This window comes from Pleurodeles waltl, chromosome 1_2 (genome assembly GCF_031143425.1).
Source record: "Pleurodeles waltl isolate 20211129_DDA chromosome 1_2, aPleWal1.hap1.20221129, whole genome shotgun sequence".
Lineage (NCBI taxonomy): Eukaryota > Metazoa > Chordata > Amphibia > Caudata > Salamandridae > Pleurodeles > Pleurodeles waltl.
In genome coordinates, this window is record NC_090437.1 from 679,971,761 (window position 1) to 680,260,118 (window position 288,358).

General features: G+C 44.1%; 1 protein-coding gene across 1 annotated transcript; it reads left to right on the top strand.

Annotated features, from left to right (window-relative positions):
• The first annotated feature begins 49,449 nt into the window (after positions 1-49,449).
• Positions 49,450-240,837, top strand: TMEM184C (transmembrane protein 184C). The gene is made up of 10 exons (XM_069242626.1): positions 49,450-49,722; positions 57,453-57,583; positions 57,686-57,722; positions 78,340-78,545; positions 113,554-113,628; positions 147,728-147,821; positions 163,388-163,500; positions 187,109-187,208; positions 234,283-234,454; positions 235,527-240,837. Exons 1-10 carry the CDS (start codon positions 49,606-49,608, stop codon positions 235,823-235,825), a joined length of 1,344 nt encoding a protein of 447 aa, XP_069098727.1. The 5' UTR covers positions 49,450-49,605; the 3' UTR covers positions 235,826-240,837.
• The last annotated feature ends 47,521 nt before the right edge of the window (positions 240,838-288,358 follow it).

The following is a 288,358-nucleotide window of genomic DNA, read 5'->3' on the forward strand; positions in this document are numbered from 1 at the left end:
TACCGCATGGCGGGCGAATGAGGGCCATAATGTGCTACTGGTGAACATTGAGCAACTAATATGCGCAGTGGTGAAACACAAAGTCATTGGTCAAACACAATTAATAGCATCACAACTGTGTAGGAGGGTGCATGGGACAATTCTCCCTGCCTGAAGCCCTAAGGGTAGAAGGAAGAGGGTTTCAAATATCTGAGGGTGTATGTAACCCAAGACAAAGAAAGGTCATTATGCCAGAACATTTTCTCAGTTATTGAAGAATTGAATGCTGATATGGAGAGATGGGAGAAGCTACCACTGTCGCTGTTTGAAAGGGCGGCGTTATACAAAATGATTGTCCTCGACAAGATGCTATATGTTCTCCAAAACACTTATGTTAAAATCCCAGACAACATATTTGCCAAAATAGAGAGTGACATCCATGGGTTGCTGTGGGGAGGGAAACAACCTCGGGTCTCCCTCCGAACACTCCAATGTAATGCATACAACTGGGGACTGCCTCACAGACATCAGGGCCTACTAATGGGCAGCACATCTAATAGTCATCAATGACTGGCTTTATGCACTGAGAAACCACCCCACTTACCTACTAGAGAGGAGTCAATTTGAGCAACACACCCAGATGCATTACGCTGGGGGAAACTGCATGGGGAAACTCCTAGGGCCCATACAATTAGTGATTGCAGACTGGGAAAGGGCAGGAAAAAGCATGGTCTGGCACAGAAGGTTCACACGAGAAACCTCACTGAGGGAAGGGGGTCGACTGAAGGAGATAGGAAAGCTGCAAGATTTTTGAAACTGGGACATGAGCAGAATCTCCCGAATAGGGAAATGGAGAGGAAAGATATTTGACAGTCTGCAAGCAGAATATCAAATGTCACCAACACAACACTATCAATATCGCCAGCCTACACATGCATGGCAAGCAGAGAATATAGACCAGACAGAGCTCCCCGAATACGCTCCACTAGAAGGGAGACTAATATTAGGTCAACTAGATCAAAAAGCGGTATCGTGGACATATAAAACGATTAATAGCAATATGACAAAAACGTTCGGAGGGTTGAGAAAGAAATGGGAACAGGAATTGGAAACCCTAGAAGACATTGATTGTGAAGCAGCCCTAATGTACCAGTGGAAGGTAGCAATCAGAATACGATTGAGGTTAATGCAGTTTAGGGTACTACACAGGGTATATTATGATAGAGCCTGACTCCATAACTACGGGAGAGCAGAGACAACAAACCTTTTGAGATGCAAGACGCACAGAGGGACATTTTACCACACACTCAGGGAATGGGGTGCTATCCAGATACACTGGTCCAAGATACTGGGTGAGCTAGGGCGGATACTGGAGGCAGAGATCCCAACGGAACCCAAGTATGTGCTATTGGGGATACCCATGGAAATTGAGCTCCCGTGACCAAAAAACGATCCCGGGGCGCCAGAGCCGCCCAGGTTGGGGGAATGGAGGTCTGGGATTGATATGTACATGATGGTAGAAAAACTTGACTTATCAGGCCAAATGATGCCTGAGGAAATTCCTAAAGATCTGGTGACCCTGGAGACGATACCACAAAGTCTCAGAAGAGGGCACAGAGGTGGGATAATGGTGCTCTTAATGGAAACAAGAATGATAGAAGGGGATGTCCCAATGACAGAACATTACCGGAAGGACTAAACTGTGCCTCCACTACCACCTTATTGTAAACGTGCTACAGAGACCCTTTGGGTTGTACATGATCTGTGTTGTATTGGGGTGCCACTACCAACTCTATTTGGAGTTACTGTTATATTTGAAATTTCCAAAAATGTCAAAAACAATATATTTTTTTAACCCCTTCGCTGCCAGGCCTTTTCCCCCTCCTGTGCCAGGCCTTTTTTTGACTATTTGGGGCAGTTCGCGCTTAGGCCCTCATAACTTTTTGTCCACATAAGCTAATCAAGCCAAATTTGTGTCCTTTTTTCCCAACATCCTAGGGACTCTAGAAGTACCTAGACTTTGTGGGTTCCCCTGAAGGAGGCCAAGAAATTGGCCAAAATACAGGGAAAATCTTTTTTTTTCAACAAAATTGGAAAAAGTGGCTGCAGAAGAAGGCTTGTGGTTTTTCCCCTGAAAATGGCATCAACAAAGGGTTTGCAGTGCTAAACTCAGCAGCTTCCCAGCTTTCAGGAACCGGCAGACTTGAATCAGAAAACCCAATTTTTCAACACAATTTTGGCATTTTACTGGGACATACCCCATTTTTGCAATTTTTTGTGCTTTCAGCCTCCTTCCAGTCAGTGACAGAAATGGGCATGAAACCAATGCTGGATCCCAGAAACCTAAACATTTCTGAAAAGTAGACAAAATTCTGAATTCAGCAAGGGGTCATTTGTGTAGATCCTACAAGGGTTTCCTACAGAAAATAACAACTGAAAAAGAAAAATATTGAAATTGAGGTGAAAAAAACATAAATGTTTCTCTACGTTATACTCTGTAACTTTTCCCTGCAATGTCAGATTATCAAAAGCAATATACCGTTACGTCTGCTGGACTCCTCTGGTTGCGGGGATATAAAGGGCTTGTAGGTTCATCAAGAGCCCTAGGTACCCAGAGCCAATAAATGAGCTGCACCCTGCAGTGAGTTTTCATTCTATACCGGGTATACAGCAATTCATTTGCTGAAATATAAAGAGTAAAAAATTGCTATCAAGAAAACCTTCATATTTCCAAAAAGGGCACAAGATGAGGTGTTGAGGAGCAGTGGTTATTTGCACATCTCTGAATTCCGGGGTGACCATACTAGCATGTGAATTACAGGGCATTTCTCAAATAGATGTCTTTTTTACACACTCTCCTATATTTGGAAGGAAAAAATGTAGAGAAAGACAAGGGGCAATAACACTTGTTTTGCTAATCTATGTTCCCCCAAGTCTCCCGATTAAAATGATACCTCACTTGTGTGGGTAGGCCTAGCGCCTGCGACAGGAAACGCCCCAAAGCGCAACGTGGACACATCCAAATTTTTGAAAGAAAACAGAGGTGTTTTTTGCGAAGTGCCTACCTGTAGATTTTGGCCTCTAGCTCAGCCGGCACCTAGGGAAACCTACCAAACCTGTGCATTTCTGAAAACTAGACACCTAGGGGAATCTAAGGAGGGGTGACTTGCGGGGCTCGGACCAGGTTCTCTTACCCAGAATCCTTTGCAAACCTCAAAATGTGGCTAAAAAAAAACATGTTCCTCACATTTCTGTGGCAGAAAGTTCTGGAATCTGAGAGGAGCCACAAATTTCCTTCCACCCAGCGTTCCCCCAAGTCTCCCGATAAACATGATACCTCACTTGTGTGGGTAGGCCTAGTGCCCGCGACAGGAAACGCCCCAAAGCGCAACGTGGACACATCCAAATTTTGGGAAGAAAACAGAGGTGTTTTTTGCGAAGTGCCTACCTGTAGATTTTGGCCTCTAGCTCAGCCGGCACCTAGGGAAACCTACCAAACCTGTGCATTTCTGAAAACTAGAGACCTAGGGGAATCCAAGATGGGGTGACTTGCGGGGCTCGGACCAGGTTCTGTTACCCAGAATCCTTTTCAAACCTCAAAATTTGGCTAAAAAAACACATGTTCCTCACATTTCTGTGGCAGAAAGTTCTGGAATCTGAGAGGAGCCACAAATTTCCTTCCACCCAGCGTTCCCCCAAGTCTCCCGATAAAAATGATACCTCACTTGTGTGGGTAGGCCTAGCGCCCGCGACAGGAAACGCCCCAAAGCACAACGTGGACACATCCAAATTTTTTGAAGAAAACAGAGGTGTTTTTTGCGAAGTGCCTACCTGTAGATTTTGGCCTCTAGCTCAGCCAGCACCTAGGGAAACCTACCAATCCTGTGCATTTCCGAAAACTAGAGACCTAGGGGAATCTAAGGAGGGGTGACTTGCGGGGCTCGGACCAGGTTCTGTTACCCAGAATCCTTTGCAAACCTCAAAATGTGGCTAAATAAACACATGTTCCTCACATTTCTGTGGCAGAAAGTTCTGGAATCTGAGAGGAGCCACAAATTTCCTTCCACCCAGCGTTCCCCCAAGTCTCCCGATAAAAATGATACCTCACTTGTGTGGGTAGGCCTAGCGCCCGTGAAAAGGAAACACCCCACAGCGCAACGTGGACACATCCAAATTTTTGAAAGAAAACAGAGGTGTTTTTTGCGAAGTACCTACCTGTAGATTTTGGCCTCTAGCTCAGCCGGCACCTAGGGAAACCTACCAAACCTGTGCATTTCTGAAAACTAGAGACCTAGGGGAATCCAAGATGGGGTGACTTGCGGGGCTCGGACCAGGTTCTGTTACCCAGAATCCTTTGCAAACCTCAAAATGTGGCTAAAAAAACACATGTTCCTCACATTTCTGTGGCAGAAAGTTCTGGAATCTGAGAGGAGCCACAAATTTCCTTCCACCCAGCGTTCCCCCAAGTCTCCCGATATAAATTATACCTCACTTGTGTGGGTAGGCCTAGCGCCCGCGACAGGAAACGCCCCAAAGCGCAACGTGGACACATCCAAATTTTTGGAAGAAAACAGAGGTGTTTTTTGCGAAGTGCCTACCTGTAGATTTTGGCCTCTAGCTCAGCCGGCACCTAGGGAAACCTACCAAACCTGTGCATTTCTGAAAACTAGAGACCTAGGGGAATCCAAGATGGGGTGACTTGCGGGGCTCGGACCAGGTTCTGTTACCCAGAATCCTTTGCAAACCTCAAAATTTGGCTAAAAAAACACATGTTCCTCACATTTCTGTAGCAGAAAGTTCTGGAATCTGAGAGGAGCCACAAATTTCCTTCCACCCAGCGTTCCCCCAAGTCTCCCGATAAAAATGATACCTCACTTGTGTGGGTAGGCCTAGCACCCGCGACAGGAAACGCCCCAAAGCGCAACGTGGACACATCCAAATTTTTGGAAGAAAACAGAGGTGTTTTTTGCGAAGTGCCTACCTGTAGATTTTGGCCTCTAGCTCAGCCGGCACCTAGGGAAACCTACCAAACCTGTGCATTTCTGAAAACTAGACACCTAGGGGAATCTAAGGAGGGGTGACTTGCGGGGCTCGGACCAGGTTCTGTTACCCAGAATCCTTTGCAAACCTCAAAATTTGGCTAAAAAAACACATGTTACTCACATTTCTGTGGCAGAAAGTTTTGGAATCTGAGAGGAGCCACCAATTTCCTTCCACCCAGCGATCCCCCAAGTCTCCCGATAAAAATTATCCCTCACTTGTGTGAGTAGGCCTAGCGCCCGCGACAGGAAACGCCCCAAAGCGCAACGTGGACACATCCAAATTTTTGGAAGAAAACAGAGGTGTTTTTTGCGAAGTGCCTACCTGTAGATTTTGGCCTCTAGCTCAGCCGGCACCTAGGGAAACCTACCAAACCTGTGCATTTCTGAAAACTAGAGACCTAGGGGAATCCAAGATGGGGTGACTTGCGGGGCTCGGACCAGGTTCTGTTACCCAGAATCCTTTGCAAACCTCAAAATTTGGCTAAAAAAACACATGTTCCTCACATTTCTGTGGCAGAAAGTTCTGGAATCTGAGAGGAGCCACAAATTTCCTTCCACCCAGCGTTCCCCCAAGTCTCCCGATAAAAATGATACCTCACTTGTGTGGGTAGGCCTAGCGCCCGCGACAGGAAACGCCCCAAAGCGCAACGTGGACACATCCAAATTTTTGAAAGAAAACAGAGGTGTTTTTTGCGAAGTGCCTACCTGTCGATTTTGGCCTCTAGCTCAGCCGGCACCTAGGGAAACCTACAAAACCTGTGCATTTCTGAAAACTAGAGACCTAGGGGAATCCAAGATGGGGTGACTTGCGGGGCTCGGACCAGGTTCTGTTACCCAGAATCCTTTGCAAACCTCAAAATTTGGCTAAAAAAACACATGTTCCTCACATTTCTGTGGCAGAAAGTTCTGGAATCTGAGAGGAGCCACAAATTTCCTTCCACCCAGCGTTCCCCCAAGTCTCCCGATAAAAATGATACCTCACTTGTGTGGGTAGGCCTAGCACCCGCGACAGGAAACGCCCCAAAGCGCAACGTGGACACATCCAAATTTTTGGAAGAAAACAGAGGTGTTTTTTGCGAAGTGCCTACCTGTAGATTTTGGCCTCTAGCTCAGCCGGCACCTAGGGAAACCTACCAAACCTGTACATTTCTGAAAACTAGACACCTAGGGGAATCTAAGGAGGGGTGACTTGCGGGGCTCGGACCAGGTTCTGTTACCCAGAATCCTTTGCAAACCTCAAAATTTGGCTAAAAAAACACATGTTACTCACATTTCTGTGGCAGAAAGTTTTGGAATCTGAGAGGAGCCACAAATTTCCTTCCACCCAGCGTTCCCCCAAGTCTCCCGATAAAACTGATACCTCACTTGTGTGGGTAGGCCTAGCGCCCGCGACAGGAAACGCCCCAAAGCGCAACGTGGACACATCCAAATTTTTGAAAGAAAACAGAGGTGTTTTTTTTGCGAAGTGCCTACCTGTCGATTTTGGCCTCTAGCTCAGCCGGCACCTAGGGAAACATACGAAACCTGTGCATTTCTGAAAACTAGAGACCTAGGGGAATCCAAGATGGGGTGACTTGCGGGGCTCGGACCAGGTTCTGTTACCCAGAATCCTTTGCAAACCTCAAAATGTGGCTAAAAAAACACATGTTCCTCACATTTCTGTGGCAGAAAGTTCTGGAATCTGAGAGGAGCCACAAATTTCCTTCCACCCAGCGTTCCCCCAAGTCTCCTGATAAAAATTATACCTCACTTGTGTGGGTAGGCCTAGCGCCCGCGACAGGAAACGCCCCAAAGCGCAACGTGGACACATCCAAATTTTTGGAAGAAAACAGAGGTGTTTTTTGCGAAGTGCCTACCTGTAGATTTTGGCCTCTAGCTCAGCCGGCACCTAGGGAAACCTACCAAACCTGTGCATTTCTGAAAACTAGAGACCTAGGGGAATCTAAGGAGGGGTGACTTGCGGGGCTCGGACCAGGTTCTGTTACCCAGAATCCTTTGCAAACCTCAAACTTTGGCTAAAAAAACACATGTTCCTCACATTTCTGTGGCAAAAAGTTCTGGAATCTGAGAGGAGCCACAAATTTCCTTCCACCCAGCGTTCCCCCAAGTCTCCCGATAAAAATTATACCTCACTTGTGTGGGTAGGCCTAGCACCCGCGACAGGAAACGCCCCAAAGCGCAACGTGGACACATCCAAATTTTTGGAAGAAAACAGAGGTGTTTTTTGCGAAGTGCCTACCTGTAGATTTTGGCCTCTAGCTCAGCCGGCACCTAGGGAAACCTACCAAACCTGTGCATTTCTGAAAACTAGAAACCTAGGGGAATCTAAGGAGGGGTGACTTGCGGGGCTCAGACCAGGTTCTGTTACCCAGAATCCTTTGCAAACCTCAAAATTTGGCTAAAAAAACACATGTTACTCACATTTCTGTGGCAGAAAGTTCTGGAATCTGAGAGGAGCCACAAATTTCCTTCCACCCAGCGTTCCCCCAAGTCTCCCGATAAAAATGATACCTCACTTGTGTGGGTAGGCCTAGCGCCCGCGACAGGAAACGCCCCAAAGCGCAACGTGGACACATCCAAATTTTTGGAAGAAAACAGAGGTGTTTTTTGCGAAGTGCCTACCTGTAGATTTTGGCCTCTACCTCAGCCGGCACCTAGGGAAACCTACCAAACCTGTGCATTTCTGAAAACTAGACACCTAGGGGAATCTAAGGAGGGGTGACTTGCGGGGCTCGGACCAGGTTCTGTTACCCAGAATCCTTTGCAAACCTCAAAATGTGGCTAAAAAAACACATGTTCCTCACATTTCTGTGGCAGAAAGTTCTGGAATCTGAGAGGAGCCACAAATTTCCTTCCACCCAGCGTTCCCCCAAGTCTCCCGATAAAAATTATACCTCACATGTGTGGGTAGGCCTAGCGCCCGCAACAGGAAACGCCCCAAAGCGCAACGTGGACACATCCAAATTTTTGGAAGAAAACAGAGGTGTTTTTTGCGAAGTGCCTACCTGTAGATTTTGGCCTCTAGCTCAGCCGGCACCTAGGGAAACCTACCAAACCTGTGCATTTCTGAAAACTAGAGACCTAGGGGAATCTAAGGAGGGGTGACTTGCGGGGCTCGGACCAGGTTCTGTTACCTAGAATCCTTTGCAAACCTCAAACTTTGGCTAAAAAAACACATGTTCCTCACATTTCTGTGGCAAAAAGTTCTGGAATCTGAGAGGAGCCACAAATTTCCTTCCACCCAGCGTTCCCCCAAGTCTCCCGATAAAAATGATACCTCACTTGTGTGGGTAGGACTAGCTCCCACAAAAGGAATGGGCCCAAAACACAAAGTGGACACATCACATTTTTTTATAAAAAGCAGTGCCTACCTGTGGATTTTGGCCTGTAGCTCAGCCGGCACCTGGGGAAACCTAGCAAACCAGCGCATTTATGAAAACTAGAAACCCAGGGGAATCCAAGATGGGGTGACTTGCGGGGCTCTGACCAGGTTATGTTACCCAGAATCCTTTGCAAACATCAAAATTTGGCCCAAAAAACACTTTTTCCTCTCATTTCGGTGACAGAAAGTTCTGGAATCTGAGAGGAGCCACAAATTTCCTTCCACCCAGTGTTCCCCTAAGTCTCTCGATAAAAATGGTACCTCACTTCTGTGGGTAGGCCTAGCGCCCACGAAAGGAAATGGCCCAAAACACAACGTGGACGCAACATATTTTTTCACAGAAAACAGAGGTGTTTTTTGCAAGGTGCCTACCTGTGGAGTTTGGCCTGTAGCTCAGCCGGCCCCAGGGGGGGGGCAGAAATGCCCTAAAATCAATGTGCCCCCCCCCCCCGGGAGCGACCCTTGCCTACGGGGTCGCTCCCCCTGCGTGACATTGGCGCCAAAAAACAAATCCCCGGTGCCTAGCGGTTTCTGCCCCCTTGGGGGCAGATTGACCTAAAATCGGCCAATCTGCCCCCAATGGGGGCAGAAAGGGCCTAAATACAATTTGCCCCCCAGGGGAGCGACCCTTGCCTGATGGGTCGCTCCCCATCTCTAAAAAAACAAACAAACAAAAAAAAAAAAAAAGCAAAGCAAAGCAGACAGTGAAAAAATCCTTGTGGGGCCCTGTTAGGGGGCCCCACGGCACCCGTTCCCGCCATCCTGGTTCTGGCGGTGGACACCGCCAGAAACAGGCTGGCGGGAAGGGGGTCGGAATCCCCATGGCGGTGCTGCAAGCAGCGCCGCTATGGCGGATTCCCTGGGCCAGGGGAAAACCAGCAGGAAACCGCTGGTTCCACTTTTCTGACCGCGGCTTTACCGCCGCGGTCAGAATAGCCCAGGAAGCACCGCCAGCTTGTTGGCGGTGCTTCCGCCGCCCTCCGCCATGGCGGTCATGGACCGCCAGGGTCGGAATGACCCCCTGTATGTTTTAAAAAAGGTATTAGCAGTATATACTTTAGGGTTGGTGGTGATGTGGACAGGGTGGCACAGGTCTCAGGGATCGCTATGTTTAGCAATAACTTATGAAACAAACAATGTAAAAACGCATTCTGCAAATTGTCTTTAGGATGCATTTATAATGTTAAGATACAGCCTGTAATTAACATTCATGCCTGAGTTTTGTTTAGAGTTTGTTTTGGTTACCTATAAAGTGGCTCAGAGGGTCAATATGCCAGCTGCAAAGAGCAGAACTATGTTTTTTATATGGGCAGTAGTGCGGATTAGTAAAGACCGCATTGTATGGGCCTTGCCGAGCTCCTGACAGGCCATCTGCCCCAACCATCATTACACGTGTGTTGTTAGGGGGGCCTGGGGTCTTAACCCAGCCCCCAATGTTGCTGCTGAGGTGTTGGTGGAGGGCTGGGTAGAGACCCCTGGTCCCTAACATCGATGTCGGTAGTGGCGGTTGGGGACAGGGGGCGAGCACGGTGCATGTCCTCGACCGTGTTACAGATATAGGTGTTAGGGTCAAGTGGGTCCTAACACCTATGTCTGTGATGCCGATCGGGGACACGCACCGCGATCGTCATGTGTCCCTGGCCGGCACATGTAAGTGTTAGGGCAGTGCGGGTCCTAACAATGTTATCTTTTAATGGAGGTCCAGGGGACTCGGGCCGCGAGCGATCCGAGTGCCCCGACCTCCATTACAGATAACTTTAATGGAGGTCGGGGGACTTGGACCACACGCTGCCTGAGTCCCCTGACTACCATTACCCATAACTTTGTTAGGACCGCCATATGTGTAATAGCAGTGGGGGCCAGGGCTGCGTGTGGCCCATACCCCGCCGCCATTATAGACATGTTCGTTAGAACCGCATGGTCCTAACAAGCGTGTCTATAATGGCGGCTGGGGTCCGGGTCATGCGTAGCCCTGGTCCCCGGTCTTTTCTTTCTTTATTTTTTTTTTTTAATAAAAACAGCTGGTCCCTAGGCTATACATGAACATGGGTCCCCACAACCAGCAACACAAACCCCTGAAGCCCCTCATGGGGCTTGAACAGCGCTTCAGGCGCTGTTCAAGCCCCATGAGAGTCCTGCACAGCACCCCTCACGAGTGGGGGTTTAAAAAAATAAGGTAAATAAAAAAATACAAAATAAAAAATAAAAATAAAAATAAAGAAAATAAGGGAAAAAAACGTACCCATAGTTGGGGGGGGGGGCTATCAATAAGGGGGTCCCTTTACATACTTGTGGTACATGGGGTGCATAAACAAAGCCTCTAAACGTACGGGCCCTAGCATTTTCCAAGGGCTAGGGGAGCTCCATGTGCATGGGAGGAAGAATGGCTGTGCAGCAGCTGGCTCCATCCTTCTTCCTAGCAAGGCAGACCCACCCCAATGCACATGGTTGAGAGTTTGAAAAGTGAGGGTAAAAACCTGGACCATATTCCAGGATCAGGCATCCAATGGATTGTGTATATAATATATTTATATAAATTAGATGGATTTTGTTTTTCAAAAATATTATGTGGTCTGTTATAATCACAGTAATCATGTGGTATTACATGGCCTGTAAATGATGCAGTAATATGTGTAAATAATATTTTGAGTTGTTTGGAACCCGTTACTCAGAGCTTAAGGTATACATCAGCGCCACCATGTGGGCTTTTTTGATTAACATCTCAGGGTATTTGCGAAATGTAAACATTAGGATTTTTCTGGCTTCTTCTTTTGAGAACCTGTGTATGGACTGCAAGGATACTTAACAGCTAACATCATGAGCGAGAATGTTTAAAATGAATTTTATTTTTAATTGTATATGTAAAAAAAATCTTGAATGTGACATCTGTACTAGTATATACCTCTAAAAGTGTGTGTATACCATGATAATTAATAAGGCTTACAGTCGTGAGGATAGGTAACACTTCAACTAATATTTAACGGCATGGCTACCTTGCAACTATGAATGTAACATAAAAAATCATTAGGGGCTAAAAACTCCTCTTTGTCTCTTCTGTACGTAGGATCCCCAAGAGCCAACGTTGTCCCCAGAGGAAATGGAGGTAATGCAGCAAGGTATGTGTATCTAGAGATTTATATATCAGCGATCCGTGTCATCGGCCGTCCTAAACAAAGATGTCTTGACTGTTATTTGTTTTTTATTTTACCATTAATGCCATCCTATGTATTTGTGTGCTTTTACAGGTTATGATGCAGAACTACAGCTTGTGGTTGATGCTCTGCAACAAATCCTCCAGGCTCAAGATGGTCCAAGCACCAGGTCTCAGGATGCAACTTTTGCAGGTAAATGAAAGGAGTCCTTGTGTAAACACCATGAAAACCTAAAAAGCCCCCATAAGCACAGCATCGAAGGATCCCTCAGAGATCTTGTATAATCTGAGTGTTATATTGTAAATGTAACATTTTAATCTTTTTTTTTTTTAATCCCCATTCCCCCGTGCAGTACAAGCGACTCCCATGGTAACGACCCAGAATGTGATAGGGGACATGAAAAAGACGGTCCGCAAAAGGAAATCCCCACCGTCTAAGGAAGGTCCGTCTATAAAGAAAGGTCCTTCACATCAGAACATCTCAGGTAGGTTTTTAGAAAGTGTAGAGCCAGGTGAATTCAATCCTTAGTGTGTCTTAAACCTTTTTCACCTCTAGGATATCGCTGCTATAACAACACCTAATATGTATTTTGTTATCTTTACCTCCTAGAGTCATCACAAAAGAGCTCTGGAGCGGTCGGGCATCAGGCTAAGCAGACGGCGTCATATATAAAGGGCAGCAACATGACCCTTCAAAACCCCATGGCACTAACCGCGTGCGTGAACATCGCAGGACACCAGGACAACTTGTGCATCGGCTCTATAGACAGCGGTCCTGGCCCAGGTACAACTCTTAACTACACCACATCAACAATAATAAAGGCTATGCCCAGTACTGCAAACACTTCTACAGTAACTCCCTGTGTACAAGGGTTTGGACATTGTGACAGCATAACGCTTACAGCCATAGACACACACCATCCTGTACCATGTAGATCCTCTGGCGGAGACCCTAACCAGTGCAATAAACCTAAAATAAATCGGTTGTCCTTTCAAGAACCGCAAGAAGAAGCTGCAGACCCCTGAGCTACAAGCCGTGCCTCTAGACCTGTCTTTTAAAAATGTTGTTAAGGCTCAGCCTGTTCCACCTAGCCCAACGCGTTCTAATTGTTTGACGCTTGAGGAGTCTAATATAGTTGGGTCCATCAGCGCTCTAGTACAGGCAGACTGTATAACTAGCCCTCCCCTTTTACAAGATACATGCTTGGAAACAGATAGCCCCATAGAGGATCCATATTCTGGGTGTATAGGACTTCTAAATGCACTAGCTGGTCTGGTAGAGAGTTCTGAAACCACAGCAATGCCATGTGCCCCTTCTAAAGCACCCCCAATGGGTTGCAATCACCAGGGTCTCAATCACCCGCACCCAGCCACAGCGCTTCATATGCATCAGAAGCCTTGAATTATTATGACCAACATTTAACCACCCCATGTCTGATGTCACCAATTACACCCCCTGGAGCGTACGACCCCACCAGCCCATCACCCAGTGCCTGCGCGCAATGGTCTTCACCATCCTCCTCAATATACCCTGATAGCAGTACAGGATGTAGCGGTTCACAAAATCAGAGTTTTGGTACGCCATCTAGCGCTGATCAGGCCTCCCAAGCACCGGGGTGTTCACACTGGGGTCCTGTTCTTTTGACCAGTGCCAACCCACCAGTTCAAAAATGGCTTACCGCAGTTAACAGTGATCATACCCCCGGGGTTGTTATGGGTAATATACAGCACACAGCTAAGGTCACACGTAGTGGAACAAAATGTGGCACCCTGACCCCAAACAGGGTTTTTGAAACATGTCTGCAAGAAATACAACATGCCGTTAGGAAACTAAAATCATGCCTGAAGCTCAAGACCTCAAAACTGGGGAAGTCGGGGTCGATACTGGGTCCTCCAGACCATCCCAGAGAGCGTTAATCCTGAGGTTAGCAAAGTGTAGAAGGGAGGTGGTCGTAGCTTGCGAATCAGCCACGGCAGACAGAGATAATATATTGGCGTGACTAGGCATCCATGTACCCCTAAGAGGTGCCCTATCTGCTTCTTGTAAAAAGGGTGTCCATAGGTCTAAATATAAAAAGAAGACCCAGGATGTACTCAGTAAAGCTCTACATGTTTTACGAGCGCTCAAAACCAAAAAGCTGCGAGAGCCAACCCCCAACTGTTTGAAACTCTTAAAAGTAGCACCCTCAGCACCTAAAACACTCCCCATAAGGCCCCAAAATATAAAGTTAGGAGAGAATATAGGCATTTTCAGGGTCTCAAGGCGTAAAGTTTAGAGCCGGCTAAACCCCAAACATCCAGAAGGATCCCCGTCCGTATTAGGTGAAATGGCAAGGACACCCCCTGCAAATACAGCAAATTTGTTCAAATAGGCTGTGGTTGTTGCCTAAAAACAGCTGGGCTTGTAAGAAACAGAAGTAGGCTAGTAGCGCTAGAAACCGTAAGCTTTTAATAAGAAAATTAAAGAAAGCCAGACTAAGAGTTACAATGAGGTATAAAAATACCCCAACAATGAACTGTAGTCAACTACCACCAAATGATACTCCAGGGAGACCTCCAGCCCGTAATGGTCCTCAAGCTGAGGATTTAGTACCGGTGTTTTTGGAAAGTGTAAGAAGGTACAGTCGTACTGTAGAGGTATAACGCTACAGAGCACTATAATCGTTAACCTAGACCATCTCAACTCCTCTGATCAGGGTGTTATGGCTATACACCAGGCCGTACAAACGCTCATAGAATGATTGCTACACGATGTGGGGGCCTAACGATTTCTTCCAGCTGCGTTTTCAGGGGCAGAGTCTCAACAGTCCTCTGTTCACCAGACAGTCGTCTCGAGATGTGTTTGACGCTGTGACGTTTCTTGAAAACCTGTCTAAGCTTTTACAGAGCAAGGCTGAATTACTGGCATACAGGACCTTTAGAATCATCACCCTCGTTGTTAGGGATCGTGAGGGTGGTGCTTCTAGAACCTTAAAGAGCATCATGTACAGTAAAATCACCAGCAAGAAATATCGATGGTTGCTCGACTTTAACACTGGAGCTACCAAAATGTGTCTGGCAGCGAGCATCGCAGGATTGTTGGTGGACAGAGCTACCCCAGACAACGTCATTATGTCTATAGCGGTGGCAGCCCACGAGGCGCTTCAACTACCGCCCGACAGACTGGTTGGTCTTGGGGGCCTAGGCCTTTTTGAGAACCATTTTGCCATTACGGTAAAAGTTCTGTACCACAGCGGTACTTGGAAGTACTTCACTACCGATGAGTGCATGAAAAACAAGACCGTTTGTGTGCTACATCAAGAAAACCACTTTTACTTTATCCTGAACCTGAAGGGTTTTCTAGGCGCCAAGTACGTGTGTGAGCATTGCGACCACATATACAACAACCGGACCAGACACCAGTGTGAAATACACTGTAAAATGTGAACTGCTCCACGTGTAAGATGTTTTGTCGGTCACAAGACTGCTTGAACGTACACATCAGCCTCGCACAGTGCATCTGTAAATCAGACTGTCGGGCTTCCGGGCGCTACAAGGCCGACGACCATGACTGTAAAGGTATGCAATGTCCCAAGTATAATGCGTATTTTATAGCCGGACTAGCACACAAGTGTTACATGCTCGAAGGATTCCCCCAGAAAAAAACAGAAGACTATATCGTATTCGATACAAAGTGTACGCAGGAGATGGGTGTGAACCAGCCTAACTACATTACGCCCATCATCTAACAGCGGATGAAAAATGGCAGTCTGAAAGCCGGTCGTGTGTGAACGATTTCCTCAACACGTTCATGCAACTGAAATACTACGAGTATACAATGCTGGCTCACAACTCGAAAGCGTACGACTATTCTCCGGGACCTGATTTGTGAAAAGCTGGCCGTGGAGCTCATAACCCAGGGTTCCAAACTGATGCTGTTAAAATGTTGTGCATTTTGAAATTAGTTTCATAGACACCTTGAATTTTCTGCCCATGAAGTTGAGCAAGTTGCCAAAAGCCTTTGGTTTTGAAGGATGTAAAGGTTACTTCCCTCACTTTTTTAACACATGGGCTAATCAGAATTACAGCGGTCCTATGCCTCCGCCCGACAGTTCCGACGTTGAGTACATGATGCCATCTGAAAAAGAGAGCTTTCTCCAGTGGTATGATGAAAACCGTGAAAATCGGTTTCATTTTCAAACAGAGTTGAAAGCTTACTCTCAGGCGGATGTCATGATCTTGCGAAAAGCGTGATACCTTTTCAGAGACGTTGTGGTGGAGATGACGAAATCGGTCAGGTTTATCAAAACCAAATCCCGTAAGAGGAAAGAATTTGTGGAATACCTAGACCCATTTAAGAACATTAAGTTGGCTTCCATGTGCATGCCTATTTATCAACACGTTTTTAAAACCTAAAACCATAGCTCTAGTACCGCCCGACCTCTATACCGGTAAACAGAAACATTACTCCACCCGTCTATTCAGTGGCTCATGTACGTCTCAGAAGAAGAGAACATCTTCAGTCAACACGCGCTGCAGGGTGGCGAATACCGCTTGGGCCTCTACTACCTAGACGGTTATGGGTTAATTAATGGGGTACCAACCGCCTTTGAGTTCAACGGTTGTTTTTACCACAGGTGTCTGCATTGTTACAAACCCCACAAGTTTAATAGACTGCAGGGCACCATGTTTGAACATCTGCATCGTCGTACTTTGGCAAAGTCGCAGTATATTGAAAACAGTGGCTTTGTTCTGAGAACCCTCTAGGAAAATGAGTGGTTAGATGAGCTAGAAAAAGAGGCAGAAAACAGGTACAAACGCCATACAGCCGTACCGGGCTGCTGGTGAGGGTGAGAAAATACACTACTGCGACTTCACCAGTCGGTATCCGTTTGTGAACAAGGTGAAGCTGTACCCAGTGGGGCATCCTAGGATCAAATAGACGAGTACTTTGGTCTAGTTCAGTGTCAAATCCACCCTCTGCGGAAGCTTTACTTCCTGGTGCTGCTGTACAGGGATGACGGCAAGCTGATGTTCCCCCTATGTCGAGCATGCGCTGAAAGTAAACAGGCTAGCGAGTGTAGACATAGTGATGAGCAAAGGCTGCTGGAGGGGTCATGGTGTACCATCGAGGTGCAGATGGCCCTCGAAAAAAGGATACCACCTTGGTATAATACTGGAAATTTGGCACTTTCCACACACCACAACCCAACTCTTTTCTGAGTACATTAACTTGTTCCTCAGAGACAAACAGGAGGCAACGGGGTATCCCGACTGGATCATCGATGAGCCCTGGAAGCAAAAGTACATCGATGATTACCAAGCTCACGAGGGTATTACGGTTAACCCCGCCAGACGCCAGTTAGCTAAGCTCTGTCTTAATTCCTTGTGGGGAAAATTCACACAGTGTACCAATTTGTCAAACACATTCATCGTCACAGATCCAGCTGATCTTTTTAAGTATCTTTTTTCCCCGTCTTACAACGTGTCCAGTTGTGAATTTATCAATGATGAGACGGCCGTTCTATGCTGGAAATATGCCAAAGAGTACCCCACAACATGTAACAGTATAAACATCCTCATAGCATGCTTTACAACCGCTCACGCTCGTCTGGTGCTTTACAGGTTGTTGGATAAGCTTCACGATCGTTGTTTGTACCATGACACTGACTCTGTTATTTTTGTAAGTAAAGAGAGTGATGAAGATCCTCCGCTGGGTGATTATCTAGGGGATTTGACCAGCGAGCTTGAAAAGGATGAGTACATACTCGAATACACCTCCTCTGGACCCAAGACCTATAGTTACAAAACCTCTAACAACAGGGTTTGAATGAAAGTCAAAGGTATCACTTTAAACGTCAGCAATATGGTTCAAATTAATTTTGACAGTCTGAAGGGTCTGGTGCACGAGTTCTACGCATCGAGCGATTGCGAAAATAACAAAGCAATAGTCGTAAATCACCCTAGCATAGTCAGGTCCAAAGAAAAGTGGGAAATTACAACACAGCCGTTGTATAAAACCCTACGAGTAGTGTTTGATAAATGGGTCCTGACCGAGGACTACAAAACACTGCCGAACGGTTATTAAAAGATATTAGAGGGGCGAACCCCAACCGCTATGGACACCAGGCTGCAACACTCATTCTCCTGCATTTTAGCAGGTCCCTCAAATAGCGGTAACATTTATTTTATAAAGAAACTGTTAGAAAACGCTCCTGGTGTTTTATCTCAGACCCCTAACAACATTGTAAGGCTTTATTCCTGCTGGCAAGATCTTTACACAGAGCTATCCCTAAAGTTCCCACACATCCAATTTATAGAAGGCATCCCTAGTAATCTCAATGTCGATGACTTGTTACCTAAACGCCTTGTACTCATGGTCGTTGTGGACAATCTCATGGGTGAAGGCTGGGACCACCCCGAGATTGAGAGGGCTTTTACTCAATATTCACATCATCGTAATCTGAGCATATGCTACATAGTGCAGAACTTGTTTTACGAGGGTAAGAGTAGTTGTTCTATAACTCTCAAAGCCTCATACCTGGTCTTGTTTAAAAAAAAAACACGACAAGCTTCAGATATCAATTATAGCTAAACAGATGTACCCCAGAAACACGAATTTTTTCATGGAAGAGGTTAACAATGCTATTGCAAAACCCCAGAGCTATTTACTGGTAGATTTAAAACCCAATACTCTAGAAGACTACAGACTACACACCAGTATTTTCCCACCTGACCTCCCTATCGCTTACACGTTTGAAACAATCCCCAAAGCCTATAAAAAGACCCATTAAAGGACTTTTATAACATTTACATTCTAAACCTTGTAATATAAGGTTGCTACCATGTCTGCGTGGCTACGGTGTAATTTAGACCTCCTAAAAATGCAGGTCACAGCCAGCCCCCTGAAAAGAAAGGCTATCCTGTGCGCTGCTTCGGACGATTTAGTAGCGGCCATTTCAGAAATAGCCCTAAACACCCTAAAAGGTAATGTCCCAATATCAACGAGCCAGTTGTGCATTCTGAAGAAGTGCCACATTATTAAGAAGCTCGGCAATAAAAGGGCGTTGCTCCTTTCTAAAAGGAAACTGGTCAAACAGTCTGGAGGTTTTATAGGGGCGCTGCTGGGTATAGCTATACCCCTAATTACAGGTCGCCTGTCGAGGACCTGATGGAGCACTCCCCAAAAATTTACCTTGTGCTCTGTCAGCAGCTGGAACAGTTGGGCCCTTCTACCACCGACATCTGGGACATATGCAGAAATGAGATGCAGCGTCTCAACGCTGAAATTAAAGCCATTTTGAACCGAACCGATTTAAAACCACACAAAAAAGTGGGACTTTACTCAGGAGCCCTTCAAAACTTTTTACAGTATTACAAACAACTAACCTCTGAAAAAAACTAATTGACTCTGTATACCCCTGACACTGAACAACCGCCAACAGCCCCAGTAGCGCCGCAAGACCCAGGACCACTGGCCCCCACGGACGCCGTTGATGAAGACCTTTGAAAAAATATAAGTCAGAGGTATAAAGAGGCAGCGCAAATGCTGATCTGTAAAATGACTGCTACTAAAGAGCTGATCTCTTGGGACGACCGGGGTGAATTTGTTTGCAAGGGACAACCGATTGCTGGATCACACATGTACGATCTGGTCAGAGGTCCCACGTACAGTAAAACTATATCACCACAAAATGCTCGTAGAGGATGGGAGCAGTTTCTACATGCCGCTGCGGAACTCAACATTCCTCCCACGATTGTCTGTAACACCGACCACCGACGTAGGCTTGAAAGTTTGAAAGATCTGACCCCTAGTGTCCCACCATGCTGACGTCGCCTAACACAGTCTAGGAGCAGCGACACTCTACATATGAAGCCTAAAAAGAGACTGTTCAAATTAAACACGACTATCGCTGTAATGTTATCATAACGTTTGAACCGTTGTCCAGTTTTGTTCAAAGGTTCACGTCTCTAAAGACTTTTGCTTCATTTATTCCTTTATTCGTGTCAATATTTGTAGTGAAAACTGTAATAAACACTTTTAACTTTTCAACAGTCGTCAGTCATCTTTTTTTAAATGGTTTTAAAATGTGTGGTGGGTGAATAAAAAGGCATAGTCTGAATTCGTGTTTAAAATGTTTTTATTGTGGACAACCATCAGTACAAATAGAGGGGTTACAAGGCCTTACACTTTTGAAAAACACTGTATTCTGTTTCAACAATGCTCAACATAGTCCTTGTGTTTTCATTCACATATTTCATAACAATACCATCGTGGTTTACTAGATTGGCGGAATACAGATTTTAAAAATTTCTTAACGTCATATCCTCAGACATTTTACTAATAAATTATAAACAATGTTCCCTGCATGTGATGGCTAGAGAATCCTGTACACGCAGCTTGTTACACTCAACGCGGGTGATGCTTTCTTTACATATTTGAATATCGGTTTTGTATAAATGTTATTCTCGGGGAACTCAGCTAAACTGTCAAACACTATAACCTTGTCTACATCCAGAAACAGGGCCACCCAATGTGTACCACCCTTGTAATGTGGGTCGGTGTTAAAGACGAGGGTGCCGGTTCTTTCTGGCGCTATATCCCCAGGTAGCCCATTGCTAGGAAATACACCTAAAAAGTATTTATTAGAGTATTAATGCCTGCTTAAGAAGTCACGTATCTGCACAGTGTTCATTTTACAATCTTTTAATGATAGTCATACATAATCTGTCAGGCGTGATTGACTTGAATGACGCTGTCGAATACAGAGAATGCAACCATGTTCATGTTGGCAGCCAGCGCCTGTGTAAAGCGTATATCAGGTTTTAGATTTCTGTTTTTGATCAAGTTGTAGTGGTCACCATCTTCCATGTCAGGAGTCAGGTCGAACGCAAACAGCGCATAGCCGGCCCCATACCCCTCTCTTGAAACAACGACTCCCGAGTCCCGCAGATGTTTCCCCGTTATCAAGGCCAGATCGAGATATTCCCTGAAAAAACTTAATGTTCCAAAAACTTGGCGGAAACGGTTTTGCAGGGATAACAGCTTCCTCGTGCACCAACGCAGCGTAGTTGATGTCGTAGTGTTTGAAGTTGAAAGGGTTAGAGTTATAGACCCCCCTAATAGCTGTATTGTCCACAAACCTTATGATGATGAGTTTGGGGAATTGCCCCAGAAACAGATTTTGCTGCTGCGTTAATCTAGTACCGGCGGGGATGCTGAATATCTTTAGAGCCACTCTTTCAATGGGGTACTTGGTGTTCGATAGTTGTAAAGCTTCAGCGTGGGCCAGTCTGACGCTCGGTGACACTTTCACTCTCTTTACAAACAGGCTTGCAGGCAATATAACCAGTTTAAACTGCTCTGCATCCCCGCTGGTGAGACAGAATGCGTCCTTGCTGCGGTTGAGTTTGCTCTTAAGATCTATACCATTGACTAGAAGCTTATCTTGGAAGAAAAGGTCTGAATGTATGCGCCCCAGGACGTCAAACTGTGTACTGCTGGCGGTGAAGCTGGCTCTTTTTTTAAAACCATTGTTGCCTCAGTCCAATGCCATGTCCTCAAAACGCGCTTGAGTATCTTTGTAGAAGAGCCCAGCTGAAAGCTGTGTGTCCAGGGCTTCGCGACTGTAATTTAGAATACTCTCTATGTAGGCCCTGTAGGCGTACATGTTATCACTTTGCGTGACGAGTCAATCGCCCAGGTTAATATCCACTTGATTAAACATGGTTGTGACGGGGTAGGCGATCGTCACCACTTTAGCATCAGCCTCGATGTTGGTGCCGTTCCCTTTGGTTATTTTGCAGATGAGGTGTAGCATAGTGTTGTTGAGATCGAAATACATATCCGTGGACTCCGACACATAAAACTCTATCGGCGCCAAAGGTGTCAGAGTGGCTAGAGGAGATACTTCCATGAAAAAACTGTTCTCGATGCTGGTCTGTGGGTTTAAGAGAAAACAAATCTAGCTCAGATTTGCGCATTCACTCGAGGAGCAGTGTACGAAGGCCATGATAGCTGATTAAAAAAAATATTCGCACTAGAGTGTGGTCTCTTCTTCTTGGAAGATCTCTTCCATCTTACGACTCTTCTTTTGTGTGGGCCTTTTGAAGAAGTCCTGCGTTTTTTATAGGGCATTGACGTGCCCCTACGCCTCAAAGCCCTTTGATTCCTGTTCATGTGCTCGGTGACAGCCGACGTTACAGAGCCCATGACGTCATGGGCTATGTTCGTAGCAGCAGCTTTAACATGAGGTTTTGCTATTTCGTATCCTCTTCTCAAAAAAGGCATGGCTCTTCTAAACAAACTCCAAAATAAGCCCCCCCAATCCGGCCACATACAAAACAGGGGCCTCTGGAAAGTGGAGCAGTGGTTCTCCATAGCTGGCCTGAACTCTATAATAGTCCCTGTACATTGAGGGATCCCCATATGTTTTCATGATGACCATCCCAACTGCCTAACAGTCACCTTCGCAGCCTTAAATGAAGCTTAACAATAACTTTCCCGTATTTAAAGGCCACCGGCTCTGACTGATCGTCGTAGACCACAATGGTTATAGTGTCAAAATGTTTTTGGGAAATTGCCACGTAGTCGAGTTTGGAATGTTGTATATTAACTATTGTGTTATTTTCTCCCTTCACCGGTACCCATCTCAACAACGGCGAATAACTATCCCCTACCCTCTGAGGTTCTGCGATGTCGCCATACACATAAAGTATTTAAAATCCGTCGTTAATATCAGGACACTTAGGGTCTGGATCCAGCTGTCTTTTCACATGTTGTACGGTCCCTAAAACCCTTTGTAATTTACCTCAACAGTTAAACACTGTATAGAGCTCCGGAGCTTTAAGAAACTCTTTTCTTCTAACGTTATCCGCCACTAGATGAATGCTCGTATACATTTCAATGCTGCCAATAGATTTGTTGATAAGGAAATCCTGCGTGGATGCTCAAAGGGTCCTGCTCACGCGGTATATGTTCTAGGGTACTGTATATCCGTTAGGGCCACCTCCCAGGACCCCTCCAGGTCCACCGGTTTAGTCAGTTTCACCGTATAATTAGAAATCTGATTGTCGGGGAACATCCCCTTGGAGGCGTTGGACGGTAGCGTAATATAAAAAGATGAGGTCTCCATCTCAGCGCTTACAGCGCGACCTCACACAACATGCCACGAGCTGGCCAAAACCCAACTGTTACATTTCTCGGGCCACCACCGCCATTTGACCAGCGCCTGTCTCTTAGCTCTGCTGCCTTTCATTTTCAGAACCTTTTCAACCCTGTTCGAATCGTAGGGCATCTTTTGTAACACTTCGTTATAAAAGACACCCGTTACCATTTCCCCGTCGTAGTCCTTCAACTTGTAAATATAGACCCCCTTCTTTAAGCTCTGCACTTTCCACTATGAATATCTCGTCCCTAAATGTCTGTTAGTAGCCTTTGGTGAAGGCGCCCTTCAACTTTGAAACCCTGACATGATCCCCTTCTTTTAAAACAGGTTTCTTGACCGTCGCCTCGATACGACTCTCGTACACAGTTCTCCGCACCATTAACGAATTACCAGACATTTTGATGGTCCTATGGTAACTGGCATTATAAACATCTATAAAAGCCTGTAGAACATCCATGTATCTGCAGGTATTGTTGGCTGAAAAATATTGCCACATCTTTGATTTAAAAGTTCTGTTAAAACGCTCTACAACCGCCACTTTTACCTAGGTGTGCATTACAAAATGCTGAACAGCTTGCTGTTTTAAACATTTCTGAAAAGGTTTGTTTAAAAATTCCATTCCAGCTTCTGTTTGTAGTTTTTGAGGTACTCGCCCTCTTGCGAAGATGACTTTAAAGGTCAGCCGTGACGCTGGTACCACTTTTATCGTTTAACGCATCTGCATAGGTGTACTTAGACAATACGTCTATGACTGTTAATATATACTGTTGTATTGTTCGAGGGTCCTCGCGCTTATAGCGAGAGCGGCCACGCGCTTAGGAATGAAAGAATGTGTGTATTTACGAATGTTGGGAACGGTTGTTTAGGAGGAGATGCGGGCAGAGAAGGATGGTCAGAGATGTTGGGGCTGTATTATCCTGTAATTACCAATAAACATCGCAAGAAACTATCGCGGCTGGAGGATCATTACTACAATTTTGGCGACGAGCGGGAAACATTTCCAATCAGCCCCAACGTCATTTACGACCTTTAGTAGCAGTATTTCAACCTGCGATTCACATTTCAGGAGAAGGGATTTACCTTCAACGTGCGACCTTCTTCATTTCCAGCTGCTTACAGGAAGCTACTGAGCATTATTTTTATTGTTTTCTTTCCTCTACGAGGTTAAAACGTCCGTTTTTTTTTGGTATCCTGTTCCCATGGTCACCGATGCCATTTTGGAACGCGTACAATGGCAGCTGCTATTGTTTAATTACGAGTGTATACTGTTTAGCGCTACTGGAGCGTTAACCTTGGTCCTATTTGGCTAATTTGGTGGCCATATTGAGAAGTCAATTCCATATTCAACGGCTCTATATAGTGATACTGTGTGCTTTTGGGGATTATTCTGCACTTCTAATTTTTAGTTTTCCTAACATGGCTTTAAATGGTTCATTAAACCTACCTCCACCTCAGCCATTTCAACCCCTTTTAGGTGACAATACAAGCAAGTGGCAAGAATGGAAAGAATATTTCTTAAATTACCTGGCCACTTGTGATGAAGAGAATGAGTTCACACCTTCTAAGAAAAAGAAAATTCTCTTACATTGCCTGGGTCCACAAGGTTTAAAAATGTATAATCGGATTGAGAAAAAACCCCGTCCAGATGGCCAAGGTGATGTCTTTTCTAACGCTATGGAAGATTTGGACAGATATTATACGCCCACGGTTTGCGTTGGTATTGACAGATATAAATTCTATCATAGAAAACAACTGAAAGAAGAATCCATCGAGGAATATGTTTCAGCTTTAAAAATGTTTGCTTTGACCTGTAGATTCGGTACACTGCATGATGAAATGATCAGAGATCAAATTGTCATGCATGCTGCTAATTCTTCTATACAGGACTGTTTATGGGCGAAGGGAGAGGCACCATTATCTGAAGTGGTGGAAATTGTAAGAAAAGCAGAACTTACTGGGAGGTGTGCTAAAGCTGTGCTTTCTGAAAAGGAAGGAGAGAAAGAAGCTATTGAACAAATTAATAAAATTCAAAGTGGAAGGAAAACATCAAAATTTGAGCGGGAAACTCCCAAGTCGAGAGATAACATGGTCAAGGGACATTCAAAGAAAACTGAGGCTAAAAGTGACAAATCCATGATTAAATGTTATAGATGTGGTTTTATAGGTCACTATGCTAACGACAAGAAATGTCCAGCGCGGAACCAGAAATGTTCAGAATGTGGCTTACTTGGACATTTTGGAAGAGTATGTAGGAAGAAGAAAAATAATTTCATTAAGTTGTTGGAGAATGACTCAAATTCAGATTCATCTACGTCGGGTGATGAAAATTTAAATATGTGTGTATTTAATGTAAGAGATCAATGCGATGAGAAACAAAATCCATTGTCAAGGAAAAAACCAAAATGTAATTTATCCATAGAGGGAATTATGGTTAGTGTGGTTGCTGATTCCGGTTCTCCATACACTATCATCAACTTAGCAGTGTGGAGAGATAAATTAGAACCGAAGTTAGGGAATAAGCTAGTACCGTCAGATATTTCTCCAAGAAGTTTTACTGGAGAACGTATAGACATAGTAGGGTATAGAACTGTGTGCTGTATGTTTAAAAACAGAGAGGCTGAATGTAAATTGTATGTGTCAAAGTCTGGGCCATCGGTATTAGGATGGTGGGACCAAGGCAAACTTGGTATTATTCTTAATCCGTCTAGTTCTGAACCAGTGTCTGTTGTGCAAGAGGAATGTTTGGATGCAAATACTATCAAAAATAAATATCCCTTGGTGTTTGCTGGAGGTGTCGGTAAACTCACGGATTTCCAACACAAGATTGTTTTGAAACATGATGCCTTACCAGTTACACACAAGGCTAGGAATATACCTTTGAGTATCAGAGATGAAGTGTACAAAGAGTTGGATAAATTAATGCAGACAGGTGTTATTGAACAAGTGGAATCTTCGGATTGGATTTGGATGGTTGTAGTAAGGAAAGCCAATGGTAAGTTGAGGTTATGTGTTGATCTGAGAGATTTAAATAAGAACATTATGGTAGATCAATTTCCGCTACCTAGAATTAATGAAATGATTGCACGTACGAAAGGGATGAATTGGTTCACTACGATTGATCTAACCTCAGCTTACCATGAGGTTGTGCTACATCGAGAAAGCCGGAGACTTACTGCATTTGTCACACCGTTTGGTTGCTACCAGTTTACTAGGGTACCGTTTGGATTGGCGTCTGCAGCGGCCATGTTCCAGAGACTTATGTTCAAATTATTTCAAGAATTACAAGATGTCATGTTTTTCCAGGATGACATTTTGGTCATGGGGAAAACGAGAAAGGAACATGATTCTACATTGGAGAAAGTGTTAGATATAATTGCGGTTAAGGGGCTTACGGCCGATATGACTAAGTGTAATGTGGCAAAAAATAAGGTTACATATTTAGGACATGAAATAAGTGTGAAGGGGGTAGAACCAAAATCTGAATTGGTAGAAGCAATAAAAAAAGCACCAATTCCTACAAACAAAGATGAGGTGCGAGCATTTTTAGGTTTGGCAGAATTTTATGCAAAGTATGTAAAAAACTTTTCCAGTAAGACGTACCCCATTAGACAATTGTTAAAAAACAAGGTGACGTTCGAATGGTCCAATGAGTGCCAAGCTGTGTTTGATATGATCAAGCAGAATATTATAAAGGCACCAGCGTTACAAGGTTTTGATCATAACTTACAGACTATTGTTACGACAGATGCAAGCAATAAGGGGCTTGGAGCTGTACTTGCGCAAGTGGATGCATGTGGAAATGAAAATGTGATTGCATTTGCATCACGCTCATTAACAGAAACTGAAATGAGATATTCAGTTATTGAGCGGGAAACCTTAGCGTGCGTCTGGGGTTTGGAACACTTCAGGCAGTTTATCTGGGGTATGAAAGTCATTTTGCGTAGTGATCATAAACCGCTTATTAAGGTACTTACAACAAGTGGATTGTTTAAAGCATCCCCACGGATAGCAAGATTGTCTATAAAACTTTTAGATTATAAATATGACGTGCGATATGTTCCAGGGATAAAGAATGTAACGGCAGATTTTTTAAGCCGTTTTCCTTTGCAAAACCTAGAAAAACGGTGCAATGCAGAAGATGATAAGTTGATGGAGGATTGTGTCGCAGAAATTTTAGAAGGAATTCAGGGTATTTCAAAGGAAGAATGGATAACTGCAACAAAGGAGGATAGTGTTTTGTCTAGAGTACTTTCAATGATTGTAGGAGGTTGGCCTAATAAAAACATTTTGGATGGTAGTTTACGTATATTCTGGGAATTAAGACAGGAATTGTCTGTGGAGGACAATGTGGTATTACGCAATGGTAGACTGGTGCCACCGGAATGTCTTAGAGACAAATTGTTAGACATTTGTCATGAGGGACATTTAGGTATTTCTAAAATGAAGAGCAGAGTAAAACAGTTATACTGGTGGCCCGGTATAGATGTTGCTGTTGAGAGGAAAGTGAGAGTGTGTGCTTTATGTAATGAATCGGAGAAGAATTTGTTAACCTTTAATCCTCCTTTATGTCCATTATCTTGTCCGGATATGCCATGGGACAGGATTGGTGTAGATGTTACTGGACCGATTTTTGATGATGGTGAAGCAAAATTCATTTTAGTGGTGATGGATCATTTCTCAAAATGGCCAGAGATAATGATTTCAACAAAAATTGATGCTTCAGGCATTGTGGAATTTTTGGATAGGGTGTTTATTAGAGAAGGATTGCCAAAGGTTATTTTAACTGATAATGGTCCTCAATTCCAGTCTGGCAGATTTAAGGACTATTTGAAAAGGAATGGCATTGTGCACAAAACTACTTCAGTATATCACCCTGCAGGAAATGGTGGAGTGGAACGTTTTAACAGGGTGTTAAAGAATGCTATACAATTAGCCAACAATGCGAAGTTATCATGGGAAAGAGAGGTATGGAAGACAATGTGGTCTTATAGAATAACGCCTAGTAACATCACAGGTAGTAGTCCATTTGAAATTATGAGGGGAAGGATTCTTTAGGTAAGGATAATGTTGGCTGGATGGCAAAATCAAGAAGAAGTGATTGGTCTTTGGAAGTGGTTAAAAGAAATATAAGTGCAAAACAGGAAAATGCTAAAGCTGTGTATGACAGGAAACACAAATGCAAAACTGTAGAAATACACGTAGGTGACTGGGTTAGAGTCAAAATACCTGGATTTAAGAGAAAGGGAGCAGGGAAATTTTATCCACCATTACGTGTAGAAAAGGTTTTGTGCAATTCAGTTCTACTTAGTGATGGAAAGGTTTGGCATATTAGCAGAATTGCACCTTATAAGGGTGGTATTGACATGGAGAAGAAGGAAAATTTTAATATGGGAAAAAAGCAGAAGTTTTGGTTAAACGATCTAATGGGAAACCAGAGTGCACAAGATACTCAAGGGTTGAGTGAAAGGGGGATATCGCTAGAGAACAAAAATTTACAAGTGGCCACTGGCCGAGTTCAGGGTGAGGAATCAGATAGAAATGCAAAGTCTGGTAATGATGTTAGTAAATATGGTAGAGTGAGAGTGAGGTCTAAAATATTGAATGATTATCAATGTGACGTTTAGATATTTTCGGGATTATCTAAATTGTGGAATGATTATCAAATGTTAAATTTGAAAAAAAAATCCTGGATTATTTTTGGTTATGTTTGTATAATTAGCATGTTATATTTTAGTATGTAATATTTTTATCCCTTTTCTTCTCTTCTTTGTTTGTGCTGAAATGGTTAAGGTATAATTCAATTGCTTGTTATTGTTTCATTTTCATTGTTATAAGGGGGGAGATGTGTTGTATTGTGCGAGGGTCCTCGCGCTTATAGCGAGAGCGGCCACGCGCTTAGGAATGAAAGAATGTGTGTATTTACGAATGTTGGGAACGGTTGTTTAGGAGGAAATGCGGGCAGAGAAGGATGGTCAGAGATGTTGGAGCTGTATTATCCTGTAATTACCAATAAACATCGCAAGAAACTATCGCGGCTGGAGGATCATTACTACATATACATTGTGCCATTGTTATGCTTTGCTAGATCTTGAAGACTGATTATGTCAGCCTGCCACTGATAATATAGCTGGGAGTTAACAACTGTGGCCCTCCTCTTAAAACGTCTCCTGGCTGGTCTGTGGAGAGAATGCGCTTCTTCCCCCGCTAACCAAGTCTTCACCCTTGATCGATTTACAGATTCATTTTCAACTCGAGCCCTTCTCAACAGAGCTTTGGCGCTTCCGAAGCTTCCAACCCCTACTGTATCGTAATAAAGCTTCCTTAAACCACCAGACCCCCGTCATGCTGTCACACACCGCAACCATTAAATGAAAGACTTTGTGTAAGGTTGTTTTATTGAACATAAAAAATTTAAAAAAACACAGTGTTCTTGACATTTCACAGTACATACCTTATAGCTGTCAACGCTGCTGGACACGGTGAGGCCTTTTGACTATGTATACATAGTACGTCACGTTACACATATTCCTCAGAGCCGTTCCTTTTACTAGGTCTCAGCGTCACGAGCTTTGTTATTTTTATAGCTATACTCTCAATAGCTCTAGACATGACTTCCCGCTCCCCCCGCTTGTAACTCTGTAAGCTCAGGATACTGACAGCATTCAACAGTTCATACAGTTCTAGGTCAGACAACATAAGACCTTTATTTGTGAAATTATCTTCAGTCAGGAGTTCCACGGTGTAGCCCCGTCATTGGTGTAAGTCTTAATTCTTGCGCACGGTCTTGGTCTACGCTCCAGTATTTACCTGTTGCTGGTAGCCATGCGTTGATACACTAGCTGGTGACACACTCACTGGGCTGTCACACCGCAGCGTGGCCGAAGGTTCCGAAATGTTCAGATAAGGCAGAGTCACAGGGTGTATTTCAGCTATTCTTTCTTTAACCAGCACATATATCAATCTTCTGATACAGATGTAGCCTGGGTGTAACTCATAGACATCTTGCACCGCAACACTTTTCTCGTCCTAAAAGTGAGTAAGCATGTAGCGTTAAGTAACACAGTTATGGTCTGCTATCCACGATCTCTGGGTTATTTTTTTTAACAATTTTCGTGGGGCTAAAGACTTCATTCTTCTATTTTTATAATAAATATCACACATTCATCTTTCTATGACCCTTTCTATCAAGCTTTTGTCAAAATAGGTACACAGCCCCTGCATACAGCCCCTGAGTTTTGAGCACGGCTCAGCAGCGTTGGATCTCATTGACCGCTGCTGCCAAGACCCTAATCATATTGGCGTGGACACCTTTCTTCATACCTGACAACCCGCACACCACCCTTAACAACTTATATACCTTGTGTGGGTTAACCGGCTGCATATGTGTCGAATTGTTCTTGCAGTGCACGACTCGTATAGACAGTTGTGAGCCTCCTGCTGTGGCTGATTAATTTTATGCCCGTAACACAAGTTATAATAGTCACGTTTAACACATGTGTTCACAACGGTCGCCGCAAAACCTTTAACAGGCCATATGGCGTCATAGGGTACGCCCAGAGTTTCCTTTTCAAAATCGATGCTATTGTACGTCCAAACACATATCTTACGTGGCTCTTTGTTCTGGCTTGTAATACTTTCAGACTGTCTGGAACAGCATAAGCAGTAAAAATTTACATTATTAACCTTTGGTGTAGACCCCTCTAGAGCATCTCTTTCTGCAGTTGTTTTCTACAGTTCGAACAGAAAGCAAAATACAAACTATTAGTTAAAAGTATGATATCAGCGTATACACGATAATTGTAGAGTTTTTACTAACCTCAGCATTTTCGCTACACTCAGCGGCTGATCTGAAATCTTGCGAGTCACATAAGTCCATTGCTGTATAAGCGGCTTCAGAATTTACACTTGCCGGCTGTACAACGACTGCTTCTGGATCAGGGTCCTCCTGAAAGCCCATGTCTTCATAGACTGGCAAATTCGGTGGTGCTACACCTTCTTCATCATCTTCAGTGTCGATGAAGTTGATTGCATCACTTAATTAGTCTTTCGAGGCTTTGTTGCCGTTGCTGTCAACCTTGATAGGGGATATCAGTTGCGGCAAAGCCTTGAGGCTGAGCTTTTCAAGCCGCTGCAAAGTTCCTCTTGAAATCCAGTAACATCGGAACCCCCATCTTTAGGAGCAGTCTGCTGTGCATTCTTATCCAGCACAAGAGGTGTTAGGCTCCGATAATATCTATTGATAGTGTTCTGGGCCCCTGAGGAGGCAGCTTTTCTGGTGAGCAGATTGTATCTCTTCATATTGCCTTGACAACCTATTTCAGCAATGGTTCACGGTTTGGCATGCTGCTCTAGCTGGCTCCCTATATGCATTCTATGGTTCAAAAAGGGCGTATGCCTCTACAACTCATAGAGGTCACATGCTTTCCTTGATGGCTCTGATACTTTGATGGGGTTACACGTGACGCTAACCATATGTCACAACCTTTGCTGCATTTGCCCAGCCCCTCTTTTTGGATTAGCCAGCAGTGTGGAGGTTTGGCCTGCACTCCCAATGCTCCACCCTGCAAGGAGGCCCCCAAGCAGTCACTTGGTACTGATTGTCTGACATGTCCAGACCTGTCCTCTTAGGCTCTGAAACAGGTTGCACACCAGCAGGGTCCTCATTTTACAGAGTGCACAGACCTAGACACAGGGGCTAGGACTCTGGCATATGACTAACACGTGACCCCTGATGTCACAACCCATGTGACACACCTACACCTTTGTCAGTGCCTACGTGAGCACGTGACTATGATAATGGGGTGAGAAGTTAGGGTTGTGCAGGCGCTCAGGATCATAAATGGCACAAATTAGATTTAAACATCAAAGAGAAAAAAGAAGAAAAGGGTGCCAGCACAAGGGAACACACCCCTCCCTTAAAGGTTTAAGCAAAACCAAACATACATAGATACAATGTGCGGCACACCTATCAACACAATTATTGTACAAAATAAGAACTACATAAGTAGAGAGCCCAGAGCCTAAACCTAAAGTGCAAAATAAGTTTAGGAGTTCGGTCTACAACTTACATACCAGATTATTTCGATGAATACGGTTGATGACTTATAAAGGTGGTTAATCCTATCAATTAGGAGGTATGATTTAGGATTTTCACAAGCATGTTGGTTGACACAGAGGTATATTTCTGCATGGACTTAAGGTTTTTTGGTCAGCACATGTTATTAGTTGTCTGTCCTTCCAACATGGAGGTTGCTTTTAGGCTTGACTTAACGGAGTGCTTTGGTGTCTGTGGGTAACAATAGTTTAACAACTATACACAATTCTCTTCTGTCCTATTCCACGTTTGGGTGAATCAGGAATTCAAGGGACACTGCTTGAATAGTGCTCGAGGTATTTTGCACTTTAGGTTTAGGCTCTGGGCTCTCTACTTATTTTTTACTTTATTTAAAACTTCAACGACTAAGTTTAAGTATTTTGGTTTCTAACTCAATGAATACATTTACAATTTTTTAGCACTGAAGAAGTCGTTCAGGATTTGAACAAGAATTTTCCATGACGAAAAACGTGTTGGCTTGAGTTGTACTTTTATGGAGATGTTTTCAAACATTTTAAGAAATTATTTGGATTTTTTGGGACTTTTCAAACGTGTATTAAAAATGGGCATTTGATTTCCTTAAGATTACTTATGTAGTTCTTATTTTGTACAATAATTGTGTTGATAGGTGTGCCGCACATTGTATCTACGTGAGCACGTGGCAGGGGCACCCACATCACTGCCTACATCACCACTTGGCATGGTACCTGTCAAAAGCTTGATGGAAGGTATCCCCTTATACTACTGGACTACCTGCTCCTCCACACACTTTCTGTCCAGGCTCTGGGGAAGAAAAGGTGTTAAGTGCCCTTGATGTGGGACCCTGGGAGGACTCTGCACTGCAAGTGCCTAGTTTTCTTAAAATGTGATACCCACCAGGTGCCCAATACATATTGGACTGAAAGGGCTTTAGCCCCTTCCTCCATCTTGTGCCTTAGCCCGGGCAGCAGCAACTCCAAGACACACTCTATTTGTCAGATCTGTACTGGGCAGGGTATGAGATGAAGCCTCATGACAGCCTAGTCCTAAGTAATTCCTAGGTCCTCAAACATTTGAGATGTATGAAAAATATGTGAACTCTGATTGTGAGTGCAATGTAGACAACGTAGCTAAAAAGGACCAAATATTCTGCAACTTTTTGTTGCTTTTCGCTATTAGGTAAATATATATTTAGACACATAACGAACCAAAAAGGCTCTACTTTAGAGCCAAAAGGAGCACTCTATGGATTCCTAGCCACAGTTATTTCACCCAGCATGACGTGTTTCGGCTGCTTGACTTTCTCAAATGCCAGTAAAAGAGGAAACACTCATTCGCAAATGCTTTAAGCGGTTTTCCTTCATTGTACTTATCAGTGTACTTGTCAGTAAAAAAGGACTAAAATGCCTCCATAAATCACATAGTTAACAGCGCCGCCATAATAGCATGTGTTATCTGATATTTCAAAGTCCCAGTTACAGTTTCTCTTGGATAGGTTTAAATACCAGAGTGGTTCTGGGCACATTGCTGTTCTCATCATCACTTACGCGCTTTTAACTTCTGATCCTTCATGTTGATTATAAATTGTGAAGCATGCGAGTGTCTCTTGGTAAATTATATAAGCTGAGCCATTACATCCAGCCATCTCTTTGCCCACATCATTTTCTCTCCGTACCTGAAAGTGATAGTTTCGTAACTGGCGCTAAAACATGTTGCCATGTCCTGAATAAACAGCAGGCATTTAGGAGTTTTCCGGGCTATGGAAGTTCTAGCAATACATTTAGATTCTTCACAAATGCCATTCTTATTGCTGAACACTTGAGGATGGGTGCCTCCTATGTGCAAATTGCATGCACGCTAATTATAACGAACCAAAAGGCTCCACTTTAGAACCAAAAGGAGCACTCTACGGATACCCAGCCACAGTTATTTCACCCAGCATGACGCGTTTCGGCTGCTGCTGATTTTATGTATGGAAGCTAAGTTGGTCAATGTGGTCACCACATATGTGTGTGCATGTGTGTGTGTGTGTGTGTGTGTGTGCATGCAACAAGACAGTCACATAACTGAATCCTGTTTGGGATACCTGTAGAATATTGACATGTATTTATAATGCTTTGAGGTCCTAGTCTGTGACTGAAAACACTGTGAATATGCAAGTCATGATATTACAATTGTATTACACGCAGTATAAGAACAGTAGTCGCAAATGTGAAAAGTAATTTAGGGTCAATTTAACCAACTTTTCAGACAAAGCAGTGCAGCAGATAAAGTTTCTGCGCTGTGTTGTGTGAAACGGAGAGAGCAGAACAGTGCCATATCTACTAAGAAATAATACTGTTCTTCTCTTCCTGCGCTGGCCTGTTGGTGTGCTGTACAGTGCAGGACACATGCAAAGTATGGAAAAACAAAAACAATTCCCAAAGTAATAGCCAGCCAAAGCAAAAGTTTGCACAGGTTTGCATCACTTTTGTTACTAGAAGCAGACTGTTAGTAAATGTGTCCCTACATGTATTAAAAAGATATATTTCAGTAAAATGCACTCAGACTGCACTGAGTGTAAACCTTTTTCTATAAGTTTCCATTATATGGAAGCTTTCCAGAATGCAGCTGAAACACCCTTATATTACTTCTCAAAAATAATAAATCTTTGTCACTATGAAGTCTCAAATGGATTAATAATTTTAAGCTGTATACTGTATCCCATGCAGCCTTTAGATTTGCTGATTAGCTGACTGCACACATTTACATGTCTTGCAGGTAGCAGGCACTGTGGTGAGGATGCTTCTTTCTTCTTTCGCTGTCTGCCTCGCCATTGGCTTCACAGTACAGAGGACCCCTTCCTTTCCTTTCAGCCAGAAAAACCTTAAGGTCCCCATTATCTGTTCTGAAGTGATTGCTATAGTAAAAATTGAAAAAGATTGGTAATGTCATGCTCAATAGATCAAGCCCACTTCAACCACTGAGGTCATCTAAAAGTCATTTATTGGTAGAGTAGGTTTTGATTATTTTTTCATTGCTTCTCATGGTGTTGCACTCTCTCTGCCTCATCAGCTCACCCACATGGTGCCCATAAAAGGCCTGGGCCCCTTTTGGAAACTGTATCGAGCGAAATTCACACATGGAATTCTGTTCCAAACAATGATAAGGGATCCAGTGTTCCTGAACCCAAATTTTCTGACCAAACCTATGTTATTGATGAAAACTCCAGCAAATAAAATAATTGTGGTAAAAGGCAGGCTGCATTGTGAACTGGACCCCTTTCATGATCCCTGCCCAAACGTTAGACATGACAAGGGGTAGCACTACCTGCTCCCGCCTGCAGGTCAATATTGTTCACCCTCTCTCCACACCTGCCTTACAAAAGACTCATCAGCTCCTTTACCACAGGGCCCTGCACACTTTTACTACTTGCTCGAGGCAGGTGGTAAATGAGTGCTTTAATCCCCACTGAAAAGGTAATACCAGGCAGAATACCACCAGGTAAATCTGGGTCTGCACTGTAAGTCTCCATTCCATGGGGTTCATAATAGGATGGTACTGGCGGATTGTTACCTCACTGCACTGGTAATTACTGATGAAGAGTTTGCACCTCACTAGTAAGTTGCAATTTATAAAGGGGGCCGTGGCGGGCTACATAAGGTGCCAGGTGATAGATCAACAGGGTTGAAAGACCTAGTTATCACATTCCACCACATCTACGAATACACAGGAGGGTTCTTCACCACACTTTAACTTCAATAAAAGACACAAAATGCAAGATTCCATTAGAATGGATCTTGAAGAAAAAGTTTTTTTGATTCCATGCCACTGAACGCTTGTATTGTTCATGTTACCATCATCACCATTTTTACATTGAAGTTTGCTAATGCTTGCTATGTTGGTCTTCCTGAGCTAACTATTCATAATCTTGAAGGTGTTTCGAACATGGCAACATTACTTGTCATGAATTCATTTTCAGGAAATTTGGTAGGTTCTCAGAGTCTCACGTAAGCTACACCGGTCGCCAGTTTCTGGAAGGATCAACTTTGCCCACAGACCCTATTATGAAACAGAAACCATGCTGCTTATGTGTTTGCTTTCAGCTTTTAGGCATCCCTTCCTTTTGACTCCTCTCTCCTGCTATAAGTCCTCTGACTTAATGGGTGAGTAGAGGGGGGTGTTCCTTCTCTTTTGTGGCTTCCTTTTTTGGAGTGCATTCGGTCTTAGCCTGCACCACATAGAGGACATTCTATGTTTAGGAAGCCTCTTAAAAGCCATCTATTGTACTGATTACCTTCAAATCTGTCTGTTGTCAGTTCAGTGCCAAGATGCCTGAGGAAGATTGTGGCATTTTAAAAACAACTCAGCTCAACTCATATCTTGTATGTATACAGTTCAATATACTTGGTGGGTGCCCTCCAGAATTAAGTGCAGGGATGGTGGCAAATTTTAGAAGAAATGGTGGGTTGTGGCTTTTGTCCTTTAGAGAAGAAGCACTGTAGATAGAGGGATAGCTCATGTGTCTGATACAGTACCTATGGGTAGTCTGAGAAACAGCTCAGCTATCTGAAGCCAGAACATATAATTTATGTCTAAACACAGGCATACCTCTCCCACCTGAGGTTTTTCTCCTGATGTGTTTACAGAGGAAGTACACCAGCCCTCCCTTTGTGAAGCTTTTCATCGCTATGTTCTCCCTTTACACAATAGTGTAGACTGGCTGTAAAATTCTTGTGAAACATTATTCTGCCAACTAACCTGGGTTAGTCAAAAGCAGGATAATTCTGCTACTGGGCATAATAGATTACCAAATCAAAAGCAATGCACAATGAATACACTACTTTGTGCAATATGTGGTCCAGTGTTACAATGACAAACTGGTTCCCATGTTATCTCTGTTGTGTCTCCTACATTCAGGGTTGTCCCTTCCATTACTCAGGCCTCAAAAAATGCTATAATTTGTATAGACATTCTGGAACAACAATTATAGAGAATAGGGTCATTCTTCTCAAAGGAATTTTACAGAAATTCACACCAAATGTTCCATTTTATAATACACATTGCCGCTCCAGGATTTAAAAACAACATTGATATTTTAGTGGATTTCACACTTTATGTGTTGGGCTTCAGAACAAAATTGAAAGCATGGGTGTTTCTATAATAACATATGCTATTAACTGGCACTATTTCGTTTTCTGTTGGAGCGACCACTTTGCAGGACATTGCACATCAGTCACTGTTCTGCTTTCCCACTTATCTCATATCCGAGCTTACAGAACCTCTCTGGAATGCACTTCTGAGTTTAAAGAAGACATTTATTGTTATTAATTCCCCACCCACAAGTTCCTGAGAGACGAAATTAGTAGATTGGAAGCATACATTCAAAAGTAGTTGCAGCAATGAAAGCAAAATATATCAAATTACTTCTTAGTTGCAATGTACACAGCAAATATAGGTGATTATAGTATAACATAACTGCAAAGCAAAGCATAAAAGTCCAAATTCATCACGGTATGGGCAAGTAGGGCCTATATTCAGCTTCATCTTTCTGGGGTCTGCAAGTTGATGACTCCGGTCAACTACGAGAAAGAGATTCTCTACCCAAACGGGAGACTGGCAACTGACGTCTAGTTCCAGTCTGAAGTCAACCAGATTAAAATCTAACTCACTGTAGCCCAGAGTCATCCTTAAAAGCAAACTCAGTGTGAGAGCCGAATAACCTTGGAGAGGGGCCAGTTCTCCTGAGCAAATTCGCTCTCAGACTCGATTGCAAGGTAAACACAAAATCTACGTGCTCTTATCAGCTAAGGTCTGGTGTGAAGAAAACAGCTTGGTCCATCTTGTGGAAAAACACAGCTTGGAAAAACACGGACATCTGTAATGTCTCAACTGCAATGTCTAACCCTACATTAAAGCCAATAGGCAGCTAACCTAAATATCAAATGTAATGTCTAATGTCATGTCAAAGCCAATAGGCAGCTAAACTGAATACAGAATGTAATGTCTAATGCCATGTCAAAGCCAATAGGCAGCTAAACTGAATACAGAATGTAATGTCTAATGCCATGTCAAAACCAATAGGCGGCTAAACTAAACAAAACATATAGGGGGTCATTACGACATTGGCGGGCGGCTACCGCCAATGCGGCCGCACTCACGCGGCCCCCATTATGACATTCCCGCTGGGGATGAGGCCGCAACATAGGAGCCGGCTCCTAATGGAGCCGGCGGTGTTGCGGCCGTGCGACGGGTGCAGTTGCACCCGTTGCGCTTTTCACTGTCTGCTATGCAGACAGTGAAAAGCTGGCCGGGGCCCTTTTAGGGGGCCCCTGCACTGCCCATGCCAGTGGCATGGGCAGTGCAGGGGCCCCCAGGGGCCCCAGGACACCCCTTACCGCCAGCCTCTTCCTGGCGGTGCAAACCGCCAGAAACAGGCTGGCGGTAGGGGTGTCATAATCCCCAGGGCAGCGCTGCTTGCAGCGCTGCCCTGGCGGATTATCACCGCCGGGGCTAAAACGGCGGGAAACCGCTGCCCCCATTGGTGCGACCGCGCCGCTACCGCCGCGGTCGTAATAAGCGCCTCCGTACCGCCAGCCTGTTGGCGGTACGGACGCAACATTACCCCTGGCGGTCTCTGACCGCCAGGGTCGTAATGACCACCATAATGTGCTACTGGTGAACATTGAGCAACTAATATGCGCAGTGGTGAAACACAGTCATTGGTCAAACACAATTAATAGCATTACAGTCACACAATCATTGTTTTCTGAAGCTTGAAGGAATACTTGCTCAAACTCAATTTGTTGCAAACGTATTTCAAGTCAAATATCTTTTTTGTCAGTTCTTAAGGCCTTGTGGCTTCCTCCATGAATGTAGGTCAGTCATATTACAGGAGAAATGTTCAATGTTGGGTGCTAACAACAACAATTTGACTTTGTTTTAAAATAGCGAGAATTTCTGGCTGAGTAATTAACAGGTGGTATTATAACCAACTGATTGAACTTATTCAGTCTCATGAGGAATGGAAGATGCATTAGGAATCTACTCTGAAACTTGCCAGTCACACATCCCAAAATTTTGTGTGTTGGCCCACGAAGCTCAATATTCTGAGACATGTACATGTGAGGAGAGTCTTTCTGAAGATTGAATTCAAACTATTTCATGAGCTCACTATCACTTCACAGAAGGAATTTTTCAGAGAATTTGCTACAAGGGCATACATGCCAGCCCTCCTAATTTAAGCGGGAGTCTACCGATTTCAAGGCTAATCTCCTGCCTCCTGATTCCTACATGCAGGAACCCGATGCAGAGTCTTGTAAAACTGCCCAAACAAATTTGATGCCTATCACACACTCTCCAATCTCCCACTCTAAGAATTACCTGTGACATCAAAGTTTAACGCTTCGTCTCCGATTCTTGGAGGGAGACGTCAGAGCATGTCATTGGCCTCAACATTTTTTTGGGGCAGTTTTACATTGCACAACAACAGAGTGTAGAATTCAGTTTTGGTTTTCGTTATGTTATTAAACTACCAAAAATGAAGTCCTTATTGTCTGTCACCATGCATAATGATAGACCCAACTCAGGCACCTTGCCTCTGCTTCAATATGTCAGTAAGGGAAATATATTCTCCAGATTATTCTTTTTAATTTCCCACTTGCCAGCTCTAAAATGTTGGCATGTATGCAAGGGTGCTTTGGACTTAAATCTGTAGAAGCTACGTTTTTGGTTGTCAATTCACCCATTCTCCTTTTTAGAGATCTCCGTCAACAGCATATAAGCATTGTCATATCCACTAAAACTTGTTTACTTCTCTGAGGTTTCACTATTATGTTTCCTATGCAGAATTTATCACACAATTTTCTTATGCTGGCTCTAAGGATAGCTCTACCCTATTGTGGGAAATGTTAGTTAACCCGACCTTCATTGATGACCACTTATAATTCTATGTCAGGACCGGAGGTTTAGGATTGTGCTTCTCTCTCTTTACTGAAAGTCAAACAACAGCCAATCAAAACACTTAATAACAAAAAAAACTACTTTTCTGATGAACCAAAGAAGTCAATAATGTCCACCAATCACAGGTCTGACCCCTGTATATCTGTCTCTGCTAACACAGTCCTTCCTCTTTCTTTGCTGCTTGCAGCCTACAGATAAGTGACTTTCCTATGCTTGGAAAACACTTATTATCACTAGTTTTCTTGTGTTATAGCAATAACGGCATGAAGTGGGAACAGGGCTCTGAAACGTGTTGTGGTGCTTTCTCTTGTCTTTTAGTCACATACACACATATAAACACATATACATATATATTTTTGTGCTTCTCACTTTGTGAGATTTTCCTGCTGGGACTATTCTCCCCCCGCCCCCATTTTGAACTCCTCCATCCATCTTCAGTAATTCATGGCGTACTACACTGAAGAGGATGAGTACTACTGGGATCTTCCTGAGGCAACTGATGAACACCATATGGAGGAGAGATTAATAGAGGCCCTGGGATATAATGCCCAGGACTCGTGAATCAGGCTCTTATTAAGGCATTGAAACCCTTTACTCAGCCTCTTGTTAGATCTGGCCAATGTGAATGGAGAGGACGCTCTCAACCTGAATCTGGGTCTCAACATGACCAGTCGTCTGATATGGGCTTTGCCCAAGGAGCCTCAAAGGGACCATCTGCAGACATCTTGGCACACATGGCTGCATCTGTGATAAAAGACCATGAATATGGTTCATTTCCAGCGTTGGAAGTTCCTGAGACCGTTATGGACTTCTCCATTCTGACAAAAGGTGTTCCTTCTTCTGACTCACACTCTTCAGGTTCTGACCAAGAACAGGACAAACCTAAGCTGTCTGGCAAACGCAAAAGTAATTCTCATAACTTGCAGGAGAGTGTTTGAGTTCCCCGCACATTATCATTTGATCCAGAAAGCATAATCCATCCCCGCTCTACTGAATGGATCCCATGTGCACAGGTAGCTCATTATGTGCAAGACCGTATTAGAAAGGGTTTTGACCGTGAAGTGCGCAACACTTTGCATTTGGAATGTCCCCATCCCTCGTTATTGGGCAAAGTAGCAGATACTCCTGATTTAGTCCCAAACATGGCAACTTTCATCAAAAGATTTTCCAAAGATCCAAAGAAAGGCTTGAACCAAGCCTGGAAAGGCTGGCCTGCTCACGAAGATCTTAGAACTGGCCGTCCAAGCCAAGTAATCTAGTACTCCTTTGGATCCCCAAACCATGTTAGTATGGGCTCAGTGAGCTGTCTGTTGGGCAATGCGAACTATGCTATGTCTACAGAGCGCAGACGTTCATTCTTGATGCGCATTGATCCTAAACTAGCAGAATTGGCACCTAATGAGGCTGGTTCTTCGGCGAATGGCTTGCTCTTTGGCAACAATTTTTTCAAGGATTTGGGGAAGTATGTTGCCACTTTTTCCGTGCTGGACAAAGCCCAATCTTCAATTAAGAAGATGTTCAACGGGGGCTCTTTCTAAGGGCCGCACGCTACAGGGGTCGAGTGCCAGGCTGCGCATACTACCAGAACTCTGGAGGTTACAATCAACAGAGCCAGGGTTATTACTCCAGATCGGGGTTCTATCCAACAAAAGCCCTGCGAGGTTGAGGTCATGGCTTCAGCAACAACACAGTAGTTTTAACTCCTCCGAAGGAACTTCTACGGGTGAGAATTATTCCTTTCTCAGAGGTTTTTCTGGGGGGGAAGGTTGAAGGATCACATTGTGGCTTGGGAACGTATTTCACAAGACCCTTGGGTTCTTCAGACGGTGCGGGGTTACAAAATAGAGTTTTACGCCTCCCCTCAGAAGAGTTCTCTTCCTCGTCCCATTCATTGTTTCCAGATAGAGAGTTCTTCATGGACAAAGAAGTAGCATCCCTTCTGCAGAAATAAGCTATCCTCAGATCAAGTCCCCACCTTTCAGAGTTTGTCAGTGCTATTTTTAGGTGTCGGATCTCGCCTGGTTCTCAATCTAAGGGATTTCAATTCATGGGTGGTCTACCGTCATTTCAAGATGGAGGGTATCCATCTCTTAAGAGATCTTCTTCAGGAGGGCGACTATTTAGTGCGTTTAGATCTCAAAGACGCATACCTTACGGTCCCCATTGTCAAACCACAACGTCGTTATCTCCAATTCCACTGGCAAGATCAATGGTACGAATTTGCTGTTCTCCCTTTTGGTCTTTCCTCCGCCCCGTGGCGTTTTAACAAACTCTTAAGACCAGTAGTACAGTTCCTCATGGAAAGAGGTATTCGCCTCATTATATATCTGGACGATATTCTGATCATGGCTGAGACAGAGGAGTCGGTCTTGTTACATCTGTCTTGGACAGTCCAGCTCCTTTAGGATCTAGGGTTCCTTATCAAATCGGACAAGTCGGTGATGACCCCACCCAGAATCATAGAATTCGTAGGTTTTCAGGTAGACTCTGTCAAGGCCCAATTGTTATTACCTCTGAAAAAAAGGAATTCCATCAAGAAAGAGTTGAGGAGAGCCCTTGCCTCTCCGACTATATCACTGAAGACCTTAGCACGATAGGTGGGTCTATTGGCCTCATCCATTGAGGTGATTTTTCCAGGGCCTCTTCATTACCAAGCCTTACAACGCCTGAAGAACATGCATCTTCGCAAAGACTTATCCTACGCGGAACAGATTGTTCTGTGGGAGGAAGCCAGAGCGGAGATCGATTGGTGGTTACCACACATGGATGCGTGGAACGGCAAAGCCATCTTTGCATCAGCCCCATAGATGATTATAGAATCAGATGCCAGCCATGGGGCTGGGGGGGCTCGTTGTGGTTCAGTCCAGACAGGAGGTCAGTGGTCTCCGGAGGAGTTGAACCTCCATATCAACTGCCTAGAGCTATTGGTGGGGCGTTTGCAATTTGCTTCCTGTCTCCACGACAGGCGAAATGTTGCATTCTTCTTCGAATGGACAACATTTCGGCTGTTCAGTATATAAACCATCTAGGGGAGACCAGATCTCAGGTTCTTGTGGAAATTGCAAAGGAGTTCTGGCAGTTTTGCATGCAATATAACATTTCTGTGATGGCAGAATATATTCTGGGTTGAACCAATCTGATTGCAGATTGGAACTCCCATTTCCTCGGGGATGGCAGCGATAGGAAACTCAACCCTCAAGTATTCCACAAGTTGAACCTTCAGTGGGATCCTTGTCTGATGGATCTCTTTGCCTCAAGGCTCAATGCTCAAATGACCCACTTCTTCAGTTGGAGACCGGATCCCTTAGCGTTGGGAACGGATGCATTCCTGCAATCACAGGGGAAAAGGATGCTTTATGCGTTTTCTCCTTTTGCCATGATTCAGAGTGTATTCTCTCAGGTAAGAAGACAGAAGGCGGAATTAATTTTGGTGACGCCCATTTGGAAGGCGCAACCATGGTTTCCAGTTGCGATGTCAATGTAGCGTGCACATCCGATTGCAATCCCGCCAAATCTTCGGCTGTTGCTGGACTCAGTGGGGTCTCCGCATCCTCCGATTTAATGGGGCAATTATCGCTGATGGCGTGGAGAATTTCCGGAGACTATGGCAAAAGCCTGGAGTTTCAGACAAAGCGCTGTTTTTCTTATCCTAATCTTGGGCACCTTCCACTCACAAGAGATATCAATCTTCATGGAAGTGATGGGTATGTTGGTGTGGTGAAGAAAGTCTTGATCCCCTGGGGACGACTATTAGTATGATTGTTAATTTCCTTTCTGACCTAGCCTCACAAGGCTTAACTTACAGAACCATTAACAATTTTAGATCTGCGATTTCAGCGGGTCATCCCCATCTAGAAGTGAAATTGGTAGGGGAACACCCGTTAGTATGTAAACTGATGCATGGTATTAGAATGGTTGACCCTCCTCAGCCCAGATATTCATCTCTATGGGATGTAGATATAGTCTTACGATTCTTGAGAGCTTGGCCGTGTAATGAAGAGCTTTCACGTAAGCAACTCTCAGCAAAACTAACTATTTTACTTTGTCTTCTGTCCTGCCGGCGAGTGTCGGATGTGCGTGCACTGGATCTAGCAGGTAGAGTATTTACTCCTTCGGGAGTTTCATTTACTATTTCAAACCGTACAAAGACAGTTTCTAGATGTGTATCTTATCCAGCTTTTCCTCACCATCAGAAGTTATGCATTGTCAAATGTTTAAAAGCTTATGAGTGTACTCGTGAGAACTGTAGAGATTTACAGGGGCAATCGCGTATTTCTTTGCAGAAACCTTTTGGTCCATTCTCTGTGGCTACTCTAGCACATTGGGTTCGATGGATTTTGCAGGAAGCTGGAATAGATGTTTCTAAGTTTGGGGCACATTCAGTTCGAGGAGCTATGGCCTCTGAGGCGCTTTCTGTTGGTTCTCGTTGGGAGGACATTATTAGAGCGGCTGATTGGTCATCAGACTCCACATTTAAGGTTTTCTATCACAAACATATTGTTGATGTTGTTTCTGCAGTGGTGGATCAGCTTTGAACTAGCATAATCCGAAGTCTCCGGTCCTGACATAGAATAAAAATTCTAGCTTACCCGTCAAGAATTTTCAATTCTATTAAGGACACGGAGACGAGGATTATCCCACCCTGAAGATAATTTATTGTGCTGTTTATCTTGTTGAATTTGCTATGCATTATGTTCGAATGATTGCATGCCCACCCATTATATAATTTCTGGAGAAGGCTATTATTTGTGTTTCTCTTTATTTTTAGGTACTGAGAACAAAGGTACCTGAGCGGTCGTGCGGTAACAAAGATTAAGGTGAATCTTGGTATTCCTCAGACAGGAGGATTGATGACATCTTCAGAGTTCCAGCTTTTCAAGGAGATTCCAGTTCCAAGGAGTCAAGTACTTGTTTGATTTTGATTGCAAAGAATGAGGAAGGACTGTGTTAGCAGAGACAGATATACAGGGGTCAGACCTGTGATTGGTGGACATTATGGACTTCTAGGGTTCATGGGAAAAGTAGTTTTTTTGTTATTAAGTGTTTTGATTGGCTGCCATTTGACTTGCAGTAAAGAGAGAGAAGCAAAATCCTTGCCTCTGTGTCCTTAATAGAATTGAAAATTCTTGATGCATAAGCTAGAAACATTTATATTTCCCGAAATTCAGGTCCAGCTCCGTCCCTGATAGCCACCTACTGTAATTTTCTATTTCATGTGTTTAGCTCAATTGCCCCTAATGGAAATGTAGCTTTCTAACACAAACGTCACTGTCACATGGCAGTTTAGATGAAAGGTTGGTAGAGTATATAATTATACCTTTAAAATCTTTCTTATATTTGGTGCTTCTTTACCCGCACTCAGTGCTTAATTTGTAAATAAAAAGGTGCAGGTGCTTAAAGTCCTCCTCTTAAACACGCGGCTGCTGCAACTAAATGTGTGAACATGGAGTACTGAGGCAGCGTAATCCCGATGCCATCTCTGACCGCTTCAATCCATTTAACCGGTTCTGTGCCCAGGACGTAATGGTTACATCCTGAGGCACAGTGCTGCTGTGCCCAGGACGTAACCATTACGTCCTGGTCAAAGAGCACAGAGGGAGCAGAACCTCTAGGCACCAGGGATCATTTTTTTTTTTTCTTTTTGTTTTGTTTTGGTTCTTTTTTAGGTGGGGAGCGACCCCTTAGGCAAGGGTCGCTCCCCTAGGGGGCAACTTATATTTAGGCCATTTCTGACCCCCTTGGGGGCAGATTGGCCTATTTTTGCTATGCCAATCAAACCACTAGGCACCGGGGATTTTATTTTTGGCGCCAATGTCACGCAGGCGGAGCGACCCCGTAGGCAAGGGTCGATCCCGGGGGGGGTTTACATTTATTTTAGGCCATTTCTGTCCCCCCTGGGGGCAGATTGGCCTATTGTTATTAGGCCGATCTGCCCCCAGGGGGGCAGAAACCTCTAGGCGCCAGGGCATTTTTTTTTTTTTTTTTGTTTTTTTAGGGATGGGGATCGCCCATTAGGCAAAGGTCGATCCCCTGGGGGGTAAATTGTATTTAGACTATTTCTGCCCCCCTTGGGAGCAGATTGGCCGATTTTAGGTCAATCTGCCCCCAAGGGGGCAGAAACCACTAGGCACAGGGGATTTTTTTTGTTGCGCCAATGTCACGCAGGGGGAGCGATCCCGTAGGCAAGGGTAGCTCCCGGGGGGAGGAGGGGGATTTATTTTAGGCTATTTCTGCCCCCCCTGGGGGCAGATCGGCCTATTGTTATTAGGCCGATCTGCCCCTGGGGGGGGGGGGGGGCAGAAACCTCTAGTAGCCAGGGCAAAATTTTTTTGGGTTTTTTTTTTTGGTTTGTTTGTTTTTTTAGAGATGGGGAGAGACCCATTAGGCAAGGGTCGCTCCCCTGGGGGGCAAATCGTATTTAGACCATTTCTCCCCCCCTTGGGAGCAGATTGGCCGATTTTAGGTCAATCTGCCCCCAAGGGGGCAGAAACCAATAAGCACCGGGGATTTTTTTTTGGGCGCCAATGTCACACAGGGGGAGCGACCCCATAGGCAAGGGTCGCTCCCGGGGGGGTTGGGGGGTCGGGGCAAATTTATTTTAGGCAATTTCTGCCCCCCCGGGGGCAGATCGGCCTATTGTTATTCGGCTGGTCTGCCCCCAGGGGGGGCAGAAACCTCTAGGCGCCAGGGCAAATTGTTTTTTTGTGTTTTTTTTTTGTTTGTTTGTTTTTTTAGAGATGGGGAGCGACCCATTAGGCAAGGGTCGCTCCCCGGGGGGGCAAATTGTATTTAGACCATTTCTCCCCCCTTGGGGGCAGATTGGCCGATTTTAGGTCAGAAACCACTAGGCACCGGGGATTTTTTTTCTGGCGCCAATGTCACGCAGGGGGAGCGACCCCGTAGGCAAGGGTCGCTCCCGGGGGGGGGTTGAGGGGGCGGGGGCAAATTTATTTTAGGCCATTTCTGCCCCTCCGGGGGCAGATCGGCCTATTGTTATTAGGCTGATCTGCCCCCAGGGGGGGGCAGAAACCTCTAGGCGCCAGGGCAAATTGGTTTTTGTGTTTTTTTTTTTTAGAGATGGGGAGCTACCCATTAGGCAAGGGTCACTCCCCTGGTGGGCAATTGTATTTAGACCATTTCTGCCCCCCTTGGGGGCAGACTGGCCGATTTTAGGTCAATCTGCCCCCAAGGGGGCAGAAACCACTAGGCACCGGGGATTTTTTTTTTGGTGCCAATGTCACGCAGGGGGAGCGACCCCGTAGGCAAGGGTCGCTCCCGGGGGGGGTTAGGGGGTCGGGGCAAATTTATTTTAGCCCATTTCTGCCCCCCCGGGGGCAGATCGGCCTATTGTTATTAGGCTGGTCTGCCCCCAAGGGGGGCAGAAACCTCTAGGCGCCAGGGCAAATTGTTTTTTTGTGTTTTTTTTTTGTTTGTTTGTTTTTTTAGAGATGGGGAGCGACCCATTAGGCAAGGGTCGCTCCCCGGGGGGCAAATTGTATTTAGACCATTTCTGCCCCCCTTGGGGGCAGATTGGCCGATTTTAGGTCAGAAACCACTAGGCACCGGGGATTTTTTTTCTGGCGCCAATGTCACGCAGGGGGAGCGACCCCGTAGGCAAGGGTCGCTCCCGGGGGGGGTTGAGGGGGCGGGGGCAAATTTATTTTAGGCCATTTCTGCCCCCCCGGGGGCAGATCGGCCTATTGTTATTAGGCTGATCTGCCCCCAGAGGGGGCAGAAACCTCTAGGCGCCAGGGCAAATTGTTTTTTGTGTTTTTTTTTTTTTAGAGATGGGGAGCTACCCATTAGGCAAGGGTCACTCCCCTGGGGGGCAATTGTATTTAGACCATTTCTGCCCCCCTTGGGGGCAGACTGGCCGATTTTAGGTCAATCTGCCCCCAAGGGGGCAGAAACCACTAGGCACCGGGGATTTTTTTTGTGGCGCCAATGTCAAGCAGGGGGAGCGACCCCGTAGGCAAGGGTCGCTGCCGGGGGGGGGGTTGTGGGGGTGGAGGACAAATTTATTTTAGGCCATTTCTGCCCCCCCCTGGGGCCGGCTGAGCTAGAGGCCAAAATCCACAGGTAGGCACTGTTTTCTATGAAAAAATGTGATGTGTCCAAGTTTGGTAGGTTTCCCTAGGTGCCGGCTGAGCTAGAGGCCAGAATCTACAGGTAGGCACTTTGCAAAAAACACCTCTGTTTTCTTTAAAAAAATTTGATGTGTCCACGTTGCGTTTTGGGGCATTTACTGTTGCGGGCGCTAGGCCTACCCACACAAGTGAGGTATCATTTTTATCTGGAGACTTGGGGGAACGCTGGGTGGAAGGAAATTTGTGGCTCCTCTCAGATTCCAGAACTTTCGGTCACCGAAATGTGAGGAAAATTTGTTTTTTTTAGCCAAATTTTGAGGTTTGCAAAGGATTCTGGGATAGCTATTTTTCACTCTTTATATTTCAGCAAATGAATTGCTGTATACCCGGTATAGAATGAAAACGCACTGCAGGGTGCAGCTCATTTATTAGCTCTGGGTACCTAGGGTTCTTGATGAACCTACAAGCCCTATATATCCCCACAACCAGGAGTCCAGCAGATGTAACGGTATATTGCTTTCGAAAATCTGACATTGCAGGAAAAAGTTACAGAGAAAAACGTAGAGAAAAATTGATGTTTTTGTTCACCTCAATTTCAATATTTTTCTTTTTCAGTTTTATTTTCTGTAGGAAACCCTTGTAGGGTCTACACAAATGACCCCTTGCTGAATTCAGAATTTTGTCTACTTTTCAGAAATGTTTAGGTTTCTGGGATCCAGCATTGGTTTCATGCCCATTTTCGTCACTGACTGGAAGGAGGCTGAAAGCACAAAAAAATTGTAAAAATGGGGTATGTCCCAGTAAAATGCCAAATTTGTGTTGAAAAATTGGGTTTTCTGATTCAAGTCTGCCTGTTCCTGAAAACTGTTAACCTGGTGATTTTAGCACCGCAAACCCTTTGTTGATGCCATTTTCAGGGAAAAAACCACAAGCCTTCTTCTGCAGCTACTTTTTCCCATTTTTTTAAAAAAAAACTTAATTTTTTTGCTGTATTTTGGCTAATTTCTTGGCCTCCTTCAAGGGAACCCACAAAGTCTGGGTACCTCTAGAATCCCTTGGATGTTGGAAAAAAAAGGACGCAAGTTTGGCGTGGGTAGCTTATGTGAACAAAAAGTTATGAGGGCCTAAGCGCGAACTGCCCCAAATAGCCAAAAAAAGGCTCGGCACAGGAGGGGGAAAAGGTCTGGCAGCGAAGGGGTTAAATTAACTCCCTGCCCCTTCAGCTCACACCTGCAACTTTCCGCTTTCTCTCATCTTGACGCTTTTTCGTTTTTCTCTTGCTCCGTCTTTCCCAAACGTGTCTTTTGCTCGTAGCAAATGCTTGAGGCAGAAGACTGAGCGCCGGCCCTAAAAAAATAAGTGCCAGTGGTCAGCACCGGCAACAACTGGCCGCACTCAAACCATTATTTACCTGAAAATCTCAGAAAAAAAATACCAGTGGTCAATCACGTGTCGAGCCTCCCGAAGACATCAACTAATTACGACATAAACTGAAAGCAAATCAGAACTCGTATTCGCCAGAAGAGGTGGATTGAAAAAAACGCAGTAGGCGGTCCCTAATTTCCAGCCAATCTCTTTCGACAGGTTTCTTCCGGGGTGAGTGACGTTCCCCCAACAGACCAATTAGAAATGCCATTCAAGCCGGAAGCCGGTAGTTGTTGTTTATTGCTAGACTATACTCGAGTGGCAGAGGTCTTGTGGGTGTTGTGATTCTCCACTGTTTTTACACGAGAATCACAACACAGGTGGTGTTGCGTTTTACCTCTCCCTAACCCACTGGGGTCTCCGGTGCCCCTATCGATCATGGCGTGCACCTGCAGAAATTGGCGGCGCTGGATCCGGCCGCTTGTGGTGCTGCTTTATGTGCTGGGTCTGCTTGTTGCTATTCCGCTGTGTGTGTGGGAAATGCACAAGATGAAGGTAAGAGCGGTGGTTCCCGGAGTGGCACACTGTCCCACAGATTTAACAGAGCTCGGGTAACCTGTTAAACCCCGCCCTTACTACACAATAAAAGGCGTATACCTTTTATTGTGAACCCTTGAACTAGCCCCTGATGTGCTCACGGTAACCGGTGACTTGTGTTGTCGTTGAACTCTGTGTTTGAACTCTTGCAAAGGATTACCAGATTACTCAGTTGCTGTTTGGAAGTGGATAGGCAACCATGTTTATGTGTAGGGGTTAGCCAGGCAACCGGCTACGGTCCTAAGAGCCAGATAACAGTCCGAGCTCTTCAAACCCTACAACGTAAATCACCCAACAGGTCGCCCCCGTAAAGCAATATGGTTTTGTCAGTGTTTTTAGTCATGTTGTGTGGCAGGGCAGCTGCTGTGCAGCTTGGCTGATCGTTTTTTTCCCAAGTGCTTTACCACGACTGGCATTGGTTGCATCATAACGTGCGACATGGCGACACGGTGTGTGGAAAAAACTACTATGACGTGGCCAGTGATGTCTGCATCATAGCGCTTTTTAGATCTCGGCTCTAGACGGTGCGCATGTCCTGTCTCGAACCGAGACACCCTGTCTACTGTAGTGGGCTCCAGCTCGCCCATAGGCTTGCCATTTGCTGAATCCCACGTTGCTCCGTTATTCCTTCTCCCGTTGGTCATGGCAAGTATGCTTCATGCCTCGTTTCCAACTTTGCCCTCTCCCGAGAGCAGCAGCAGCAAAAAACTACAGCTAAACATACACAGCAGTCATTTTAATATATTGTTGATGGACTTTTTTTTTTTTGTTTGTTTTTAAATGGGTGACCGGCACAGCCTTGGACCTTGCACATCTTCATCGTGGGTGCAGCGCTTCTTGGGTCAGCAGACACTGCTGTCCCAGAGAACTTCACCCAAGGCTGCGTGATCCCACCATGACTGGGAAACCCTCGCTCATTCAAGACAAGAGCCGCTGCTTTTTTCTACTTCTTGTATGATTAACAAATCGTGCTGCCGTCGTGCATGAGACTTGTTGTTTGCATCCCTACCTGTATTTTCAACGTTATTCATAAGTTATATTGTGTTTTTCTGTCTGCGTTCTTTTGTATGAATACGTTTTCTTTTTGTCTTGTGCACATTCACGGGCCTCTCTTGCCTTTCTTGTTTGTAGGCCTTGTTTGCTTTCCCTGCCAGTTTTCCTGTGTCTTGTGCGTGTGTTCTTATTTTTTGTGCACGTCTCACCCGACACTTATGTGTCAGTGTGTGTCACTCGTCTATAAACATGGTGCACGTTGCTTAGTGGGTTTTGTGTTCAGTGTGCTACTGCACCGCTGCCCATCTATGTCAGTGGCTGGCTGACAGCAGCATCTCTATTCACCATTTGAGACTAAAACACCCAGGCCGTTATTACTACCCTGGCAGACTATAGGCCGCCAGGGCCTTGGTGGCGGTCTGACCACCGCCAAAGCGGTAGTCTGACCGCTTTGACGGTGGTCAGACCGCCACATTATGACTGTGGCGGTTCGGCCACAGTCGGACCGCCAGTTTCCCTCCACTGGAGGGACTGGCAGTCCTAATCCGCCAGGGCAGCGCTGCATGCAACAACGTCCTGGGGATTACTGGCACCCTCTCTGCTAGCTTTTACATGGTGGTTGCACCGCCATGTAAAAGCTGGCGGAGAAGGGGTGAAGGGGGCCTCATGGTGACCCCTGCACTGTCCATGCACTTGGCATGGGCAGGGAGGGCCCCATGGACAGCCCCGTAACGGAAAAGTGCAACAGGTGCTATTGCACCCTATGCACGGCAACATTGCCACCGGCTCCATTATTATTAACATGTTATTTTTCACTGATATGGCATTTGCACAATGCATAAATATATTGTACAAATTAAATACAATAAAGTACATTGATTTCATAAATGTTTATAAGTTACAGAGCTGAGCGAAATTGTAAATTATGTTGCAGAGGAAGGTTTGAGAGGTGTTATGTGTGACAGGACAAAAAAATACCTTTGTTCACCCACCTTTGTTTGGCATCTTTGCCCATAGGTGCTGGAAGTAGGGGTCAGGGGGGTGCATCACCCCAGAAATAACCATGCTGCATTTCAAAGGGTGAATGAGCAATAAAGATTTATCTTGCCACATTGTTGTGATTTAAAAAACAAAACAGAGGTCAAATGTCAAGCTGCTGCTTACTCACTTAACATGGAGATAGGTGTTTACTTTTCATTCTCTGACTACAAAGTAAAAATATTTTGTAGTGTACTAGGTGACAGTCTTGCTGGAGTACAGGGACTGGGATGTTACATGAAGTGACATAATTAAAGTGATGGTCCCCCCTGCAGAATGTGAAGAGGGGCCTCGGAATCTCTCATATCCCAAAATATTCATTGCCCTTAGGTAATATGGGGCCCCTCAAAAGTGTTTGAGGCTTATGTCTCTGCAAATTTAGGGGCCATTGCAATGAAAAATGTGATGATTGTCTATGACGGTGCCCTACCCCAGTATGCTTTATTAATCTAAAGTCTGCCCCTGTGCCCCAAGGACAAGGTGCATTGCAATTATAAGCAGGAGCATTATAAAAGTTGTTTTGTAAGCCCTGGTGAGGGAACATTTGCCCACTTCATTTTTCCCCATTGTAGTGCATTAGCTCCATAGGCTAAGTTGGGAAGGTTTTATTTTTAAATTAATAAAGTCTTAGGGGCTGGTTATGTTTTTTGCAGCCTCCCCACTGCTGTATTATGATGTTTCAGCTGGGCAGGCCAGCAGAAACAGTGCGGCAGCATTGGCCTCAGCTCTCAGGGAGAGCCGAGGCCAATGCCTTCACACAGACGGTGCCTCCAGCACCCTCGGAATGCACACTGTCTGCATGGAGCTTTGATGGTTGTTGGCAGCCTCTCTTTTGGACACCTACTTCCAGCCATGATATGTCTGATAAAAGATAGTCGCTCTTATATCTTTTACTACAACTACAGTACTGGTTTTAGCATGTTAGTTTGTGTTTCCCCAAGGTATCAGAAGTTCTCCTTGCGGTCAGATCTCAAGCCTCCCTGTGGGGGGAGTTGAATATAGCCAATACATTGAATTAAAGCAACTTTGAGTTGTTTTGTCGGGGCTAATCTATTTGGCCCCTGCGGGTTTCCAGTCATACCTTGTGCAGTTCAGACAGATGCTGCCTCCTCTTAACTCTACGTTTACAGGAAAGGTGATGATTTGTGCATGGTTATGTTTCAGGAACTAAATTCGTAAAATGTATTAATTAAATCTCACTTGCAAAGTACACAGTTCACAGACACAATCAACATGGCACTAAATAAATGTTTCTAAAAGTGAGGCCCACTCTCCAATCACATTTTGGTGGAAATTAATTTAAATTCGTGCTGCCGCATCAGATCCCTTTTATGTTCTGCCTGCGTTCTATCATGGTATGCATTGAATTGCTCCATCATGTAACTCACACACAAGTGGCATTTACAGTCTGTTTCAAATCCATTCATCACTACTCAGGCCTAAATACTTTAAATTATTCCAATGAGCTAACCTTTATATAGCCCTGATGAAAAAGTATCCGCTTTCTACATGCTTATTGTTATTTTACATCACTTTGGGGTTTCCACTGCTCCTCTAGTATCTGCAGTATATAATAGGAGCTTAGAATAACTATTTGGAATTATGTTGTTTAGTTTATACCTTTTGAATAGCTACATCTGTAGTGAATTGTTTTTCCACTACTTTTGTAAAAATACCATATGTGCCTTAAATATTTTGCATCACAACTTGTTTTTATGATTGCAATTTTTTATGTGTTTAGAGATGCTATGGATCAAAAATAAACAAGTATGAAATATTTGAAAAGTTTTTAGACCCTGGGCACTCACAAACATTTTCCCAGGGGTGAAGTAATTTGCTATGTGATGTGGCTGAGGGCTGCATCGATGCCAGCAGAACAGTAGTTGGAGTTGTGGTGGGGCTAGAAGTTAGGTGGATTTAGAAGAGCCAAAGGATATACATCTAGTGGCTGAATTCCACAATGTAAAACCAGGGTTAATCTCTGCTTTGCTACGTAACCAAATTGTGTGACCCTTGGCAATTGTTTTTTTTCTTTCTTCTTCTTCAAGTTCCCTCCTCTTTCTTCATCATCACTTATGAGAATATCAAAATACATGGCTTCAACCCTTCTCCTTTGTTTGTTAGTAAACTACAATGTTGTCAATGTTTATTAGAAACCCAGCCACCAAAAGAGTGCACACAACAGCTGACTTGCATCTTAGTTTTCCATTAGCATTGTCTGCGGTGAGAGGGGCAGAGAGAATGAATGAATCTAAATTCATATTGGAAAACTATCACTTAAAAATAGTTCTAAATGCACTGATGTAATCTGCTGTATTAAATGAAACAATTCTGCTTGTCGATGAAATACACTTTTTGAATTTTGAAGAGACTATCATTTTTACACTGTTGTTGCATGATGCCTTAAAAATGATTGTGTTCCTAAAGTTAAGTAGTGTTGGGCACCCTGGTTACTTCCATTCTTTAAATTCAATTAACTTTTAAATAAATGCTTGCCTGTTTATTTAACATCATTTTAGTGTTAAGGCTGAGTCACGTAAACAGCAGACCAGGGACTGGATGCAGCATATAAAGGTCAGGAGGACTGCATGCGCCTCCAGGCTGTACTTTGAGTATGACTGTTATATAAATGATACCTGGTTCCGATCGGTAGAGTGTCACTGCCCGAGATCAGGCTGGAATTACCATCAAAGCCTGCAGGAGCTGCCATATTGTGCAGGCTGGTTGCCCAACCTTACTGGCTTTACCCACTGTTTTGCCTTACTACTGACTAAGAGGAACTACACAAACTCTGAAAGGAATGTATAAAATACAACACTGTTAGTCTGGGAATTGCATTTGTTAGGGCACTCTGCAAGGTCCGCAGTAGAAGGTTAAAAGTGTACAACCAAAAGTGCACGTTCAAAAATAATCAGAGCAATGAAATCATAATGATCCTGAAAACATGTGTTAAGGATATTCTAGATCAGTCTATAAACAGCAATTTTATATATATATTTTCATGAGGAATGCAAAGCAGGAAATAAAGTTAAAAAATCATCACCATGGGGAAAACTTGAATTTGCTTCATCTCTTTGCCAGCAACAGTTCGTGAATCCAGTCGACCGTGAAGAGAGAGAGAACTACCCTCGTGGGAATTTTGCGACAGGCACAAGTGTCCCGTTCTGCCAGAGTTCAATCAACTTCTCGGTCAATCTGGTTTCAGTCTCTTATATACCTTAAACAAGCTAGAGAGGAGAATTATAGAAACCCCCTCCCATCCTGTGAATTGTTGTTCAAAATGCTGGCTACATCAGGTCAGTTTTGAAAGAAACACGTTGAGACTGGCCAAGATCCCAAGGCCCTCTCCCAAAACGAAACTGTTCCCCTGCCGTACCATAAACATCACCCACATACATCCTTATCTCACTCTGACTCCCCATATTATATTGTAGCCCTTGATGAGACAGAGCACTTGGAATGAAAACATGAATGAAAAACACATTGCATAACTTGTGCATGGAAAAACACCTGCAGCATCTGCACCTCTAACATGGCAGTGGCTAAAGCTAAGTTAAGCACAAAAGGGAGTCCGTAATTAAAATGAAGCTGGTGGTCACCAATGTTACAGTGTGCATCTAGGCTAAGTACAAAGTGGAGACAGTGGTCAAGATGGAGCAGTGGTTAAATACAGATATCGTTACACCCACCTCTGCAAGCACAACTGTGCTTTGGTCTTAAAAGGCACTGTGCACATTTTCACTGTCTCTGCTGTCAACCATACATGGTGTGTGAGAATCCTGCTCCCAGTACCAGGAGCGTTGTGAACTAGGTGCTTGTGGCAAGCACCTTCATGGGCAACCCTCTGCTAAGGTCCATGGCCCAGTCAGGAAGAGCCACCATCTGAGACTGAGCCAGTGTCATCAGTGAAACCTGCTTAAACTGTCATCTTGGTGCAAGCCGATTGCCTGACCTCACAGAGTTTAGCACCAACCTTCCCGACACTTGCATGCTTTGGCCTTAAAAGGCCCTGTGCTTACACATTTTCACGGTCCCTGCTCTATGTCATATCCGATGTATTGGTAATCATCTTCGTTCTCTCACTTAAACACATCACCAACTGAGCTCATTTCAGCCATCGTAACAATTAAACTAACTTGTGTACCATCCCACCATTTCAATCCTCTGAAACTGAGGTTCTGTACTTTCCTTCCTCTTCTGTATTTACCCATACCAATGTCATACCTTTTCCCCTAGACTACATGCAATGTACCACATGAGCTATAAACCACATTTTTTCCCACCCATCCATAAACATAGATCCTTTCATTACAAATACAGCCAGCACAGCAAGTTTTCAGCTACTGAACAATGCAAGCTTTGCTCACTCACACAGTTGCATACAGCGTAAATCCCAACTCATTTTTGTTCTTCTAATATACCTTCCCAATTATTCTTATGCACTGCTAGAGGAGGTTCTAAACTTTGCTTCATGATCGCTTTATTTGTAAAAATACTCTTACCTCCTCAGTCAACCCAGTACAGAATATCTTTTATCCGGAGGCCATCACAATTTGTTGTTGTTTATTATAGGAGATTTCTTGTACATTTCTAGTTCATTACAGACTGCTAAACTCTTGCCACTGCCTATCGATCAACATGTAACTTTTTATGGTAGGCTGTTCTCTGCTTTAGTAACATAACAATTGTAGGTAACTTTAATCTTCATATAGATTAACGACTGGATACTTCAGCTGCGGAAGCATTGGAGGCTTTCAGTGATAATGGCTCTTCCAAACTTGTTACAAGGCTCTCACACAAAGGGCTCCTAGTCCTTTGTGGATGACATTTTCTTCAGAGCACAACGAAAGATTTATAAACAGGCACTTTTTAAAGCTAAGTTTGATTATCTGTGTGAACACCACCAGATGGAAAATTGTCCATGAGCATATATTCTATTCCAAGCCTTCAAAGTTTTTAGTTGTCCCTTATTCAATCAAGAATGTGCTAACCACTCAGGACTTTTGTGATGTCCTGTTTTCATTCTTTCAACCCAATATGCCTATAACACTCTATAGTGGTCTCAACTTATTTCATTTTCTACTTATGCGCTTATTTACTTAGTTTTACTAGACCTTAACAGTGGACTTCCTTTTCTACTATTAATAATGACCACCTCAATGGGCTTCCACTCGCACTATGTTCTGGCTCTCAGAAAATCTGTGTCCTGTTTCTATATTACAATCGTTTGCCTCTGCCATCGCCTATAGACTTGTTGACCATACCAATCTGTCCCATTTTACCAGATATGTTCCTATTGATTGAAAAGTTTGTGATGCCACTCCGCTCGTGAAGCATGACCGTTTGTGCTGGTTATTGTCTGCACACATTAAATTGTGGTTGAAGCTCTCACTAAAGTCACGTGAGGTTGATGGCAGAAGTGTGCCATTGAGATGGATAATGATACCAGTTGTTTAGAGACATACACACTATTCACTTTGTGATATATGCTATTTAGATAGTCCTTTATCTTGATTTGTGTGTTGAACAGTTTTAAAATGAGTCGACATTCTAGGGGCCTTTATCTTTTAGGGCATCTATGTTGCGTGTATTACATTTGTACATATCAAGCTGTATTGTTTGCATTCTGACTTTCTTTTGTCTCCCACTGTTTCAAGGTGGCTGTGCACACCAGGGCGTGGTTTATTGCTGGAATCTTTGTGCTGATGACCATACCAATCTCCCTCTGGGGAATATTGCAGCATCTAGTGCACTACACTCAGCCAGAGCTACAGAAACCCATCATAAGGTATAACCTAGTCTCTTTTCTGCACTTGGAAATACCAAGCGAAACTGCATATTTATTATGTTTTCTTCATATAACTAATATACTTATGCTTTGTTAAAACAGGATACTATGGATGGTTCCAATTTACAGCGTAGACAGTGTAAGTGTTTTTTTAAACTACTTTTAAAAACCCACACAAAGTACCTTCAGCTGTGCACTAGCATGAGTTCATCGCTAATATGCTACATAATGTTTATTTTGTTCAAAGTCTGTGATTGGTGGATCTTAGATTTCATGATGAGTAATCTTAGTGAGGTTGACTTCTCATGCTCTTTCTTTTATGACCATGGTTAGCGTCGCATTGTGCTCTGGCAGTGTGATATTTGGAAACCTTTGCGATGTGCCAGATGACCAAAGGTGTCATTGAAATCTAGACTGCCAGCCCCTGCACAACTGGTGTGATGGAGGAAGCACCTCTGTTGTCCATGTGGTTAGTAGACATTTCGCCCCGGATGGAAAAGAACTCGACCGGAGCTCTGCCATGCTAGCATGACTGATTTGCCATAAATTGTTATCCATGATGATGGACTCCAAAAGTGGAGTTAAATCCTCAAGAATAACACAACTAATTACGGTATTCTCTGGACGTTTTATCACAGTATGTGGGATATCATTCTATTACTTTTTGATTCAGACTCCACCATGGTTTGCCTGGCTAAGCCAGTCTAAAAAATAGCTTTAGAGAGGGCAGGCCTGTATTGGACAGCCTCTCTGTCACCAGTTTCACCATAGTAGGTACACAGTAACAGTATTCCTGGTGGCTGAGACTTTGCCAGATTCACCATTAGATACTTGCATCTTCCAGCGTATCTTAAATATTGCTGGGGTTCAGGGAGGAGGTAGGCGCAAATAACTCTGAAATAGATGCCCATTTTTTTGTAATGTCCCTTCGCTAAATAAGGCAGTGAGATGCTTACTGTAGAACTTGAAGACCAGATTTGTAGTTGACTGTCCCTCATGTCTGTTATCTGGATAATGTAGTAGTGTTTTGAAACCATATCAAACTTGTACTCGACTGTGGACGAGCGTACAGTATTACCCATGCATGGCACCATACGTATTGCCACTGTGGTATGATTTATCTTTAAATAAGATTTTGAACCTATATGTTATTTGTCCTCTGTTGATTTTCTATATTTCTTAGATTATTTTCAGTTTGCGCTCGTAAATATTAAATTCAAAGATTTGATTAAACACATATTGTCATACTTCTTTAGTTCTACCTCATTGCAATTCAAATTGAGAGCTCTTCTTCTGGAGGCTTGAATAGGAAAATATTTATGTGGAATCAAGCATTTGGTGTCAACCATATCTACTGATTGCTTCCATATTGGTAATGGGATATTGCTCAATATCGTAAGTATGACACTAGGGACGTACTCTGCATGTTTTTCCAAAAATGGATCTCATGTGAGGTACAACTACCAAAAATTACTTGATCAGTATTTGTTAGGTTAATCCTGAAAGTAGAAAAACACTGCAGTCTCAAACAGTTATGCAGTTGTGATACTGAAGATACAGATGGGTGATCAAATGAGAGAGGAAACTAGAGTTCCGTCTTGCTGTTTAATACATGGCAGAGAATAGGATATAAAAAGTTGTGTGATGAACAAACTGGGCACCAAAGTCCAAGTTCAGAATTGCATGCTAGAAGCAAGCTGATGTTCCACCAAATGCTAGAGATTATGTATTTGGTTTAAAAAGATCATGGGGCTTGCTTGTGATAGATAGCCGCTATTGACACTTGCCTTAGACGAAAGTTATTTAGAATTTGATTTTACATGATGAAATCCCTGAAAAAGGATTACAAATAGCATGCTAATCAGTGAATTTCACTAATCAAAAAATTAATACAAACGATTTGTAAAGAAGAATCATTGGCTACCAGAATACTGAAATTCTATGACGAAATCCAAACTCACTCTGACGTCCGAAACTCTTCTAGTCATAAATCTGAATACTGCTCTCAATATGTTGAAATCTGACGGCTGTGACCAAGTGGAAACACTAAACTTACGCTGATGGAAAAAAACACCGGATCCTTTGATGACTTCTTCTTGGTGAATGTATTCCAGTGGTCTTAAACTCTTTTTCTTTGAAAGTTATCCAATTTGTATTTTATGAGTAGCTGAATGAAAATTGTAATTGTATTTAACTAGTACTTACTACCCCATACAAGGTGTTGAGATGCTTTTCGGTGAGTAGCACTTTACTCCAGAACTCAAAGTGAATTAGTGGTGGATTAGTATAGGGAAATAGAAGTTAATTGGTGTGGTGGACATGTGAGTATGTTAGTTGGATTGAATAGGACGAAGAAGTATAGGGGAGGGAAGAGTCTAGAAAGGGTTATTTGGGAAATCCTAATAGTAAGATGAGGCTTGTGATGAGTCAGAGTGGAGGTAGAGGCTATATTGAAAGAGGTACAGGATGATGCATAGTGTAATGAATTAGATAGAGTTGTTGATTTCTGTTTCTATAGTGGGAGGAAAGCAATAAATATATAGATACTTAACTACATAAAAAGGTTATACATGGATGTGGGAAAAATAAAGAGATATGAAATTGTATTATATAAAGTTCCATATGTACTTGCATGGATAAATATTTAGAAACTCAGACTTTCAAGTGATGGTGTACATAAACGTCATTTATTAATATTTTTCTATGTGGTAATTTTAAGTTCTTTAAAACATTTTAAAATCTATTTGTATATTTATATTATATTTTCCCCGATTATTTCAATAGTGAAGCACTTATTGATACATTTATGCTAAAATTTACACATTGCGATACAACAGAGAACCATAAGCACATAATCAAATAACTTACATGTAAACTAGGCAGTGATTTATATACATGTTCAGTGTGTGTATATTTATATCCGCAAATGACAAAAAGTCAAAAGCGGCACTCCAACGATTCCAGGAATCTTCGGTTTAATGATTAACAGAGCCAAACACCCATCACCCGACACTTTTCGACCCATATGGTCTTGATCACGGTTAGTGAGTACATCATTCATTACTCATTTATATAGTTTCCCACCCAACGGCTTTATGTGGCATTGTGGGATACGTATTTCTATGTAAACCGTTACATCCAAGAAGTCAATGCAAGTCCTTCTGGTTTTATATGTATATTGTAGATCCACATCATTGGTGTTGAGAGTTGTGAAGAACTCATTGAACTGTATTTTCGTGCCATTCCAAATCAGGAATAAATCATCTATGTAGAGGAGCCAAATCACTATCTTCTCCATGTGATTATCATTTTGTTTTGGCAACATTGAAATTGTATGATTAATTTATAACCTTTTGTGTACCAGCCGCTGAATAGATGATTATTTTGTGATGGTTTTAAACAGTGACACAATCGTTTTTTGTTTATCTGCTGCTATGTTTCATTCATTATTTGCTGGGACTAACTATCCCACAATGCCACATAAAGGCTTTGGGTGAGAAACTATATAAGTGAGTATTGAATGACGTACTCACTAACCGTGATCAAGACCATGTAGGTCGAAACGCTTCGGGTGATGGATGTTGGCTCTGTTAATCTTTAAATAGAAGATTACTGGACTCCTTGGAATGCCGCGTTTGACTTTTTGTCATTTGCTGAAAATTAGTAACAGAATTGGTCCAACCCTGACGCAGGCAGCAGCTGGCGAGCACTCTGTGAGGGTGCCGAATTTGTGTGTGTATATATATATATATATATATATATATATATATATATATATATATATATATATTCAATTTATTAAATTGTATCAGCAACATGCCTTACAATCGTATAAAAGTACACATCATAAAAGACTACAAATTCATAATAGTCACAGTTTAAAATATAATACCAGTAGTCTCTCTATTCGTAAAAAATCACATATCCCCAAACAATTAAATATAAATGATTGATTTAGGAACGACTGCTTCCCCCACCACATCCTAGAAGAGGGACAACTCTTTGACAGTACCTGTCCTCTACTTGTGGGGGGACCCGAAGGCAAAGTGATCGTGCTCACAGTATTTTATATTGGCAGTAATAACTCATATAGCTACAGTGTCTTTTAAAAGGGAAGGAGGGGTCCTAACGTTAGCGGGGGCAGACCATTATTTCATCATACCGCTATCGCCTAGGGCCCTATTAGATCTTGTAAAATTTTGAAAGTTTTAAAAAACAGCCACCCCTACTTTGGCTGGCAATTCCCTTAGCCTGGGCTAAGTGGCCCATATATATGAGGCAGCCAGGTTATGTTCGCTCATAGTACCCGGCCTTGCGCAAAGTGCAAGTGCAGTTTTCGTGGAATTTGCTCCATTAGCCTTAAAAAGAGGAAGAAGCCACCAACGCCTTGCCTCATCAAATTTCTTACAGGCCAGGGTGAAATGAGCCACATTATCCACCTCCCCAGGGGTGCAGTCACAAAACTCCAAACCTTCTGTCAGCCTACAAGTGCGGATCAGGTAGCCTCTTAGGGGCAACACTCCCAACCAGTATTTCACATAGATAGTCTGTTCAATTCCGGATACAGCATATCCAAGTACGCCTGGGGAGCTGGGTCATTGACATTGTTAAAGTATTAGCGCATGATTGAATCCGGCCTGAGTTCCATGTGCACCCTCATCTTACTGAGTTCCCAGTATCGATCTTTTATCTGGCCCTCTGTGTATTTGGTAACTCTACCCAGATCCACCCACAAATCCTTCAACCAAAGGTTCTCTAGAACCTCTTTAACATAAGCTCCCCAGGAACACCCCCAGGCCATCATACGAGATGACTTCCTCCAAAGTTTCTAAATACACCGCTGCCCTAGGGCTGCGCACTACTCTCACCTAGTATAATAATGGACTTTTAGCTGCGAGTTCCGAAATCGGTGTCCAATTTAGTTCTGCATAGAGAGCTTTCAGGGGGGTTTCTAGTCCCAGCCCCAGTAAAGTTCTCAGGAAGTTATTCTCGGCAACCTGCTGCAATCTAACATTTGTGAATCCCTAGAGTTCCGCTCCATAGAGTGCAGCAGCCACTGCTTTTCTAGCATATATCTCCAGGATGATACTAAAACTACGGCCTTCAGCATTATGCTTAAATCTCAATATTGCCACAGCTGCTTGTTTAAGGGCTATGGCTGCCTTCCGAACCTGGCAGTCCCAACTTAAGTTCTCAGAGAACTGCACCCCTAGATAATCAAAAAGCTTGGTAACCTAAATTGGGGCATGGTTAATCATCAACATCCCCCGTAGGCTAGGGGAGGGCCTCAAGGTCATCCCCATGGTCTTCATGGAATTAATAGTTAATGATTTTCCCTCGCAGTATTTCACAAAGCGGGCAAGGAGCTTCTGGACCGCATTTTCAGTGCGTACCATAAGAACTGCATCGTCCGCGAACAACAATATTGGCACCCTCCTACCCGCTGCAGTGGGGACATCTATCTGCTCCCCTAAAAAGGAATTGGGTCACATCATTCAAAAAAAGGCTAAAGAGTACGGGTGCCAGGACGCAACCCTGCAGTACGCCCTTTCGTACCTGGAAGGTGTCTGTGCATTCCCCACCCACCCATCCCATACCTTACACTAGCCATGTTGTCCGTATGCAGAGATGCTAAAGCTTTCACTAGGGAGGCATCAGCCCCCAAACTTAGCAGTGATCTCCATAGTTTTCCCCTATCTACTGAATCAAAGGCGGCTTTTAGATCTGTGAAGTCCAGATACAATGAGCACTTCTTGATTACAGTAAATTTATACAAAATCAGGTAGAGACGAATGATCTGGTCGATGGTTCCAATTCGGGAGCAAAAGCCCGCTTGCATTTCTGATAACACACTCTGGGCGTCAACCCACCCCTGCAGGGGATTGAACAGAACTTTCCCTAGGACCTTCCCGGCCCAGTCAAGCAAAGAGATCGGCCGGTAATTAGCAGGGCATCTTCGGTCACCCTTCTTATAAATCGGATCAATGACGGCAGAGCGCCAGGACTGCGGTACTATATTCCCCTCCAAGGCTGCATTAAACTCCTTGGTGAGTATTTTGGCCCAATAATGGGATGCCTCACGGTAAAGGTCCACCAGCACCATATCTGGGCCCAGGGCCTTGTTCCGCTTCATTGCTCCCAGTGCTCTAATTACCTCTGGGATTGGGGTAGTAGGAGGGGCATCAGCCACGGGGGTACTGTGTAATGTGCCAAAGTAGTCAACCCAGGCAAGGGGGCCTATGCAGGTTTCTACAGCAGTCGCTGCCCCCTTCTCCATGCTTGCCACCAATGCCCAGAATCTTTTAGGGTCGCGGTCAGCGGTAGTTCCTTTGAGTTCAGCTCAGAGTTTACTTCGGTAAGTCTGTTTCTTAGTTGCCAAACAATTCTTGTGGCCCTTTCTATGTGCTTTAAATTTCTCTTCGCAGGCAGCGTTATCATGGCGCTCGGGTAGGGCAAGTGAGACCTCTCTTTTCACCCTTATACACTACTCGTCAAATAAACCTTTACAACCCATCTGCCTTTTTCTACTAATATCACAAGGCTTAAATGTTACAGGTTTGGACCGCAAGGCCCTCAACTCCCCTATCATTGCATCATATGCCGCCAGGATAAGGGAGCTGGCAGTGGCGAAGCATCTGAGATACAATGGCCATAGCTAGCCAATATGAGTTCAAGTTGTGGGAGGTCCTGCAGGTACTTTCCCTCATCCCATGGTATTCTCTTTCTGCAGTTGGTCAGGACAATCTCCCTCTCATATAACCCCGGTGCCTGCCCTCTCATATTTCCAAGCCCCAGAACATTTGGCCTCATATTGAGAGCAAGTGGGTTGTGATCGCTTTCTATCCTACTAACCACAGCCATATCAAGGATAGCGGACCATGCTTCCACATTGACAATAACATAATCGATTACAGACTGAGATCTGCCATTGTCAAAGGTTGCCTTTGCAGCACCATCCGACTTAGAGCGGCCATTAACAAAGGGAAGGCCGTTGTTGAGCATAAGGTCAGTGAAGGCCTCAGCTTTTTAATTTTTTTTTTACTTTGGACAATTCATCGCTGTCTCCGGGATTCCTATACTCCGATCTTCTGTCACAATTTCACTGCTATTAATGGCATCACAAGCTGATCTGTTAAAGTCTCCACATACCAATATCACATCCCTATTACTATCATGGCCCCTTGATGTTTATCGATGTCAGTACCTCTTCTAATTTTGGCAATGTATGAGGTGCATTCTTCCCAGATTACCTGTACCCCCGGTGACCATCCCGGGGGGAGATATACATTCAAAATATCCAGTACACTCCCTTTATCCCTTGCTGTCCAAAGTCTCACATGTTGGATATTAGCACGAGCCAGCAGGTGTGGCACTTCTATTTGTTCTATTTTGCAGTCTAACCTACACAAGGCCCAAATTGAGATACCGCCAGATGGACGTCCCTCCTTGGGTCTAGTGGCCAGCATGTCAAATCCCAGGAACCCATTAATACACATTCTTTCAACAGCCCAGGTTTTTTGGAAGGAGCAGATATAATATAGACTGACAAATTGTAACCAGTCGTTATCTTCCAGCCTGCTAGCCACACCAGCTATATTCTAGGACAGAATTCGCAAGCAACCCCCCTTTAATTTGTTACATGAAATAAGTGTGGGGGAGCATGGTGGAGCAATAGTATAGTTCCTCATCGTTCAATCCGCGCTTGTTCTAAGTAATGCTCCGGAGCTCCTTGCTAATGCCGCTGCTACCCATGACCAGATATATATATATAGCAAGTAATATATGTTAACCTATAAGAATATCTATATATTGTTAAACCATTAGTGATATATACATTTGTTCAAAGAAATTCACATATCTAAATGCACACATATAATCAAATTATACATGTTTACGTACACAAGCATATGCTGTACAGTTGTGTTTTGAGTATTTTGATCATGTAGGAAAGAGTCAAGGCCCCAGGTAGCCCCATGGGCAGGGTGCAGTGTATGTAAAAGGTGGGACATGTACTTATGTATTTTAGATGTCCTGACAGTGAAATGCCAAATTCGGCTTTCACTGTTGCAAGGCCTGTCTCTCTCATGGGTCAACATGGGGGCTGCCTTTAAATATGATTAAAGCGTAGATTCCCTTTGGGAGCAGATAGACATGTGAAGTTTAGGGTCTCTGAGCTCACAATTTAAAAACACATCTTTTAGTAAAGTTGTTTTTTAGATTGTGTGTTTGAAAATGCCACTTTTAGAAAGTAGGCATTTTCTTGCTTAAACCATTCTGTGACTCTGTGTGATTTGTGGATTCCCTGTCTGGGTCAGTTTGACAGTTGGGCTGCTTGCACCTCTCTCTAGACGGTGACACAAAGGGGGCTGGGGTGTAGCCCACATATCCTGATGAGCCATCTGTGCTGGAGGGGAAGGGAGGAGTGGTCACTCACACCTAGCTGGACTGTGCCTGCCCTCTCACAATGCAGTCTCTGACCTCCTGGTGTGTGGCTGTGGCCTGGCCTGGCCAAGAAAGGATCTCACAGACACTTGAGACTTTACTTTGAAGTAGGCGTACTTCAAAGGCAGAAAAGGGTATAATAAGAGCAACCCAAACCCCAGTTTTGAGATTACTTCAAGGATTCAAGGAGAACCTCTGCCTGGAGAAGAGCTGAGGAGAAGTGCTGCCCTGCCCGTGACTGTGCTTTTTGGAGCTATCCTGCAGTTGCTGCTTCTGCCTGTGCAAGGGGACAGAGACTGGACTTTGTTGCATTCTTGCTTGACAAGTGACTCCAAGGGCTTGGAGTAGAGCTTGCCTCCTGTTTTGAAGCCTCAGGGACAGCAAAGGCTTCACCAACCAGACCTGAGTCTACTTGCTGTGGGCTCTAGCGTGCCGGAGGGTGCCATTCTAGTTCCTGGACCCCTAGAAGTGAATTCCTGGAGGAAAAAACAGTCTACCGACGTCGATGATACCGTTTGACTTCGCAAAGGACGCCGCTGCCCAGAACCCCGACGCTGCCTGCCCCAAGGCCGTGGAACTCCTAGAAGTCTGACGACCCTGTAGGCCTCGCGTCGCTGCAGTCGATGATCCTGCCCGAACACGGACACCGGAGTGTCGTAAGTTCAACGTTCATGACGATCCTATGCCATTGCAGCGCCTGCGGCCCTGTGGCATCATCGAGACCCCGTGAGGTCGCCCTGAAGCATCATAACTCCGCTGGACTTTGCATCTGCTGGAACCAAGGGACCGACTTCGCATCAGACACCACCTCACCTCCACCGCCCTGTAGAGAGAACCCGACACCGCAGTCTTCCCGTCCTGTGCCACCGGAACCAACGCTGCATCGGATCCAGCGAAGCCGCTCTCCCCAAATCCATGCACCGGCCTGTTTTCTACTTTTTCTGAAGGTACTGTACCTGGGGTCGACTGACTCTGTGAATGGCGCCATTGGTGTCGCATTGTAGAAAAGAACGCCGATACGAAACAGTGTTTTACCAACTCGCAGTGTTTTCACCTCAGATCACTGTTTTCTTGCTTTCAAGTGCTAAATTCGTATTTTAATTGTATATTGTGGATTTTTGTATCATATTTGGTCTTGATCATTTAGATAAAATATTTAATATTTTTCTAAACTTATGTTGTGTCATTTTGTAGTGGTTCCCTGTATTACTTTGTCTGTTGGTACAAATACTTTACACATTGCTTCTGAAGTTAAGCCTGCCTGCTCATGCCACGCTACCAAGGGGGTGAGCGGGAGTTAACTGAGTGTGATTCTCCTTCACTTTGACTAGATTGAGGATCCTTGCTTGGACAGGAGGCAACCTGACTGCCAACCAAAGGCCCCATTTCTAACGAGCCATGCCAAAAAATATAATACCATTGTGATTTATGCTAAAGGCTGAGAAGGTACTTAAAATGTGTGTGAACATACTGCTCAGATACTCACTGATGTGGCACCCTGTATTACTTAGTTACACAACTATTTGATTTGTGGTTAAGGCGATCAGTAGTAATCACTGAAGATGGTGCCAGGGTTGTTACTCACATTGGTGAGTACCTCCAGGTTAATGGTCTTACAGAACCATTCACAGTGCAATAGAATTATCCATCTGCAGCCAGCGTCATGACATTGTACTTATTGCCCCATTGTTATGTTCTGTGCACCAGTTTTCACAATCCTTAAGTAGGTAAATCCCCGCAGTATGACCTGTATAACCATTGTTCCATTGCCTCTCTCTCTACCCTCCTCTCATTTTAATTCACATTTCTGTACTTAAAACCCTTCTCTTTCTTCTGTTATTTAATCTCATCTCTCCACCTCACCAATCCTAAATAAATGTATTTCTCTCTGACACTCCTCGGTCTACTCCCATCTGACTATATCAACATCCTGTACCAACTCTCTTGCTCTTCCTCATGTCTTTGCTCCTATTTCTCCTTACACTCTTCTACGTCATCCCTCTTGCTTTCCCCCCTCCTCTCTCTCTTTTTCTCAGTGTACTTACCTTATCTTTATTTTAACTCTGTCTACTTTGCTTCTTTCTAGACCTCATCTCTTTTCTCTACCTTCCTGCCTTGCACCTATCTTTACCTGATATGTGATTTTATAGCCTGATTTCTCATTTTACCGTTCCCTGTACCATTCTTTGTGCATCTCTTTGCATTTCTCTCACTTTTTCATGTCTTTTTGTCTGGACTCTCTCTATACCTTACCCCTCTTCATGCCCCACTCCCTCTCCACATGTATTTCTCCTTGTCTATAGCACTCTCTGCCTCATTCTGTAACCATGCCTATCTCTCTACTTGTCTTTTACTCTCGACCTCTGTATCATTATTTCTGGCACCTTCTGCCTTACTTCTCTCCTTACCTGACCTGTCTCTTTAATATGTCACCTCTGTCTTTACCCCCCGTCTCTCCTTTTACCTCTCTTGCTGTACCATTCTCTTTGCTTCTCTGATCTTCTTTTGTCTCCCACCTCTCCCATTTCTCTTACTGAGCAGAGTAAGTGAGCACTGTCTAACTAAAGATTGTATACGGGGTATGAGCATAGGAGGGACAAGAAAAGTCAGTAGAATAATGGAGACATTTATCCAGTTTCATCAGAGTATTCTGATTTTCACTACTGCAGTAAGAGTGCCAGTTTTAGAGGTGAATTCACTTATAATTACAAGAATGCAGGAATTAAAGTAAATTTCGAGCTCCATGTGCATATGTCTTATTTTAATATTATGCAATCGTCCACTAAACATCCAACATATCACCCTTACCCTGTTTTACCTTCGATGGTAGGGACAAGCTGGCTATGCACTGAATTCCACATAAGATATTGCAAGAGAGAATATGATAGGCAGCTATAACTCTGTTGATTTTGCCTGTCCCCATTTCTGAAAGTTTTTAATATATAACTCAATATTTTGTGGCATCTGGAATTAAATGAAAATAGGTAACAAATTAAAAAGCTGTACTGAACAAGGGAAATCCTAAGATGGGACTGCTTTAACCTTCTTGTTTTCATGCCAGTGTCGGTTCTCACCTTGCTTTCTACGAACTCTTTTCTGTCCTTGCTTAGTTATATTAGACAGCTCAAGCAGTGGGCAGATCTGAAAACTTGGAGGCAGAGCCCACAAGGTCGTTTTTTCTTAGTTTTTTTTTTCTGCAAGAGTCCGAGCATGTATAGCGACAAAGACCACTGCACATTTCACACATGTAACTGCTGCATTCTAACAAGCAATGGCAAAACCAATATGTCTTGCCTATTGAAGCGTTATTGGCTTTGCCAATGTGTTTTAGCCATGTTGCTCATCAGCGTGGCTGCTGTTCAGCATGGCTAAAGGTCAGTGGCATAGAGGAGAGTGGTGTAGAGTGGAGTGGCAGAGTGTTGTATATTAGAGTGGCATAGTGAGGAGTCGCATAGAGTGGCATACCCTGGAGTGGCATAGAGTGGACTGGTGTAGAGTACATTGGCGTAGAGTGTTGCAGAGTTTAGTGGCGTATAGTGCTGTGACATTGAATTCAGGGGTGTACAATGCAGTATCCTAGAATGCAGTGGTGTAGATTTCAGTGGTGCATAGTGGAGCACAGTGGAGTGCAGTGGCGTAGAGTGGCAGAGTTTGGTGTGGAGTAGCATAGATTTGAGTGATGCAGAGGACAATGGCGCAGAGTAGAGTTGAGTGGCATAGAGAGGAGTAGTGCACAGTACAGTGGCATAGCGTTCAGTGGAGGAGTGTGCAGAGTAGAGTGGCAGGGTGCAGTAGAGTGGCGTAAGGTGCAGTGACATGAAGTGCAGTTTGGTAGAGTACATTGGTGTAGAGTGCTGTGGTTAAGAGTAGAGTGGTGCAGAGTGGCGTAGAGTGAAGTGGCTTAGAATAGAGTGGGGCAGGGTAGAGTGCAGTTGAATAGAGTGTAATGGCGTGGAGTAAAGTGGTGTAGAGTGCAGGGTAGATTAGAGTGGCATACAGTGAATTGGCTTAGCGTGCAGGGGCATAGAGTTGAGTGTTACAGAGTAAAGTGCATTGGGGTAGAGTGCAGTGTGGCAGAGTGTACAGTGGGGTAGAGTAGAGTGGTAATGAGTGCATTGGCATAGAGTAGAGTGGTACAGGGTAGAGTAGCGAGGTGGAGCATAAAGTGGTGTAGAGTGGCTTGATGCAGAATGCAGTGGTGTAGAGTGATGCAGAATAGAGTGCAGTGGTGTGGAATGGTGCAGAGTAGAGTAGAGTGGGGTGGCATAGAGGGGAGTATTCATGGTGTAGTAGCACACTGCCATTACAGACTACACATCTTCAATCAAAATAACCATTGTATTTGGACAGACATACAGTTTTACTAATAAAACTGTACAGCGCACAGACAAAAATGTGTGAAAACTGCATAACCTAGTTTAATGGTTTGTTTTTCATGTGCTTCATTTGTGCATTCATAATTCTGATGTATTCTGAAATACTTACAAAGTTCATTTAAACGTTGTCCTGTGCTAGAAAAAAACTCTTTCCTACCCCCAGTATCCAACAAGATTGTCACATAAATCCTCTAACTTTGACGTCCGAGAAAGAAAAGTAAACAAGTGCCCTCGGAAGACAGCGCCTGACATTTGACCTTGGTCTTTGCATGCATAGCAAATATGATGGGATAAGAACAAAATTTTAAGATCTGTTAGCAGAAAGCAAGTTTGTGGAAGGATACAGAAAACACTGTTTAAGCAATGGGGGAGACAAACTGAACCTTAAGGGCCTAACGCAAATAAAGCCAACAAATGGAAAGCCAGAAAGTGTGAGTTACAAACTTCAAAGCCAATGGTAATAATTGAGTGGAAAGCATTCCTAGGTCAGCGTTCTGAAAGTCCCCAAGGTGTCTTTAGCAAACCAGACCGCTGCACTGCCTGGTAGGCTGCGACCTAACATGGCATGCATACAAAGAGCCCATGGAAAATAAAAGGTACTACATATGGAAGTTATTTCTCCACATAAGAAAATGCTTGTCTCAATTGACCTTTCTTTTTCTATCATATTTTTTTGTTGTTGCAAAAAAGCTAAACCTGCTCTGTATCTTTTGAACCAAAAAAGCAGAAATTTGGCTCAAGCCTTAATTTGCTTTACAAACTTCATACAACAGATAGACATGGCAAACAGCCGGTATCTAAGTTAAAGTTTAGTGAAACAGATTGATTTGCATTAGATCACAGAGTTTAGTCTAGCATGGAAGATGTTTCCTGCGCCTATATCATGTTGATATAGCCACCCACCCAGTACCCACAGTTCCTTACACCTGGACTCTCTACCCTTTATATATCACATCACATGAATGCTCACCTCACAAACATATCTCGCTTTACCCACATTTTGATATTAGTACTGGTCTGCACCCCTTCTCTCACTTGTAGCTACGTTCTGACATCATATTTTATGGCATTAAGGACCCTGTTTCTGGGTTTTTGTGTGACATTCTACTGCATTATGGCTCCTGTATACCTCGACCGTTTCTATTGAACTACCTAGACTAACGCCTGGTAGCAATGATTTGTAGGTGAGTAATCAGAATTGCAAATGGTGTTTGTGATAACATAGAAAGTGAGACGGCCAGTCCACACACCAGAAGCAACAAATCTCTTATCATCTGCCTTTCTTCCATATAATGTCCACCCAGAATCCTCTAATGTGCCTCCAATCCCCGCACCTGAGAATTTCGCACCATGTCTTGTCTGTTACACGCCGTCTTTAAAGGCAAAACTGTCAAGTGGTCACGTGCCATGTGTGACACATTCAGCAGATCTTTCTTTTTAATTAGCAGCACTTTGCATGTTAGGATTCGTATATAACTGAAAATGGACTACAATTACCAAAATGCAAAATAATGTACAGAAAACAGGAATAGCTGAAGAAGGGCCGTCTGGCTGGAATTTAAATGTCCTGACTAACTACACCGACACAACGCTCTCTAACCTGAAAGCAACTCCAGCACCCAGCGTCTTCAACTTCTTTAACTTGACCCCTTGCTGATGGCTTAAATGCATACAGGATGCAATTGATAACATAATTATGTTCTAGTTCTTCAAAGTGCAGCATATAATGGGTGCTAATATTTGCCTATAAAGATGCAATTTGACTCCTTTTTACTCACCTTGTGTCTGTGTGTCAGCGTTTGTCAAATTACAGTTCCGAGGGTCAGGTAGGTGAAATGGTATGGCAGGTATTACAGAAATTAACATAACTAGTCATCACTCAAGTAAACATTGTAATTACTGACTCAGTGGATTTAGAAAGGCCAGTATTTGAACCAGGTGGCAGACATATTGGAAGATCGAGCTACTTCGCCACATAAGATAACATACATATCACAGACAGCCTTTAAAGTTCTACACCTAGAAACTTGTCGTATCTGATGATTCTGACGTGGGGTGTGGGGGGGGGGAGCGTACTAAGGATGACAGTTGAAGGTAGAGCAGCAGACTGCAACATTCCTACAAGTAGGTTGTAGCACAGACAGCCAAGGCACTTCGGGACAGATTTATTAACACTTTGTTGTGGTAGAGTCACAAAAAGTGACGCAAATCAGTACAAAGTGTTTTCAGTTTTACTTTCCAGCACGCAACGTTTATGCACTGGAAAGTAACCTAATGTAACACAGAGTAGCACTTTGCACTACTTTGCAACAAGGGAGTGTTCCATGGGTGGTACATGAGTTCTCAGTATTACCACGCATGGTTTTTAACTCAAAGGCTTTACCTACTAACAATGATAGAGCTTTGCACCAAAAATACTCCTCCTTGAAGCAGGTATTTTATTTCTTCAAACTTCGAACGTGTGCTGCACAGCACACTTGTAAAGTGGAAAACGATTTGAAGTATGTCTAAGCAAAGTATTTTGTACTGTCCATGCCCTACAACATCTATGCTAGGTAGGCATCATGCACACATCTGTACACTGTGGTGCACAGAGGTAGGGTGTGTGTGTGTGTCCTCTACTCTCTCTTTGTCCTAGCTGCCCGTTTTTTCTTCTATCTTCTGTGAATTTCCCCTTTTTCCCCAACTACTCTTCTTTTTCGGCCTCCTGCCCCCGCCCTCTCCTTTCCCGCCGCTGCCACCCGTGCGGCCCCGCCCCCCCTGCTCCCATTCGTCGCCCTCCCTCCCGCCCCCAGCTGACCCCTCCTCCCCCCACCTCCCTCTTATGGTGGCCGCTGGCGCGCCAAAGGCAAGCCCGTCTGCGCCCGTCCGCTCCTGGACCGTGCCCAGCGCCAGAACCCCTGGCCCCCAGCGCTCCCAAAACCTGCAGCACTGCTACGACGCCACCTCCCTCCACGCACTCAACCCGGCACGTACCACAACCTGCTACCAAGCCAGCCCGAAACGCACTCATGGACCCTTCGCATGTCAAACCTGCAAGCATACTTTCCACCGCGACTGCACCCCGTCCACCAGCCCACGCGCCAACAACCACCTCAAGTGCATCCTCATCAACGCACGCTCCGTCCACAAACACGCCATTGAACTATGGGACCTCCTGGACTCCACCGGACGTCGCCTTCATCACTGAGACCTGGATGAACACCTCATCGGCCCGACATCGCCATAGCCATCCCCGACGGCTACAAGATCGTCAGGAAAGACCGCACCAAGTCGGAGGAGGAATCGCCATCATATACAAGAGCTCCATCAACGTCACTACCTCCACCGAAGACGCTCCCCTCGCCGCCGAACACATGCACTTCCAGATCCACACCGACCCGAGGACCACCCTCAGAGGAACTCTCGCCTACAGGCCCCCTGGACCACACGCCCTTTTCAGCGAATCCATCCCAGACTTCATCTCCCCGCACGCCCTAGCCTCGCCAGACTACATCCTCCTCGGAGACCTGAACTTCCACCTGGAGCAGAACAACGACACCAACACCAACACCCTGCTCAACAACCTCGCCAACCTCGGCCTCAAGCAACTGGTGAACACCCCCACCCACATCGCTGGACACACGCTCGACCCCATCTTCTCCTCCAGCAACCACGTGTCCTTAAGCCACTCCTCCAAAATACACTGGACCGACCACAGATGTGTCCACTTCACCTTCAGACGCAAGACTCTCCACCTTCGCACACAACCTATCTCACGCAGACCTTGGAACAAAATCTCCACAGAACAGCTACTATCCACTCTCAACCACAACCTACCTTCCACCACCTCCGACGCCAACAACGCAGCCCTCAGCCTCACACAGTGGATCACCAACTGCGCTGACAACCTCGCCCCCCTCAGAAGCCTCCCAAGACAGACCAACACCAGGAAACCTCAATGGTTCACAGACGCCCTCAAAGAATCCAAGAAATCCTGCCGTACCCTCGAGAAAACCTGGCACAAAGATCACACCGCAGAAAACATGTCGGCCCTCAAAACCGCCACCTGCGAACACCACCAGCTGATCCGCGCCACCAAAAGAGCATCCTTCAAAGAGAGACTGGACAAGAACACCCACAACAGCAAAGAACTCTTCAACATCGTCAAAGAGCTCTCCAATCCCAACGCCAGCTCCAGTTCCATCACGCCCTCACAAGAACTCTGCAACTCCCTCGCTACCTTCTTCCACCGAAAGATCACCGACCTACACGACAGCTTCGGACCACAGATCCCGCCGACCACCACAGAACCCACAGCCCCAGCCGTCACCCTCAACACCTGGACACCCATCAGCGCCGAAGAGACCAAAACTACCATGAACACCATCCACTCCGGTGCCCCCTCGGACCCTTGCCCACATTACATCTTCAACAAAGCCGACGCCAGCATCGCCCCCAATCTCCAGACCATCATCAACAGCTCATTGCATCTGCCACCTTCCCCGAGAGCTGGAAACACGCGAAAGTCAACGCTCTCCTGAAGAAATCCACGGCGGACCCCAGCGACCTGAAGAACTTCCGCCCCATCTCGCTCCTCCCCTTCCCTCAAACAACTGACTAACTTCCTCGAAGACAACAACCTGCTCGACCCCTCCCAATCCGGATTTCGGGCCAACCACAGCACGGAAACCGCCCTCATCGCAGTCACCGACGACATCCGAACCCTGCTGGACAACGGAGAAACAGCTGCCCTCATCCTCCTCGACCTCTCGGCTGCCTTCGACACCGTCTGCCACCGCACCCTAATAACCTGCCTCCGCTCCACCGGTATCCAAGGACAGGCCCTGGACTGGATCGCCTTTTTTCCGTCTGACCGCTCCCAAAGAGTCTACCTCCCGCCTTTCCGCTCGGATCCCACTGAGATCATCTGCGGCGTCCCTCAAGGCTCCTCGCTCAGCCCTACTCTCTTCAATGTGTACATGGGCCCCCTCGCCGACATCGCACGCAAACTCAACATCAACATCATCTCCTACGCCGACAACACCCAGCTGATACTCTCCCTCACCAAAGACCCAGCCACCGCCAAAACCAACCTGCAGGATGGAATGAAAGACGTCACAGAATGGATGAAACTCAGCCGCCTGAAGCAGAACTCAGACAAGACGGAAGTCCTCATCCTCAGAAACTCCCAGTCCGCCTGGGACGACTCCTGGTAGCCCACGGCCCTGGGCACCGCACCTACCCCCTCAGACCACGCACGCAACCTCGGATTCATCCTGGACCCCCTTCTCACCATGACCAAGCAAGTCAACGCCGTCTCGTCATCTTGCTTCCTCACACTCTGACTCTGCATGCTCCGAAAGATCGTCCCCTGGATCCCCGCAGACACCAGAAAAACTGTGACCCACGCCCTCGTCACAAGCCGCCTGGACTACGGAAACGCCCTATATGCAGGAATCACTGCAAAACTTCAGAAACGTCTTCAGCGAATACAAAACGCCTCTGCACGCCTCATCCTCGACATACCCCGCCACAGCCACATCTCCGCCCACCTGAGACACCTACACTCGCTACCCGTCAACAAAAGGATCACCTTCAGGCTCCTCACCCACGCACACAAAGCCCTCCACAACAAGGGCCCCGAATACCTCAACCGTCGCCTCACCTTCTACACGCCCACCCGTCAACTTCGATCCACCAGCCTCGCTCTCTTTGCCGTCCCTCGCATCCGCCAAACCACTGCAGGTGGAAAATCCTTCTCCTACCTGGCAGCCAAGATGTGGAATTCCCTCCCCGCCCACCTCAGGACCACCCAGGACCACCTCGCCTTCCAGAGGCAGCTCAAGACCTGGCTCTTCGAGTAGCAGGGACCCCCAAGCGCCTTGAGACCCTCACGGGTGAGTAGCACGCTGTATAAATATGATTAATTGATTGATTGATTGTGTTGGCAGCTTAAAAGTGTGCCAGCGCTTTGGAAGCAACCCCATATTTTATTAAATATGTTGCTTTCCTGCTCTGCGCCCTCTCACAACGTAGCACAACAACTTTCAACTTTGCTGTGTTGTAGTTGAATGCATTATTAGAAAAGCTTCCACTTTGACTCTCTCCCACTGTGCGCACTCTGCAGCTGTCAGCCGTGGGTGTCCACCAGAATCCCCCCTCTCTCTCTGCTCTTTGTGGCGGGCAGTAAAACCTCACAACAGATATATTAAAGTACAATGTAGCAATCAAAGTTGCTGCACTATGTTTCACTGGGGTAGAAAGCAGTGGAGAGCCATATTTACTAAATATTGCCTGCCACTGCTTATTTCCTCTGCTCTCGAGCACAAAGTGGCTGCCTAGCACACTGTCTAGCATAGATTTTGTACTGGACCTTCAGGTACAAAATACTGTGCTTGGGCAATTGTTGAACGTTCCAAACATTGCATGTGTGCAGTACACAGATTCAATGTGTGCAGTGTAAGAATAAATAAAAAACATTTGTCCCATTTTCCCGCCCTCCCTCAGGAAGGCTTTATTTTTGATCGATTGCCAAATCCGACCCTCTTTGTAGCTCTGACTTTGCCTCAAATACCATATACCATAAGTGGTAGCATTGGAACACTCAAGTACCACTCATGGTTACCCCTTTGTCACAATGTAGCACAAAGCAGCATAGCACTATATGCTCTACAAATTGCGCTGGAAGGTCAATCCCATTTCAAGAGAGTGCCTTTTTGTATGACTTTGCGGCATTCAAAGTCTTGATAAATCTGCCCCTACTTGATTTAAGTCAGGCAACAGGAATTGTGATGCATTTTGCTTTTGAAGCTCACAGTCCACGTGAGTAATTAGCCACTCTGTGCGCTTCTTAAGCAAATGAAGTGCTGCAGATATCATGAACATATCGGGCACCACGCAATGAGCACCACTCAACAAAAGTTCATCAAACCCCCCCCCCTTCACCTCCCCTATTGGCTGTGCCACTGTTAAGCAGTAGTACTCCCCTAACCGATAATTATTTCCTTTGCGCCAGGGGCACTTTATTCAGTGTTTTTCTAATTTCTTTACTCGTCTAGAAGCGTTATACATTGATGAATAAAGCATTTCACTCCATTCATACTACTGTTTTCTGAGGATTGAAGATTGGTATAACAACCTCTGCTATCTGAGTGCATGTAACCTAGGGGTTGCGCTGCTATGGACTAATATTGGTAGACCAGTCTGCTACTTAATAAAATACATTAGCATGCCTCTTACAAATATATTGCCACTGCTACCCTGTCTGTTGTGATCACTGTTGGAAACTATCTATGATGCACTGAGGTGATCACAGTTGATAATTATGCATGATGGAATCTTGCCACAGTTGTACAAGTGATAGTATTGATTAGTAGCTCAGGAAGAATTTCAGTGATTAGAAATATCGGTGCCTCACCTCCAAGGCATTCCTTGGAATACATTGTGTTCAGATATAGATAGTGCGATTGTCAACGCAGGGCATAAGGCTATATCGATCAGCATGTGGCACTGCTGTATAACCATTAGTTGTGTTGCAGACCCTTGTTTGGTGGTGGGAGAGCGAGAACACAGATAAACAGGGCCCTGCCTTTGGTTTGGCTGGTTACTGTTACAAGAGTCTGGTGCTGTGAGGCAAAAGAGAGACCGAGCTTCACAATGTCAGACCTTCTGAATGGCCGGCAGTACTCCATGAGTTATTGGCTACTGTGTAACAGCTGATGAGCCACCAAGAGTTTGTGATTGATGTTTTAGATACCCCTGAAGTATAGCTTACACTTAGTTTTATATTGCTTAGTAGTTGTCAACACTTCTTCCTGGACAGAAGGACAATCTATTTATTACCGGTTTTCTTCACATTGTTTTATAAAACAAAAATTTTGAAACTTTAATTATCAAGCTGTCTTGTTTTTAATTGCCATTTCTCTTTATTCTGTCCCTTCTTTTATCATGTTTTAGTGGATAGCCCTGAAATACCCCAGCATTGCTATATATGTGGATACTTGCAGAGAATGCTACGAAGCCTACGTCATCTACAACTTTATGGTGTTCCTTACAAATTATCTCACCAATCGCTGTCCGAACCTGGTGCTAATCCTTGAAGCCAAGGAACAGCAGCGACACCTTCCACCACTGTGTTGCTTTCCACCTTGGGCTATGGGAGAGTAAGTATTCTTCAAATACATTATTGCCTTTTACTCTTCGTACTGCCTAAATACTTCCCAGTTTAAAGACTGTCTCCTACCATTTGGCATAATTCAAAATTGTTAAAACCTACGCCAATTGCTTGTTCATAATACTTAATGTTCCACTGTCAAAAGCAACAGAATTCCAATCCCTTCTCTGCTAGAACTAACAAAGTGAAATGAAAGATTGAATCAGCTTGTGTGTAACTTGTTGTTTGAAATGGATGGATAACAGCTGTTGAGCCATCAAGAGTGTGTGGCTTGTTGTGTGAAATGGATGGCTAAATACTGTGGCTCCCTTCCAGCTCAACCAAAGCCCCAGTAGAGAGACTGGAAGTGCACAACAGTGAGACAGCTTTTATAGACAGCTTTTAGGATAGGTCTGTAAAGTAAAGATAGGGATTGTTAGAAATGGGGTCTTTGGTTGGCAGTCAGGTTACCCCCTATTCAAGCAAGAACCCTCACTCTAGTCAGGGCAAAGGAGAAACACACCTGGTTAACCCCCCCCCCCCCCCCCCCTCCCCCCTACCCCCCTTGGTAACTTGGCACGAGCAGAAAGGCTTAACACAGAAGCAATGTGTGAAGTATTTGTACGAACACACAGTAATGCCGTGAAACACTACAAAACGGACACCACACAGGTTAAGAAAAATAGTAAATATTTATCTAAATAAGCAAGGCCAAATACGTAAAAAAAAATCCACACTACACACTTAAAAATGCGACGTTACTGGTGCCATTTACGGAGTCACACGGACCCCAGGTAAAGTACCTTAGCAAAAAAAATTGGAAAACAGGCCGGGGCACGGAGTCGGGAGTGAGGTGTCACTGGATCCGAGGTGGCGTCGGTTCTGGTGCTGCGGGGTAGAGGAGCAGAGATATTGCAAAGAAGCGTCTGGCCCTCACTGCATAGCGGTAGAGGTGAGGCGGCGTTGGTTGCAAGGTGTCGGTCCCTTGGTACCTCCGACAGAGGCGAAGTCAAAATGCTATGGAGCAACCTCACGGGGTCACACGTCACAGGGTCACAGGTGCCGCGACAGAGTCGGGTGTCACGAACGTCGGTGCTACAACACTCCAATCTCAGTGAATTTGTGCAGGGTCAGCGGCTGCAGCGGTGCGAGGCCTGCGGAGTCGTTGGGGATCATCGCGCTTCTGCGAGGTCCACGGCTTCAGGTGCAAGTGGCATTGAGGGTTCCGTGCAGCAGCGTCCTTAGCGACATCGCACAGCGTCGCCCGGTGTCATTTCAAAAGATTTCAGCAGAAATTCACTTCCAGGGGCCCAGGAACGGGAATAGCACCCTCAGGCAATCTAGAGTCCACAGCATGCAGACTCAAAACTGGATGGTGAAGCCTTTGCTGTCCCTGAAGCCTCAAAACAGGAGGCAAGCTCTACTCCAAGCCCTTGGAGATACCTTTCAAGCATGAATGCACAACAGAGCACAGTCTCTGTTCCCTTTCACAGACATAAGCAGCAACAAAGCACAGTCACAGGCAGGGGCAGCACTTCTCTTCAGCTCTTCTCCTTGGCAGAGGTACCTCTTGAATCCAGAGGTGATCTTGAGGTGATCTAAAAGTCTGGGGTCTTGGGTCCACTACTTATACCCCTTTCTGCCTTTGAAGTAGGTAAACTTCAAAGGGAAGTCTCTGTTGTTCACAAGATCCTGCCTTGCCCAGGCCAAGCCCCAGACAGACACCAGGGGCTTGGAGACTGCATTGTGTGAGGGCAGGCAAAGCCCATTCAGGTGTAAGTGACCACTCCTCCCTCCACTCCAGCTCAGATGACTCATCAGGATATGCATGCTACACCCGGCTCTCTTTGTGTCACTGTCAAGAGGAGATTCACAAACCGCACAACTGCCAGTCTGACCCAGACAGGAAATCCACAAACATGCAGAGTCACAGAATGGTTTAAGCAAGAAAATACCTACTTTCCAAAAGTGGCATTTTCAAACTAACAATCTAAAAACATCTTCACTAACGGATGTATTTTTAAATTTTGAGTTGAAAGAGCCCAAACTCCAGATGTCTATCTGGTTTCAAAGGGCAACTGCTCTTTAAAGATACTTAAAGGCAGTCCCCATGTTAACCCTTGAGAGAGATAGGCCTTGCAACAGTGAAAACCGAATTTAGCAGTATTTCACAGTTAGGACATGTAAAACCGATCAGAACATGTCCCACCTTTAACATACACTGCACCGTGCCCCTGGGGCTACTTATGGCCTACCTTAGAGGTGCCTTACATGTATAAAAAGGGAAGGTTTAGGCCTGGCAAGTTGGTATACTTGCCAAGTCAAATTGGCAGTTGTAGGAAGTTGGCTCTGTATGCACTATTTCAAAGTAAGGAATAGTATGCACAGAGTCCAAGGGTTCCCCTTAGAGGTAAGATAGTGGCAAAAAGAGATAATACTAATGCTCTATTTTGTGGTAGTGTGGTCGAGCAGTAGGCTTATCAAAGGAGTAGTGTTAAGCATTTGTTGTACATACACACAGGCAATAAATGAGGAACACACACTCAGAGACAAATCCAGCCAATAGGTTTTGTTATAGAAAAATATCTTTTCTTAGTTTATTTTAAGAACCACAGGTTCAAATTCTACATGTAATATCTCATTTGAAAGGTATTGCAGGTAAGTACTTTAGGAACTTTGAATCATTACATTAGCATGTATACTTTTCACATAAAACACAATAAGCTGTTTTAAAAGTGGACACTGCAATTTTCACAGTTCCTGGGGGAGGTAAGTTTTTGTTAGTTTTGTCAGGTAAGTAAATCACTTACAAGTCTTAGGTTTGGGTCCAAGGTAGCCCACCGTTGGGGGTTCAGAGCAACCCCAAAGTTACCACACCAGCAGCTCAGGGCCGGTCAGGTGCAGAGGTCAAGGAGGTGCCCAAAACGCATAGGCCTCAATGGAGAGAAGGGGGTGCCCCGGTTCCGGTCTGCCAGCAGGTAAGTACCCGCGTCTTCGGAGGGCAGACCAGGGGGGTTTTGTAGGGCACCGGGGGGGACACAAGTCCACACAAAAAGTACACCCTCAGCGGCACTGGGGCGGCCGGGTGCAGTGTAGAAACAAGCGTCGGGTTTTCAATGGAAATCAATGAGAGATCAAGGGATCTCTTCAGCGTTGCAGGCAGGCAAGGGGGGGGCTCCTCGGGGTAGCCACCACCTGGGCAAGGGAGAGGGCTTCCTGGGGGTCACTCCTGCACAGGAGTTCCGTTCCTTTAGGTGCTGGGGGCTGCGGGTGCAGGGTCTTTTCCAGCCGTCGGGAAATGGAGTTCAGGCAGTCGCGGTCAGGGGGAGCCTCGGGATTCCCTCTGCAGGCGTCGCTGTGGGGGCTCAGGGGGGACAACTTTGGTTACTCACGGACTCGGAGTCGCCGGAGGGTCCTCCCTGAGGTGTTGGTTCTCCACCAGTCGAGTCGGGGTCGCCGGGTGCAGTGTTGCAAGTCTCACGCTTCTGGCGGGGAGTTGCAGGGGTCTTTAAGTCTGCTCCTTGAAACAAAGTTGCAGTTCTTTTGGATCAGTGCCGCTGTCCTCGGGAGTTTCTTGGTCTCTTGGAAGCAGGGCAGTCCTCTGAGGATTCAGAGGTCGCTGGTCCTGGAGAAAGCGTCGCTGGAGCAGGGTTCTTTAGAAGGCAGGAGACAGGCCGGTAGGACTGGGGCCAAAGCAGTTGGTGTCTTCGTTCTTCTTCTGCAGGGGTTTTCAGCTCAGCAGTCGTCTTCTTCGGTAAGTTGCAGGAATCTAAATTCTTAGGTTCAGGGGAGCCCTTAAATACTAAATCTAAGGGCGTTTTAAGGTCTGGGGGGTTAGTAGCCAATGGCTACTAGCCCTGAGGGTGGGTACACCCTCTTTGTGCCTCCTCCCAAGGGGAGGGGGTCACATTCCTATCCCTATTGGGGGAATCCTCCTTCTACAAGATGGAGGATTTCTAAAAGTCAGAGTCACCTCAGCTCAGGACACCTTAGGGGCTGTCCTGAGTGGCCAGTCACTCCTCCTTGTTTTTCTCATTATCTCTCCTGGACTTGCCGCCAAAAGTGGGGGCTGGGTCCAGGGGGCGGGCATCTCCACTAGCTGGAGTGCCCTGGGGCATTGTAACACGAAGCCTGAGCCTTTGAAGCTCACTGCTAGGTGTTACAGTTCCTGCAGGGGGGGGAGGTGTGAAGCACCTCCACCCAGAGCAGGCTTTGTTTCTGTCCTCAGAGAGCACAAAGGCTCTCACCGCATGGGGTCAGAAACTCGTCTCTCAGCAGCAGGCTGGCACAGACCAGTCAGTCCTGCACTGAACAATTGGGTAAAATACAGGGGGTATCTCTAAGATGCCCTCTGTGTGCATTTTTTAATAAATCCAACACTGGCATCAGTGTGGGTTTATTATTCTGAGAAGTTTGATACTAAACTTCCCAGTATTCAGTGTAGCCATTATGGAGCTGTGGAGTTGGTTTTTGACAGACTCCCAGCCCATATACTCTTATGGCTACTCTGCACTTACAATGTCTAAGGTTTTGCTTAGACACTGTAGGGGCATAGTGCTCATGCACATATGCCCTCACCTGTGGTATAGTGCACCCTGCCTTAGGGCTGTAAGGCCTACTAGAGGGGTGACTTAGCTATGCCACAGGCAGTGGGAGGTTGGCATGGCACCCTGAGGGGAGTGCCATGTCGACTTAGTCATTTTCTCCCCACCAGCACACACAAGCTGGCAAGCAGTGTGTCTGTGCTGAGTGAGGGGTCCCTAGGGTGGCATAAGACATGCTGCAGCCCTTAGAGACCTTCCCTGGCATCAGGGCCCTTGGTACCAGGGGTACCAGTTACAAGGGACTTATCTGGGTGCCAGGGTTGTGCCAATTGTGGAGACAATGGTACATTTTAGGTGAAAGAACACTGGTGCTGGGGCCTGGTTAGCAGGGTCCCAGTACACTTCTCAGTCAAGTCAGCATCAGTATCAGGCAAAAAGTGGGGGGTAACTGCAACAGGGAGCCATTTCTTTACAGCAGTTTACAGCTGCACAGACAGACACTGCAGTGGCAGGTCTGAGCCATGTTTACAGGGCTACTAATGTTGGTGCCACAACCAGTACTGCAGGCCCACTAGTAGCATTTGATTTACTGGCCCTGGGCACCTCTAGTGCACTTTACTAGGGACTAACTAGTAAATCAAATGTGCCAGTCATGGAAAAGCCAATTACACATACAATAATTTACACAGGAGCCCTTGTACTTTAGCACTGGTCAGCAGTGTTAAAGTGACCAAAGTACCAAAAACAGAGACCAGCACACAGTCAAAACATGGGAAGCATAGGCAAAAAAGACAGGGGAGACCACACCAAGGATGCCAGGTCTAACTGGGATAATCTGAAGGAAATAAATTAGTTAAGTTATTCCTTTGAAATAGTGTAACATCCTTCAAATCTTCCTAAAATAAATGTTCTTCTTTAATGACAAAACTGTTCAGCCCTACATGTACATGTTCCCCGTTTGACGCTCTATTCAACGTTTAACAAGAATTGGAAAAGCCAATAGGTCTGACATTTTTGCAAACCTTTAATGTTCAGGAAGCTGCCGAGCCCTCATCAGTCTAAAAAATAAAATAAAAATGCATTGGCTAAAAGCGAAAATTGTGTTTTGGTTTAAAAAAAAAAAAAAGCACACATTGCCATAGTACTCCCTGGCACTGAAGGGAGCTACTTTGTATGTGTGTATTTGCTCCTTGTGAAATGAAAGTAAGCCATGACTCATAGTGAAGCTGCTATGTTGCTTCTTGATGCAAGCTGAAGTGGGTGGAAAAAATTTGAATGACCCCACCACGCACTGATGGTTACACTCTGACTGACAAACCCCTATAAGTAACTATGTTATACACTTAATTTTAGTAAAATAAAAAGGTCTTGGCTAACAGACTTAAGAAAGCCATTTGATGTGCCATTAGCTGCCAGCCTCTTGCCTCTGCCAGAAAGAAAGAAAGAACAAAGAAAGAAAAGAAAGTGTGAACGAAAGAGAAGGAAGAAACAAGAAAGAAGGGTGAAATTAAAATAAAAGAAAGAGGAAGGCAAGAATGAAGGAAGGCAAGGAGTAAAGAAATGATAAGAAGGAAAGAAGAAAGAAAGTGAAATGCAAGAAAGGAATACAAGAAATGAAAGAAGGGACAAAAGAAAGAGGAAGGCAAAAAAGGCAATTGAAAAAAATTACTGGAAGAAGAGAAAGGAAGGAAACTAAAACCTAAAAGGGAAAGAAAGAGAAAGTAAGAAGCAAAGAAAGTGCCCTGCTAGCACAGCAGGCTCTACAAAGGTAACAGTAAAGTAATAAAGTAAAGACTATAGCACTGCCACTGAAGGGAACTACCTTGTGTGCGGATGTGCTCTTTGTAAAAGGGCTAAATGCAGTCACTCAAAGTGAAGTAAGCCAGAGGCTGAAGTAGGCTGAACCATTGCCCCACACAGTATGCTGTAGTGGGCGGAAACAAAAAGTGAATGGCACAACAGACCAGAGGAGGATGAGAGGTGACTGAAAGCCTGTTTAAATATCTTTATTTCACAGATACTTTTAGTACAGTCAAAAGGTCTTGGCTACCATCAGAGTTAAAAATGGCTACATTGAGGCTACAGCAAGCGAATCAAGAGATTGTTCCAAATTGAGCGGTGGTTGTGACTCATATTGGTTCAATATTGATAAAAAGGACAAACCTAAACTGATATTCCAGTTTTTAGTGAGACTCCACCCTGCTCCTAGCACAAGAATGCAGATAGAATAGCATAGAGAAATATAAATGATTAGCGCATGAGTAAAAGAAGTGAATCTAAAACCTTTCAAATGTTGATTGTTTCCCTACTCCTGCAACGCCCTTGTAGTCGATATACATTTTAATGTTTTAACCCTGCCTAGTTGGGTTTTGAAACGTAATATGAAGCATAAAACAGTTTTATAGAATTTAAACACTTTCTCTCTCCCAACGTAGACTTGATATGTTCTTGATAAGGAAAGTTGAATGCAGCATTAAATTGCAAACAACTAGTTCCTTCAAGCTTCTTATTCTGGGGTCTGATCCTTATCACTATAAGTGCTTTTATTTTGATTTTGGCCTGGTAATAAGGTGTCTTCGTTTAGGTGCTTTATAACCATATATTGTTTATTTAAGGCTACTCATTTTAAAATTCTTGGCAGAGATATTATGCCAATGATGTTCTCTGATTAGCATGCACTAGCAGTATCCTTCTGCTCTTGCATACATTTTCCACCAGTTCATGACACTTCTGGCTTTTCCAAAAGTAAGCTATGGATTTGGTTCTATGGTAAAGTAAAAAATGATGTGCTAGTAATGCAGTATTTGGGCTGAATGTACCTTGCATAGTATGTTGCACCCATGCCCTGAGTGTCAGTCTGCATGTGAAACTGGTGTCTTGAACATTATTTAGGTCTTTACATCACTGTATCCCAGAGTCATAGGTCTGCCCCTGGAAATGGGAGGTCTCTTACTTGTCCTGCGACCAGGAGGGGCACAGTAAGCATTCCATCATTGTACTCAGTGGTCTACCGTTATGTGTGTATCATGTTAAGCATTTGTGACAGTGTACCATGTTTTGTGATTTGTAGTTTGACCAGACCAATCTCTTTGTGTCAGTGAGAGAGGGATCTATTGACCTCTCATACAATGTTCTGCTGCTATGAGAAATCCTGAACCTAGTAGGCATCCTATGTGCATATTGGATGCCTTTGTGTGTGCAGTCAGTGTAGGACTGTGCATTTGTATGTGTCTGAGTACTGAGGTTAAAGGGATCCTTTTTGGATTTCGTTGGTGTAGTATGACACAAGATGAAGGGTGAAGCGAGCTCCCCCATACGATGGAAGTGGATTGCCTTCATTCCTTTTGGAAAGTGGAGACCCACTACTGAATTGAAGAGGATGGAGACAATGCTGCCTTTGAAACTTCATGAAGTCTTTGTTAACAAGTGTCCGGCGATTAGTTCTTTTTAATACTGCCTTTGTGTATGTTAGAGATGAGAGGTGAGACTGCAGTTTCTGTTGTTCAGAATGAGAGAGTTTCTATGGCAGGCCTGCACTTTGTTTGGTTCTGATTACAACCTCAGGAACGTTGATGATGGCCAGGAACTTGCACTTTATTGTGGCATGGTTGTGGGTGCTTCTGTTTGGAGCCGCGCCCTTTGCTACTTGCTGTGTGAGCCATCATTGGGTACAAACACTGTCTAGAGAGCCGCCTGGAAATGATCTTTGAGAGAGAACCACCCACCTAAACCGGTTCTAAGCATGAGATGGGGATAGAAATCATTTGCCTGGAAACTGTATAAAGGTGGAATCCAAACCATCCTACTCTGTTCCAGGTCCACGTTCTTCTTGACCAAGGAAAAGAGTGCTCGAAGAGTTGCTGCATTACCAGGGCTGGTGTCTAGATGACAGCCAGTCTCCCAGAGGTGAGGGGACATAACCTGATACACACTTTCTACTGGAGTAGCAGAGGGTCTGTCTGAAGAGCCTAGACACTTGCCTGCTTACTGAGAGTGGGAAGGAGTTTGGCTGGCCATGTACCTGGCCCTGGCCCTACGTGAAGGGAGTCTGTCCAGGAGAAGAGGCCCAGTGTGTCTCTGGCCTGAGTAGCACCCAGAGAAAACTGATGAAGCAGAGAGAGCAATCCAGAAGTATCCCATGATGTGAAGGGTTCCCTAGGTCTTTTTGCTAATTTATTGAGCAGCTGTAAATAAGATACCAAAGCGTGTCATTCTAAGTCTCTGGGAGCCTACTGTGGGTGAGTGGTTGGTGCTGCCTCCACCAATGAGGAGAAGGAGATGTAATCGCTGCCAATTAGTAAGCACCATACCTGCCCGTAGGCCTCATCTGGTGCCAGCCTGGAAGCTGCAAATCTTGCAAGCTGTAGCACTGCTCTGAAACCAACCCCATAATGCCGCTGATGCATTGAGTCATCTGCACCTGAGCCTAATGCTTACCTACGAACCAATACAGTGTGGATGGTAATAGTAGGATCTCGACCAAGGTGAAAAGGAAGACCATTATGGAGGAAGGGAGGGGGAAATTAAGCACCTCCTGTTTAAAGTGGAACTCGCGCCAACCCTGCATGAATTAATAATTGAAATATGTAGTATTTAGTTCTGCTGAGATTAAGTGTATTTTTTCACAAACATGAGCCCTAGGCAGAACTGTATGTTATTTTTTTCTTTTGTATGACTGTTAGGTTCTGAGTTGTTACCACCCCCCTCACACTACCTTCCTGTCAAGCTTGTTACCGCTCATTTTCGCTTCCTTGAGATTCAGCTGCTGAAAGGATTGTACGGTTGGCAGAGCTGTTGTTGGATGGATCCCAGGACTCCAGTGGTAAATAAACAACCGCAAACACCACATTTAAAAAAAAAACCTAGTTTATTAATATTTTCTTGGTACAACTTGCAAATCAGATGACCGCCCATTAACCCCACCTCAGCAGGTTCTGTTGTACATGTAATAATCTGATATCCTCTTGCATACATCATTTCAACATTCTTTGGGCATATTACATCATAATATTATGTTCGATGGCATGTGATGCTGTAGATACACATGCTTGCATAAGTCCGCCATCTAGTGTTGGGCTTGGAGTATTGCAAGTTGTTCTTATCCTAAGAATCTTTTCAAGCCACAGATCGAGTGACTCCTCCTCTTGGTGATACTGCACATGGGCTTTGAGTCCTTTGTTAGATTGTTTTCTTTCCGCTGTTGGGTTCGGACGTGTTTCCTCTCGCTCCCGTATTCCAGCGCGATCTATCCCGAACTCTTCCCTTCCGTCTTCCTTTCAGCGACGGTATAGTATTTCGATTGCTTTTTTTCCCCAAACTTTATGTACTCAAACTGAATTCCTGAGTCAGAAGTCAGTTCACAGCCCTTCGGGGCGTGGATGCCCTTCTTGGGCCTACTCCTTCACGTGCTATCGGAATATGCAGGGCTGATGGAACTGAATCCATTTAGGTTCTGTCCGTGATATTACAAATTTCCACACACTGATCGACACCTTGTGTGTAACTTGTGCTTGTCCCCGGAAGATAAAGAAGAGAACTGCAACGCCTTTAAGTCTTTTTGACCTAAGAAGACTCTCCAGGACCAAAGAGCACATCTTTTGGAGATGACGTTGAAAACACCGGATGGCACTCCTAACATTTTCAGAGAGGAACATGCACAGAAGGACATCAGACAGCCCCTTCTATTCAAAATTCTGAGTCGGACATCAAATCTGACATCAAAAGTCAGCCATTCAACACAACATGTGAGTACACTGGCCCCAACTTTCCATCTAAAGACTTTGAAAAAAAACATATACTGGTCATCGGTCAAGCCATGGTCAAATCCGAAAGTTACATTCACAGAAACTTGCTAATAGTCAATCCACAGGAGATGCTCCTCCTCCTGATAAGGAGAGCTAAAAAAAACTTGATGCAGAAGGGAAAAAGTGTAGCTGCACAGGCTGCTAGTCATTGGCGAATTGCTAATTTACAGGCACTTCTGGCAAGATACGATAGGGCCCACTGGGACGAGATGGAAGAGCTGTTTCAGTACCTTCCAGAGGAACATCAAAAAAGGGGACAGAAGAAAGGCTCAGAAGGGCAAGCCATCTCCAACAACTCTATAGATGTGCCAGTGATGCAGCAGATACAGCGGCATGTGGTGTAAACACCAGTGTTATTATAAGAAGGCATGCTTGGATGTTGAGGCTTCAAGCCAGAAATACAACAGGCAGTTCTGCACATGCCTTTTGATAAAGAACACTTGTTTGGTCCAGAAGTTGACACCACCATAGACAAGCTAAAACAAGATTCAGAGACAGATAGAGCTATGGGAGCCCTACTGAATACACCAAGTAGGTGTACTTTTCATAGGCGATAATTTAGGGGAGGGTTCAAAACATCATCTACTGAGCCTTCCACTTACCAGACCGAACAGGGAACACACTTTCAGAACAGAGGTTCCTTCAAAGTTTCTTACAGGGTCGCAAATAATAAAGGCAGAGGTAAGACATCCCCCTCTAGTGGTTCTCCCTCAAACACACGCCAGCAACTGCTTACAGAGTGCTCAAGCTCACACCTCTCAAATAGGGGAGGACTAGCAAATCTCTATCCCCAATGGTCCAATATCACAACAGAATAATGGGTTCTATCAATTATCCAATATGGTTACTGCCTAGAACTCATTTCCACTCCACCAAATACTCCCTCTCGTGCTCACAAACCTTCACACGGCCATTTCATTCTTTTGAAAGAACAGGTACAATCCCTTCTTCTCAAAGGGGCTGTAGAACCAGTTCCTCTCTCTTAACAAGGATTAGGAGTATATTCACTATACTTCCTTATACCAAAGAAAGATGGGTCACTAAGACCAATCTTGCATCTCAGACCTCTCAGCATATACATCATATGGTCACTCTGCAAGATGTTATTCCCCTATCACAGGAAGGCGATTTCATGACAGCCTTAGGTCTCAAATATGCTTATTTTCACATTCCCATACATCCAACACATCGCAAATACCTCAGATTTGTCATTGCGGGAAAACACTATCAAGTCAAGGTCTTACCATTGGGGGTAACAGCTGCTCCAGGGTATTCGCCAAATGTCTAGCAGTGGTCCTGCATTCCTCAGAAGACAACATATTAATGTCTTCTCCTACTATGACGACTGGCTCATCAAAGCCAATACCATCCAACAATGTCAGAATCATACTCAGTACACGGTAGACCTTCTACACACACTGCGATTTACAATCGACTTTCTCAAATCCCATCTCCTACCCTCATAAATACAGCCTAATCTAGGAGCAATTCTAAATATTCACTCAGGGCTGGCATATCCGAACCCATTACGGATTCAAGATTTCCAAACTCTTCTTTCTCAATTACAGAAGAACCACACTTACTCATTCAGACTAGTGATGCCAGACTACACATGAGTCCATTACAGCAGTGTCTATCTTGTCAGTGGTCTCAGTCACAGGGTCCTCTCCAGGATCTAGTGTTGTTGGACCGCCAGACTCTCCGCTCTCTGCAGCAGTGGAATCCCACCACAAACTTTCCAACAGACCAGACTGTCGGGGCTCGCTTTGCTAATGAGGAGGGTGGGGTGGGGGGGGGCGGTTCTAAAAATGTATTAAAAATATATACAACATAAACAATATATAAACATAATATGAAGATGGGAGATAGTAAAGCCACATTCTGAGTCTAATAATTCTAGGTTAGGCAGAGTGATCATATATGTCCTCTTCAAAGGAAGGCTCTGGGGAATTCGGAGTTTATACTTCAGGGATCCTCGGATTGTGGGGGGGGGGGGTACCTCTCCACGAGCAAGCCAATCATCTAGATTTGAAATAAGTGGAGTGCTCTAGTTCTAGTGAGACAAGCAAAAAGTGGGAGGCCTTTTGATAAATATGATACCAACGGACTCCATTCATATTAAAAATTCTTGAAGTCATCAGCAAATATGTCCGCCATCCTCTCCATTGTTAATACTCTCCACAGGCGAGCATGCCATTGCATGAGCGCCGGGGATTCTTTCTTTTTCCAGGTCGCCACTACTGCCAATTTCGCTGCACCTAGACACAGCCAACCACTGATTTATCTGTCCCAGTTTAATACTTGAATGTGTCATCTCTTAGTCCCAAAAGGACATATTGCTCCGTATTCGGTATGGGATATCCCAGCATGTCCTTGATGTGAGCTTAGGATTTCATTCTAAAAGGGGCGGATTGTGGGGCAATCCCACCAGATATGTCTGAAGTCTTAATCCACACCCTCTCTAACATAAATCCAATGTATCCCTGAATATTTTTCTCAATTTGGCAGGATAGAGGTACCAATCATACAGGATCTTATAGTGGGCTTCTGTCAAGGACATAAAGCGGTTATATTTTCGTATGTCTCTGTATAGTCTGTCCCATTGTGTTTCAAGAGTGTCTTCTCCCAGTTCACGCTGCCAGAAGGTGTGGTGGCGGGGTCGTGTCACACTCCCTGTAGTAAATAGTAGGGCATTTAAGTGGGAAATAGTCCTCTTAGGGGGGCTTATCCGGCGTATCAATTGCTCAAATGTTGTGAAGTCTCTTATGGCGGCAAGTTGATTTTTGGGTTTTAATACCCAGTGGCACAGTTGTGTGTATCAATAGATTCCGGTGTGTGGGAGGTTGAATTCCCTCTTGCAATTTTCAAATATCAGTATCTCAGTATTGTGGAACAGGTCCACTAGCACCAGACATCTTCCCTCTCGCCACTTATCAAATGGACCTGGCTGTAGGGCTGATGGAAAGGCTGGGTTGTAGTGTAATGGTGTGTGAGGGGAGGGAAAAGTTGTGCATCCTTTCATTTTTGTCACCTCATCTCAAACTTTGAGTGTGGTTTTTATTGGTGTGCTGAGGTACGCGTTACGGGGGCGCTCTGCCTCAGGCTTCCACAGTAAATCCCAGATTACCTTCCCCACTATGGCTCTATCCATGTGTAGGCAGTGTTTGTCGGATTCTCTAAGGGACCATTCCATGACCACTCTTAATTGGGCAGCTTGGTAGTATAACCAGAATTTGGAGAGATTCAGACCACCCATTTGTTTCGGTGTGCTTAGTATTTTATAAGATAGTCTGGCTCGTCTCCCTTGCCATATGACCCGTACAATGAGGGTGCGGAGGGTTGAAAAGAATGCACGTTCTACATCTAATGGAAGGCTCTGAAATAGGTAATGTATCTTGGGCAGAAGCATCATTTTTATGGCATTGATCCTCCCTAGCCAGGTAAGACAATCTTTTTACTGTTTCTGGTATGCTTGTCAGCAGTGGGGGATAGTTTGCCTTGTAGAGGTCCGCTATATTTGGTGTGATTTTAATTCCTAGATAGGTTATTTCCTTCTTAGCCCAGTGGAAAGGAGTGGAGGTGGCCAGTTGGTTCATCTCCAACAGGGGCATGTTTAGAATCATCATATAGGACTTGGAAAGGTTAACTTTGAATCCTGCCACCTCTTTGAAAAGTTGAAGTTCCTCCTGCAGGGAGGAGCTCGAGGAGGCAGGGTCTGTCAATGTCAGGAGAACATCATCTGCAAAGAGTGATATTTTATGTTCTGTTGTCCCAAAGGTGACTCCATTATAAGTGCTTCTAACTGGTCGTTGTGCACTGCCGTGTCGTGATATTCAATTTGGGAGTTAACAGAGGAGGGTTCTGCCATATAAAGGTTTTGGTAAAACCTACGAAATATGTTTAGCTTCTCTACATCTGAGTTAATCAATTCATCATTAGATTGTCGTATGTCACCTACGTATTCCCTTTCCATTTTCACCCGTAACTGTATAGCTAAGTGTGAACCCACCTTGTGTCCCTGTTCATAAGAGATTCTGTTTAGGCGCAGCAGTGTGAGTTCAGCTCTATTCGCATATATAGCATTCAGTTTGCCTCTGAGAGCTGTCATTGAGTGCTGAAGGGGTAAGGAGAGAGTTGGTTTGTGTGCCTATTCGGCAGTACGGAGTTCTGCTTCTAATGTGAGGCGTTCCTTTTTCCTCTGTCTGTTGAGTGCCGCCATTAGGGAAATACACTTCCCTCAGGGCCCTGCCTTAAATGCATCCCATGTTACGCTCAGATTGGTGTCTTTAGGGTTGTTGAGTGTGAAATATTACCTGATGGTGGTGCAGATGTCATCTATAGAGGACTTATCAGTGAAGGGGGGGTGGGGGGGGGGGGGGGGAGTACCATCGCTGGGTTTTTGAACTGTTGCCACACCAGTCTGGCGTAAGCTTCATTTGGGCATGGTCTGAGAGGGTAATAGAGTGGATTGCTGCCTTTTGAAGCTCCTGGACTACCCACTGACTAGAGAACACATAATCAATCCTAGAGTAAGCGCGTTGAGTGTGTGAGAAAAACACATAGGAGGTCATTTTGACCCTGTCGGTACGAGACCGCCATGGCTAAAACGACGGAAGCACCGCCAGCTGGCTGGCGGTGCTTCCAGGCGTATTACGACCGCGGCGGAAGCGCTGCGGTCGCACCGCCGGGGCCGGCGGTATTCCGCCACATTTGCCCCGGCGGTGTTAATCCGCCTGGGCAGCGCTGCTTGCAGCGCTGCCCAGGGGATTACGAGTCCCCGACCGCCAGCCTTTTTCTGGTGGTTTGCACTGCCAGGAAAAGGCTGGCGGAACGGGGAGCCGTGGGGCCCCGGGGGGGGCCCTGGCATGGGCAGTGCAGGGGCCCCCTGACAGGGCCCCATGCAGCTTTTCACTGTCTGCTGTGCAGACAGTGAAAAGCACGACGGGTGCAACTGCACCCATCGCACAGCCGCAACACCGCCGGCTCCATTTGGAGCCGGCTCCTATGTTGCGGCCGTGATTCCCGCTGGGCCGGCGGGCGGAAAGCCGGTTTCCGCCCGCCGGCCCAGCGGGGATCTCCAAATGGCCGTGGTGGGGGGGCAGCCGCATGGCGGTCAAATCTTGGCGGGCGGCATCGTAATGACCCCCATAGTCTCTACCTTTAGGAAGGAGAGCCCTCCAGGTGTCCACAATCCTATCTCTTTCATTGCTTGTTTCAGTGCATGTGAGAGGTTCCCCGTAGGTGAGTGGTGAGGGTGAGTGCTATTGTGATCCGCATGCCAGGTAAGGTTATTAAAGTCATCCGTCATAAACACTTCCACCCCTCCCCCCCCCCCCCCCCCCCCCCCCAAAGGTCCCCAGCATCTCTAAGCAGCCATGGAGGAATCGTTCTTGGTTGGTGTTCGGTGCATAAACCGAAGCAAGTGTGGGTTGTTGTCCCTGCATTACCCCTTTCACCATAACCGTAACACCCTTCTTTGTCTGTGCGATGGCCTGTGGGTTGAAATTGTAGGGCCTGATGAAACATAGGTGCCACACCATTATGTTTCGGCGTGGTTGAGGACTTAAACGTTTGTTGATAGTGTTTATGTTTGAGGCTATGATTCTCCCCCGTCTAAGATGGGTCTCCTGTAGAGCTATTACATCATAAAGTTGATCCGTCAAATATTTCCACATTTTATGATGTTTTACTGGTGACTTTAGCCCTTAACATTCCAGGTAATCAGCGTCACAACCATAGTTTCGGTCAGGGGTTCAGTTTTATCTCAGAGGCAGATTTCGAGTTAGACCACTGTCCACCCTCTTCTGCACTCGTGTCTGCATCCCGAGGCCTCACCCCTGTGCATAAGGGTTCCCGTTCCTCTCTCCATCTCCCCACCTCCCATGAATTATCTGCCTCTCACTCTCTCTAGGCTAAACTGAGTCTCCCATTTCCGAAGAAAAAACAAACAATAAACAACATTAAGACAACTGGTCCAGAAACTTGAGATCGCCATACGTCCGCGAACAGCTTGGGCTGTGACTTAATACCGCTTACGTCGCTTTGTGATCTTATGTTTTTGGGCTGCGCTATTAAGGAAGCGAGATAGCGGTACCTTGTTCATTACTTTGAACCCTGGTGTCGGAGGTATCATTAGGTTATCATTTTTGTACTCTGTGTAGTGCACTCCACTGTCCGGTCACACAAGGAGGTTGGTCGTTAGGCGCGGGGGTCCCCCATCCCCCATCGGGGGGTGGGGGGCTCTAATCGTGCAGATGAGTTGACCTGTGTGCTCGGGGGTTCTTTCAGTGTAGCAATTGTCCAGATCCAAGGGCCATCCCCGGTCTCGGCTCAGATGGACCCTCCCCCTCGTTTTCTCCTGACCGAGGGACTCCAAGCAACGTCATTGCCCGTGAGATATCAGTGACGTGATATGGTTTGTTGTGTAGTTCAAAGGCCATGCCAAAGGGAAAGGTTCAGCGGTACCCGACATGTTCTTCCCTTAAGTTATCCGTGATTGGTTTGAATTGTTGTCTCCTGGCCAGGGTGGCTGGAGCTATATCTTGGAACAGGGCGCAGGAGTCTCCTTGAAACATCACCTTGTCTACCTTTCTTGCAGCTTGGAGGATGACTTCTTTGACCCTGAAGGAGTGCAGCTTAACAATAACGTTTCTTGGCCGTCGCTTGTCACTGGACACACTGCTACCAACTCTGTGGATTTTGTCTATCTTTATCTTTAGTTGTGATCCACCTGTTATCATCGAAGTAATTGGAGACCCTGTTGACTGTCTGTTTTTTGGGAGGCATGTGTAGCAAAAATAGTCTCTGGTGTCTCACTTGTGCTCAATCATCTGCATTCACCTCTTTTTAATATAGGCTTCCTGGCGCATCGCCGCTGGCCCCTGCATAGACCAGGGGGTATCTACTTTGGATCTATCCCTCGGCTGTTGATTTCCTTTGTCTGGTGGCTGTAGGGGGTAGTGTAGGAGGCTGGACTGGCTTGTAGTGAGTACCAAGGGGTACTTGCACCTTGCACCAGGCCCAGTTATCCCTGATTAGTGTATAGGGTGTCTAGCAGCTTAGGCTGATAGATAATGGTAGCTTAGCAGAGCAGCTTAGGCTGAACTAGGAGACGTGTGAAGCTACTACAGTACCACTTAGTGTCATATGCACAATATCATAAGAAAACACAATACACAGTTATACTAAAAATAAAGGTACTTTATTTTTATGACAATATGCCAAAGTATCTCAGTGTACCCTCAGTGAGAGGATAGGAAATATACACAAGATATATATACACAATAGCAAACATATGCAGTATAGTCTTAGAAAACAGTGCAAACAATGTATAGTTACAATAGGATGCAATGGGGAAACATAGGGATAGGGGCAACACAAACCATATACTCCAAAAGTGGAATGCGAACCACGAATGGACCCCAAACCTATGTGACCTTGTAGAGGGTCGCTGGGACTATTAGAAAATAGTGAGAGTTAGAAAAATAACCCTCCCCAAGACCCTGAAAAGTGAGTGCAAAGTGCACTAAAGTTCCCCTAAGGACAAAGAAATTGTGTTAGAGGAATAATGCAGGAAAGACACAAACCAACAATGCAACAACTGTGGATTTCCAATCTAGGGTACCTGTGGAACAAGGGGACCAAGTCCAAAAGTCACAAGCAAGTCGGAGATGGGCAGATGCCCAGGAAATGCCAGCTGCGGGTGCAAAGAAGCTTCTACTGGACAGAAGAAGCTGCGGTTTCTGCAGGAACGAAAAGGGCTAGAGACTTCCCCTTTGGTGGACGGATCCCTCTCGCCGTGGAGAGTCGCGCGGAAGTGTTTTCCCGCCGAAAGAACGCCAACAAGCCTTGCTAGCTGCAAATCGTGCGGTTAGCGTTTTTGGACGCTGCTGTGGCCCTGGAGGGAACAGGAGGTCGCAAATTGGACCAGGAGAGAGAGGGGACGTCGAGCAAGACAAGGAGCAGCAGGTAGCACCCGGCGAAGTGCCAGAAACAGGCACTACGAAAAGGGCTAGAGACTTCCCCTTTGGTGGACGGATCCCTCTCGCCGTGGAGAGTCGCGCAGAAGTGTTTTCCCGCCGAAAGAACGCCAACAAGCCTTGCTAGCTGCAAATCGTGCGGTTAGCGTTTTTGGACGCTGCTGTGGCCCTGGAGGGACCAGGAGGTCGCAAATTGGACCAGGAGAGAGAGGGGACGTCGAGCAAGACAAGGAGCCCTCTCAGCAGCAGGTAGCACCCGGAGAAGTGCCAGAAACAGTCACTACGAGGATGCGTGAAACGGTGCTCACCCGAAGTCGCACAAAGAAGTCCCACGTCGCCGGAGAACAACTTAGGAGGTCGTGCAATGCAGGTTACAGTGCCGTGGACCCAGGCTGGACTGTGCACAAAGGATTTCCGCCGGAAGTGCACGGAGGCTGGAGTAGCTGCAAAAGTTGCGGTTCCCAGCAATGCAGTCTAGCGAGGTGAGGCAAGGACTTACCTCCACCAAACTTGGACTGAAGAGTCACTGGACTGTGGGGGCCACTTGGACAGAGTTGCTGGATTCGAGGGACCTCGCTCGTCGTGCTGAGAGGAGACCCAAGGGACCGGTAATGCAGCTTTTTGGTGCCTGCGGTTGCAGGGGGAAGATTCCGTCGACCCACGGGAGATTTCTTCGGAGCTTCTGGTGCAGAGAGGAGGCAGACTACCCCCACAGCATGCACAAACAGGATAACAGTTGAGAAGGCGGCAGGATCAGCGTTACAGAGTTGCAGTAGTCGTCTTAGCTACTTTGTTGCAGTTTTGCAGGCTTCCAGCGCGGTCAGCAGTCGATTCCTTATCAGAAGGTGAAGAGAGAGATGCAGAGGAACTCGGCTGAGCTCTTGCATTCGTTATCTAAAGTTTCCCCAGAGACAGAGACCCTAAATAGCCAGAAAAGAGGGTTTGGCTACCTAGGAGAGAGGATAGGCTAGCAACACCTGAAGGAGCCTATCAGAAGGAGTCTCTGACGTCACCTGGTGGCACTGGCCACTCAGAGCAGTCCAGTGTGCCAGCAGCACCTCTGTTTCCAAGATGGCAGAGGTCTGGAGCACACTGGAGGAGCTCTGGACACCTCCCAGGGGAGGTGCAGGTCAGGGGAGTGGTCACTCCCCTTTCCTTTGTCCAGTTTCGCGCCAGAGCAGGGCTAAGGGGTCCCCTGAACCGGTGTAGACTGGCTTATGCAGAATTGGGCACATCTGTGCCCAACAAAGCATTTCCAGAGGCTGGGGGAGGCTACTCCTCCCCTGCCTTCACACCATTTTCCAAAGGGAGAGGGTGTCACACCCTCTCTCAGAGGAAGTTCTTTGTTCTGCCATCCTGGGCCAGGCCTGGCTGGACCCCAGGAGGGCAGATGCCTGTCTGAGGGGTTGGCAGCAGCAGCAGCTGCAGTGAAACCCCAGGAAGGGCAGTTTGGCAGTACCAGGGTCTGTGCTACAGACCACTGGGATCATGGGATTGTGCCAACTATGCCAGGATGGCATAGAGTGGGCAATTCCATGATCATAGACATGTTACATGGCCATATTCGGAGTTACCATTGTGAAGCCACATATAGGTAGTGACCTATATGTAGTGCACGCGTGTAATGGTGTCCCCGCACTCACAAAGTTCAGGGAATTGGCTCTGAACAATGTGGGGGCACCTTGGCTAGTGCCAGGGTGCCCTCACACTAAGTAACTTTGCACCTAACCTTTACCAGGTAAAGGTTAGACATATAGGTGACTTATAAGTTACTTAAGTGCAGTGTAAAATGGCTGTGAAATAACCAGGACGTTATTTCACTCAGGCTGCAGTGGCAGGCCTGTGTAAGAATTGTCAGAGCTCCCTATGGGTGGCAAAAGAAATGCTGCAGCCCATAGGGATCTCCTGGAACCCCAATACCCTGGGTACCTCAGTACCATATACTAGGGAATTATAAGGGTGTTCCAGTAAGCCAATGTAAATTGGTAAAAATGGTCACTAGCCTGTTAGTGACAATTTGGAAAGAAATGAGAGAGCATAACCACTGAGGTTCTGATTAGCAGAGCCTTAGTGAGACAGTTAGTCACCACACAGGGAACACATACATATAGGCCACAAACTTATGAGCACTGGGATCCTGACTAGCAGGGTCCCAGTGACACATAACAACCATACTGAAAACATAGGGTTTTCACTATGAGCACTGGGCCCTGGCAAGCAGGATACCAGTGAGACAGTGAAAACACCCTGACATACACTCACAAACAGGCCCAAAGTGGGGGCAACAAGGCTAGAAAGAGGCTACTTTCTCACACAACCCCCCCCCCCCAAACGAAGGACAATAAGGCTAACCTTGGCCAGTTGAGACTTTATTGTCTAAGTGGTGATAAGTAGAGAGTAGCTCTGCAATAGACTGGTTACTCCCTTTATCATCCACTATATGGTTACTTCCCTGTGGGGATGTAAACCACCCTGTTTGAAGTTTTTTAGCTAAGCAACAATGTGAAGATGTATTTTCAGAGTTTCTATCAGTAAGTTTTAGTTTAGAGCAGTGGGAATTGTCCACTGAACCTATTTGTAGTGATGGAAATGCCAGACAGGGATGCTGTCTCAGAAAAGCCATAGCTGGGCAAAAACTTTGTCCATATGGCTGGAAGAGAGAACAGGGATGCTGTTTCTCTTGGGTTGGAGCAGGGCAGGGATGCTGTCCTATCAGCTCCACACTAGGACAGGAATGCTGTCCTAAGTGTTGTGAGGCAGTGCAGAGTTTCTGCACTAAAGTTTCTCTGGGAGGGTTGGAGGGATGCTCCATGTTAACTAAAATGGTGCTCTTTTTCTCACCAATGTTAGTTATCCCACAGAGAGGTACTTCTACCTCAGGGAGTTCAGCTTTGCCAGCTGATGCTTCCCTTGGAACAGGTGCCACCCCAGGAGAGGTTTCTCCCACCACAGGAATGGTATCCTGAATGGCAGGGTGGTTAGGGGATACTGTGATAACCTTTTTACCTGTTGATGGAGAGGGATCCTGAGTTTTCAGGCCTTCTCTCCTTTGCTTTTTCATTTCAGTAGAAATGAGAGGGAACAATTCCTCTGGGATGCCCAGCATGGCTGCATGGGCATAAAACTCTACATCAGCCCAACCTGAGGCCTCTAGGTCATTACCTAAGAGACAGTCTACAGGTAAGCTAGGTGATACCACCACCTGCTTAGGGCCAGTAACTCCACTCCAACTAAACTGAATTACAGCTAAGGGAAGAAACTTAGTGGAGTTATGGACATCAATAATTTTATACTGTTGTCCAATGATGTGTTGTTCAGGAGGCACTAGGTTTTCAGTCACCAAAGTGATACTGGCACCTGTGTCCCTGTAGGCCAAGTCCTCAACACCATTTATTGAAACTGTCTGCCTGTACTTATCCATTGTAAGGGGACAAGCAGCCAGTGTGGCAAGGCCAATGCCACTAGGTGTGACAGAAACTGTCTTGGGACTGACTACCCCAGTTTCTATGATGGACCCATAAGTGAACCCAACTACACCCTTTGCTTGACTGTTGCCAGCAGTCCCACCACTAGTACCACTACTGCTAGGGGCACTAGAGCTTGATGTATTAGTGGTGGTAGGCTCAGGGGGTTTACCTGGACAGGACTTATCCCCTGGCCTATGTTTTTACACACAAAGCACCAAGGCTTTTTAATGTGTGCAGGTTGAGAAGAAGAGGAAGAATTTGTTTTATCTCCACCCCCTGAAGAGTGTTTAAGATTTGAAGTGGAATCTTTGGTTTTACCCTTATCCCCATGCTTATCTTGAGATTTTTCACCATCTTTCTTCTTATTGTTCTCTTTGTCACCCCCTGTATGAACTTTTCTGTTCACCCTTGTTCTGACCCATTTGTCTGCCTTCTTTCCCAATTCTTGGGGAGAGGTCAGATCAGAGTCCACCAAGTACTGGTGCAACAAATCAGACACACAATTATTAAGAATATGCTCTCTCAGGATCAAGTTATACAGGCTGTCATAATCAGTAACTTTACTGCCATGTAACCACCCCTCCAAGGCCTTCACTGAATGGTCAATGAAATCAACCCAGTCTTGTGAAGACTCCTTTTTGGTCTCTCTGAACTTTATCCTGTATTGTTCAGTGGTTAAGCCATAACCATCCAGGAGTGCATTCTTAAGTACTGTAAAATTATGAGCATCATTTTCTTTCACAGTAAGGAGCCTATCCCTACCTTTTCCACTAAATGATAGCCATAGGATAGCAGCCCACTGCCTTTGAGGGACATCCTGTACAACACAGGCCCTCTCAAGTGCAGCAAACCACTTGTTAATGTCATCCCCCTCCTTATAAGGGGGAACTATCTTGTGCAGATTCCTGGAATCATGCTCTTTTGCAGGATGACTATGGGGAATACTGCTGCTGCCACCATGGGTTTCTAAACCCAACTTCTGTCTTTCCTTCTCTAGTTCAAAAGACTGTCTATCCAAATCCAGCTGTTGCTTCTTAAGCTTCAGTCTGGTTTGTTCCACCCTCAACTTATTGAGTTCCCTCTCTAACATTCTGTCATCAGGGTTGGTGGGAGGGACATTCCTAGATACAGAGGTATGATGGGAATGAACAGAAGGAGACCTGTCCCTTACAGAAGCCACCCTAACAGCTTGGCTAACAGAAACATTACTACCAGTATGGTGAGAATAAATGCTTTTGCTATGATGTGAGACAACACTATTTGTATGGTGTGGCTCATCATAATTACCAACTATGCTAGACTGTCTAGTAATGGGCAGGCTAGGAAGTTTCTTTCCTGAATCTTTTCCTGGGGGAGTCCCTGAATCAGATTGGGAACTATTAGGTACTTTTTCAACAGATGGGGCACCTATAGCCTTATCTTGTTCTCTAAGCATGTTAAGTAACAGTTCCAAGGAAGGATTCTTCCCTACACTCAAACCTCTCTCTATGCAGAGACTCCTTGCTCCTTTCCAGCTAAGGTGATCATATGCAAGTTTGGACAGATCAACATTTTGGCCTGTGCCAGACATTTTTAGAGAGAGTTAAAGTGATAGAAAAAGAGAAAAAAGTTTTCAGAACTTTTTAGAAAGACAGAAAAAAAACTTTTTAAACTTTTAAGAACTTTTTGAAAGTTTTTAAGTACTTTTCAGCACTTAGAAAAGAGTGAAAAGAGGAAATGCAAAACTTTTTGGCTATGTGTATATACACTGACCTTGTTTTGTATATTTTTCTCTTATGAAAAGTACAATGACAAGAGTGGTAAGTAGTCTCAAAGCACTTATCCCACCGCTGCACAACCAATGTAGGAGGCTGGACTGGCTTGTAGTGAGTACCAAGGGCTACTTGCACCTTGCACCAGGCCCATTTATCCCTTATTAGTGTATAGGGTGTCTAGCAGCTTAGGCTGATAGATAATGGTAGCTTAGCAGAGCAGCTTAGGCTGAACTAGGAGACGTGTGAAGCTACTACAGTACCACTTAGTGTCATATGCACAATATCATAAGAAAACACAATACACAGTTATACTAAAATTAAAGGTACTTTATTTTTATGACAATATCCCAAAGTATCTTAGAGTGTACCCTCAGTGAGAGGATAGGAAATATACACAAGATATATATACACAATAGCAAAAATATGCAGTATAGTCTTAGAAAAAAGTGCAAACAATGTATAGTTACAATAGGATGCAATGGGGAAACATAGGGCTAGGGGCAACACAAACCATATACTCCAAAAGTGGAATGCGAACCACGAATGGACCCCAAACCTATGTGACCTTGTAGAGGGTCGCTGGGACTATTAGAAAATAGTGAGAGTTAGAAAAATAACCCTCCCCAAGACCCTGAAAAGTGAGTGCAAAGTGCACTAAAGTTCCCCTAAGGACAAAGAAGTCGTGTTAGAGGAATAATGCAGGAAAGACACAAACCAACAATGCAACAACTGTGGATTTCCAATCTAGGGTACCTGTGGAACAAGGGGACCAAGTCCAAAAGTCACAAGCAAGTCGGAGATGGGCAGATGCCCAGGAAATGCCAGCTGCGGGTGCAAAGAAGCTTCTACTCGGCAGAAGAAGCTGCGGTTTCTGCAGGAACGAAAAGGGCTAGAGACTTCCCCTTTGGTGGACGGATCCCTCTCGCCGTGGAGAGTCGTGCAGAAGTGTTTTCCCGCCGAAAGAACGCCAACAAGCCTTGCTAGCTGCAAATCGTGCGGTTAGCGTTTTTGGACGCTGCTGTGGCCCTGGAGGGACCAGGAGGTCGCAAATTGGACCAGGAGAGAGAGGGGACGTCGAGCAAGACAAGGAGCCCTCTCAGCAGCAGGTAGCACCCGGAGAAGTGCCAGAAACAGGCACTACGAGGATGCGTGAAACGGTGCTCACCCGAAGTCGCACAAAGAAGTCCCACGTCGCCGGAGAACAACTTAGGAGGTCGTGCAATGCAGGTTACAGTGCCGTGGACCCAGGCTGGACTGTGCACAAAGGATTTCCGCCGGAAGTGCACGGAGGCTGGAGTAGCTGCAAAAGTTGCGGTTCCCAGCAATGCAGTCTAGCGAGGTGAGGCAAGGACTTACCTCCACCAAACTTGGACTGAAGAGTCACTGGACTGTGGGGGCCACTTGGACAGAGTTGCTGGATTCGAGGGACCTCGCTCGTCGTGCTGAGAGGAGACCCAAGGGACCGGTAATGCAGCTTTTTGGTGCCTGCGGTTGCAGGGGGAAGATTCCGTCGACCCACGGGAGATTTCTTCGGAGCTTCTGGTGCAGAGAGGAGGCAGACTACCCCCACAGCATGCACAAACAGGATAACAGTTGAGAAGGCGGCAGGATCAGCGTTACAGAGTTGCAGTAGTCGTCTTAGCTACTTTGTTGCAGTTTTGCAGGCTTCCAGCGCGGTCAGCAGTCGATTCCTTATCAGAAGGTGAAGAGAGAGATGCAGAGGAACTCGGCTGAGCTCTTGCATTCGTTATCTAAAGTTTCCCCAGAGACAGAGACCCTAAATAGCCAGAAAAGAGGGTTTGGCTACCTAGGAGAGAGGATAGGCTAGCAACACCTGAAGGAGCCTATCAGAAGGAGTCTCTGACGTCACCTGGTGGCACTGGCCACTCAGAGCAGTCCAGTGTGCCAGCAGCACCTCTGTTTCCAAGATGGCAGAGGTCTGGAGCACACTGGAGGAGCTCTGGACACCTCCCAGGGGAGGTGCAGGTCAGGGGAGTGGTCACTCCCCTTTCCTTTGTCCAGTTTCGCGCCAGAGCAGGGCTAAGGGGTCCCCTGAACCGGTGTAGACTGGCTTATGCAGAATTGGGCACATCTGTGCCCAACAAAGCATTTCCAGAGGCTGGGGGAGGCTACTCCTCCCCTGCCTTCACACCATTTTCCAAAGGGAGAGGGTGTCACACCCTCTCTCAGAGGAAGTTCTTTGTTCTGCCATCCTGGGCCAGGCCTGGCTGGACCCCAGGAGGGCAGATGCCTGTCTGAGGGGTTGGCAGCAGCAGCAGCTGCAGTGAAACCCCAGGAAGGGCAGTTTGGCAGTACCAGGGTCTGTGCTACAGACCACTGGGATCATGGGATTGTGCCAACTATGCCAGGATGGCATAGAGTGGGCAATTCCATGATCATAGACATGTTACATGGCCATATTCGGAGTTACCATTGTGAAGCCACATATAGGTAGTGACCTATATGTAGTGCACGCGTGTAATGGTGTCCCCGCACTCACAAAGTTCAGGGAATTGGCTCTGAACAATGTGGGGGCACCTTGGCTAGTGCCAGGGTGCCCTCACACTAAGTAACTTTGCACCTAACCTTTACCAGGTAAAGGTTAGACATATAGGTGACTTATAAGTTACTTAAGTGCAGTGTAAAATGGCTGTGAAATAACCAGGACGTTATTTCACTCAGGCTGCAGTGGCAGGCCTGTGTAAGAATTGTCAGAGCTCCCTATGGGTGGCAAAAGAAATGCTGCAGCCCATAGGGATCTCCTGGAACCCCAATACCCTGGGTACCTCAGTACCATATACTAGGGAATTATAAGGGTGTTCCAGTAAGCCAATGTAAATTGGTAAAAATGGTCACTAGCCTGTTAGTGACAATTTGGAAAGAAATGAGAGAGCATAACCACTGAGGTTCTGATTAGCAGAGCCTTAGTGAGACAGTTAGTCACCACACAGGGAACACATACATATAGGCCACAAACTTATGAGCACTGGGATCCTGACTAGCAGGGTCCCAGTGACACATAACAACCATACTGAAAACATAGGGTTTTCACTATGAGCACTGGGCCCTGGCAAGCAGGATACCAGTGAGACAGTGAAAACACCCTGACATACACTCACAAACAGGCCCAAAGTGGGGGCAACAAGGCTAGAAAGAGGCTACTTTCTCACACAACCCCCCCCCCCCAAACGAAGGACAATAAGGCTAACCTTGGCCAGTTGAGACTTTATTGTCTAAGTGGTGATAAGTAGAGAGTAGCTCTGCAATAGACTGGTTACTCCCTTTATCATCCACTATATGGTTACTTCCCTGTGGGGATGTAAACCACCCTGTTTGAAGTTTTTTAGCTAAGCAACAATGTGAAGATGTATTTTCAGAGTTTCTATCAGTAAGTTTTAGTTTAGAGCAGTGGGAATTGTCCACTGAACCTATTTGTAGTGATGGAAATGCCAGACAGGGATGCTGTCTCAGAAAAGCCATAGCTGGGCAAAAACTTTGTCCATATGGCTGGAAGAGAGAACAGGGATGCTGTTTCTCTTGGGTTGGAGCAGGGCAGGGATGCTGTCCTATCAGCTCCACACTAGGACAGGAATGCTGTCCTAAGTGTTGTGAGGCAGTGCAGAGTTTCTGCACTAAAGTTTCTCTGGGAGGGTTGGAGGGATGCTCCATGTTAACTAAAATGGTGCTCTTTTTCTCACCAATGTTAGTTATCCCACAGAGAGGTACTTCTACCTCAGGGAGTTCAGCTTTGCCAGCTGATGCTTCCCTTGGAACAGGTGCCACCCCAGGAGAGGTTTCTCCCACCACAGGAATGGTATCCTGAATGGCAGGGTGGTTAGGGGATACTGTGATAACCTTTTTACCTGTTGATGGAGAGGGATCCTGAGTTTTCAGGCCTTCTCTCCTTTGCTTTTTCATTTCAGTAGAAATGAGAGGGAACAATTCCTCTGGGATGCCCAGCATGGCTGCATGGGCATAAAACTCTACATCAGCCCAACCTGAGGCCTCTAGGTCATTACCTAAGAGACAGTCTACAGGTAAGCTAGGTGATACCACCACCTGCTTAGGGCCAGTAACTCCACTCCAACTAAACTGAATTACAGCTAAGGGAAGAAACTTAGTGGAGTTATGGACATCAATAATTTTATACTGTTGTCCAATGATGTGTTGTTCAGGAGGCACTAGGTTTTCAGTCACCAAAGTGATACTGGCACCTGTGTCCCTGTAGGCCAAGTCCTCAACACCATTTATTGAAACTGTCTGCCTGTACTTATCCATTGTAAGGGGACAAGCAGCCAGTGTGGCAAGGCCAATGCCACTAGGTGTGACAGAAACTGTCTTGGGACTGACTACCCCAGTTTCTATGATGGACCCATAAGTGAACCCAACTACACCCTTTGCTTGACTGTTGCCAGCAGTCCCACCACTAGTACCACTACTGCTAGGGGCACTAGAGCTTGATGTATTAGTGGTGGTAGGCTCAGGGGGTTTACCTGGACAGGACTTATCCCCTGGCCTATGTTTTTACACACAAAGCACCAAGGCTTTTTAATGTGTGCAGGTTGAGAAGAAGAGGAAGAATTTGTTTTATCTCCACCCCCTGAAGAGTGTTTAAGATTTGAAGTGGAATCTTTGGTTTTACCCTTATCCCCATGCTTATCTTGAGATTTTTCACCATCTTTCTTCTTATTGTTCTCTTTGTCACCCCCTGTATGAACTTTTCTGTTCACCCTTGTTCTGACCCATTTGTCTGCCTTCTTTCCCAATTCTTGGGGAGAGGTCAGATCAGAGTCCACCAAGTACTGGTGCAACAAATCAGACACACAATTATTAAGAATATGCTCTCTCAGGATCAAGTTATACAGGCTGTCATAATCAGTAACTTTACTGCCATGTAACCACCCCTCCAAGGCCTTCACTGAATGGTCAATGAAATCAACCCAGTCTTGTGAAGACTCCTTTTTGGTCTCTCTGAACTTTATCCTGTATTGTTCAGTGGTTAAGCCATAACCATCCAGGAGTGCATTCTTAAGTACTGTAAAATTATGAGCATCATTTTCTTTCACAGTAAGGAGCCTATCCCTACCTTTTCCACTAAATGATAGCCATAGGATAGCAGCCCACTGCCTTTGAGGGACATCCTGTACAACACAGGCCCTCTCAAGTGCAGCAAACCACTTGTTAATGTCATCCCCCTCCTTATAAGGGGGAACTATCTTGTGCAGATTCCTGGAATCATGCTCTTTTGCAGGATGACTATGGGGAATACTGCTGCTGCCACCATGGGTTTCTAAACCCAACTTCTGTCTTTCCTTCTCTAGTTCAAAAGACTGTCTATCCAAATCCAGCTGTTGCTTCTTAAGCTTCAGTCTGGTTTGTTCCACCCTCAACTTATTGAGTTCCCTCTCTAACATTCTGTCATCAGGGTTGGTGGGAGGGACATTCCTAGATACAGAGGTATGATGGGAATGAACAGAAGGAGACCTGTCCCTTACAGAAGCCACCCTAACAGCTTGGCTAACAGAAACATTACTACCAGTATGGTGAGAATAAATGCTTTTGCTATGATGTGAGACAACACTATTTGTATGGTGTGGCTCATCATAATTACCAACTATGCTAGACTGTCTAGTAATGGGCAGGCTAGGAAGTTTCTTTCCTGAATCTTTTCCTGGGGGAGTCCCTGAATCAGATTGGGAACTATTAGGTACTTTTTCAACAGATGGGGCACCTATAGCCTTATCTTGTTCTCTAAGCATGTTAAGTAACAGTTCCAAGGAAGGATTCTTCCCTACACTCAAACCTCTCTCTATGCAGAGACTCCTTGCTCCTTTCCAGCTAAGGTGATCATATGCAAGTTTGGACAGATCAACATTTTGGCCTGTGCCAGACATTTTTAGAGAGAGTTAAAGTGATAGAAAAAGAGAAAAAAGTTTTCAGAACTTTTTAGAAAGACAGAAAAAAAACTTTTTAAACTTTTAAGAACTTTTTGAAAGTTTTTAAGTACTTTTCAGCACTTAGAAAAGAGTGAAAAGAGGAAATGCAAAACTTTTTGGCTATGTGTATATACACTGACCTTGTTTTGTATATTTTTCTCTTATGAAAAGTACAATGACAAGAGTGGTAAGTAGTCTCAAAGCACTTATCCCACCGCTGCACAACCAATGTAGGAGGCTGGACTGGCTTGTAGTGAGTACCAAGGGCTACTTGCACCTTGCACCAGGCCCAGTTATCCCTGATTAGTGTATAGGGTGTCTAGCAGCTTAGGCTGATAGATAATGGTAGCTTAGCAGAGCAGCTTAGGCTGAACTAGGAGACGTGTGAAGCTACTACAGTACCACTTAGTGTCATATGCACAATATCATAAGAAAACACAATACACAGTTATACTAAAATTAAAGGTACTTTATTTTTATGACAATATCCCAAAGTATCTTAGAGTGTACCCTCAGTGAGAGGATAGGAAATATACACAAGATATATATACACAATAGCAAAAATATGCAGTATAGTCTTAGAAAAAAGTGCAAACAATGTATAGTTACAATAGGATGCAATGGGGAAACATAGGGCTAGGGGCAACACAAACCATATACTCCAAAAGTGGAATGCGAACCACGAATGGACCCCAAACCTATGTGACCTTGTAGAGGGTCGCTGGGACTATTAGAAAATAGTGAGAGTTAGAAAAATAACCCTCCCCAAGACCCTGAAAAGTGAGTGCAAAGTGCACTAAAGTTCCCCTAAGGACAAAGAAGTCGTGTTAGAGGAATAATGCAGGAAAGACACAAACCAACAATGCAACAACTGTGGATTTCCAATCTAGGGTACCTGTGGAACAAGGGGACCAAGTCCAAAAGTCACAAGCAAGTCGGAGATGGGCAGATGCCCAGGAAATGCCAGCTGCGGGTGCAAAGAAGCTTCTACTCGGCAGAAGAAGCTGCGGTTTCTGCAGGAACGAAAAGGGCTAGAGACTTCCCCTTTGGTGGACGGATCCCTCTCGCCGTGGAGAGTCGTGCAGAAGTGTTTTCCCGCCGAAAGAACGCCAACAAGCCTTGCTAGCTGCAAATCGTGCGGTTAGCGTTTTTGGACGCTGCTGTGGCCCTGGAGGGACCAGGAGGTCGCAAATTGGACCAGGAGAGAGAGGGGACGTCGAGCAAGACAAGGAGCCCTCTCAGCAGCAGGTAGCACCCGGAGAAGTGCCAGAAACAGGCACTACGAGGATGCGTGAAACGGTGCTCACCCGAAGTCGCACAAAGAAGTCCCACGTCGCTGGAGAACAGCTTAGGAGGTCGTGCAATGCAGGTTAGAGTGCTGTTGACCCAGGCTGGACTGTGCACCAAGGATTTCCGCCGGAAGTGCACGGAGGCTGGAGTAGCTGCAAAAGTCGCGGTTCCCAGCAATGCAGTCTAGCGAGGTGAGGCAAGGACTTACCTCCACCAAACTTGGACTGAAGAGTCACTGGACTGTGGGGGCCACTTGGACAGAGTTGCTGGATTCGAGGGACCTCGCTCGTCGTGCTGAGAGGAGACCCAAGGGACCGGTAATGCAGCTTTTTGGTACCTGCGGTTGCAGGGGGAAGATTCCGTCGACCCACGGGAGATTTCTTCAGAGCTTCTGGTGCAGAGAGGAGGCAGACTACCCCCACAGCATGCACAAACAGGAAAACAGTCGAGAAGGCGGCAGGATCAGCGTTACAGAGTTGCAGTAGTCGTCTTAGCTACTTTGTTGCAGTTTTGCAGGCTTCCAGCGCGGTCAGCAGTCGATTCCTTATCAGAAGGTGAAGAGAGAGATGCAGAGGAACTCGGCTGAGCTCTTGCATTCGTTATCTAAAGTTTCCCCAGAGACAGAGACCCTAAATAGCCAGAAAAGAGGGTTTGGCTACCTAGGAGAGAGGATAGGCTAGCAACACCTGAAGGAGCCTATCAGAAGGAGTCTCTGACGTCACCTGGTGGCACTGGCCACTCAGAGCAGTCCAGTGTGCCAGCAGCACCTCTGTTTCCAAGATGGCAGAGGTCTGGAGCACACTGGAGGAGCTCTGGACACCTCCCAGGGGAGGTGCAGGTCAGGGGAGTGGTCACTCCCCTTTCCTTTGTCCAGTTTCACGCCAGAGCAGGGCTAAGGGGTCCCCTGAACCGGTGTAGACTGGCTTATGCAGAATTGGGCAAATCTGTGCCCAACAAAGCATTTCCAGAGGCTGGGGGAGGCTACTCCTCTCCTGCCTTCACACCATTTTCCAAAGGGAGAGGGTGTCGCACCCTCTCTCAGAGGAAGTTCTTTGTTCTGCCATCCTGGGCCAGGCCTGGCTGGACCCCAGGAGGGCAGATGCCTGTCTGAGGGGTTGGCAGCAGCAGCAGCTGCAGTGAAACCCCAGGAAGGGCAGTTTGGCAGTACCAGGGTCTGTGCTACAGACCACTGGGATCATGGGATTGTGCCAACTATGCCAGGATGGCATAGAGGGGGCAATTCCATGATCATAGACATGTTACATGGCCATATTCGGAGTTACCATTGTGAAGCCACATATAGGTAGTGACCTATATGTAGTGCACGCGTGTAATGGTGTCCCCGCACTCACAAAGTTCAGGGAATTGGCTCTGAACAATGTGGGGGCACCTTGGCTAGTGCCAGGGTGCCCTCACACTAAGTAACTTTGCACCTAACCTTTACCAGGTAAAGGTTAGACATATAGGTGACTTATAAGTTACTTAAGTGCAGTGTAAAATGGCTGTGAAATAACGTGGACGTTATTTCACTCAGGCTGCAGTGGCAGGCCTGTGTAAGAATTGTCAGAGCTCCCTATGGGTGGCAAAAGAAATGCTGCAGCCCATAGGGATCTCCTGGAACCCCAATACCCTGGGTACCTCAGTACCATATACTAGGGAATTATAAGGGTGTTCCAGTAAGCCAATGTAAATTGGTAAAAATGGTCACTAGCCTGTTAGTGACAATTTGGAAAGAAATGAGAGAGCATAACCACTGAGGTTCTGATTAGCAGAGCCTCAGTGAGACAGTTAGACACCACACAGGGAACACATACATATAGGCCACAAACTTATGAGCACTGGGGTCCTGACTAGCAGGGTCCCAGTGACACATAACAACCATACTGAAAACATAGGGTTTTCACTATGAGCACTGGACCCTGGCAAGCAGGAAACCAGTGAGACAGTGAAAACACCCTGACATACACTCACAAACAGGCCCAAAGTGGGGGCAACAAGGCTAGAAAGAGGCTACTTTCTCACAGGGAGGCACCTCACAAACTAGGACCTCGACTAGGCCTCGCACACTGATTCAATACAGTGTCTCCTGTCCTTTTATCACGCCCTCTCTTCGACCCTGCAGGGGAGAGCCCCCCACCACCACAAGTTTGTTCAAGTCTCCCACTCCATAGCTTCATTCTACTCCTGCGTGTGCAGTGCCACTCAGCCCCCGGGCGACCGCAGAGCCAAGGGGAATCACGTCCCGGCGGCCATCTTGGCAAGCCCCGCCTCCCCGAAAAACACATTTTATTTTATTTAAAGTTTCAGAGGGAGTAACAGGGGTCCCCTTCATATTCCCTCTAAAAGTTGTACCCCAGTTTGTAGAAGGGGACCCCTTCCCTTTTGTGGATAAATTATTACCCCAACTTAAGTGTGGGGAACTGGGCTGCAAACCACTGATACATTTTTTTCAATTTGGCATTTGAAAGGGAGGGCTAAAACACAGTACTGAATCAGTGTATGTTTGTAATCCTTAGGAATCAAAAAAACTTTACAGACTCCAAAACGGTGTTTTGTGCATGGCCAAAGACTTGGGGCCTAATTTTGATTTTGGCGGAGGGGTTACTCTGCCACAATGGTAATGGACATCCCATCTGCCGAAATACAAATCCCATGGGAAACAATGTGATTTATATTTAGGCGGAAGGGATATCCTTCTCAGTTGTGACAGAGTAAGCCCTCCGCCGAAGTCTAAATCAGGTCCTTAAAAAAAAAAAAAGTCAGAAAATTCGAATTGGTGTACTTAAGACCTCTAAAAAGTTATGTATGTCTGGCCCTAAGTTAAGAAATCTATTTTTGTGCTTTCGGCGATAGCCAAAAATTGATTACTTTTTGCTTCTCCTCCTTGACAATGTAGTGTTTTGGCTCACTTCTGAATCGTGATGCCAAAATAGTTTGGAATGTAAAAATTTGCAGTGGCCAGCCAGTGAAATTGAAACTGTTAATAAAAGAAAGTCCTCTTCAGCCATGGCTGTAGTGCTACCAATAAGGATTAATGAATGTAATTTTAGTTGATGTCTGGATAAGTTTTGAAACCTAATACGACTTAATTCACAGGATAATATTTATAATTCTCCCAGCAAGTCCAGTTTTAGGTTGTGCATGTTTGCACAACAATCAAATGGTTGCTTCATCTTTAGTTATTGCTCTTGTGTGCAAATTAATAGTACTATATTGCATTATAGTAGTTACTCTGGTTTCTCTTCTAACTGAAATATATTTTGCCTTACTGTTGATGTTTAATTTTGTGTTGTTTTTTTATTGAAGGTTGAATGCATTTTAGTAGACATTAAAAATAAACCTATTGTTTAAAAAACAAAAAAAGACTCCCATTATTTACCTCCATCTCGGAGGCTCCTGTAATATATGAGAGAGAGAGAGAGAGAGAGAGAATGAATTATGACTATTAAAAAAACAAAATCTAAAATATTTCTGTTAACATGCTTCACTGTCATTTCTTTTGCTATGCACTGCTTCAATATATTTATTTCATTGATTAAGCTAAATAAAGTAGTACGTTTTGGTTAATTTGCACCACTCTTTTTGGAAAATTTGATATCAGCACTGCAAACTACCATTAAGCAATATTTGTTAGTTCACCACATTTATAAGTTGTTTTCCTCACATTCTATCTTGGTGCCTTATTCTTGATTTCCTTGGAAGCTGAAAATCTTTTTTTTATGTTTTATTGTCAACTTGGTCCTTGGGTGGAAAGGTATATCTGACTCATATGTCTTTCACCGTGGCCTCCTGTCACAGACGTGCAACAGCAATTCCTCTCTGTAACAGTGATACATATGGCTTTACTATTAATGGCATTGTGTCATTTCAAAACTTAAAAGATGACTACCTAGATGTTGTTTTTGGGCACACAGTACTTTTTAACAAACCCCTAAGACACCCAGTGCTAATCATCCACAGAATTTACACACATGCTGCATGCCACTTTCATAACTGGCTACAGATTCAGCAGACATGGCTTTTCGAGCAGTAACCGGCCACTAACCCCCCCCCCCCCCCCAGCTCCTTGAGACCCTACCGGGTGAGTAGTGCGCTTAAGAAATTATTTGATTGATTGAATGATAATGCTTAGTTGTATTGCATTGTGTAATCCCCATTCATTCTGATATCTTGTAATCTGTTTTGCCTGCTTTGAATATACATGTGGAGCAGTATTGATAAACTTGTGATCCTTTTCTTCGCAGTGTTTTGTTGTTTCGGTGCAAGTTAGGAGTCCTGCAGTACACAGTAGTCAGGCCAGTCACTACTATAATCGCTTTGTAAGTATGACCACAAAGTCCTTTCTTTTTTTCGTGGTAACACCTGTTTTGACACATTAATGATGGATAACCAAATAGATAGTAATGGGATGTGTAGGTCAAAATATATGTCAATTGTTCATATTTTTGTGATTTCAGACAACATGCAGTTTGTGGTGAAAACAAGAGTGAAACCCATGGGTGAACCCAGAAAGCTATACATGTCTAAAAACTATACAAAACTTTGAATTAATAAAAGGAGTCAATTTTGTAGATAGCTCATGGTTTTCCCAGTGAAACTAATATATGCCGGACAGTAAGTTTAGGACCAATGGTTATTTGTGCTCTTTTGAATTTGGGGTAGCCATACATTCATGATTCCATAGGCAGATTGCAAAAAATGATCTTCATTACCCACTGGCTTATATTTGAAAGCTAAGATTAAAAGAAATCCAGTTGGTAATAACAAATATTCTAATCTGTATTCAACTGTATCCCACTTATTACCGGCAACTGGAAAGGCCCCATACACAACAAGGAGACATCAAATGTTCTGTATCAAAAGCAACCCTTTAGACAACGTGGGATAGATTTAAGCGGAGTGTGGTAGCTTGGGGACGAATGGAGAGCGGTGGAGTGGGGTAGATTGGAGAGGAGTGAAGAGGAGTAGATTGGATTGGGGTAGATTGGATTGGAGTGGGTTAGACTGAAGTGGAGTGGGTATACTGAAGTGGAGTGAGGTAGATCGAAGTGGAGTAGATTGGGATATGATGAGGTAGATTGGAGTTGGATAGACTGGGTGGATTATGGTGGGGTGGAGTGAGATAGATAGGATTGGGATAGTTTGGAGTTTGGGAGATTGGAGTGGAGTAGATTGGAGCAGGGTAGATTTGAGTGGGGCGGATTGGATGGGTAGATTGGAGTTGGGTAGTTTGGGACAAAGTAGGGTAGACAGTAGTGGGGTGGAGTGGTTTAGATTGGACTAGAGTGGGGTAGATTTGAGTCGCATGTGGTAGATTCAAGTGGAATGGGGTGGATTGGGTAGAGTGGAATGGAGCGTGGTAGATTAGGTGAAGGGTTAATTGGGTGGATTGGAGTGGGATAGATGGTGGTGGAGCGGGGTAGGGTGGAGTGGAGCTGGATAGACTGGAGTGGAGGGAGATAGATTGGGTAAGTGTGGAGTGGGATAGACTGGACTGGAGCGGAGTGTGGTGGGGTGGATTAAGGTGGGGTACTGTGGGGAAGATTGGGTGGATTTGAATAGGGTTCATTGGAATGGATTGGTAAATTGGAGTGGGTAGTTTGTAGTGGAGTAGATAGGAGTAGATTGTAGGTGGGGGTAGATTGAAGTAGGGTAGATTGGGGTAGAGTGGGATAGATTGGAGTAGGTTTTATTGAAGTGGAATGTGGTAGATTTGAGAGGAGTGGTAGATTGGCATGGGGTAGATTGGACTGGACTGGTGTAAAATAGAGTAGAGAGGAGTTGGATAGATTGCAGTGGAGTTTGGGGTGGTGTGGGGTAGATTGGAGAGGAGTAGGGTACATTGGAGTAGGGTGGATTTGGGTACATTGGAGTGGGATGGATTGAGGCACATGGGAGTGGGATGGATTGGGGTAGATTAGAATGTGGTAGACCGGGATAGATGGAAGCAGTCTGGGGTAGATTTGAGTGGAGTGCAGTAGAGTTGGGTGAAGTGGGGTAGAGTAGAGTAGAGTGGAGTGGGTTGGGGTTGATTGAGTGGAGCTGCATAGTGTGGAGAATGCATGGTGTGGTAGCGGACTACCTCTACTGAAACACATTTCAATAGAAATGACCATTACATTGGCAATGCAATACAGTTTTACTTCACATAAACGATAATTTGTGCAAATGTCATCACCTAGTGTATTGATGTTTTGATTGTATTCAAATATTTGTCTCCACCACACTTCAAAATTACAAAAAAGTGCCTCATTTGTACTAATTCTGATATATTCTGAAACATCAGCACTGTTCATTTATGTTTTTTCTTGTGTGCTAGAAAAAAAAAGCATCCCTTCTCAACTTACATGGTTACCCAGCAGGATTGTCCTATAAATTCTTTCACTTTGAAGTCAGAGAAAGAAAAATAAACATCAAGTTCCCTGGAAGAGAGAGCCTGACATTTGACCTGTATCTTTTAATGCACAGCAAGTGACAAGATAAGAAGTAGATTTAAATGCCTGTTAACAGAAAGCGAGTTCATAGAATACAATAAATACGGTTTAGGCAACAGGAGGGGCAAACTGAACCTTGAGATCCTAAAGCAAATAAAGGCAGCAAATAGAAAGCCAGAATGTGTGTGTTACAAACCACAAAGCCAATGGTTATCAGTGAGTGGAATGCATTCCTAGGTCAGCTTTCTGAAAATCCCCAAGATATCTTTAGCAAACGAGACAGCTGCACTGCCTGGTAAGTGCTACCACCAAACGGATTACCTGCCCTGGGAGCTTCCACATCAGTAGCACCCAAGAGGTTAAATAAAACATAAATCCATATTGTTTTTTCTTTGAGAAAACTAGTGTATTTTGTATATCCTTATTTAAGAATTCTGAAGGTAAGGAGAACTTTTACATATGTTCAGCTAATGGACTTCCAGGTAAATGGATTTGAAAAACATTCTGTAAGCCTGAAGTTGCGCGCTCCAGGGATTTTTCTCCCTGTGTTCTGTAATTGTATTCTGCGTGGCAATGTGTTTTTCCTGTACCATTTACAGAGTTTCGTTTTCTGAAAATTACGCTTTTTTTTCTCTTTTTGGAGTTCTGAAGTTTTCTCCACTCTGTCTTTTTTTTACTTTCCTTCTGTCTTTCAAATCTGGAATGAAAAGAGATATGAGAAGGTAACAGGCCTTATCTTGTAGGCAGGACCAACCATAATGCATTACCAGTGAAACCTACTACTGACCCCATTTCCTACAGTACTGAGAGGTGTCTACCAGTCTGTTAAGTCTGTAAGGCTTGCCATCAGCCCCAGCACTACGTCAGGGAGAGGTACCAACTCCATAGTAAGTTTCCCTTAGCAAGTTACTCTGTTTCCATCTCTCCAAATCACTTAGCTGTCTGTTGCAGTTGCGCTAATAGGTAATAGTACCAGGGGTACTTCTAGGATCGGTAATTGAAGCTTGCGCAATGCTACCCAGTATGTGCCTCAACCCCCAAATCAGGTTGATCGGATTTGAGTCTAGGGCTTTGACCAGTGGTCAAGCAGGTATCACAGGTATGTTTGCATAATATTAGGTTGCATGGGTGCCAGTGGATGCTGGCTTACCTATAGGAGGATGAAGACCAGTGTTAAGAGACGTGACCACAGAAAACAGCAGCACACCCGGAAGAAGTGGGTGCCTGGAAACTCTGTGAAATGTTGGATGCCTGAGGAGATAGCTACACTGGTTTAAACTGGAGGTCCGTTGGGTATCTGTCTCTGGACTGATCCTGGTCCCATCAGAAAGGACTAGAGAACATTGCAGGATGGCCTGGGATCACTTCTCATGCCAGGCGAGGTGTGGTGAGTTCTGGGGACCTCTGACTGCAATATTGGAGAATTGAATTGGCAGAGCAGAAGTGGGGCCTGGGGTCTGACTTGTCCTCTTCGAATTGCTTTATTTTAATTTCTGTTGTGGGTGGACAATGCATCCTATTGGTGGTGGTGTTCTTGGATGCTGCCATAATGGAGAGGCAAGGCCCTTCAGCCAGTGCAGCAGACCAAAATGGACCAGTATGTTGTGGCTGAGGGAGCAGGAAAGCCCTCTATGGAACAGTCAGGTGTAGGCATTAGGGGTGTGGTAGTAGTCGTCCGCTACACAACAATTTCCACCATTTAAAACTCCTAACACTGGAGAATAAAATTGATGTTGACTGAGACTGAACTTAAGTACTTTTATTGGTTCTTTCTCATGTAACTTTTGGATCGGGTGAAAACTGGGAATTGGATGAATACAGATATGCTAGTAGATAATAGTGAGTTGGCACCATAGCAGGGGACACGGCCATAGTCCTGATCTGGTAACAGAAGGCAAAGTATTGCCACATGTATAGAGATGGAATGGAATAAAGAGAATATAATCAAACACAGGGTGCCTGGGGGAGCTAGGGAAATCTACCTCTGCGTCATGAATAGCTGCGGACCCCATGGGGAGGCTCTCCTCTACATAATGGTGAAGAACGATTACTTGTAGTTCTTTTTGTTACATGTGAGACTTCAGTTGGGCAGCCTCATCATATGCATATCAGTTCTGAAAGAAGGGTGCAAGGAGGGAATTGTCTGAATTGATTTCTTTTTGTCCTGACATCTGGGTGCTGTTGAGTGATATTGCTCCTGGGGGAGAGGTGGGAAGTTTAATTGTCTTAGATGTGAAGAATGACATAGGGTCTTAGACACAATTGCCACTGCATGCTTATTTTAAAAAGCGAAATGGGTACACCGGGACATACTCTTTTTTTTTTTTTTTTTTTAATTTTATTGATTTCACAGTATAAGTGCGTAGATACATTTAGTAAAGGATTATCCGTGTGCATGTATTATACATTCAGAATCTTGACTATGATGAATATCAAATAACAAACACTCTCTTCTTGCTGTGGTACCATAATAAAGAGTGACCCAGTGTACCTCCCATCTTGGTCCCTATCTCTTATCTGATGGAGTCTGGATACTAGTGTCCAAGTATATAGTGAACAGTAGTGTGGTCTTTCCCTCGTCAATATATTGTGGTGAACTTGACATGTAACTTATGTAACCCTTAACTCCCCCCAGAACCCCGCCGCCCGCCAACCCGCTCCTTGTACTGAAAGTCCCTGCTGTTCTGCGATCTATATTACCCCTGACTGTCGCGCAATAGGTACCAGTTAAATGGTTCTGGCCTAGGCCCTGGTTCCTAATTCAGTTGTCTGGCGAATGTATGAGGGAGCTGTCTCGGCCTCCGGAGGGCGAAGCATCCGACTCTGCTTCTTCCGCACGGGTGTGCAAGGCTCAGCATGCAATGTGACCAGTAGCCGTTCCCAGGCCTCCTTTAGTTCAGGAGAGCCTCTTTCCTTCCCAAGATCCATATGGAGAACTTACCTCTCGCGTTCTGCCCATTTCCTCAGCTCCCTCCTCCAGCTTAACAGGTGGGGACCCGATGGGCTTTTCCAATTTTTCGTCAGCTCTCTTTTAGCTAGTATAAATGCGAGGTCCTGAAACCTGCTAGTTGCTTTATTCTTGGGGGTATGAGGAAACCAGTGCAGCAAGCAATGGGCAGGAGTACATGCTTTATCGCGCTCTATGATGTCCGCGACGCCCCTCACCACTGTGTCCCAGTAGTTCCACAGTTGACTGCCCGGTGCATCAGGAAATGACCCCGTGGGAGGTCGTAGTCCTGTCGGAAGTCCTCAAAAGACAGGAGGTTACCCCCCCGGTATAAATCCCTCACCTGCAAGGCTCCTGCCTCCTCCCAAGATAACAGACCCCTCCAATTTCCAGTCCGGGGCAGCTATCGGAGCCAAGCCATTATGATCTCGGGTGCATATGGCGCGGCCAAGCACGCTCTTCAGAGACAGAGTCTCCAGCACCGACAAAGGACGCCGGCCTCAGGCGTAAGCTCGGGCCAACGGCCCTTCCACCGTAGAACATTCTCGCCAGTACTGATCCGGGGGGGCCACAACGTCCGCTTCTCCAGCACCTCGCTTCTCTACCACCAGGTCAACCATTGCAGCTGGGCCACCAGGTAGTAGGCCTCGAAGTCCGGGACCGCCAGCCCTCCCTCTGCCCGAGGTCTTTTTAATTTGGTTAGTGCCCCCCTACGTCTCCCTTTACCCCAGATAAACACCATAAGCATGGAATCTAGTTCTCTGAACATCGCCATAGGGATCCAAAGTGGCAAGGCTGTGAAATAATACAATAGTCTTGGCAGTGCTACCATCTTGGTGATTGCTATCCTCCCAGCCACTGAGAGTGGGAGCGAGCTCCAGAAGCTCATATTGGCCCGCAGGGCCCCTATGGCGCTCCCTATGTTATCCTCTAGGAGGTCGGGTCTGGAGTGATAGATTTTAACTCCCAGGTAGGTCATGCAGTGGGGCTCCCACCTTACATTCCCCATCTCCCCAGACGGGCCACAGCTCACCGTCAGGGGGAACAGGAATGACTTCTGCTAGCTAACCCTCAGGCCCGTCAGTCGGCCGAATAGCTCCAACAGGTTCCGAACTCCCTCCAGCTCCAGGGCAGTGTTCTGTAAAAACAGGAGCAGGCCATCTGTATAAAGCGCTATCGTGTGGCTTTGGGTGCCCTGCAGTAATCCCTGGTACCAGCGGCTCCATCGCCAGAGCAAACAATAAAGGCGACAGAGGGCAACCCTGCCTGGTGCCCCTCTTCACTGGGAACTATTCCAATATGACGGTGCCAGTTCTAACTCTTGCTTTGGGGCACGTGTATAACAGCTTTGTCCAATAGATAAAGCCCTCACCCAGGCCCATGCGGGCTAGCACCACTATAGATAATCCCACTCTAGGCAGTCGAATGCTTTTTTGATGTCTACGGACAATACTGCCGCAGTGCCCATAAGTGGGGCAATGGTGTTCGCGATATGGATGTTCTGGGCAGTGTTCCTAGTAGGGATAAAGCCCGCCTGATTGGGGTGTACCAGTCGGGTCATGTGTGGGAGCAATCTAGTTGCCAGTATCCGATTTAGGATCTTGTAATCCGAATTCAGCATAGAGAGGGGTCTAGAAGATCTTCTGTCATAAGGCGGCTTGCCTGGTTTCAGCAAGGGGATTATCAGCGCTTCACCTGTGGAGTGTGGGAGTCGTTTCATTGCACGTGACTCATTGTACAGATGTGCTAATGTAGGGATCAGTTCCTGCGCATTTGTGGCGTTGAACTCAATGGGCAGGCCATCTGTCCCAGGTGTTTTCCCCCTGGCCAGTCGTTTTATGGCATCATTAATTTCTGATGTCTCAATATCACCCCCCAGTTCTTCCCTCTCCTCTTCGCTAATGTGTGGTTGTGGCATTGCATCCATGAATGTATATACATCCTCTCCCTCTCCATGCAATGTACTAGTATAAAGGGTGGTGTAATATTTGAGGAAGTGATGGTTGATTTCAGTGATTTCAGTCTGTCTGTAGAGCCTAATACTTGAGGGTGTGCTAATCTCTGTGATGGGGGAACCACGCTTGGCAGGGCTGGCCAACCATGCTAATGGAGCTCCTGCTTTATCCCTTTCCGTGTGCGCCCTTGCCATGTATTGTTTGTGATCAAAGCAGCGGAGCCTTGCTGTGTGCTCAGCGACCCTCTCTCTGGCCCTCTGGAGCTTTCCCTGCAGCTCAGGACGCTCCAGCCTCATCTTCTCCACAGACCGGAGATCTGTCTCAGCTAAATCGATCTCTCGTAGTAAGGTTCTCCTGACCCCCATTGATTTAGCGATACAGCGTCCCCGCATCAGCACCTTGAACGCTTCCCATGATATTTGAGGAGAACGGGCCGTAGCCGCATTGTCCTAGAAGTAATGCGTGATGCATTCCCTTATTTGGTCTCGATATGCTGGGTCTTCAAGGGAATCGGGTTTAAGGCGTCAGGTGGGTAAACAGGGGGTAGCCCGTGTCCATGACAAATGCAAAAGTACAGGATTGTGATCAGAGAGGGTTCTTCCCAAATACTCTATATCACTAATTTGGGTGTGTACAGCAGGCGTAGATAGGAAGGTGTCCAGTCTCACATGCAGATCATGCAATGCAGAATAATAAGAATAATCCCTGGCCTGGGGGTTAAGGATTCTCTACGCGTCTACTAGCAGCCCGCTAGTTTGACACTCTAGGAATTTTTTAGCTAGCGTGTTAACTGAGGAATCCCGCAAGGGAGGGTGAGATCTGTCAAGCCCGGTCTGGCTAAGCAGTTGAAATCTTCCCCAATAAGCACTGCCTGTAATAAGTGGGGAGCTAGTGTGTGTGATATCCGATCGAGGAATGTGCCCTGATCCATATTAGGCGCATATATGTTTATCAACGTGAGGTCCCGCCCTCCTAATCGACCTGTGACCACCACATATCGCCCATCCGGATCAGTTAGTGTATTAGTCATTTGGAACGGTACTCCCGGTCTTATCCAAATCAGGGTGCCCCTTGCATATGCTGAGTAGGTTGTATAAAAAACGTGGCCCCTCCATCACCTCTGTAATGCTATGCCCTCTGCCGCCGTCAGGTGAGTCTCCTGTAACATTGCTATGTGCGCTCCCCTCCTACGTAGGTAGGAGTATACTTTGTATTGCTTAGCCATATTATGCATGCCCTGTATATTCCAAGAGATCACTTTGTATTCGTGTAGGCTACCCATAGGAAATGGTCAGTCCTTTTATGTCTTTGCTCGCCCTGGACACGTGCAGCCACATCAGGTTAGCAGCAGTCAGGGCCATTTCTTCCTCGTGGGAGTGGCATTCGGCGGGCGTCCCAAAATTTAACAATAACTTCCCCAACTCCACTTGCCCAGAACAGGTGTGAGAACAGTCTCCCATCCATACTTTTACGGACCAAAGTCAATGTTTATTGGGTGGGTGTAATGGGTTTTCCAGGCAGACGGAGCAGCCAGCACCAAGGTAACCCCGCTGCAATTCTGAAGGCCGTGCTACCTCGCGCTGTGTCAGTGTTTGGAACCGTCGCCATTCCAGGGCTTCGCAGTAAATGCGTGGTTCCCGGGCACCATGTCATGTAATATCCTCAGCAGTTCTCGGTGTCACCACTGGCAGCTCCACACTAGTGGCCACCGAGCTTTCAGATTCGGTGTCAGAGCCTGGCTCCTTTCTGCGTCGTCCCCGAACTCGAGCTAGTATCCCCTCCGCTCAGCGCTGCCACTGCGACTCGCCGTCGCTCCTCCCTGCTCTCCTCCGAGGTGGGCGCCGCTCCCCGCGTAGGTCCTCCTGTTCGGGGTCAACCACCCCTGGATCTGGGCACCCGGTGCTCTCCCGCCTCTGTAGGGCCCCCTCGTTCATCCAGCCAGGCTCTTGCATCTTGGGGTGTGCGAAAAAATCTTGCCTCTCCGCCGTCCGATACTCTCAGCATAGAGGGGAAGAGCATAGCTTACTTGATATTTAAAGTTTGTAGGTGCCTCTTGACTTCCAGATAAGTCGCTCTTTGTCTCTGCACTTCGTGGGAGAAGTCAGGGAAAATTCAGCAATCCCAGATCTACTGTTAGCGTGTTGATTTTGGACTCCAGGCTTTCCCTGGAGGACGTGATAGCCAGCATGATGTCCCCCAATGAAGGGCCATCCCTCAGGCCACCCGCAGCTGTTGATTGTGCCGACCAAGCTGGGGGGGGGAGGGGAAGCCCATCCTGCTGTGCTCCGGGATCGCTGGGTATGTCTTTCTTTTTGTTGGATTTCCCCATTCTAGTGCGACTCCCTGGCAGGAGCCCAAGCAGTTCACGCGATCCGGGGCAGTGGCCCGCCCAGCGAGTGAGCACGTCACGGCGACGCCCAAGCTCTGCCGTTCCTCCACCCCAGCTCGGGGTCCTTCGGTGTGCCTGGGACTCCCTTTATCCCTGCTCTTTCTACACTCCTCCTTTCTGCCAAACCGTGGAGAGCAGTCCCCCCGGGGCCCCGCCATGCCAGAGGCACTCCCGGGCTCCCTATCCGGTAGTTGGATGGAGGGGGACGGGTCGCCGCACTCTTCACGACCCTCGCAGGTCGACTTACCGCTGCTCACGGAGGGGGGCGCCGTCGGCACCCCCGGCGCAGACTGGCAGCAGGATCGATGTCTGGACGGCGGGGTCCGTTCGCCTCCAATGGAGCCCGTCACGCTGACCAGGCCCGGCAGGCCGCATCCAGCTTGCGCGCATGCAGTGGCGTTGCACCCGCCATCTTGGAGTCAGGCGGTCAGCAAGCCACTTCGCCCGACCTCAGTTCCAGGACTCGTATGCGCCCTTCTTGGCTCCGCTCTGCGTGCCCCTCTCCTCCTGGCCACTGGGGAGAGGGAAAGGTGCGTGGTAGCCGGCAAATAGTGTCAGGATAGTTGTTTGGCGGGGACACGGGCCGGAGTTCCTCTCCAGAGCTGCCTACTCCATGGGTCCCAAGCCACCTCCCCAATTCCCCCTTCCCCCTTCTGGACATACTCGAGGCATAAAAAAGATCGTGAGTATGATCATGGCTAAAGCCATTTTTGAAGGGCGTTAACAGGAGTGGCATATTGATCCTCATGTAAAATGTGAGTGTACTAAGTAATTATTTAAAGACAAACTACATTCTTAAAATATGGGACATGCGATAGGGATAATGTTGTTGCAGGGGGCACATTAACAGACAAGCAAGAGGGGAAGCTACAAAAGGGATGTTCAAGTCAAATGGAAGGGCTGAGAGCTGGCACCTCAAAGGACAGTGACCTTGCTGGCAATTTAAAAGACAGTCATGCATTATTCTGAAGATAAGTCGGACACAGCCTGCAGCTGAGCTGTAGAGAAGTGAAGACTTAAAAGGTGGTATGGGGGGGGGGGGATGTGTATTTCTTCTATGTATCACATTTCTTACAACTAGGATAGGTCTTGCCTGACAAGGAGGTATGACCCTTGCAGCCACAGGGGCTGTCCTCATTAGGTATGGGGTAAACACTTGCTTGGTCAAGAGGGCAACAGGAGACACCTCGGATAGTATTGTATATCGCATATTGGCAGAAGTGTACATATTGATGTGGCTGGTGAAGACGGAATGATAACATGCACCAATCTTAAGTTTGAGAAGGGGTAAGGCGACATGGCATTTACATTGAGGGGTATTAATGATGCTCTCAGAGAGTACTTGACACAAGTAGATAAGCAGCCACACTGGGAAGATCTAGATGGAACAGGAGTGTATCTTGTGCTGGTGCTGCCTTTCGGCAGAACTAGGTATAATGCTGGAAGCCCCCTTATCCAGAGAAAAACTAATGGATACAATAACAGAACTGCAAGGTTGAGCTATGGTTACTCTAAGACTAATACCACAACTTCCAAGAGGCTTCTGAAAGCTTTGCTGAAGGCTATGGAAAATAATTACTAAACACAGTGTGGGAGGGAAGGCCAGATAGGGATCCACTGTAGTGTCTGTCATATAGATCAATACTGGTACAAACATTTTGAGCAGAATCTTAGAATGGAGACTACTTTCAATTATGAGCCCCTTAGTACATCTTGATTATTGTGCGTTTATCTTGGGACGTAGCACAACTTGTATGAGATCTGGGATGGCAACGAGTTTTACATATATTTTAGGACACTGACCAAAATTATGTACTTGCGATGCTCGATAATAAAAAGAAAAAATCAACACCGTATGAAGGGCCTATTGCCATAAAAGTTGACATTGATAGGGTTCAGGCCTGGTTTCACTAATTGGACGAAACTAATTTGTTGTGGACCAATTTTGAGGGTGAGGGTGGGACCAGTGGTGTCCGACAGCTGGGTGATCAAGAGAAGAATAAGACATGGTTTCTCGCTCTCACTTTTGCTCTTTATGCTAGCAATTGAATCTGTAGGTGTATGGCAACAGCCTGCTAACAGGGCTGGATAATGTGATTATGTCACTCCTACCATATGGTTTTGCTACTACAGATGATGTTCTGATCTGTTTGGGTCGTCTTGAGATGTCTGTGCCTGTCAGTGAATTAGTGATTTTTGACAGTGTTAGGTATGGATTAATTAGGAGAAGTGCACACTGTTTCCACTTGGGAAGGAGGGTGGGAGCTGTGAAAGGACAGGTACTCCAATCTGGGAATACAGTAGACACACACACACACACACTCTGGGTAGAGCACTAGAGGAATTAAAACGTTTGGTACAATACAGGAATACCCTGTATTGGTTATACCTGTTGGTTATGGGTAGAAGGTCACTTGCTAAGATGGCCTTTCTCCACCGATGTTTGTATGTAATGCAAAATTCTGTACCTTGAAGCTAAAGGTATTTAAAGGCCTGTTTAGGTTGTTTGTGTCCCTGGAATGGGCTGGAAAAAGAAGCAGGCAGAATCTCTACATGTTTAAGGTGAGCTGGGAGATTGAGGGTCCTGCGTTAGTCGACACGAATGTAAACCTGTCGGCTGATCAGCAACATGCAGTCAGTTATCTCAAAGACAAAACAGATTGGGAGAAACAGCTCCTACAAGGCACACTTGGGGGGACCCTACTGAAGGAGCTGTTTATGATGGGGGTATGATACCTCCTGTACCTCATGCGGCAGATGGACTGAGCATGGAAAAGGATGGTGAGAAACCTAATTAGAAGGCCCTGTTTGCCTCAAAAACGTATTTGACTGGACTAGTACCTCAGTGAAAGATGGGGGTGTCTGCCCTTAATGGTATGCTTATTACATTTGTGGAAGCACAAGAAGTATTTGGTGTCTCAGTTCTTACAGTAAATTAAGTTGGTTAGCATGGAAAGAAAGGTATGGAGGAGGGGGTTCCTTGTTGCCCTTAAGATGACTGAAACATTGACAGCAATGTTGGATTTCCCACTATGTAGGTGACTTGCTTCAAGTTTGTACAGGGCTTTCAAATCTGATGCAATGGAGAGATCACTGTGGGTCAAAACTCAGTCTTGGAAGCAAAAGAAAGCGTGGATATCAGGAAATGCAAAGAATGAAAACTAGCTTCAGGTATAGAAAGTATCTAGTAACTCTAGGTTTAAGCTGGTGGAATTCAACTTAATTCATAGGACAGAATAAACTCCTAAAAAGCTAGGTAGGATTTACAATTAGTGGCCTACTGTTTATGGGAGGTGTGAAGAGTCAGGCACAGACTTTATGTGCATAGTGTGATCCATGTAGAATAATATTAAATTCCTAGATAAAAGTTCTGGTCAGGCTGCACTTTTCCACAGGTGACATACCCAAACTCACTGTCAAAGTTGAAATACGGTGGTCCCAAACCCATGAATGGGTAAAATTAAACATAAATTGACATTGCTAGGTGCAATATGTGCAAAAAGGCGTATACAGTGGTTGCAACCTCTAGAGCCACAGATACTGGCATGGATAAGGAGCTAGACTCAGTGGGGACTAGTGGATTAGAGAGGGATGAAATGGACACAATGATAAGCTATCAGATGAGTTAATGTAAAGGTGATATTACTACAGAAACAAGCAGACATACATGTGAAGTACTGACCTCTTCATGGCCAGTATGTTTGGGGATCGCACAGAAGCGGTCGGCTTACCACCACAGGGTTGCTAGTAACCCATGCTTATGAGGCCAGGATTAGCAGAGAGTGTACTAAATGGGGTTGTTCTAGCTATCAGTTCAACACTGCCAACTCACCCAGTAGCCTCAGCAGTTGAGATGCACTTAGGAAGCATGCTCACATCATGGCACAGTGTTTCCAGTTCTGAGGCAGGCCCGGGCACATTGATATCAGAGAACATCTTTGTTTCCCTCAGATCCTTAGTTCTCCATGTACTTAGCCTCCTCTCGCTCAACTACTACCAGAATGCAGATGGTCCTCAGGTATTCTTGCTTCTTGTGTTCCTGCTCTTGCATTTGGGTTTTCAGGGTGTTTTCATTCACCATTGTTCTTCACTGCTGACTATTGTTCTGCCCACTCATTTTCATCTTTAAATTATGTCCGGAAATGTGTCTCTTATGGGATTAATTTTGAGCTTTTTGCTTAACCAATATATCTGTGTCATAAAATCTGTATTGCATGTTGGTCATTTCATCTTACAAGATGCTAGCTCTTGCCATTGACAAGGGGATAGGAGCAGTCTTAAGGAAATTGTTTTACTGAAGCTGTGTGGCTTGCATGCTGAGGTGCAGGAGACATTAACAGATCTCCCTTTCACAGGGTCTTCCCGCCCATGCTCATGATGAGATTCAGAAGATTCAAATTTCTGCCCTAAATTTAGAAGTTCTTTGTTCGTGTCTGCAATGTACTTTTTTTGAAAAATGTGTTTATTGAATAAAAAAAAAAAACACTTGTGGTGGGATTTTCAGGGCATATGGTACTACACCCATAACCCTTCTTTTGAGTTAGTTTAAGACAGAGTGCTTGGCATTAACAAAAATGAATGTCTCATACATTGGCTGTGAGGCTTCCAAATCAATCTTGTACTATGCTATCTGTTTACATTAAGAATTTAATCTATGCACTTTAGACTCTCACCATACATTGCCATTAATTTACCTAGAACCCATCAATTATTTCTAGATTTTGATTGCAATGTGTACAGTATGTAGGGGGCAGAAGCCCTCCGACTTTGACAGTTACAGCTGTCAGTCTGTAATGCATATTTTTGTTTAGAATTTTCTGAATTCATATCTTTCAACAGCACTGCCTTTGTGGGCTTGTCAGTTGTGCACCAGGGAATACACTTCTATTGTGGGAACTGGGGGCAGTTCAGCTAAGTATTTAGGGCAGTTGGCCTTAATATACAAAACCACAATTCAAGCCCATCTCCAGTCCTTTCCAATGATAAAAGGCATGAAAGAAACCGTCAGAGGAAGGGGCCCTGGCCCACAATGCCTGCCTCCAAGTCCCAGAAGGTACAATGTCTTTGTCAGTGTCCTTTTGAGGGAAGCAAGGACGTCTCTGTGTTCCTCACCATTATTGAGACTTCATGTCTCCAAAGACCTGTAGTTCCACCGGTCCGGTGGGTGGTCAAGTGTTCGAGGTAGGAAGGAGGACGGTTGCTAGGATGAGTCTTTGTCAAATGGCACTCTGGGTTCTCCCAACACATCCTCTGTGAGCCAGGTTTTCAGAAGCATATCAGCAGCCTCACAACTTCCACTAAGGATCTCCTCCCAGTTCTTACTCTGCAGTCAGGCATGTCTCCCCTTGAGGTCTTCCATAACCAGGCCACAAGGGTCCAATACATGTTAAGTTAGTTTCTGCTCTTGTGAGCGGAGGATTCCACACTTGCAGGGTTTTTAATTCCAGTATTTACAACTGGAGCAGGTTCGTCTGAGGCCACATTGCACATCAGAGATTGAAGTAAATATTGCTATGTATGAATTAATTCTAGTTAAGAAGCACCGTCCCTTTGACGTGCATACTATATTCTGATGAGTGCTGCACTGTGAAGTAAGGGATGCATTATCAGCAATCAATCCGGTCGAATTTATGTAGCGCTGCCAGGTTTTGAATCCTTTTCTGAAGAGGGTCAGAAAGGGTGTGGTGCAGAGGAGAAGGTGGAGGATGTTACAGGATTTGATAGCTAGGTAGGAGAACGATCAACTCCCTGTGTGGCAGCATCGGATGCGAGGTACCTGAGTGAGGGCTTGGTGGGTGGAGCAGAGGTTTCTGGTGGATTGGTGGAAATTCATGCGGTGGTTCAGGTAGTCGTGTCCAAGGCTGTGGATGGCTTGGTAGGTGTGAGTGAGTAGCTTGAATAGATCTCTTTCCTGAATGGGAAGTCAGTGGAGGCTCTTGAGGTGCTGGGTGATGTGGGTCCCCCTGGGCAGTTGAGGGTGAGTCTGGATGCTGCATTATGTATCTTCTGGAGTCTTCTCATAAGTATAGTGGTGGTGCCAGCATATAGTGTTGCCATAGTCCAATCTACTGGTGATTAGTGCTTGCATCACAGTTTTCCTGGTGCTGAGGGGGAGCCATTTGAAGATCTTGCGGAGCACGCGGAGGGTGTGGAAACATGACGAAGCGACCGTGTTGACCTGGCGTTTCATGGCAAGTTCGCTGTCCAGGATGACACCAAGGTTGCGGGTGTGGTCTTTGGGAGTGGGGGTGAGTCCTAGTTCTGCAGTTCACCAGGAGTCGTTCCAGAGGAAAGTGTATCTGCTTAATATCAGTACTTCAGTTTTGTCTGTGTAAACATCAGGCAGTAGTTCACCATCCAGGCTGAGATGTTATTCATGCAGTTGTGGAAGTTGGTCTTTGTCGTGTCGGGGTCAGCTGACCGCAAGAGGATGAGCTGGGTGTCGTCGGCGTAGGAGACTATGTTGAGGTCATGTTTTTTAACGTGTCTATGACTGGTGTCATGTAGCTATTGAAGAGGGTAGGATTGAGGGAGGAGCCTTGCAGGACTCTGCAGATTGTGTGTTTGGGTTGAGAGGTGAGAGGTGGATTCCCTGTGTGCGTTCCGAGAGAAAGGAGGTGGTCTATTTGAGCGCATCGCCGATGACTCTGTTCTGTCGCATCAGTTGATGAGAGTGTGGTGGGAGACAATGTCAAGGGCTGTGGAGAGATCGAGCAAAATTAGGGCAGTTGATTCTCCTCTGTCTACTAGGGTGTGGATGTCATTTGGTTTGGTTTGCTTTGAAACCTTATTGTGAGGGGGTGCAGTAGGTCGCTTCTCTCCAGATGTTCTGTGAGTTGGAGGTTGATGTCCTTCTCTCGGACTTTGCCAGGAAATTAGATCAAGGTGATGGGACTGTAGTTTTAGAGTTTGTCAGGTTCTGCTGAGGTTTTCTTGAGGAAGGGTCTGATATCTGTGTGTTTCCAGACCTCCTGATAGGTGGCTTTGGCGATGGAGGTATTGAGTATGGTGGTAAGCTGGTCTTGTCTCTTCGAGGTTGAATCATCGGTGGGGTCAGGGATCGGTGGGTGCACCGGCATGGATGTTGTTAATCAGCGCTGTTGTGTTCCCTTTACTGAGTTGTTCCCATTCGGTGATCGGGTGAATGGCTGGTGTGGTGGAAGGGATGCAGCAGGGGTCAGTGGTTTGTGGATCAAGGTTTATGTAGATGTTTGCTATCTTGTTATGGAAGTGGCCAGCAAGGGTGTCGCAGAGTTCCTATGTGGGGGGGATTGTGTTTTCGGTGGCTGCCAGGCAAGTGAATTCTTTGAGGTGAAGAGTTATTTAGTTTGGTTGGCACTGGTCTCAATCCAGTGTGTCTGGGCCTCATGCTTTGTGGCTTTGAGGAGGCGATGGTAGTTGTTGAGGGCTGTCTTGAAGATAGCTTGGTCCGTGTTGCTCCTACTGGTTCGCCACTTTCTTTCTAGTTGTTTGCATCTGCTTTTAGCGTTACTGAGATCCGGTGTGAACCAGCTGGCTTGTTTGTTTGATTTGTGCATTCTGGACGGTTTGGTGGATGCAACTAGGCTGGTGGTGATGTAGATCCAAGAATTGAAGTTTTCTACTGCCTGGTTAATTTCTAAGGTGACTATGGGTTAGGCAATGTTGAGGGCATCTTTCCATTGGTGCTTCATGACCTTGGTCCAACTGCGCCCGGATGTTCTGAAGTTGTGGGTGGGGTATGGTGATGGTGAAGTGTACGATGAAGTGGTCTGACCAGTTGAGTTTGAGGTGTGGCTGTATCTGATTTTGCTGCTGGACGTGAAGATGGGGGTTCAATGTGTGTCCTGCTTTGTACGTGGGGGTCCGTGACCAGTTGCTTGAGGCCTGTGTTGGTCAGTCATTCTAGGATGTTGGTAGAGATGGTGTCTGTGGGATTGTGTGTTGGGAAGTTCAGGTCTCCTAGAAACAGGTAGTGTTCTGATTCTAAGGCAAGCGGGGTAATGAATTCTGCGATAGTGTTGCTGTGGCCGGTTCTGGGTCCCGGGGGTCTGTCATCAAGGGTGCCTTTGATAGTGTTTTTATCGTTGGGGCAAAGCTGGAAGTTCATGTGTTCCATGAACTGCGTGGTGTCGTCACCTGTGATGGCGCAGCTCATTGATTATTTGTGAATGATGTTGCCTCCATATCTTAATATGGTTGCTGTGTTTCATCTTGGAACTGCCAGGTGTAGTGGTGGTAATGTATGGGGCGGAAGATGGGGTGAGCTATGTCTCTGTGATGAAGGTGACGTCGGAGGCGAGGGGGGAGATGGTGTCCCAGATTTTAGTGGCATGTTTGCAGAGGGATCTGGCATTGAAAAGGAGACAGCCAAGTTGTTCGGGTAAAGAGATCTAGCTGTCAGTGATGTTGTGGTGCTAGTTGCTGTGGTGGTAGTGGATGTGATGGTTTGGGTGAACTGGCATTGGGTGTAGGTGAAAGGACTCTCTGTGGAGCGAGGAGATGCCAGGCAGTAGTTGTTTCGTCCAGGGTTCAGTGCGAGGAGAGTGGCGGCAGAATATCTGTGGGAGTGGAATGGACCAGGGTTCCATGTGCGGATGGGCACAGATGGCCTTGCCTTTGGCGCAGCCGCACAGTGACCTTAATTAAATGTCTCAGGGAGGGGGGCATGGTGCTTGGGAGGTAGGATATTGTCCCAGTGACCTGGGGCTCTGGGTCATGTGAGCCTCGGCCCTTGGGGGCTTGCTGAGGTCTTAGGCTGAACTGGTAGCAGGGGGAGTGGTGCGAACCTGCTCACCAAGTCCACCCTGTGACCTTCATTAAATGTCGTGGAAGGGGGCTGGTGCTTGGGAGGTGGGAGCGCGGCAAGCGGGAGGAGCAGGAAAATCATTGCATTATACTGGGTCTTGTGAGCCTGGGCCCTGGGGACTTGCTGAGGTCTTAGGCTGAACTGGCAGCAGGGGGAGCTGGTGCGAACCTGCAACAAGAAGGTTGATTCATCCTAATCCACAGGGATCCACCAATAGGCACACTGTAGGAAACTGGCCTTGTGTGTGGTTGGTACCTAAGGTACTTGCACTTTATACCAGGTCCAGGTATCCCCTCTTAGTGAAGTGTAGGCAGTGTCAAGAAGCCAGGCTCTCCAGAAGTAGCTGTGTATGAGCAGCCAGGTCTTATCTTGGAGACATGCAAAGCTCATGCAATACCACTGTAGTCACACAGCACTTACACAACACATAAAAGAAAAAGTTGTGCAAAACAAAAGGTACTTTATATTTGGAACAAAACACCACAAAATACTAGACAGGTAACTCACCCTTAGGAGGTAAGTAATACACTAAATATATACACTAATAATCAGAAACATGCATAGAAAAGGTTACAAAACAGTGCAAATAGCAATAACCGATAATGACCCTTGGGGGAGCACAAACCATATACTAAAAAAATGGAATGCGAATAAGGTACCCCCACCTAGTTAAGTAAAATGTGTGGAGGGGAGCTGGGAGTACTAGAAAACCACAGAGTTAAGTAACAGTACCCCCCAGTGACCAGGAACACTGGATTTTCCCCATACCGCCCAAAAGGAAGATAAAGAAGACACCCAGACAAGACTGCAAGAAAACCAGTGTTGGATTCCGGAAGAAAGAAGACCTGTGGAGAGAGGGGACCAAGTCCAAGAGTCACAGTGGAGTCCAGGAGAAGTAGAAGCTACTACCCACCCAGCTGTGGGTGCAGGGGTTGGTTGACTTTGATGAAGAACAGGTCAGCATTGCAGCCCTGGAGCTGGAGAAGAGTTCCTGATGGATGCAGATAAAGCCCCACGGTGGAAGAAAGATTGCAGACGGGTGTTGGTGCAGGAATTACACCAACAAGCCTTGGCAACGGCAAACTCGCGGGTTAGTGGAAAAGAGGTGCTGCCAGGGACCAGCAAGGCCCAGGAACACTCAACCCAGGAGGGGGAGTCACAGGGAACCCTCAGCGTCACAAAGAGTCCACAGGAGCAGAGGCAGCACCCATAGGAGTCCCACAGGAAGGGGACACATGAGTCGCAGAAGAAACCCATGCAGCACTACAAAAGAGGATCCCAGGCCGCAGGAGAACCACGCAGGAGGCTGTGCTTTGCAGGGTGGAGGTTGGAGCTACACGTCACCTGAAGATTCCCTTGGAGGAGATGCAAACAAGCCTTGGCAGCTGCAAGAGATGCAGTGCACAAATGTACTGTCCTGCAGAGGCTTACCTCCATCAAAGTTGGACAGCTGGCGGAGAGGACCAAGAGGTCTACTCCAGACCACCACCCGTGATGCGGGATACATGCAACTCAAGATGAGAAGAGATCCACACAGCCGGTTGTCGCTTGTTGTAGGTTCCTGGGGTTGCAGGGGAGTGACTCCTTCACTCGAAAGGAGATTCCTTCTTCTTCTTGTGCAGGCTGAAGAGTTGCAGTCTTCTGAGGATGCATGGTCAGGGAAATGTTGCAAAGCTGGCAGGAGACGTGGAAACAAACCTGCAGAAGAGTCTTTATCGTTGTAGCAACGTTTGTCGGTTCCTGGAGGGTCCAGTCACGGTTCCAGTGGCCAGAAGTTGAAGCAGAGATTGCAGAGGAGGCCTTTCTGGAATCTTGCAAGCCGAATCTGAGGACCCACACAAGAGAGAGAGATTGGTCTCCTAACCAGGTAAGCACCTATCAGGGGAGGGAGGGGGGACGAGGTGGGGCTCTGACGTTACCTGCATGGCCTGGCCCCTCAGATCCTCCCAGAGTTGCCTCCCAACCTTTGAACCAAGATGGCAGAACCCAGGAACCCTCTGGATGAGCTCCGGGCACCACCCCTGGGGTGGTGATGGACAGGGGAGTGGTCACTCCCCTTTCCATTGTCCAGTTTCGCTCCAGAGCAAGCAGCAGGAGGACAGAAACCTGTCTGAGGGATGGCAGCAGCTGGGCTGCCCGGAAAACCCTGTAAGACTGGCGGTAGCAATGCTGGGGGTCCTCTAGGGAGCCCCATGAGTGTGTATAGAATCATACTTCCAATACTTGCAACAGTATTGGGGTATGATTCTGACATGTTTGATACCAAACATGCCCAGGTTCGGAGTAGGTCGTGATCTATGTCCAGTACACACGTAAAATGGCATCCCCGCACTACAAAGTCCAGGAAAATGGATCAGGAGTTTGTGGGGGGCAACTCTGCTAGTGCAGGGGTGCCCTCACACACAGGTCCCTGCACCCTGCCTCTGGGCTGAGATAACCTACCATAGGGGTGAGTTATAGTGACCTGGTGACATGTAGTGAAAACTGGTGCATGCACGTGTTTAATGCAGGCTGCAGTGGCAGGCCTGCAGAACCCTTTGCATGGGCTCCTTATGGGTGGCAGAATAACTGCTGCAACCCATCGGGATCCCCTGGAACCCCAATGCCCTGGGTACCTAGGTACCATGTACTTATATGGGGAGACCAGTACGCCATTTGTGGGAAGAAAAAGGTACAATTTAGAGAAGAAATCAAAACCACTGGGGTCCTGGTTAGCAGGAACCCAGTAGACACAGTCAAACGTACTGACAACAGGCAGGAAATGGGGGCAACCATGCCACTTTCCTACACACACTGTCTCAGCTCCATCTGATAAATACAACCTCAAATTCCATTGTTAATAGTAAGCTCCTTCACAACGTTGTACAAGCCAGTTTAGGCATCACCAGCATCCCCAGAGCAGATTCAACAATCATTCCTCTCTTAATCACATACAAAATGAAACTAGCTTTGTCCAAGAAAGCCAGAGAAGACATGCATTGGAACAGAGAGGCATTTGCCGAGATCACTAGTAATTGATAACGTGTGCCAGTAATCCGCTTACCTGGGAAATTTACATCTACACCACTTCATACACAAGTACATTGCACATTATCTTTTCATACATTTTCTTCAGTTTCCAATCCACCATTGCAGTACAGGTTGTACTGGCGATTCAGTTGGTACTACTTTTCCCTGCATGTTTTTATACCTCCCAGACAACCCACAATAATGTCCACCTGATAAGATGGGAGACATAGTAGATCCATACGGGAATGCACACACTCTTTGAACGATGCCTGGATAATTCTAACTCCCATCTGTCACTCTCATGCTCTCATCACATATATAACAAAAAGACAGGTAAGACATAAAAACATAGACTAAACCACCTAGGTTGACAACACATCACAGAAGTGTAAGACATTAAAATCCCAACCTTGCACAAATAATCTTAATACAAAAATGTTGATATGCACCTAATGCTGCTTTCTAATAGATACTTCAAACCGCAGATTCCTCACCTTTTGACTGTTCCCCAGGCATAAGACTGCATCTGGAGATGTTTCAGCAGTATCACCATTAGCTATTAGGTGGCACTGTGCAGCTCTTCACTTACATTGTTAATTTCTGGAAATGATGTGCTGGTCTAAGTAGGTGCCACTCCCAGAAGCTGACGTTCGTTCCTTTCTTTTCATCCTGAGGGATCTGGAACTACCTCTTGTCTCTTTAAGACGATTTTTGAAACAAACAAATTTCATTGTGCAAGAGAAATATCACCTCCTAGGACAACAGAATTCAAACCCTGTAAGGACTGTCGTAATCAGATGTCTGTAACAGATTGTCATCAGTCACCGGAAGATTCCATCATCGCGCTTCAAGTCTTTGGGTAAGTCAAAGAAAAAACACTAAAAATCCAAGCAGGACTCTGCCCCTTCATGCCACTCACTCCTGAGAAGTCGCAAGGGCTTCACCATGCTTCTTCATTTTGCTTCCGAAGTCGATTGACGCTGGAGCTTATCTCACAACTTATCCCTCCCCAACACAAGTTTCAGGGGCTGTCTGCAATACCGAGGCAGATCAAAGAGTTCCCCCAAGCCATGCTCCAATCTTCAGATCCTTGCCATTTCCTCTGATGCGCCTTCAGGCCTAAATGAGCTTAGAGGCCCTCCTTCTGGCGTACTACACCGATTTCGCCCTCTGTGACAGTTGAACACTGAATCCACCATTGGGCCTCCTCTCACTCCCATTCCAACCCCGCCTCCATGCCGGTCTCCAGAGCCTCAATGCCATCATTGGTGTCGGTGGGTGAGGTGCCCATTGTGCTCTCTGATTGAGTCCGCGCCACAGCGACCCCTACTAAGACCGCGTCCCCCGCTGGACTTGCCACCCACACAAGGAAGAACAAATACTTTGCATTTCTTATTTGGCACAGATTCGGGCAATGCTTGATGTTAGTGATGAGATAGGGCAACCATACCACAAGGAAAGCTGGTGTGATGACCTTCAAGAAGTCATTTGCCTTAATACTTCCCCTGAGTATGGCCTCGTCTCACCCCCTGCTCCTGCCACAAAGGAGAGCGCTTCCTAGGCATTGGTCATGCATAAGGCAGCCAAAGTTCTTGACTTTCTGCTCCTCACGTTAGAGGTCAAAACCAGTGTCATGTCAGAAGTGCTAAAGCTAGAGAAAACATCCATTGAGCCCTTCCAGCCCTTCAATGAGGATACCCTTTTGGAGGCTTGGGCCAAACCTTGCTCATGCTCCCATCAATGCCAGATTGTGAGATACCACGGCCCTGCCTTGGGCAGTCCTGTCTTTGTCTCAGCAGGCCCCTCACAAACCATTAGTTTTGTGGGCATCCACAAGTCAGACAAACCTGCATATCTACCCAACTACTATTCCTCCGCTAAAGAGTCCAAACGTGTGGAGATCTTTGGGCAGAGGGTATTTTCTTCCACCAGCTTGACCCTCAGGCCTGTGAATGCCAGCTGCTACCTGGGCCTCTGTTCCCATGCTCTTTGGGATTCAGTGGCTCAGGTCCTCCCTTGTGCCACAGAAGACCTCTGACCTGTCCTAACCCAAGCCATCCAGGACGGTTGTGATGCAGCCAAGTTCATTATTCGTTGTGACTTAAACGCTACAGGTTCCTTTGGATGGGCAATTGGCCCCATCGTCGCCATTGACTGCCACACCTGGATGCGGTCAACTGGTTTTTCAGGTCTACTGTTACTTTTGCGGGTTCTGCTGAGGTACCCCATACCATCAGCCAGTTCAGCCCCAGCAAGGTGCACAGCAGTTGTGTGGCCACAGCACCTACTGCCCCCGTGGTCCAGGTCACCAAAACACTGACCCCCTTCAGCCCCACGTGCAAAACACCTTTAGCATGCCATTAGTGGAGCACAGCCACCCAGTAAAAGGCAGAATCTGACAATTCTTGCTTGGTAGACAGACCATCACATTGAACAAGTGGGTCCTGCAGCTAGTCCGGAAGCGGTACGCCTTGCCCTTCATTGCAACTCTACGCACCATTGACCATCCCCAGAGTGACTGACTGAGTAGGATCTGTCTATCTTATGGCAGCAAGTAGGCCTGGGCAGAGTTCACGGAGTTCATTAAAAATTCCATGGAATTCCACGGAGGCAGAGTTCCGTGACCCACTGAGTCCTGAATGTGCCCAATCTCAGAAGCGCTAAGCAGGGTCGGGCAACCCTGCGTAGCACTTCTGAGATCGGGCGCATTCAGGAGAGGGCCGTAGGCTGCGAAAGTTGTCACTTCAGACCTCCTGTACACCGGCCTGGCCATGTGCACGGGCCTGTCCTGTGTGCACTGCACACGGGGCAGGTCGGTGCACAGGAGGCCTGAAACAGCAGCTTTCTTTTGCTGCCTACGGCCCAGGCCTGAAACCAGGCCAGGGCCGTAGGCAGCGAAAGCTGCCAGGCCTCTTGTGCATCCTATGAGCCAGGCATCCCTAGACAAAAACTGTATACGTCTGTCATTGCGACAAATTTGTGGTTTGATGTGGCATACGTCAGATTGACCCCCTCCAGGCCTACTTATGTAAAGTTCTGTTGTTTGCTTTGTCTCTTACTTGGCAAGGCGTTGGGCACTGTTAAGAGATACCTTTTAGCTCTTTCAGCCTTTTTACTGTTTCTGGACCAGCCCTCATTATTTGTGATGCAGTTTTTGAAAGGTCTCTAACACTTGTTACCTCCCTTACTTTTGTCATGCCACAGTGGGTCCTCACATATTTGATGTGCAGATCCTTTGAGCAGCTTCAGCTGTCCATTGTGGCTCCTCACCCTTAAGCAGTGTTCCTTGCTGCCATCATCCTGGTTGTGCGAAGGTGAGCTTCAGGCTCTCCGTGTTCACCTGCTCTACACCATCTTCTTCACAGACAAACTGGTTCTGCGGACGTGAGCATCCTTCTTACCAAATGTTGTGATGCTGCTCTACATCTGCCAAACCATCACCCTGTCAGTGTTCTGTGCTCTACCTCGCACCTCTCAGGAGGAGAAGAGACTCCATTGCTTGGACCCAAAAAGAGCTATAAGCTTTCACATCGATCGTACCAACCAACACTGAGTGGACGAACATCTATTTATGCGGTTCCCTGCTGCAAAAAAAAAACAAGGCTGTGCAGAAGAGGACTGTATACTATGCATCAAGATCTGCTACACATTGGCTTAAAAAAAGCATCCACAAGGTGTGCAGACCCATTCTGCAAGGGCCAACCTGCTACCATTGCGCTGTTTTGCGGAGTTCCTGTCCTGAACATCTGCCAGGCAGCTGCATGGGTGTTGCTGCATTGTTCACAAAGCTCTACTGTTTGGACAGCCAAGTTCACTCAGAAGGGCATTTTGCTCACTTGGTCCTATAGGACTTCTTGGTTTGAGTGAATTCAGACCCACCTCCTAATAGGTACTGCTCTGATATCGATTCAAAGAAGAAAAATATGCAGTTATAAGTCTCCTATCAGAAGAACAAGTTTTTTTATCTTCAGTAATACAGTAATACTCTTTCTGGTTGAGACTTTAACCACAAATTCTTCACCGACCTTCCCACTTTGCCCATTATTTGAAGAGGGCTCTGCCCATCAGTGGCATCCCAAGTCTAGAAACTTGCACTCTGGTCAAAAACAAATTTGTTTTGGGGCTCTGTGTTTAGGGGCGTTGACAGTCTTAAAAGCAACTGACACAAGCGCGGGGGAGTGGTGCCTATATATGCCCTGCACGTCATTTCCAGAGTGGAACCGCATCCGTGCAGAGCCGCATGGCATTGCCTACCGCGCACAGAGGTACTACTCAAAAGTTTCCAGATCGATGCTTGGTGAATATTCGAACAGTAAGGAGTCTGCTGTTAGATGTAGAGTGTACAAGAAAGAGCATTACCAAAGGTGTGTGTTTAATTTGTTCGTCAAGGTCTTACCCCCAAATTTGCTAGTGCCAGTCAAAATGTAATTAAGTCCTACAATAGTAGAGATACATGTTGGGCTTTAATTAAGGATGGCAAAATGGGTATAAGTGCTGAATCAGAACCCATCAGTTTTTAGAGGTTGCCCTAGCCACTGAGGTGCAGTAGGACTTGCTCAAGGGCCTCTTGGGTCCTGCATGGATGTGTGTGGGATCAAACGATTGCAAGGTACAGTGATGTTGTTCCAGTTTCCTGTGCACACTGGTTTGGCCGGGCTCTATCCCCCTACTTCTGGTGGCCACTGTTATGACTGTGCAGTGATTTCATTTCCACAGGCATGTTATAGGTTGTATGCAATTTGCATGGATTTTCAGCTAGATTTTTGCATCTACTTGATGGAGGCAGGAGCAGGTGAGAGAAGTACAAGTGTATCTACTCAGTGGGTGGTTGGTGATTCAGCTGTGTAGGCTGCCGCTCTAACGTTTGACTTGCTGGATTTAGCTTGAGCCCAGTACTTTTCTTGCTTTGTGTGGGCAAGCTTACTCAGTTGTTATGTTTTTATAGTGTTTATTTACATTCTGTCTCTGAAAATTGGTGAACATGCAGTAGTTTCAAAATTTAGAAAAATGTTTATTTAGAACAGTTAGGTTCAACAGAGGTACAACAAACATACAGATAGTCTGAAAAGCATCAATGAACTGACTGGGCACATACAAGTAGCTTTTGCAGTGGAGGCATATCATGACCAAGTACCGGCACATATAAAAATCAGAAGATGGAAAACAAAATGGAGCAGGCCACACATCACCTCAATCGGCAAAGTCGTAGATCACCACAGGAGTAACAGCAAGTGTACATAAAGGGGGAGATCAACATATACATTCTCAATCTGGCAGGGAAAATCAGTGAGCTCTAATCGGGAATCTGAATCACCATTGGTAATGGCGGGAAGGTAATCTTGCAAGGGGTGCAATATATCTTTAGGTCTTGATGAGGGGATGCTGCATTGAGGCAAATACTTCGCTGGTGGTATCACAATAAATCAAATCTTTCAACCAATCTGACTCTCTTGGGCAGAATTTACTCCCCCACCTCATTGCCCCCCTGAGCTTGGCTAGCAGCATCCCCATTGCAACAAGTCTGCGGATGCCCGGTGGAACATTCTAACATAACTCAGGCCTGTAAGGCATCAGGGTCAATGGTAGCAGCAGTCATGGTGGGTAGAAGTGTGAGGATAAGTGTTTACTGTTGTTGAATGATGAAGCATGTCCAGTTAAGGTGTATAAAATCTGCATGGTCCGCCCTGCATTTGGGACAGTGGTGCGGGCAATTGGGATCAATTCTATCTTGGCTATGTGGAGTGCTATATGCACAGTGTAAAAACGTATAATGCACTTGTGGCGTTTGTTAGTGAAAACTAGCTTGGTCTGGTGCACAGCAGTACCGCTATATTTTAGCTGGTATAGCGTATCCTAGGTCCTGTTCCCATGCAGCCTTGACTTTGCCAGTACAGTCTGGCCGCAGTGCGACTTCAGCTTGATATAGTTTGGTTACAAGCAGCGTCCCCTCAGTGGACTTGATGACCTGTGTCAATACAGGAAATACGTCCGATTCCAGCGGTAATGACGGAAGCTGGCCTTGCAAAGTGTTGTGTAGTCGCCGGAAAACAAAGCAGTCCATGTAAGTGATAGCACCAAATGAGTGTTGGTAGCCTGCGTGATGACATGCCTGTCCATGAACAGATCTCCCCATGTGCCTAAATGAAGGGCTATTAATGTATGCTGCACTGTATTCCCCTGTGTGGGAGGTAGTCTTGGATTGTGCAGTAGGCGGATTGCTGGGGAATAGAGTAAGCCCCCACCCAAGCAGCGCTGATGTTTTGCCCAAGCTCAGCAAGTTGTTGAAAGGTTCTAACTGTCCGCATGGTCTCTTGGCAAACCTAGGGCAAGGAGAGTAGAGAGTGGGGAATCCCTGGCCTGGTCCCTCTCCGGTCGCGCATAAGGCAAACGGGCACATGGATGGTACCAAGGATACATAAATCAGCACTGCGCCTCAAGGAAACAGAGTTGTAAATCCGGCACGCCAGCTGAAGTGAACTCTTGTAGGACTAGTACCAATTAGGGATGTAGAGTATCTACCAGGTTTCAATCAGAGCCAAGCCATGTCTTGGTTTCTAATGAGGAATCCAGCAGAATCATTTGTCACGTCACTATATATTTAAAGAGAAGGATCTTGAAAAATATGAAAAATCTAATGAAATCCAGGTTATTACAGTTAATTTTAACACTCATCTTCCCGTTATATTTCCTACACTATTTATGGAGAGTGAAAAATAACCAACTAAACTAGAAATTATAGCAAATCACTACAGGAAATTGAACATAATGACAAATAAGTTTCATAGATTAAGTAATTTAACTGTACATCATACACTTCGAGTGAATTCTAGTGAAGAGCAACATAACATGGGACGACATCAAGCTGAACAACGAAAAGTGGAGTTCAGGAACAGGGTTGCTAGTATAGACACACTAATCCCATTGTCCAAAACATATACAAATACTGTTTAGGTGATTTTGGAACGAAATGTGTGTCATAATATTGATAGATATGCACATAAGCATCTGTACTATGGCCCTTATGCAGTAATAATAATTGTTGTATTACCAGACCATAGAAACCAATCTGCTAAATCACTCTTGTATTATAAAGATTGTCCTCCAGGTTTTGCATTTAAGAAGGTATAATTCAACAGACTCCACTTTAAAAAAAAAAAAAAAAAGTCATGGTTGCAAAGGAAAATAATCCAAAGGTTCCTGCTGCGGATGCAAGATTAGTTTTGTATAATATAGGTTAGTTGCATATGATGGAAACTAATGTTCAGTTTCGTTGACCTCTGTTTTCAGATGAGCCAGGTATAGCATGCTGTATTTGAGTCCCTGCTTGCGGAGCGTTCTACACCTCTGTAAATTTGCGCCTCAATGCCTACATCACCGGCTTGAAGTCAGGATAAGACGTAATGACAGATCCTTGGTATGTCAGAGGGCTCTGCTCCCTGACGAGGCACAGAGCAGTGTCATGGTTGCAGAAATTGAGCAGGTGTGCTATGAGCGAGTGTGGGGGAGCAACCAGTAGAGGCTAGGGCCAAGCGACCTGTAGGCTTACTACACTACAAATATGTCCTTGAAACTCTGCCTGCAGAAGAGCTCTGATAGTAGGCGCTCAACAAAAAGATTAGGACGGCCCATATCAGTGGATTCAGCCACACCCAGGATCCAGAGATTCTTATGTCGGGAGCAGACTTCGAGATCTTCTCTCTTGGCAGCCTCTGCCTTCAGCAACCGTTCAACATTTTCAGGTCTCTTTGAGGTCAGCAATGTGTAGTCTTCAACATCTAATAGGCGTATTTCTGCCTTGTCGAGCCGCATGGCGTGATGATCCAGGCGCTCACCCATACGATTTAGATGATGTGTGAGGGCATCAAAGCGGCTGTTGATGGATTGAAGCCAGCACAGAGCTCTGCCATGATTGCAGCTGTGCCATCCAGCGCGCCATCAGAGCCCCCTATTGCCTGTCCCTCCTCAGAGTCTAATAAGAGGGTGGGTTGCCTGGTGTTTTTTTCTGGTCAAACTGAAATTTCTGCTGTTTGAGGTCCCCGTGCCCGTTTTTGCTGAAGGACTGGCATCGAAGAGGCATGCCGCCTGCAACTAAGTGTCCCCACAGAGGCAAGGCAGAGAGGCCTCCTCTCGGTTTCATCCTGTGGCATTGTATGCTGCTTCCGGAGGCCTCACCGTTGTAGGGGGAGAGGAGAGGTATGTTGTACCAGTGTCAGTGGGTGGCACATGGGGTGGGTGGGCACAAGGCTCCCAAAGATAAAGCGCCATGTCAGGCATCCTCCCAACACCCCTTGAAAATCCACAAAAGCTGTATGATGAGGGCTTAGGTGGAGGAAAATGGGGCCTGGATCTCAAGGTTATTTGGATCTGCCGATTCAGTTAACATCCATGATGGGGGTGCATGCGCCCCACTGAGGCAATGAATGGGGCCAATGCTCAAGTTTCAAGCTTGCACTGCAGAAGAGGGGGAGGTTGACGTAGGCCCTGCACCACATGGCGGGAAACGGAGCAGGCAGATGTGGGAACCCACCTCCCATTGCCTGAACAGGGAAGCAAGGGTGACGTCAGCAGGCTGAGAGCGCACCCAGGCCCTGTCCCACAGGCCCCACAGCTGCTGGGGCCAGGTGCAGGACGTTAATGTCATCAGCTGGCCACCCAGATCAAGTCTGGCCCTTCCTCAAGACACCCCCAGTTCATGGGGCACCTTCAGCTGGATGGAGTCTACCCGCTAGAGCCCAGTACAGCAGGAGCCGCAAGACTCAGCGAAGTCTGGCGACCTGGGCCTCACGCTCACCTGCGGCCCCTGTCGCCTCATAGGCTTGTGCTGGGCCACACAAGGCAGCCGCGCTCGCTCTCCTACCTCCTGGGCACCCCCCACACGCCACAGACTGGTGTCCAGGGTTTGGGGGGTCGAGTTTCACTGGCCCCAAGTCTTCCTGAATTTGGAGAAGGCAATGCCAGAGCTTCAAGATTAGGCAGCAATCTTGGTCCCCAGCATGACCACGCCCCCCCCATTTAGAACAGTTAGTTAATGTTGCCCTAGGTATTGTCTTGGGTAAAGATGGAATTGGGTGCATATTTTAAAGTGGTTCCGGGGTTTGGTTAGTTGAATTAACTGATTTTTCGTTGGCTTGTGCACTGCTTCCTAACCTACAGGAGGAATCTTAGCTTGGGTTTTTTAATGCTATTATTAATGCGTTTTCTATATTTTAATATAGTTGGTTTACAATGCCTGAATGAAAGAGCACCTTTCTTATGAAAACACTTTGTCTTCCAGAGAAATAATACAGGGAATGCAGAATTATTAGGCAAGTTGTATTTTTGAGGATTAATTTTATTATTGAACAACAACCATGTTCTCAATGAACCCAAAAAACTCATTAATATCAAAGCTGAATATTTTTGGAAGTAGTTTTTAGTTTGTTTTTAGTTTTAGCTATGTTAGGGGGATATCTGTGTGTGCAGGTGACTATTACTGTGCATAATTATTAGGCAACTTAACCAAAAACATATATACCCATTTCAATTATTTATTATTACCAGTGAAACCAATATAACATCTCAACATTCACAAATATACATTTCTGACATTCAGAAACAAAACAAAAACAAATCAGTGACCAATATAGCCACCTTTCTTTGCAAGGACACTCAAAAGCCTGCCATCCATGGATTCTGTCAGTGTTTTGATCTGTTCACCATCAACATTGCGTGCAGCAGCAACCACAGCCTCCCAGACACTGTTCAGAGAGGTGTACTGTTTTCCCTCCTTGTAAATCTCACATTTGATGATGGACCACAGGTTCTCAATGGGGTTCAGATCAGGTGAACAAGGAGGCCATGTCATTAGATTTCCTTCTTTTATACCCTTTCTTGCCAGCCACGCTGTGGAGTACTTGGACGCGTGTGATGGAGCATTGTCCTGCATGAAAATCATGTTTTTCTTGAAGGATGCAGACTTCTTCCTGTACCACTGCTTGAAGAAGGTGTCTTCCAGGAACTGGCAGTAGGACTGGGAGTTGAGCTTGACTCCATCCTCAACCCGAAAAGGCCCCACAAGCTCATCTTTGATGATACCAGCCCAAACCAGTACTCCACCTCCACCTTGCTGGCGTCTGAGTCGGACTGGAACTCTCTGCCCTTTACCAATCCAGCCACGGGCCCATCCATCTGGCCCATCAAGACTCACTCTCATTTCATCAGTCCATAAAACCTTAGAAAAATCAGTCTTGAGATATTTCTTGGCCCAGTCTTGACGTTTCAGCTTGTGTGTCTTGTTCAGTGGTGGTCGTCTTTCAGCCTTTCTTACCTTGGCCATGTCTCTGAGTATTGCACACCTTGTGCTTTTGGGCACTCCAGTGATGTTGCAGCTCTGAAATATGGCCAAACTGGTGGCAAGTGGCATCGTGGCAGCTGCACGCTTGACTTTTCTCAGTTCATGGGCAGTTATTTTGCGCCTTGGTTTTTCCACACGCTTCTTGCGACCCTGTTGACTATTTTGAATGAAACGCTTGATTGTTCGATGATCACGCTTCAGAAGCTTTGCAATTTTAAGAGTGCTGCATCCCTCTGCAAGATATCTCACTATTTTTGACTTTTCTGAGCCTGTCAAGTCCTTCTTTTGACCCATTTTGCCAAAGGAAAGGAAGTTGCCTAATAATTATGCACACCTGATATAGGGTGTTGATGTCATTAGACCACACCCCTTCTCATTACAGAGATGCACATCACCTAATATGCTTAATTGGTAGTAGGCTTTCGAGCCTATACAGCTTGGAGTAAGACAACATGCATAAAGAGGACGATGTGGTCAAAATACTCATTTGCCTAATAATTCTGCACTCCCTGTATGTTAAAATCTCAAACCCCAACAATTTTCTTCTGGAGTATTTTTTTTATTTAGAACACAAGCATTTACCTACATTCAAGTATTGAAACTATGGTTGATCTCTTGCAGCCCCATTTCAGGAAAGATGAATGAAGACCCAAGCTAATCCAAATGTCCTTTGGTAGGTACATCCATAACACCAAAGTGCTGTAAATTATGCACATTAGGTAAAACCCAATTGATTTTACATGTTGTAATATGGCCCAGAACGTCCTGCAGCTAGTCAAATAAGAATGACCTGGAGCACCACCAGCAGATACTCTGCTCTATTATAGCATCAGGTCTACTCCATGATCGTTCATAAAAGATGAAGGGGTTACAGGAAATGTTTTTACCATAGGCAGTTGAGGTGCAGATGTTTCTTTTGGCCGTTTTTTGCAGACATTGGACAGTTACTATATTTTAGCATTGCTGTTTTGCTAGTACAGCGTAGCGTGTTGGTGCTGGAAGACAAGCACAGGTAAAACAACACACCAGAAAGCTAATCCGTTTGTGAGAGCAACTATGTTGTTAAGGCTTTCCTAAACTTGAAAAGATCAGATTTCTGTCTCCGATTCAGTGGTAGCGAATTCCGTGTCATGACGGAAGGTTTAAGGTGAAATTATGGAACTGTCAAACATTTAAGGCCCGAGATGGCAGCGAAGACAAAGCTGAGAGTTGAGCTGCAGATGGAAAACAATGTTTTGTTTACAAGACACACTGATATAAAGACAATATGGTCTACCACAGGGAGCCAATGTAAGGAAACAAGTGCTGGTGAGAGATTTTCTCTAGGCTTAAGACTGATCACCGGAGTAGTGGCAACATTTTGTATCCTTTGGAGTTTTTAAATCTGGTAAGGAGGCAGGCCAAGACACAGGGATTTGCAGTAGTCAAGACAAATTGCTATAAATGCATTAACAGTTTTCACCCTGTGATTACAAGTAAACAGATGTACAACCTGTTTCAAGAAGCAAAGATAAATATACAGGTTTTGACCACTGCCCTAACCTTGTCTATCATGGGTAAGGCAAAATATACTTTTACCCCCTAAGTTTCCTATACATGTTAACAAAGCTGGTTTTTGGACCAAAGAAAAAGACCAAAAGGGTTAATCTCAAAATGGTGACGGCATGAAAGAACAAATTATATCTCTCTTACAACAATTCAAATTCACATAATTTGAGCTTATCCATCTCTCAACCTTAAACAAGCAGGTGTGTTGCTGTGGACTTTACATCACCTTCAATCTTTAGCAAAGAATGTGTGTCATCCACATATAGAAACAAATCACAGCTACAAGCAAGGATAAGATAAATCACTAAAATCATATATAAATTAAACAATAGGGACGATATTTAAGCCTCCGCGGGCTACGCAAGCTGGTGGTGGAAGTTAATGAATGTCTGAGATTTGGATTGCTTTCTCAGCTAAATAATTGGCGAACCAAGAAAGAGCTGTGCCAACAAAACCGATTTCAGAAAGTGTGTCGGTAGTATATGACAGTTGACTGTTGAATGTGTAGGTCATTTCTTTTGCTTATTTAAACCTCATTCTCCCTGCTGTGACTGACAATTTTAGTTCTACACTTCTATCTATCTAGAAACAACACAGAGCTAGACAGAACAGTGATACATTCCATCACCAGTGCAAGTACAATAGCAGTCGTAAAACGAAATAGCTAATTCTCAGAATGCGGTACTCCTTATATATCAATCAGTCGATCTTTGTTCTGGATTTTGTGCAGCATAAGAATAAGAGGTCAGGTTTGACCAAGCCAAGTTAGGCTCATCTTTAACTGGTTTTGTCATTATTAATATGCCTTAGAATACACAGTGACAACTAGACTTCCTCTTGATAAAGATTGCATTGAAACTTATTGACTCATAATTGACAATGTACGCTTGAAAAGTCATCAGTGAACATCTGCTGTTCTGTAAGGATGGAGAGAAGGTGATTGCTTTCAAGGGTCCAGGATTGGATATATTTTTCTGCCAATGATGACTACAGTTTAATGCTTTTTTTCTTCTAGAATCTGTCAGTTGAGTGGAGTGTACGGAGAAGGAAACTTCAGCTTAAGAAATGTCTGGACGTACTTGGTTATCATCAACAATGTTTCACAGCTGGTGAGTGATGGGTCTTTTCTTAATATCTGTTTACAAATAGAATAATATTCTCCTTATGTTTGAATCTAACACTAACACTGGTTCAGAACAGCTTTTGAAAGCACACAACACAACCCTTTTGTGACACGCTAGTACGTAGTGTGGAGAATGGATGTAAATGGTGCTGCAAGCTTATATTTATCACAAAATATATCTAGGTCCTCAGGAACATGTATAATAAAACTTTACATGGCAAATCACTATAAGATGGTTAGCATACAAATTAATTGCAACCCATCACCTTAAACCATATTTTATTATTTGACCTTTCATATGTATTATCAAAATATTCTAATATACAGAAAAGTACATTTATCATTCACAAAGAAAACATCACATAATCGGAGAATAATACATACACGTCTTACAAAAATATACAGCACATAAAGTATACCTCAATCAAAGTCAACTCTTGCCTGCTCAGCAATAATGATATACACAATGGGTGGTATATATAATAAATGAATGTATAAAAGAGCAAGCTTTAAGTGAAATCAGAATAAACTATGGCTTCAAAGTGAGTGCATCAAGTCTCAAAATGGGGTCCTTTCTGTCTTGAACACTGGATGTAAATGATTTTACAACGGGAGATAGAAACTATTAGCATGCTGCCTCTGATGATCCCTAAGGCTGCCTATTATGCCTATGAACAGTAATGAATCATATAATTATGAACTTGGGGAACAAATAGGATGCCCTGTGGCACTGAATACTTCATGTTAAGGAACTTCTGGAATTTCTACCCGTGAAGTGTAACATTTGCACTGTTTACAACATATATTAGAGGTCACATTTTCTTCTAAGTTTCTTTGTTTACAAATGGTGAAAAGACTGGTGTTTTCCATCAGTAGAAATGTATTTCTCCGATAGTTGGCTGCATTCTTTTAATTAAGAAAGGGAAATAGAAAAATGTTGCATTCATGGGCACATTTTCTCTGTTTATACATAAGTAATATGAAATAAAATACATTAGGTGTTCTGCAAGTGTGCAGAGAGATTCCACTGTCTGTGCATCCAAAAGAACATCAGAGATGGGGAATTAGGATTACAAGTACATACATTTTCCTCCTTTGAAAAGCAGTATCAGAACATAAATACTGCAACACCCCCATTATCTCTGATTTGCCAAAGGTGTCTCCCATTTTATAGGCTCTGCCAAATTAATGATATTCCCCTATCCTTCTGATAGTAGCACAGGTGATTGTGATAGACAATGTGAAGAGCATTACTGGTGAGACTGTTAAGCATCTTAAAAACTTTGCAAGAGATAGCAAAGAAGTGCTCTAAAAAAGAAACGTTAATGAAACAAGTATTTTAGTCATGTTAATCCATCCAACTACAGTTAGCTCCGATTTTGAGTACTTTCTTAATTTCTGCTTAGTTCAGAGGTCTAATTTCTTTTAATTATGTAGATACAAATACTGATAACTCTTTGAAAGAAATATCCCACTATATTGATTTGAAGATATTTAATAACATGCAAAAAGACTTCTGGAAATTCACTAAGATAACTTTACCTTACCATACTATGGGGTGAGTGCTTTCTTTAAGATTTCTTTTACAGTTGCTGACCAGCGGAATGCTAAGATGGTGCATCCCAAATTGTGACATATCCTTGCTTGGGAAATATAGTTAAAGCTCCCTGGTAAAATGATTTTGATGCACTTCCATCCGCATATAATAACTTACCATCTTTAAGGATATTAAAAATGAACTTCTAGCTTTCTGCTCCAAAACTGTTTTGCACCACCACATTTTTTTGCAGGTAGTGACAAAGCACCTCATTTCTAGTATCCCATGCTCTTCTTTAACTGTGGGTTAGAGTGGGGGAAGAATCTTGTATGATGTATATTTATGTTCAATGGCATTTGTAGCTGTAGATACACATGCTTTGCATAAGTCCGCCATCTAGTGTTGGGCTCGGAGTGTTACAAGTTGTTTTTCTTTGAAGAAAGTTTTCAAGTCACGTGATCGAGTGACTCCTCCTCTCTGTAATACTACACATGGGCATTGAGTCCTTTGTTAGATTGTTTTCTCTCTGCCGTTGGGTTTCGGATGCGTTTCCTCTCCCTGCTGTGGATCTCAGTTCAGTATTTCTGAACTTTTTTTCTACCTTTCTATAATACAGTTGGTATAGTTTCGATCTCGTTTCCCATCTATACTCTATCCTATTTAGACCATCTGGATCAAATTCTTGCCCCCTACTTCAATGTCGGGCTGATGCAACGAACTCCGTTTTGATTCTGTCCTCTGTGTGACGCTAAATTTCCATACACCAACCAACATTCTGTGTGTAATCTCTGTCTATCTCCAGATCATCGAGAAGAGACTTGTGACGCCTGCAGATCATTTCGATCTATAAAGACTCGCCGGGAACGTAGAGCTCAGTGTCCAAGTCCACAGAAGTGAACTGATATCTTTGGTGAAGAACACGCAGAGGAAGAACTTCGACAATGGGCATAATTTTCCATCCAAAATTCGGACTCTGATCAACACTCCGATGATAGCCACTACATACCTCCAGCGCAATACGTGAATCCAACAGCCCCATCGCGCCATACAAAGAAACTAAAAAAAGACTCCACCACTAGTTGTCCGTCCTCCACTGCCTTTGGGCCATGGTCAGATCTGAAAAACAAATCTGGATGACCAACCTTCGGTTACGGCTCAGAGAACAAAGACTAAAGTTAATTCGGCATTGACCAAACAGGCTACTACAGCTGTCTCGGTATCAAGCCGAACAACAGAAGGCACATCTTTGGTGCCGGAAAAATTGGCATCAACTTCAGAGCTGACATTTTCGGTTTGAGTTAAGCACTCCATACCTAAACCTTCAGAGTCGAAAGCAACAAGTAGTAAGCATACTGCTTCTACCCAAGAATCTTTGGACATACAAACCTATTACAGAAGTGAAGGATGCTAAACAGCGGAAATTACACATTCAAAAAGACACAGGAAGAATAATTGCTTCTCCTCCAATGTCCTTTAAGAGAAAAAAAGCTTTTCATGACACCTTAAAGGATGCGCCTACACCAAAAAAAAGGTCTCCAAAGATAAAGAGCAGGAAGAGGCTATAAGACAAAAACAGCCTTCATCACCACATTCACCTGTTTTTCCTTCTACACTGCCACCACCACTATCACCCACATATGAAACACAGTTGTAACCACACACATCTCTCTCACCACACAGGGATGGTTTTAGTGATGACCAGCAGGATATAGATCCATGGGATATTTATGATCCTGATCCCATTCTTCCAAATGATGCAGACTTGTGTCCTGCTAGACCTTCCCCACCAGAAGGCACTACTGCGTATAACCAAGTTGTAGCCAGAGCTGCTGCCCATCATAACATGCAGATGCATACAGATAACATAGAGCAAGATTTCCTCTTTGACACATTAGCATTTAACACAAAGAATATCCATGTCTCCCAGTGCTTCCAGGAATACTCAGACATGCATCTGACATTTTCAAAGGACCAATGAAAGCCAGAATTATCACTCAAAGAGTAGATAAAAATATAAACCTGCATCCTTAGATCCAGTGTTCATTAAAACTCAGGTACCACCTGACTCAATTGTGGTTAGCACAGCAAGGAAAGGGCCAATAATCAGTCCACAGAAGACGCTCCTGCTTCAGACAAAGAGAGCAAGAAAATAGATGCAGCAGGTAAAAGAGTAGCTTCACAAGCTGCAAATCCCTGGAGGATAGCCAACTCACAGGCTCTAATAGATAGGTATGATAGGGCCCACTGGGATGAAATAGAACTGTTGCAATACCTTCCACCAGAGCACCAAAAAAGGGGATAACTAGTAACAGAGGGGCAGGCAATATCTAACAATGCTATTAGATCTGCTACAGATGCAGTAGATACAGCAGCCAGAGCAATCAACACCAGTGTACGTATTAGAATACATGCCTGGTTAAGATGTTCAGGATTCAAACCTGAAATACAGCACACTGTTTTAAACTTGTTCTTTTACAAGGAACATCCATTCGGCCCAAAAGTTGATACAACTATAGATAAACTTAAAAAGGATTCTGAAACCGCTAAAGCAATGGGTGTGTTATACACCACACCCACTAGAGGGAATTTCCGTAGGCCACAGCTTAGAAGGGGTTTTAAAGCATCAGCCACAGAGGCTGCAGCTTCTCAACAAAAACATCCACACACTTCTACACAAGAGGATCATTTAGAGGTTCCTACAGAGGATCCAACCATAGAGGAAGAGGCAAACCATCTACTTCCAGAGGTTCGTCTTTCTCAAATAAACAGTGACTTTCTCACCTTTCACACAGAGCACTCACCTCCTGTGGGAGGATGACTGGTAAATTTCTATCCACAATGGCACAATATCACTACAGACCAGTGGGTTCTGTCCATTATCCAACATGGTTATTGTCTAGAACTCATTTCCACTCCAGCAAACGTTACCCCTCGTTCACACAGGCTTACCCAGGAGCTTCTCCCTCTATCGAAACAGGAGGTACAATCACTACTACTCAAAGGAGCCATAGAAATAGTACCCATATCTCAACAGTGGTCTAGATTATATTCACTATGTTTCCTCATACCAAAGAAAAATGGTACTCTAAGATTAATTTTAGATCTGATACCCCTCAATCTATAATCCTTTCAGAACACCTTCATATGGTCCCTCTACAAGATGTCATTTCCATACTACAAAAACGGGATTACATGACAGCATTAGACCTCAAAGATGCTTATTTCCCCCTTCCTATACATCCAGCTCATCGAAAATATCTAAGACTCGTCATAGCAGGAAAGCAGTACCAATTCAAAGTGCTACCATTTGGAGTAACAACAGCACCAAAGGTGTTCACAAAATGCTTAGAGGTGGTTGCAGCATTTTTCAGAAGACAACACTTACATTTCTTCCCATATCTAGACGACTGGCTCATAAAGACCAGTACAATTCAGTTTTGTCAACAACATGCTGAATATACCATAGATATCCTACACAATCTAGGATCCACAGTCAATTACCACAAATCTCACCTGCAACCATCATAGATACAACTGTATCTGGGAGCAATTCTGAACACTCAGTCAGGATTAGCGTATCCAAAGCCAGTAAAGATTCAAGCTTTTCACAATCTCATATCTCAACTTCAATACAACCACACTTACACAGTGAAACTAGTGACAAAACTATTGTGAATGATGGCTTCATGTATAGCCATAGTCCCCAGCGCAAGACTACACATGCGACCACTACAGCAGTGCCTTTCTCCACAATGGTCTCAGTCACAGGGTCAAATTCAGGATCTAGTGTTGTTGGACCGCCAGACTCGCCGCTTTCTGCAATGGTGGAATTACACCAACCTATCAAAGGGGCGGCTCTTTCAGGACCCTGTGCCTCAGACCACAGTCACAACAGATGCATCACTAATATGTTGGGGGCCTCATCTCACCATCTCACTGTACAAGGGGAATGGGACTTAATCCAACAGATTTATCATATACACTACTTGGACATATACATTCCTATCACTCAAAGCTTTTCAGGTACAAATCATACACAAGATAGTGTTAATAAGGAGAGATAAAAAAAACATAATGTATTATCTGCAAAAACAGGAGGGAACACACTCATCTCAATTGTCCCTTTTAGCACAGACAATTTGGGAGTGGGTGATTCACAATGACATTCAATTAGTAGCACAGTATCTTCCAGGGATACACAATCGACTAGCGTACTTCTTAAGCAGGGCGCAGCAACAAGTCCACAAATGGGAAATTCACCCACACGTTATTCAACAATACTTCTAAGTCTGGGGAACCCCAAACATAGACCTTTTCTCACAAAAGAAAATGCAAAATGCCAAAACTTCGCATCCAGGTACCCACACCCTCAATCCAAGGGCAATGCTCTGTGGATGAACTGGTTAGGGATATTTTCTTATGGTTTTCCACCTCTCCCACTAATTCCATCTCTGATAATAAAGATGAAACAAACCTCACTCACTATGATACTCCGCTCCCAAATGGGCATGTCAACCTCGGTACACAACGATATTGGACCTGTCTGTAGTACCACATCACAAGCTGCCAAACAGACCAGAGTTGTTGACTCAAAGGAGAGGCCAAATAAGACATCCAAATCCCAGAACACTCAACCTGGCGATTTGGCTCCTGAAGTAATAGAGTTTGGCTATTTACAACTTCCATCTGAATGTATGGATATTCTAAAAAAAAAAACAACCAAACACGCAACCCCACAACTAGACAATGTTATGCAGCTAAATGGAAACGTTTTGTATACTATTATCAACCCAAAAATATTGACCCACTTAAAGCTTCAGTACAAGATATCGTTTGCTATTTGCTATACACACAAAAAGAACATCTGGCATATTCATCTATTAGGATTCATTTAACAGCTATAGCTGCTTACCTTCGAAACAGACAACATATTTGCCTGTTCAGGATTCCTGTTATAAAGGCCTTTATGGAAGTTCTTAAAAGGGTTATTCCAACTAGAGTTCCTCCAGCCCCTGTGTGGAATCTTAATATCGTACTCGCAAGTCTTATGGGCCACCATTTGAACCCATGCATTCTTGTCTTACAGTTCCTATCATGAAAGGTTGCTTTCTTAGTAGCAATCACTTCCTTAAGAAGAGAGAACCTTTCTTTCAATTAGTTCATAGCACAAATCCAAAATTCCTACCAGAGGTGGTTTCACCTTTTCATATCAGTCAGTCAGTGGAATTGCCAGTCTTCTTTCCACAGCCAGATTCTGTTGCTGAAAGAACTCTTTGCACCCTTGATGTTAAAAGAGCTCTAATGTACTATATTGACGGAACAAAATATTTCAGAAAATCCAAACAACTTTTTGTGGCACAAAGATAATCCTATTTCAAAAAATGGACTAGCCAGATGGATAGTGATGTGTATTCAGACTTACTATCTTAAAGCTAAAAGACAGTTACTAGTAGCTTCTACAGCACATTCAACTAGGAAAATGAGAGCTTCAATGGCATTCTTGGGAATATACCGATGGCAGACATAGGTAAATCTGCCACATGGTCTACACCACACCCATTTACTAAACACTACTGTGTGGATGTGTTATCTTGCCAACAAGCAAACGTTGGACAGGCAGTACTTACAGCACTATTTCAAATGACTTCAACTCCTATAGCATAATCACCACTTATTTAGGGAGGGAACTGCTTTACAGTCTATGCAAAGCATGTGTATCTACAGCTACACATGACATTGAACGGAAAATGTTACTTACCCAGTAGACATCTGTTTGTGGCATGTAGTGCTGTAGATTCACATTGCGCCCTCCCTCCTCCCCCGGAGCCTATAGTTGTAGTACAATATATTGTAAATATCTATATACGTTGCATGGACATCTCATTTCTTTACTATATATCTACATATACATTTATACACTCTTTATTTCACCCTCCTGCGGGAAAACAATCTAACAAAGGACTCGGTGCCCATGCGCAGTATTACCGAGAGGAGGAGTCACTGGACCCCGTGACTCGAAAACCTTCTTCGAATAAAAATAACACTAGATGGCAGACTTATGCAAAGCATGTGAATCTACAGCAGTACATGGCACAATTAGGTGTCTACTGGGTAAGTGACATTTTCCATCATTGCCACCCATAGCGATTGTATCCCCCTTTTTGAATAACAACCCTTATTAATTAAGGAACATTTGTGTTCTCTGTTTCCTTAACTGATTGGCTCGAGAATTTTGTTACTGTGAACCTTGACTTTCCTGCTTTTCATCTAATGGTGCAAAATTGCTTGCTTTATTCTCGCAATACTGTAAAATCTTTTACAGACGATATACTGTTTTATCTACATGCAACAATTTTGGCCTCTGTATTGATACCTCCTTATCTACCTAAACTGGTCTTCTGATTTTTCTATCTTTCACTAACGGGAAAAAAAAGATACTACATACTATCACTATATCTTTTTTCCTTGATGATTTATAATATATAGCCTTGTGGCAGATGATGAATTTTTTGTCACCTAAATACTATTGTCCATGCGTCATTTGCGGGACACTGTTGATGATAGAAGTAGTGGTGTTATACTACATTTTCCACAGATGAGTGATCAGAAAAGAACGGATTGTAAAGGTTTGGCAGCAGAGCATTTTAAATAATTGCCTACTATGAAATGTGAATCTTTTCTCCAAACTGTTTGAAATTTTCAAAATGTCTTGCTGCTAAAATATCTCTAGTAAAGTTTTTATTGTGCTTTTTGCTTGAGCTATGCATTTTTGCTGCACTTCAAACACTTGCTTAGTCTCCCAATCTTGTAAATGTAAACAGTTTTTTAAACTCTAGGTTTATATGCATGTGTGTATGTATCTGGTATTTCTCTAGTGCAAATCAAGCCAAAAGTCAGTAGAGGACTCTAAAGGGCCAAAGACGATCATAATGTCAACGGATGGTGGGAAAGATAGCTGGTTTGTGGTCTATTAATCCATTTCAGTGTTCTTTAAAGGTGTGCAACTTCACCTATTTCCTAAATTGAAGCAGCAGTTGGCTCACCTAATGGATATAGGGATGTTGTTCCAGGTCATGGCTTCATAGATGGAAAAAGCCTCTTACTTTTCTTTTACCCTTCTTAGTCTGTAGTTTGATGGTATCCTGGCTGCTGGGGTGCCGAGAACCACTAAACGTGGTGAGCTTATCTGCAAGATAAGCATTGGTTGCTGTTTGTGATGACTTTGTAAATGAGGCAACTTTGCAGATGATGTAAGCCAGCAAAGAGAGCCAATGGATTTTCATTAGGATGGGAGTGATGTGATCATATTTCTTCAGTCTGTGGATGAGATGTGCTGCGGAGAGTATGATGCCCTTATAGGGTGGTCTGGATTTCTGTGAAGCATGGTGTTTACCACCATCGAGATGCTAGAATACCACAACATGAATAGCAGTTCTAGAGTGTATTTTTGGAAAAAACTGTTGCTCTTTCTCTGCATGAGAGAGCTGGTACCAGGCCATCTTTGGTTTTTGACAGGTGTGCCTTTAAGGTGAGGTTGGTGTCCAGGGTGAATCCAAGTGACTTGGCATTCAGTGAAAGTTGTGTTCAGGTCATCCTGTTTCATGTCATTGCACCATGTTTGTTCTGTTTCTTGTTTGTTGTTCTAAGCAGATAGAAGGAATTTGGTCTTGGTAGGGTTGAACTTCAGGTAGACGATGGACATCCAGATCTGGATGATGTGTAGGAAGTGTTTGATATGTTGGATGTTTGAAGCAGAGGAGCCTTTAAAGGAGATTTGTGTATCATCAGCATATTGTTGTATCTTGATGCTGTTATCGCTGAGTAGTGTACCAAGTGGCTCCATGTAGAGGTTGGACATGACAGGGGATAGTATGGAACCGTGCAGGATCGACTGGTGATGGGGATCTTTTGTGACCTGGAGGTGCCCATGTAAAAATCGTGCTCACGTGAATCTCATTCGAGACTCCAGGGTACTGAGAAGTCCACCAATATCAGGAGCCAAAGGTAATCTTCATCTGTGGTTAAGATGACATTGTCTCTGAAGTGTAAAGTAACATTCTCCGTGCTACATCGTGATCTAAAGCCAGACTGGTAGTTGGGCAGAAGATGGCTAGCACTAATGTGATCTTGGAGTTCAACATAAACTCCTTTTGAGTGATCTTACTTGAGGTGAGTGATAGGCTGGTAGTTGCGAGAGGTCATTGGTGAGTAGGAGTGAGAGAGCATTGGTGAAGGGCGAGGGTAAAACGACATAAAACATGGCTCTGAGGTAGCTGAGCTTACTGACATGATCTCCAAGAATTTGGGCTAGGAAGGATGACTGTTGACAACTTCTAGGGCAGTGGTTCCCAACCTGTGGTCCGGGGACCCCTGGGGGTCCGCGAAGCCTTCTCAGGGGGTCCGTGAGAGCATAGAAAATGAAAAAATATTAACAAATATTGACAAATTAGGTCCCCAGCTTCCAGTAATGACTCAGGCGGGGGTCCCCGGATTCCCACGATGATTCAGTGGGGGTCCCTGGGTTCCATTAATGTTAAAGTGGGGGTCCACAGAAATCAAAAGGTTGGGAACCACTGTTCTAGGGGAATGGGTGGGCATAAGAGATGAACCAGAGTTGGTGTTGTTAATGTGCTGTTGGATATTCAGTATACTTTCACTGAAGAAGTTTGATGCTGTGCATGATTGTCTTGAAAACTGTTATGCTTCTGTTGGTTGCTTCAATGATGGAGGTGTTATAGTACTTCGCCTTGGCTGATGTGATGAGCTATCTGCTTTTTTCAGTGAAGTACTTAAGTATCATGAATTCATAAACCATTGAGAATATGTTGATAGCACCATGACGAATTCAAGAGATTAGGATGGATCAACTATTATAAACCACAAAGGGCACAAAAGAATAAGTCTCTTTAATTCTTCTCTACAAGTCTTCAGAAACAGCCCAATATCCAATAAAATGAAGTTATGACACTTTGCTAGACGTAATTCACATAGATGCGTTCTAAAATCCACTTCTCTGAGCATCAGTTGTTTGTGCTATTAGCATCATCCCACAGATGCCAACCACGTTTCCTCTCTATTGCCGATACCGAAATACCTTTAATCTATCCTTTTTTCTGCTTTAGCATGTGTAGAATATGCAGGCACCTGCAAAACAGGCTAGTGATGATAGAAACCTCTCACAACATGCTCCAATGTGAGTAGCTTATCTGTGATAATCCAGAAGCTTCCAGAATCCCTGTTTGCTGCATGGGAGACAACAGTCTTCATTATTGTTAGCGCCAAGCCCTTAGAGAAGGACCCGGTAACAACTATTACTAGATGATGGCCTCTAGTCGTAATTTTGTAATGGACAGACATGTTATACCCAAGAACCTTTGTGGTTCAAAATTTCTCTACACATTTTGAAAAGGGTGGCAGATACTGGAGACGTTTATAATTACTACAGTAGAATACCCATATCTTTACCTGAAAAATGAATGATTACGATGCCAAAATAATATTGGAAAACCTAGTCCCTATCTTTGTAATACTGGCTCCTCAAAGAAAGACCTGGTAACAACCATTATTGGATGGCGTGATCCTGTGACACTCAATTTTTGCCATCTTGGAGTAAAAAAACATGTTGTTCCTAAGACTGAAAATGGTTCTATAATTATCTCATTTAAGGAATGTTGAAAAGTTGTATTATTATAATTTCTACTCTGGACTACCCCTTCTCCCAGAGCCTAAATAGCTGAACTGCTCTACACACATTTAAAAAAGGTGAAAGATGGTTTTCCACTTACCACACTGAACAACACATATATTTAGCAGAGAAATAAATGATTTAGACAAAACAATAATAGTATCAAACAATACCAAAATATTTAATTACACATCCATTGGTCCATAACAGTATTAGACAATCTAGTATTCAACATACCAACGCAATCCATTGGACCATAGGACCATATTCCTATAAATCCATACCAATAGCTGGAACTGTATCTAGACCTGAAGAATACCATGGTCACTACTATGTCTACAGTTATACTTTTAGATCCTACAGGAAAAAACACAAGTCTTAATTACTCCTCTGTTGAACCATTTTGGAGAAAACTAGTCTAGTAATTTACAAATGGCGGCAGTCATCAATTTTGTCATTTATGGTTTTAGAGTACAAAAAAATGTTTTTTGTATTCAAAATAGTCTCTTTGGTAACGGTCAGTTAATTCTGTTTTCACCATAAGGTAACTTTGATATTCTCACCAATATATGAAATCTTAGTTGAGTCACATTGTGTTGCTCTTCATTCAAATGAAGAGATGCTCCAGTTGTTGTATTCCTATTTCTAATCATGCTTGTATGTTTGTAATTCTCCTTTTAATTTTCCATTCTATTTTTGACACATATTTCAGTTCACAGAGACATTTGATGAAATAAATGCAGACAGTGGTGACACATAGACAAATGTGTAGTTTTTTCACCTATGCGTCGGTGAAACACTAAATTTCTTTTTATTATGTTATTAAATGATGTACAGTAATTTCAAGGCATGGTCCCCTAGTATGTGATGGGTTTTGGAAAATTTCTTCTTGTTGGCACGCAATTCCTTTATATTGTCAATTAAAGCATATGGCATCATAGGGAGCCCCTGTAGAGTAACCTTTATATTTGTGTCCGTTTCAAGGATCTTCCAGTGGCTGCAAATAATATTTTTACTCTGTATCATATATTTGGTAATCATTGGCATCTTTTTCTTTCCTTTACCATTGAGCAGTGTTTTCCTTTCCGTCTTATATGTTCTCTCACATGCCTTGACTGGTCTCTCCTGAGGATATCCCCTTTAGGTGAATTTCACCATCATTTCAGTCTTCAATTTCAGAATGCTCTGCTTTCGATGTTTTTTGTCTTGTCGTACTCATTTCCATGTACTAAGGATTTTCCTTTAATATCCACAAAAATAAATTACTGATAGCCTAGCAAATTGTTGCAATCCATGGGTTTTTCTGACCAATTCTGTATCCTGTCCTTCTTTCTGTTGTGTGATTCTTGCATCTAAAACGTCAATGCGGTTTTCATCCATTTTATTGGTAAATGTTATATTCTTACCATTTTGATTATAAGTGGTTCTATTTTCTTCCAGCAGTTTTAGGGGTGATAACAGATTTGGATGGATGCATATATTGTTAATGAGAGTTATTAATTTATGTTGCAGAAGATCATTTATTGCTCCCACAGTGTAAAGTAACTGTGTTCATTATGATGTGGCTATAGTTCGATGCTAGGACAATGATGTTTGGATCAAACTTAAAAGTAGTACATGATTGTTTTAAAAAAAATATTTTTATTAAACCATCGCTCATCTTACACATCTTAACATCATCTTGAATAATAGAGTGGACACTATAAGAAACACAATTAATTCTCACAGTTAAGATTAGTGGTTAAGTTATGCCATACCCTTCCTTGTGGCCTTCCCCTATCCCTTCGTAGCCTCCTCGAGGGGACATCTTTGTCTCAGCTTTCCTCCCATCCCGTTCCCCTTTCCACATACTACGCTCTGTATTCAACCCAGGGGTCAAAATGTTTCCGAATTTCTTAGGGGCAACCACAGTTTTTATAAGTAACCTGTTCAGCCCTTTAGAATCAATCAAGGTCCCTTTTCCAGTCTGAGAGAGCCGGTAGGTGTGCTGCCCCTCCTATCCTTGCAGTGTTCCTCTTGGCCACTCCCGCCGCCAGCATGAGCCAGATCTTTTGAGATTTGAGACACCTCTCCTCCCCTGTTATGTGAAGAAGGAGCCATCTGGCCTCCACCTGAATCGTAAGGCCGATCACCTGGTTCATGACTGTCACCACCTCCTGACAATAGGCCTGAATTACTGGACACTCCCAGATTATATGGAAGAATGATCCCACTATCCCACGTCTCCTACCAAACAGATCGGAGTCGCTGCGCCCCAGGCGATGCATGAGTGTTCGAGCCACGTAGGCTCAATGCAATATTCGCGGCTGTATAAATCGAAATCAAGCTCTAATCACAATTTCTCGGGGGCTCTGCAGCACCTCCACCCAGTCCTTGTCCTCTTTCAGCCCAAGGTCTTCCTCCCAAGCCCTCCGCACCTTGCCCATGGGTGAAGTAGTACATGACTTTTGAACATGTTTCCATACGTAGATGTCACTGTATTGGTGGTTGTATCCATAAATGCTTGCTTTGTTATTCCACAAGTAATGCACTATTAAAGTAAACCCCGACCTCAGCAAAGAGTTTTTGACAACTTGAAATGCATTGCGAAAATAGTTTTTTTTAAAAATGCAAACATTTGACAGATCAGTGGTTCTAAGTGTAAATGCAATTAAATATGTGTAACAAAGAAAAAACAAAATTATAACTCAAGTGCTTCAGATTCCTTTTAACATCATAAGCAATGGTGGAAGTATAGTTCTGTCAAGCCTAGAAAGGCTATTTTGAGTGGTGCCCGGCCAGCAATACCTACCATAGGGTGACCTTCATTTATAGATCCACATTTCATTTTCCGCTTTACAGAGGGTCAGTACTTCAAGAAGCTGAATAAAAGGTGCCACGGGATAGGGTAATGATTACCTTCGACAGAACAGTTTTGGATGAAGATTCGAGCTACAGTCATTCTGTATTTTAAACTTGTAAAATGCCAAAAAAAAAAAAAAAGAGAGATGTAGAGGAAATCACAGAATTCTTTGCTTTGGTGACATGGTGAGATTTATGTTAATTTTTAACCATTGGACTTTTAAACTACCCCAAACTCGCAGGCAATAACTTGCTGTGTTTAAAAAAAAAAAATGGGAAGCCTGGCTTCATGAATTAGCACGCAATTTTACGTTCAGTGGTAATCGGCGTGCTTTGTCTGGCCTCTTCCTCTAGTCTAGCTAGAGTTTCTCTTGTGTAACCTCCACACCCGTTTCCAGCTGCAGTTGTCAGGCTTTTATGGGGCAGGGCGTCTGAGTAGGTCGACCATAAGCAGTAATTCAGTTTGCAGATATTGGTAAAGCACCAACTCGTGGTAGTAAACTGTAGTTCTTGCTGTAACGCAAACCATAACACAGCATTCAGTTTTCTTTAGCCTGCTAGCATCAGGGAGTTCAGGCAATGACCTGCCTGTCAGACATCTTCGCCCTTGATTGATATGTTATTATGAGTATCAGCTTAGATATACTTTGATTTTAGTTGTAAGTTAAAATTAGCGATGAGCGTGCCATTGTTAACTGGTTTACAGAGGATGGAAAGAGTCAGTATGTTTGAGTAGCAAGACGCTGACAATGCGGTCCCCACTTTTAGGGTTCCACTTTCACCTACAGTTACTCATCTGCATAGAATGGCTCTTGTGATGTGACTCCTGTAGCAAAAGTAGTAAAACCTAACTGTGGTCAAGTGACTGTCGACGCAGAGCTTGAGATGTTTTGACTCCCAGTGTACAGCCTTCGATGTATTATTGAACTGTGCAAAAGGTGCGTTGTTGGGGTGAGGGGTTAAGAGGAGGAGGAGGGTGTGATAAAGACTCTTAAATTCGTCCCTTTAATAAACATACTCTGGCATGCAGCGCTTCAAATTAGCCAGTTACTTACGTTTTAATAAATGTTTTGTAAATGTGCCATTCCTTAACTCCATTAGTAGAATTTAGACGCATTTCTTGAATAGAAATGTTCAGTTGAAAATTGTCCTAAGTTTAAAAAAAAAAAAACATCAAATGTACCATCTCCATAGATGTACAGGTGTTTATACATGGGCACCTTTGCCTGTCTCCCCTTACAGCCTTTGAACAGCAATATGTGGCTAATCAGTTTCTTTATGACCCTATCTTCTGATAAACATGTAAAGCCATTCCCCATATTTTCAAAAAATGCCTTTCCGAAATTACATGTATTTTTGGGTTGAAATTATAATTGGTTTTGAGTGCATCACTTTCAATCTAGTTCAAGAATTTGTGGTGTACTAAATATATTGCATTTCAGGATTAAATGCTTATTGACATTTTTCTTTGAATTTTCCCTGTGTATAGTTTGCCATGTACTGCCTTGTGCTGTTTTATAAAGTGTTAAAGGAGGAACTGAATCCCATCCAGCCTGTTGGCAAGTTTCTCTGTGTGAAGATGGTTGTCTTTGTGTCGTTCTGGTGAGTATATTTATCTTTCCAAAACGAGTCTCTTTAGGTGTGACCTCTTAGACAGCTTTAGCTTTTCCGCCACACCAATGTTTTTCAAAATATAAATATGTATATGATAAACAGGCATATAGAGGCTTTTGGTCACTTGTCTTTATCCATTGGCCTTTTAAACTGTCAGTCACGCTTCTGCCCGCCACTATGTACAGCATGGGACAATAGATCAGTCCATTTCATCATTGTGTGAGTAAAGTCAAGTAGCTAGTGCACAGTGTGCACATCCACTTTATAAATGGTTCTAGGGCTAAAGGCTTCTCTGTGCTTGATTTAAATGTAAAAAAACAAAAACAAAAAACTTTTAACCCCTTCGCTGCCAGGCCTTTTCCCCCTCCTGTGCCGAGCCTTTTTTTGGCTATTTGGGGCAGTTCGCGCTTAGGCCCTCATAACCTTTTGTCCACATAAGCTATCCACGCCAAATTTGCGTCCTTTTTTTCCAACATCCTTGGGATTCTAATGGTACCCAGAGTTTGTGGTTTCCCCTGTAGGAGACCAAGAAATTAGCCAAAATACAGTGAAAATTTCGTTTTTTTCAAAAAAATGGGAAAAAGTGGCTGCAGAAGAAGGCTTGTGGTTTTTTCCCTGAAAATGGCATCAACAAAGGGTTTGCGGTGCTAAAATCACCAGCTTCCCTGCTTTCAGGAGCAGGCAGACTTGAATCAGAAAACCCAATTTTTCAACACAAATTTGGCATTTTACTGGGACATACCCCATTTTTACAATGTTTTGTTTCAGTCAGTGACAGAAATGGGCGTGAAACCAATGCTGGATCCCAGAAACCTAACCATTTCTGAAAAGTAGACAAAATTCTGAATTCAGCAAGGGGTAATTTGTGTAGATCCTACAAGGGTTTCCTACAGAAAATAACAACTCAAAAAGAAAAATATTGAAATTGAGGTGAAAAAAACATCACTTCTTCTCTACGTTTTACTCTGTAACTTTTTCCTGCAATGTCAGATTTTCGAAAGCAATATACCGTTACGTCTGCTGGACTCCTCTGGTTGCGGGGATATATAGGGCTCCTAGGTTCATCAAGAACCCTAGGTACCCAGAGCCAATAAATGAGCTGCTCCCTGCAGTGCGTTTTCACTCTATACCGGGTATACAGCAATTCATTTGCTGAAATATAAAGAGTGAAAAGTAGCTATCAAGAAAACCTTTCTATTTCCAAAAAGGGCACAAGGTAAGGTGTTGAGAAGCAGTGATTATTTGCACATCACTGAATTCCGGGGTGACCATACTAGCATGTGAATTACAGGGCATTTCTCAAATAGATGTCTTTTTTACACACTCACTTATATTTGGAAGGAAAAAATGTAGAGAAAGACAAGGGGCAATAACACTTGTTTTGCTAATCTATGTTCCCCCAAGTCTCCCGATAAAAATGGTACATCACTTGTGTGGTAAGGCCTAGGGCCCGCGTCAGGAAACGCCCCAAAACACTACGTGGACACATCACATTTTTTTAAAGAAAACAGAGGTGTTTTTTGCAAAGTGCCTACCTGTAGATTTTGGCCTCTAGCTCAGCCGGCACCTAGGAAAACCTACCAACCCTGTGCATTTTTGAAAACTAGAGACCTAGGGGAATCCAGGATGGGGTGACTTGTGGGGCTCTGATCAGGTTCTGTTACCCAGAATCCTTTGCAAACCTCAAACTTTGGCTAAAAAAACACATTTTCCTCAAATTTTGGTGACAGAAAGTTCTGGAATCAGAGAGGAGCCACAAATTTCCTTCCACCCAGCGTTCCCCCAAGTCTCCCGATAAAAATGATACCTCACTTGTGTGGGTAGGCCTAGCGCCCGCAACAGGAAATGCCCCAAAACGCAACGTGGACACATCACATTTTTTGAAAGAAAACAGAGGTGTTTTTTGCAAAGTGCCTACCTGTACATTTTTGCCTCTAGCTCAGCCGGCACCCAGGGAAACCTATCAAACCTGTGCATTTTTGAAAACTAGAGACCTAGGGGAATCCACGATGGGGTGACTTGTGGGGCTCTGACCAGGTTCTGTTACCCAGAATCCTTTGCAAACCTCAAAATTTGGCTAAAAAAACACGTTTTCCTCACATTTTGGTGACAGAAAGTTCTGGAATCAGAGAGGAGCCACAAATTTCCTTCCACCCAGCGTTCCCCCAAGTCTCCCGATAAAAATGATACCTCACTTGTGTGGGTAGGCCTAGCGCCCGCGACAGGAAATGCCCCAAAACGCAACGTGGACACATCACATTTTTTTAAAGAAAACAGTGCCTACCTGTGCATTTTGGCCTCTAGCTCAGCCGGCCCCAGGAGGGGCAGAAATGGCCTAAAATAAATTTGTCCGTCCCCCATATTCCCAACACCATACCCCCCACCCCCCTGGAGCGACCCTTGCCTACGGGGTCGCTCCCCCTGCGTGACATTGGCGCCCCAAAAAAAAATCCCCGGTGCCTAGTGGTTTCTGCCCCCAAAGGGGGCAGAAATGGTCTAAATACAATTTGCCCCCCAGGGGAGCGACCCTTGCCTAATGGGTCGCTCCCCATCTCTGAAAAAAACAAACAAACCAAAAAAATATGTGCCCTGGCGCCTAGAGGTTTCTGCCCCCCCAGGGGCAGATCGGCCTAATAACAATAGGCCGATCTGCCCCCAGGGGGGGGGGGGGGGCAGAAATGGCCTAAAAAAATTCCCCCCCCATCTCCTCCCCCCCGGAGCGACCCTTGCCTACGGGGTCGCTCCCCCTGCGTGACATTGGCGCCAAAAAAAAAATCCCCGGTGCCTAGTGGTTTCGACCTATAATCGTCCGATCTGCCCCCAAAGCGGGCATAAATGGCCTAAATACAATTTTCCCCTCCAGGGGAGCGACCCTTGCCTAAGGGGACGCTCCCCATCTGTAAAACAACAACAAAAATCCCTGGTGCCTAGTGGTTTAGATCGGCCTAATTACAATAGGCTGATCTGCCCCCATGGGGGGCAGAAATGGCCTAAAATAAATTTGCCCCCAGGGGAACGACCCTTGCCTAAGGGGTCGCTCCCCTTACGTGAAAAACAAAACAAAAAAATAACTCCCTGGTGTCTAGTGGTTTCTACCCCCCTTGGGGGCAGATTGGCCTCATAAAAATAGACCAATCTGCCCCAAGGGGGGCAGAAATGGCCTAAATATAATTTGCCCCCTATGGGAGCGACCCTTGCCTAAGGGGTCGCTCCCCACACCTGAAACACAAAAAAAAAAAAAAAAAAAAAAGTATCCCTGGTGTCTAGAGGTTTCTGTTCCCCCCCCCCCCCCCCCCCTCCCCGGGGGCAGATCGGCCTATTTTCCCCCAGCGGGGGCAGAAAAGGCCTTAAAAAAAAATGCCCCCCTGGGAGCGACCCTTGCCCAAGGGGTCGCTCCCTTATGTCACTTTAAAAAAAAAAAAAAGAAACACATCCCTGGTGTCTGGTGGGGTTTCAAAAGCCGCATTGAAAGCAATCCGGCTTTTGAAACCCTGGGAGAGACTTCAAAGGGAAGGAAATACATTTGAAGCCTCTCCCGTCCTCCCCCACGTGATTGAAAGAGAAATGCTGAGCATTTCTCTTTCAATCGCGCTGGAAGCTCTGGGGGGCAGACCCTGTGACAAATCAGCGCGCGCTGACATCACAGGGGGGGTTGGGGGTGTAAGGGGAAGGGCTTCCCCTTCCATCCCTGACTTGGGGGGGTGGAGGGAAGCACACAGAGGGAGCGAGAGCGCTCCCTCTGGGCTGTGTGCCGAGGACGTAGTGGTTACGTCCTCGGCACAGCAGCACTGTGCCGAAGGACGTAACCACTACGTCCTCGGCACAGAAGGGGTTAAACAACTCCTTGCTGTAGACTGTGATCGCTTGCCTAAGTGAACGGCACTGCATTTTTTTCAATGGATGTGTGTTAATTAGTCACGAGTCCTCGCCCCATGGCTTAAAAAGACAACTTGGTCAGCTGGTCCAACAGTTCAGGTACATATAGTTAAAAAGAAAATATCAAATGCGTCTTGTTGACAGCTTTCATTTCCTGTGCCAGACCTGCCAGCTCACATGGCGCCACCGTGTCTCACAATATCTGCTCCTTTCAGACAGCCTCCTGGTAAGGAGCCGATATCACACAGTGGGAGACAGTGATAGTTGGAAAGCCCTGCACAGAGTGTTTACAACTGACATTGTCTTGAGACTGAACACACCTGATGCCCATTTTTTTTTTTGTGTGCAGTTTTTATATAGCCTGAATTCAACTCGAAGGTATGAGCACCAGTTACGTTACACAAGGACACATTCACTTTTTGGTAGGCATTGGGAGATTAACAAAGGTTTTAGCAGAATCTGGCCGTTTGCAAACACTAAAATCCATTTTGGGATGTACGAACACTATTTTGCAATTCAGTAACCTTTTACTGAATCTCAAATTAGGTTTGCGTTCGGGTATTAGGAAGGGGAGTGTTAAGGGCATCCCTTCCTAAAAGCGACTCGTAGTGGGATGTATGAATGTTTTGCAACCGAAATGAGGTGGCAAAACATTAGCAGTTCACCACTGACTTCAAATTTGTGGTAACCCATTCGCAAATGGGAAGTACTCCTTCCCCTTTGTGAATATGGGTGCAAACATTTTTTAAGAGCAGACAGTGGACCCACGGACCACTACCTACTCTTAAAAAATGAAAAGAAAACTTGTTATTTTTCTTTTTGAAACACATCCTGTTTTCGTTTAAGGAAAACAGGCTGCAGTTAAAAAAAAAATATATGCTTTATTTAAAAAGCAATCACAGACGTGGTGGTATGCTGACCCTTTGCAGGCCACCATCCCTGTGATTTTTGGCCAGTCGCAAATTGCGACCTACCATATGAATATTGATGAGGTAGACCCATTTGCGACCCAATGGGAATTGCTAAATGTGTCTGATACACATTAGTACATCTCTGTTTGCAATTTCCTAATTGCGAATCACAAAGATTCACTGTTAGGAAATCACAAACAGATTTCATTGTACATCTGGCCCACTGTGGTTTCTCCAGAATCACAGGATGTTAAACCGACGCCGAAACTCAAACATGGTTCCTCAGCTCCAAAGTTGGCAGGTCTGGCCATTGCACTGCATTCTCTTCTTATGGGGAGTTTGCAATCTCCCCAGGACATCAGCAGGAGCCCTTCAAGGCTCCCTTGTGGATTTGTTTGGGGGGTGGGGGTTCGTACAGGTCACAGTCAGTACCTGCACAAAGCCATACTCTTTTTCACTTGTCCCGTCCACTCCCCAGGCTCCGCCCCCTCTTGGTACCTTCCCTTCACACAGTGAGATTTTGTTCGAGGTTGGCAGGTCTGCCGTGCCCATATCTGTCTTTAAACAAAACAACAACTAAACACTGAGGATTTCTACATATGCACCTGCAGCTCAATGCACGGCTCTGCCACACATTTAGTTACTCCTAAGAAAGAAAAGAAAACAAATCCTGATGATTTGCATATTTGTGAACTTTCTGCATCATTCATGCTTATGACTTTGCTATCTATTGGAACATGGCAGCGTGGAAAAAGCTAGTGTGACACCATGAATTATTAGCTGATAAAACTGCAGTGCTCATTGGTTGCACACCTTTACTTTCGGTCTCTTTCCTTCACCCTACCATGATTTGCCAGCAGCCCACCGGGTTATTGGGCTCTTTGAAGGCAGATCAAACTTGCAGCCTTTTTTATTTCTACTCATCCACTGATGGAAAAAAGTTGGAAAACTATAGTGAGAACAACCACTTTCTTTTAGCTTTTAGTAAATTCTGCAAAAAAAAACTACCAAACCCTTCCATACCAAGCACAATCTTAGCTGGCTATTGTAAAGAAAAACATTCTTTGGACCACAGGAATGACACGTGGCTTGATTTAGATGTATGTCCTGTCCCTCATATTACAAATGCATTATATACTATTCTACTTGTAATACAGTGGTTGGGATATCCCTCACGTTTGTCACAGAGTATGTTGTTCGCCAAACTCTAAAATAGGCCCATGGTCCGTAAATGGTGCATACATTTTTAGCCATTATCACTGCTCCGGGGGTAATATAACTTTGTATGTTCATGGGTTAATGTAGTATCCAGCAAGGGCTGCAGAAACTTCAGAAGCCACGAGCAAGCATAAATGGGAAGTTAAACACCAGCCGCCTGCTATGACATCTATGCTTTCTTTTGAAGATGTCCCGGGGTAGCAGGTGCTTATTGATATTAAAAGCAAACTATTTATTAAGCTCAGAACGTCCTTCAGTCAGAATCACAGAATGTGGCCAATACATTAAAATCCAGTTTTTCTGTTTTCCGTCTCTACTCTTTAGCCACTAGAATATGTCCTCTCTATAGCTAAGCGAAAGAAGCCCGAAAGTGTGCACTGTTTAAGTTGTTTTAGACCATTTTCTTCTGAACTGTTTGTTAGTTTTGAGTGCCAGTGATTTGTTCTGGAGAAGGGGGTGGTGTGGGGAGCAGGGTTTTTGGAATTTAACCCAATTTGGGCAACGGTAGAGGATATCCTTTCACCAAATGTTTTATCACCTATCAAAAATATGTTCACTTCCCATAATTATTAATGGGATGAATTTTGCAAAGCATCCAGCTTCAGCCTGCCTCAAGTGCCACAGCAGTAGATATGTTATATCATGGTTATTTGTATTATGTATCTAAAGGTTTTCCTGCATAGTACTGAAATAGGTATCATACGGAACATCAAGATTTGTAGTTGGACAAAGGGGTGAACAAGGAGAACATCAGGTGTTTGCTGGAGCCAGTGAAATGTCTCAGAAATGAGAATTTTGTCATCCTCTTTCATAAATATCCATTTCTCAGACATTCACTTTTTGGAGACATTTGGTTTGATCAACAGTTGTAAAGCCCAATGCCTAATTAGTAACATTTATATCTTTCACTCTCTGAGACGCCCTCAACTCTTTAATGTCTGAAACAATCAAATACGCTGTAGGTCAAGGACTTCCCCTATTCTGAGGCTTCCGTGAGACTTCCATTTGCTAAACCATCTTTTGAATGGAGAAGGGGTGAATTTGAGACTACCAAAAATGGGTGATAATAGTCATGGAAACATAATGAAGCCAAGCCTCACAAAGTCTTTATCCTAAACTCTTATGAGCAATAGAGGAGCCTTCCTCTTCAGCCATGAGACCTTCCGTCCAGGCTACAGGTTGATCAATGATACACCATTCTTCTCTGATTATATATTTTTCTATACCATAAAGCAGCACCAGGAAAGCCTTTTCCTTCCTCTTCTGAAGGCTTGGTGTGTATGCAATACCCAAATCAAAGACATTAGGCTACCCACATAAAATCAATAATCACCCTATGCAGCTGTTTTTCCAGTTGGGTGTGTAGGTAGGGAGTGGTATTGCTTGGAAAATAAACAGGATCCTAGAAACAACTGTCAGTTTTACTGCCCCTGTATCCCTCCTGCATGCCACACATTTAGATCCTTTCATACATCTTTTAAAAGCTGTGAGGAGTTTACTCTGATTATTTGGTCAGTTGTAAGAGTAACTTGATAACCCAAACTTGTTAATGAATCTGTGGCCCATTGAAATGGAAAGCTGCTTTTAGTATGTGTGCTTCTTATGTGATCAATACGTTTAGAATTAGGCTCTAACAGACAGGTTTACCTAAAATTCTAACCCTTTCCCACGCAGGGGTGGTTCCTTCAGGGAGGGGACATAGTTGTCTAGATTTGTCATTGTCATTGAAACGTAATTGGCTTACACAGCCATTTTGAAACTATTCATGCCCGTCATAACACCTACAAATCCACTCTGCTAGTTGTTCCATTGTGAGAGAGGAAAAACAATGGGGACAGGAGGACAACCATGTCTGGTTTCTATATAGCTAAGGGGAGAGCGAATGACATCACAGTTGACTGTCACTGATGCAGTAGGCACTTCACAGCCTTGCATGACTTATTTTTAAAATTTGTCGCCATACCAAAGGTTTCATGTACTTCACCTATAAAATTGCCAGTTTGCCCAGTCAAATGCTTTCTCTGTATCAAATGAGATGAATAATGCTCGTTTGTGTTCTTTGTACATTATTAGGTATGTGGAGGATTTTTAAAAATGTCATTGTACTTAGTGTCTTACAACAAAAGCCCAACTGAGCAAGGTCAATTAGACCAGCTAGAACTGGCCTCAGTCTGATAGCTAATATGTTTTTGAAGAGTTTGGCATGTAAGCATAGAAGGAAAATTTGTCTATATATACTACCTTGAGCCAGGTACTTACCCTATTAAGCAATCACCAATTTTGCTGTCCCATTAGGAAAGTGAGATTATTCAAAGTTATAGGAGTTGCAGACTTGATTTGTGCAAGGGGCATGTTGAATGTTTTATCAAAAAAAGCAGTGTAAACGTTGGGACCTAGTTATTTGCCCTTTTTAAGCCTTTCAATAGTAATGATTACTTCCTGTGCCTAAATAAGGCATTCTAGTTGGCCGCTTGATTCAGTGTCAGTTTCTACACCTGGATTGCTGCAGATAAGAACAGACTTGTTCCTGTGTCTTATTCTGTGCAACATAGGTTAGCATAGAAGGCACTAATCAAGCCAGCAATAACATTGTCATCAGCAATTTGCGTCCCACTCCTGTTCACACTTAATGCTATTGTCACTTTCACTTAGCCTGTCACTTCCATGCCAATACACATTCTGCCTTATGACCCCCCTGAATAGTATTATTGTTCAGGGTGGAGTAAAGTATATTCTGCTTTATCAATGTCTGATGCATTGACTTGTGTCAAAGTACTAGCAGCTTGTGCCATAATTTGGGTAAATCCTTTTTCCTATATTTCCTTCCTGTCTCTTTTAGCTGTGACTCGAGATGTGAACGCATTTCCTTCCCAACATTAAGCCTGACAGACAGATATTAAACAGCCACTTAGTATGGCTTTTAAGGTGTCCCAAAAAATCCTGCTCTTATATCTCCTTTTTCTCTACCAGAACGTCTCCTCTCTAATTGGTGGTTGTAAAGCAAGTGTTCATTAAAAGGCCTACATTTTGTTGTGGATGTGTTTTTAGGGGTGTCTTTTATCAGGGGCGTGATCTTGCAGAACGATACATCCAGTCTTTGTTTCTGTGATATTTATAATGAAAGAGCCTACTAAAAAGTGGTCTACTTTGATGTACGCTTTGTGTACCAACAGGGAAAAAAGGTGAAGTCTGGTTTGTCAGGGGGTAGCATCTCCCAACATTAACTAGCTCTAGAAAGGTGTCTTCTTTACTCTGGATAAGTTGTCCTTGATGGAGATATACAGTATTCAGACCTCTAACAATTATCATGTGCTCCTCAGCTACCAACAAAATATCTACAATATTTGGGGCATACATTCTAGCTAATGTATAGGTGTATGATCCTAATTTCAGTACGAGAGACAGAGATCTGCCATTGTTGTAGAATATCACTTTCAAGTAGTTCTCATGGGAGATTCCAGACAAACAATTTGAGTATCAATTACCAAACTGGATGATTTGATATTGTGGGCAATTAGTTCCTTTAAGGGTGGAGAGATTGTCTGGTGTTCTTTGCTATGTTCTCTATTATTTAAAGTTAAAGATTGGGTGCAGACATTCAGAGTGCTGTCTGGTAGCAGAGAGGGTTTTCTTCAGAGATAATGGTTTGTTAATTCACTTGGCTAGTTTGTTGCACTTTTGTAATGTGTATAAATCTAGGACTGCCTTTGTCCTTGGGGTCTTGACCTACAACATCACATTTTCAGCCCTCTTCCTCTCTTTATACCTTAAGCCTGCTAAGATGTAAGGGAAAATAGTCTTCAATCTGCGAGTCTAAAGCTGAAACCTTTGTTCATTGGGGTCAGTAGTTTTCCTGTTACCCATTCTTGGATGTCGAATTGAGCACACCCTATCACCTACAATGTCCTCTGGTAATGCCTTCTTCTTTTTCTAGTGAAGTCTAAGCCTTTGCCAAAGTAGATGTTGTGGTAATTGAGTGTTGCAATAGGGGTGCTCCCATCTTGCAGGAGACTGTTCTTCATGTATGTCCAATAACCTCTTTGCCTTTCATAATGATCTGCAAAAAGAACTGATAATGGGTGGAATGCTGAACAAATCAAACATTCACTCCCAGTCCCCGATCTGGGTTTAATCCATATTTTTTTTATTTTTTTTTGCTTGCCATGCCTTTCCAGTTTGGACCCAGCCATGTGCCAGTTAGTCTTGACCCTGCTCCCCATGGGAACCGTGCAGCCCGAACTACCTGGCCAGGTCCTCCATGGACTAGAAACAAACATCCTAGGACCGGTTTCGGGGTATCACCCCTCATCAGCCAGGCTAGCTTGAATTGGTGGTGTAGCAAACAGGGGACCCACATCTGGGCATACCCTTCCCACATATGGCTACAAATGCAAAAAGAACAGATGATGGATGGAATGCGGAACAAATCAAACATTCACCTCAAATCAAACACTGACCCCCCCAGTCACAGATCTGGGTTTAATCCATTTTTTTTATGCTCACCTTGCCATTCCAGTTTGGACCCAGGCATATGAAAATCAGTCTTGACCCTGCTCCCTATGGGAACAGTCCATCCCGAGTTGTCAGGCCAGGCCCTCCCTGGACCGGAACCAAGCATACTGGGACTGGTTTCAGGGTATCACTCCTCATCAGTCAGGCTAGCTTGAATCTGGTGGCATAGGAAGCCACGTCTGGGTGTACCCTTCCTAGCTAGGGCAACATTGCAAAAAGTACAGATGGAATGCGGAACAAATCAAACATTCACCCCCAGTCACAGATCTGGGTTTAATCAATCTCTTTTTTTTTTTGCTTGCCATGCCATTCCAGTTTGGACCCAGTCATATGCAAATCAGTCTTGACCCTGCTCCCGATAGGAACAGTCCAGCCTGAGCTATCAGGCCAGGTCCTCCCTGGACAGGAAACAGGCATCCTGGGACCGGTTTCGAGGAATCACCCCATATCAGCCAGGCTGGCTTGAATCCAGTAGCACAGTGAGCAAGGGGTGAATGTGGTCCATTCCTGGTCCAACAAAACGGCAGTTCATGAGACAGTCCTGTGCCATGGTGCACAGGCATGATCCACGTTCATCCATGACAACAAAAAATCAGCATTAGGGATCCAGACATCAGTACATTTGGGGCACTCCGGGCAGGGGTGCATGCCCATCACCATGTGAGAGACTTTTCCTTCCAAACTGACCTCAAACATGAAACATGAGTTAACATTGCTTATTAGTCCGCCCTGTGATTTTTCTTCTATTTCTGTCCTTATTCTCTGTCAAATCATGGTCTTTGTTAACTTGCATCCCCTTAAAATGCTCAAAGTCTAACTTCTAAAAGTCGGTACAAAAATGATCTTGCATATCTGTTTGTTGTAGTTGGGCCCCCTTGTTTTCCACCCCATTGTATGTCCAAGATCCTTCTCTTTCATGCCCCTACAATTCACCGTCAGCCACCATCTGAAGCTCTGGAATCTAGCTGTAAGTGCCCTGTACCCTTCATAGTTCAGGTTAGATCACCAGATGACCTGCCCTGCCCTAAATGCATCGGAAATATGTCCTCTGTTATCCTTCTCTAACCCATTATCCACTTAACTTACCTCTCCCATATCTCACAGTGTATAGGGTCGGCTTTAATGAGAGACCTCTGTTGTCAGAGCAATAAGCCCCACCCTCCTTGCCTCACTGGCTCTGCACTTCTACTGTGTTGTCCTATGTGTTGTATGAGACCAATAATACGTATGTCTCTGCTCTTTTCCCTGAGTCTGCCTCTGTTTTGCACTAAATTATTCTTCCTTCTCATTCAGATGCATGATTTTTATTGGTCCTCCGGAACTCCGCTCCAAATTTCATCAGCCTTCTGACAACTCCTAAATCATAAAATCCAGTATGCTAGGTGTTGATCTCCCAATCCTAAAACCACAGGTTTCAAACCATACCTCGATTGTAAGAAGCAAACTTTGCGCACAGTGTTTGATTTGTGTCCCAAGCCCAAACACCATAATCATTTGATAAGTTTGCCCTCATGCACCTGAAGGAGATCCAGGATCAAGAAACAAAGTGAAACTGTGCGTTGCCAAACAGAAGAAGTAGATGTGGGCCTCAGTTAACTCCCATTGTAAGTCGAGGGTGGGGATTTGCTACTGGGGAAGGCAAACTTCACGGTCAAAGTACTCCACATAAGCACTACAAAGCTAAGCAGGACTCAACCCAATCCCGGCACAGTCTATCCAAAGAGAAGGCACAGCGGTGTCACAATGTTAGTAGGTCCCTATCCAGATCTCCCATTGCGAAGCTGATTCCACAGTGCTATGGAATTCCCCATGCAATCAACAACACTGCAGCATATGGAAGCGTTTAAGGAGGTCATACTGCAGATACTTGGTGCTCTTCTTCCTCCTTCGGGTGAACTTTTGGGCCCAAGAGATCAGCAGGAGCCATCAGTCAGGTTACCGTTGGCACACACGTTGTGGGGGCTGACTGACTCCCTTGGACTTGTTACAGGCTCCAGTATAGAATGCCATACAGACTCTATGTCCTGCTTCAGTACCTCCCTTGTCAATGCCGGAGTAGTGTGTGGTGCTGGTTTCGATGTATGACCCAGAACCAACTTCAGCCTGACCAATGATGCACTACACAAGCAGCAGACAACCATACAGCCTAACTTTGATCCTATGCCTGTGCTAGGGCGGACATGCCATCAGAGCATCCATTATCATTTTGACTCCAATTCTGACCAAAGCTTGCCATTACCCAAGGCGGATGATGGTTGGAAAGAGGATGATTTACCCCCTCACTATGGTGCCACATTTTTACATGGACTTACAAGATGCCAGCAGGATTGATTATTCCACTGATAAAGGCCTAAACTTGCCATTTTATACTGCCAATAGAAAAGTGTGTGTCAGTTGCAGTGGTAATCTGATGAGCAGCTAGGGTCTTGATCCCAGCACTGCCCTCTACTGATACTAAGATAAATGTCCTTAATGAAATTTTATAGCTTGGGCCAGTCACATTTGAGCCCTTGCTCCTTTCAATGAGGTCCTCACTGACTCCTTAATGGGCACCTGGTGAAAGCCCTGTTCTTGCCCACCGGTGAGTAGGCAGGTGGCCAGATGTCACAGACCGGCGTCGTCCAACTCTAATTTCCTCAATAAACATCCAACTCCAGCAAGTCTGGTTGTTCAGGCTTCTACCAGGAAGGTGAACACCAGTTCATTTCCCAGTACTCCTTTGGATAGGGCGCTTAAGAGGATGAGACATTTGGAAAACAATTTGACTAGCCTAGCTGTGAGATCCGTAATGCAATCTGCTCATTGAGCCGGTATATGCATGCCCTCTGGGACATGGCTAGCAAGAGCTTGCCGGCGGCCCTTGAAGACCTTTAGGCCCCACTGACTCAAATCATTCAGTATGGTCAAAATGCAGCCCAATATGTTGTTCATGCTGCCAGTGTGGTGCTCTGCTGCCATGTGCGGATGCGCTGCACGGGATTCTATGGATTCCTCTCTCATGGCTATATCCCTTTTGATGCCTTATTCCTGTTTTCAAAAAAGTTGATTCTGCCTTGCAAAGTTTTAAATAAACTAGGCCCACGGTATGCTCCCCATGTCTTTTGAACCCAGCCAAACAGTTTACTTCACTTGTTTAGGAACTTCCGAGGCTACTCTAGGGGCTGGTCTAAAACCTACATCACTCTTTCCAGCCACATCTGCAGTCACCCTAGTCCGTCTGAGGCTGGGGGGGGGGGGTGGAGCTGACAGGCGATGTGCTGACCTACAAGGACATCACTCCTTCTAGGCCCCTTCTCCTGCGCAAAAGCCACCAAGCGGGTTTAGCTTGCAATCCGTGGTGCACCACTGCCCTGTGGGAAACAAGAACCAGCATTTTCCCTCAAGGTGGTGATACATCACATCTGATAGATGGGTCTTTCAAATTGTTCAGCATGGCTATGCCCTGCCCTTTTCTACTGCTCCGCTAACCCTTCCCCCATATCAGAGCAATTCTTGTGTTGAAGCAGATGGGACTTTTACTTCTCAAAGGAACTATCAAAAGGGTTCTAGACTTGGCAGAGGGTTGCTACTCTTGCTGTTTACTTGTGCAAAAAAAGAAAATGGAGGCAATTGGCCCAACTTAGATCTTTGTCCTCTGATTGTCTTCCTGTCAAAGAATAAATTAAAAATGCTAATGCTGGCCCGGACCCTGTCTGCCCTGGACCCGAGCAACTGGATTGTGTCCTTGCATCAGCAGGACATAGATTTTAATATACCTGACCTGCAACACCACAGACGTTACCTGTGATTCAAGTTAGACTAGGAGCATTTTCAGTTTGCTGTGTTCTCCTTCAGCCTCACCAGTGTCCCTCAGGTGTTCACGAAAGTGATGGCAGTGGTGACTCTCCATCTTCAGAGGTCAGAGATACACGTTTTTCACTACCTTAGCTACTGGATGTTGAAGAAAGCATGCATTAGTCGTAGAACACTCCCAGACTACAGCGAATCTCCTGTCATCGTTTGGGTTCATGATTTGATCAATGAGCTAAAGTTGCACTGGGCTCCTTCACAGTGGCTTCCTTTTACTGGGGCGGTCCTGGTTACTGTAGAAGGTGTCTGGCAGACCACAAATGGCAACTCCATCCCGAGGTGATGTAGGACATATTCTGGCAATTCTGAAAAAGATCAGGCATGGGCAGGCCCAGTCATTCTAGTGGCACTAGATTGGGCAAGGAGTGTGTGGTAACTGTAGCTTCTGTGCATGACGACTTGTCCTCCGATCAGACTGCCATTTCCGGAGGACCTCATGTCTCAGCAACACAGGAGGGTCCTCCCACCTAATCTATGCAGTCTAATCTTCCATACATGAAGTTTGAGTGGTGGCAGGTAATTACATTTGATCTGTCACTGGAAGTGGTGCATGTCATCCTTGCGTCCAGACATCTTTCCACAAATTCCATCTATGCTGGACAATGGGACAGGTTTGTGTCTTGGTGTGGTACCCTCAAGGCTGGTCTTTTGTAATCCAAGCTGTCTGATTATCTTTTGTTTGTTTTGTCTGTAGCTCACCAAGGCCTTTCAGTGGGCCCTTGAAAGCTATTTCTGGGATCTTAATATGGTCTTAATGTTTCTCATGTGCACGTCCTTCAAGCCGATGCATAGCTCACTCGTTTGAGTCCGCTTCAGTTACTGTCTGTGCATCTGCCTGCACTACCTGTTTTCCAGACAAGCTGTGTTGAGAAATCAGTCAGCCTGAAGATGTGCCTCCTTTCCGGGTTGTTAAGTCTATCAAGTTGCCTACATTCTTTGCCCCTACTCACTCCTCGAAAGAGGGGAGGCTTCATCACCTGGACCCAAAAGTGTTTTAAGCATTTAAATTGATCATACCTGGGAACACTGTGTGGCCAATCAGCTTTTTGTGGTGTTCCCTGGGTGGCAAAAAAGGAAGTCTGTACAGAAGAGGATCCTGTTGAGGTGGACAGTTCTCTTCATTAAGATCTGCTACGCACTGGCCAAGAAGCAGCCTCCGGAAGGTCTGAGAGCCAAGCGCCTGTCCTTGACATCTTCCAGGCTGTTTGGGGGTGTCATTGCATATGTGCACAAAGTAGTGTTGCCTTGACCGGCCTGGTGGGAAGGGCATTTTGCTGTCTAAGTCCTAAAATACTTTTTGTCTGAGTCCCCTCCACAGACCTCCATCTGGTGAGGTACTGCTTAGATATCTATTCTAAAGATGAGGAATCTGCGGTTGAAAGTATCCACCTGAAGAGCAAGTTATTTACTTTCAGTAATGCTCTTTTTGGTGGATTCTCTATCTAATGGTAGATTTCTCACTGCCCTCCCACCTCCTCAATCTGTGGGGTGGAGTCTTTTTAACATCTAAAACAGCCCCAAGGTAGAAATCTGCACAATGATGGTATCAATGGTTCATGCTCTGCCTCTAAGGACGCAGAAAGAGACAAACAAGAAACTGACGTCACTGTGAAGGGTGGCTATTTTATGAGGCTCCACACTGCCATTTCCAGGGTGGTATAAAGTCAAGGCAGAGCCTTATGGCATCACTAAGCTACGCACAGGAGCATTGCCGGTGAAAGCTTTCTGGATGCCGTGTGGCCTGGGAAGTATTCTAAACTGGGGAATGTACTTCAGCTCCCGGTGCTTCTCATGTTAAACTGTTTTTACCCCCTTACCCCCCTTATCCCATTTTCCATGTCCTGCTTTTCTTGTAAAAAAGTGTTCTGTTCTTTCAGGCCAGTTACTCTAGCACATACTTGTTTGGCTGTTCTGTCGCTCATGTTGTCATCCATACTTCTTATTCTTCCCCATACTGCCTTGATTTTCCTGAAGATCTCTTGTAGACCTTACTTTAGATCTGCTCTTTTTGAACCATATTTTCATTTGATGCCTTGAAGAAATGTTTCCGATCTTTGTTGATGGTAATATCCAGATCCTGTGATTTCACTAATGCACTCTATATGAGGTGGCAGTGATTGGTATTAGGGCTAGGTTGTTGGATGTGCTAACTGGTGACTTAAATATGATGTGGTCAACCTACTTATATACTGATCAACAAGTTGGTGTGTGACCATTAGCATTCAAAGTGTGAGAATACCTTTAAAGGCTCTATTGCACTGGAAGAGCTGACATAACGGGCATGTGGAATAGAGGTCGGTGATGGGGCTCTGAACAACAGAGTATCATTATGTGTGCCCCCAATAGGGACAATAAACTAAAGGGAGACTAAAGCATCATAACTGTGGCACGGGGATTGGAAAGTCCAATCTCAGTCCTTTGGAGGAAGGTCTGAAAGTGTGCTTGTACAGATTGGCGGGATACAACGGGCAAGGTAGGTTGGAACATGGTAGTATAAATGGGGGAAATAGGTGAACTAGTTGAGGAAAGGTAAGTGGTGATTGTTCACTCCCTCTTGAAATGGAGGGACTCTATGGCAAATATTCAAGGTAATTAAATTAGTAAAGTAAGCAATGCAGTTCATAGAAGGAAACAGGCTTTAGTTTGTGAGCTGTACCTACTGGCAGTTAAAACGTGATATACACTTGGTATTGGCGAGAAAGGTGTCTATTGCCAGTGACTGATTATGCTGTTTTTGAGGAATGGGTGCAAGTGCTGCTGGCTGAAGTACTGCTTTGTTGCAGGATTTGGGGAATGCTGTCTGGATATGAAAGCTCAATGATATTGCTCCAACAGGGGTGGGAGCAGCATGGCTTGGACAGTCACATTAATGAGATGAAGTTGAAATCAAGCCATCAAAATCGTCCTCAATAGGGCCTGAAAATGGAGGGTTTAGGGAGCGATAGGAATGTACTGATTCCCTGCCATGGCTGTGAATGTGAGACACCATAGTGCAACTCCGTGTGAAAGATAGCAGGAAGAGAAGTATAGTTATATCAGTTGTGGGCAGACGGGTACATGCATCATCCTGTTTTGTAAATATTAACCATCAAATCTAGGGGTTTGGAGCCTAGCTTCCTACAGAACCTAAAATAGCCTCAGTAGTTTGTTCTAATTGAGTTTTCTAACTTACGCTAAATGCACCTAAGTGCATTTCCTGTCATAAGGTACCTCCAAATACCTAAAAGTTGGAATGCAGTTTGTTACTGTTAACGATATGAGATTTCAAATTGTCTGGGGCGCACCCACAGACCATAGTATATGACTTGCTTTGTTGGTCGCTAGTCCTAGGTCACTCATATACATGACAGACCTGTCCAGTAATCTCTGGAAACCCACATCAGTTCTTGATAAAAAAAAAAAAAAGTCATCCGCATAATACTGTGCAGGGAGGCTTCTTTTTCCCACCCTGGCCCTCTCCTAGTGTTCGAAATGTATCAAGGTTGTTAATGTGTAGACTGAAAAGAAAAGGAGCCAACACACAACCTTACGTCACACCACACTTGACCTTGATTGGGGTGGTGCACTCTCCATTGGGGCCAGTACTTGATACACCTAGTAGCATCTTTGTGTGATTGGCCTAGAAACTGCACTAATGTGGCCTCCACTCCCATTTCTAAAACATTTCTGCAGAGCTTCCCTCTGTTGACACAGTCAAGTGCTGAGTTGAGGTCCATGAATGCTAGATATAAACATCTTTTTCTTCACCTTTGTGTACTTGCTAACGATAAAACTATGGTTCAATCATTGATTCCTGGTCCCTAAGCCCTTTCTGAAACCACACTGAATGGTGGAAAGGATACCCTTTTCCTCGACCCAGGCCTCCAATCGAGCCAATAAAATTCTATCCAGTATCATTGCTGTTGAATCAATTAAAGAAATGGGTCGATAGCAACCGGAGTCTGCTATATTGCCCTTTCTTTATATTGGGACAATCATGGAGATTGACTATGATTGGGTGGACCTACGGAGACTGCGCTTCTTATTACGTTGACAATTAAAGGAGCACATACATTTATATTTTCTTTGAAAAGATCCAGTGGAACCCCCGTCAGGGCCTGGGTCCTTATTCCTTGGGCCACTGTTCAATTGCGGCTGTTACCTCCCCTAAGTTGACAGGTGCAAGGCAGAGCTGCTCCCTGGACAGTCATTTGTTGTTAAACTAGGGTGATTGTCTAGGTCAGTACCGCTTTCATATGCCTTAGACATGTGCTCAACCCATGTGGGTGGAGAAATAGTTGCACTCAGATTGGTGTAATGACTGTCTCCAAAAAAGGGCACTTACCGTTTTCTAGAAAAGTCAAACATTGTTCTTTCTAGTAGCCTTGCTTAATTGCTCCCGGGCTTCGACCCTTATAGCTGATTAATTTTACCAGTGGCCTGTTTATAGTTACATCTACATAGCTTCTCTTCATCCACACCTCTTGGTATCCACTTGAGGGCATAAACAAGAAATTTTTGTGCTTGGAAGCAAGCCCCATAAAATCGACTTCCGATTGTTTGGCTCCCTATGGGATTTTTGTACATGTTAACAGCTCAGTCACGGTATTACAGATCTCAGCATATGCCCTTAACAGGAGGAAAGGGTTCAACTCGGTCCCTGAGCACTTTATCACCTGCTCCCCATTTCTGGTTCCAAGCTCAACTAACATGTGTCTAGAATCCAATCCACAGTTACCCATTTGCAGAGGATGCCCTTGTTATTGCTCACTTCTGTTGGCTTGGAATAAACAGACTCGTACTGTGATTAGCCCTAGGTGAGACATAACACCAGAGGGTAATTGTAGTGGCGGTTGGTGACTTTTAAAAGTGGTGGGGTGAAAAGGTTCCTGCAACTTTCACGGCACGCGCAAGGCAGCCACACGGTCCCAAGGACTGAGCTGGATAATGGAAACGCAGCCTAGAATGTCTCCCTTCTTACCTTGACTGTGCTAGCCCCTCCTCTCTTTGACGGCTCGTGCACTCGCTGATTACGTCTCTTCACCCTGTGGGCCACGGAGTCAGCCCCCGGAGGAAGACAAAAGCAAGGGCATGGAACAATGAACAACATGCAATGCACTGGTATAGCTGCCCTGGCATACTTATCAAGGGCGAGGGAAGAACACGCTCATGCATGTGTAGTGACATCCGGGCAGCAAGTAAGTATGGTGTATATTGTAAAAAGGAGCAGCTAGCCTTTAGATGAGCCTCTCGTATGATCTAACCTTCCTTCTCGCCTTTCATGAATGGTGGGGTCCCACCCATCACGCTCACACACACCTGCCACGGCTGGTTGGGTAACTGTCACTTAGACAGTTCTGTAAAATCGAAAAATAGGCTTGTTTCTAAACCTCTCAGAAATGGTGATAAAATCAATCATACTACCTGGGCCCTTACCAGATAAAGTAATTTGTTTGTGGGCTGGGGCGGTGGTATAGTCTAGTGCAAGCACAAACTAGTGCTTACTCATGATTGCATTTTAAAGCATCGCCACATAATTATTGTCAAGCCCATCGCACCACAAACAGATTTTCTAGAAATTCCACGGAGCCTGCAATTAAAATCTACCCACCATATTGCCACAAAATCTCCCTTTAGCTCGTTCAGTGAATTGCTATGGGTCTGATTGAAGGAGACTACATTGTCAGTATTGTGAAGATTAAGGTTGTTGTGGTATAAGTTAATAATGACAATCCTATGCTTAACACCATGCAACAGACATATGATTTAGAAAATCGGTGATTCGAGATAGGTTTTGAAGATCCTACTGTCTAGTGCTCTGGAGATCAGTTATCAAAGAACCCCCCAACCCACACCGTGATGACCCAATCTAGAAAAGACTGCCAGGGTTGACATTGAGAAACAACTGTCGATGTGTACTGTATTGCAAACCCAGGTCTCTTGTACGCAAACAATGTGAAATTTCTTAGTTCAATCCATTCAACATTGTTAAACTTGTTCGGAAGGCCAGGCTCAATCCAAAATAGACAGTCAAAATCTGCCACAGATGCTACAGTCTGAGCAGTAGTGAGTAAGCATGTTCTCGGCCATGGCGATGCTTGCATCAGTCTCTCACCACCACGCTGAGAAGGGAAGCTGTATCGAGATGGGCAGGTCTTAAAGAAACTATGTCCCTCACAGCCTGCCCTTGTGTAGAGTTAGGTTTGAAAAAGGCCTTAATGAAATGAAAGATGTCTGCCCCATCAGATCCAGCTTAGACTCCTGTCTCAAAGATTGGTTCTGCCTAGGTCCTGGACCTATTTGGCAGCATCTGGCCCATGAGTCAATCTGTCTGTCCAAGCAGCAACATCTTTTTTTTGTAAAATAGGCGACTGTAAGTGTCACACGTCACCTACATAGATATGTAACAATGAATTATGGTGAAGTTTTTCACTGAGGGATTCTTAGTGACATCGAATAGACAAACGAGCGAAGCTAGAGTTGTCTGTTGTCACTCAGAACCCCAAAGTGAAAAGCATCCCCGTAATTCACTTTTTACCCATACATAATTTTATGTTATGTATAGTCACCCCTCCCCAGATTATCTGTCCCTGCCTCCAAGTACGCCACAGTGAAAGAGGTGTAATGGGGTATCTATGCATACATGCCGTCTCCTCCCTGACCCAAATGTGAAAAATAAGGGCCAGATGTAGCAAGAGAAAATTTTGCGAGTTGCAAATTGCGAGTCAGACCGACTCGCAATTTGCAACTCGCAAAATTGTATGCAGAAAGGTGTCTCAGACACCTTCTGCGACTCGCTATGGGGTCGCAAAGACCCACCTCATGAATATTAATGAGGTGGGTCGCATTTTGAGACCCCATAGCGAGTCCATGCATTCACAGGGATGGTGGCCTGCTGAAGACAGCAGACCTCCATGTCTGTGACTGCTTTTTTAATAAAGCAGTGTTTTTTTGTTTTTGTTTTTAATTGCAGCCCGTTTACCTTAAAGGAAAACGAGTTGCAATACAAAAAAATAATGAAACCATTTGGTTTCATTTTTTCAGAGTAGGCAGTGGTCCATTGGACCACTGCCTGCTCTGAAAAATTATTTTTTACGACATTCACAAAGGGAAAGGGGTCCCATGGGGACCCCTTCCCGTTTGCGAAGGAGTTACCACCCACTTCAAGTGGGTGTTAACTGCGAATTGCTTTGCGACCGCTTTCGTGGTCACAAAGCAATTCTGCATCGCAGTGCGAGTCGCAAATAGGAAGGGAACACCCCTTCCTATTTGCGAGTCGGATTCACATTTTGCGAGTCGGTACATGCGACATGCAAACCGGTTCCTACATCTGGCCCTAAGTACTTTACCTGCAGTGCTTAACAACCCCACACCACCTTCCCTGCTTTCTTTCCACATGCTGCAGCTAAGCTTTCTACTTTGAGTCCAAGTGGCTAAGGAGTGCTTCTCTGACAGGCTCTGAGAGCCTTGTCAGCCTGGCCTGGAGAGACTTTGACAGAGCGACAGTGGGTAATGAGGTTCATTATCAGCTGTTGCTAAATCATAGCAGTGAGTTATCAGATTCGAAAACTCGTGTAAAGGATGGAGGCTCTTTTTGAGAGCCATACATAAAGAAAATAGAGGTGGTTTTTTATACAGGGATTGCAGAATTCCAAGTATTATAATTAAGGCTTTCAGTTTCATCTTTATTTAACCATATTTATTTTTTACGAATTCTATTTCTATTTATCTATATTTGTTTTGTGAAGAAATGAAGTGGAAACGAGTATATTTCCACATTTATTTAACCAATACATGTGCGCTCATGCTTGAGTGCCTGACAAATTTCAGTGCTATGAGCACCCACTGTTGATAAATCCACTTAAATGAAAACATGCACATTTTAGTGCTAACCTTGTGCATAACTACTGCTCTTTAAGCCTCTTTACTATTTTTTTTTATTGCTTTACCTGTTATTCCTCACAGCTTTTGGCCTGACAGTCATAATTGGCAGCATATAAAATAACTCAACCAACAACCCGATTTCCGTTTTTACCTGCATTTAAAAATATAGAAAGGAAAATAAATGGTTTTCTGTCGATATTTATCTGCACAAAACTGTGAAAACGGTAAACGGGGCGCCTTAATTATAACTGAATTCAGGGATATGTAACTGTTGGTTATCTGATCTAGATTCAGATACGTTTACAGAGCTATGTGTAGTCGGTAATGGGTGCATGAGAGGTGGCCAGTGCATAGGTGAGAGAAACAGTGAGAGAGTGGTGCGCAGAAGAGATAAGGGGGAGGTGTAAGTGCCCCCATATCATCTCAGTTCTGGCTTTTTAGCGAACACATTGTATACGGACTTTCTTTAGCCCTAATGTACAATGAGCAGACTGAAGTACAAGCTGGAGAACTCAAAGAGCTGGATAGTTATGCATGCCCGAAGGTGTCACACATGACACTGAGCTGCTTGCAGGAATTCGGAATGATGTGAATGGGAGTTGTGCAAGTGCTACAAGCTAGAGAGGGCGGAGCCAGAGCACTGGAGAAGTAGAAGGGCATGAAGAGAGGTACAGGACATAGAAAGTAAAGGGGCTGTTAAGAATGGGGTAGAATAATAGTGTAAAACTATTTTGTCATTTTGCTGTGCCAAATGGTCATAACAGCCCCACTAAATTTTACACACCATACCCCACGAAAGCTAGTGACACCCAAGCTCTTGCACGGATGCTTTTAGTATCCCTTTCTGCACCCATCTCTGTTCCTGACTCTACAGCTCACCTTAGCACAGATGATTCCTCTACGTGGAACCTATAAACCAGTGGTTCCCAACCTGTGGTCCCGGGACCGCTGGGCGTCCATGAACCCTCCTCGGTGGTTCCCCGACTGCTTAGAAAATTAAATGATATTAACAGATTAGGTCTAACAGCTTTTAGTAATGACTCAGTGGGGGATCTCTGGATACCAATAATGATTCAGTCGGGGGCCCCGGGTTCCAGTATTGATAAAGCAGGGGTCCACAGAAGTCAAAAGGTTGGGAACCACTGCTATAAACCATCTATAAAGGTGACCATAAAGATGACAGTACCAACCCTGGAGCATTTACGTCTGAATGAGTTAACCATTGTTACAGGCAAATAACCTGTTCAACTTATATGCTAAGTTGACTAATTTGATGTTGCTTATTGTTCCTCACTTATAATTCACCATAATGATTTAAAATTCTAATTCATGATCAACTGTTCATTTACTTTGTATTTCCTTTACAGGCAAGCTGTTGCCATTGCATTGCTTGTCAAAATTGGTGTGATTTCTGACACAAACACCTGGGAGTGGAAAAATGTGGAAGCTGTAGCTACAGGATTGCAGGTACATTCTTTTACCTAAGAAATCGATATTTTCATGTTGACTTTGTTAGTTATTGATAAAATTGTTCTCCGGGTACTCAGGGCAGAAGAAAACATGCCTCAACAAGATATAGGGGGTCATTCTGACCCCGGCCGGCGGCGGAAGCCGCCGGCCTGGCTGGGACCGCCAGAATACCGCTGCGCGGTCAAAAGACCGCCGCGGGTATTCTGGGTTTCCCGCTGGGCTGGCGGGCGACCGCCAGAAGCCGCCCGCCAGCCCAGCGGGAAACACCCTTCCATGAGGATGCCGGCTCCGAATGGAGCCGGCGGAGTGGAAGGGGTGCGACCGGTGCAGTTGCACCCGTCGCGATTTTCAGTGTCTGCATGGCAGACACTGAAAATCTTTGTGGGGCCCTGTTACGGGGGCCCCACGGCACCCCATACCGCCATCCTGTTCCTGGCGGCCAAAACCGCCAGGAACAGGATGGCGGTATGGGGGTCGGAATCCCCATGGCAAGCTGCGCCGCCATGGAGGATTCCCCAGGGCAGCGGGAAACCGGCGGTACACCGCCGGTTTTCCATTTCTGACCGCGGCTGTACCGCCGCGGTCAGAATGCCCATGGGAGCACCGCCAGCCTGTTGGCGGTGCTCCCGCGGTCGTTGGCCCTGGCGGATTTTACCGCCAGGGTCAGAATGACCCCCATAGTAGTTTCCCTGTACTTTTACATGTTTCTGTTTTGAAGAAGAAGCATAAGTTGGTTTGCAGTTAGATTAATCAGTGTCTTTTGTATATTTTCAATTGGAGCAATAGCCTGTTCCACTTTTTATTGCCTTGCAATGATTTTGTCTTCTAGTTGAACTGCTCTGAACAGTAGCCTAGACATCAACTGTATTACATGTTCTTTAGTTCAAATATTGAGGGGCATATTCTGATGTGTGATGGGGATTGGTTCAAGAATATCAAGGCCTGAAAGTCAAAGCTTCTGTCTGTACCTCCACTGATCACAGCTTGTTAATAAAGAACAGTTGATAGTAAGCATATCTGGGGAGTGGGATATTACTTTTTGCTCTCTGTTGTTGAAGACCTATTTTGGACAATGCCAATACTTACAATGAACTTTGAGCCAGGCCATTGCTTCCCATTGATTGGCTTTTTTCAGTCTCATTTGCTTTCATCTTATTTAATGGCTTTACTTCTGCTTTTTGTATGTGTCCCTCTATTGTAGCATCGCTTCTTAACCATTTGATTGGATGATTTGTACCATTTGACTGCCCCACACCAAGGAACTAATTTTTACTTTTGTTTTTGGTACTCCAGAGCAGTGCATGTGCTTTCGCCTAAATGTGCAGCTTGTTCCTATTTCAATCCCCATCCCAGGATCTATCTTGCTTCCACCCCGACATTGATTTACAGTTCCCCACTAGCTCCAACCATCTCTCCTGACCCACCCCCATCATGAAATATTTATGACCTCGTATATTACAGCTCTTGTGACATGTTTAATTCAATCATTGATTTTATTTAAATATTAACAATGTTGAAGTTACGGATGAGATCAGCCAACGATTCTGACATTGTACTATAGGATTTGTGAATAAGGAGTAATACAACGTACATTTAGAGTTCAACTCTTATAGGCTTATCTGTAAGCTTTCGAAAAATGCAAAAGAAATTGGATATTTCAGAAGTAAAGCACAATTGATTGTCTTTTTTTTTTTTTTTTATTTTTTTTTTTTTTTTTATTTGTATTCACCCAAAGGATGGGATTAGTGAGGGTACGTCACTTGGGAAGAGCTGGACACTATTGAACAATAGATCCTTTGGTCAGCCTTTGGTGTGAAAGTCTGAAGGTTGAGCAAGTAGGCTTTTAGGTGGTTGTGGAGGGATGAACAAAGGGCCTGGACACAGGCCCGCCATCTTCCTTTGCCAATATGGCCAGGCCCTGGGGGGGATAAGGTCTTCTGGGCTGAAATTGGCCTAGGCAGGGGAGCCATGTGCCCACGTCCACCAAAATATATACATTTGTATCCACCCACCCTCCCCCAGGAGCCTTAATGGAAAACAAGCACGGGATATTACAATTTAACTATTGGGTGACTGATAAAATGGGCAGGCTGTGTAAAAAGATGTGGAAAGGGGATGCACGCTGTGCCCGTCCCTGGCTGATTTCAGCTCTCTGGACTCTATTCCCCCTGGGACCCAGTCGGAATAGTAAAGGGAGGGGGCACTCAGCCCCCTCCCTGGTCCGATTTCAGACCTGGTGGACCTCATCCCCCAGGGCCCGGTGCCCAAAATACCTCCCCAGGCTGATTTTGGCCATAGAGATCCCATCCCCCTAGGCCTGGCACAGTAACATTAGAGGCAGCAGGTGGAACCTCAAGGCCCCAGCCGTCTCCCCTCCAGGCAGGAGCAATATTTAGATTGGTTTCCCTGCCAGTATTTTTCAAGCTGCCACCTGCTGGGGGCAGACTTGGTGTTTGCTCCCGCTTAGTGGATGATTTGAAAATGCTCACACCAAGCAAGAGAAAACACAGGAAAATGCTATGTCCTCGGGGTGGGCACCCCGTGACATAGCCTGTGAGCCAGCCCTGAAGGATGGGGTCCCCAGGGGCCAATAATGGCTCAGGGAGGGGGCCACATGGCCACCCCTCCCTTTTGCACATGCAGCTGGGCCCAGGGGTGGGGTCTCCGGAGCCAAAATCGGCCTGGGGAGGAGGCCGCTGTGCCCCCTTCCCTTTTTACAAATACATCCAGACCTTGGGGGGGATGGGGTCCCCAGAGATGAAATCGACCTGGGGAGGGAGGCCACATGCCCCTCTAAAATATATACTTTTTTTCCCCATGGGACCTGGCCCACCCAGGTGGGGCTTAATAAATAACAAGCGCAGGATCTCAAAAAGTAACAATTGTAAAATTAGGCAGCCTTCGAAAAATCATAAAAATGTTACCAGACCTGCAGGTCGAGTAGCTTGAATGATCTACTCGACCTAACTGTGATGTACTTGACCCGGAAACGGGTTTCAAATTGTGTGATCCTAGGCAAATATTGTATTTTACAGTCGCCTTTTTCTTCATTCTCACATATGAGTGCACCTTCAAATATGTGAGTTCAGCGTTTCTGCTGTAAAGAAATCCTCTTTTGTTTGATTAAATACACTAAACATTTGCTCCATGTATATTAAATCTAGCCCACATATAGGGTACACATGATCCATGCATGACTTGCCTCTTAGTTTACTAATAGCTTTGCCATCAGGCAGGAGTGTTTCTCAGTTTGTTCAAACACTCACTTTTAATAAATATATTACTAAAGCATGTTGTAGTAGCGCACTGTCATTTACAGACAGTAAAAGTCCAAGAAATGTCCAAAAGTCTTCCCACTAACCTGTAGCTTTACTGATAAAACTATATAGTGTATTAACAATAATCTGTGAAAATTGTGTTTCACAAAACATTTATCATTTGCACATCACCAAGTAAAGTGTTCTGACTTTTTTCATCCTAATAAAATGTTATTTTCATCACACAAAAGTACAAAAAATGGTCTTTCACAGCTACTGGAATATATTTTGAAATGTTCGTAAAGTTGGCTTAGTTATATAAATGTTGTGTGTTAGAAAACATTTGATACCAACAGCCTTTCATTTCACATAGATCAGACAGTTCACTTTACAAAATCCTGTAATTTGCATTGCAAGAATACAAACTGACTTTTGACCTCTGTCTCTAAACATAGAGCATATGTGACAAGAATAAGGTGTAAAGGCATCTTAATTGCTAATTCAGTTTCTGACTGAACAGAACACCTGCTCTTTGTCCACTAGCCAGAAAGTGCGAGTTGGATCTAAAAATAGCTCGACCTCATGAAATAAAACTCGCCACAGCGAGTGGTCGAGTAGATTTTTCAAGCCCTGTTAGGTCACTAATAAGATGGGTAGGCTGTGCAAAAAGATGTGGAAAGAGGATGGTGTATTTATGCAGAAATCTTTTTCTTTAACTGTTTTTAGCCCCTTTAAAAATACTTTAAGCCTCAGATTGATAAAAACCCATAACACCTTTCATGTTTTAACCCTCTAGTTTCATGCCTGCATCAACGTATTAACATCTCCATGATCATGTACATCATCCTTCTATTGAGGAAAGAATTTAAATTGAACAGCTGCCGTTCCTACAAAACGGAGTTGAGGAGTGCCTCCCTTTAGTCTTTAATACAAAACATTAGCGGTCAAGTTATTTTTTATTTAGAACCTTGTGGCAATGCTGCAGTTGGTTACTAGGGAGTTAACTGACCGATTGCTGCTGGTGTTGAAAGTACATGTTTCAGTCTCAATGTCAGAAAGTTTTACTAACATTGATGAGGAAGATATTTGAGAACTAATAGAAAATGTGTCCATATTTAAGCTTTCTAGAGCTCTAACCATAATTTCTATGACAAATGACTCAAACCCCAATTTTTTCTTTGCTTTACTGCTTTGATTCTACCAAGGAGGTGTGCCACACTTTTATCATAAATACAGAATGTTAGAACTCTAGTTGTTTATTAGAATGCTGTGGTGAAGGTGCAGTAGAACATTGCCAATTAACTGTCAGGCTTCTCCTGCTGTTAAAAGGTCATGTTGGATAGCAGCATATGGCATTTGATATGTCATCTGTAATGTCATCAATGATGTAATTACATATCGTGTGGTGTAATATGTGAGATTAAAAGTAGTGCATAACAGGGGCGCAAGTTAGTTCACTGAGCTATAACTGACTAATTGACTAATTTCAATCGTTTTTTGTTTTCAGATGTTAGTTCTTCTTGTATCCTTTTATTTTTATCTTCAAACTGTAATACTTTAACTATTTTTTAGTGGATTTCATTTTTTTTATTTTTTATTTTTACATATGGTAACATACTATTATACCTAGCGGTAATGTTACTTTAAATATTTTTCAGTGAACTTCTGTGTTTTTTTTTTTTTTTTTTTAATCAACTTTTAAGTTGAGCATATGCCCAAGCCCTTTAGGCAACCTGCAGCCAGTGCAATATTTCACACAGCTTTATGCAATGCTCAGTAGAGGGTTGGCCTTTTCTCAGCATTCCCACAGGCACCCAACCCTGAATCCCAATACCCTGCTATGTACAGCATTTGGCCGGGTGCAAGGGGTGGTTGGCTACAGGGCCTGGCTTCCTTCCAGGCCCTGCGCTCAACCACCTGCTGTGCTCAGCTAAAGGCCTTGCACAACTAAACGCCATGCAAAGCGGGTGGTTGACCCTGCACACAATGCACCGCAGGTGGCCAGTCTTCCATACACATAGTCTTCAATCTGCACATTGGCAGTTGACTACAGGGTTGGTCTGGGAGAAGACCCTTCTCGTGTTTTGAATAGGGGGATGCCTCACTAGCCACTCACTAAATTTGGTGTTATCCCCGTCATCATTTTTTGTTCTTGTTTCGGTTAGCAATATTTATATAGGCATTGAAATGGGAAATCGGACTTCTGAAAACCCCCCTTGTTTTCTTGATTACCACTTCACCAAGTTCAAGTTTATTTCCAAGACTTAGAACTCTGAGGAGGTCCACATGAAAGTGAAAACATTTAAAAAAGAATTACATCTGTAAAATAACCCATAAAAAGAAGAGGAAAAAAAATAACATATTAAGACATAATTCATGTTGAAATTTCAATATAGCTTTAAAAAGCATTTAAACAACTTAAAGAGGTGGCAGCAAAACTTTTTATTGGGGGGATTAAATTTAAAATGCAAAGCCTCAGAAGTAGTTCGCACAGACAATTTCAGAAAAATAGGTCTTAATATCTTACAACTTAGCAGAGTCAGAGCAGGGCAAATAAATAAAACATGCTTCAAGTCTTGAACATCATTTTGACAAAGTTTACACTATCAGGTGACCCATACCATTTAGAAATGAAAATATTTAAGGGCAGACTATTTAGTCGCAGAACGGTCCAAAAGCGTCTAACACTGTGAGGTATTTTCCACCTTACGTATGGTTGAGATTTCTTCATAGAAATGGTGTCCATCATTATTATTGGTCGAAAGCTTAGGTTGTAGAAGGCTCGTTTTAAGCAGTCCTTTAGTTGAATTGGTGATAGCGATGAAATCAACCTTTGGTCCAATTCAAAATGATTCACGTCTGTTTTGAAGTTTTTTTTAAGGACGGATATTTCTCTTTTTTCACTTGAAAAATGTCCTTCTCTATAAGATATCTTAAGATGTCCCCTTCACTTCTCAGCAGGCAGGAGGCCCACCAAATAATTCCTGCCAGGCCTTATGTAAAGGAGCTCTTAATCCCAAAATCCAGTCTTAGGGTGGCCGCCGTTGCTGAGGTGTTACAGGAGATTAATCTTCTTAATATCTGATCTTCCGGTTTATTTAAAAACAAAATCTTACCACACCAATTAGCTCTGCTGCACACAGTAAGGAGGCTGGTATTTTGGCCAGATAGATAGGAGATGAGAAAATGTCTTCTACCCATCGTATTATGACATGCTCCCAACCCCTGGGCCTGAGATTGCGCCTTGCTAATGTTGTTATAAATGTGGCCAGTATCATTCAGATCACTACACATAATTTTCCCCAAAAGGTTTAAGATTTAACCAATTCCAATTTTGGGGAATTTGACTTTTAGAGGATTTTTTTTTTTTTTGTATGTGCATCCGCATACTGCTGCAACATCACTGGGCGACTGTTTAAAGTCCAAAATTACTATATCATCCACGTATAGGAGACAAGATATTCCCCAACCCCCAGTGCAAGGAGGAAAATTAATTCCCTTTGAACGGCAGCTAGGCAAATCATAAATGTACAGAGAAAACAATAATGGGGCAAGTAAGCACCCCTGCTTTAATCCATTTTTGGTCAGGAATCTCTCGTATCACTCACGGTCGTCCCCTAGCAAAGCTTGGCACCAGGTTGTGGAACTCAGGACGACAATTAAATGCGGTAGAGTTCCAGGCATGCCAAGATCAGACAACTTCTTCCACAGTGTTGGGTGGTCCACTTTATCAAAAGCTGTGCAGAAATCGATAAACATGACTTATCCTGGAAAGTCTTTAATACTCATGTATTTTTCATTAATTAGCTGCAGAGGTGCAGTGTTATTTTGGGTCCCATGATTTTTCCTAAAGCCCGTCTGTTCTAATGGAATAATTGTATTATCTTCAACTCAGGTATTAAGTTGGGCCAGTAAACATCTAGTGAAGATCTTGCCTACCGCATCTAACGGCGATTTGGTGATAATTTACGGGCAAACTACGATCACCCTTTTTGTAAAGTGGGACAATGATACGTCCAGTCCAGGATGAGGGCACTATCACATTAACAGTACAGTGTTTAAAGACCAGAAATAACCTAGCCCCGAGTTCAACATCTTTTTTTATTACCAAAATCGGCACCTCATCAGGGCCCAATGTAGCCAAAGAGTGCATGGCAAGGATTGAGGCCTCGATCTCCCTCACAGAGGGAGCATCATGACTAGGTGTAACAGAATCGACAGGCAGCTTTGCCATATGAAATATGGTTCCTACATTCTCCACATATAGTGTAGAAATGAAGCTGCCCCATCTATCTGCTCTTATGGGGGAGAGATGGGGCCTTACTCTAGTTCCACACCAATCTCTGACTATCTCCCAAAGTATTCTCATATTATTTCTACAAGCAGCTTCTCTAAACTCAACCCACCTGAGATCTACACTCTGCTCTTCTTTACCTGTCCTTAGACAACGTCTCAGTTTCAGAAGAGATGTCTATCGCTAACCTTATAGAAGAAGATAAACTGTTTTCTGATCAGCCTATTTATTTCTTTAGTCATCATGAGAACAGGCACAGATATCGGTTTATAGGGATCCTAATGTGCCTCGGAACTGTATTTTTCGGGATCAGCTTCATGAACTGACCAAAAGCAAAAATAGAGAAGCTTCGGCTTCCCAGGTGTTCAGATCATTAACAGCCTTCTCCAGGAGCCCTTTTAAGTTGGAAATGTTCCTATGATCCAATTGCATTCTACCAGCGTTTTTATTAAATTTAGAATTGGGAGCATACATTTTCCACAACCCTACTGGGGCATATTGGCTTCCAAGAAAAAGAGTTTGTGGTCACTAAGTATAGGATCTAATAATTTCAAATTGCCTAAAAGATGGAATGATAAATAGGGGACAACAAGATAGTGTATTATTGAGTTTCCTGTCGGCGATTTATGGGTAAACTGCGATGGAGAGTCTAAAGCAAATCTCCCATTTACAACTAAGCATTCATTTTTTCTCAAATGATCAAGAAGCTTTTGGCCTCTCATCTGTTCTTAAGTTTGGTGGAAAAAGCAGAGGGGAAATGTGCAATGCTTTTTTTCAGGCTCAGATAATAAGCTGATAGCGTGGTTTGAGATTTTACAATTGAAGTCACCCGCCATAAATATAAGAAGGTCATTCTTGTCCTCTGTAGTCTTACTTATGAAGGCAAAGGTACCATGCAAGAGGTTGTTATAGGGACCCCCAAGGGGTATGTACACATTCAGCAGTAGAATGGGAATCCTTATATGCCCACCTTCAGAATTAAAAACGGTTATCGCTTGAAAAAGATTAGAAGAATCATTAAAACTCTTATACTTCCAATTAATCATATTATTTAAGGGGATTGCAGTCCCACCTTTTGCATGACCTTTCCTAGCTGAGGTAGCATTGCACTCAGTTGAAAAGTAACCAGCACACTGGAGATCAGAGGGACACCAGGTGTCCTTGATGCAAATTATATTGACTTTTAGGCTTACTAAAATTTCTGTTTTCGCCCTCCTAGATTTTAGTTGTGCCGCATTCCAGGAAACCACTTTTAATTCATTGATAATTATATGATTTAGGGACTGGGGCCAATACTCGGTCACCATTTAGTGCACCAGCCAACCAATACCATTGCAGGCTCTCGTCTTTTTCCAGGTAAGTGGAGGGTGGTTGGGGTGGGGGGGGGGGGATGGGACATGGAATATCTGGGGCTCAGAGTGCTCAAGTGTTATAGTATGTCACAAGTCTTCCATTGTTCCCAACGGAGATTCGCAGTCGCCCCAGATCACCCACTGTTGACTTATTTTCTTATGGAGGAAAAGGTTTGTAATGAGAACTACCCAAATTGTTGAACTTATTAGTGTGATTTTTCAGATTCATCACCTACCAGAAACACATCAATACCTCAACATTGAAGGGAATCATTATTTTGCAAAACCATATTAGCAACACTTTTCGACTGAAATAAACTCTTGTTTTTATCCCTGGCTTTGTATGGCTCAAAGTAACAAGCAAAATGTCACTACTTTGGATTAACCTCAAATTCTCAATATCAGAAAAGCAGGTTAATAACCGAGAACGGTTCAAAATTAAGTCAGAGTCAAATAAAACAACAAAGTCCAATGTACAAGTATTTACAGGAAGGGAAAGGCAGAAGGTTGACTTTCCCAACAGGCCGTGCCGAGGTTGATTTGACCTTGGGCATTACCTCAAATGGTTCAGCTGCTGGATTAAGAGACCGGTCGACAAATGGCTACTGAAGACGAATATGCCATTCTTGTACCTGTTTCACTCTTACCCAGAGAAGTGGTGGGTGGCAAGTCAGTATTTAAAGAGTGGCTCTGCTTATTCCCTTGTACATCGGTAGCCTGAATACAAACGTTAATTGCCTTCTTCTTTCAAGATGGACCCTCAGCTTTGTGAAAATTTCTTTTTTTGGGACCTTTTTTTTTATTTTTATAGATTCTTTGTTTATTTTCCTCATACTTCAATTTTTTGTTTTAGCATTGCCTTTAAGCTGAGCAGACTCTGATGTATCACCTGGACATATTTTGGACTGGACTTTGGTCTTAAAAATGGGAAACGCTCCTAGCCCGGGGCCAGGTGTGTTTAAGGGGGAGGCTGTTACATTAGCATTCATTGAGCATACATTGAAGAAGTTTTTTATCAAATAGATAGGGTTTTCCCTCTTCTGCTGCCTCCATGTGGGACAAAAAATTGCCTTACAAAAGGATTTGCTAACTTGGAGTCCAAGATCTTTTCTTGTAACAGGTTGGGTAGTGCAGTCTACCTCCACCCCTTTAAAACAGTTGACTTGTTTTCCCTAAATGGAAGCCCCCAACATTGCGCAAACAATGGAAAACTAGAAACCCTGGAAGGAATCCCGGCTTACCCACTTTTCCAAATTGTGTGATCCTAGGCAATTGTTTAGTCTCACTTCACTCCTTTTTCTGCATTATCACATTTAAGATGACCTCGAAATACATGATTCATGGTGTGCGCTGCACAAAACCTGCGTCTATGTTTGATTTAATAAACTATAATGTTAATGTATGATAGGAACCCAGGCCACTGATAAAGTGCACATACCAAGTGACTGGCCTCTTCAATTTACTATAGGTAGTGTTCTCAGGATAAGGAAAATAATTAATGTTTCAAAATTTATGTTTCCAAATGTATGTTTGAAAACTATCACTTTTGAAGGAATACATCTCAGTGCACTGATAAAATAAATTGTACTAAGGCAAAAAGGTTCTGCATGTTAACTAAATACACTTTTTTAATTTTAAAGAGACTGTCTTAATTTTACACTTGTGCTGCAAGATGTCTTTAAAAATGAAGGCGTTTCTAAAGTTAAGTGCAGGAGTCCTAGTTACTTCCTTTCTTTAATACCAATTAAGTTTGAAATAATTGATTGTGTGTGTATTTAATATTTGTATTGTTAGTGCAGAGTCGAGCAGTGCAGAGTCGAGCAAACAGCTGCCAGTGCTCCTATGGCCCAAGGGGCCGCATGTAAAGGTCAGAGGGGCCGCATGAGGCCCGCGGGCCGTACTTTGAGTATCCATGCTCTAGATCATGGCTCTCCTCCCTGCCGAGGCCCTTTTCTCAAGCTGCTCATTAACAAACTCTACCTGACTAGGCCTTGTCCAGTCATGGGAGGAGGGGTGCTCTGCGCCCAGAAGCCGAGTGTACGGTACCCGCTTTCTAAGACTCCTCTGTGATTTTACGAGGTCCAAGGCTGCATGGATTTGGTGATTTGTATTTTTTTGGTGGGGGTAAGGTTCAGTTCCCCTGTACGCCTTCGTTGGATGTGTTTATTTAAATGAGTGTGCCAGACAGTCCATTGCTGGGCTGATGTATAGCTGCGCACCCTATTGACAGCTACAGTCATTTCATTTGCAGGCATCTGAGTGGGTAGGTGCGCCAGTTACTGTACTATGTTCAGTTCAATCGTGCCCAGACGCAGCCTCTCGTGCCAGCCAGTATCTCGTTTTTACGGATCCAGGTCCAACTCGATGAGGCTGTGTGCAGCTTAGCGCCGACAGTAGGGGGCAGCAGATTGTCCCCAGAAGCATCAAATATGTTCCCCCTGAAGGGGGAGGGCAACATGTCCTTTCACAAGGGGCGCCAAAAACACCCTCACTCGCCCTAAAGTTGCAATGGGCTTCTTTCTGGTTGGAGTATTGAGTGCCAGGACCTGGCCTCGGCTTACACGGTGGGCAGGACTCCCTTCTGGTCCTGCGCTGTGGCTGCATTGGTTTAGCACATTGGATTCCGCGAGAGTGGCAGAGTGCCTGTCAGCCGTGCCCTGGCACGTCTCGTACCTCCCTGGTCATACATAATGCCTCTCATCGCCCCCACCCACGCGCCTCTTAGCAGTATCATGGACGTTCAGAAAGTGGGTTGGGTGCTACATCCTTTATAGCAGTTATATAGCACCAATTACACGATGCACGGGTAGAAAGTGGCCAGACTCTCGCCCATTCAACTGTGTTGTATTTCACTGAGGTTGTACATCGCAGATCTGTTCCCGGGCGAGGAACGCTATACACTGCTCAAGGGTAGGAGCCAGGGAGGGATAATAAATAGGGGCACCTTGCTGTCAACAAATTTGAATAGCAGGAAACACAGACAGGATGTTCATTTTTCAAGTAGTATTATTCGGGTGCTATTCAAAAACAGTTGTGCTCTTTCAAAAACGGAGGCGCAAAACACTGTTGTGCTGCATAATTTCCATGCCCTGGATCTTCTTTTCATGCATTTCACATCCTGGTTTATTACTACCTGTGTATGTGTATTTTTCGTACAGTTATGGTTCTGGGTGCAGCGAGGCAGAAGTATAACATCAATGAATTACCCTAGAAAGAACGGCATATAATTTCAGATATATTTTGTTTGAAATTTTGCCGGTTAAGAGTGTTCTCAACAATGATATACTGTGCATAGCAAATCATTTAACTTGTGGAGATTGTGGTGAAGTGTACAGTAGCAGTCCTAGTGGTCGGGTCATGTTTCCTGCTTTGAAGGTGACCTCCGTTCAGAACGCGTTCCCTAGGGTCAGAAGTTAAATCTTGCCTCTGTGCCCAGAATGCTCATACACAACCTGTAGCAAGTGGCTAATGTACAAGCCACTGCCAAAGAAAATTGTGAACCTATGCTCTTCTTTGACGCGCACAGTGCTCACTCTTTTTTCAAAATGTGCTCGAGTGGAGTACCCCTCATAACACCCTTATGAAGTCAGGCTCTCATCCACAAATGTTACGCCCCACTACTTTCAAGTGTCGCCATCCGCCATTTCCTTTTGCAGATCGTTTCTCAAACTGACCCTGTATCTTTATCTAGAAGAGTAAGGTCCTCATTATCAAATTTAGAGCCATGCCTGTCGACTGCTGAGAGGAATATAACACAGGGTTGCGAACCAATCCGCTCTCGGCAGAGGCAAGAGGTAGCTCTAATTTAGGTATAGGATCGTCTTGTACCACATTATCCTGGTTAAAGCAGGAAAATATCTGGTCCGGCCCTTCACAAGGTTCATATGTGACATTTTGTTCCTGAGGGGATAATTTTTTTTTTTTTTTAACAGACTCGTAGTTGAGTCAGACGACTTAAGTGAAGCTTCCGTGCAGTCACATTGATCCTTTCTTGAGGCAAATGTGGGGAATGCCTCAATAACCAAAAATCACTGGCCACACAAACAAGTAAAGTAGGAAAAAGGGTGCACTGCAGATTGCAGGACATACTTTATAAAGTCTGAAATTTAGGGCACACCGCAGAGAAGAGTGCCTCCATGCAAGCAAGCCATTGGATTTCCCTAGTGCCAGTCACCTCACCACACCACCAAAGGGGGAGGCTTGTGCCTATTACAGTCCTTCTCTGTGCCTACATTATGGCTTGTGACTAGGGCTCAACAAGCAATGGAACCTTGTCCGTTTCAAGCGAAAGGCTCAAATTTAGTTGATACAAGAAAGTGAACAAAGTTGGAGATGTGTAGGCGTGCAGAACTCCTCCACTAGGCACAAGCCACACTGGCCTACCACCAGCCGCCTTCATGCAACGCAGAGTCTCTGTGACCTATTGCCAGCCACAGACTGTCCCCCAAACACCCCCATTCACTGCTGAGTCACCGTGGTGCTATGAACTATGTGTTCCTCTGTGCGTGGGCCACCCGGCTCAAGATAAAGTCCATGATCGGGCAAGGGCTAAGCAATGGATGGGAGCAGTGCTGTAGAAAGCAACAACTGAAACTGAGAGATTGCTGAAATTCTCCTACCGTGATAACCACTTCACGGTTCATTGCAAAACTTTTCATGAAAGGGCCAAAGTGGATGTCTTTTGCTTTTAGGAAAGTTTTGGGAAGATTGGTCAAACAGTGCTAAAGATACTATGGAAACAAAAAATGGCTTTTCTGTGGAAATTAGACCTAACTATAACTACACCGGCACTACGAACTTTACATAATGACACTTTAAAACATGTAAAAAATGACTTCCGATGTAAAATACCACGATGTAAAAATGTTAAAAAGGACTCTCGATGTAAAACCTCCAATGTATTGGTAACACATAATTAGCATGTAGTGTGGTCTCACTGTCCCTGTGAACTGACACACCCAGATATTTTAGAAAGTCCGCTACCCAATGGAGAAGAAATCCAACAGCTGGCTTCACATGGACTTGGAATGGAAACAGTTCGAATTTCCCCCAGTTCAAGGAGATACTAATGTATTCTCCGAATCAGATTATTTTCTTTATGTTGGGTACAAATTTTCAGATATTTTTTCTAACTAATAAGATATCATCAGCGTACATCTACACCAGCAGATAGTCTGTTTTGAAGGTCAGCCCTCTATTAATGTGCTTTTCTAACCAACCAGGCAAAGGGATACATCACCACAAAAAAGAGCAGTGGGGAGAGCTGGTACTTTTGCCTAATGTCTCTGCCGAACCCTATAACCTTGTATGCCTGTTAACTCCTATTATAGTTGTTAGTGAACCATATAGCAGGGAAATGAGGTCTATTGTGTGTTTGTCTAATCCCAGCCTACCGGGAGTAGTTAGCAAGTAGGGCCATTCAAATTAATTGAATGCTTGTTTGGCGTTTAAGAGGGATGCTACAGCCTCTTTTCGGGTTTAATTGATGTAGGGTCGCAAACAGGGTTGTTCTATTTTTTTAAGGCTTTCGAAGAACCATTGTGGCAGCCTCGTATATAGTTTGTGGCAAGATGCCAATCTTTGTGGCCTTCCAGTTAGACCTCCAACAGGCATGGCCATGGCGTTACCCTCTAGATGTTGGTCGAGCTGGAAGGAGTTAAGTATGGTACAGGACTTGTGTAATTGAGAGCTGTGTGACATGAATTCAGTCAATCTTTCTTTACTGGTTATTGCATTACCTCCCTTTGCTCTAATAATCTGTGTGACTGTCTGAGGAATTGCCTTTATGGAGCTACCAGGCCAGAGTCTGCCCAGTAAATCTTCACCCACGAATTGTCTAGCTAGAGCAATATGCTTATGTTTGCCACTTCTCTGACCACCAAGTTAACAAAATTACCCAACCTGAGGCTTACTTTCACCCATTGATGATATAATTGTTTTGTATCTCTCGCTCTCTCTGCCTCTCTCTTTCTCTCTCTGGTCACCACAGATTGGAGTGTATATATCTTAGGATATCAGACAGTTTAGTCCTGGCCTCTTGATATACCACAGTAGAAAAAATTGTTGTCCAGAGATTTTCATTTTTTATTTGTGTTTTTGTATCATTGGAGAAGTAATTTAGCTTGGGTAGACATTGCTAATCCGTGCTGAGTTTTTCTGGACAACATTTTTAAAAAGGGCGGATGTGTTGCAGTGGTAATAACAAAGTACAGAGTATTTGAGTCCCAAAGGGCAAACATGTTTTTATCTGCAACTAGTTTCTTCCAAGGTGAAGTGTTTAGCCGAGTAGCTGATCTAAACAGCAAGGTGAATGTATTTGCAGCGGGATTGTATGCCCACCCAAACTGCATGCATACATACATTCAAAAAGATTAATGTACAATGAGATCCCAGCAGCAGCGTAACCGCCAGCCTTCAGTTACATTTGCACTCTTTGAAAATAAGTTTTAAAGCCACTCTTGAGTGCTGGCTACGTGTTCACACCCAGTGAGATCAGAGAAATAATGGTCAACATTGATGAAACTGTATTGATTCATAATACTGAAATTTAAAAATTTTCTGGTGAGAATGTATGACAGAATTAGTTTTTTGTCAGTCTAACAAAAAGAATGAGCCACTTTGGTGTTCTCAGATGATTTGACTCCTGAAGTTCTTGCTGTCAAAATAAGATCAAAGGGTGCAGTAAAATCAGCAGGAACCATTTTAAGAAACATCCTGAAAGATTTAGATTTTGGACTTAATGATACATTTTGTGATGCCCCAGAGCTCCGCAAATCATGGGAGTCAACAAGAATGCCTGATGTTGCCTTAACATTTTTTTACATCATTGTAAAGCAAAACTGTTAAAGTTAGTTCTTGAGTTCGGAAAAGAAGCCAACTACATTGATGATGGCTTTGAAGATATAAGCGAAGAAGTGGAACCCATGAACCGACAGGCTTATGCTGTACAAATGTACTGTCTTTTCCAAATCATGTTTTATGAATTACATCACGGCACAAAGAAAACTACGGTACACGTGATGATTGCCCAGGCAATTTATGACAAGTGCATATGTAGACCTCTAATCATTTCAATGAATAGGATTGGTGTATCAACAAGTTATAATGACATAGTACGAAGCAGGAACTTGTTAGCAGCTCATACTGTAAAATTTTGTGAATCCGACAGCATACCACTTCCAAATCACTTGATCAGGAAAGGATTTATAATTGCAGCTCTTGATAATTTTGATTTTGAAGACAGCTGTTCTTTGTCTGGAACATCCAGCACACATGATACTGCCATGGAGCATTTTCAAGACTGTACCGACAAAGTAGCTGCTGGAAAATAAGCTGTGTTAACTGGAGGCATAAACAAAGCTGCAAACTTATAACCCAGTTGTCTAGTCAACGTGTGCAAAATCACCGCAAGCCATCATCATGTCCCATCTACTAGAAAGTTTCAAAATGGCTGAGGATGTGGTTCTTCTACCTGATGCTGCAGTCCACAAAGCTGATTTAACGGAATTTATCATATCTCTTATTTGGTGCGGACTGAAGGATGAATAAAAGCCAGTTCCTCCGTGGGCTGGAATTCATACTCTGATCTCCCAGAATACCGTCCCACTGAAGGAGGATGGGTTTTTACCATTAATACCATCTCCAGTCACAAACTACGCAACAGTATACACAGCTCTAAAAACATTTCCAAAATGTGCGTGCTCAGCTTGAAGACAAGCCTATCCTGCCAATTTTCTGTGATTAAGGTGTTTTCCGTATTGTAGCTGACATTTTTATGAGAAATCCAGTAGCATTGATGATCTTTATCCTATGAGGGGTGTTTTCCACATGACAAAAGTTGTGTTGCAGTGTGCAGGAAGTTATCTCAGTGGATGTGGCATAGACTACGCACTTATTGAGGCTGAAATCTGTGGAAGCAAAACTGTCCAGTCAGTATTGAGCGGAACTCATTACGTTCATTTTTTTACAAGATATGCTCATCATATCTGAGGCTATAGAAACATAGGGGGTCATTCCGACCCTGGCGGTAAAAACCGCCAGGGCCGTGACCAACGGAAAGCACCGCCAACAGGCTGGCGGTGCTTTCCTGCCCATACCGCCGCGATCAGAAAAGGGGATCTGGCGGTTTCCCGCCGGATTTCCCCTGTCTGGGCTGAGTCTCCATGGCGGCGCTGCTTCCGACCCCCTTCCCGCCATCCTGTTTCTGGCGGTTTTTACTGCCAGGAACAGGATGGCAGGAACGGGTGTCGTGGGCCCCCAGGGGCCCCAGCATGATTTTCACTTTCTGCTTAGCAGACAGTGAAAATTGCGACGGGTGCAACTGCACCCGTCGCACCCCTGCAACACCGCCGGCTCCATTCGGAGCCGGCTTCTGGGTTGCAGGGCCTTTCCCGCTGGGCCGGCGGGCGCTCTCTTGGCGGTCGCCCGCCGGGCCAGCGGGAAAGTCGAAATGGCCTCCGCGGTCTTCTGACCGCGGAGCGGCCAAATGGTGGGGGAATTTTGGCGGGCGGCAACCGCCGCCCGCCAAAGTTGGAATGAGGGGCATAGTGTTGGAATGCTTTCTGGAACAAGAATGTTAAATTAGGTTTTACATATCTTGTCTAACAAGGCGCAGGGTGCACTTCATTCAAAAGACATAATGCAAAGACAGGCAATGTTCAAAACACTCAGTTCAAAATCAGAAAACAAAGTCCGTAGAGTTTGTCAAAGAATGAGAAGAAAAATCATAACATTGCAAGTACTGGGGAAGTGTTTTACACGATAGCTGTAGTGGAAAAACGTACATGCTGATCAGGAGGGAGCTGCATGTGAATACTGGAGTCACTGATTAATGTGTTTAGCAAATTCGATTGCATAAACTACCTGAGATATGGGTCCTGGTATTTGGAAAAAGTGAAGAAGCTAGAGGTGGAAAAACCATACCTCTACTGAAAATTAATCCAAATACATTTTGTGGTGAAAGACAGAGATGGAAGGTTCAATGCTGTGGCTCCAGATATGAAACTGGAACAGACAATCCAGAGATCACAGATACGCTCCAAGGGAATTGTTGATCAGATACGTAAAAGAGAATATGTTGCTCAGTGGCAGCTAGTTTACCCATGAGGTTCTTTCTATTTGCTATGTTCAAAATTCAAATTCAAAATTAATGGACTATTGCGACTCTGTTCCTCACCACAAACGTGTGGGAAAGATAGGGGAACGTTTTAGTAAACATGTTGACAGCCTTCTTCATTTAATGCAGCAGCAAGGAAACCCCTTTAAAATGACTGAGGAAATGACTGAGCCTGTGTAACTACACAACTTTGTTATCAAACAGTATGTGGATAACGATATAAAGACATGTCTACTAGATGTCCTGGAACATGGATCAAAACTATATGCAGAACTGAAGCAGGAGAGATTTGTATTGAAAGAGAAAAAGTTGTTAGACATAATCACTAAAGCTAAATTTCCACCCTTTAATTGCCATAATAAGAGTGTTGTCCAACCATCCACTACAAAACAGGTTACAAAAAAACTACTTTTGCAAGCACATAGAGAGATGGATGTAGCAAAAGAATGGGGTGAGTTTATCAAGAACATTCTGTGGCATGATCTTCTTTCATCAAATGCACAGTGCTTAATTTGTGCTTGTTGTTTCCAGCACCTGTTTTCGAGGTCAGGCGCTTAGTCTTCTTCCTCAAGCATTTACTGCGAGCAAAAGACACATTTGGTAAAGATGGAGGAAGACAAAAAACAAAAAGTGTCACAATGGGAGAAAGCAGAAAGCTGAAAGAGGGAGCTGAAGGGGCAGGGAGTGGCTTTAAATGGATTGAATAGGCCAGAGATGGCTTCAGGATTACGCTGCCTCAGTATACCGTGCTTGCACATTTAAATACAGCAGCCGCGTGCTTCAGAGGAGGGCTTTGGGCACCGGCATGTTTGTATTTACAAATTAAGCACTGCAAACGCATTATTTGCTGGAGATGCTGCAACCAAACCAGTGAAGCACAAACTTGTACAAGAGCTCAAAAAACCTTTTATCTGAAGAATTTCTATTCTAAAAGGTGTCCTCATTGAAAACTGCTGTTGTTGTGGACTATATGTCACAATTGCAAATGGTCAAGATTTCAACCAAAACTTTGGAGCGGTCGTTCAGACTGTTCTACAGATATCAAAGTCAGTGTGCACCTTGCAAGAACTGCAGATTGTCTTTGACAGTTATCTTGTACTATCTGTCAAAGAATGTGAGAGAATCAGACAAATGTCTACAAGTGGAACAGTTGACCTTGCATGCATCAAAAATTTGACACCTATACCTGTGCAACTTGATAAATTCTGGTCATCAACATCGAACAAGATGAACTTTGAAATGTTTACTCGCCAAAACATTGCTGATGCTTCAGTGAACACTGAGGCCCATATTTATACTTTCTTTGCGCCACATTTGTGTCATTTTTTACGCAAAAACGGCGCAAACGTACAAAATATAATTGTATTTTGTAAGTTTGCGCCGCTTTTGCGTCAAAGAATGACACAAATCCGACACAAAGAAAGTATAAATATGGGCCTGGATTTACAATTATTGCAGGTGGAATGAGTGTCAATGAGGAGTTGGTGCCTGCAGAGAGAGATTCAGAAAGCATGGGCCATATTGTTCAAAAACGTAACGAAATTGGAGGAAGCTGACCTTCATGTTGTGCCACATATTGAGTGGGCTGTTCGAAATGGTTCCAATCGAGTCATTGTACTGTCAAATGACACAGATGGTATTATTGTGCTACTTAGATTTGTTACAATGTTCATAAGTCAAGGATTGTCAGAGTTATGGATACATTATGGAGCAGGCAAGAAAATACTCTTAATCCCGCTTCATATTCTGTACATCCAGAGATGCCCTGTGTTCTTATCAAGGCACATATTCTTAAGGGTGATGACATTATGAGCAAAATTGTGACCAACCTTGGAGCTTTAACTGCTGAACCTGTGAAGTTTCTAAAAGGATTTGCTGAAACAGAAGAAGAAGAATGTGACTTTAAAGACATAGAAAAATACCTTGTGCATGTGTGGAAAACGAGTTCTGACTGTCGTACATTTGACTATCTTCAGTACAGTGAGTTCAAGAGATCAGTCCCGCTAAGTGACCTTCCAAAGACAACATATTCTGTGTGTGGACACATTAAAACAGCGTTTTACTTGATCAGAAGGTGTGTGAATGTTTTGGATCATGCATATGTAGATAAAGATCCGTATGAATTTGGTTGGGAAGATATTGATTGGGTGCTAAAACCTCCAAAATTTATAAAGCCTCTACCCACAGAACTTACATGTACTTGCAAAACCTGTGCTACAAAAAGATGTCCCTGTTGATATGCTCTTCTCAAATGTTCAACATTCTGCAAATGTACCACAAGCGACTGCTGAAACAAATAAAGTGATCTATGAAAATGTGTCTCAACTGAGTGATAAATCTAGTTTTTTTCATATGTAGATGTTAAACATTGTTTAGTGTACACATAAAAGGATTATTAATCATTATTATGTGTTTCATTTCTATATATGTCTCTTCCTCTATTATAGCCACCATTTTGGAAAATGGCGGAAGGGTTGCTCTGAGGAGTTAATGTCTGTCTCTATAAAACTTCTTGACCCCCAAAACCTATGGATTGACACCAAAATGAAGTATATAGATCTCGTGGTTCCTGCAATAGTTCATCATCACTGCAACACATCCGCCATTTTTAAAATGTTGTCCAGAAAAATTTGGTCTGGATCAGCAATGTCTACCCAAGGTAATTTACTTCTCTAATGATCCAAAAAGCACACATCAAAAATGAAAATTTCTGGCCAACAATTTTTATACGGAGGTATATCAGGGGGCCAGGATTACTTGGGAAATAGCTGCTCCTCTAATATAAGCCTTGAAAGAATTTCCATAGAATTGCATAGCTAGAAAGTGAGCCCATATTCACTTCAAATAATTAATTTATGCCTGTGTGTAATTCTGCCCACGTCACCAGGTCTATAAGTCCCGCTGTGTGGGAAATTGCCAATTAGTATATGACAAACCCAGCCACTGAGCTCCAGTGAATGTTCTGAAAGTGTGCAAAGCGAAATGAGGAATAAAATGAATGAGTATGTGCCTTTCCCTGTGTAGGGCACCATCCATCATGTAAGTGTAGTACATCTAGTGTTTGAAGTATCTTGGTCATCACCTGGGTGGCTGGACAGTCCCAGAACTGGACTTCTCCAAATTTAATTTAGCTCCAAATTAAGGTTCTTTGACACCCCCTCTCCCATGCCCATCCTCCCCATCCCCAAATATTACGTTATCAACCTGTACTTTCCTGCATTGTTTCAGTATGGTATCAAGAAACGCTGGGGGTCTGTGTTTGGGCATATGTGTTTATAATTTAATACATTGGTCTGGTATGGTTTCTGACTGTTCTTGTGTATTAGGATATGTATGTGTCTCTTGTAACATAGCCTGGCCAACCTTGTTTCTGTCTAGGTATGACCATACTCTTCTCACTTTCTGGGAGTTATTAAGACGCCTCAACCCTCTCACAGTCCTTATTAATAACCTTGATGGCAGGGTGGTGTTATGTGGTATATTGAAGTGCTCCTGTCGTTGAAACTCTTTGCCTCTTTAGGAACTAGTAATACGGAATTGAATACCTTCCCTCCTGATGCCCTTACTGATATTCACAAGTTTCACCCCACCCACTCATAACAACCAGCTTAACCTCAAACAAACTTTACACATGTGTGCATGGTAGAGCTGCTCTGCCTCCTGACTGCATAATATTTTGATTGAAGTGCCTTGATTCATAAGTAAGGTGGCAGCCCACACCGCTTTTAGTAATCAGAAACTAGCATCAAATGAACATGTAATAGTTTAGCACACTGAGCCCTATGTCAACAGATTTATTTTGTCTCCAGGAGCAAACTGGTATTCAGTTATCAAGCAGTGTATAACAGTATACATTTTTTTCTACATTGATTGTTCCTCCTGGCTCCATGACTCTCTGGTAGGTGACTCAGAGCCCTTTCAGGCTACCTGTCCCTTCGGTTTAGTGATACTTTTCACATACTTAGCCGACTCCCTGGCATCAGTGAAAATGTGTATTTTCGCATGTCACAATCTTGGCTAGATACTGAGTGCAGTATGTAAAGGCTTTGTTTCACAGTTGCATCAGAGAATTTATGTTGGGCTTCTTGCACGGTCACTGTGTCTTAGTCTGGGTACATGTTTTTTGCGGAATCATGATTCTGCAACTGGTCTCCCTCTATGGAGAGTTGCAGTATGGTGTCCCTATTTGGACAATATAGTAACTGGGCAATTATGGGTCTTAGTGTAGCCCTACGGGAAGCCTAGGGGCCAGCTAGTGGTAGCCTCTCTGCTATGAAGGCACTTGTAAAGCAGGAACAACCTAATAATTACATTATATTTTCAACATGGGCTTTACACTTATCCATGTCGGTAGTTTCCAGAACTTCCAAGATGCATATGTTGTTGTGCTACAGTCACACCTCTAGATCTTTATTCGTTACTGCAGTTGTCACCATTGGTTTCTACATGCACATACATTTATCATTCGCAGTGCTCACATCATCCAGTGTGCCCAATACCCTTCTCTCTCTGCTATGTCAATATGGACAACCTGGGAAGTCTAGCATTTTCACCAGAGAGCCCAGCCTTGTTGCAACCACATCTGTTTTTCTATAAATTCTTTGGAGGCTAGGTCTAAGTTCTATCATTATGGTTTTTATGTCAGTCGTTAACTGATTGAGTTATCTCTGGCCCAGTATTTTTTGACATTGTGCTCAGAAGTGTTGTTTCTCTTAATATCTTGCACTGACCAAACAATACGTTCACCTGTTTCTGGTCTCTGTGACCCAGGTATAGTGCTGCTGATTAATTGCTGCTATGCTGGGTATTTTGTGTGAGAAGAGCACAATTGAATGCCTGATAGTGTCTTATAAGGAGAGCTACAGCCCACCACACTGTTAATGACTATGCGCCACTTACATTTTAGGTCATATCACATCATGTTGACTCAAGCTGTATGCATTTCTTTCAACTGATTTCTTATTAAGGTGTTACTGTGTGGATCCACTAATGGGACCCTTTTGGTATCTACTGGCACAGTGCTTCAGAGGTCGCATGAACACAGCTAGCACTTAGCCAAAGAAGGCACCAAGCTATTCTAATGTGGAATATAAGATCTTCCCCACATCACTGGTGTGTCACTGTGGAGATGTCTGCTCCAGTGCACCCCTCCTTAACCCACCTGGTGGCTCTGAAGAACCCATCAGCTTTCGAAACAGTGATCTGGTATCTAATTGCCTCCTTCTCCAGCACCTGGTCTACCACTGCAACCATTCAGTTGTTTCCAGAGCATCATTGCACTGTGCAAGTGCAATGCATTTAGGGTGCCTTGTTTGGTGAGCAACCAGCAAGTCTGTCTTAGGTTCCCTGGTAGCCACTGTTGGCACTGGGCCAGAGAGAATTGGCTCTGCTTTCTAGATCGTCATTCGCACTGTGCTTCACCCCATCTCCATGAGGTTCACACCAGAATTCATCAGTTCCCTTCTAGTTTTTTCACAGGAAAGGCCTCATGATAATTGTCAGATGGTGTCCTATTCAGTAGTTTGGGCTGCAACACTACTACCGTGGAGCAATCTTGGCAGGCAGACAGGCAGGCAACACCCCTGTCTTTTCCCTGTAGGTGTGCTGGAGAAACTACACATCAGTTAGGACAAAGGTAATATTCGTATCCAACTGCCCTCCTTTGCGACCTTGTTTGAGAATGTTAAACAGTTCCCCCAAACAGTTGTCTTTCTGAATATTAGTCTTTTTTTTAGCCCCCTCCATGGCCTTGCAGTATTCCTCTTTGATTTCATTTGCACTTATCTTTCTGGTACTTCATTTTGCACACTTTGTGTGGTCTTTCTTAACCCAGCTTTCAGGACCTGTTATGTAATAGGTGGCCTTCTTTGATGCCCCCTCGTAGGGGATTATCACCACCACTTGATGCTTGTGCTGGCTTAAGGGAGGCTGCAATTAATAACTTTTTCCATTCTTAAATATTATGAAAATGTTTCTGGTGGAACTATCAATGCTGCTTTAACAAGAACTCTGTCAGCTTCAGTTAATGACGTATCCATGGTCACCACCCGAAGACGGGGTCCTGGTCCTGAGCTCTGAGGAGAGCTGTTAAAAGAATGTTGCAGTATTTATTTGTTTATAGAATTGAATGTGGGGAGACAATGTTTATACTAAAATGAAAATAAAATATAAGATGAGAAGTAAAAAGAATAGAAAATGGAACTGTGAGCAAAATCTGTGGTGACAGAGAAAATAAATTATATAAGATGAATTGTAGCATGTATAGCTTATAAAAAACTAAATGTACTTCCAGCCTCAGCCACTTTCTCAAAGTAAGGAATGGGAGACAAGGCAAGCAACTGTCAGGGGTGTGGAATTTTATAAAATATCTACTTGGTCAAAGGACAAAATGCTTCAGAAATCTCCTTGTCCAGTAATGAAAACCTACTCGTCCTTTTTGCCACAGCATGCACTGATGTGAGAAATGATGGTAGTGTTCTCATTTACAAACACACAAAAAGTGATGGGAGGAATGCTTGCAAGTAGTTGAAATCACTGGCAGTAACGCTGGGCAGCATTCCAGCCCATTGTTTTATGCCCATAGTGCTGCTCTAGACAGAGGCCTGCCTTATGCACATTAGTAGTGATCCTGCTCCTCATGGGAACATTCTAACCCGAACTGCCAGGTAAGGCCCCTCCAGAAGAGAACACCAGAGCTACATGTCCCAGCATGCAAAATTATATTGTTTGAAAATGCAGATGTGTGTGGGAGAAAGCAATGTGCAGTTTTATAAGAATTTAAGCCGGCATGAGGCTCAGCAAATTAAATGCTCACTAATGATGTGTGTTCTCCTAGTTACAAGTTCAAGTCCTTGCAAAACTAACATCATTTTTGCACAGAGCCATATGGAACAAAGCTGCAATATTGAGCACTGCATAAAAACAGTCATTACATTGATATCCTATTCCATCTTAGATTTTTCATTCAAATGTACTGGACTTAATGTAAACCTTGAATCTCTGCTCTGAGGATGTATGTCCACTGTCCAGGTTCCAGTAGCAGTCAGACAGGTCAGTTGATCAAGGGATAGATGATAAAGCAATCTCCAAAGCATAAAGGTTAAGTTGGTCTTGCTGCAATTCAAACTTTTAACCTACTTATCACATTGCACAGATTTCCGTAGTGAGTGCCTAACTTGCTAAGCCATTTTTCTGGCTTTAAATGCCATTTCTTCTGGTTCCTCAGCTATCTCCAACTTATCTTCCCTTGGGTTTGAGTGTCACTTTTTATTTTCCTCCAGTGTTGATGCCTAGAAAATGACTCGTCTTTTAAAGCTTAGAAAAAACAATCTGTTTTTCCTGTGCTTCCATATTTCTGCTCCTTTTCTGCTCCTCTAACATTATTCTTTTGATCATTTTCACAGCCTTTTCCTACTTCAGGTCTTTGTCTTGGCCTTGACATAGATACTTTATATAATTCTCTTAATCAAATCTCCTCTGTCTCTACATTCTCTTAAATGTATACATTTCGAAATTTAGATCCCTTCTTCCTTCCTCTTGTCTTAAAATTACTGGTCTAAACTCAAATTATTTCACACATTAAGTGCTACTGCTCTTTTAAGACTATATTAATGATATCGCTATGCTTCAGATGATTCAAATTCTTGTGTTTTTATTCTTTTCTGTCTTCCAAAATCTTTCCTTATATTTTCCCACTTCACTACCTCCATTGCTTTTTCAGCTCAGGTTCCAATTCCCTCATCTTGTGTTTAAATGTATTTGATCCTTGTCTCTGTGTTGTATTGGTTTCTTGATTTCCTTGTGTAACCCCCTCCCCCATCAGACTTGTCCATCTATTTTTCTATATCTTTTATGTGTTTCAATCCCCAAATACATTTTGTCTCAAATTTGTAGGCGGTGACCACCAAGGGTGTTTAAGCTTTCTATTGAGACCTGGTAGTGGCCAACAAATACTGGTCGTGTCAAATCACAAAGAGGGTTTCAGATTTGGAGATAGTTTTGGAGTGAGCCTGGTGGATTAATTCTCTGGTCTTTGATCATACGTTTGGTGAATTAACCAATTTTGAAAACGTGTTTCAACTGCAGGACAACTGTGTAACTTATAAATTTAAATTGAGACGTGTGTTGCTTGAGAAGGTGTGTAATCAAGTTGTAATAGAGCCAGAGGAGCTATCACTATGGTTATCCCAGATAGTTGTTGCAGGCAGATGCAACAATGAGATTAGAATATGCATTGAACTCAAAAGGGTCAAGACAGCTTTCTAGGTTAATGGACATCTGCTTCCTGAGGTTGACAATATGGTTGGGACACTAAACGACACCAAGGATTTCTTGAATTTGGATTGATGCTCGATAGTCAAGTGGTTTTAGCAAAACAGTCCAGATGTCTTACTGCTTTGGCCACATCTAATGCAATTTTTCAGTTTTGATGATTACTCTACCTTTACTCAATAGCTTCCAGTGTTTCAAAGGTTGATGTAGAGGCACTGAAAGGGCTTGATGGCGTTTTGATTTTCCAAAAGACATTCTTGTTTTTGGAGAACATCATTACCAACATTCTAGGCAAATGAATGCAGTTTTCAATGCTATCGGAGGGAGACTGAGAATAACAAGTGTGATTTGTGTGTAGAGCAGATCAAGTATTTGGGTCATATAATTTCTGGGAGGTGTGTTTCTTCCATGCCAGGTCTTTTGAGATCTGTTGAAGAGGCACCAGTACCAAAAATTAACAACTCATGTCCTCTATGGGCATGAGTGAGTTTTATTGGACGTTTTTCAAAGATTTTGCATTAGTTACGAGCCTCTTAATACGTTACTGAAAAAATACATGCTCTCTGTTTTTGACATGGAGCAGGAGGACGCTTTCAAGAAAGTAAGTAGAAGTGTGTTCATCCTCCAATTCTGAGTGCTTTTGTTACAGAAATACAACACATTACTGTTTATGTTAGCCATTGTGGATTAGTGGCAGGATTATCCCAGCAAAAGAATGGAGTGACATATGTAATAGCCTTTGTTTTACATACCTTGAAGACTCAGGAACCTCAATATTCTGTGACTGAAAATGAAATGTTGGCACAGTCGTCGTCTGTTAAGAAATTTGAACCTTAAGGTTGGGCCCAACATTTGTCCAGCACAAACTATTTGCTGTGCTTATGGGTAGTAATGTGAACTCAAGTAAAGCAACAGCACATTAGACCAGACACACAAATGCTGCTTGGGCATCATTATTATATGTATATCCCTGGAGCCAAGAATAAGAAACCTGACAGTTTGTCTCATTTTCTGATTAGTGAGGAGTATGAACATGTATAAGAGAAAATGGATGATGAATAGGTGATTACATATTTGGTGATGAGTGTTAAGTAGTAGGAGAAAGGATGTGTGTCTGAAGAAGAGTGAAAGAAGGCTTTGGAAGAAGATCAGGGGTTGAAGTGTGTGGTGGAGTTTGTGAAGAAGGTGAAAGTTTTTGTTTTGTTTTTTGGGGGGGAGGGGTTGTGCAACTGTATTGGAAGTTTATTACTGAGTACTCTACCAAGGTAGAGCTACTGTTAAGAGGAAGGAAGTTAATGCTACCTGTTTGTATCACAGCATGACTTTTGAGTTAAACATATGAATGGGCCTGCAGTAGCTTTATTGGTGGATGTGTATGGATAGGAAGGGCCAGGGGAATGAAGATGTGCATGTTTTGCAACCAGTGCCTTAAAGGTTGGAGTTGTAGGGAAGCCATTGATGATTGAAGTGGGTTGTCCCAGTAAAGTGTGAGAAAATATTGGCATTTAAATGTTTTTTACTTTTCAGGTGTTTCAGATAGCACAAGGATTTTTCTTTGCGATAGTAGAATATACCTCAAAGTTTGTCGAGGTGCAAATTCTGGTAGAACCAGATACTAGGAATGTTAATCTGATTCTGTGTGAGGAGTTTTCGAGGGAAGGAGTTCCAAGTGAATTAGTCTTAGACTACCGGGTTAAATTTACTTAGAAGGGGATGATGTATGCAGGAATGAAGCCAAGGAGGTGCACAAACTGTCAGCATCGATGAAACAGGACATCGCCGAACTTGAGGGCAGAAACAGGAGGGGACAACATTCGATTTTTTGGGATTTTCAGAAGTCAGTGAAGACAAATATGGCCTATACATTACCTTTTTGGAGTTCTGGCTTCCCCAAACACTACCATCTCCTTTGGCAAATGTTCTGAACTTGAGAGAGCGCATCACATAGCAGAACAACAAAATAATCGCTCTGCCTCAACAGGCCCACCAAGACCAATTATCTGCAAACCTTTGCGCTACCAACATGTGGAACTAATCCTGGAATTCATATGTACGCACAGATCCATTACTACGGAACATGAAAATCCACTTTTTAAGATACAACAGGTTTTGTGTCACCTACAAGGTTTCCACCCATCTGTTCCATGACCATCGAGATCGGACTTGTTTACTTGATAACATTCAAGAGGCAGATATGAATACATTCTCTTTCACCACAAAGACGTTGTAACGCATTACCACTTTTACACTCTCCCAAACAACTTGTCTTTTAGACAGTCACTTACTTCTAATCTTTGACTGTCCCTAGCAGGTCAAAGTTTCAATACAGATTGTCTTGGTCTGTAATCCCTAACATGCAGTGTTCCACAGTCTTCTCTTTCCACAGTTTGCTGTGTTACTTTAGATATGCTCATGTTGATCCTTACCTGTATTACTTTAGCTAACAATTGCCCATAAATATCACATCTTCTAGATACCAGGCCGAATGGACCAAATGCTTGCTTTGAAATGTAACGTGTCACCTACCTTCTTGACCTTGATAACATCTAGGCAAAGATGGAAACATCCTCTTTCACCTCAGGGTCGTTGTAATGTATTACCACTTTTACGTCTGCTGTATACCTTTCCTTTTGGATATCTTTTCATTGTTCTATGCACTTGTTTGACTGTCTCTCTAACCCATAACCGACAGTGTTTCATTGTCTTCTCCTAACTCTCCCACACAATGTTTTGATAGTTTAGATATGCACATGCTGATCCTTGCTCACCTTGCCTCTGCTCATGATCACCGGTTACCGTCTTCGCCTTGTTCTACTCAAAACCGTATTGTCTTGCAATACATACACTGTTCGTGCCCATACACCTTTACTACTAAGCACTCTAATAGCAAGCAGTCCCCTTTCACAACGTAGTGTGACGAGTATAAACCTGTACCACTCTATCACTTTCTCATACCCACAGTGCTGAAAACGGACATATTACAGATACTATCATTAAACACGAAGGGGCTGAACCACCAGATTAAGAGGAGGAACATTCTTGAATAAACATAAAGATTTAAAGGTGATATTCGTCTGCTAAAATAATCAAACCTTTCACTCACTGACCTCCCTCCTTTAAAGCCCCTGGATCTCAGAGGTCATAGGCTCACCTGCACAAAAGAAGAATAGGGTACTCACTGTCATAACCAAATAAGCGAAAATTACTGGCACTCTTGCCGACTAGAAATAGAGGTGGACACTCGAACTGTCAAAATCTGGTATAGAATTTTGTATGCTAAATATTTATGCGCGCAATGCAAATGACACAATGTTCTGCAAACACACTGCTGAACTAATTACTGGACTCCCTAATGACGCTCGACCAGTAATGGGAAGCTACTTTAATCTTCCACTAGACCCCACTATAGACTGTGGTTCGAGAACCAAATTTAGGCCCTCTTCATCTCACAAACTACTCCATCAGATATGCTCCAGGTACTCCCTAGTAGACATATGGCGTATTCAACACCCGGATACCAGAGATTATTCTTTCTATTCCCCTCCCCATCACCCGCTTTCCAGAATCAATCACACATTACTGTCTATTAATCTGTCAAAAATGATCACTGATTCTATCATCGAACCCAGAGTGATCTTGGATCATTTGGGCATATTGGCCTCTTTAGAGTGGGCCATAACCCCCCAATCTGATATATCCTGGAGACTTAATCCCAATATACAAAAAGATACAGCCCATGCTGACACAATCTGCTATCCATAAAAAACGTTTTTCACAACAATCCCTCTGACAACTGCTCTCCACAAGTGTGTCGGGCTTCAAAGCCATGATTAGGGGAGTGATAATTGACATCCGCTCCCACATCAACAGATCTGCAAATATACAGATGAAATGAAACTCTTAGAATTTGGATGTTATTCTGAGAAGGGCAAACGTCTGTTGGACACCCTAAACCGGAAAAAGTATGACTATAATAAACTCCTGAGCAGCAGGGCTGGCCAAATTAAATTCAATACAATCAGAATAAACATTAATGGCAAATATTTTAAAATGACGGCTTATGTAGACAGCATTTTAATAATAACTGAAGATAATAACTGAAGATGCAGATATTACTATTCCTGAAATTATGGCTAGGATTCAAGAATACTCATTGGTCTCGGGCTATACCCTTGATTAGGATAAAGATAATTCGGAAGTCTGCCCACTTAATATTTCATGCACCAAAGATGTTTTGGGCTCATTGGGCTTGCCATGGCAACCCAGCTTACTCAAATATTTGGACTTGAAATTAATGACGATCTGAATGAATCCATACAACATATCGAGTCCCTAGTTCTCCATAAAGTTCAGAAATTCCTGAAAGGCCGGTCACCAAAATTCCTGACATGGTGGGGTAAACTCGAAACCATAAAAATGCTCATCAATCAGATTGTTAGATACTTACTAAATATCTCCCCAGTCCTCTGCTCAGACGATTTTTTTTAATAACATAGGCCCCACATACTCAACAAATGTATTTGGAACTAAAAATAAATAAAAATAAACACGCATCTTCGTGAAAAAACTCTGGCTACCCAAGCACCTCTCCAGTGGCAATCTTCCAGACTTCCGAAAATACCAACCCGCCTTCCTGCATGCGCAAGGTGCGAAATGACTCGACAGAGCCCCTGACTTTACACCTCCATGGTTTTCCCTTGAACGGGCACAAACAAATAACCCCTCATCGTCTGTTAACCATATCCAAAGACCACTCAATTATTAATAAGCCGATTCTGAAACATACTAGAAATGTTCTACTTCACCTTGACCTTTGATTCTCTGTGGTGAAAGTTAGGCACTCCATACAGGCTTGCATCTGTTTCAACAAAGATATCAAACTCCATCCTAATCTCCGCATAGGAAGGCCATGGAAGGCGAAAGGAATTTCTGCAGTTGGCGACCTTGGCTCCAAACAACACCCCCTATTATTCTCTGACATGAAACAAAAATAAAATTTTGCACTCTCCAACTCTTATGACTTCCTTACACTAAAGGAAGCCATCTCCAGACGTGAAGCTTTCCTCTTTAAGAAACCTCGTTACTGACCCTACTAGCACTATTAAGGAAGGTGGGGGGGGGCATCTGGCCTTCAAAATATATGATAATCTCAGACGTTTGGCCACTTTGTTATGCAGTTCATCTCAACAAAAGTGCTACTCTGACTGGTCCCAAGAGGATATCCTGATCCGTTAGCCATTGAATCACCAAAACTATAGGCTTCCCTATTCAGCAAATAGATAACCTAAAATCTTGCCCAGACTTAACTACATATCCTTGATGGAACCTTTTGACCCCCACACCGCTTAGCCACCCTGGGTCTCATGGAAAAAAGCGTTTCTGGAGTTATGCTATATGAATACCCCTTGTCGCATAATTTGTGGACTAATATCCACAGTACCATCAACATCTTTCATTCTAAACTCCCTAGGACTTTTTCGTTCTCTATAGACCTTTCAGTTCCTAACACGCAAATGCTCTACAAAGGGATGGCATACTACTTATGGACTTAATGTTTACAACAGCCCATAAATTTATTGTGTCCTCATGGCAGTCACTTGGGAATCCCTCCAGTAGCACATGGTGCGATTGGTTGAGACAAAGCAAAACAGATACATCAGGGGTGTGAACTCAATATTGTCTACCCAATATCCCTGGATCTCGGGCAATAAAGCTCTATGGAATAATCTGGATCGATATCTTGAATTAGTCAACTCCAAACCCCCACCCCATCCCCCACTCCCCTCAAGGTTGCTAACCTACACTCTCTTTATACCATTGTTGGTGACACCCTGCAGCGCTCCACAATTGCCAGGGCCTGGATAACTTTACTGTGGTCTTGCTGACAAAGGCTATTGCAACAGTGGATGCATACACCTCATCTGTTAATAAGGGCAACCTCCTACTCCCCCTTCCCATTTTTTTCCTTTCTTTTTTATTTTTCCACCATACGGTTGGTCAACTCAGACTTCTTAGCCCACTTATCCCACATATGCATACCAACCGTCTGTTTTGTACTAAAACTTCTAATAAAATCTTTTGAAATAAAAAAAGAATGCTATTGAGAAAGATGAGGAGGGGTATCAAGAGGTATTGGAAGTTGACAAGGTGAAAGGTAATGTGGTTGGCTTGAAGAATGTTTAGTGGTGGAATTATGAAAGAGTGGTTAAGTTTAAAGTGAGAGATGCTAAACTCCAGGAATATATCGGGAGAGGCAGGCCCAGACCTCATCCTCCCCCAGGTATATCAAGCAGAATGACATTGATTTACACATACACCAATACCACAACAAATACTTCCATAGTTTAAAAGATATATTGTCTTACATTTTAGGGTGCTCTGTGCTCAGTTAAAACCAGTGCTTGTGCTAAAAGTGAGTGTGTGTTTAAAGAAGTATATACAGGGTGAACAGAATTAACAATTTAATTGTTCCAGACTGTCCATCTTAATTTCAACATTTGTTTGGACTGGCTAGTCTTCGGTGTACCTTAATGATAACTGGCCCAACTGTGTGGTACAGACAAATTTGTGCTTTGATGTTTCAACCCTAGTATAGGTACATACTCTTGGGACATCAAACGTAATCTTCCTTAAAGCGTTGTGAGTTGAGCATCCACTCATTGTTTAGTGCCTGCACTTCTCTTAATGCACATGCAGCACCCTAATATGTGCCAGCTCTCTAAATTATTAACAAAATGGCCCAAATTAATTGACAGGCCCTCAATGTGTGTTTCTGTGCTGTATTAACCCAGGGTCTGAGGAACGCTGGCCTACACCATATATACTTACAGAATTCTAGGAATATGTCATCAGAGACTATGCTGGAAATGAAGAAGAAATACGAAAATATATTATTATTCTACCTGCCGGATTTAAAGATTGGCATGTAAATACGTATTTTATGGTTGTATGTATCTCACTATTTCATCAAATGCATATTAAGTTTTGAAAATGTTGTGCATATACTCTAGTTTTGTCTAGGTGTATTTTGTTTTTTGTCTTGCATATGAGTGAAAATGACTTCTGTGAGAAGGGGACATTTTCTGCTGGTGAAAGCTTGGGCTTCTATGGAATGTACCAGGTTTGAAAGGTAGTCAGTTGGAAGGTGGCTACTCCTAAAACTACTGCTGGTGTCGCCTGAAATAACGTTTTTACCTGCTTAAGATATTCCTTTATTTGTGGTATCTTCCTCTACGAGTCCATGTTCCTGTGCCTTGCCTACAGCTCAGCCATGCTAATAAGTTCATAAATTGGGGGAGGGCACAGATCACCAGTACAGGAGTCACTATGATGTGCAAGTTGGCTTTTTTGTCATAATGCCCAGAGTAAGAGGTCACAGCATAGTCTGTCCATCTTGCCTAGGATTTTTGAGCTGTAATTTTTGCCACATGCTCTACCATCAGGCAAGGAAAGAAATTCCAGAAGTCTAGAGCAGAGCCATTTGATCCATTCTTGATGCAGCAGTCTGAGAAACACAATTGACTCCATAACACCCATACAGTTTCTTAGGCATGCACTCTTTTCTGGGGCACAGGTAGATTTGATTTATCTCCAGGCATGCATGTTAGGAATTCCGACCCTCACATTCTATCAGTAATATATTAGAGCTCATGCTTCTTCACACTATTACTCCTCCATTTGCTCCCTCATTACCATCATCTATTTTCCACCAGTGAACCAGAAGAAGTAGAGAAATGTCTAAGCATGGCAGCAGAAGGTGAGAAAAATTGGAGATCACAATTTGAAAATCTTCTTGAGCATGTTGAGGTTGTAGAAGCTGAAGATGGAGACTGCATTCATTCGTCCAATCATGGTTAGTTGGTTGTTGATTACTATTCCAAGGTTTTTTGCATGGGTTGACAGGAGGGGAGTTGGTCCGCGTTCAGGAGGCAACCGATTAAGTCCCAGAGCGAGGTGTCTTTGCTGAAGATACTTTTTCTGTCTTGTCTGTGTTGAGCTTGAGGCAGTTAGTTTCCATCCATCTGGAGACTTGGGTCATACAGGCAAAGAAATTGGCTTCTTCTTAGGGTAAGTATGAACGGGGTGACATAGGAATAGTATATAATATTGATTTCGTAGGTGCAGATGTCGAGTGGAGTCATGTAGATGTTGTACAGAATGGGGCTGAGTGAGGATCCTTGTGGAACTCTGCAGATGAGATTGATGGCGTCTGAAGTGAAGGGGGACAAGCGGACCAACTGGGTGTAGCTTGTCAGGAAGGAGCAAATTCTTTGAAATGCAGGACCTGGGATGCTGGCTTCTTGCAGTCGCTGGATCTGGATGGGGTAAGAGATGGTATTGAAGACTGCTGAAAGATCCAGTAGGACGAGGGCAGCAACGTCACCAGAATTTGTCCATGGTGGCAATGAGGGCAGCCTCTGTACTAAACCTGAATCTGGACTGAGTAGTGTTGAGGAAGTGGTTATCAGTGAGGTGGCTGGCTAAGCATTTATTTGTCATATTTTCCATGAAATTTGCTCAGTTTGGTTTCAGGGAGCTAGGCCTGTAGTTGACTAGTGTCTTCAGGAATGCTGAGGGTTCCTTAAGGAGAGAGAGAGTACTGTTGCATGTTTCCTGGCATCCAGGTAGGTGGTTGTGATGATTGAGGTGTTCAGGAAGAGGGCTACACTGATGAGACCATGTCATTTAATGAAGACATGGTAAGGACAGGTTTCTGAGGGTGCTCTGGAGTTTTTTAGAATGCATGGTTGTTGCTGTTTCGCGAGTAGTGATGGTGGTCAGCGTGGTCCTCTGTGTGATGGTACAGATGAGCAGGGGGGACTGCAAGATTGGAACGGTCCTGCTGGGGGCTTGAAATTTTCATGGATGCCTGTGATCTTGTTGCTGAATAAATGGGATAGCTGGGTGCAGAAGTCCTGAGAGGAAGCTATGATGTGGAGCTAGCTGCCAGAGAGGTGAAGACTTGCATTAGGACAAAGATTTCCTTGGCGCTATTGGTGCTGATTTTATTGCAGTCGGTTAGCACGGATCGTTTGGTGGCTCTGATTTTCTGATGATTTGAGGGCGGATTTGTTGGTGATCTTGTCGGAGGTGGGTCTGCCTTTGCCTTCATCTGCATTCAATTTGCTTGCAGCATAGTTTGGTGAGCCTGAGCTCTTCAGAGTACCAGCTTGTTTGCAATGTAGTTCTTGTGGCTTTGTTGGCTTTGAGAGGAGCCAGGGTATTTTCACAGGTGGTTATCCGGTTGTTGAAGTTGGAGATGGATTGTAGAAGGTTGTTGTGTCGTCGAGGCAGGTGGGATAGGAGTTCAGAAGACCAGGATTCTTCTGTGATCTTGTTCCAGTCCAATTGTGAATATTTGGTGATACTGTTTCTGTAGGGGTGTGGGATAGGTATGCTAAAGATGATGAGGGTTTGGTGGGACTAGGTGATCGCTGTGGGGTTGTCTACTTTGATGTTGCTGAAGATGGGATCTAGTAGCATGTGTGGGGCCTTTGAATGCCTGAGAGAGTCTGAGGGTGGACAGGTCCTCAAGGAGGTTGGTCATGTTGGGATCGTTGAGGTCTCCCAGATGTTACTGGAGGTCGCTGAGAAGGATGGTGCTGGGATCAGGACAGTAGACAAGGGTGGCAGTTAGGGTGTAGTTGGAAGTGCTGAGGAATTTGAAGGTCAAGTGCATCTATCTAAGATGTGGGGTGACTAGTCAAAGTCGGTGTGCTGCTTGAAATATTTTAAACACTTTTAGGACTGGGTTTAGAAAAGGAGAGAGGATAATGTGTTGCTTGCATTTGGTAATTCTCAGTACCCACTATTCCCTGTCAGTCTTTATGCCTCTTTCTATCTCCTTATTCTGCACTACACTTTGTCATTGGGGCTTGTGTTCTGGAGAGCAAACAGGTGTATATTCCCTATAAGAAAATACATATATATATTTTTGAAATACAGTTGTGAAACAATTCAAGTTACCATCTCTGGGATAGCCTTACATTGTATACCTAGAGGACTATGAGGAAGAGCAAGACTCAGGTGGTCAACGAGTTTGCCGGTCACTACCGAAGACTGCCGTGCAAACGGCTGCTGAAACACCGCCAGAGATGGCGGAGCGAAGGCTGCTTCATTACAAGTAACCCACACAACACCGCCAAAAATAGACCGACAAAAACAACACCATGGGTCCAAACAACGGTGGAAAGGAAGCGGCCGTACCACCACTACAGCCACACCGAGATCAGACCGCCCGACAAATTACGAGTCACAAATCAGCATCCCGGATACCAACACAGCGGTAATCCATTGGCGGCCCAAACCGCTGTGGGAAAACAAATGCAATAGCGCATTAACACTGCACCAGAGTCTACAACACTAATACCCAACACCTGAGACACATACACACACCTGTCTATAGCACTACAAAACACACCCCCACACATACTCAGAACCCTTTGCAACTAGAAACTGTGACAGAGCGGGAGAAGAGCACACTGAAAGGAGGCACTGCACCAAGATACCACAGGCATCACACAACACACCGCTGCACCCAAACACCACAGAGCACACGCACATACCACCACACAAATTCAAAAGCACACCCAGAATCCCTGCACAACATTCACCCCCATCCACAACACAACCACCATGGCACCACAAAAATAAAAACCAAATTCACAGAAGAGGAGCTCAGGGTAATGGTCGAAGAAATAGTCAAAGTGGAGCCGCAACTGTATGGAGCACAGGTCCAGCAGACATCCATAGCCCGGAAGAACGACTTATGGCAGCGGATAGTCAACAGGATGAATGCAGTGGGGAACCATCCACGCACAAGGGAGGACATAAGGAAGAGGTGGAACGACCTTAGGGGAAAGGTACAGGCCATGGCTTCCAGGCATCAAGTAGCCATCATGAGGACTGGTGGAGGACCACTACCACCTCCCCCCGAAATGGCACAGTGGGAGGAGATGGTCCTGGCCATTCTACACCTAGAAGGGCTGACGGGAATTGCTACTGGACTGGACACTGGTAAGTCCACTGTACCCACCTCCCAACATGTCCCCATGCAAAGTATGTCACCCTACCACCCCACCCAAACATTCACGCACCCACCATGGATCCTATACCTGCCCCTGCATGCCACAGCCCCCCACTGACACCATTCCCTCGCAGCCCCACCTAGTGCATGTATGCCTCACACAGCAGCAAGTACCACAACTACCACAATGCAACACTCCCTACCCTTGCATGACGGCTACATCCACATCACTGCCCTGCAATAGCACGTCAAACCATGTCAGTCCCCATCACCAATAAGTAGTAAGAATGCACATCAGTACATGGCAATGACAGTAGCACGAAAAATAATCAGTGTACTACAAAATAGGCCCATTGCAACTTTCCACTGATGGTAACACAAGCAGTGGACTGGTAATTGTCAATGCCATTACTGATCTGCATATATAGTTAATGACTGCATACAACCATGTGTCTCACTGCAACAAAACCATCATCTGATGATACCTCTCATTACACAGGTCTCCCAAGTACTGATACAGACCAGAGGAGCCCAGTGACAGACAGCCCAGGCCAGGAAGCAGGTCCAATAGGGGAGGAGTCCCAAGGAAATCTGGATTCGGACGACAAACGTGGCCCATCAGGCATGAGTGGCAAGTCCACCAGCCTCACCCGGCCCACTACTCAAACCACCTTCCCTGTGGCAGCCAGTGCACAGCAGAGCCCACCTTCCTATACCTGTGTCCCAAGGTCACATCAATCTTCAGTGTGCCCCACAGGACAGGGGCAGGAGTCAAAGGGCCTAACACAAGACAATGACGGCCCTGGTGACAGTCGGAGGGGGCAAACTGCACCAAGGGCACAGGCACAGGGGGCAAGGGCTAGTGGGAGGGCAATTGTGGGACAAGGGACGAGGCATGTACAGGACACGACTGGCCAGGAGGCCGTCACCTGAGTCCTGGGAGCCTACCAGCAAACCCACAACAATATGGGCTAGATAGTGACCACCTTGCAGGACACCCAGAGGCTGCAGGGGGAATACCACCAGGAGGCCAGGCAACAGTGGCAGGAACTAAATGCCACCATGGTCTCCATATTGGTGGAGTTCAGGGAACTCAGTAACATCCTGCGGACATTCACCACCCAACAGCATGCCCCATCTAGTAGTCAGTCAACACTGCTGCCCTCAACATCAGCAGCTGCTACTGGAATGGAGGCCCAGCAGGAGGACCCACAGGACACCAGCACCACTACCCCTGCAGCTGAGGAATCTCCCCTGCAAAAGAGGTCGTCCATCCAGACATACTGCAGGACCTCAGCCCAAGACCAAGCCCCCCCACCAGGAAGTGATCCCCCTTCTGAACTGTTTCCCTTGTGTGCCACTGTTGAACCCTGTTGGCTGGCCAGTACCAAGGTCACGCCTTTCTTAAAGCAAATGGATGAAGGAACTGTGAACCAAACAGCTGTACCGCCCACTTTGAACATCACCTAGAGCATTACCCCACTCCTCAGGACTGTGATAGTTACCTCTTAATAAACACCAATTATCACACGTCATGGTGCATGTCTCTTCATTGTTTGTATCAGCAATTTTGTCACAGGACAACAAAAGAATACACATGTCTAAACAATAATGTCAAAGTCACAGATGTAGTCGGATGCTCCAGCAGGTGTGTAAGTACATCCATATTGTAGTTACATCCACTGTCAACTATGCCAACTGGCAACTCAGCAAGCAGATTGCAAACAGAGATGTCACCTGAAGAGACGAAAATAAATGGAATGAGGTACAATGTTGCAAGCAATGTAATCCACAGTCATACATCAGTAGCAGTTGTATGTCCCAGCAGCTATGGTACACCATATGTAAGGGACTGAATAGGCATTCAAACACGTGTGGGACAGGAAAGATGTAACATAGGTCACATCCTCTGTTGTATGCCTCCCTGAGTAGTCCGGAACATGTACTTGGCACACAGAAGCAGAGCATGACATGCCTACACAGCAGTACAAGACTGATAAGTCCCCCTAACATAGCCCCAGACTGAGGCAGACTGAGGACCCAACACCTTTAGTACAACTATATGTCTGTACCGCAATGGCACCAGCATTATGTATTTAGCAGCTGTGCATTTCCACTACCTCTCATTGTAAGTCACCTCCCGTTCAAGGTTGCTAACCAACTTGCAAGGATCTAGTCCCCACACATACCTTGATGCATGTAAATACTGGCTACAGATTGGCTTCAGCAATACATCTCCCATGTACTGATGATATGCAATGCAGACATACCTGTACATGAATGAAAGTAGTGACGGATCACGTCAGTCCTTTTGTCATGTGCCTCATCCTTGTCAGCCTCCCACTCAGCATCAGAGTCTGCAGCCACCAACACCGCTCCAGCATTGATGTCCCCCTCCTCCAACAGTGGGATGTGCCTTCTGAGGGCCAGATTAATGAGCATGCAGCATGCAACAATGATCTTGCAGACTTTCCCTGGTCGATACTGTAGGGCACCACCTGACTCAGGCAGGCAACGAAATCTAGCTTTCAAGAGCCCGAAGGTCCGCTCAATCACACGCCTCGTCCGGCCATGTGCCTCATTGTACCTGTTCTCCCCTAATGTTGTTGGATGTCTCACAGGTGTCGGGAGCCAGGGCAGGTTTGGGTATCCGGAGTCACCTGTGTGGAAAAGGGAACATGACCATAGGTAACACTGCTAAGCAGAGAGCTGACTGTGTTGTGAGAGGCAAAAACGTATAACATTGAGAACAGTACACATACCTATGAGCCAGGCCCTTTCTCCCCGTAGCTATGACCTCATTGCAGGGATACTGCTGTTCCTCAGGATTTAGGAATCATGTACTGATCCAGGGAATTTGGCGTTCACATGTGTAATGTATTTGTCTGCAAGACACACCACTTGTACATTGAGCGAATATGTATTTCGGTTTCTGTAGACCTGTTCATTGATACTCGGAGGTACCAAGGCTATGTGAGTCCCATCAATGGGCCCAGTTACATGTGGGACATTTGATATGTAAATCACAATAAATAAATTGGTGCATTCCTCATCACTGCATAGTGGCGATATCTGTGTGGGGACACAAACAACACTGTGAACCTCCCACAATGTAGGCTACCAAGTATGACACACAACAGTCATGAGGTATTAGTCATGCAAGTTTCCTGTCATGTGGTGGGAATACGCATTACCCCACCCTCCATTCTTAAACAGACGATGTCACATCATTCCTGGACATATAAGAGGACATGTACACATACACCTTCCACGTGTTCATATATGCTGACACATGTTGTGACGTGTGGAAATGTCAACAGAGACGCACTACATATGTCAATGCCCACAATGTGGGACCCATAGTAAGTATATGTGAGGACATGCAGGTAGTTACGCTGTGTGAACTCAGGACAATAGTGTCACAGACTAATATGGCATCCGCATGTCCGGCATGCATTGGACAGCTGCAAGTGACTTTGTTCCGCCGGCAGAAGTCGTCATGGCGGAGGGCGGTCTGAACCGCTGTGCAACTCCTCATTGGTTTACATTGATGTCTATGGTAGACTGGGACCAATGACGATCACCGCTGGCTGTGGTGGTCATGACTGCTACGGTCATGACCGTCATTTTGTGTGGGCCAGCTCACTTGACTCCTGGCATTCGGACAGTACAGACCCCCACTTTGTGTGCTGCTGTGTCCTGTCTCTTGGTGCAACGATGGCACACACTTCTGGGGAAAGGGCCCCTGCCTTCTCACTGGAGGAACTGGGTAAACTTGTGGAGGAGGTCCTACTCCAGTATGGGTGGTTGTATGGTGCTCCAGGGCAACAGATCAGTACAACGTCCTTTTTCAGACACGTTGGGTGGTGTATGATGATGTATTTGTGTGCACATTGACATGTCATGACTAATCAGGCGTGTAGCTTGCACATGACACCTGTGAGATATTGGCAGTGTGCATGGTCCGTGTTTGTTGTATGTCGTCGAAGCTTACTGCTGTATTGGTATAAGTTACATCAGGTCCCCCCCATTTCTCACTGTTTCCCATTCAGGTCAGCGCCCACCAGAAGAAAGGGATATGGCGAGACCCTGGGGTCCATTGCCGGCAGAGCGCCCACTGCAGGAAGCGGTGGGAGGACTTGCGACGCTGGGCCCGGAAGACCACAGAGGCCCAGCTGGGGACAGCCTCCCAAAGTGGGAGGGGTGCCCGTCGGACCCTAACCCCCCTAATGCCCCGCATACTGGCGGTGGCGTACCCTGAGTTGGATGGCCGCTTGAAGGCAGCACAGCAGCCACAAGGGGGTAAGTGTTGCCTGACAGGTGACTACTGCATGGTTGTGCACTGTCACCTCCTTGGACTTGGGAATAACATAGTCAGATTTGATTTAGGGAATGTACAATCCTGGTTGTCACACCCATCAAGTAGGAGTGTGTGACAGTCGCTATGTTGAGGCATGTAGGATAAGAAGTGGTGGTACTGTGACACACATTCACCTGTAGCTATGGATCTCTCAAGCATGCTATCATGTCCCTGGCTGCATCCTCCATCTCTGCGTCTACTGTAGTATTACGAGGTGGTCATATTGGCACTTTATATGGGTATTGACAGGCATGTTACTTGAAGATTAACATTGCTTCAATACCTGCATCAATGGACCTCTGTACCACATGTACTCCACACATACCTGTCAGTTAGTTAGTGTCCTCAGTCCCTCTCTGCTAAGATTTGTGACCTCCTGTAATGGATGATGTGTGTTGGGGTATGTTCATGGACTGGATGTTAGGATTAGTCATTTTGGCAGTTGATATGTATGTAGGTGTCCTCATTCAGGTGTTTAGGCTGCAGGGTTGAGATGAGTTTGGACATAGCTAGCATGACTTTATTTGGAAATGATTGCTAAACGGGCTATTGTTTCGCAGGCAGGGACTGTTATCTGCATTGTTTGTGCGTGTAGTGGATGTGTGGCTTCTCATCAGTTCCTCTGTTTCTCCCATCCTCCCTTTCTGTTTCTCCCATCCTCCTTTTCTCTCTCCTCCTCCGTCCATGTGTGCATTAGCATCATCTGGCGAAGGAGGAAGGGCACCAGCGAGTGGGGATGCAGGAACCCACGGGACCCAGGAGGCTGGCACCAGTGAAGCCGAGGGGACCAGTGGGACATAGGGCGAGGGGAGCACCACAGGGGAGACTAAAGCTACCAGCACCTCTGATTCAGATTCCTCCTCCGATGGCGGCTCCCTGGCAGTGGCGGACCCTTCTGGGATGACACCAACACCATCATTGTCCGCCACCCCCCTAACCAGCACCGCCCTCCCTGTAGCACCCCACCAAGTTGCCTGTGCCCGCTCACCTAGGAGAGTGGGCGTCTCCTTCGCCGCAGACACCTCATCCTCTGCCCCAATCAGCCCTGCTGCCCTCAATGAGGACTCTATTGACCTCCTGCGAACCATCTCTGTGGGACAGACAACAATCGTGAATGCCATCCAGGGAGTGGCATCCCAGATGCAGCACTCCAATGCGTTCCTGGAAGGCATTCATATGGTGCCTTGTCTGGCGTCCTCGTTGACGGCAGCCAGTGTCCCTTCTCCCTCCGTCCCCCCTCCAGCTGCCTGTTCCCAGTCCACATCCCCTCTCCCTACACCCGTCCAATGCACACCTACAGACCAGCATACACCCACTACAACAGACGAGGTGCGCAAAGACAGTCATAGGCATCACATACATTCAGACAGGCATGCACACATACAACACACATCTGCAGACACAACAACAGACACTTCCCCACCACCTCCTCCCTTGCAGTCACATCTGACCGCACTGCATCATCACACACTGGTCCTACTACCATTCCTGTCATACCCTCAATCACCACAACAGCAGACTCACAGACACACACCCCACACATCACATCCGCACTCACCACGACTACCGTCCCTGCCACCTGCAGCATATCCACCTCACTTGCACACACCACCACAACATTTACTCACAAATCTCCCATTCCCTCTCCCTGCCCCTCCCAAAAAATGCATGAGTACACACTCACCCACCCAACATGCATCCACCACACACATACAGACATTGCACACACCAGCATCCACGTACAGAACACAGACATGTCAGACAAGCACTCCCTCTACCTCCACTCCTAACCCTCAATCAGTTGAGCTCCCCGTGTACCTAAGAAAGATTTCCTTGCTTCCCTTGACCTCTTCCCTACTCCTCTCCCACCCGTCCTCCCCGTAAATGCCCTGTACCCCTGCCCCTTTCAGGCCCTTCCACCTCCCATTCCTCTGGTGTTTCCCCTGCCCCTCTACCCAGCAAGGATTCCAGCCCTCCCAGTGCCAAAGTCACCCCTCCCAAGCCCAAACCTAAATGTGCCCCTTCCAAATCCAAACCTCCCCCAGCCTGTCCCATGCTGCCCCTATGTGGTGGAGGCCTATTTCCAGTCAGGAGTCAAGTTGGGGGCCATGATATCTGGACAATGTGTCCTGTGTTACCAGATTTTGCAGTTGCCATTTGGCACATCTTGTATATATTTTTTTTTATACCTTTTGTTTATTAATACATCTGCCCACATTGCTGTGGTTGGAAAGATGAGATGCTTTTCCTGGTTTCCTTCTACATGGTAGTGTGGCATCTGTGTGCATAGGTGTGTGAGGTCTGTGTGTGGATTGTGTCTGTGTTGTTGAATGCACAGGATAGATGGTTTGGGCCATGGGGATGTTGTGATGTGTGTGACTGCTTGCTTGTGTGTTTGTATGGGGTGTTGTGTGCGTCCGTGTGAGTAGTGCTGCATGTGTGGATTTCCTTGTATGTTGGTTGTACATGTTGTGTCACCTGTTTGTGTGTTCACAGCTTTTGATTGTGTGTCAATGCTACATGAAGTCCATGGGGTGTGTATGTGTGGTGTCGCACAATGTGCCTGTCTATGCCTGTGTTAAGGTATTTGTGGTCTAGTTGTCGTTCTGTGGTTATGGGGTGTGTTGGTGGTGTAGGTGTGCGTTGTGCTGTATGTTTAGCACGTATCTGCTTGGGTTTGTGTGTGTATTGTGTACTTGACATTGACTTATGTTGTGTGTGCCTGTGCGTGGCCTTCGATGTCTGTGTGCGGTATGTGTGTTCTGTCGGAGTGTATCACTGCCATTTCCTCCCCTCTGTGCTAGGTGTACTTACGGTTGTTGTCTTCGTCGTTGTCGGTGGCTCTGAAGGTGTATGGAGAGGTACAACTCTAGAAAGACTAGCAGTTCGTTTGCCATGGCTGCCGTGGAGTCGTCCCTGTGCCTGGAGGTGGGTGTTTCCTTTTATACTTTGTTTCCATCAGGTTTTTCATGGCAACAATGCCACACAGGATCTCCTGGCGGAGTGGTTACTCGGAATATGGAGGGCGGGACAATGGCTTCCGCCTGCATGGAGTCGGCTACTACCGCCAGATGCTGCTCGTCAGCAGTGGCGGTGGGTTGTCTGTGTTGCACTGGGTTCATCACCTTACTCGTTATATATATGGCAGTCTGCACGGCCACCCTGGCGGTGGTCAAAATACTGCTGCCGACGTGGCCGTTCAGTTGCCGCCTAACTCAGAATGACCACCTCAATCTCATAATGATTACCTGGCTCAGCTCCTTAGTAGATCAGCATGCCATACTTGTTAAAATAAATGTACCACTTTCTCATATTATTCGGTTTTAATTAAGATGTGCTTTATTTAGAGTTCAGAGAGCCCTACATGCCATGAAATTACCACCTAATTGAACCCCAGAAAAAGATAACTTTACTCTAATGTGGAGAATGGTCGTTTGCTAAAGGAAAATTTATTCAACATCTCATCTTTTGCAATATTGCATATGTTGAGCAAATGTGCAAAGCAGCTAACAACCCGGTAGCATTGAACATCGTTGTCGAACCTTGTATAATAAAATCAGCAAATCAGAACCTTCAAACGATCTGTGATAATCGACCGCATTGAAAGCAGCACCAGCAGTGCCAAGGAAATCTTAGCCATAGTGAAAGACTTCACCTCTCTGGCAGCCAGCTCCACAATTTGTACAATAAAGTAGGTCTTTGGTAACTTTGACTCATAGGTAACAAGAATCACAAATGTTTCACTCCAACACACAACAGTACTGTAAAATGCATCACAATCAATCCTTTGATTTATTTTTGGTTTTTTTAAGAAATGCCTGGAATCAACTAGTTATTTTTTAGGCATTCACTGCAGTTTTAAATGCATCTGGGTGCGAAGGACTAATTGAATAAAATAAGAGAGCATTTTAAGAATCATCAGAAGGTAATATAATTTACACCATAAATATGTCAGTCCGTAAATAAGAATGTTTTGAGTATTTTCAAAAAATTCATCAGATTAAGTATTTTTTTTAAATCTTATCCAGAAGGGAGTTCCAGAATCATAGCAGGCTTATTACAGACTCAAGTCTACCTCCTCTTTTTAAGCAAGGTCGTGGTGAGTTGCCTTCTAGAGCTTAGGCAGCCCTTAAATGGTGACACTTTTCAGCAAAGGTGTAGCTTCGAAAGGTGCAGCTGGCACAGTGGCAATAGGGCCCAGAGGCCTGAGGGGTACACAGAATCCTGATTATTACTGTATTTTATAATTCAAATAGCAACCAGGGTTTCCTTCCTTGCACAACTGCCCATGACACACTGGCTACGCTATTGTTTCCAGCAAATCAGAATTGACTCCTGCTCTTTGACAGTGAATCGTAACTCGTGCAAATTCCCACAGGGAACTTCATTTGTACCCTTTATATTCAACATAATTGTGAGACTTCTGCCCAGGTTCTTTGTCATCATCCCCTACAGTTCTGCATGTATGCAAACAAAATCAAATTCCATATCCGTAAGGGCACCATAAAGAACACTGTAAGTCGTACATTCATTTCACTGCAGGCACTAGGTGCCATCCCACCTATAGCATAAAAAACCTTGGAGTCTGTTCAGTGCAAAACTGTATTTCAGTCATCAAATGACAGCAGTAGTTCTCATTTTGCTGAGATAAGTCCTCCTGCTGCTTCAGTTACCACACCACATTAATTGGAGCAGGACCTTGGTTTGGTTGAGACTTATTTCTGCAATATTGTCCAAGAATGCGATCTCGAAACTCGAGACTGCAAAACAAGCAGACAGATTTTGTTTTAATCTAAATAAATAATATCACTCTGGCCATAAGAGACCAGTACTGGCTGCTGCTGGCTTACAGCATAGCGTTAAATATGTAAGTACAAGCAGATTTCGGATTTGAACGTGAACACAGCATCTCTGATCCTTCATTGCATCAGACTTTCCATCACCTGGAAAGGGTTTGCTTAGCTCAGTAACTGCTTCTAACATAGTCTTCAGTGCTTCGAAGTGGCTGCGTATCAGTACCAAGTTGTTAGAAAACAAATAGTTACATTTTGTTTTAAGTGTTGCAAGTGAGCTAATTTATACAACTTCGAGTTTACCTTCAGTGTACATGGTTTTCTATTCTTGGTGTTTTTCGCTACTTGCTTTTGAATGTTGTTGGGGTCTTCTATTTAATGTTGGTAGCCATTTTTCAGTATGAAACAGTGAAATGCCCTTTATGTTTTTGTTAGTTTTTATTGAAAACTAAAATTTTAAAGATCGTTTTAAATTTAGAAATATATAAACATCTATGTTTGTTTTCTCATCAAGCTGAAACAGTACTGGCTAAATGTAATTACTGACTTATTTGTAAGAGACATTTACGTGTTAAGAACTAGTATCATTTCTTCTTATTGTAGGATTTTGTTATTTGTATTGAAATGTTCCTTGCTGCTATCGCTCATCACTATAGTTTCAGCTACAAACCTTATATCCAAGAGGCCGAGGAAGGGTCATGCTTTGACTCTTTTCTGGCAATGTGGGATATATCAGATCTTCGAGCGGATATATCGGAGCAAGTCCGTAATGTGGGTAAGTACTGCACCGGACTGTACCAACAGTTATTGAAATGTTTTAAATGTGCATCCTTCTCTCTAGTGTTTATTCTCAATTTTTCCTCATTGAAAACTTAGGGGCATATTTATGAGAGAGTTGCCTCACATTTGCATCACATAACGTGGTACGTGTGTGACGCAAATCTCCAAGTCAGATTTTTTAAATCGACGCAAAGCCATTTTGCACGGCTCTTAAGTGACTTAAACAATCTGGAGTAACACAGCGCAAATATTTGTGTTGTGTTAATCTGCACTGGGAAGGCGTTCCATAGGCATTGCATGGGTGGCCCCATGCAGCTCCCATGGATTATGATGCATGTCCAGATTTAGAAGAACCTGTAAACTTGGGAGTGCCCCCAAACTCTTACACCTTTCATGGGCAGCCATGACAAGAAGAAATTTCTCTATTTCTCCTCGTTTTCCCTCCTTCTATGTGTGCTGCATTTTGCAGCACACATAGAAAGAGGAATATGCCTGCCAGGATTGTTTTTGTGCAGGATGGTGCCCCTTCGTTCACAAAAACAATCCTGCCTGCAAGACAGGCACTCTTGCACCATGGTGCAAGGGTCCTGTGTTGGTGCTAGAAATCAAATTTGCACCAGCGCAGAGGGAAGGACAGGATTGTGCTGTATTGTAATAGAGTGCATTCCTGCCCTTTCCCTGATGACTTGCTGCGCTGCACTGTGTGACCTGGCCATAAATATGGCCCTTAATATATTATTTTGTTTCACTTTATTTTAAATATACTAGCCAGATTTAGTACTAATAGGACTTTGCCTGGTGTGTTTTCGTAAGATTTACCTACCAGGTTTTATCCTAGAACTCCAATTATTGACTTGTCCTTAAAAGTCAGCGTTGCAATGACTAAACTACCTTTCATCCCCAAGGTTGTTCTTCGTTTTGGAAACAAGTTTGACTGTCTCACACTTTCCTATGCCTACTAGTCACACTGCAGGGCTTATCACGTTGCCTTTCACCCGATTATTAATTAACATCAAGGTTTTCTGTAATAGTAAAAGTGATACATTTTTTTTAATTCTTTTTTTTAGGAAGAACTGTTCTTGGTCAACCAAGAAAGATGTTTTTTCATGAAGATGTTGATCAAAACGAGCACACAAGTTTGCTTTCTTCATCCACACACGATCCTGTTTCTGCAGCCTCTTCCGTACCACCTTCCCCTTTAGGTCTCTACCAAGGGTTTGGGCAAACACCTCTGACCACACCTACAACTACAGTAGTCCCTGATGGATTCTACAGTTCTCAAACTGCAGATGAAGATTTAAAGGAGACAACACAAACTGCCTTGGAGGACTCTACAGACCAAACAAGCATACGCATAACCTCTTGAGTGCAAAAGTGAACTTTGTTTTGCAGTAAGAGTGAGGGGTCTTTTCTGTAATGAGTTAAGGGATGTTTTCTGTAATTGATTCCTCTGCTATGTAGATGCTATTCCACAGCTGTTAATAATATAATATATATACATTTTGGAAGGCAAACTGTGGGTGAGGCCGAAGCCCTAGTGCACCCCTCCTACCATACAAATTGTAAATTTGATGTTTAAGTAACCTGATTTTTTATGTTGTAACTGGTAGGCACTTTTCCCATGCTGTTACAGCTCATAATAGCATATTTGCAACTATTTATTTGGTTCCTTCCAGAAGACCAAACTGTAGTTTGAGATCAGCTCATCTTGAATCAAAAGCCTGGGCATTTGGGACACAGGATAAGAGCTCATGCACTAGCCTGGTGTGCAGGGCCAGCTGTTCCTGGAAGAGCAATTCTGGGTCCCAATCCACTATCTGCTGGCCTCAAAGTAACTTTTCCAACCAAGCGAACTCATCATTGACAATGGGTGACCAGATGTCTCTGATTCCTCAGTTAACTACTTTATGTCCACTTTGAGTTGAAGACAGCCATATTTGGAGGTGGTTTCACTGACCTACCTCCAAATGTTTGATTTCCAAGACATGCCTCTCGCCATGGTGATTGCAGACCATTTTCTTTGTGGAGGTTTTGGTAGAGAGGCCTTTGAGTGTAAAGAACCTGAACATGATTTTTAGTACCAGGATAGTAGAGCAGAACCAGAAAGAACTGGCAATACTATGGCGCCTTGTCCATTTTGTGATCAACGTTCTTCTCTAAACTGTCTCGAGCTGTGATGGGCTGTGATTTGGTGTTAAGACGAAGAAACCTACATGTTTCTATGATTTTTCTCTTTGACACTCGTGAGACTTCATGTGTGTCATATTCGGGGTACGCATGCCTCTTAGACACATTCTTCTATACAAATAAGTAGGATTTGCTGGCTCCTTCAACAACCTGTGCCTCCACAGGTTAACAAAAAAAAGATAAGCTGGGAGCTTGAATCTAATACTGCCTTTATTGGTGGCAGTCAAATCTTGGGTTCTATAATTTTCACCACTGGAAGGAATAATTCTTGAAACCTTCACTGCACCAGTGTGCAAGGGCAGCAATAAATGGATGGTTAAGACAACTTTATGAACTCGCCAATTCAGATACACTACTGGTTTAGGCAGCAAGATAGATTTCCTTGAATATATCCCAGAAGATGACCATCAGAAACTTCGGACTATTTTAGGGAGTGAAATAAGGCTGCTTCTAGCTGGGCGTCTTGAACCTTGGTGAACTTTCATGATTTGTCTGTTAAAGATTTACCGCAAGCATTCAGTTAGTGAAAGATACACCACTAACTGTTAGAGATTGGGCCCTAAAGTGCAGGTGAAAATCCTAAGTATCTACCATCTGATGAGCTGATAAGAAAGAGAGCAAAATCTCTGAAGTGTCCAAGTGGTACCTTTGCAGACAAAGGATGAGTTTTTGGCAGAAAATACTGTTCCCCCCGTTGAAGCGTAGAGGGAGTTAAAAGCCAATGTTTCAAATCCATCTCTGGCCTCCGCACTAATCCATCAAAGTGCCAACTCAAGTCCCTTGGACACAGCTACACCGAGCGGAAAGAGACATAGATAGCTGTACCCTGTGCCCCCTAGAACCAACCAAACCCCTCTCCAATTCCCTTACCTCTGCCAGCTTGGAAGGTTAATGATTTAACACTCTGTGCTTATAACCAGTCAAATATGTACCTCAGCTTCGTGATTGGATGGTAGCTCTATCAGAAATCTCTGTTCTTGCCTCTAGTATGAAACTGTTTCCGTGGATGTTTCTCATGCCTCTTGCATTTAGCAGTTCCTACATCTTGGAAAAGGGATACATGTACATCCATGCCTGGGGAAAACATATTTATGTCCTTTACTTTGCACAAGTTACTTCATTCTATAAACAAGGACAAGAGGTCAGTTGTTTCATTCCTCACACCTGGATATACTTTGCAAACCTGTCTATATTAATTTGAAGAACATATTATTTCAGCGGCAGCTGTCACTTCTCTTGTTTGACCCACAGGTACACATAGAATGTCATTCTTGTGCTTATGCTACCCTAATTCTTCCTGTCAGCATTCAGTAGTAACAGGGTGAGACTCATGCAAGAATTTCTGGACATCCAGTCTTTCCAGGTATAGTGTCAACTGTACAGTCTAATCACTATCAGAAGACCCCTTTTTAAGGATATCCATGAAAGCAATCTAAACTATTGGCTCCATCTGGTTGCTGACCCTGTGCAGTAACGTTGGTCTCCAAAGGAGATGGGTTAATTCCATTCCAAATTAGCTCCATGCAGTCAAGTTTGTGCTGCAGTCTTTTCTACTACTTTCATGGAATCCAGACGTGATTACATCACACTACTTATAGAAACGAAACAGAAAGTAATGTATTTCCCCTTGAACAATTTGCTGTTTCTGTGGCGATCTCTAGCAGAATCAGTGCCACAACAGAATACTTAATAATAAAAAAAAAGCAGGAATAGGCAGATTCACTTAGCAGACTGCCGATTAACCTGAATAAAAATGTATTAATCCTAGAAGTATTAGACCATTTTTTTGCTTTGGCAGTTTAATGTGCATTACAGTTGCTTTCATTATACCTGAGGGACAATTTCAGAATATCCTTTGCCTGTTCTTTGTTACCTGCAAATTATACCACACAGATCGGGCATTCAGAAATCCACCTTTAAAGAGGGATTTTCAACAGAACTTCATTGAAGCTCAGAAGGAAGCCAGTGTTCTTCAGAAGGGAAAAGTATGTGGTATTCTTTCTGATGCTTTGCCAGAGATTGCAATCCTATTATGTTTTTCTGTTGATAAGTGTGTCCATTCTCTGTCTAAGAAGGGAACAATGGGGAGAATACACATGGGGGAATTATTGTTCTTGACATGGATGTTGGTCTTCAAAGTAGCTATTTCTTACGCAAGAAGTGTCAGTGATACTTACACTTTACCAGTTTTATGAGTCTGTGACTAACGAAACAGGAGTTCTGGTTTCCTGGAAGTGTGATAATTTGCAACAGTACATGTGGTTCACCCAGTTGAGAAATGCTTACTTGATGTTAGTGGAATTATTTGTGGAAGAGTCATTCTTTCTAACATGAGCAAAACATACTTGAGATAGTAAAATAATGTTCCAATTAAGTATCAAGCATGTATGTTTCTGCAATTAAGCTACTTTAAAATCAGTGCCTGAATGATTTCTAGGACAGAAGCACAAGGGCGGACGTACAAGGGCAGTATGTGTTGTTATGTAAACCAAGCAGTGTCTTTATAGGTGCATGAAAGAATTATAGAAAAAGTTGATCTCTGTGAGTATGCAGTCATTTTTAGGTACTGTCCATTTGGTAAAATTCAAAGAACCCTGTAAAAGTGATTTACATTTTCTTGTATGTTTATTTGGTATCCCACTAGGGCACCTTCGCACTAAAACAAGTCATAAATTGATTCATACTCAATTTCCCAATAGACAATGTTAGATGCAGGGAAAGAGCCATGTCTTAAGTCTCCTCCTCAATCCCAGGTGGTAGGCTTTGTCCTTGAGAGAATCTGGGAGTAAGTTCCCGTTTTGAGCAGGTGTGGCTTTTGATAACTCATTTTGATGAATGGATGCATTTGATATTCTTGGTTATAGCTCTAGAACAGTCCACATGCCTGATCACTAAACCTTTGGGAAGCTGGATCAGATTTGCTTTTTTACTTAACATTTTAGCACTCGCTTAGGCCTATTATTCTAGTTAGTGATTGCCTTGGTCAATTTGGTTGTATAGTTTTGTTTTGATAGTTATCTCTCTCACAAATGTCTTTACCTGGCACATGATGATTGGAGTGTCCTCTGCTTTTAGCTCGTGGTAGCATGTTTCTTGGTGGTTGAAAAACGTTTGTTTTATCAACTGATGAGGCAGTTTTGTAATGCTTTCCCTGCTGTCCCATTTGCCTGCACAAAGATATTTGAAATGTTCTGTAAAAGTTGCTATGCATAAATGATGCCAAAAATTAAAAACATCTCAAAAAAGGTACTGTAAGTCAAGGTCAAGAAAAGGATTTTGGGTAAAAGTGTGTGACGTCTGCATTGACATGGTCTGTTTATCTTCAGTGGTCGTCCACATAGAGTACGTCTTTGCTGTTGCTTAACCCTTTCTTCCTTTACTGAGTCTCCTTCCAATTACACAATGCAATGTTTTAGCCATCATTTTTTTCTATACGTATGTTGACAGTATAAGCTGAAGAGTTGCCTTCATAAAAAGAAGTACGCTATAGAAAAATAAACTACAACATAGAACGCATTATCAATACTGAAAGGAAGCTGCACTAAATATATATTTGTTGTACAATGACACCCTGAGCTGTAGCTGCACCAGCAGCCTCCTTTCACTTTGCACATTTTCTATTTTGTTTTTGTTATGTGAAAGACTACCTTCTATTATTTATGCTTCCCTTAGTTTTAGTTTCCTAAACTCTCAATTAATATTTGTGTTGCACCTTTATCTATTTAATTGTGTTGTGCATTAATGTCCCTTCAAGAGGGGGCATAATGAAATGTAAAGATTGATGATTTTCTTTCTAGTGATTAACCATGTTATCTCTCCATTTAACTCAGGTAAACGCTAGTCATCATCTACGTGGAATTAATTTAAAAGGAAAATACTCTAGCCTTACTTGCATGTACTTAAGATGTAGGATGTGATTCAGACAAAACAGAGTGATATGAATCATCTGATCTCAGAGTTTTCTAACTCATTTAGTGGAAAAACAGATGACCTCAAACACAGTTTAATTGAAAGTAATAACAAATAAATCCATGAAAAGTTAAAAATATTTACAGTTACAAAAAAGAAATTGCAGTCCCCATTGGAAACCCTAGTTCTAATGTTAAAGTGGAAAAAGAGATTAACAGATTAAGTTAGAGAGTCAGGATAAGTAAATGGTTGAGAGGAAGATTTGAGAGCATAGAATGACCCAAAAAAAGAAAATAAGTAGGAGCATGAGTAGGAGAAGATCATTTTTAAAATTCTGCGATAGTTGGTAGTTTTGGGGATATCCTGAGTGCCAAAATCAAGAGTTAAGGAATGAAAATGAAGGTGGGAGGGGAAAAAGCAGTGGAGGGGAAAGAGGTACAGGAATAAAACCCCAAAACGGCAGTTACGAAAAAGTAAAGGAAACAATCAGCCAGTGACAGGAATTGGGAAGGGAATGTGAAGGAAAATGGTTTTATGCAAACCAACAGAAGATACCCATTTTCAAGTTTAACACAGTAAGACCAAAGATCATGAAAAAGGAAGTTTTAAGAAAACAAAATTATGAGTGATTTTCTACCAAATGGTAATTGGCATTCATCTTGAAAATTTCAGTAAATAAGTTTATTTGAAATAGGTTCTCATTGTTATTTTGCACTTTTAATTTAGTATGAAATTACAAGTACGTACTTAAGAACCTTATGACAGAAATCTATCTTATAGAGTTTTGTCTAAGCCCGGAAAACACTAGCATGAGCTTTCCACTCTTCATTAACTTGCACTTGATTCACACCAGAAGGCAAGTCTCTTTATTTAGATCCATGAAAATGGTCCCTCAGACGGAGAGGTTAAAATATTAATCACGTAACTTAGGGCCTGATTACAACTTTGGAGGACGGTGTTAATCCGTCCCAAATGTGATGGATATACCACCCGCCGTATTACGAGTTCCATAGGATATAATGGACTCGTAATACAGAGGGTGGTATATCCGTGACATTTGGGACAGATTAACACCCTCCTCCAAAGTTGTAATCAGGCCCTTAGTTTTCAAAATATTTTAATTAAACAAATTCCCTAATGCTAAAGAGTGGAAAGCTGGAAAATACTTCATTTGTAGATTTCCAGTGAGTGAGTTAATTTGAAGATATTACTTTTTGTCATCCTGGATCTGCATTGTAGGATCCTCAGTGAAGTCATAAATGTGAATTAATTCCTGTTCAGTGTGAGTGGACACTTCTGCTATATCTCTGAAACATATATGTATGCCTCAGAGACATAGCAGAAGTGTGTATTATAATGGAGGTGGACATTTTGTAAAAAAAAGACCAGTAAATATGCCACCTCTTTATTTAAAAGATATGAAGGTAACATTTACTCATTTTTTTCCCTCTCTCAGAGATACTAATTTGAAAATGACCTACGTTGCAGCATCTATCTGGAAAGTGTAGTCCCCAAAAACAAGGAACCTTAAGCTTCCAATTTCTGCAGAAATAATTAAACTAAAGGGTGCCTGCCAGGTTAAGAGTGCATAAGGTAAAAACAGGAATACCGCCAATTTCGGAAGGCAGCATCTTTCAGCGCACAGCATGCCCTTAACTGGCAGCTTGCCTCACAACCTCAGTTCTTTTAAATGGATCAGCTCCAAGTGTAAAATTGATCTTTTTATAGACCATTATTGACATTTGGGGCAGGGGTGGGATGTTTGACTTCTGCGAGTATTCTTACGATGCAGAGCCAGGATTACAGTATCATTGTGCATCTTAGGATCCTCACGGATAATCATAAATGCAGAATAGATTAGCAAGCTCATCTCTCTAAACCAGAGGTCTTCAATCTATGTGCGACCCCTGGTGGGGCGTGGAGTCCTGAGCAGGGAATTGCGCATTTCCCCCTCACTTCATCCTGCTTGAGCTGAACTTTCTTTCAGGGAGTCTCCTGTGCTGTGAAACGAAGCTGCACAGACAGGTAAAGACACCTTCGTGCCAGGCGCCTGTTTCCTGAATGAAATGCAAAGGTGCACTAAGAGTTGATCTGCAACTGTAAAGGATGCTTGGGAGCTAGTTCTGGCTTTAATTGACCTAATCACTCAAATCTTTGTGATGACAAGCGTTTATTCTTTTTGAGTGGTAGTGCAAAGAGTTAATAACTGTGCTGTGAAGTGTGTGCTTTTAATTGTAGTCATATTTACATAGCCCTTCACCTGGAGGTATTGAAGGGGCAGGTATTAAGCAAAATGGTATTGTATATGCTCTGTTATTATTTAAATCTACATTTTGAAAGCGCCGTTTTATCCTAAACCTTTTTGTAGTGGTCTAGCTTATACTGTATGTAATGCAAGTATAAAATAATATCTACATATTCACAGTGCTTTCTACCACAGGCTGTGACCTTGTGGCACTAAAAATATACAAGTCACTATTGTCCAGTGCACCAAAAAAGATTTCATTATGTTGCTGTCCGGTTACACACAGACCTCTGGGGTGCATTAACTAATAGAGGTTTCATAATGCACTAAAGTTCATTTCCCAATGAGTAACAACTTTCTTTTATTTACTTATCTTGCTGTAGAAGACAGAGTGTAAAGAAGTTGATTACATTTCTTCAAAATGGAAGACTCTCTCTTCCGAAGGAGCCATCTATCCTTTTTTGTGTTTAGGACTGCTGCTAGATAGTTAAGAATCTGAACAGGTGTTTCAGTCGACTTTTGATTATTAACAGCTAATCCAAAACAGTGAAGTATCTGTAGTGAAGTCGTAATCATTACGAATTGTCTTGAAGGAGTTTGCTTTTATTAGCCAATCTTTCAGATATAGGTACACAGTCTTCTTTTGAACAGGAAAGCTGCTACAACTGCCATGTGTTTAGAAAATATTCTTGGAGTAGATTGCAGGCCAAGAGGGAGAACTCTGTACTGGGAGTGTGCTTTCCCTACTGTGAACCTCAGGAATTTTGTTTTTCAATTTTTGGAATATGAAAATAGACATCCTTTACATCCACCGGACACCTCCAATCTTTTATCATTTGTGGATATATTTGATGTAAAGCCTTCCTGAATTTCTCTCTCTTTATGAATTTGTTGGCTTGTCTACAATTGAACGATATTTTGGGCACCAAAAAAATATTTTGAATAGATAACTTTTCTTCTTTGTAGTGGAGGAATAAGTTATAATGCCTGGTTTTGTAGTAGGGATTAAATCTGCTTTCTTAATACTTGCAGCTGATGTTTCAGTGCACACTTGTGGAATTGAGGGAGGAGATTTGAATTGAATGGTACATCTCTGTTCAATACTTTATAGAACCCATCTGCCTGATATTATTTGTATGCACACTTGTTAGGTATTCGGAGTGGAAAACAGAGGAGAGGAAGTGAGCACCTCTTTTAGATTGGGTTCTTCACTTTCCGGCTGTTGAGAAACGTTTCTGCTGTTGGATTTGCTGGCCTCTTCCTGGACGTCATTGATAAGGTGTTTGAAACTGTTGTTTTTTCCCTGATTGTTTTGCCTATACCCCCACTGAGGCGGTTGAACCCTCAGATGCTCCTGGTATCTGCAGTTACGACAGTGGTATTGGTATCTGTAATATCTTTTACGCTCTTCCAGGCCACTGCCTTCAGAATATCAGTATGTTTTTTTCATTTGCTCCATTTTCTTATCAGAATAAGGGCCTATAACAACAGACCCAGGAAATGGAAGATTTTAGATCTTTAGTGGTGTGTCTGGGTTAAGGGAAGTAAGTCTCAACTAGAATGATTGTTGTAGCGGGATACTGTGGCAGTACTGAGTTGCAGCTTCATCCACATATTCAGTAGCCACACTGATGACCTGGTTTGACACTAGCTTCTTTCTTGAATGACTTCTAAAAAGTCTTGTCTGCATTTTTTCTGGAACTCTTCCGCAAAAGACCATAATGTCTCCAAAAGCATTCTGTCATACCTTCCAAGCAAGGCAGGATTGATAGCTGTTTTAACGGCCCCCATAGCAGAACCATAAACCTTGGGGCCAGCAGCATCCATTATTTTAGTTTTGTGGTCTGAGGTACATAGGTTTCTGTGCAGATGCATGTCTCTATATTAAATCAGACACAAAGACAGTCAGGTTTAGGTATTTGTAAGAATATGGAATCTTGGCACCATAAGTAGTGTTGGCCTAGGAGAAGCTCTGGGTTGCAAATTCTTGAGGTGAAAATGTGTGTCCTGTGCCATGACTGAATTTGGTGGCATGTGCAAAGGAGGTAGAGGTGTCTCTAGAGGGTCAGAGGCTGGTATCGTCATTCTGCAAACCTTTGCTGGTAAAGGAAACTCTGGGCGAAAAAAAACCAACTGCCCTGAAGGAGATCCCGACAACAGAGTGACAGACACATGGCTCAGAATCAATTTTTCTGAAGCAGTGTACATTGACATCGATATAGACTGTCTTGATGGTGATCTGTATGCTCTTGAACGCTATGACAGCAGTGTCCTTACTGACACGGATGACAATGTTACCAGTGATAAAGGTCTCAACTTCGATGGTCTACATGTCAAAGGTATTGCCATTAAAGGTCAAGACGTCGATGTGTCCATTGTCAGCAAGTGTCAGTTCAGGGGTTGCATAGAAGTTCGGGTCAAAGAGCAGGTCTGTGTCGAGGTTTGTCCCATAATCGTCTGGAGTGGTGACAGTGATGTTTGTGACTCCTTTACTCCCTAGATCTTCCTTCTCTGGGGTCCTCTCTGGAAGAATGCAAAGCAATAGTAGTGGGAGCCTCCTGTCTGCCTCGTTGTTGTTTTGATTTTTTTTGTTTGGGATTTGAGGTCTTCTATCTGCCCTCTCAAGCCAATTTCCTTTCTATCCTTTAGCACTACTTTGGACTTCTTATGCCAAACTTTGCAACTGGGCATTGAGTGGGTAGGTGGTAAACAGGCCACACGCACAGAATGTGAATCTATGGTAGCTTTTTTCCTACCAAAGGGAAGGGCGTTTAAAAAAACAGTGAAGATATTGGGGGAAAAAGACTGTTCGCAAAAACACTAGATATAAACAAAATTGTAAGGAATGTTAAAAACGTAGAATGAAGTGATAAATGTAGCAATTGTGAGAAATTGGACCTCAAGAAATAAGGAGAATAATCTCCTCAGTGTTCTAGGTTGTAGTCAGCACAAGCTGGCAAAAATACCTGAGGCTGTAAGGCAAACTGCCATTTCTAGGTATGCTAGGAGCTGAATGCTGCCTACTTAAAGTGGCAGTATGCTTGTTTTGTCCTTATGCACTCTTAACCTGGCAGGGACTGTTTACTATAATTTTGTCTACTACAAAGGGGACATTTAAGGTTCTATAGTTTTTAGGGACTACGCTTTCCAGGTAAATGCTGCAACATGGGTCTTTTTAAAATAATTATCCAAGAGAGAGAAAAAACAATCAGTAAATGCCACCTGCATTTTTTAACATGGAGGTGATCTCTTTACTGGTAGTTTCTTCCTAATGTACACCTCCATTAATTATATATACACAGGAAGTGACATAGCAAATGTGTTCCAGCGTCTCAGCATGCTGGTGGGAATTATTATACCTTTAGGACTTTCAGTTAGGATCCTACCTTGCACAAGTACGCGTTACAGTGATACACAAATGTGTGTTGTGTCCTAAAGCATAAATATCTGCCTCCTGCCAAAGAGGATACCACAGAACTGGTTTTAAGCATTTGTCTATGCTGAGCCATTTACTTTGTAATTGATTTGTATGTTGCCTGTCATGATATATGATTATGGGATAAGAGTCATAAATACCCATATCGCCATTTCTAGAAATATGTCATAGGTTAGCTTTCCAAGGTATTCTTAGAGAATCTGACCTAGCATTTGATCCAAATGTATAGGCTGTCGCATTTAAACTGTGGTAGGTCAAAGAACAAATCTTATTTTTTTCCTTGTATTTTTATGATTATGCTTGTCAGAATATGCAAGGTATATCAACTTCTGCCTTGTTTGTTACATTTATGTAGAAATGATCTCAAGCTGCTAACAAAACATTTAAACTGCAGTATTATTGAAAAATTAATGTTTGTTTTTAATTATTCTTTCCTGTGAGGAGTTTGTGTTCAGTAAAAGTCCTGTTTAAGTTGTTCACTCAATCACCAAATGTGCCAACACTAAACTTTAAAAAACTATGGTACGTTGCACCAAAACTGTATGTAGTCATGTACTTTAGACTTCTCATTCAGTAGACACTAGATTTATGTACAAAAACAGACATTGTTAAAAGTATAAAAAATGTTATTTGAGACCATTGTAAAAAAGCGTTCATGGAAGCACACCTCACCTGAACTATATTCATTAGCAGAAACCCTAATACAATATTCTCTTATTGGTGTGTTGGATTGTTTTGAACTCATTGTACAAGGGCAAGTGCAGTACTAGGGTTCTGTAAATATTTTGCCTTATGGACTAGACTGCGTGTTCTCAGAATGTACATGTGATTTATTGTTTTAACTGGTGCAGGAGTAAAATTATTGAACTGAAAAAATTGTGGTTTTGCCTTCATTGTACATACAGAAATAAAAGTTGTTTTGAAATATCAGTAAGCCGTAATATTTTTGTTTACACTGATACTTCTGTACAGCATGACATTTAGGGGTATGCTTGCCAAAGATGATGTCCTTTACAACACAGATGCCGACAGATTTTGCTGTTCCCATGTCCTGTATTGCCATTTTCCCACAAAGGCTAGGCACACCCCAGGCATCCTGATAATGTCCAGTAAAGAAGACTGATTAATTGCTCCACTTTTCATAATATAGGATTGCTTGTCTTCTACTATGGACATCGTTTGGATTTCTATCACTTCAGATGAGACCATTCAAAGTGTATTGTATAGGTGACTTGAGTGACTTCATTTCTTTTTACTAAATGTTTTACTAATGTTTTTGTGAATTTTTCATATTTCAGTAAAGCAAAAATTGTGCAATTCTTACACTGCTATATCAATGTAAATAAATCAAAACCATAAAGTTAATAACTACAGTATATGTGCACTTCATGTAATAGCAAATGTTCAGGTACCAATACAACTATAGTGTACTGCCTATTTACCTCTACTTTGACTATAACAATAGTAATCTATAGATCTTCCAATACATACTGCATCTATCTATACTTTCTGGAGAGGAGAGTGTCAATAAGGGAGTCTAAATACATCTGCAAACAGAAAATTATTATTCCACATAATTGTCTGATGAATGTTGTATAATTTTATTGTTTTGTTCAGAGTAATTTATCTGTCTTGTCCAGACATCAGCAGAAGATTTTCATTGGTGATTATTTCTAGCAAAGTTATTTTCTATGGCCAATACGAAATATCTGTAGTTGTATGAGCCAGTGTTGAACACTGATATTGACTTTAGTATTCAGTTTCACGAAATTTGACCAAGTACTCTATAAATTATGCGTTCATTTGCCCAATCTAGTTGACGTTTCTTAAATATATTTTATTTCATTTCTCTAATTTTTTTGTGAAATAGTGATGCTTTCATAACTCCTCCATTTGCAAAACGTTTTTTAAATGCTTACATTGTATTGCCTTCTTGGTTTGTTTGATAGTAAGATTTCTGTCAGTGGTTTTCTCATGATCCAGATCTTTAAACAAGAATATTTATATTCTACAGGTTATCAATCAAATCAATCAATCAATCAATCAGTCTGTTTGTAGAGCACACTACCACCTGAGAGGGTCTCAAGGCGCTGGGGGGTGAGGGGGGTGCTGCTACTGCTCAAATGGCCAGGTTTTGAGCCGCTTCCTGAAAGTCAGCAGGTCTTCGGTCTGTCGCAGGGGCAAGGGAAGGGTGTTCCAGGTCTTGGCGGCGAGGTGGGATAAGGATCTGCCTCCGGTGTTCGCTCTTCGGATGCGTGGGACGGTGGCGAGGGCGAGGTCGGCTGAGCGGAGTTGGCCAGATGGGGTGTAGAAGGTGAGTCGTCTGTTGAGGTAGGCTGGACCGGTGTTGTGGAGCGCCTTGTGTGCGTGGGTGAGGAGCTTGAAGGTTACCCTTTTGTTGACAGGGAGCCAGTGTAGGTCTCTCAGAAGGGGAGTGATGTGGCTGTGGCGGTGGGCATCGAGAATCAGGCATGCGGGGGCGTTTTGTATGGGTTGCAGTCGTTTGAGGAGTTTGGCCAAGGCTCCTGCGTAGAGGGCGTTTCCGTAGTCAAGTTTGTTGCTGACTAGGGCTTGGGTGACTGTTCTTCTTGTATCTGTGGGGATCCTTCTGTAGATCTTGTGGAGGGTGTTGAAGCAGGATGAGGAGACGGCGCTGACTTGCTTGGTCATGGAGAGAGTTGAGTGGAGGATGACGCCCAGGTTTCGTGCTTGGTTGGTGGGTGTTGGTGCTGCTCCCAGAGGGGTCGGCCACCAGGAGTCGTCCCAGGCTGAGGGGTTGGCGCCGAGGATGAGGACCTCTGTCTTGTCTGAGTTCAACTTCAGTTTGCTGTTTCTCATCCTTTCGGCGACGGCCTTCATTCCTTCGTGGAGGTTGGATTTGGCGGTGAGGGGATCCTTGGTGAGGTAGAGAATCAGTTGGGTGTCGTCGGCGTAGGAGATGATGTTGAGGTTGTGTAGCCAGGCGACGTGGGCAAGCGGGGCCATGTAGACGTTGAATAGTGTAGGGCTGAGGGATGATCCTTGGGGAACGCCGCAGATGATCTTGGAGGCTTTGGATCGGAAAGGGGGGAGGCGGACGCTCTGGGTTCTTCCGGAGAAGAAGGAAGTGGTCCACTCTTGAGCTTTGTCCCGGATCCCTACGTTGGGAGGCGTGTGCGTAGGATGTGGTGGCAGACAGTGTCGAAGGAGGATGAGGGCTGCGGTTTCGCCGTTGTCTAGCGTGTCGTTGTGGTCTACAATCATAATGTCTCTTTCTGTACACTTTTCCATTTGAATTTACTGACTGTAATCAGTTGCACCATAAGTAAGCATTTCGTTTGCACGTTATACCAAAACTTGTCTGTAGACACTAATGCGTATTTCAGTGCTATCATAAAACAGCCTTTTAAGTTAGTGTTAGAAGGGCAGACACAAGGTAGTTTTCCAGATTTCCAAGGGCAACAAGCTCCAGGTTTTGGCAACCTCTACTGTGCACTGCATGCTTACTCTGCATGCCATCTTGAAGGTGGGTAGTGGGTACTGCAATAAGATGAAACCTTGCATCCTGGAGTGCCTGTACGTCCTTTAGGATATATGTGTATGTGTTTTAATTTTCAGTCCCCTATCACAAGAAGAGAGCAGAAATGCTCCACATCTTTGCAAATATGGAGCATTTTTGGTCTCTCCCCTTCACGCAACACAGCAAGTTCCCTTCCTACGCCATGTTGCGTGAAATAATAGTAAATCTGCTCCAAAGTTTCTAATTTAAGATAACATACTTTTTGCTTATTATGAATAAAACAACTGAAACGCTCTAGTTTATGTACTTTTTTATGATTAAGTTAAATTAAACTACCAACATTAGTCTTGGTATTTTAGAGGTATTAAAAGTTTGGATCAGTTTTGCAAAGGAATTTTTACTAATTAATACAATATAGTTTTACTAAACAATATTTTAACTAACAAACTAATGTACTAAAATGACTTTGATTTATGGGACTACTAAACTGTTGATTTTATTGTAGTTAATTGCCAATCAATTAAAGTTTACTACCTTTTCAGTTTTATATTTTTCTTCATCTCCCTTGTATCCTATTTTTTTTTTTTGTACTTCTACATATTGATAGCTCTTCCCATGCTCAATACTTTATCTGATTTTCCCAACAAAGAGGTGTGTTTCAGTTTTGATGAAGCAACGAAGTAAGTGCCAGATTTATCATAGTTTCATGCAGCGCAACACAGTAAGACAACTTGCTGCGCTGCGTCACGTCAAATGAAGAGGGCAGCTAATGTGCCATATTTACAATAATGTGGCACATTCCTGCTTTCTCTTTGTGCTAGTGTACTATGTGCTGCCTAGCGCCAACTCAGTCACCCTTAAGCCAAGGTGCACGAGTTCCTGCGTACAGGCAGGATTGTTTTTGTGTAGCTTCCAGCACAAAACCAATCCTTAGAGCAGGGCCTTTTCTATAATGAGCTCTACTTCTCATCACTGAAAGTCATCATGAGGTACTGAAAGCCAAGTACCTCTCGCATTGTTACCATACACCCCCATGCCCAGCTCTTTTGATTTTAAATCTAATGTTCCTAGATCCAGATTCTGTGTTTTGAACAAAATACTTTAGGGGCACTATGAAAGGGCTGCCATGTACGTCAGTGAGAGTGTGGTCTGTGGGTATGTATAAACATGTATGTGAATGAATGGGATGTATGGGTGACTGAGAGGCTGTGTCTTATGTACTTGTGGCACAGGCTTTTGCCTTGAGTAGCACTGTTACATGCATTACAGACATACAACCATTTTTTTTAAATGGGAGAAATTTAAAGTGCAGAAAGATGTTCTGCAAAAATGTTCATAATATGAAATACTTTCCTGCACTTTAAATTTCTCCCATTTAAAATAAAAAGGCTGTATAGTTCAGTTATAAACAAGTCTGCATGTTTACCAGTCAATGGGAGCAAGATGCCTGCTGTGTAAAAATGCAACACTTTGAAAAGGGAGAACATTAAACTGAGGGGTTAACTCTGCTTATATGCATTCTATAGACTCATCATTTTAATTTTCTCCTATCTCAAAGTGTTGCATATACAAACAGCAGCCATTTTGCTCCCAGTGGCCTGTAGACACAGTGCTATATGTATACCAGAAAAACACAGCCAGTTGTTTAAATGGGAGGAAATAAAAAGAGAAGAAACATGCTTCATAAAAAATTAAGACATAATTGGCCTCATTGAAAGAAGAGAAAAATATTGACTCCATGCTTCATAGAAACATTTTTCTTTGCTTTACATTTCTCTGATCTAAATAAAATGAGTATTATCCAGTGATAAATGTGCCACATATCTACTGGCCACTGGGAGCAAGATACCTGCTGCTTGTAAATGGAAGACAATTAAAATGAATAGTTAACTTAATCATTATTCACTCTTCATTTTAATTTTCTCCTGTTTAAAAGCCTTCAGAAACATAATTTTGTTCTCATGCTTCAATGTGGAGTTGACAAGGATTTTTATGTAGGAGTTAAGTACCTCCATGCTTCAGTTGTTTACCCCTATCCCCGACCCTGGATCATAAATCTGAGTCCAGTACTGCTCATTATCAGGCCCTGCTATCTGCAGTCTAATAATAATGCATAATAAACACAGCCTTACCTTAACTTTAACCCCTCGCTGCCAGGCCTTTTCCCCCTCCTGTGCCAAGCCTTTTTTGGGCTATTTTGGATAGTTCGCACTTAGGCCTTCATAACTTTTTGCCCACATAAGCCATATTTGCATCCTTTTTTCCCCCCCAACATCCTTGGGATTCTAAAGGTACCCAGAGTTTGTGGGTTCCCCTGGAGGAGACCAAGAAATTAGCCAAAATACAGCTAAAATGTGTTCATTTGGGAAAATTTTTAAAAATGTGCTGCAGAAGAAAGCATGTGTTTTTCCCTGCAAATGGCATCAACAAAGGGTTTGTGGTGCTAAAATCACTATCTTTCCTGCTTTCAGGGACAGGCAGACTTGAATCAGGAAACCACATTTTTCAACACAATCGTGGCATTTTACGGGGACATACCCCATTTTTACTATTTTTTGTGCTTTCAGCCTCCTTCCAGTTAACCAGTGGTGGATCCCGGACAGCTAAACATTTCTGCAAAGTAGACCAAATTCGGAATTCAGCAAGGGGGGTCATTTGTGTAGATCCTTCAAGGTTTTCCTACTGAAAGTAACAGCTGAAATAAAAGAAAATATTGACATTGAGTTGAAAAAAAACAACCATTTCTGTTTTCTTTTGTAACTTTTTCCAGCTATGGCAGATGTTTGAATGCAATATATTGTTATGTCTGCTGGATTTGTCTGGTTGCGGGGATATATAGGGTTTGTAGGTTCAAGAATCCTAGGTACCCACAGCCAATAAATGAGCTGCACCTTGCAATGGGTTTTCATTGTATACTGGGTATAAAGCAATTCATTTGGTAAAATATAAAGAGTGAAAAATAGGTATCAAGGAAACCTTTGTATTTCCAAAATGGGCACAAGATAAGGTGTTGAGAAGCAGTGGCTATGTACACATCTATGAATTCGGGGGTCGCCATACGAGCATGTGAATAACAGGGCATTTCTCAAATAGACCTCTTTCTTACACACTGTCTTACATTTGGAAGGAAAACATGTAGAGAAAAACAAGGGGCAATAACACTTGTTCTTCTACTCAGTGTTTCCCCAAGTCTCCCGATAAAATTGGTACCTCACTTGTGTGGGTAGGCCTAGTGTCCGTGACAGGAAGCGCCTAAAAACACAACATAGACACATCACATTTTTGCTTTGAAATCTGACGTGTTTTTTAGAAAGTGCTCAGCTGTGGATTTTGGCCTCTAGCTCAGCCGGCACGTACGGAAACCTAGCTAACCTATACATTTTTTTAAACTAAACGCCTAGGGGAATTCAGAATGGGGTGACGTGCGGGGCTTTCACTGGGTTCTGTTACCCAGAATCCTTTGCAAACCTCAAAATGTGGCAAAAAAACACTTTTTCCTCACATTTCGGTGATGGATAGTTCTGGAATCTGAGGGGAGCCACAAACCTGCTTTTTTGGTCCCGGCGCGACAGTCATCTAGGGACACCAACCAAACCCAGACAGCAGATCTGTAGCTGAGGACATAAATATTACTTCCATGGCACCGAAGGGGTTAAAATGAAAATGCAACAATATTGCAGTGCTTATTTAAAAATGAACTCAAGGCTGCCAGCTACTCAGATGGTGTCTGCGAGTTACTGGTAGCTTGAGATTGATTGGTTGGAGGCACCTTCCTTAGAGGCTTTTTCCTCTTTCTAAGCGTGCTGCAGAATGAGGCTAGAGATAGAAGAAACAGCGATGGGGTAGCATTTTGTCGCAGTTCAATTTACAGTCTCTGTAAATCTGGGTATGCACCAAAATCAATGGGTGGATGCATGGAAACACCATGGAATGCCTTTCCAGGGCATAGTAATGCAAGGCATTGTCTTGCGATGCTTTGCGTTACTCCAGGTTTACCAAACAACAAGGGGCAACACAAGGTGGCCGTGAGTTGCTTGGTTGCTTTGGTTAATCTGACTTAGGAATTGCATTGCCCTTGTGATACTATGCATAATGCAAGGGCAACGCAATACAATGATTAATCTGCCCCCACTTAATAGGTCACAAAACAAGTGTTGACAGACTTGTGGCAATATCATTAATTATGTATCAATGAGGAGCATTCACTAACTAAAAACATGTTTTCTGAAGTTAATGTATAAACAATTATTTTCGTTTTGTTAGCTTTGCACCTCCTAAATAGTAGTTCTTGTAGTTTAAACCTCTGGAACAAATTGACTAATTTGATGTATGGCATTTTCACAAAGCCATTTTCTGTTGAAAAAAAACAATCTAGCTCATTTTGGGACTGTAAATCAAAAATATGAGCAGCATTGGCAGTTGCTGAATGTACCATCACTAAACTCCAACAGAACCCTAATTTTCCACAAAGAGGTACTCCTAATCAGCAGGTCGAATTCTAATTTTCAGATCATCTCTAGGCCACTCTTCTAGAGAGTTTAGTGGGCATTATTCAATCGTTAGCCAGCTGTTATTTCATTTTTGGAGTAGCACTGTTTCGTTGACTCATGTCTTGGCTGAAGTAAGTTAAAGATAGCAAATTGTACATGTTTTTATTTTCTGGTTGAGTCCATCAGGACTGTCTCCTTGTGAGGGTTAGAGTACACTGGAGTGATTTTAACGAGCACAGCATCTTTGGTCTTCTGAAACGTTTGCTAGTCTTTCACCCCATAGCAAGATACTTCTTCTGTTCAGAGGTTCACACAACAGCTCAGTCCAAGTGGCCAAACTTGAATACCAGCCCACTGTAGGTAAAACTTCAAGAAACATGCAAAGCTCTAACGTGCTTGTGCTGCAGTCACAACTTGAATCCATTGGGGGATTAGTCATGGACCATGCCACTGAGAACTCAAAACCAAATAACTTCAAACTTCAGAGTTCCTGATTTTGAAGGCATGGAGTACAATTTTGTATCCCTTTTTGAGGTGCAGGTATAGATAAGTTAGTTATCTCTGATGTTAAGAACTCCAAGAAGATTGTCCAGTATTTTGTGAATAGTAATTTGGAAAGTCCAGCAGCAGATGTGTCTAGTAAGCATAGTCACATGTACCTGTGGAGATGATCATACTTGGACATTGTTGTTTTTTCACCAGGAGTCTTTGTGGTGCTTGAGCTGGTGATGACCAGCATTGAGAATCTGCTTGGAGAATTCAATGGTCTGTTTCAGGAAATACATGTCCACATAATAGGGTGCCACAGTTTTTGGTCTTCTAAGTAACAATGATCACTTGTAAATAATGTGCAGGGCATGTACTCAATAATCTGTGTGTTCTCAAATGTCTGCAGATCTTGTTCTACATGTTTTACTTTTTTGTTGTTTATGCAGTCCATTTGTTAAAATTGAGTTTACCATAGTGGGTGCAATGTTTAGAATTTAGGATTCTGTAGAACAGTGTTCTGTGAGTAATGTTGGAATGTTACTGTTTGAGTTTGATCAGCTGTGACTGAGTCCCTTAACTATGTGAATGAAAGGTGGCCCGCTGTATCTTCTTCAGCTGAAATAAACTCAAACACAATGCGGCCTGTGTTGTCGTATTCTTTTTGGTTTCTGTGGGAGATGACATCTTTTTGGTGACTAGCTTCACAGGTGACTTTATGGCGGGGCATCCGAAACGAGGAGGTGCAAGGCTTTAAATCTGGTTTATGTTTGGTGGCTGTGACAGGAGGATCTTTTCAAATTACCCACATTTCACAGATGTGCTATTGAACGCTGTTCAGGGTGACATAGAAGGTCACAGTGCTGATTACTCAACATTCTGTTTTCACGAGCTAGTCCATCTTATTGGAGTAAAACTCCTAGTTGTACATTTTGAAGGGGGTGGTGTTCTTTCTCGTGCTCCAAACCTCGGTTTGACTACCAAAGCTCATTTTGCGTACAATGGTCCCGTCTCCTGCGCTACAGGCCTTGTTTTGGTAGACAGAAACACTGAGGCCCATATTTACACTTACGTCAAAAAGTATAACGCCAGCTATTGCCATTCCAACATGCAGCCGGCGTCATATTTATGGAATGACGGTAGCCGGCGCTGCAGCCTGGTTAGCGCCAAAATAAATTACTCTAACCGGGCAGCAAAGGCGTATGGAAGACTGGGGGTTGTGCGCCAAAGAATGGTGCAAGTCAGGTTAGAGTCAAACAAATTGACTCTAACCTGACTAGCGTTATTTTTTGACGCACAACCCCCATGGAAATGACTCCTGTCTTAGGAAAGACAGGAGTCATGCCCACCTGCCCAATGGCCATGCCCAGGGGACTTCTGTGCATGGCCATTGGGCACAGTGGCATGTAGCGGGGCCCAAGTTAGGCCCCCCTATGCCACTTCTACGTTAAAAAACAAATACTTACCTCTACTTACCGTAGATGGGTCCCCCCATCCATGGGTGTCCTCCAGGGGTGGGCGAGGGTGGCAGTGGGTGTCCCTGGGGGCATGAAAGGGCACCTGTGGACTGCTTCCATGGTCAGAGACCATGGGAATGAGCCCACACGTCCCTTAACGCCTGCCCTGACCCAGGCGTTAAATGACTCTAAACCGGTTTAGTCATTTTTTAACGCCTGCCCTGACTCAGGCGTTAAAAAATGACTCTAAACTGGTTTAGAGTCATTTTTTAAGGCCCTCCCCCTCCTGTGCGTCATTTTTGCACAGGAGTATAAATAAGGCGCAAATGCCTTTCAGTAATTTTTTGCCCGGGAACGCCTACCTTGCATGTCATTAACGCAAGGTAGGTTTCAACGGTAAAAAAATTACTCTCACTCCATAAATTTGCCGCTAGACGGGTCTAGCGCCAAAGTATAAATATGGAGTTAAGTTTATGCCGAATTTGCGTAAAAAAAAAAAAATGTTGCAAATCCGGTACAAACAGAGTATAAATATGCCCCTGAGTTACCTGGAGGCATGATGAGCTGAAGTCCGACAGAAAGAATATGAGGTGAGAAAGATATGAATTGGAAGGCGTAACCATGTGGAAAAAGTTGCAGAACCTACCAGCCTAAGATAACTGCAAGCCAACCCAGCAAAAAACAAAAAAAAATACCCTGCTCTGCCCATCTGTCACAAACGATTGATGAAGGAAAAGGAGACTTGTCTTTCGACTTTGACTTCACCTCACTTGAGGACAATGACTTGAAGCGGGACCTGGAACAGGGACAGTCCTGGAGCATCGAGTGGAAGCAAGCAAGACAAGTAGCACAGCATACTCTCCTCCTTGTGCTCAGCTATGCCTTGGGGATCCTCAGTTTCCATCAGAAAAGGTATTATATTTTAAAGGGAGCCCCGTATTTAAAGTAAATGTAATTATATTATAAAAGTTACTTTTTTGCAAATATATTTTCTTTTTATATACAAAGCAAATCTCAGAGGAAAGCTCCACAAATCCTCTTTTAAAAATGTAACTCCTAAAAAAAAAAGAATTTTAAACGTATTCAGTTTTTTTTTTTTTTTAAGTAACCGATACCCATGGGCATGAACCGGAAGTCAACATGCTAGACATGATTCATGACAGTTCATTCTGCTAGTGACGAATCTAAAAGCAGGGCCCAGTGGGCAATACCTTCCAGAGTCGTAAGCCCGCCTATTGGCGTGGGTGACTGGAACAATTCACTATTAGGGTACTATTTTGAGCTCTGATTCATGGGGGACCAAACACTGGTATTAAATATGACTTTCACCCCCTCCCCCAAATTAGGGCCAGAACAGTGTAGTCAAGATATCTGCCTTTAGTTGGAACAGCGGAATTGATTTGTGACCAAACGTTCTTCACTTAGGGCATAATGGTGTGAGGCAGTAAGATAATTCAATCTAGAGCTAGCTGACTCACTGCAACCTTATTTCATGAAGGACGAGACAGTACAGCACCAAACAAAGCTGCAAAATAGACTGGAGGAAACACTAGGCAACAGAGGCAACTCCAGAGGAAACCATCACGCAGACAGCAGTGAAAGCGCCAATGGACCGTGGTCCAGGAATCAAAGTGCGTACCATAAGAGAATCCGAAGGCCCTACTGTTCTGAACCTTTAACAGATGCTGTGCATGAGTGAAACGAATACCTAATTGCCCACATCAAAGTTTGAGAATTGTATGAGGTACCCACTTTAGAGTAAAATGGATTAGCAGAAGATCACAGGCAACAGATGTCGCCTTGTCTGGACCACGCCAGAGTTAACCCATCTTGTTTTCCCACCCTATGACATTGTCTACTGGGATAATCCACCCAACGAATGAATTGTGGTGCCCTAAGAGAAGAAATGACCCAAGTGTACAGAAAGAGATAGCAAGAATGAGCTGAGTGGATGAAGGTGGAAACACGAGCAGCACTGTTTCTTAATTACCTGGGCTAAAAGGGACATCCCAGAATATTACAAGCAGTGGAAAGATTGTGAATGTAACAAGTGATAGAGCTTCAATTTTAGTGCTGTTCCTGGTGTCACAAAAGTCATCAGAATGTAACCAGTTTTAGTTTATGAAAGTAAAGAGTGGAAAAAAAACAAATGTAGAAAGTTGCACTGACACATTTTAAATGTGCAATTGTTTGTATTTCAAAGTTGGATTAGATGCCTTTTGAATTAAATCATGTGTCAGATGTACCCATTTGTTCTTGGAAACATTGCGTTGCAGGAACATGGACTGAGATCATATACATTTTTTTCAAACCTGCTTGGAGTCACACGTGTAGGAGATGTTCCCATGATATGCTTGGGAAGAGATGTGCTTGTTGCAATTTGGAGTCTTGGTTGATGTCTATTCAACATTACATGAACATTCCTGGAGGAGTCCTCACAGCTTGTAGAGCGCTTCTGATGTTGATGCTTGCGGATCCTGATGGCTTGCTGATGAAGGTTCCCTGAATGTTGTATCCCTTGGAGAGGTATCTTCCTCTCTGCCATTTACCCTTACCCTTGAAATGCCATTTTTAAGTTGAGCCTAAGCGTATGCCTTCTTGTATACTTTTAGTATACTTCTTGGACTTAAGGCCATTTAATTTGCTTGTTTCAGTGTCATTTAAAAATCCTTCCTTGCTAGTGGTCAGTCATGCCTCTTTGTCCTTCCTTTTTCTCCTTGGGAGCAGAGACCAACTACTGTATAACTACTCTTTGTGTTTATCTCTTCTTTTGGGGACTTTTTTTTTTCTTTGTTTCTTGCTCGTGTTCAGCAAAGCTTCAGTTTTTATTTGCAGAGCATTCTTGCTCTCGGTTTAGCTTCGCTGTAAACAAGAATGTAACTCATGCCGAGCATCTCTCTGGGGTCCCTCTACCCCCCCTCACCCATGAAAGGCGAGAGAACGGCATGGCAGGCAGTTCCCAGGTAGCATCTGGCACTTTCGTGGCACACTCCTATCAATAACCACCCACCTGCCTGTGTCACTCTTTGGCATTTTCTGTACTATGTCAAACTTCTCAAATTTGACATTTTATTGGTAAGACCCAGCATTCCCAAAGGGGAGTGCAGCACCACGGGGAGAGCTGCACCTGGGGGCCCGGGTGAAAGTGGAGAGACTGGTGTTTGAACATAGCAGCAGTTTTCTGAATGAACACCCGATAGTACACTGTTGTCCCATTGCCTGCACTGTACACCACACCCAAGATGTCACCCAGTGACAACCAGCATTCGGCGCATTAATTTGACATAATCTGTCAACATTATGTGCCTAAGTGTAAGGCTTCTACTCTGCTTGTGTGAAGCAGGTGTGGGGACTGAAGGGGGTTTGAATCTAGCCCATGTCACTGAGGCGCTGGGCATCTTGGAAACTCCTGCTGGTGAGTGACTGGGACTATAGTTGCAGGCTGGAGGATTGCATGTAGAGGCATGGAGGGTAGCACACGTCGTAGACCAAGTTTGCATGGTGGAAGCGTTTTATTTCCATGGCTTGAGCCTTTGGAAATATGCAGTTTTTATAGGACTTATCATTAAAAATGTTTATTTACATGTATGTGTGTTTTATTCGGTGCATACAATCAAGTGCTATATATCGTACGTTTCTGTCTAAGGCGGTATGTGCAATGTTCCTATGTGTTACAGTAGAAGTCAGCCACACCTGTGTTGACTGAATAATTTTTGTATCTTGGTGTTATGGGCTTTACATGTGCTTTGTGTGCCTCTATGTTACCATGTCTGGATTATGTGTCTTTTACATTGCACGTTTTGAGTATATCTGTGACTATATGAGTTTAACACTGTATTTGCTTGCCTGTATGTCTTGTTGTACCCCTGAGTAATAGCATGTGATTTGTGATTTAGATATCTCAGTGCACATGTTTTGGTGTATTTGCATGGTAGTGTTTATTTTGTGTGATCTGTCAGTAACTGTGGATAACACCAAGTCGTGGGGTGGTTAGTTTTTTGCGGGGGGATTGTGGTGTGAGGCGTGGACTTTCTGATGTCTTCTAGGCAAGTCTGCCAAGTGGTCTCCTGTGAAAAACAGAACAGGGACAGACAGCTGCCGGGCCGTCTCTCTTTAACCACCCCCTGGCCCTTCCTCCACAATCACTAAACCTGCCCCCAGTGCATCAAGGCTTACAGTTCCCATACTTTTCTAATGCACTTTATCCACTGCTTGAGACGAGGCTAGGTGAGTTTGCGGCAGCACTGAGTTGACATTTCTCATGCACATACGTGTATACCAAATTTTGAAAGTCCAATGGATTTTAGTAAAGAGTTGTTTTTTTAACACTTAGGCCCATATTTATACTTTTTTAGCGCCACATTTGCGCCATTTTTTGACACAAAAGTGGCGCAAACTTACAAAATACAACTGTATTTTGTAAGTTTGTGCCGCTTTCGCGTCAAAAAATGACGCAAATGCAGTGCTAAAAAAGTATAAATATGGGCCTTAGAGTTAAAGTTCTAAAATAGAGGAGCCAGTACACTTTCTCTGTTAGTTAAGGTTTCACACCAGAGCAGCAAGTAGCTCAGCGACTCGTGCGAAAAGTCGTGACTGCTATGGGATCTTGTGTCAAGAACCACAAATGTCCATAAAATGCATCTGTACCCATATTAATATGAAAATGTTCATCCAGTTTTGACTGGTTCTTTTTATGGATACTGCTGTACAGTAAAGGAAGGGTTTGTGTCTGATTCAAATGATGTGTGCTTAGTACAGAGTTTATACATAGTTTAAATTCAAAATGCCATGTGAGTTAGCACACAGATTGCCTAGATCAGCCTCACAATATTTTGTGTGTATTGTTGGGTATGCCAAAGGAATTTTTACTTTTTTCTTTCAATTGGGTGATTAATTGTTTTTGCTCAGCTATGTAAGAGTGCATTCTAGGGCTCTTCTACCAGACGGTGCAAACAAAAGATCCTTTTTGGGCTTTTCACAAACTTAAAATGGGATTACAGCCTGTCCTGTGCATTGCTTACAATTGGTTGGCTTTATTGACATTCATTGCTTCTTATTTGATGGCTTGTTGTCCCTCCCCTTAAGCTTATTTTTAGCTAAGCACTCTTTAGTTACATGCAGGGCCACTTGAATTATGTGTCAGGAAAGGACCAAATTGTGAGGCAGGGTTGACCAATTTATGTGGCAAGAAATGTCAGCTAGAGCTATTTGCGTTGTAAATGCCTAAATCTTGCAAATTCACAACCTGTTGCATTGCAAATGCTTGTTAGAATTAGTAATGCTTTTCGCCCCTTCAGAAGACTCATATCTGAGCTTCTGATTTGCTGACACTCTCACTTTTTACTTCTCTTTTGTCTGATTTAGTTAGTATTCTGCAGTTCGGGATTATCTTTTACTAAATTATTTTGGTCCTTTTTGTATTTTGCCCGCATGTGTTCCTCCCCACACATGTATTTCCCTGATTTGGTTAGCTGTAGGGTTGACCTGTGCCCAGCCAAAGATTATTGACTCTGCTAAATTTGAATTGACTACTCGTTGTTCAGAAGTTACAATCCTTAATCTCAGTGTCTCAGATGTTGTTATTGACGTTATGTATTATTTTTCTTCAATGCCTAGTTTTATTAATGTTAGTTTGTCTCAATTTATTTTGATGCCTTGGGCAACCCTTTCGGAATTATGTATCTTTATAACTTGGTTTTGCACATTGTCTACATGACTTTGAGCTTTTGTTTGTAATAAATCTTTTAACTTTATTAGAGTTTTCCTTCCATGGCCACATTGGTCATGGTGTCTAAATTGTTTGGGCATTGTTGAAATTTTGTTGATGGTTCACCACACTACTTTCTAGGTCCAAAGGTCTCGGTGAAGCATTTGATTCCTGCGAAGGATAAAAAATGCATCCGGTGAACCATAAGAGGGTTTCGGCCCATAAGAGGGGGAACCATATTTTGTTTAGTGTTAGGGAGTTGGGATTGATCCCATGTTACTGCACAGTCCAAGAATTACCCACACCGTAATTTGTCCCATGGTCCGTTCCAGAGATTGATGAAATTCCAGCTTTGTGCCTAAAAGCGACGTGATGCTTGATTTTAACTAGGGTTTTGCACTTGCGATGCTTTTGCTTGAAGGTTGAGGTGAAGTGTGATGTTTTGAAGTGTTTTGTGAAGTTGTACTCAGTGACTGCGGCACTCTGCGCTAACAAAAAAAATTAAAATGCCTGCAGTTGTTGACAGGTCCATTGTGGCCTAAGATCCCGGTACAATGCAAAAGTGTAGAAGACACTCGGTTAGTTCATTGTCTGCAGTGAGGTACTTGTCATGAGATGTTTTTGACGGTGCCAATAGTTTTCCTTGAATGGGTGTGAGTTGTTGGTATTTAGTGAATCCTGAGTGCACATGGAGGATCTCTATCAACCACAGTGAGAATTGCTGGTCAAGGTTAACTCAGTGTAATTGTGAAAGCCACAGCCAGAAGTGTAGTCCGTACAGCTTTCAAATTGATTGTGTTCCTACCCATAGTGTGCAGACAGCTTGTTGGTTTTTGCTTGCAATATTTTACATTAGCTGAGCGTGAGCGATTGTGTGAGAGACGATTGTATCTGCTGAGAGAAGTTAGTGTGATGTCATTCTGTGCTGCACTAGTATAGGTCAGATAGTGTGAAGCCATGCTGGCATTGATGGACAGTATCATGCTGCTTTTGGTTGAAAGATTGCCAGAATGATTGTGAGCTACTTCTTGATTCAAATGAAAATCATTGTGGTTAACTGAATTTGTGCACAAAGTAAGAGATGTGTTTATTCCAGTTAGAGAAGATGAAGAAGCCCCACCCGAGGAAACCACAGTTTAGCATGTGGCATCATTAAAATGAGGTTCTGCATGTGTATGGTTAGAACAGTAGTGTAAAATGAACGAGAAAAAGGGTGCTTTAGCTTTCCCTTGTTATGGAACATTTAATGTGAGAGTGTTAGACAATTTGAGGAAAGTAATGTCTGAGTCAAAGCCGCCTCCAAGCCCTGAACAATTTGAAGCCCTTAGTATTTGGGAACTTATTGCAAGACAGAAATCAATGACAAATTTGGGAATAGAATGCAGAAAGCAATTAAGACATTAGCGGAAGCTCTATGGGATGAACAACAAAAAATGTGGAGAGCAGACATATTAGATGGAGTGAGAATGTTTCTATCAATTGCAGAGGAAGGTGATGTGATGTGAGGACAAAACCTAAGACTCTTAAGAAACCAACAGCAAAGACAGGGCAGACAGCAGAAGATGAGGGTAAAAGACAGTCACATATGAGAGTCATTTGGAAGATGAGTTCATAAATCAACTTTTGATGAATCATACCCAACTGTATCATTGAGTTGAGGCAGAAACGAGTAGTGAAACAATACAGAATGTAGTCCCAACTGTGCCAACTGTTCAGTTGCACCAATTGTATGCTTCAAATAACCCTGGAAGTAATGCCCATTCAATGAATGTTTCAGCAGTTCCTAAAACTCCAGCTGTTTCTGCTGGGATATCACTAATTGGTAGAGAGAGATCAGTAAATTCAAACAACTCAGAGATGAAGAGACCAGCTTCTTTTGGTCTACTTTTGACCTTTACACGAATTGCAGAACCTAATCAGATGTTATATCAGGCAGAACCAGTTTACGAATGTACGTTGCAGTACCCCGCAAGATGTGCCCCAGAGAAGTAATATCAGTTTGCAAGGTCTTTTAGCACAACCATCGACAGATTTGTTAAACAATCTGAGCCCACAAGGTGCAACAAATGGCAATGTTAGAAAAGAAGAGACACCAGAGAGGGACAGGACAGTGAATGTGCTCAGACTGAAATTAGAATTAAACAAATTAAATTTGGGACTGCTAGGTGTGGAGCAATTGGAAACATACACAGAAGATGAATTACAATTCCTGTGTAAGGATGTTACCCAAAGTGCAGGACAGGATTATGAAAAGTTAGCAGAAATAGCTGAGAAATATGAAGTGGAATTAGAAAATCTAAACCCTTAAAGATAAGTTGCAGTTTAGAGTTCAGCACCAAAGATGATATTAATATGAGATCGCCCAGAATGAGAATGCTCATTAAGGAATTAATTACATACATTCAGACATGGGGAGTATTAGATAAAAGGGAAGGCAGATGGGCAAATAAATCAGAAGAAAGCAAAGCAGAACAGAGTGATCTATTGTCATTCACTAATGGTTACCTGAGATTGACAGAGAAGCCAGTGGAGTGGTACAAGCAGACAAAAAGAGTTGTGAAACTTTCAAAATGCCAGTGGGAAGATTTGAATAAGTTGTTTGACATTGTGGTTCCAGCTGACTTGTGGACTGAGTGCTAAAGGAGTGCTGATTGGCAAGAGCATGAAACTCTGAGAGATCCAGTAACAGGTATGGTGTATAAAGAGGTGATTAAAAAGTACTATAAGGTAACAGAATTCCTGAAGAATAAAGTATCCCCGAAAGACATTGATTGGCAGAAAATTGACAGGACATCACAGGAAACCAGAGTCTATTCATGCTTATTGAACAAGTTACTTCCCTCCGGTAACGCTTTATCTAGTAGAGACATATTCCAGTTGCAGATTCCTTACCATAGAATTTCCCATAGTAGTTGATGTGAATCTGTAGATTTTTCTCGAGCAGTACCCCTGCACACCATCAGGTGGCGTTGGTTGGCTCCGCATCCGTCATTATGGGCGTCAGATATAACATTGCAGGACCTATATAGGTGCCAGCCCAGTGCGCTGAAGTCAGTTTCTTTCCACGACTTTCCACACCAGAAGTGCAAAGCCATGAAGAACACTGACCACTGATGCGTCAAAACTAGGGCACTGAAAGGGAATTCCCTGTCCCTAGAAATAATTTTTCAGAGCGGGGAGGATGGGTGGGTCGGTAAGGAATCTGCAACTAGAACATATCTCTACCAGATAAGCCGTTACCGAAGTTAAGTAACTTGTTCATCTGATAGAAACTTCTAGTTGCAGATTCCTTACCTTAGAACAGATACCCAAGCAATACCATTGCTAGAGGTGGGTCTGCGAACCAAGATCATACTAGGAAGTCCTGCAGCACAGAACAGGCAAAGCACCTGTCCCTTCAGACCTGACTCTGCAGGCAGTAGTGTTTAGTGAACATGTGCAGAGAAGCCCACGTTTTTGCCTGACATATGTCCAGGACTAGAACTCTACGTGCTAACACAGTGGTTGCGCTGTTGCTCTGGTAGGGTGAGCATGAAAACCCTCTGGGAGTTGCTTTTTAGCCAATGCATAGCACATCTTAATGCAGAGAACGACCCATCTGGAGATGGTTCTCTTCTGCACTCCCCGGCCTTTCTTCTCACCCACATAACCCACAAAGAGTTGATTATCCACCCGGAACTCTTTAGTACGATTGAGGTAGAACACCAAAAATCTTTTTGGGTCCAGGCAGTGAAGTCTCTCCTCTTCCTTAGAAGGATGAGGGGGGGTGTAAAAAGTAGGCATGGTGATGGAGTGGCCTACATGAAAGAGCATGACCACTTCTGGCAAAAAGGAAGCCCTGGTGTGAAGCAACACTTTGTCAGGATAGAAGGAAAGGTAGGGTGGCTTAGATGATAATGCCTGCACCTTACTCACCCTGCAGGTAGATGGAATAGCCTTAAGGAAGGCTGTTTGTAATGTCGGAAGCCTGAGAGGACAAATTTGGAGATGCTCAGAAGGAGCGCACATTAAGAAAGTAAGAACCAGATTCAAATCTAACTGGGGCATTATGAATGGTGATGGAGGAAACAAATGGGCAAGACGCTTAAAGAATCTACTGACAATAGGAAAATTAAACAAAGAAGGTTGGTTGGGTAATGTCAGAAGTTCCCAAACAGAGCCTTGCTGGGCCAAAGAAAGTATAAACCTGAGGACCTTGGAAGGGGTATGTAGGGGGTAAGACGGTATATTGCTTTGGTGGTGAGATGCCTGGCTATCAAGATAGCATAGATTTTGGGTGGAAGGTCAAAAGCTGTCAACTGCAGCTGCTCAATCTCCACCCAAGAAAGCAGAGACTGGACTGGTTTGGGTGGAGAACCCTCTCCTGTTGCTGCAACAGAAGATCCTCCTGAAGGGGCAGTCTGATCTGAGGATAGATGGCCATGCTTAGTAGCGTGTCCAGTTGAGACCACAAGGATTACATGCGTCCAGTCATTCTTGAGAACTCTTTGCGGCAGTGGTATGGGCAGAAAAGCGTACATGAGGCCTGAGCTCCACTCGATAGCTAAAAGCATTGCTGAGTGAGTGCCACCTTGGAAACTCCAACATATAAATCTGCTGACATTGTGCGTTCTTTGCAGAGGCGAACAGATCTAACCAAGGCCATAGCTGAAAGAGGCCTTGTGCCACCTCTGGATAAAGATGCCATTTGTGATAGACCAGGCATTGCAGCTGAGTTTGTCTGCTCTGGCGTTCAGAGAGCCCGCCAGGCGTTGAACCACCAGGGAAATGCCCTCATGTTTCAGCCATGTCCAGAGGTGCAGAGCCTCCTGACAAAGGGTCCACAACCCCACCCCAGCTTGCTTGTTGCAGTATCACATGGCGGTGGTGTTGTCCATTAATACCTGCGCTACTTTCCCTCTGAGAGAGGGAACAAATGTTTTCAATGCCAGTCTGATCGCTCTGAGCTCCAAAAGAGTGATATGGAGCCCAGAATCCACTGGAGACCAGACGGCTCTGATCTCTGCCTCTCCCATGTGGCCCCCTCATCTCAGGAGTGACCTATCTGTCACTACTGTCAGATCTGATTGGGGGAAGGGAGAAGGGAGAAGGGAGAAGGATCTGCCTCTGACCCAATCGTGGTTCACGAGCCACCACTGCAGATCTTGTGCAGTTCCCTCTGAGATCAGGACCATTTTGGAGAGATTCCCTAGATGTTGTACCCACTGGAACTTCAGGTCCCACTGCACAGCCCACATATGCCATCTGGCATGAGACACCAGCAGGATGCGATGAGGCCTAGGAGCCTTAGAGTCAGTCTCACTGAAATCCAGGATAGAGGCTGAAACATCGGTATCATAGCCTGAATATTTTGGACTCTCCTCTTGGGGGGATAAGCCTGAAACTGCACCGTGTCCAGAACAGCTCTGATGAAAGGGAGCATCTGAGAGGGAGTCCGGTGTGACTTTGGCACGTTTATAGTGAACCCAAGTGAAGCAGGAGGTCTGCCATAGTCTGGACGTGGGGGTGAGACGACAGCATGGGGCGAACCAACCTTCAACAGCCAGTTGTTAAGATAGGGGAAGACTGAAACCCCTAATCTGTGCAGATGAGCTGCGACCACTACCATCACTTTGGTGAACACCCAAGGGGCGCTGGTAAGGCCAAAGAAGAGCACAGGGAACTGAAAATACTTGTGGCATGCCATGAATCACAAGTAAAGACTGTGGGCAGGGAGGACGTGAATATGGAAATAGATGTCCTGCAAGTCCAGTGCTACCATCCAGTCTTCTGGGTCCAGGGCAGATGAACCTGAGCCAGAGTGAGCATTTTGAACATTCCTTCATGAGGAAGAGATTGAGGGACCAAAGGACTAGGCTAGGGCAGAGGCCCTTGTCCCTTTTTGGCACCAGAATGTATCAGGAGTAAGAACCACAACCTACTTCTGGCACAGGGACCCTCTCTATGGCTCCCTTGGCCATGAAAGACATAACCTACTTGTAGAGAGGAGCCAAGTGATCCTTCGCCATATAATCGTAGGTTGGTGGCATGGATGGAGGAGTAGTCTCTAAGGGGAGGGAGTACCCCTTTCAGACTATTTGCAAAACCCACCTGTCTGACGTGATAGACTGCCAGAGGGAAAGGTGATGGTGAATCCTGCCTCCGACTGGTCCCTGGCGGGGAAGAGTCAGACTAGGAAGGTTTGGAGGCTGCTGCAGAGGGGTGGTGGTGGACTGGCTACACCCCTGGCTCCCTTGTATGTGAGGGTGTTGGATCCCATGTCCAGGGCCATGCAAAGGCTGGGCAGCATACATAACACGCTGGCTGGAGGGGAACGGATGTGGTTGGGCACCCCTTCTGTAGCCAAAAAAGGGGCAAAAAGCAGATTGAGGGGGACAGGGGGCAGCTGCGAGGCCGAAAGACCTTGCAACATCCTTGGACTTCTTAAAGTGCTCGAGCACCGAGGCTGCTTTGTCTCTGAAGAGACTGGTGCCATCAAAGGTCATGTCCATAAGGGTAGGCTCGACATCCCCTCAAAAGCCAGATGTCCTCAACCAGGAGTGGCAACTCAAGGCCATCGTCGATGCAACCGATCTGCCTTGTGAGTTGGTCATATCCAGCCCACACCGTATTGTGAACTTCGCTGTGTCTCTCCCATCAGCAACAGCTTGGGAGAGAATGGCCTGGACCTCCTCCAGAACCTGTGGGGGCACCTACGCAACCGTGTCCCATAAAGTATGGGTGTAACAGCCCAAAAGGCAAGTGGTGTTCACAGACTGCAATACCAGACTGGAGGAATAAAACATCTTCCCAAGCTTATCCAGCCTCTTGGATTACTTATCTGGGAGGTGCAGAAGGGAATGCGCCTCAGGACATGGAGGCTTGGATACCCAATCTCTCAGGGGTCTAGTATTGTGTTAGGAACACTGTGTCATTTGGAGCGGGTCTATGGCGGCGGGCAATTGTCCTGTTCACAGGAGCCCTGTGCTGGGTTTGGACCAGGTCCTGAGCTGGCCATCAGTGAGAGGTTCATTAAAGGGCAAAAGGTGTTCAAAAGTCGAAGCCCCATGCTGAAGCACCTCTGTCAAGAGGTTAGTCCTGTCTCCCACCAAAGGCAGCTCGAGGCTCAGGACCTTGGCCACTCTCTGTAACACCACTGAGTATGACGCTCCCTCCACTGTAACCACAGTAGGGGTAGAAATCATTCCAGTGTCAGGGGAAGTATCCAGACCACTGGCCTTACCCGGGTCCATCTGCAAGTATCTTCCAGCTGGTATTCCAAAGGGACCAGTGGCCCCTCCCAATCCTCACGTATCCCAACCCAAGGGAATAATGGCCAGGATTCGACCTAGGGAGCAAGGTGTCAGAAGCGTCGATGTCAGAACAGTTGTCGAGGTGGTACGACTGATGCCTGTTCAAACCTAGGAACATATCCATGGGCGTTCCCTGGAGCCGAGGCCGAAGACTTTGGCGTGGAACCTGTGGGGGCTCCTGCTGACTCTGCAGGGCCTGAAGTCACATGGGCGGAGTCAAACTGACCAAATATGAGGCGCATGGCCTCATAAAGCTCATGGAGTTGGGTAGGGGTCGCTCTGGCTCCCAGAAATTCGCAGAGGTGTGGAGTTGACCCAGATGCAGGCTCCGCGGACGTAGTCCACAAACAACAACACTCCTTTTCCCTCCTCGCGTCAGCTGACGGAGGGGGTAAACTCAAAGAATGCTTGTTCTTCTTCAACTTTATTTTGTGCCTCGACTTACCCAAAAGTCACAAGGGCTTGTAGTGGGACAATGAAGAATGAAGGCTCCACGAGCGTTCTCGGGATCTTCCTCTCAACTGAGATCAGGAGTGGGCCCAATGATCTTTAAAGACCGCTCCCTCAAAGATTTTGGATTCATGGCCCAACACTCGAAGCAAGACTTCAGGTCATGGTTGTGCTCCAAACACCACAAGCACATGAGGTGCGGATCCGTCACAGATATCGCCCGCTGACAGGATCTGCAGGGCTTGAACCCAGTTTTGCGTGACGATATCCTCGACGCACCAGGAGAGTAGACACTCAAAAAAAAAAAAAGACTAGTCAAAAAGTGAGTGAGGAGTAGCTCTTCTTTGGATCTGCACTGGTTGGTACAGAAAGAAAAGAACTGATGTCAGTGTGCCGCTATGGTGCCTATATAGATCCTGTAACATCACATCCAGCGTGCATGACACAAACGGTGGAACCAACTGACACCACCTGACGGTGCGCAGGGGTACTGTTCGACAAAAATCTACGGATGAAGATTCACACCTGGGAAAATTCTAAAGTAAGGAATCTGCAACTAGAAGTCCCTATCAGATAACATGGGTTAGGCAACGGGAGGGATGAACTGAACCAGTACAGCCTAAAACAGATAAAGACAGCAAATAGAAAACCAGAAAATGTGAGTTACAAACCACAAAGCCAATGCTAATCAACAGGGGAACGCATTCTCAGGTTAGCTTTCTGAAAGTACCCAAGATCTCTTTAAGAAACCAGACAGCTGCACTGTCTGGAAGGCTGCAACTTAAAATGACAAACTGTAAAATAGGAACATCTGAATACTGATGATTACTACTACATAAGTAAAGAGCATATCAAACCCTTCTGTATCACGGTCCTTAAAAAAAAAAGAATATATAAATATATATATACACACACACACACACACACACACACGCCCAGGGGTGTGGAATTTATTAAAATATCTACTTGTCCAGGGGACAGGGTGCTTCTCCAATCTACTTGTCCTGTAAAAAGATCTACTTGTCCCTTTGGTGCCATGTAGTGTGGCGACAAATTATGGCAGCAATCTCATTATGTAAGAGCTCTGATAATAGCCTCTCTGATTATGCCAGGGCTACTACCATAGTAGGGCTTGAATACTTGCAGTTTCAATCCCTACTGTAGCAATTTCCTTATTTTGCCACCTTTCTGCAGATCTGCATACTGGGGCTGGAGGAAGCAGTAAGCAATAGTTCCAGGGCTGGAATGCCTTTGAGTCTGCAAACCTACTAACCTGCATGTTTTAAAGATTTTCACCAGCTTCTCTCTAATATTTTCCCATAATAAGAAAGGTTGGACATTTACTCCTGACAATGGCAGAATTAGAACTTCTTCCAGGGTTGGGAAGAAAGTGGCCGGAGGGAAAATGAACTTGCAAATGCTCAATAGATTTTCACATGAGCAAATCTACACATGCGTATTTACCCATGCTAAAATACAGTTCACAAATATTTTATAGGGGTACGACATATCCCATGGGTGCACTTTTGTGACTTTCTTTAAGAATTTGGGGCCACATGTAGGTAGGTTCAGATTGGCGACCCGCAAATTGCGAGTCAGAGCGACTCGCAATTTGCGAGTCGCAAATCCGAATGTAGGATGGTGTCCCGGACACCATCTGTGATTCGCAATGGCTTCGCAAATGCCCACCTAGTGAATAATCATGAGGTGGGTCGCAATTTGCGACCCCCTTGCGAATAGCGGCCCTCACAGGGATGGTGGCCTGCTGGAGACAGCAGACCACCATGTCTGTGACTGCTTCCTTAAAGGAAAACGAGATGCATTACAAAAACGAAAAATGAAACGTTTTCGTTTCATTTTTTCAGAGCAGGCAGTGGTCCTCAGGACCACTGCCTGCTCTAAAAAAATGTTTACAGTGACATTCACAATGGGGAAGGGGTCCTATGGGGACCCCTCCCCTTTTGCGAAAGTGTTAGCACCCATTTGAAATGGGTGCAAACTGCGATTGGTTTGCGCCCGTGTTCGCGGTCACAAAACAATCCTACATTGCACTGCGAGTCGCAATTAGGAAGGGAACACCCCTTCCTAATTGCGAGTCGCAAACCCGTTGTGCGATTCGGTAACCAGGTTACTGAATCGCAAAACTGGGTTTGTGCATCTTAATGTGCTTTTTGCACGTCTCAAACAGCGAAAGTCGCTGTTTGCAACATGCAAAAAGCTACCTACATGTGGGTCTTGGTCCCTAATTAGGTCTGGTGTTAACAAAGACATTTTGTTTTTATTAAACTTCTATTTCTCTCTCTTTCGGCTGGCTTTACTGTGAGTGATCGCATTCTGCTCTTCCACAAGGAGCATATTGGCACACAAAGTAGTTTTGTTCAGTGTCAGGAACTACAGTGGCAATCAGTGACGTAACGAAACTGGAGGGTGCCCCTTTGCAAAGAACATGGAGGAGCCCCCTCTCCAGACTCACTCAGGGCAGGTGCTGTGCTGAAGGGGCCCCCTGGAGGGCGGCTGCGGGGCCTTTGTTATGCCACTGGTGGCAACGTGTGCTTTTAGAGTTCAAAAACTTTTTGGGGGGGCTTTGCCAGTGTTTGTTACAATGTTGAGGGCCTGGTAGCTCCCACAACAATAAAGTGTTACAAAAGCCATGTCAAAACAAGACACGCATTGAGGAAACTAAAAGACTTATAAAAACATGTCAGACCAGTTGGCTTTGTCAGTGTTTGTTTATTTTCATGCTTCCCATATTCGTGTTGAAAATGGTTACACTGATTTTCCATTAGAAATATTTTTGGGAAATACTAGCATGCATCAACACATTTTAGTAAATAACACTTCATTTGCATCTAATCAGAGAGCATTCTGGGAGCATTATACTTAGCCTCATAGCCTAAACTTTTCAAACATGTGTATACACTTTTTTTTTTTTTGTACTGGAACCAACGTCCGTAGTGAAGTGTGACCTTAAAACATTTATTTACAGCACTCACCCTAATAATGAAGGCTTTCAAATAATGAACCATAAATACAAGTTTGAACAACATTATCTTTTGGAAACACATTACCTCAACTGCAGAGAGTTCCACTCTCTGTAAACAGGCAGCCAAAGTGTTTGTGCTGCAGAGGGTTGGACCTACTTGTCCCAAGGACAAAGTAAACATAAAAACTTGTTGCCCTTGACCCCAAACAAGATGTCCCGGGCGTCGGGCGATAGGAATTCCACATCCCTGCACACCTTAGAGGTATACCTTGAAACCAACCCAAACAAACATATACTCTAGATGTAATGTAATGCATTTATTTTATTTAAGAAAAGACATAACTGTGTCGTAGGGCTCTTAACATGGGATTAAGACTGCTAAGGTTAGTGCTGCAGCACCACTGCGTGTAGGCGACGGCGTCAGTCCCACACCGACTGCAAGCTGTCAGCCTGACTTTGTTGGCTGGCTAGCAGCACTTCACCCAAACCTGGAAAGTAATTGTGGCAGCCAGAAACATGACACTCTGATTCCTCTGGGAAGCTGTTGTTAGTTAGGACCTACTTTACATAGGAAAAGCATTTTTTGTTGTATCTATAACTTTGGCATTGTTTGGCAAAGCTTCATGAACTTTTCAAAAGTGGTTTGCCACTCAGTTCAACTGCTGTGTGGAAAGTTTCGGGATGCTTCGTGAAGTGGGGGCAGAGAAAAAAAAGAGGGGGTCCGAAGATGTTTTTTCCCCCATGTAATTTCCCATAGGGATTTTAGACACAACTACACCCCAAACTGCTGAAACGAGTTACACCAAATTTGGCAGAAAGCTAGATCTTGGACCAGAAAGTGTGCTATTTATGATTTGGTGAAAATCTGTTCAGTAGTTTTGAAGTTATTAAAGGAAAACTAAATATAGATATCTAGGGATGTGGATCCACAGGTTCTCGTGGGTACTTATGACTTATATGAAGAAACTATAAGTACAACTGCTGAATTTCTATGTTTTTTTGTGTGGGTAAAACGTGAACCTAACAAAGTCCCTGAAACCTTTGTTTTTTTCCAGTGAATTCATATTCATATATATATATATATATATATATATATATATATATATATATATATATATATATATATATATATAAAACTTACCCAGTGTACATCTGTTTGTGGCATGTTCCGCTGCAGATTCCCATGCTATGCATAGTCTGCAATCTAGTGTTGGGCTCAGCGTGTTACAAGTTGTTTTTCTTCGAAGAAGTGTTTTTGAGTCACGGGATTGAGTGACTCCTCCTCTTTCCCTCCATTTTGCATGGGCGTCGACTCCATGTTAGATTGTTTCCCCGCAGAGGCCAAGTTAGGAGTGATAGAGTATAAAGAAAAGAGATGTCCATGCAAATGGAATACATATATATATATATATACATATGTACAAGTGAAAGTTGAACTTAAATGGCTACAGGCTCCCGGGGAGGTAGGAGGGTGCATGTGAATCTGCAGCAGAACATGCCATGAATATATGTACACTGGGTAAGTTACATTTTCTGTTCAATGGCATGTGTAGCTGCAGACTACAAAGCAGTTATACCTCCCATAAAAGCGGTGGTTAGCCTGTAGGAGTTGAAGTTGTTTGAAATAATGTTCTTAGTACAGCTTGACCTACTGTGGCTTGCTGTGTTGCTAATACATCTACACAGTAATGATTGGTAAATGTATGTGGTGTTGACCAAGTAGCTGCTTTACGAATTTCGGCCATTGGTATATTTCCTAAGAAAGCCATTGTAGCCCCTTTTTTCCGTGTGGAATGTGCTTTAGGTGTACCTAAGACCTGCCTTTTAGCTTTAAGGTAACATGTTTGGATGCATTTTACTATCCATCTTGCTAAACCTTGTTTTGAAATAGGGTTACCCGTATGTGGTTTTTGGAACGCCACAAATAACTGTTTCGTTTTCCTAAATGATTTTGTTCTATCTATGTAATACATTAAGGCTCTTTTAATAGCTAATGTATGCAGGGCTCTTTCTGCTACAGAGTCTGGCTGTGGGAAGAAGACTGGTAGTTCCACTGTTTGATTGATATGAAACAGTGATCTAACTTTTGGGAGAAATTTAGGGTTAGTTCCAAGTACAATTTTATGTTTGTGTACTTGTATGAACGGTTCTTGAATTGTGAAAGCTTGGATTTCACTAACTCTTCTTAATGAAGTAATTGCGACTAGGAAGGCAACTTTCCATGTCAGGTATTGAATCTGACATGAGTGCATAGGTTCAAATGGTGGACCCATAAGTAATGTGAGCACTATGTTTAGATTCCACGAAGGCACTGGAGGCGTTCTAGGTGGAATGATGCGTTTTAATCCTTCCATGAAGGCTTTGATAACAGGAACTCTAAATAAAGAGCTGTGTTGTATATTTTGCAAATACGCAGAGATTGCAGTGAGATGTATTTTTATGGATGAAAAAGCTAAGTTTGCTTTTTGCAAATGAAGCAAATAACATACAATGTCTTGTATTGATGCGGAAATAGGGGTAATTTGTTTGGATTGACACTAATACACAAATCTTTTCCATTTGTTGGCGTAGCATTGCCTGGTAGTGGGTTTTCTTGTTTGTTTAATTACTTCCATACATTCAGTTGGTAGTTGTAGATACCCAAAATCTATGAATTCTGGAGCCAAATCGCTAGATTGAGTATGTTGGGATTTGGATGCTGGATCTGTTGTTTGTTTCGTGTTAACAGATCTGGTCTGTTTGGGAGTTTGATATGTTGTACTACTGACAGGCCTAGTAGTGTTGTGTACCAGGATTGACGTGCCCACGCTGGCGCTATGAGTATAAGTTTGTTTTGATGCAGTTTGTTGACTAGAAATGGAATGAGCGGGAAAGGGGGAAAAGCGTAAGCAAATATCCCTGACCAATTCATCCATAGAGCATTGCCCTTGGATAGGGGATGTGGGTATCTGGATGCGAAGTTTTGGCATTTTGAGTTTTCGCTGGTGGCAAATAGATCTATGTCCGGTGTTCCCCAATGGTGAAAGTATAGTTGAATCACTTGAGGGTGAATCTCCCACTGGTGTGTTTGTTGATGATCTCGGCTGAGAACATCTGCCAATTGGTTGTGTATCCCTGGAATGTATTGTGCTACCAGGTGAATGCTGCTGTGGATTGCCCATTGCCAAATCTTTGGGGCTAGGAGGGAAAGTTGGGGTGAATGTGCCTCTCCTTGTTTGTTTATGTAATACATTGTTGTCATGTTGTCTGTTTTGATAAGGATGTTCTTGTGAGTGAGAAGAGGCTGAACAGCTTTGAGTGCTAGGAATACAGCTAGCAATTCTAAGTGATTTATGTGTAACTGTTTGTGTTCGGCGTCCGATTGTCCTTGAATGTTGTGATTGTTGAGGTGCGCCCCCCAGCCAATCATTGCTGCATCTGTTGTAAGTATGGTCTGAGGCACGGGGTCTTGAAATGGCCGCCCTTTGTTTAGGTTTGTGGAATTCCACCACTGATGTGATATGCATGTTTGGCGGTCTATCAACACTAGATCATGAAGTTGACCCTGTGCCTGTGACCATTGCTGTGCAAGGCACTGTTGTAAAGGCTGCATGTTTAGTCGTGCATGTGGGACAGTGGCGATACAGGATGCCATCATGCCCAACAGTTTCATGACAAATTTGACAGTGTGCTTTTTGGGCTGGCTGTATTTGTGGTAATATATTTTGAAATGCTTGTATTCTTTGTGGACTTGGGCTTGCAAGCGCTGTTTGCATATTTAGTGTGGCTCCTAAATACTGTTGAATTTGCGCAGGTTGTAGGTGTGATTTTTGGTAGTTTATGGAGAACCCTAGGTATGGTTTTGACACTGTGTGTGACTGTTGGATTTTATTAGCCAATCGTCGAGATATGGGAAGACATGAATGTGTTGCCTTCGTAGGTAGGCTGCAACTACTGCCAGGCATTTTGTGAATACTCTGGGAGCTGTTGTTATTCTGAAGAGTAACACTTTGAACTGATAATGCTTTCCTTGAATCATAAGCCTGAGATATGTTCTGTGCGCTGGATGGATGGGTATTTGAAAATATGCATCTTTGAGGTCTAATGTTGCCATGAAATCGTGCTGTTGAAGTAATGGGACAACATCCTGTAGTGTTACCATGTGAAATTGTTCTGACAGGATGTAAAGATTGAGGGGTCTGAGATCTAATATTGGCCTTAAGGTTCCGTTTTTTTTGGGAATGAGGAAATACAGTGAGTAAACTCCTGTCCCTTGTTGATTTTGTGGCACTGGCTCTATTGCTGTTTTGAGTAAGAGATTTTACTTCCTCTTGCAACAGTGCGATATGTTGTGTGGAGAGGTTGTGTGGTTTTGGTGGAATATTTGGTGGAGTTTGTGCCAATTCTATGCAATAGCCATTGCGGATAATTGATAATACCCAGTTGTCTGTGGTGATGGGTAGCCAATTGCTGTGGAACCTTTGTAGTCTTCCCCCCACAGGTGAGGTGTGAATTGGGAAGGGATGGATCAAGTCACTGCTTTGGCTGTCGTGAGGCTTGTTTTGTTGACTGATATTTTCCCCTGCCTCTGGGGTACTGGCCTCTGTAAATGCTTTTGAAACCACCTCTTTGATATTGAGGTTGGTAGGCCGACTTTGTTTGTGAGGTGGATGTTTCAGGTGTTTGGGTTCTAAATCCACCTCTGTATTGGGGCTTACAAAAGGATCCCCTGTATTGTGTTGTATACAAAGCACCCATGGCTTTAGCTATGTCCGAATCTTTTTTAATTTTTTCAATAGCCGTGTCTACCTCTGGGCCAAAAAGCTGTTTTTGGTTAAACGGCAAATTGAGGACAGCCTGTTGTATTTCAGGCTTAAATCCTGAAGACCTAAGCCATGCGTGTCTTCTTATGGTGACAGCAGTGTTGATTGATCTAGCTGCTGTGTCTGCATCTGATTGTTTGTGATAGCTTGCCCTTCCTCAACTACTTGTTGCGCCCTTTTCTGTTGTTCTTCGGGGAGATGTTGTAATATGTCTCATCTCATCCCAGTGGGCTTTATCATATCTAGCCAACAATGCCTGGGAGTTGGCTATCCTCCACTGGTTGGCTGCTTGAGATGCCACCCTTTTGCCCACAGCATCAAACTTTCTGATCTCTTTGTCTTGTGGGGGTGCATCCCCTGATGACTGTGAGTTTGCTCTTTTTCTGGCTGCGCCTACAACTACAGAGTCGGAAGGCAATTGTTGTGTGATAAAGGCAGGATCAGAGGGAGGTGGCTTATATTTTTTCTCCACCCTAGGGGTAATTATTCTAGTCTTAACTGGCTCCTTGAATATTTAGTCTGCATGCTTTAACATGCCTGGGAGCATGGGAAGCGACTGATAGGTGGTATGTGTAGAGGAGAGTGTATTAAAAAGGAAGTCCTCCTCGAACGGCTCAGTGTGCATGGTGACATTGTTACAGGATGCCGCCCTAGCTATGACCCGAGTGTAGTCTCTACTATCCTCTGGTGGTGATGGCTTAGAGGGATAGCAGTCTGGGTTGTTATCTGGAATGGGATCTGGATCATAAAGATCCCATGGATCCAAATTGTCGTGCTGTGAATCAAATGAATGTACAGGAGATTGCACAGGTGTGGGACTAGTAGGGGGAGAGTTAAGCAAATGAGGAGACTGAGGAGGAGAAAATTGAGGAGGTGGAGGTTTCTCTTTTATTTTTGGCACTTTAGCTGTTGGCTGAGCAGTGTCCAATTCTTCTTGAAAGGCTAATTTCCTCTTAGGCTTTAGAGGAGGTGCTGTTATAATTCTGCCAGTGTCCTTGTGTATGTGAATCCTGGCTTGCCTTTCATCTATTGCCTCCATTCGTGAGTGTTCCTCAGTTATTTTATGGCTTTCTTTGAGTGCTTGCAAAAAGTCCATGTTCCTCCGTATAAATTGGCCTTTTCGGCTCCAAAGCTGTTTTTTTCCGGATTCTAAAGGCTCAGGGTGGATGATGGTCTCGGCTCCGAAAATGATTTTCGAGGTTTCGATTCGAAGGATCGATGCTTGGTGGACTCTGAGACAGAGCCTTGGCTCGAGTCGGAAGGCTTGGGTGGCGTGGCCTTTTTCGGTGCCGAAGTTGTGGGTTGGTCACCGAAGGTCTTTTTACGAGTAGAGCCATGGCCTTCCTGCAGTGGCGTTCCCAAGGCCGTATGTTTGGGCTTGGTTGAGGCAGGCATACTCACGTGCTGTTCTGCTGTGACCGGTCTGTCTTCCTCGGACTCCTGCTCGGAGTCGGATCCTCGAACAGAGACAGCCGTGTGCATGATCTCCTCCTCTTCGATGTTGAGACGTTCGGTGCTTTTGGATGCCATCTCGAGTCTTAGTGCTCTTCTCTCTCTGAGCGTTTTCTTCGAACGGAAGGATCTGCAGGCCTTGCAATTTTCTTCCCGATGGTCTGGGGAAAGACAGAGGTTACAGACGAGATGTTGGTCTGTGTATGGAAATTTTGCGTGGCACCGAGGACAAAAGCGGAATGGAGTCCGGGCCTTGAAGCTTCCACACGGTCAGCCCGACCAGGCCCGAGTTGGGCGCGGGCGCCCTGAAGGGCAAGTAAAGATGTTTGACCCGATGGTACCGAAGTATCGATAGAAGATGGTATGCAATCGAAACAATACCAAGGAAAATTAGAGTGTTTTAAAGCTTTTCCGACTTGAACTATCGGAGCGGAAAAAAAAAAACATCCAAACCCGATGGCGGAAAGAAAACAATCTAACATGGAGTCGATGCCCATGCGCAATGGAGCTAAAGAGGAGGAGTCACTCGATCCTGTGACTCGAAAACACTTCTTCGAAGAAAAACAACTTGTAACACTCCGAGCCCAACACTAGATGGTAGACTATGCATAGCATGTGTTTCTGCAGCTACACATGCCATCGAACATATATATACACACACACAAAAACACAAATGAACGATGTTAAAACAGTGCCTTGCAGTTGAAGGAAGAAGGATTTTAAAACATATCACCACTGCAATTAGATAACTATGTTTAAGGAAGAAGACGATCACACAATGAATCTATCGACTCATACGAATGAATTTAGCATTGTCTGCTGAGTCCAATTAATATTTCCAAGATCAAGTAGAGTACAGAACTAAAAACAGTAAGTTGCAAAATATATCATTGTTGTTATAGGAATAAATGCTTGATAAAGCTGTGAGCATAGCCTGACATCATGACGAAAAGGCAAATGGTATGCACGAATTGCCGCACAATACCATGGAGGAAGCAACCGTTCATATGTTCAAGCATGAGACTAAAAATAAATAGAAGATTGATGGAGGGAATAAGCATTACAACAAATAGCAAGAAAATGCCCAAAGGGAAGTAGGAACACTAAGAATGGGATTTATTTTAAATGTGGCATTCTTGGCCATGTAGTTATGAATGAAGGTGTCTTGAAGTGGGACAAATGTCTAAACTGTGCATGACTAGAGGGTACTTTGCTAGGATGTTCAAAAATAGAAATAGAGGGAACAGATATAGCAAGGGTAGAAGTGATAAAGTTCACATGATCACAGTACAGAAGTGTGTTAAGCGAAGAGTTTGGGAAAGGAAGAATGTATTTCAGAAATTGTGAAGTGGGCGAAATAAAAAAGGATGCCATTCTGTACCACACAAATAGGTAGCAAAGACATTTCTTTGAGGACACACTCAGGAGCCACTGATGGACTGATCACCCAATATAAAATAGGACATGTCAGAAAAGACTAGTTGGGCATGATGTCACTCAATCCCAATCAAGTCTTCGGCTATAAGTGATCATACAGCACAGGTTCACTCCAATGATCACGCCGATTGGTGGCGTACATGGTTTCCCCTGAGTTTTCTCATCAGAACTGGGTTTGTTTAAATATGTTTCTCGGAAAATTATATATTAAAAGGCAGAATTATTTTTAAGGTTCACAATGTACCAGTAACTGCAATAAACACTGAAAGATTATGTATATGAATGGTTATCCCTAGAGGTGGTAGTTCAAAACGCAATGGTAAATTTATCTGAGGGGGCCAAATTAATGTGTGTGAGGGGGCCACCCTCTTTACCCAATACTGAAGAGATGATCAGTTTAATAAATGATACTGAGCTCTTTACCTCATTAGATCCAAGGGGTGAAGACATTTAGGTCCAGATTTATATTTTTTTATGCAAAACTGCGCTAATGCAGTTTTGCATCAAAATGTTTAGTGCCGGTTTGCGCCATTCTTCAGCGCCAGCCGGCCGCCATATATAAGGAATGGCGCAAGCTGTCGCTACACTTGGGCTAGCATACATTTTTCTTTTTTAAAGACGCTAGCCGGATGGCGGTATGGGAAAAAGAGGATGTACGACAGAAAATGACAGTTGGCTGGTTAATGGCAGAAATACCGGTAACCAGCCTAGCGTAATTTCCTGAGGGACAACCACCCCAAAATTACTCCTGTATTAATAAAAACAGGAGTCTTGCCCACCACCTCAGTGGCCAGCACAGGGGAGCAGTGTCCCCTGGACATGGCCATTACACCCAGTGCCAGGCACGAGGCCCCCATGTAAGGGCCCCCAATGGCACTTTAAAATAAATACTAAAAAAAAATATTTACCTTACTCACCTGGGATGGGGTCCCCCATCCTATGGTGTCCCTCTGGTGTGGATGGGGGTGTTACTGGGGCTTGGGTGGGCACCCATGGGCCCACTCCATGGAGTTTGGCCATGAAATGGGTCCACAGGTACCTTAACGCCTGGTCTGACCCAGACATTAAACAATGACGTTAAGCAAGTTTAGCATCATTATTTGAGTCCGTCTCCCACCCGTGCGTCTTTTTTTCCACGGGAATAATTATGGCGCGAAGGGCTTAGCGTAATGTTTTGGATGGGAACGCCTACCATGCACCTCATTGACGCAAGGTGGGTTCACGTATCCAATAAATGACACTAACTCCAATGTTTTGACGCTAGACGGGTCTAGCCCCAAAATATAAATATGGAGTCGAGTTTGCAATGTTTTAGTGTAAAACAAATATGAGGCTACAACGGCACAAACATAGTATAAATATTTATTACATCTGAAGGTATGCATCCCTAGAAAAGAATGTCTCATAGTTTGATATTGCTGTCTACAGTATTCCTGATGCATAAACTATTCAAAGAAACATAGTGTACTTTCTGAATGAAGTCTTAATTTTTGCCAAAAGCAAAAAGGAACATGATGACACATTCATCAAAGTACTAGCCATATTAGAGTGTAGTGGTTGGACTGTTACTTAAAATATATACAATTTTGGGGTATCTTGAGTTGATTATTTAGGCCACTGCATAAGTAAGAAAGGAGTAGCTTCCAAAAATGTTTGGTTGGCATCATTGAGGAGGCACCCCATCCGAGAGACAAAGATTTTTGCTGACAATGCAATACATCTGAGAACTCGGATGGAGGAAAAATAAAAGATTTGTATGAAGAGTGTAGAAGATATGGAGTTTCAGGGCATAAAGAGGGTCATTGCTTCTGCTCCAGCCCAGTGTCTGTTTGACATCAGATGTAAGTCCATTATTCTTAAAGATTCCAGCAATGTAGGAATCAGAGTAGTTTTAATGCAAGGACAAAATAACCAGGTAACTGTGGCATATGCCTATAGGGTACTAAGAGAGGGTAGTCCAGATATTCAACTTAAAAAAGAAACATTAGCATGCTGTTGGGGGATTGATTATTTCAGAAAGTTTCTATATGGGTCGGGTTTTATTGTAAGAAGTGACCATAAACCCTTTTTATTATTATTCACCAAACAGAAATTCAGTTGGCAGTGGCTAGCAACTAGAACTGTTGAGAAATGAATTAAACATGTTATAGGGACTATTGCACAACTCTAATGAGTAAGAGATAAATCTCATTTTGAGATAATGAAAGGAAGAGCTGTGCAATCTATAACAACTGGACGATGAGGTTATTACATGATGTGCATGAGAGTAACGATGCAATGAATAATTTAAAGACAAGGAAATCAAATTCCTATGGGCATGTGACCTCCTAATATTAGGCTAAGGTGACATGCAATAGGGCAGTGACATCTACTACCCTCAGAGGTCAACTCAAATCATTTGATTCAGACAGGTATAATTAATAGCCATAAACAACAACAATATTCAATAAGGAGTCAGTAATTTACACTCACCATGACCTATGTGGCCATGAATCATAAGCTTAAACATTTATTGCCCTTATATTAAGAATGCTAAAATCACATAAATGGTGCGCAAAACCAAATTATAGCAATACAGAAACACAGGCTTTCCAAGCGTCTGAAGAATCTGAATCTTATAAGAGAAATTATCATTAAACACTCCAAAAGAATGATACAGAATAACAACAGAATTATTTGAGAAATAGCAATTTTCATTAGTTGTGCAGTTGAATGAATCATAATCAGTTAATAAACTTTCAATGTAATTGTTGGGACAGAAAGCATGTCTGGGGCTGGGCTTTGCACATGCAAAAATTAAAAATTAATTTGGAAAAACATCTAACTACAGTGCTATCAAAAATATGTGGTTGGATGTCTAAAGGAAAAACCTGCAAAAGAAAAAAAATGCACATTGGTTATACCTCTTCTAAATGAAACAGCAGCTAGCGGAGTCTTCAACAGCAGAGCACAGGAACAGCAGGTCTTCCGCAGTCAGTGTCAGGAACATGGAAAGGGCAACAATTCTGTAATGTTGGGCCTTTGTTATCTGAACTGTTAAAATCACATGTAGCTGGACAGAAGAGCTGCACAGAACTGAACTGAAAAGAAACTGAACTTGAAAGAAACTGAAGAGAATCTGATTCTGAATGGAACTTAACATAAACTTGCTAAATTAAAGTCCCAAAAATCACCAGCCAGGCTTCTATTGGACAAGACTATGAGGTGTGATAGGGAGCAATTAAGTCTGAGCTTCAGTTATAGTTTTCTTCATTCCTTCTTCAAGGCAGGCTCACATTAACGCTTCTCTCAGGTCTGCAGTTTACTCAAAATAATAACATTGTAAAAAACAACACAGAACACGACAATTTAGATACCATTCCTTCCTACCAGAAACTAAAGCCCATTGTTAAAACTTGCAGTATGTATCACAAGGAAGTACAGAGTGAGAAAACAGTAGATTTCCACTGTGAGCTTTCAATAGGATGACTAATAAACAATGTTTGCAAATGCATTTTAGTAAAGTCAGTAGAACATTTCAACATTGTGTTTCTGGAAAAATACTAAAACGTAGGCCTTTTTACTATTGCTAAATACATGAATAGTAAAACAATTTTATTAATAATTTCACACACCATTTGTTTTGCTCATTAATATTAATCATTTTCTGTCAGCACAAATGATTGTGATTCATCAAAATACGTTTTTAAAGACATTCATTATTTCATACAGAACTCGATGTGGCAGACACCATGTCAACCACATTTTAAACATGCATATTTTATTTTTTCACATGTTTAGTACGTTTAGGCTTTTTAGTACACATTAATTATACCATTTTGTTTACTCATATTTTATTAATAATGTTGCTCTCTAACAGAAACAAATTAAAAATGTTATGGGGATTATTGAGCAACTCTGATGAGTAAGAGATAAACCTCCTTTTGAGATAATGAGAGGAAGAGCTGTGGGAACTAAATCAACTGGATGATGAGCTTATTATATGATGTGCATGAGAATAACAATGTGATGGATAATTTAAAGCTCAGGAAATCAAATGAAGCAACAGGACAAAGTATAACAGAGGACTGAATAGAAGGGTTTCAAAGTGGGAGATATGGTAAGAATTAAGAGATTGGTCAGATTTGGTTTGTTTAGGTTTTCTGAACATTGGAAAGATGTGGAAGGGCGTGGGGGGGGAGTCAGATGGTTTATCTTTCAGAGGGACACGTGGAATGTGGGCAAAATTGTAAGACTGCCTGTTTGGTTAGAGAACAAAATATATACGAGGAAACGGCTGAAGGTTCTTCAAAAGGGCTGAGAAGTAATTTAGTTCAAAAAAGAAAAAGTGTTTGTTTGAGCCAATGACCATTTGACCATATGGTGTAAAAGTGCATGCTGTCTATTGATGTTTTGGATTCAATATTATGTTATAGTATACTGTTCATAATGTTAACGGTCTATGGCTCAGCATTTTTATTTATTGTCACTTACATATTTACAGAGGGGAATGTGTAGTATTCCAGTGGAATGCTGACATGGAATGTTTGTATCAAAGTTCAGGATTCCACTGCAGTCAGCTGGAACTGGCTCCCTTTTTAGGTCGAGTGCGTAAGTGCATTGACCTGTTGTTAGTATTGTGGGCTTTTAACCACACCCACCTCACACCCATCACTTTCACTCATTTGTGGGCTTGCCCTTCACAATTTTCTTGAACTCATTGGTAATTGCTTTACGTTTGCCCTGCCTTGGGGCGGTTTTATTACCGCCTTGCAGACTGACCGGGTTACAGGGATAATTGCACGATTGCTGACATACTTCAGCGTGAGCAAACTATTTGTTTTCTTTTGTCTCATCCCTTCGTGCTCCATAGCAGCCATGGCCCTCAAAGGGCAAAAAGCGCAATTGGAGCATGGCTGCATTGTTCACACTGTTAACTAATCAGAGTCATTTCCTTTGGTTCGCCCCTTCACGCTCCATAGCTTTCCCAAAACACTTATAATTGATAAATGCTTTACTTAAAAACATAGAAATCCGCAACGCGGCTCTCCCGTCGGGAGAGCCGATATTACAATATTTACAGCACCCGGGAAAAGTCGCCCCATAATGCCTCACAAGCATTCTTTTTCAAAACATTTTTGCCCATAACTCAGTCTGTGGTGGTCCTAGGACAATGGGACCACCATCAAAATGTTCAGCATGACACACTCTTTTCTGTTTCCTTCATGTCTGGGTCCCCACACTGTTAGTGGGGACCCCAAAACATAACCTCTCCCACCATTCAGTCTATTTTTAAGCTCTTTTATGGCTGGAACGTTTGTTTTATAGCTTGGAGTAGATTGGGTTCTAAGAGCCTTATTACTGCAGTAGGCCTAAAAATGTGTAAGGCACTATGCTCTCTAAGGGCTAAATATATTGTTGTACTACATTACTTTATGTTGTTCTACTTTCATGTGGTTATGCCCTCCAGGGGCTAATTATATGGTTACATCACTGTGTTTCTGACAAATATTTATTGTGGTGTTCTCTAGGGGCTGTTCTAAACATTACAATCAACATACTACAATATTTGCTACACTTGGTCGTCGTAGTGTTTTACAGGGCATTTTTTTCAGAACATTTTTGCTCATTACTCAGCCTATTTTGGTCCTTGGGCAATGGTACCACTTTCAAAACTTTCACCACAACCTGCTCTTTTTGTCTAATATCTGGGTCCCCACACTAGGTTAGTGGGGACCCCAAAATAATAACCCCTTCCTCCATTCAGTGTCTTTTTAACCTCTCTCATGTCTGGGACTTTCGTTTTACAGCTGAGAGTAGTTTGTGTTTTAAGGTTCTTATTTGTAATATCATTGCAGTAGGCCTGCTAACCCTGAAAATGTGTAATGCACTACGCCCTCTAGGGGCTAAATATATGGTTGCATTGCAATACTTTCAGTCATTTTTTTTTCATGTAGTTATGCCCTCTAGGGGCTAACTATATGGTATCATGACCATGTTTGTAACAATTGCTATTTTTATATTGGTGACCTCTTGGGGCTGTTCTGAACATTACAGTCTAATGCCAAAGTTTATTTCTGATAAAGGTGTTCATTAAGTTTATATGATATTTGTATACGTTTATTAATTTCTCCTTATTGCAATTATGACCCAGGCCAACTTAACATCCTTAGTTACACCATGACTGTTTCAATACTCTTGATATGTTTGGGTGACCCTTCGAGTCTATTTCTCTCGTTACGTTACTCCTCCATGGCCGTTTTGTTTTGGGATTTGCCTTAGCCAGCCAGCAGCTCTGATGGTGGTGTGGAGAAAGTGGTAATCTATTGGAATTAGCATGGCAGATTTAAAATAGGATGGTAAATGGCAACATTTTCCTTTTTGGCTGCAGATAGAGGAAGAAGGTAAATGGAAGTCATTTCGTTATATGCAGGGCTACTGGAATTGCGTTGGCAGGAAAAGACTAAATTATGAGGCAGGGTTGACCAATTTCTGTGGCAAGAAAAGTCCAGTTATGAATTTACAAGGTCAATAGCTGTAGCTCAAGCAAATTCGAGTCCCACTGCATCGCAAACGCTTGTTTTGTAATGGAGCTTTCTGAAAGCTTTAAAATACACCCTTAAATTTTACTCACTTGGATACATAATTAAATACAAAGAATATGGACCTTTGCTTTTAAGATAAGATATTAATAAACCAGTATTGTCTTGAGGATTTCTGCACCAAGAATACAGATGAATAAATTGTGCTCTCCTTATCTGAACGAGGGACCAAAATTATTGATTTTTAATCAACTCGAATTCTAGATACTTCCTCACATGATGTGCCGACAATCACTGCCCAACCACGAAATGAAGACCTGGATGCAGCCTCTCAGTGTGTCTCTTTCTACATACGCATGAGCCCATTAATGCAAGATGGCTGCCTTGCCGTCAGCATCAACATGAGATGACGCATGGTGTGACATGATCTCTGTGTGGCTCATCGAACATAAATGCTTCAAGGCTCCCCCTCTTCAGTCTTGTCCACTCACCACTGCATTTTTTGCTTCATAGGAAGCAGTTCTGGTGCTCCGCGCGAGGCTAGTGCACATAGCCCAATTAACTGTCAACCCTCAGCTGTGATCAATTGCTGATCCACCTATCTTATAAACGTCTAGCAGTGCATATGTCCAGTTTGCAACTTCCAGTTTTATAATTGTATAAAACTATCAATGGCCCGTTGTTCTTTCAGCCCATGGTGATCGACGAGATCGTTGCCTAATTGTAGTGAAGATATACACTCAATCTGATGTGAAGATGATCCTTTGGTCTAAACTCCACAAGAGTTGGACCTGAACAGAAGCAACATCTTCGTCATCCAAGTTCCAAGTCCGAACCGCACTCCAGAGAATCTTGCCATATCCCACACTCTATGTTCCTTCACAATTGGGTTACCTCATACATTCTACTGCTTCTAAGCAGCAACACCACACTGATTTATTGGACTTTGTGGGCAATGTGTCATGACTATGACTAGATCTAATGTGACAGCTTCAAAGTCTCAGGTAAATCCTTCCCAGATATCTTGGTGATTCAACTGTCTGAGAGTGACTTCTCCAGAACATGGAGAAAATAAGGAAATTGTCACACCCTCTACCTTTCTCAGCTAGTCCAAGGGGAGGAGGGGTCAACAATCCATAGTGATTTCCTAGAAGCTGCACATTTAAGATAAATGAGTATGGACGATTGAGTATGGAAGAAGGCAGAAGCCACGTATGTTGTGTAAAAAAACCCTTGACTTTATCTGTAAACATCCGGGCATTCTTTTAGGTTTCAACTGACCCGTGAAGGAGTCCTTCAAGAAGATATCCAAAGAGTTATCTGCCCCAAAATAATAGCTTGAGCAAACTAATTATCTTGGCTTTACCATACAGATGAATCTGTCAGCCATAGCAGAAGTTGACACAAAGGGTGAAGCTTCCATTAGGTAACTGAAAGGAATAACATTTATCCCTACTAATACATCAATAAAACTGTTTCCAGCTTGAAAGGCAAACAGGACAGCCCAGAAATCATTAACCCATGACTGTGATACACGTACATTTCC

Coding starts and splice junctions, on each gene's coding strand:
- TMEM184C (XM_069242626.1), top strand. CDS start 49,606: ATGGCGTGCACCTGCAGAAATTGGCGGCGCTGGATCCGGCCGCTTGTG. Junction 57,723..78,339: donor CAATTTACAGCGTAGACAGT/GTAAGTGTTTTT, acceptor ATCATGTTTTAG/TGGATAGCCCTGAAATACCC. Junction 234,455..235,526: donor GGAGCAAGTCCGTAATGTGG/GTAAGTACTGCA, acceptor TCTTTTTTTTAG/GAAGAACTGTTCTTGGTCAA.